We start from the raw sequence: 221,442 nt of genomic DNA, 5'->3' as shown, positions 1-221,442 counted from the left end.
GCCCAAACCAAGTACTGAGTACATATGCATGATTATACGTTTCAGAGGGCCGACATTTCTGTATTTAAAATCCTTTTTTTATTGATTTCATGTAATATTCTAATTTTCTGAGATTCTGAATTTGGGGTTTTCATAAGCTGTAAGCCATAATCATCAAAATTATATCAAATAAAGGCTTGAAATATCTTACTTTGCTTGTAATGAGTCTATATAATATATTAGTTTCACCTTTTAAGTTGAATTACTGAAATTAATGAACTTTTGCACGATATTCTAATTTTTCGAGTTTCACCTGTATAGTGGTACAGATATGATGAGATGCAAGTTGGAGATCTCTTCTGGTTCACTCTCGTGACTTACGTGAATCTGTTGACGTGTCTTACAAACTTACAAACACTGCGCTCTTAAGGCAAACTTGGTCAAACCATTAAAAGTACTGTTCCATCGCAATGACCACTGGAGGATTATTATATTTTGTGTGGAAATTCCGACATTCTTGTCTCTTCAATGGAGAAAAGAGAGACAACATTACAGTTCAGTGCAATTTACTTTCCAGCTGTGATGATGCAGTAATTTTCCAAGGACCCACCATATAATTTAAAGAATCATTTAAAGTTAAAACCCACACAAAAATCATGTTAGCAAGAATAGATTAAATTTGTCATAAGTGTTCCCTAATTTCACCATCCAACTGTCTGTTGATCATTTTCTTGGGAGCAGGAATAGAAGCGTAGAAATAACCACTCCCCATGGCGGACAGCCAGAAATCCGGTACACGGGACGCCTGTCAAAACTTTAGTGTGACTTCTAATTTCCATCTTCATTTGATACTCTAAAATTATTCTCTGAAATGCTTTTATGTTGTAATGACAAAAGTAATTGGGACAGCATTTCTTTTTTCTTTGTTAAAAAAATCCAGATTGTACTCATGAATACCAATTACCAAATGAATTGACAATATTATTAAGTTCTTAGGGTAAAATGCAATGGATAATTCAAAATTAACTAATATAATATCTACATAACGCACCAAATTATTCAAACATGATTTGTTTGCATTCAGAAGGTATGATTAAAAGTTATCGAGTATATTATGATTACATTACTTTCTTACCAAGGTAACTGGATTATGTTACTGATTACATTTTAAAAGCAACCCTCCCAACCATGATTTTGTAGCACATGAAGACTGTGTGACTGGCATGTACTGTAAAACAACCAACCACACTTTTTGAATGTGCATGCTGTTTTAGGCCCGTTCAGTCAGGACCACTTCCCTCAATGAATACTTACTTGAATACTGAATACTTTACCTATTGTACACAATTTAAGCATGTGTTGGTGGAATAGTTCTGCTCAGGGCAAACTCCCCGCTATTCTTAGAGCAGGGAGAGCAGCGAATAACCCCTCCATTTGAAATGGATGATTGCCGCAATTGCACTGTAAGTATTGGAGAAAAACGTGTCCAAATCTAAGCAGTTTCTGCAAACTGCAAATATATGTGTACTGTCATGAAAACATTTATTTATTTAATTTAGTGTATTTCATAGATAATTTCATTTATATACAACTCAGAAACAAAAACGGAGTATAAAGTTTATTTATATAGGCTATGGCTAATATGGTGCCTCAAACAAACAAGGTTCACACAACGTCCTTGAAGTGCTTAAAGTGCTTGAACTTAACTTTTAGACATGTAAATACTGGAAAACCTGGACAGTTGGCTTGTTTTCTTGAAAAATGCTTAAAAGTGCTTTAAATTAAAACTGACCGTTTCTATGCAGTTATCATGCATGAGAAATATACATTTTCCATACATCTTTGAAGAGGGTTGTGAATACATTTTGAATATCATCAATGCAATTAAAATACTTGCATATACCTCAAAATTTCACATTAGACAACAACTGAACTGCCTCTATTCTTTAAGGCTACATCCAAATTAATCTGGATACATTTGAAAAATGTAATTTTCGGTTGTGCAATGCTCTCCGTCCACACTGGCATTTTCAAGTGATTTACAAAAGTAAAAACAATATTGGCCCTAAAAGGGATCCTTGTGGAACACCACAATTAATTTTTCAAGAGGAGGGCATTTCATCTCCAACACTACAAATTTCCTATTCATCAAGTAGGAAAACAAAACAGAATCATCAACTGTATCAAATGCTGCTGTTACATCTAGAAACAATTCCGCCATCAAGAAATCAATGATCACCATAACATGGGCTGCCATCTTGATTGTTTTGGGTTGAATGGATCACATAATATGATGTTTTAAATTGTATCCACTTGGGAGAGCGTTTTCAAAAAGCTATTTTTTCAAAAACGACATCTCAGTGTGGACGGAAGGTTAAAACGTAGAGAAAAATATGTGTTAACATATTAGTGTGAACATGGCCTAAGAGAGAGTACCGTTTTAGTACTCGTTATACTGGTTGTTCAAATTATTTCAAACAGCTTATATCATTATTATACAGTATATGAAATGTCATGACATCATATTAATTTATACTTTTTAAAAACTAAAATATGATTATAATAATGACAAACAAATTATAAAATACAATATACTGTATGCTTTCACATATATATAGAGAGAGAGAGTATTACTTTTGCTGGCTGGTTACATCTTTTATACATTTGTTAATGATCCGTTCATGCAATGTTGGAATTACTATAATCACAAGTTTCCGACAAGTAAATACCACTCATGCCACTCTTATTACAAGTTGATTACACGCAGCAGAACTTGTAAGGCAAGGCAAGGCAAGGCAATTTATTTATAAAGCACAATTAAATACAACAGTTGTTAACCAATGTGCTGTACAGTTCTAATAACATATGCAAAAAGCAAAACATAGAGTAAACACCAATATTATACAACACAGATGTCTAACTACTCAACATAAAACAACTAGAACAAAAGCCAATAAAAAAAGACACGTTTTTAATAGAGATTTAAATGACACCAGTGTGGAGGCAATTCTAATGTGCAAAGGCAAATTGTTCGAAAGCTTCAGGGCCAACACTGCAAAGGCACTTTCCAACCATAATTTACGTCTAGACCTAGGAACAATCAAGAGTTTCTGGTCAGAGGACCTAAGTGATCGGTGACTAAAATTAAAACAAATTTGAAATATAAGATGGTGCAAGGCCATTTAAAGATTTAAAAACAATCAATAAAATTTTAAAATCAATCCTATAACGGACCGGCAACCAATGTAAAGAAAACAAAATGGGAGTTATATGGTCCCGTTTCCACAAACCTGTCAACAATGTAGCAGCAGCATTCTGGACAATTTGCAGTCGTGATAGTGTAGATTGATTAATCCCTACATAAAGGGAATTACAGTAGTCCTGGCGTGAAGACACAAAGGCATGCATCACTCTCTCAAAATAAAAAAAAAGGCAAAATTGGCTTGACCTTTGCCAGTGTTCTTAACTGAAAAAAGAGGGTGCAAACACAATAGCTTCTGTTTTACATTCATTTAGATGCAAGTTCACAGTCAACCATGTTTCCAATTCCTTCAAACATGCAAGAAGAGGTCCTAAAGTGTTACTTTCCTCTCTTACTGGCACATATATTTGAGTATCGTCAGCATAACAGTGAAATTATACTCTGTGTTTTTTAAAAATAGACCCAATTGGAAGCATATATAATAAAAACAAAATGGGTCCCAAAATGGATCCTTGTGGAATCCCACATGAAAGGTGATGTGAATACTCCTAAGGAAACTGAAAAACTTCTATTAGTTAAATAGGACTTAAACCAGTTTAAAACAGTACCTCGAATCCATTCCACCTAGTAGTCTCAACCTGGTACCTTTCAAAAAGCAGTGTTTTTCCTGGTGGACTAATAAAACACTTTACACCAGTGTAGTAGTGTCTGAAGAGGTGGGCATACTGTGAATTTATGAATTATTTATCATTTAATTATTAAATGATTTGATATCACAAGAAAAAGGCACCACCGACAGCAGTAAAAGGCACAAAAAAAAAAAAAAAAGACATTTGCTAAAATTACAGGACACATTTGCCCAGAATCTGCAAAGAACATAAAAAAAAATAACATGCTGTATTTTCACAAAGTTTAATTGCATATGTTAAATTTAAATGTAAATACATATATGTACTTTTAACAGGGAAATACATTTACAGCGCAAACTATGGTTACTCCAGGTTTGCTAGTGCATTAGCATTAGATGCTGGAAATGTCCCACCCATTACTGAAAGTTAACAAATATCCAATCATGTCTGAAATGAACGTTCTGATTGGTGGATCAGTTTGTGCTATCAGTTGTGTTCCTGCCTCCCACTGCTCTGTGAGTGAGAATCTCTGTACACTTTTAAAATAATAATAATAATAATAATAATATATGATTTTTTAAATAACACAATTCATATACTCAGACTATACTACTGTTTTGCACCCTGACTCCCAGAAATTGACTTCCAGATCCAATCTGATTGGATCTTGTGATTTTCACAAGTGCTTCCCAGGTTTGTGGGCAATCTGTTTAAGACAGTCACTGAACAGACTGTGGGTGGACCATTAATTTACATGTTGGTCCAAGCTGGTTAACGTTGCTTAGTGCTGGTCTAGCTGATGGACCAGCAGAGGTGTACCCTTATCACAGCAGAGCTCACTTTACCAGAAAGACGGAATGTTGCCTTGCTGGCATCCCATGATGGAGACCTGCAATGGGAACTCTTTTCAGCAAGGAAACTTTAAGTTTTTTGAAAGTTTTCCATGTTTGCCCTTCTTAAATGCTCACCATTTGCAGCAATTTGTCAAAATGCCATCATATTCCCAATGATTTATTCATACCAATCATTTTCTCAGAGATGCCCACACTCACTCCTGATGCAAATCATTAGAGCTTGTGTCAGGCTTCCAGCCATCTTAACTGATCCCCAAGTCTGTTCCACTGTCATCCTATCAAACCAGACTGGGAGTGTTTCATAGCAAACATCAATTATGCATGCACAGAGTGGCTATACTGGTATGCATAATGTCTAATGTCTTGCACAGTCATACTCAATATCTATGTTACATCAATCAAGCAAATGAAAGCAAATTAAATTACAGATCAAATGTATTATTAACTGCATCAAAGTCTCAAGTTCAAGGTGATGCTGAAGTCAAGCATGAACAATTTCCACTTGTTTGAATGCAATCCACTTTTATCATTTAGAATTTGCTTATCTAAGGATGGAATCATCCCCCAAAATGTCTTTATTAGATGTTCAAAGATCCAGTCTATTAATATTTCATATAAAAGCATAAAGCTAAGGTGATTAATCTTCTTGTAATTATCTTATTTATCCCTAAAATCAACCATCTTGGTGGAACGATTATATTTAATGCTATAAAAGTAAAAGAACTTTGATTTCTTGAATCATAAAGGGATGTGATTAATGAACTGTTCACAGCTGTTTCATGAGCTGTGAGAGATCTGACAGAAATGTGTTGTCAGTACCAACCAGAGTCGGCGCCAGAATGAAATAACTGGTTTGATTATTTTGACCAGTCCTGTACTGTACGAGGCTATTACCATCCTTATTCCATTTTTTGCTTCTTTTAAAGAGACATTTCATGGGCAGACCAATAATTCTAGGTAAAGAGGCTGTTTGAAAGGGATAATTCACCCAAAAATGAAAATTCTCTCTTCATTTTGCCATCCCAGATGTGAACGACTTTTTTTCTTCTGCTGAACATAAATTAAGATTTTGATAAGAATATTTCAGCTCTGTAGGTCCATACAATGCAAGTGAATGGTGACCAGACCTTTGAAGCTCCAAAAATCACATAAAGGCAGCATAAAAGTAATTCATAAGACTCCAGTGGTTAAATGTATGTCTTCAGATGTGTTTGTGGGTGAGAAAGAGATCAATATTAAATCATTTTTTACTATAAATTCTACTCCCTGTCAAAAAGACATGAAGAAGAAATCTTAGGGGAGAAGACTGCTTAGGAAAGTGAAAGTGGAGGATCTATAGTTAAAAAAGGTCTTTATATTCATCTGTTTCTCATCCAAACCTATCATATCGCTTCTGAAAACATGGATTTAATCCGTGGAGTCTTGTGTATTACTTTTATGATGACATTATGTGCTTTTTGGAGCCTCAAAGGTCTGGTCACCATTCACTTTCATTGTAAGGACCTCCAGATCTGAAATGTTCTTCTAAAAATGTTCAATTGTTCAATTGAAGAAAACAATTCATACACATCTGGGTGGGTTGAGTAAATAATGAGAGAACTTAATTTTTTTGGAAAAATATCCCTTTAAGTTTGAACAGTGTACAAGAGATTGTCTAAAAAATGTCCACTCACTTCACTGACACGTCAGTGGTTGAAATGTTGTCAAAGTGAGGGGGCTACACATGTACCAACACAGAAGAGAAGAACGAATATAGTTCTTATTTGACAGAAGATGTCATATCGTTAAGTGACCCTTTTGCAGCAGAGATTTAAAAAAAAAAAAAACACTGGTTCTGGGAATGTCTTCACTCAGATAAGTGTTAGAGTGATCAAATCTGTCCTAATATTTAGCACCCCACAGTGATTCCTTGAGATACACCAGATGTTTTAGCAAAAGCATTTGACCCTGACTGGAAAGAAAGGTTACACATAAGCATTGTGGAAAGAATGAACAGTGTTTGACTGCATAGAATAGCCTATATTACATTTGAAACATCCTGTTTGTGAAATGAATTCAAATGTATTGACTCAGCTAAATTATGTAAACAAACAATCATTTTGCTAAGTTATACTCAGTACGAAGTCTGTGAAGGATTATGGGAGTTTTTGCTGTCATTTTAGAGCTGACTAATAAACAGCGAATCATCTGTCCATGCCACCATTATGTAACAATGCACCATATTTCATAACACATTAGGTAATTGTAACCTTTAGTTGACATTAACAGAAAATCAACACACAAGAACTTGAAATGTTTGTTTGTATGATATGTGTAAAATAGCTAGATTGACAGTATGACAATGTATTATGGTATTGAAGATTTGGCATCTATAACTCAAATTCACCCTTCTTCTTGCCTAAAATGAAGGTGGGTTGGTTGTGAGGGAGGAATGGAATTGAGTTCATTTAGGAACCACAACTCCCCCTACTAGCTAACACACAGCTATTTTTGGAAATGCATATTACCAAATAACTCTTCCTATTTCTGCTTGTGTGGTATGTATTCTGTGCACAGTATGCAAATGTTCCATATTCATAGAACCTCTGGATGACCTACTACAGCAGGGGTTATCAAAGTCTTAAGCAGTAAGCACATTTAGCATCATTGACCAATTGGAAGTTGCCTCTGTGTGCTCTTTGCTTACAGGTTCACATAAATGTACAGGCTTACAGGGTTTAAGCCCAGGGGCCCGAACTTCATACACTGAGTATTCTCAATAGACAATGAACTCATTTTAGCAGTGAGGTTCATTATGAGTTTCACTCTATCCGAATATAAATTCACCATAAAATCAGGCTGCTTGGCCAGTAGCAGGTCGTTTTTATGGGTTCATACTCCATTCACATCTGCACACATCTTTTTCGCTGGCAGGATTTCACTGTGCAAAGGTGAATGTGATCGAGTATTAAAAGTATATACTCGGTGCTATAAGTGTTGCCTGGTTACAAACCAGTCTACACAGAAAAGTTAAGTCAGAAGAAAGTATTCAGGGCACAGTTTGTTTGATTGAAAATATGTTTTATCTGGATTCTCCCTTAACTCCATATAAAAGGGAATTCTATATATAGATTCATGTTTTCAAGCTTGACAAAGGGAATGCCTGATCTCACTGACAGTGTCCAACCCAAACACACTTGAGTAAAATATGTCACACACACACACACACACACACACACACACACACACACACACACACACACACACACACACACACACACACAGGTGCAAACAAATGACCTAGACAAATGATTTGGTCTTAAACAGACTGTTTTCAGCTGTGGGTTCGATTCACAGCCCAACACAAATGCAATGATGCTTTACAGTCAATATTATACACTCTGTAAATATAAAAAATATTAATTCTTGATTGCATTTTTGTAGATAAAATCAAAAGTAAAAATAAAATAAAAATAAATATGTGGACCCAAGTGTGGTTGGACAGGACACAAAGTAAAATGAATGGATAAGAAAAATAAAAAGCTGAGCATTTTTGATGTTGTGACATTGTGAGTTAGAGTGAATGAATAAATGTGATTTCAAGAATCAAAGTTGTGAGAGTTGTTGGTCCTCACTTTCACCAGCTTGTTTGGAAACCAAATTCTCCGGGCCATGTGTAAGTATTTATGCATGCAAATCCATCAGAAGATTTTCCATTGCTTCTGTAGATTTACATGTCCATTTACTGAGGTAATATTAAAAGAGTGCTCAGAATCAGCTCATAGGACCAAGAAAAAAAAAGTTCCATCCATTTCCTACACTCCAAATTTACAGTAACGTTGAGTCTTGGCATTTAAAGTGACAACATCTGATTCCACAATAATCAAACTCTTGTATTGCCAAAACTGGCAATAAAAGTATCCTCAAACAGGACAATAAAAGGATTCAAACAAGTCTCAAATATTTGTTTTTCTGATGTTGGGCACTTTTTATATTGTTGTTATACTGAGGTAATAATATTTTGTCTTAAATTAATACATTTTTTCAGATTCTTTTATCCAAAGTGACTTAAGCCCAAAGTATACTTCTATTATGATGTCTGCATACAGTCAGCGTGAGCCTGTCAAAGTATACTTTGGCTTCTGCGCACTACAACTACTATGAGATACTGGATGGATTTTAGACACATAAATATGTCTTTATATTCTACAGACTCGAGCTATTACAAATGCAGGTATTTCCTGACCTACTCACACACGTGCTCTTGAAGTGCGTATTCAATGTTGTAGCTTCCACATTAGTCTCCTGTTGTTTACCAGTGATAATATCTTCTAGCACTTCTTCGTGACTGTAATGGCTCAAATGTGATTTCCAACCTGTGAACCCACTAATTAGTTTAAATAATTCCAGGCGCAACCACCAAGAACAACCTAGCAACCACTTAGCAACACCCTAGCTTGCTTGTTTCCAAATCGACCCCTGAGCAATGAGATTCTGCACATTCAAAGACACACATTTAGAGAAATTGGGCTGTGTGCATTCAATGCTCGAGCACTCTACTGATGACGAAATGTGCTTCATGTGTCATGTACACGGACACTCAGTGTTCACATCTGACCAAATTATACTAAGGGTTTACAGGCAGATTTGGGTAAAATAATACAAAAATTAATCCAATACAAAAAAAAACGAATTACTAATCTAAAATTGTAATCAGATTAATGACTTGATTACCTAACTGAAAAAGTAATCCCATTACTAATTACTTTTACGTTTCTTTCTAAAACACTATCCAAACATTTTTTTTGTTTTGTTTTTTCTGCTCAATGAATTCAAAAGGAATTTATTTCTTCTTTGTTCATTGGCTCGTTAGGGGTAAACTCCCTTAAGATGTCACAGAAACGCAAACAGATGTTCTTATAATTGTGATTTATGTTTTAAATTGCATTCAACATAATATTATTTTCGAAAAACATATTATTCGTGTTACCCAAATAATGTACTTAAAAGTAGTTAACTTAATTGAAAGTAAGTAACTGTATTCTAATTACAAGAAATAGATATATAATGTGCTAAACTACTTTCATTACTTAAAAAGTAATTAGATTACAGTAATTGCAGTTAATTACTTTTAATTAGATAACACCTAACAATACTTACAATGCTTTTGTTTCCTGGGAATTTAACCCATGACCTTGGCATTGCAAGGGCCCACTGTCTCCCATTTCTATCCACTAACCCTGCCTTTAATTCTAACCCTCACACAGACCTTTTCTGCATTTTAACATTTTTGTTAAGACATTGCTTACTATGTTTATACCAAACACAAACTAACTACCATAGTTTATGACTTGACTTAAAAACAATCATAGTTTTTAGTTTTGTCACTGTTTTTTTTTTTTTTATTATTCTTATTCAGGCACTTTCAGCTGGGCTTTAGAAAAAAAATATATATTAAGTGTTTTCTGGGATATCAATAAGAAGCCAAATTCTTTGTTTAGGTTTGATTATGGGACGTGATGGATAATTGTACATGAGATTTCCACCACATCGTATTTGGTTATGGCACGATTTCCATTCTGTGATTTCAATATCTTTAATATATGTGGTGATGACGACCTAATGTAGACCCACCTGGTCCATCACACAGGCAGGTGTGGTGTCAACCTGATCTGTGTATTTCTGATGCCCAGTACCAGTGCACTTCACTCTAAACTGCTCTAGGAGTGCTGTAAGGTGGCTTACCTACAGTATGCTCACATGCAAAAACAAGGAATTCCAACCTGCTTATGCAAACTCCTTTATTAGTAGTGGTTGATAAGATAAACATCATTATTAGTATTGTTGATACTTGGATTAAGGGTTTTGAACAATCCCTAATTAAATCTTAAATCATAATGCTTTTTGATTGCTTTTACTTTTCTAAGATTAAAGATTTTTGCCTGGCAAATGATAAAACAGCTAAAAATATAATCCCATTGACTTAGATTACAGTAAAGAAAGAAAAAGGGAATCGAGACTTGGTGGGGTCTTCTGACTTGGACCAGTAAGTAACCACCTAGCAACCACCAAGAACATCCTAGCAACCACCCTAGATTGCTTGTTTCTAAATCGACTTACAGTTTATTTTTTCACAAGTAAAGTCCCCCCAGAGCAACCCGTGGTTCAGCATATGCCCTTTACCACTGCAGGGACTAAAGTTTGTTTAGGCACTTTTCCCTTTAGGTACTTTTAGTTGTTTTCAACCCAGAATAACTATGGTTCCTCTTAGCTGTTTTAAGAGACATTTTAGCTCCATTTTAAGTATTTTTGGCAAGAAGATATAGGTGCAGGCCAGAGACCTCCAAATGGGGGCGTAATCTTGAAAGTGTAGTGTTACTCCACAAATGGCATAGTTACTCTAAAAGGGGTTTGCATAAACTCCAAAGGGATGTTCCACTTCCACTCATGGTTTAGGTCAGGGAAGGTGTCAGGTAATGGGCTCCTTATATCTTTAATGGTGGTTTAGACCTCCCGCCCCTTTTTCGAGCACTGCCTACAGCTACTATATATCCTTCTCACTTTTGGGGGCATAGAGGGACTATGGGTGGTGCTACAGCCTGTGATTGGTCAAAAACCTATGACACACCAAGCATTAAGAAACATGAGGAGTCTGCAGCCTTCATCTGTAAACAAACTTGTAGCTGCGAGCCTCCTACTCAAAGGCTTGCACAAATTCCCTTATCAGAAATAACATAAAACCAACAAAATATCCAAAGAGAATCACCTGTTTCACATATGTGTGTGCGAGGGGTGAGCAGCGCTGCTGCATTACATAATCGAGAGGCACACTTTGAGTTTTCATCACATCTGTACTGTTTGTACAGTGTGACTGTACAGAAAATAAAGTGATTTCTGGATTACTACATTAAATTTCTCCTGGGATGACAGATATAAATAAAGACTGAGAGTGGGTTAATGAACTATATAATACACTAAACCGTCATGAAATCTAGTTTACATGAGGAAGTATTGCATGCCTGTTACTGCATGGTTAACTTGCATCACGATGTCTTTTTTAAGTCAATGAATGAGTATTTCATCTAGAAAGTTACTAAGTGAAAAGTATTGGGATTGTATGTTTGTATAAAGGGGCTCATCTTGCTCAAGGGTACCTTTAGGTCATGGCCAGCTCCTTACTGCATTCGAACCAACAGCCTTCAGATTTCCAACCTAGTTGTTGCCACTGCATCGCACCATTCTGTATTTTCACCAATGATACCATGCCTCAACCAAATACTTCATCTGATATGCAGATTAGAAAATTATTATTTTTAAGGGCTGTCAATGTAATGTGTTCATTCAGTATGATTAATTACAAAAAATAAATAATTAACACAATCATGTCCATCACAAAATAATCAAAAATATCTGGAAGTGTCACCTGTTTTCAGCAGGGGGCAGTAAGTGAAACTCCAGAGTTACAGACAATAAACCACCACCCCACTTGCTTGACACTGGGAAAATTCCAGTCTAAATTAATCATCCCTATGACCCTCCTGACTTCGAAGGTCAGAGCACTTGTAGTGGGTACTCTGAAGGGAACATGGCAATGGCGATTTCTCAGGGCCAGCAAAGCCTTCTCTGCTGGCGTAACATGCCTAATAAATAAATATTTTTTCATCCTTTCATTCTCATTTAAATGTTTTGCCTATGTATTTTCAACTGCTTTCCACTCCTATTTCATCTACAAATGATTAACAAAAAAACAAAAAGTTTATCCAGTCAGAATTTATTCCTCGATGCTTACAAGCGAAGTGTGACAACTGTTTCACAAATGGCATACCCGAAGCTGAACTCGTTAGCTGAATCAGATATGAGTGAAAAGTGAGTTTCCCTGTCAAGCCTTCAGAATTCCACAGAATTCCTCAACACTGCAGTGAATTGGCATCGATTTATTTGTTCTTGGTGTATGTGGTCTTTAGGATATATCCCAGTCCAGGCCTTCTAGCTGGTCTTGAGTGATGTAATCACGTTTTAAGTGATGTACGTAATTTGAAAGCTAATGGTGCGAGATGCTGATGAGTCAGCTGTTACTGCTGGTATTGCTGTTGAGAAAGAGATCCTTATGGATTTAAAAACACGAGATGCTCTGCATGATCGTGCGATTGATTAATTAAACAGGAAAGGAGGGCTGATTTTCACTTCAAACTCATTGGTAAGTGCTTTTCGCATTGTTATAGCAACATCAGGAGTTTTCTAAGTGTATATTAGGCTGCTTGAGCTTTCAGTGTCGGATCAAATTTTGAAAATTAACCATGTAACCTGACAAAACAAAATATATAGCAAGCAACATTTAATTAGCAAATATTAGATCGATTTTTCTATGTATTAGACCGCCTTTGTTCTGGCTTTTAAAATGTCAGTTGGTATTATTAGTTGACTGCCACATAATGTACACAGAAAAAATGCATACGGTGTCTTATTCAATTTGAAACAATGTTTAATGGCATGAGTCGCACTGAAGGCCTAGACTTAAAATGCATGGGCTGCCACCGGAACTTGGCAATATTTTATGAATGTACCCTTTTACCCAATACCTTTATGAATATCTTGTAGAAGGCTCCTTTGTGAAAATATGTCTTTTTATTACTTCTGTTTGGAACGACCCTTTGAGTGGCGTCCCCTTCCCGAAGTGTCCTTCAAGTGAGAAATAATTACGTTTGGAAATGGCCCACTAGTGACAGCACAAGATGAGGACCGATGCTTTCCTGCATTCAGAAATGGCTGGAAAGAGCACAGTTACGAATGCAGGCATCTCAAGACAGGTTATTCTAAGAAGATTCTAAGTGTCTATGATGAGACGCAACAAGAATTAAATGCTCCAAAGGTGTCAGTCTTAAGCTGGTGTCTCACTAGCCGATTTTTTTCCAATGATTTTCAGGTGTTAGCTTCATTAACACAATCACCTGCCAGGCAGAGGGAGACTGAGCATGCATTAGCATCTCTCAGTGGGAGGTGTTAATCACTTGTTAATCACCCACAATTTTTCACACTCAAATTGAAAAGCACACCATTCACAGACATTGTTGTGGAGTAACAGGATACATGTAATGGGAATAAGTATTTAAAATCTAAAATATTAGTAACTGTATTCACTATAGTTACAATTAAAATCATTGGTAATAAGAATACAATTACATTTAAAAAGTATTTTGATTACTGAAGAGATTACTTTACATGTTATTGTTATATTTTCAAGTAGTATTTAATGTAATCAGTTGGGAAACATTTATCCATATAAATGATGCAATCAGAAAAAGCTTTTGATGTGAACACTTTTTGGGGTTTTTATGCAAGTTTGGAGCAATAGAAATAGACAATCTTTGTAAATTGTCATGTGAACATTTAGCTTTATGTTAAGTGAAAATGCTACTTCTATCCCTTTTACATGCACCTGTTGCTAGGCACAATTGTATGCATTTCTATCAAGAAAGTCCATGTTAGATCATAATTTTCTTTTTCTCTAGTAAGTAATATTCGGCGAATGGTGTACTGCATTCTTGATGAGAATTTTTGTATTGTTTTCCTGTAAAAATATCTAAAAAAAAATAATCATTAAAACAAGATAAATTTGCTCTTGTTTAAGAAGCAACACTGCATAAGACATTTAGTCTTTTTTCAAAGAATGTATTTTAACATGTGTCTTATACCAGCAGATTTGACTTGTTATTAACTTATTTATAGAATTAAAGAAGTAAAAAAAAGAATTTTTTAGGCCTAATTTTGTTATTTTATGGTACATAAATGTGATGGTTATCTTTGAAAAGTTCAGATTCTAAGCTTTCAAATGATCCCTCACATGCCTGACTTATGCATATGGGGACAATACTTTTTCCGCAATATAACGCCCCCCTTTTGGCAATTCCATAGAGTTTAAGGGGTGAGTTAATGGCATGAAAAACTGAAAAAACACATCCGGCTTGCTTGAAAGTATCCCTGGCTGTGGGAGAGGTGAGTACATATCAAAAAGGTATTGACCAATGAGTGCTGTTCATGTATAAAAGATGGCAACTGGAAAACGCACATGGAAATTACATTTAAAGAAGAAGCTTATTGCTCTTTGGAATCAACAATGTTTGTATGACATATCTTAAATTTCATATCATGACCCAGTGACATGCACAGACCTTTGCAGGGACAGGGGCTAATTTTTTTTAATGAGTAGTAATTATTAATACTTAACAAATTTCTTTGCTCTTAGTATTTAACCATTTTCGTGCATATACTGTGTATACTGTACATAATTTTTTCAATTTTTCCTTGATCACAAATAATAGCCTATTTTGTTATATTTCTCACAAAAAGCACCATGGGATTACACTTGTTTGTTTATTTATTTTTAGACCTGGTCTGTGATAACCCCATGTTTATGACCGGTGTCAAAGTAAAACCATGGAATTTTTAACTACCTTGGAGTCCCATGACAGTATCATGAAATATGAACGTGACCCCAGGAAACGTGGGGCACGGTGCGAAAGGCGTGATTAGAAAGTGCAAGCGCAAGGTGTATAACATGCAAGTAAGGGCAGCAGGTGGAGTTTCTGGTGCCTCCCTAGGGGATGATGGCACCTCCCTTGGGAGTTGGTGCCCGACACAGACTGCGTAATATGCGTATAGGGAGCTGCAGTACTGTGGTAGCCTAATGGTATTTTTCTGAAAGTGATTCATCAAATGGCTTATTAGTTTCAACAAAACCAAACTGGCTTTGGCTGAACCTACTTCTTAATTTTATGTTAATATTCTATAAAACACAAATTAAATTTCATTGAAAGCGACCCAAACGTTTATAATCCCATTCTAATAAATAAATATTTCTACTGCAGGTGTGCAATGTTGGACAAACGGTAGCAATAAAGTATTATTCTTTTGATGAACTTACAACACAATACATAGATACTTTTTATCTGACCTTTTACACGTCTGAGTTAACGGCACTTCGATGATGTGGGGCGAATTCAAAACTGCATTTTTTGCTTTCTTTGTCAGGCACTCCTGTGGGAGGGGATGCCACTCGAAAGCTTGATCAAAACAAAAGTGAGAAAATTAATATTTTCTCAGAGGGCCCTTCCACATGACTGTTAGCGAATGGTACAATCATATAGTAATGCCATGTTTCCTTCAGAGTACCCACTTCATGGTCTCTGCACTTTGGAGTGAGTAGGGCATAGGGAGGATCGCTTCCGAATGGAATCCGCCCCAGATCTGCTTTAGTGTGCGCACTTAAAGGCACCTCAACTTAATTTTCTTTAATACGCCTACAATTTGCAAAGAAATCTCATAATAACACATAATAACTGTTATTTATTATTTATTATTTTTATTTTTTTAATTATTACATTTCTCACCTTTTTCTGGACGACCAAAAGTGCACCTTTAGACTTGTGAACTAAAGGGGAAGGGCTTGCGCCCCTGCTGCCTCCATTCTGTGTACGTCACAGTCATGACCAGTGGTGGTAGTCCTACCAAATAAAGTGGTTTACTATTGCCCAGTCCCTGTTTGTCTGACTGGGGGGTCTGTTACTATAGATTGTACTTTGCTGTTACTGTAGACTGCGTAATCTGCACATAGAGAGCTGCGGAACAGCAACTCTGTACATATCATAAATGGGTTATTCCTACAATTCGGTGACATTCCAGCTTTTAAACTTAAAAATAAAACCATACTTTTACAAGTTTCTTCATGTTTCATGATTACAGGGACATATTGTATTAGTATGACTGTATTAGTCATACTGGTCAAGCTAAATTACAAAATAATTTAGATATCCATCCAGTTAAATGGGCAGCATCAGGGTGGACAATAACAGGCTGGACATTCAGTGGATAAATGAGCTACTACAGTACATGGTCTGTGATTGGTATCTAGGAAACATATTTGTAAAGTAATATTTATGATTTTATATCTGTTAATGTAAATACTGCATAATGACATTTTAAATTATATTATTTTCCCATATATCTTCCAATAACAGGGTGGACATGTTATGCTTGAGCACGTATGACTGACGCCACAAAATAAAGGAAAGCATAAATACAAACTTAAAAAAAAAAATCTAAATAATTTTGCAGAAGGGCTGATGTCCACCATGTGTGTGATGTCATTTCCTAACATATATCTTCAATGAAAGGTCATAGTATCATGACATAACTGGGTGCAATAAATCAAGGGACACACAAACAAACCTCCACTATCAGTGTTAAAATTACACATTTACCACAAATGAATACATGTTAGTAAGAGAATGTAACACTAAACTCTTAACTGTGTGGGGGGAAAATAGAAATCCAATGATTTAGCATTATATTTGTCAAAGATGTTTGACGTTTAGTTTTTGGGACATGAGAAAATAATTGAAAAGGATTTAAATTATTTAAAATTTTACTTTTAAACCCAAAGAAGTGTGTAACATTCTAAAAAAGTCTTTATTATTTGTATCAAGCCTATCAAAATTGTAATCAGGTGATATTAAACTATATAAACATCACACACACTTGTACTGTGGACTTAAATGACACAGAATTGTAGGAATGGCCCATATTTACTGGCGTTCCTGCACGACACACTGCTTTACATTGAAAAACAACTCGGACGCATGCAAAGACATGTTCAGTGTGAACATCCCCAACTAAAGTCAAAAAGAAAAATGCTTTAATTTAATTGTGTAGCTGTTTTGGCAGTAAATAGTGTTTATCATAAGGGAAATGTAAGAAAACCATATTAAGTGTTTTAACTACACCTGTACTACTGTGCTTTTATTTTGAATTTATGCAGTAATGCAGTTTTTCTTACCTCTCTCTCTCTTCCAGAATGAGTTCTGACATATTCGATCAAATGTAATGACATATCATGAATAGGTGCGTTTTCTGGCGGTTTAAATTCCCAATGGTGGGAAACAATTAACATGCACTCGAATGCTATATGATTTTGACAAAATATCTTGCTTCTGACAGAAAACACGACAGAAGACATCCACTGATTTTCACTGATCTTTTCCACGGCAATTTCTGTCAAGTGTAGCATCCGTGTAAAACAACAGCCGATATCTCACACAACTCACGCAAAAGGTGTGTGTGTTTCAGGTCCATTTCTCTCGATTTTTGAAACATTTTCAGCAGTTTGGGTGTGTGACACTAAAATACGGGACAAACGGCATCGCATATGGATTTCATATTGAATGCAATTTTTTCCCTTAATTACGGGCCAATTCCTTATTTCACAGAACGTTTGGCATATTTTGTTAATTAATTTTACCTGATAATTCTTCATCTTGAGGGTGACTCTCTCACTCCACTCACTGTCATAAATTCCCTCAGTCGATGGTGGCGGTGACAGGTAATGGGGAATGGCAGAATTCAAGTGATAATGCAATAGTTGCAAAAAAGATTGCCTGTCTGTCGCTCACTTCGACGTTGTGTCGAATGTAGCGACACTAGGGGACTTTCTTGAAGTCCTCAGTTACCTCTGAACTTGAGAAAAGGCCAATGAGAAATTGCAGACAGAATTTGCATGTCCCTCCCCCAGACATACGGGGATAAAGGGAGGGAATCCTGCATCTGTTCAATTAGATTTCTTCTTCGGAGCCGAGCGGTTGTGCGATCAGCGAGCTGTGATCACTACTGTTCCACTCACCTCTGTAGAGCGTTGGCTGTTGGATCTACCGCGCATATCAGCGGCTTTCTCCTTCTCTTCACGGCAGTGCAGCTTTGCCCCTGGGCGCTTCGACAGCATTTCCTAAAAAATTAAAACAGTATATTTTCTGTAAAAGAATATACACATTGGCGTTGAATGTCTTTTTAAGAGACGAAGGCAGCGTTTTATGAATGGTTCATGTTCTCAGTGCGAGAACATAACCATGGCAACGTTGCGGTAACGTCTTTATTTCCTCCTGGAGAAAGCCACTTCAGCCTGCCCCCGCGCCACGCCTCCTTCCTATGGATTTGGGGTTGGCACGGCTGGCGATGAAGGCAATTTGGTGAGTGCCGCAGGCTCGGTTTCACCGGGCAAATCCCCACGAACCACCCACCCCCCCAGCACACTCGTTTGCGTCCATTCGGACTCGAGGTGAGAGCAGCTCATCTCACGGCTAGTCTGTTTACTCCCTCGGACCCTGCGAGCTGGATAATGATTTCACCACTGCATCGGAGAGTGCCACAGAGGAGTCTGATGCTGATGACTCGATGACTGCCACCTTCAGGTCTGCTCGTCCAGTCCGAGCCTGACGTGCAGATGTCCGCTATGCCCCAGCCACTTTAACTCTATGCGAGAAACAGGGCCTGCTGCCATGCTTGGCACGTCACTTTGTTCCCCCCTCCAGGATGCCAGGAACCTAAAAAAGATTATAACGATTTTTATGGGGCATTGGGGAAGGGTACGTGCAGTCTGACGCAGCCTGTTGCTTTGGCACGCAACTGCCTGCCCGCACCTGCGACTGCAGCTCACGTACATGGTTCAGCGCATGGCGTGATTGAATAGGGATCCCTAGTCATTCGACACAACGGCGAAGTGAGCAACAGACGGGGAACGTCTAGGTTAATGTTGTAACCTCTGTTCCCTGATGGAGGGAACAAGACGTTGTGTCCCCCCGGCTACAACTCTGAACCGATGGGCGAACCTTATGCAACATGCTCCAAAAAAGTTTGGACAGTTGAGTGTTTTCCATTGTGAAACATCGCCATTTCTTCTAATAACACTTATTAAGCATTTGGGCACTGAAGACACAAGTTTGTTCGTTGCCATCTAATGTGTTTATAATGCACCACACATTCAAAATTGGAGATGGTCAGGACTGCAGGAAGGCCAATCTAGCACCCACCCTCTCTGCTTACACAGCCATGCACTTGTAATCCGGGCAGTATTTGGTTTAAAGTTGTCCTGCTGGAAAATGCAGGGATATCCCTGAAAAAGTGCTGGATGGCAGTTTATGTTGCTCAAAAATGTGTACATATCTGTCTACATTAATGGTGTTCTCACAGATGTGTGAGTTACCCGTGCTATGGGCTCTGACACACCCCTGGCCAATACAGACACTGGATTTTAAACCTGATGATAATAACAGCTTGGCTGGCCCTTTTCATCTTTGGCAAAGATAACACGATGGCTTTGTTTTTTTAAAAACATTTGGAAAAAATACTCGGACCAAAAACACAGTTCCACTTTCCATCTAAGATGAGACCAAGCCCAGAGAAGTCGGCAGTGCTTCTGGACAGTGTTGATGTAGGGCTTCTGCTTTACATAGTAAAGTCTTAACTTGCATTTGTGGATGCAGCGGTGAGTGGAGTTGACTAACAAAGGTTTACCAAAGTTATCAAAAGTCCATGTTCATGATATCCATTACAGATGAATGCCATTTTTTATGACAGTGACGTCTGAGGGATCAGAGATCACGCGCATAAAGAAGTGGTTTTCATCTTGCCTTTTATGCACCGAGATTTGACCAGATTCCTTGAATCTTTTAAATATATTGAACACTGTAGAGGGTGAAATGCCTAAAATCCTCCTAATTTGTCTTTTGGGAACATTGTTCTCAAAGTGCTGGATTATTTGCTGAAGCATCTGTTGGCAAATTGACAAGTCTTGAATGATCCATGCTCTTGAAGGACTAGGCTGTTTTTGGAGGTTTCTTATATACTATGACACAATTGCCTCACCTGTTTAACATCTCCTGTTTCACATCGCCTTGTTACTTCAACTCGTCAAATTGTTATTAGTCTTAAATTAGTCTCAACTTTTTGGAGTGTGTTGCAATCATCTGATTTGAAATGACTACATTTAAAACATCATATAATTTGTAGTTGTCGTATATAGTAAATAGTGAATATAATTTATTTCATTCTCTGTCAGCGACACCAGGCAGGTCCCTGACCCTTTTTGTTTTTATTAGCATTTTTCATTCTGTCCCAACTTTTTCAGAATTGGGTTTGTATTTATATTATAAATATTTGATTATTATATATTTAAATTATATATTATAAATAAATATAAATATAAATGTAGATAGATGATACGATGCTTTCTAGTAAAGTCCTTACCCAAATGCGTATTTTTGTATTGTTGTGCATCCCATCACCTCAGTGGTGAAGATGTTTTCTCCATGACCTTACAGATTGGCGAGGTGACCCTGCCCAAAGATTTGCATGCTGATTTCCATGTGTTCCATTCATGGCAGAAATAGTTTTAGACCCTTCAGAGGCATAAAGAGTCCCAGAGTGAAGCAGACTCAATGCAGAAGACACTGGCAGAGATGGCCATAAAGTGAGTCCCTGATTATTAATCATTCAATCAGCATTCTTATTGTTTATTGTTTTAATATTAAAGGAGACTTAAGAAGCACTTGGTTTTATATCAGCTTTGGTTTATTTATGGTCATGAGGAACTGTAAACATTTCAAGTTCAATTTAAATTCAAATTTGATTGGAATTCAAGGATTTTGGAATCAGATCATATATTTGAAATCTGTATTACAATCAGCTTCTCCAGTGAGGGATCTTCATGTAATTTTCAAGGGTAGATTTTGTTGCTTTTCTCAGGAACATGTTGAAGATGTGGACTCCTGGGGCGAGTCCATCGAGAATCTTCTATCCTGTAAAGGTAAGATCCTTAACTCTCAAATCTGAGGATATTTATTTATCCCATAATACTTGTGAAATATACAGGACTCAGAAATACAGGTTTATTAGGCCTAATGTTCCCTTCTAGAAACCTCATAAATTTTGGCTTAATTTCTGCCAGAATGTGACAAAAAAGTTTTTCTGGAAATATTATTTTTCTATATCCTATTTCTGGTGTTTTGAAATATATATTTGGCATAAGAGCAGAATGTTGTGTGTCATTCAGCCTTATTGCATTAAATAATATTAATATACAGTATATCAATATAAGTATTACATTTTAGTTTAATGTGAATTAATTAGTTTTTAAAATTGTAAGAAAATGACAGTGATCAGTGTGTATGTTTAAATGTATTTTCTAGATGGATATAAGTGCATTATAAAAGCACATGTATATAGGCAATGTTTTATTTAGGCATTTTTGATAATGTGTAATATATGTTCACCAATGTTTGCCTGTTTTTTTAAATGTAAGACAATAGTGTAGGATTATGCAGATGAGGTGTCAAATTGTATAGGTTGCTTGGCATAATGAAAATGCTAAATAAAAAAAGATTACGAAAGAAGTGTTTGCAAACTTTTGGTCATGACAGTACAACAACAGTAATACAACATAGGGTTGTTCTTGGTCTACTTGTTAACGCAAGTCATTTTATTTAAATAAAATACCAACCCAGTCTCATAGAATCAGGTATACCTTCATTTTTGCTAAATAATTTTTACGTGGCTTCTTGTACGTATCACAGCAATCTTCTGGTGAAATAAACACTAGAGGTGCTAAAACTATATTAGCTTTGGTTTCCACCCTTGAATTTTTATGCAAATTTTGGGTTCTGCAAATAAAATCTCCAAAATGCGCATAAAAAACATAAAAACTCACTTGAAGTGGATACAATTTTAAGACATAGGCATAAACTACAATGAAACACATTTAGCGAGTATATTCCCAGAGTGAAGTATATAGGCTGTTTCTCAATGTTTGACGTCATCACCCAATTAAAAAAAAATTATTATGAGGTTGTTTACATCTAAGTCTTTCAAGGTAGTAAGACAAGACTGATTTTCACAAGAATGAGAAAGCGTTCTAAGCATTAAAAAAAAATACCAATAGCATCAAAAAGACAAGTGACTTTGCCTAAACAAGCCACGTGCATACATTCGCTCAGAATATCATCAATGTCATCATATATTATCTCTGATTATTTTTTAAAGGCAGGGCACAAATCCTGTCATCAAAATGTTTGGCAACTTTTACCTCTCCAAACTGTCTGAAATGCTTTCGCTAGTTGTCGTATTCACCATTATTTACAATTGTTTACAATTGTAACTCCGCCCCATCCACTAATTACTAATTAATTAATTAATTAGGTACTCATATTACACTTTTTGATCTTGCATCAGGCTAATCAAGCCTCAGAGAGGGCCGACTGGAAGCTGCAGTGTGAGAGAGAGAGATTTACGGACAGCTGTCTGGCACCTTTGTGTGTTTGTATTTTTGTTTAAGTTTCTTATTAAAATATTATTTATATCGTCAAGCCGGTTCTCGCCTCCTCCTTTCTCCTCCTGAATAAATTATTTTGATAAAATTTATCTGTCTGTTTTTTATATGTTAAGAAATGGTTAGGATTAGGTTAAAGGGTGTTGGATTCGCTGCTTTAAAATATATAATAAAACTGTATATTGTAACAAAAATCATTGTCACTGTACATTTATCTGTTATGTTATGTTATACTGATGAAAAGTGGTTATGTATTGGAGTAGGGGTCATGTTATGGGATCTAAATTATCTATAAAATAGTATAACTATACAACCATATTTATTATATAAAGGATTCGTAAATAGTTTACATTTCTAAAGCTGTAAGTACGTAAAACTGTTTACGTTGTAGATGCTGTCAATACGTCCATATTGTACGTTTCAGCGTCAATAAGAGGAATGCCGAGCCTGTGATGGAATCGCCCGAACTGAAGTGAGAACGGAATGACAAGGAAGATTTCATGATGCAGGCAAAAAGTCACTAAGGTGACGTCTTCATCATGAGACAAAGAAAAAAGGCCAATGAGAAATTGTCAGACAGAATTTGCATGTCCCGACCCCGGACATACCCCAGCCGGGTCGTCCTCAATCCCGTGGGTAGAAGGAGCAACACGGGGGGCTGCTGGAGTGGCATTCCTTCTTAGGAAGGAAAGCTGTGACCGCAACGTTGCCATGGTAAGATTCTCGCAGTGAGAACACGAACCATCCACAAATGCTGCCTCGGTGTGATTGCTGCCCAGACACACGAGGCAGCGCCTGTGACCGTCAGGAGCGGAGAGCTCTCTACCGCATCCAGGAACTACACAGGGGCGGAAAGCATCTTTATAAAGATGCGTCCTGAGAAGGACGTTCAACGCCGCTGTGTATTTTGCTCTTTTAGAGAAAATAACTCTTTTAGAGAAATAAACTCTTTTAACTTCACTGTCGAAGCACCCAGGGGCAAGCTGCACTACTGTGCAGAGAAGGAGAAAGCCGCTGATATGCGCCGTAGATCCAACAGTAATCGCTCAGAGATGGGAGGAAACAGATTGTGACTTGCTGCATACGCAACCGATCGGCTCCGAAGAAAGTTTCCGAATGAAACATGCGCATTTCCCTCCCTTTATACCTGTATGTCCAGGGACGGGACATGCATATTCTGTCTGCCAATTTCTCATTGGCCTTTTCTCATAGATCAGAGATGCAAAATGCTCTCGAGAGACCCCTAGTGTCGCTTCTTCAACACAACGTCGATGTGAGCGAAGTTTTTCTTGAGAAAGAAGTCTCTTTGGAAGACAAAAATAAATGGCTGGACCTCAGAAGGATAACTTTTTAATCTTTATATTTCAGTTGTAACATCTAAATTGGAGCAATATTTCTCTAAGTCTCTAATAATGACTGGTGTTGTGCTGCAGCGGGGCAGATAGCTTTCCAGGAGTTCTTGAAGTCAGAATACAGTGAGGAAAATATTCTGTTCTGGCTGGCATGTGAGGAATATAAAAAGGTCACGAGTGATCCAGAGATGATCAGCATGGCAAACCAAATCTACACTGAGTTTGTTGAAACAGAGGCTCCCAGACAGGTGAATTACACCATTCTGGATGAACATTACAGAACTCTTTTAACTTATTTTAATGCTCAAATGATAGTTAGAGAGCTGTCCAATTTCAATACAATACAATAAACTTATAATGGCAATACGTGCCAATTTTGCTTGTCATATATAGGGATGGCTCATTTTATTTTTATTTTTTATGTGTTTCCATTGTTTTCAGGTCAACATCGATTCTGGAACTCGAACGAACATAACAAACAAAATCTCAGAGCCAAACCTGAACTCATTTGATACTGCACAGAAGATGATCTTCAGTCTAATGGCGAGAGACTGCTACCCCAGGTTTCTCAAGTCTGACATCTACCAGTCCATTCTGCAAAACCGAGGAAAGAGATGATTTCATAATGGTACACAGTTTTTCAGAGTGTAACTACTACCAGTAATAACATGTACATTTTATTTTATATTTGATAAGCATTATCTTTTTAGTTTTGGACTGAAATAGCTATATTTTCATCATTATGTTGCCATACTAATATATTTTGAAGGAATGAACAGAAAGACCCCCAGATGCACATTCTAAGTGAATGTCCCAAATTACATTTTGATCTGTCATAAAGAGCATGTGAAGAGTATCAGTTTAGTATCTATTCTGATGTTCATACACTGTTGTAAAATACACTTTTATTTTATTTTTACCCCTCCCAGAGAATATCAAATTTAACTAAAGTATATTAATATTAAAGTGCAATAGAAATAACTTGATGCATCGTAAGCATGTTTGAAATGTGCAATTTATAAAAATGGCAATCAAGAATTTAAACACTGCACAAAAGTATAGATATTAAACCCAGCTTGTACAGCCACTTCATCTACAGTTCATTTCCATAAAAATGCAACGATATCAGTCAGATGTGTAATTATTTGTCAAGAAACTGTTTATTATATTGTTATTGTAATTTATATTATTATTATTATTATTAATGTTGAGTAATTCTTTTTTGTTACTATGAAAAAGCAATGCTTTTTGGCAACTTTTTTTGAATAGTGTTTCTAATGATTGATGTTGTTATTTATGATCGTCAGGAAGAAAATTGTAATATAGATTCAAAACACCATTTAAATATGACCATACACTTTTATCTATGCATGAATACCCTGGAATCATTATATAAAAAGATGAAATAAAAAAAAAAATCTAATTAAAGTGTAGCCTACTTTATTTATGTGTATTATTTTTTACTGTTAAATTATTTGTATTTTTTCATTTCATCATGTATTATGTTTATAACATTAATTTGAAACCTTAAGTCTGTTAAAGATGTTTTTTTATTATTATTTAAGGAATTTTTCACCAAAACAATTTTCATTCTCTCAACATTTACTCACCCTCATGCATCCCAAATGTGCATGACTTACTTTCTTCTGCTGAACACAAACAAAGATTTTCAGAAGAATATTTCAGCTCTGTAGGAGCATACAATGTAAGTGAATGGTACCAGAAATTTGAAGCTCCAAAAAGCACATGAAGGTAATATAAAAGTAGTCCATAAGACTCCAGTGGTTAACAGCACTGAAGCTGTTAAATATTTCTTGTTTCAGTGGCATACCCAAAATTAAAGGCTTATAATTCAACAAAACAAACAAGAACCTGTCATTTTAACTGCCACCTGTAACTGAGTAAAATCAAATGTCATAGCCTTACAAACATTATTTGTCTTAGTGTCCAAAAACTTCTCCAAGTGTCCAAAAGCCTCTCCAAACAAATAAAACATTATAATTGTGCATAAGAACTACACTCACCGAAAGGATTATTAGGAACACCTGTTCAATTTCTCATTAATGCAATTATCTAATCAACCAATCACATGGCAGTTGCTTCAATGCATTTAGGGGTGTGGTCCTGGTCAAGACAATCTCCTGAACTCCAAACTGAATGTCAGAATAGGAAAGAAAGGTGATTTAAGCAATTTTGAGCGTGGCGTGGTTGTTGGTGCCAGACGGGCCGGTCTGAGTATTTCACATTCTGCTCAGTTACTGGGATTTTCACGCACAACCATTTCTAGGGTTTACAAAGAATGGTGTGAAAAGGGAAAAACATCCAGTATGCGGCAGTCCTGTGGGCGAAAATGCCATGTTGATGCTAGAGGTTAGAGGAGAATGGGCCGACTGATTCAAGCTGATAGAAGAGCAACTTTGCCTGAAATAACCACTCGTTACAACCGAGGTATGCAGCAAAGCATTTGTGAAGCCACAACACGCACAACCTTGAGGCGGATGGGCTACAACAGCAGAAGACCCCACCGGGTACCACTCATCTCCACTACAAATAGGAAAAAGAGGCTACAATTTGTAAGAGCTCACCAAAATTGGACAGTTGAAGACTGGAAAAATGTTGCCTGGGGTCTGATGAGTCTCGATTTCTGTTGAGACATTCAGATGGTAGAGTCAGAATTTGGCGTAAACAGAATGAGAACATGGATCCATCATGCCTTGTTACCACTGTGCAGGCTGGTGGTGGTGGTGTAATGGTGTGGGGGATGTTTTCTTGGCACACTTTAGACCCCTTAGTGCCAATTGGGCATCGTTTAAATGCCACGGCCTGCCTGAGCATTGTTTCTGACCATGTCCATCCCTTTATGGCCACCATGTACCCATCCTCTGATGGCTACTTCCAGCAGGATAATGCACCATGTCACAAAGCTCGAATCATTTCAAATTGGTTTCTTGAACATGACAATGAGTTCACTGTACTAAAATGGCCCCCACAGTCACCAGATCTCAACCCAATAGAGTATCTTTGGGATGTGGTGGAACGGGAGCTTCGTGCCCTGGATGTGCATCCCACAAATCTCCATCAACTGCAAGATGCTATCCTATCAATATGGGCCAACATTTCTAAAGAATGCTTTCAGCACCTTGTTGAATCAATGCTACATAGAATTAAGGCAGTTCTGAAGGCGAAAGGGGGTCAAACACAGTATTAGTATGGTGTTCCTAATAATCCTTTAGGTGAGTGTAATTACACACAATGACTAAAAGTATGCTCTCTCTCAAATACATGGATTCATGAGTAATGAGATCTCATTCAGTTCCATTCTTTGTCATTAAAGCCAAAATTTAGTCATCTGTGTCTGTATGTAATTAGAGTAAACAATCCTCTCTGCCCATATTTGGATGACTTCCACCTCTAGTTGCAGCAATCTGAATCCTAATGCGACTAGTTTAGTGTTTTGTGAAGCTAGACAACATACTACATCATTTCCGATGAAGCATTCAAAACCAGGAAAGTTAATGTTTTTTTAGCCAGATACCACATATGTGCTGTGTGCACACAGTTCACAAGTGAAAATGGAGATTGATAGTAAAAAGGACTTAAATATTTATCTATTTCTCAACCATACCTATCATAACTCTTTAAAAGACGTGGCTTAAACTACTGGAGTCTTATGGATTACTTTTAGGCTGCCTTCATGTGCTTTTGGAGCTGCAAAGTTCTGGTCACCATTTACTTGAATTGAATGGACCTACAGAGCTGGAATATTCTTCTAAAAATCTTCGTTTCTGTTCAGCAGAAGAAAGAAAGTCATGCACATCTGGGATCGCATGAAGGTGAGTAAATGATGAGAGAATTTTCATTTTTGGATGAACTATTCCTTTAAAATCGGATTGTTGGTGATTACAGTAATTATTCAAACAGTGCAATTTGTCTGTTCCATTTTGGTAAATACAACTAACATATTCTTGCATAGCCATATATTCTGGTCCGGTTTGCAACCTATGGTGCTGAGCATAACTTGTTTGAAACAAAATGGCATTCAGTTAGAGCAAACAACATATTTAATTTGGCCCAACTTAAAATTAGGGATAAAAGTGTTGTGATATAAGTATACAGTCTGTCAGTTTAAAGGTTATTTTCATTAAAATAATTTAAATATGGTTTCTATCCTGACTAAGGCCCATTATATCCAAAAATTGCCAATACAGACAGGAAGAGAACATCTGTGTCCAATCATGCAGACGCTGTATAAGGGCAGGTAAATTTGAATATGTTGCTACCACAATAATAAACCAAAGTGGAAAATTGAATGGTGAGTGGAAAAATATAAATGGCAAAAAGGGGCCCAATTTACCTAAATTCACCCTAACTCAGACATCAAAGTTGTGGATATCTAGTTTACTTGCTACTAAGTGTCTCAAACAAAATTCTGAACATATTTAAATGGTTTGAAATCATGTGATCCTTGAAGATCATCTCTCTCGTATTGAACCTTGTGTGCAATAAGCATCAGATGGTCAGTCAACAGTCAACTGTGACTACCAGGATTTATTTTATTTTTATTTTATTTATTTTTAATTGTATTTATTTTTTAATTTATTTTGTATATTGGATGCATACATTTACCTGACCACCTGGTGGCGTCAGAGTATTACAATCAATCATTTTAGAGTCAGACAACAAAGTTTTAGTGGCACGGATGTAAACATTTACAATTATAATCTTGTATAATAAATATAATAAAGTGTATAAAGTTCCCTAATAGTTCCATAAAAGTAGAGAATATAGACAATACAGAAAATAAATAATGAAAATTAAGTATAATATATATTTGTGTGTGTGTGTGTGTGTGTGTGTGTGTGTGTGTGTGTGTGTGTGTGTGTGTGTGTGTGTGTGTGTGTGTGTGTGTGTGTGTGTGTGTGAGCCTGTATTTATCACTTTGTGGGGACCAAATGTCCCCATAAGGATAGTAAAACCCGAAATCTTTGACCTTGTGGGGACATTTTGTCGGTCCCCATGAGGAAAACAGCTTATAAATCATACTAAATTATGTTTTTTGAAAATGTAAAAATGCAGAATGTTTTCTGTGAGGGTTAGGTTTAGGGGTAGGGTTAGGTTTAGTGGATAGAATATAAAGTTTGTACAGTATAAAAACCATTATGTCTATGGAAAGTCCCCATAAAACATGGAAACACAACATGTGTGTGTGTGTGTGTGTGTGTGTGTGTGTGTGTGTGTGTGTGTGTGTGTGTGTGTGTGTGTGTGTGTGTGTGTGTGTGTGTGTGTGTGCGTGTAAAGAAAATGAAAGGAACATAAGGGAAAAGGACAAAGAGAATAACTTTGTGCCTCTTTGTGTTCTCACTGCTCACTAGTTTTGTGCAGGCCTTTGGCTATATTGCAGCTTAAACACGCCAAGAGCCATCCACTTAGACAGGAAGAGTCATCCAACTGACTTGTAATGTGATCACTGTCAGTTTTGTCATTACAAACCATTAAGGAGTTGCCTGAGATATATAATACCATTATAAAAGACAGACGTGGTGGAAAAAGGTATATATGGTACAGCAGTCTCCATGAGCGATTGCACGCAAAACACACAGAAAACATATTGTAAACATACACTGTTACAGAAATAACTAAGAAAAGAAAGCAGAATATGGAGTTCTGCTCATGTATATCCATGCCTACTGTATGTCTCAGATGAAACTCTGAATGTCTTTGAAAGATTTGATGTCACTAATCTGGCAAGCTTTGGCAAATCCAGTGATTATTTAATCTTCAAAAGGCATTCATTGTGTCAACCTAGTTCCTTGTAAACACCACTCCAGGCAGAGTGGTAAAAAGTCCTGTGTGCTTTTACTCACGTAATTTCCATCAAACCAGCCAATTAGATTGAGTTGCTTGAAAGGAGAAAGCATTTTCCAGTTTTGCCTACAATATGCATCAGATGGTTAGTGCACAGACTGTGAGTGGTCTGTGGGTGTGCTGTTTGAGGCTAGTACTACTCACTCACTCACTGACCGCAGTTTTCTGAAGGGAAAGTAGATTTGCAGAAGTGATTAGAGGTAAGATGGTGCAGATCAAGTGACTGTACGCAATCATGTGCCTTGAACTTTGTGCAGGTAAACCCTCATGATAAGCAGTTCCTCTCTGTGAATTAGCATCTTGTGGACGGACCAAGCAGATGATTGAAATTATATTTAATAATGAATGAGAATTATATTTAATGAAATGAAAATTGGTGATTTGTGGTTTTTAGTCCAGGTCTATTGGCTTTGAGGCCATGCTAGTGCACTCCTGTTAGTTGTAGGTGATATGTATTAAAATTGTACGTCTCAGCAACATATGTCGTTTTTATGTCAAACAAAATGCTCTCTAAAATGAGACTGTCTGAATTAACAAAAGGGATATTGGTTATTAAAAAAAGTTATGGCATGTTCTTCCAATTGTCCCAAGGCAACATCCTGTTTCAAAACATCAACATAGGCTCATCAAGCCATTTCATGGGTTTGATTTCATCCTGTGATTCTTACATGAAAATTGTCTGATATTCTCTCTAACTAAAAGAACTGTATTAAGACATGATGTGCATTTATGGGAGAAAAAATATGAATCCTGATACAACCTCTGATTAATAAATACTGATAGTGATTGATAAAGTGATCAGGGGCCAGGTCTGGAATAGAAGTTGTGGCAGGGCGGACGGCGGGGCCGGGTCGTGATCCTACGCACGTGGTCCCGTATTGGGCTAATCAAGAGGTCTGATTAGCCTAATACGGGACCGGGTGCGTAGGATCACGACCCGGCCCCGCCCTCAGCCCTGCCACAGAAGAGTAAAGTGGTGTCCGAAATGTGAGATTACAAATTTGGAGCACAAACCGAAAAGACTTTCATCTACAAAATGGCACTGCATATTATTACATAAAACGTAATGCCCCTCAGGATCAAAGAGACCTGAATTTGCTTATGTATTACTACTAATTCTACTAAAATGGAAAAAAAAAATCATATTGGTCACATTTCTGTGCCTTTAAGGACACCAAATGGAACTGCAAAAATAATGAATGTTTTCAAACATGTTTCTCTCATGGGTTCACCACATCACTTGAATCACGGAAAAAGAGCAGGACTAAAAAATGCAAATAAAGTGGTTTATAAAATTCCAAAAAAAGAAACAAAACAAACAGAACAAAGCAAACAGGGATTGACAGGAACCAACAGGTAAGTTAACAAGATGAACTGGCACAGGACAGAGCACACGAGGGAACAAAAATAGGGAGAAAAATCAAACCGGTTTACAGGTGACAGGAGGGGAAAATAAACAAATAATAGGCAAACAATGAGGTGGGGTGTGACGCTAGACTGAGAGACACGTGGCAATACAGAAACAAACCAAAGCCATGTGCTCTCACAAGACACCCAAATGACACACGTGCATATTGCCAGAGACAACGGAAACATGCGCTCATGCCAAACGACAGACACGGCAGGACATTTGATCGAGTGCTCGGCCACAGACAAACACGCAACCAAGACTGAAGCGGCCGAACCCCAGCATAACATCACATGTGAAGCGCGCCCTTGGTCGCAAGAGACAAACACAAAACAATTGACATGAGTGCATGATGCCAATAACCAACAAGACAAGAGAATGCATGACAATGCCCAAAGGGCAAAGATGTCAGAGCTCATCCACAAAACAACAAAACACAATCACCATAAGTGGCTGAACTCTGACAGTTTCAAGAACACTCTCCAATCCAACATGATCACACGGGAAGCTGTTGCTAACGATGTTTCTGTACCTTGACATTGATGCCATTCTGCTGAGTTTCTGACAAGCACCATCTCTAGCCAAGCTGCTATGGAAGAATGAACTCGGAAGGACAGGAGACTGTAGAACGCATCTATTGTGTGCTTTGAGATGTACTGCAATCTTCCTGTTGTGAAAATTGCCCATCCTAGAACTACTGGCTTTATCACATCAGAGACAGTATCATTACACCAGTAAGGTTTTGAGTGACACGTTAAAAGAATAAAGTCTGTAAACAGTTGTTTCCTCTTCATTCATTACTAGTTTAAAATTATGTCCAACAAAACCACAAATGATGAAAGAGTATAATGTCTCTCATGAGTTGTCAGCCTTTCACAAGCTTATAGCTAGAAACTCTTGAGGGAAAACACAATTGCAAATGTTTGCCAGAAGTTGCAGCTCTTCAATGGTAGTAGTGAACCTACAGCAACCTTTGGCGACAATGAAGAGTTTGCCACAAAGCTCCATTGCTTGGGAACATTTTGAGTGGCGAATTTGCGGCAAGTTTGACAGAACCCTACGGAAACGTTCGTTTTGAAGAGCCCTTCAAAGCAGCTATTTATGAGCACTCAGTTTGAAGAACCCTTCAACATGGCGGCCATGATTGTCCTCCTTTCGAAGTGCCCTTCAGAGTCTGACAGTTATCCCGCTTGCAACGCAGGTAGTGAGATCGGTCTGTCCCATCTACCATAGGTCAGAACATCAGATAGTCCCGATCAAAACTCACACAACTGGTTGAGCCAATTTTGCTGTGACGAAAGCCAAATTAATAGCTATGACATTGTTTTGCAACCACCACAGAGCCACAGTGTTTACACTTTTAAGGGAAATTGGCCTACCAATGCTTAATATGAATGGAGGTTAAAAAAAAGTATTTTAACACTAACAAAATAATAAACTAGACCAATAAATCTTACAATGGGAAGGTATTCTTGACTTGATCTGGCCTCCTAAAACCCCATCCTGGTTGATGGATATACAGACGTGCCTATTCACCTGCCATATATTCTGTGGATCTTTTAAAATTCAACGGAGAAGATGTACTTGTCATCTTGGGACATTCAGCTCAAAATTCATACAAAACAACAATATACTGTAAGTAGTAATGAAACTTTCCTATAGGCACTGTGTGACAAAACGTGCCTGCATGAATAATGCTAAATTTGCATAGGTTATAAAAATAAAGTTATAAGCATGCAAAAGATGTGGTTGTTTTGGGATTCAGTGCATCTAGAAACTACAGAACAGGCACATATGAAACCAATAACAGCCTAAGGAGACATAACATTCATATGTCACAATTCTCAGTTGTTTCAGTAACAACTCTGTCGCTTAAATTAGAATGTTGGACAGAGGCTCAACCGAAATTCTTTGAGAATGCTATACCTGCCTGTTTAGCTGTATAGTCTCATACTTGTGCTTAAGTAAAGTTTTTCTGTACTTTTTACACCTCTGGCTGCTATAACAGTATGTGTTGTGTCCATTTGCTTTTTGTGCTGGTGTGTATACCCTCTTTCCACAGCGACTTCCTCTTTTTCTCATATAATTTTTATTTTATTGCACATTCATGTCCAAAGAGGAAATGTTCATAAAGGCTACTTCCAGTGTATATTAATCAGCTTAACAAGAGTGCAATGTTCACCATAGCACTGTCATCATGGCATAATAGCTCAAACTAGATGTTCACATTTTCTGCTTGTGCAAGACTTGCCACCACAATGCTATATGTTGTGCATAGCATCTAGGCATTGCTGTTGCTGTATGCAGTTACTAAGGTGTTCTGAGTGTTTTCTGCACATTTCTCTGCAATTGCATGAGTGTGAGTCTCATCGTTTAAAAAGTAGCATTACCCCTCACAACAAATCGCATGATTTGTAGTATCATTTAAGTTCCCAGAACAAGCGATGAGGGAGTTACACGCAAAAGTTAAACATTTAAGATTAGGGGTTTTATCAATTATTATTTTCTTTTTTTTAACAAACCCCATTGTCACATGCAGAGAGTGGTGTGTTGCATCCATGGCTAGGAACATTTCCGTTGTTGTCCTTTGTGCAAGAACACGTGTCTGTTCCCTTTGTCTTTTTTTTTTTTTTTTTTGTCTGTTGTGAAACTGTCTGATGCACTCTATGATAGACAATTCAATGCAAACAGCATCCAATACTAGTGAAACTCCTATTAACATATCAACAGCTTGTTCTATGATGATTGTCATGAGATTCTCAAGAATCAATATGAGACTACATTTTATGAATAATAAACAATGACTGAATGAGTTCACCAGGACAGATCAAAGTGATTTTGTAATTGGATAGTTGACAAAATATTTGGGGGAAGCTGACATATCATCCTCTACAGTTACGACCATGGTGTCATGCTTAATAATGAACTGTCATTTAAAAGCCACATTTGTAATGTCTCTAGAACAGCATACTTTCTTCTCAGAAATTTCTGCTAAGTTATTACATTTCTAATACTTTCTATTCAAGATACAGTAATGTAAGTGCAAACCTTAAGAATTGATTATTGTAATGCACTTTTGGCTAGATGTCCAAAGCTCTCCATTAATAAGCTGCATTTTGTTCAAAATGAGCAGCTGGTGTTCTAATCAGATCAAGAAATCTGTCCAATATTATCATCGCTACCCTGGTTACCGGTTCCGCATCAAAAATAAACTATGTCTGCCTGCTTATACAGCTCTTAATGGCCTAGCCATTATGCTTGAGACATTCTCTCTTTTAAGGAATTGATCACCCAGCATTTAAAATTCTCTTATCATTTACTCGCATCATGCCATCCCAAATGTGTATCATTTTTTTCTTCTGCTGAACACAGACAAAGACTTTTACAGCTCTGCAGGTCCTCACAATGCAAATAAATGGGTACCAACATTTTGAAGCTCCAAAACGACATAAAGGAAGCTTAAAAGTAATCAGTAAGACTTCAGTGGTTTAATCCATATCCACAGAAACTATATGATAAGTCTGGGTGAGAAACAGATCAATATTTAAGTCCTTTGTTACTATAAATCTCCACATTCACTTTCTCATTCTTCTTTTCAGTTTTGGTGATTCACATTCTTTGTGAATATCGTGACCTTCTGGGCAGGGAGGAGAATTTATGTTACAAAAGGACTTAAATATTCATCTGTATATTGATATTGATTTAACCACTCCTGTGGATTACTTTTATGCTCTATATATGTGCTTTATGGACCTTCAAAATGTTGGCACACATTTGGCACACATTCTGCCATTTTGAGCTCTCCTTATACACACACACACACACACACACACACGCCTTCCTCTCATGTATTATAGGCTTATTTGTTACCATATCTAATCATGTTACTGTTTGGTTTGAAGTTGGAAGTCGGAAGTTTATCAACTGCATTGTATTGATTATTAATTGATTTTACTGCATCATTACATTTTGTTATAATTCAAAGAGAAGTGTTTTGGTGTTGTTTTGCATTCACATGTGTCAAGGGCTGGCAGGGGATGTCAGTGTTCGGATTCAAGCCTCCATTGTTTACCTTTTGAATGTCGATGTTCTCTGGATGTTGACTTTCCAAAGAGAACAATCCTATATTGAGACTGTTATACTGTCTGGTTATCAGTCCCTGATTCCATGGTGTTGCCCCGGCAATATTAATCCTTATTAATATTCTATTGTTTTTGATAATTGATAATTATCTTTGATGATTGTTGATTTGAAGGATCAGTATTCTAATGTTCTTTTGATTTTAATAATTATCTTTAATTAGGAATTATTGCTAATAATAAACCCCCTCCTGAACAAAGTGCCCAACACTGTTCTAGTTGTGAATTCTTGGAAGTATTATTACAATCTTTCCATTTGTAATGATGAGTCAACAGAGTTGAGATCCAAGTGCAGATTTTAATAACAATACACGTAGTAATTCAGACAGGCAGGGGTAAATCACCAGCAGCAGTAATATCAAAGGCAATCCAGAGGGGTATTAGATAAACAGGCAAGAGATCGGGTTATATCCACGTAAACAAAGCAGTAACAGTAGTCAGGCAGCAATGGGTCAAAACAGGGTAAACAGTCCAGGATCATACATAGACAAGGTAGTAACACAAGTAACGTTCCGAAATGTCAGCCAGGGCAAAACAAGACTTCGCAGTGAGAGTGAAAGAGAGTCTTAAATAGCTGAATGGATTGGAAACAGGTGAACAGGTAATCATTGAACAGGTAATCAGTACGGGGATTATGGGTAATGGAGTCCAGAGAGTTCAAGTCAACCCCCAGGTGATGGGCCCTCTGGTGGTAAGTAGGAGTAACAACCAGGGTCACGACACCATTATTGTCCTTTTATTTGTACATATTACATTCTTTTTACTAACAGTCACTAACATCTGTTTTTCATTCTTTTATCCACCTGCAATTTGTGAGGTTTACCAGATCCATGTTAAGTCCAAATTCTTGTTCCCCATTCTGATGATTGATGTGAACATTAACTGAAGCTCCTGTCCTGTATCTGCATTATTTAACGTGATTGGCTGATTAGGCTGATTAGATAATCGCATGAATATGTAAGTGTACAGGTGTTCCTAAAGTTCTAAGTTAGTGTAAATTCATATACATTTTAACCTAAAAATCTTTATGTTGATTTTTTTTTAAAGTCCACACACATTTTGCATCAATTAGCGAATTCTAAACCCATAGAATGTAAAAAATCTGACCAACCTGTGCTAAAAGTGTTCAGATAAAATAATGTCCTGCATTTTCCTGTTTGAAATGCTCACTTTTACTCATTCATTTCTCACCTTTCATTCTTGAATGTGTACATTTACACGAAAGGAAATGACTGTACTCTGCACACATAAGGATGTCAATTGTGACATGTAACGACTATAGCTGAGAGGAAAACAATTTTTCAAAATTTCCCAGATGATGATGTTTATGTATGATGCTTAGTGTATTATGCAGGCAGGTTTACAAGAAAGCCTTGGGCTGATAATGAGAACTAACCCAGTTGTGAATCCTTACATTACGTGTCATTTTGTTCATGTAAAGCTCATCTGATATCTGAAATTCCTGTTCTTCCAAATAGTGAACGTGATGTTTAAGGTTTATATCAGTTTCCATGTGATACAGTCTGTTCAAACTATGCAAATGTCAGTGTGTCTTTCCACACTGTGAACAAACACCACAATTATCTGGTACTGTACCTGTAAAAGAAAAGTAAGTGTGCCTATATTGTACAAAATGCATCAGTTCATAACTTGTCCTGCACAAGTTCTGCAATGGAAATTAATGTACACTACATTATGGCCAAAGGTATGTGGGAAACCCTTTCCAATTAACGAGTTTGGTTACTCATTATGTGTAATGCTACTCCATACAATAGCATTCTAGGACATTGAATGCTTCCAACTTTGATTCAATGGTTTGTGGAGAGCCCTTTTCTATTCCAGCATAACAATGTCCTAGTGGACAAAGAGAGGTACATAAATGGTCTGCACATATTTAGCGCTTTTTTAACCATAGCCGTTTTCAAAGTGCTTTACACTGTGACTCGTTCACCCATTCACACACACCACTGACGGCAGAGCTGCCATGCCATGATGGCTAGCCTGCCATTGGGAGCAACTTGGGGTTCAGTGTCTTGCCTAAGGACACTTTGGCAGGTGGAGTCGTGTGGGCCGCCACCTGCCAAAGTTCATTTTGAACAAAAAAATAATTTTTGTTCAAATGAGCAAAAATTATAATTTTACATATAATAATTTTACCATTATTATATGTAAAATTGAATTTTTGTATTAATTGTAATGTTTGAATAACATTTGTTAATTGGCGGTGCCTCCACTTAGTAGTATAATCTATGCTGATTTACCCTACTAAGAATATTTACATTTACAACTCAATGTATTCGCTGTATATAACACATGTAGAGAAATAACTTGCTACCTAAATAATAACATAAGCAAAGTTTTTTGTATTTAAATGAATGTTAGATAAAAAAAAAAAAAAAGTAAAGATATATGATATATTCAATAATTAATTAGAATAAAGTCAAATAACAATCCACTACTTCAATCGAATTTGTTAAAGCGAGAATTAAAAAAAATTAAATAAAGTATCATCAATAAAACAATATTAATTAAATCTTAGTGCTGTGGTACAAATCAGTTTCAACTCCAATAACACATTGATTTACACCTTCATGACTGATTTGTGAATTACATCAATATAAAACATAAACAAACTGGGCCCAGACACACATTCTTTCTCTCACACACATACACAGTCATTATTTTGCAGGCCTGTGTAGTGTGGCCGGGAAAAACTTAAACTGGCATCTTCACTAATAAAGCAAACAAAATAAACTGAATGGGCACGTGCATATAGTGTTCTCATAACCTGAGTTTTTGAAGCATGGAAATGGGATAGTAAATGAACTTATGAGATCATGCAACAGTCAACTCAGAAGGCCCAACACATGAAGAATCTTAAACACCAAGGGAAGACAAGATAAATATCTTTCCTCAATGGACAAGGAGACTATTCTGGTATTTAAACTCTCAACCAAGAAACAACTGTCTGTTTTCATTTTTAGGGTTCATAAAACCCTAGGGTCCAGAAGCAGCACAACGGTTAGTTGTCCCCAAACTCTGGTTTATTTTATTAGAAAACTCTAATTTGACCTAGGTGTAAGCTCTCACTCTATGCTCTTCATCCTCGCTCTGACTCTCTCGGGGTGCAAGCTGCAGTGCACCTCAGATAAGCCCCGCCCCTCTCACCCAAACTCTGCGAAATTGATGGATAGATGACCAATTAACACACTTTAAACTAAACGGAGCAGAACTTTTCTATGTCAGTAAGTTAGTGTGTGATGAGCACATGTAAACCCACATACATCGCAACTTATGGCTACTCACGTAACCCCGGTTTTCTGATAACAGGAGTGAGGTATCTCACTATGGGAATTCGCCTCAGGAAATCCGACACTGGAAGCAATGACACCACGTCTGCTGACAGACCAATCACAGCAGTGATGAGGGAGCCCCACCTCCATATAAGACACAGCCACAGGTCTCTTCTTTATTCTTCGCATATCTCTTCTCTGTGCAACTGCAAAGAGGGAAGTGTGGTGAGATACTCCACTTCTGTTATCAGAGAACCGGGGTTACATGAGTAACTTAATATTCTCTTTCTAACATTTGTTCGGTATCTCACGACGGGATATAGCCAACTCCCGTACTGCAGATATGCTATCCGAAGCAGACCATCAACTGACTTGTAGTGTCCAATGTACGTACACTCACCTAATCAATTTGCAAAGAATGGAGGGGGGGCAAACAAAATAACACACTTGTGCTTCACTGTGTTAATTGTGTGTGTGTGTGTGTGTGTGTGTGTGTGTGTGTGTGTGTGTGTGTGTGTGTGTGTGTGTGTGTGTGTGTGTGTGTGTGTGTATATATATTTGTATACATCAGCATATTGACTACCCACACCAAGGACTGAATGAGCCAGTGACAGCCCTGTAACATCCAGTCTGTAAAATCCTATATCTGCTTGCTGCCACAATGGAGCACATTGCAGTAAATCGTCTAGGTAAGCAGACACACAGAGACCTGTTAATCTCAGCAGCGTTACCGCTGCTTCCACACACTTGCTGAACACTCTCTATGCTAACAACAGTCTGAAAGGCACCATCAAAATTCATGGGCTACTCCCTAATAAGCAAACCTTAGGAATTTTCTGTGTGATGCGTAAGCTGCAACGTGAAAATATGCGTCTTCAGTTCAACTAATGTAAAACAGTCTCTGGGACGAACAAATTGAGAGAGCGGTTTGAGCATGAACATTTAGAATTCATACCTTTTGAGCTGTTTGTTGAGGTTCTGCAAATCCAGAATGGGATGGAGACCTCCTCCTCTCTTAGGGATGATGAAATACCTGGAGTAAAACCCTGAAGGCTGTCCTCCACCGGCACCACCTTTATAGCTCTTTTGCTCAGCAAATTGGCCAAAATCTGAGCTGACTCTCCCTCCGCAGTTGACATTAACACCTTGTTAAAGAGAGGTGACTTTACAACGAATTGCAGATGATAACATGTTCTATTTTAAATCAAATACAGGGGAGGAGTGCATATGCACACCAAATTTTTACATGAGCAGAGAGGGGCCCGCTGTAGCTCTCGCACACCAAGCTTTTTGTGCTTATTTTCACACATTGCTGTGCCAACGGCTCTCTCTCACAGAGAATCATTTTATTTTTATAACACTCATGTTTTTGTGCAAACTGTCCTCCTCTCTTTTTTCTGACCCATTGGGTGGAGAGGGGAAATGCAAACTGAGAGACACTAGGGTTACTGGTGCCAAACTCTCCTTGAACTTTTTTGTAAGAGCTATGAAACACAAAACGTAGTTTTCGACTTGCTGAATCCTCTTGGCTGGAGGGGGAAACAAACTTTTATCTTGAGGAAGGAGTGGAGGATACGGACCGGAAACTGTGTAGGCAACACCTGCACATATGTGACCCCAAGACAGGCAATACAGAGTGGGTGGGAATCATTGAAACCTGAGCTCAAGAACACAGAGCCAGTTCACCACAACATGCCACTCGATTCTGTGTTAATCCCCAGATCTCTACTTAATGTGACCAGCTGATCAGCCACACCACTACCACGTGCAGGAGAGGTCAGAAGCTATAACCGCTTTTAACTCTACCAAAAAAATACGAAATCCCACCTTGATGCACTGGTTTCCACCCAGAGAACAATATCGACACAGCAGAAAGGTACATTCACTTCGACAATAAATATATTCGCAAAAGAAAAAAGTTGCATTCTGCGACGTAATTGAACGGCTCATCAAACTAACTGTTTAGTGATCACTCTTTGCGAGTCCTGCTGAGGATAGCTTCCAGTAATCTTCACTGGGAAAGAGAAGAAGAATGAAGATGAGAAGAGACCGGTGGTGTCTTATATAAAGAGGTGGGGCTCCCTCATCACTGCTGTGACTGGTCAGTCAGCTGACAGACATGGTGTCATTGCTCCCGGAATCGGATTCACCATGGAGTTAAATTCCCATAGAGAGATAGGAATGAATATTAGAAAGAGAACCAACCGTTTTAACCCTTTGTGGTCCGTAACCTTTTATTTTATATTCTTAATCTATATAGAAATGAATTACATTTTGGTCTGGGCTAAACAGTGTAAACAGGATGTCAGCACCATAAACTATCAAACAGTCATGACATTTTAAATATTCATGAATGGAACTTTTTACTTAATTTTTTTACCGGGTACAAGGGATTTTAACTGCACCATCCTTCATTAACTATTTCTTTGCAAAGATTGAATTGTTTTATGACTGTTCACAAGCAATCTACGTTGAAATACGCTGAAGACACATCCACATGACGCACATACATAGTCCAAAGAATGATGTAAACTAAGCACACACATCAAGTTTCCAATTTCATCCTGCACTGAAATGCACATCACTGGAAACGCATCTCAACGGACAAAGATTTTTTCATACACCAGCAATTAAAAATAGCGCAGATAGGTGAAAAAACATGTCCACAATGCATTTGTGCTCAAACAGCAAGAGGCAGTAGCTGAAAGACAGAGAGTGGATTCTCCTTTGTAACTTGTTGTAACTTGACACTGCATCTTTTAAAAGCTGTGTGAAATATGTATTAAGCAGTCAAATACATCTGTCTGTGCATGTTTAAATATAAAAATAATTGAAAATAGTCCAGATGGGTCCCCTTTGATGTTCAGGAATAGTAAGGCCAATACTAGGCTTTGTTTTTCCATCACTCTCACAGCCCTTTTCCACCGACATGGTTTGTGTGCGGGTTCCTGGACTGGTTAAAATTCTCAGCCCCAAAAGCTTGCTGGTCAAAATGCGGCCGGTTTCTGGTAGGCTCCAGATTGCCCTGGACATGAACCAGTGGACAACAGGCTCGGCATGAGAACCAGAGCCGGCCTGACCCAATAAACAAACTAAACATTTGTTTAGGGCTCCGCGATTGGTTCGGGGCCCTAAACAACCCACAATTATTTATTTTTTTACCCATCAATTACTCTAATCAACATAACACACAACCGAATCAATGTTGTATGTTTTGTTTCGTATATTTTTCTACATTTCTTAAACCTAATTTTGGAACTAGGATGGAGGATTTTAAATTGTGTGGGTGCGAGAGGATGATGCGCGCAGCACTCTACTGTTTCCGTTTGTCAACTGCCAGGAGCAGTAGCTAGGTAACAGACATCAAGCCATCATGAAGCGAATGTACCCACCTGGATCAGAGAAATGCTGTTTTCCCGAAACAGACGATAGTGCATGCCAGAAGAAGCATGGCGTCTTTTAATATTGTTTGCTACTTTTTGTGTGCTGGATATTTCGTCATTACAGCAGAAAGAACTTAAAATACTCTGTCATTTTTGGTATACAGATAAGTGTAAGACATCATTAGAGACTATAAAGGGTCTACTTTTATTTGTGTACACTCACAATAACAACAAAATCTTGTGCTTTTGTAAAATAAAGAAAATAAAAAAGGTGAGCTATCAGCAGTCTCTGTGTTCGCGAGCATATTTCTGAAACACGTCACAAAAATTAACTGAAACTCCGCAAATACTTATCACACAAACATGAAACATATGTCTAAAGAAATCTTAAAATGTCTTCTTTTAAATACAACAATTCAAATTTAAAACAAATATATTCTCCTGCGATGTAATCTGTATGAAACAAAGCGATGTTAGTTGACAAGTTATTTTATATAAACATGTACATATTTTACTAGTGGGACTGTTTCCAGACTTGCCAGCCAGGATTCAGGGTATTGCAATTTGAAATATGTCCTAATAAGCAAGTTTTAGTTACATTTAAAAGCAGATATTTAAATTGTAAATAATATAAATATAAATATGATATGTAATATGATATAAAATTATATGAATGTTTAGATTATATTTTATCTAGTGTTTATGCTGCCTCATTATCATCAGCTTGTGCTTGCAAATATCTGTTCAGGTGTAAATGAGTAAAATGCACTTTAAATATGCCCATATTAGAAAATCACCATCTTATTATGATTTCTGAAGGATCATGTGACACTGAAGACTGCAGTAATGATGCTGAAAATTCAGCCTTGATCACAAATTGCATTTTACAATATATTCAAATAGAAAACTGTTCTTTTAAATGGTAAAAAGAGTTCCCACAATGTTTTTACAGTATTTTGGATCAAATAAATGCAGCCTTGGTGAACAGAAGAGACTTCTTTTAAAAACATTCAAACATCTTACTAATGACTATATTGTTTTGTATGAATGAGTGATCAGGATGGTTTTCACCTCATTTTGAGCAAAAACTTTTTCAAAAACCACGCATAAACGTTATTTTCTCAAAAATACACACTGATAGTGAATGGCCCTTACTACTGTTCTGGTAACTTATTGGTAAAATTCCCTCTCTGAAATGAGAGCTTTTCAATTTAGAAAATATCTAATTTCTCTTCTTTTTGGCTGGTTCAGAAACCTGTAGGGCCCCATACACTATTTTTGTTTAGGGCCCCCAAAACCCTAGGGCCGGCCCTGATGAGAACCATCGTCATTTCAGTGGAAAAGGGCTATCAGTTTATGTAGTGAAGCACCAGTGGGTGGGGCCAAGGGTGTGTTGATGTAAAAGTAGGCATTGATGTTTTTGAGCTGCAGAGGCGTCATGAATGAATGAGCCCCCAAACGACATAGGAAAGTCACAGGAAGTTGCTTGGTTTCAATAAATGCTTTTATTGCATTGGAGATTAAGTTTTGAGTTCTGAAATTTACAGTAAGTTTTTATAGTAGAAATATCTCTCACATGTATCAAGGAATATTTGATTCCTCTTGGCATGACCCTTTTAAACATGGTTACTGCTACAGACCTACACATTTAATAATTTACTTTAATGAAGCCTTTATAATCCTATTCTGCAACCATTTAAATTCAAATCATATTTTTGCCCTACTCTAATCGAGGCACCAGGATTTACATGCTTAGTTTAGACATGGGCCTACTGGTTGTCAGCACAAAGCTCATGTCCTGCACCTCATTTATTTGATTCTAGACTAAAAAAAAAATCTCTAAAGTTTAAACATGAGAAGTTGTTTTATTATTTTTTTTCCATTAAAAATGGCTTTTTATAAGCTTCTAATTGCATCTGGAATTAATTTACACTATAACAACATATCTAAAAAAATTGACATTTATTTAAATGGGTTCGTGTGATGTTTGTCACAAGTCAATTTTAAATTTAAGGTTGTTAAAATATTGATTATGTTCTGTAATTTTTGTTAATAAATGGTAAACAATATTGAAGTCTAATCATTTTCAGTTTAAGCCTATAAATGTAAAAAAAAATTGCTTTTAATAAATAGTAGTTAAACTTGACCATTTTGTCCAAACGGTTAGGGTTAGACATTTAAACATTTAGCAGAGGTATTGGTATTGGAATCTTCAATATTGGCCTTGATAGTACTTTGTATTGGCTCGAAAATAAAATGGTATCACCAAAGTCTTTCTAGCAGTCAGTCCACTGGCGGCCATCTTTGGAAAGCTCCCGGGAAGAGTGTTTTATAGCGCTACAAAACTACAGTGTTACACTTTTAAGCAAATGTCTTGCTTATACGTTGAATGCATATTAATATGGGATTAAATTTTAAAAATAAATGTAAAAAATTTACACACATCAGCTTTAGTAAAGATATATTTCGATATGAACATGGACAAGTTGCAGTGCATCTGTGTTTCATGCAATCTCATTTTTCGTTGTTTGTGGTACTTTAATATAGGAACAGTAGGCCCTCACTCTAAATTTAATAGATCGGAACGAGTTCTCAGGGAACATAAAAAAGAGAAGTGATACTGTTGACTTCAATGGGGCTTTCTGTTGTGTTATGTTGATCTCAGTAGACAGAACTTTCCTTATCCTCAGCAAACGTCCCTAAGCCTTGGGACTACATAGACCATTTTTACTTGGAGGAAGATATAGGCTTTATAGAAATATTTTTGCAAAATATTTCTAATGAACCACAAGCAAATCTCCCCACAACTCCAGAGATTTACGGGGTCTTTCCTCTTATGCAGTAATTTATACCAAACTTTCAGAAAAATGCTCTGGTCAAGGTCAGGTACATACACTGTATTAATTGTAACTAGTGATCAAATAAATTTTACTCACTGGGGGGGGCACAATGGGTTGTGTGAATTCATCTCACAAAACCCAATCTGTCTTTTGGTGTCCTTAGCGCAGTTAGCCAACCATCAACCATTAATCTTAAAGATATTTTTAAATAGTGATATCTTTATAATTTGTAAATCTACAATAAAAAGTGCTGTCTGTAGAGTAAAATTTGGAATCGCATAATTTTTTGTGGTTAATTGCAATTAATCACAGATTTTTAAGTAGAAACAAAACAAAATGTAACAATATAATGCTTTATTAACATTTTCCAAACAAAGCCTTCCACAGTCACGATAGCGATGCACTAAAATAACAATTCAAGTGACATTAAACATTTTCCAAATCTAACTGGGAGTTTGTCTAATTAAAAGAACTAGTATCCCCATATAGGTTTCATATTCATTGCAATGTGCATTGAATCTCTTAAAATTGCATCCTCCACAATAATAATCTGGTGGTAGACTGCAGCTATCCGCTTTCCAATAGCAATAATAAAGATGCATTCATGAGTCGCATCAGGGCGTCAACAGGTGCTTTGAACTTCACTTGAAGAGCGCTTGCGGACAAAAACATCTCATTCTGCGTTTACATGATAGTTAATACTTGTGTTTTTTCTTTGTACTATCAGATCATTGTTCGAATTGTGTCAGAGAACCCCCCAGCTACCTCCTCCCCCATTGAGGACCGGATTAGACTAAAAGTCACCTAATACAGATCCAGTTGTTTTGATTTTTGAAACCTTGATGTATCTGTGCATGCAGAGTGGATGCACATACCATGCTATTAGAGCTAATAAAATCCTGTTTCACCCTTATAATAAGCCATCTGAATCCAAACATAACACAATGGAAAGTCTAAAATAACAATACACTGCACAGATAATCATAAACTGGTCAACTCCAACATTGTATCTGTATTAATGCATCCAAAAGACCTGGAAAGAACTGAGAAAAATCACACTTTTCGGTAACACTTTATTTGACAGTGTCCTTGATATACATATTACATGTAATAACTATAGTAATAACTATGACGTCATCCGCGAAGCTTGGGAGGAGGGACCTTCGAATAGTAAAAATGAAATTCAGTACGTTCTTGATCTTCGAGCAAAACTCCACACACTGTGGCAATTAACACAGGAAAATTTGCTCCAGGCTCAAGAACGCCAACGCCGGCTGTATGACAGGGGTACTCAGCTAAGGGAATTTGCACCGGGAGATAAGGTACTTGTATTGCTCCCAACATCGAGCTCTAAATTACTCGCCAAGTGGCAAGGACCCTTTGAGGTCACACGACGAGTGGGGGATCTTGATTATGAGTTTAGACGAACCGATAGAGGGGGCGCGCGTCAGATATACCACCTCAACCTCCTAAAACTGTGGAGGGAGGAGGCGGTCCCTGGGACGTTGGCCACGGTAGTTCCGGAGAGGGCAGAGCTCGGACCGGAGGTAAACAAAGACCGCAATCTTAACACCCCGGTTGTTTGTGGAGATCACCTCTCGCCGCGTCAACTCACAGAGGTTTCCGAATTACAAAAGGCGTTTGCAGATGTGTTTTCCCCTCTACCGGGTCATATGAACATCATCCAGCACCACATCGAGACCGAGCCAGGAATGGTGGTACGTCATCGCCCTTATTGCCTGCCCGAACACAAAAAGAAAATAGTTAGGGAGGAACTCGATGCGATGCTTGATATGGGCGTAATAGAGGAATCCAACAGTGATTGGTCCAGCCCGGTTGTTCTTGTTCCCAAGAGTGACGGGTCGGTACGCTTCTGTGTGGATTATAGAAAAGTCAACGCAGTGTCTAAATTTGACGCATACCCAATGCCCCGTTTTGATGAGTTGCTTGATCAGTTTGGTTCTGCTCGGTTTTACTCGACCTTGGATTTAACGAAGGGTTATTGGCAGATCCCCTTGACACCAATTTCCCGTGAGAAAACAGCCTTCTCGACGCCGTTTGGCTTACACCAATTCGTGACACTTCCGTTCGGTTTGTTTGGGGCCCCAGCCACATTTCAGCGCCTCAGTGATCGGATCCTCAGACCACACACCGCTTATGCCGCTGCCTATCTAGACGATATCATTATTTATAGTAATGATTGGCAGCGGCACATGCAACATCTTAGGGCCGTCCTGAGGTCGCTGTGGCGGGCAGGGCTCACAGCAAACCCCAAGAAGTGCGCGATTGGGCGTGTGGAGGTACGGTATCTGGGGTTCCACTTGGGTCATGGCCGGGTGCAGCCCCAAATTGACAAGACCGCGGTGATGGCGACTTGCCCAAGACCTAAGACCAAAAAGGGGGTGAGGCAGTTCCTGGGGCTGGCTGGCTATTATAGGAGGTTTGTACCTAATTATTCCGACGTCACCAGCCCGCTGACTGACCTCACTAAAAAGGGGGCTCCAGACCTGGTCCAATGGTCGGAGCAGTGCCAACAGGTGTTTACACAGGTTAAAGCCGCACTTTGTGGCTTTTACATGCACCTAACTTCTCTCTCCCTTTCTTATTGCAGACGGACGCTTCAGACAGAGGGCTGGGTGCCGTACTCTCGCAGGTGGTGGAGGGGGAGGAGCGCCCGGTGCTGTACATCAGTCGTAAGCTCTCCTTGAGGGAAACAAAGTACAGCACCGTGGAGGAGTGTCTGGCCATCAAGTGGGCGGTCCTCACGCTCCGATACTACCTGCTGGGGCAGGCCTTCACTCTCTGCTCTGATCACGCCCCACTCCAATGGCTTCACCGCATGAAGGATACTAACGCCCGGATCACCCGTTGGTATCTGGCCCTCCAGCCCTTTAAGTTCAAGGTGGTCCACAGACCAGGGGTTCAGATGGCTGTCGCTGATTTCCTCTCCAGAAATGGGGGGGAGTGGTAGGCAGGCCGGATGGCGCCCCGGCTTGAGTTGGGCGGTGGGGGTATGTGGCAGCGGGGGTGTGGTCAAGCGCTCGTCCGGGAGAGAAAGTGGTAAGGGCTCTTGCACCTGAGCTAAATTGTGTCTAACACCTGTTTCTAATTTCAGTGAGCATGGGGAGAGCGGCATAAAAACAGCCACAGAACCTCCAGTGGAGAGAGAGAGAGTCAGCAAGAAAGAAAAGCTGTACTAAGCTGCTCACTATATATTAAGCTGTATAAAGGCTAAAAAGTGTTAATTAAAAGTCTTACCTTCGAGTTGGAAACCCTGTTGCCTGTGTCATCCTTTGTGGAGAGTGCTACAATTATATGTAAAAACAATCATAAATCCAAAAATTATACCTTAACATTATTGTGAGGTGAATATGAGGAGTGTCAGAGTGGGAAAAAAAATAAATCAGCCAAGATCTCAGAAAAAAATTGTGGACCTCCACAAGTCTGGTTCATTCTTGGGAGCAATTTCCAAATGCCTGAAGATCCCATGTTCATCTGTACAAATAACAGTATGCAAGTTTAAACACCATGGGACCACGCAGCCCTCATACCGCTCAAGAAGGAGACACATTCTGTCTCCTAGAGGTGAATGTAGTTTGGTGTGAAAAGAGCAAATCAATCCCATACAAACAGCAAAGGACCTTGTGAAGATGCTGGAGGAAACAGGTAGACACGTATCTATATCCACAGTAAATCGGGTCCTATATCGACATAACCTGAAAGGCTGCTCAACAAGGAAGAAACCACTGTTCCAAAATCACCATAAAAAGCCAGACTACAGTTTGCAAGTGCACATGGGGACAAAGATCTTACTTTTTGGAGAAATGTCCTCTGGTCTGATGAAACAAAATGGCCATAATGCCATTCGTTATATTTGGAGGAAAAATAATGAGGCTTGCCAGCCGAAGAACACCATCCCAATCATGAAGCATGGGTGTGGAAACATCATGTTGTGGAGTGATTTGCAGCAGGAGGACTGGTGCACTTCACAAAATAGATGGCAAATTATCTGGATATATTGAAGCAACATCTCAAGGCATCAGCCAGGAAGTTAAAGTTCGGTTGCAAATGGGTCTTCCAAATGGACAATTACCCCAAGCATACCTCCAAAGTTTTGGCAAAATGGCTTAAGGACAACAAAGTCAAAGTATTGGTGTGGCCATCACAAAGCTCTGACCTCAATCAGAAATAGAAAATAGAAATTTTGTGGGCAGAACTGAAAAGTCTCACAAATTGTGAGAAGCTTGTGGAAGGCTATCCAATTTGACCCAAGTTAAACAATTTAAAGGCAATGCTACCAAATACAATCAATGTGCATAAACGTCTTACCCACTGGGAATGTGATGAATAAAAAAAAAGCTGAAAGAAACAATTCTCTCTGCTATTATTCTGACATTTCACATTCTTAAAATAAAGTAGTGATCCTAACTGACATAAGACAGTGAATGTTTTCTGATGTCAGGACTTCAGAAAACTGAGTTTAAATGTATTTGGCTAAGGTGTATGTAAACTTCTGACTTCAACTGTAAGAATGGCTATTAGATGAACTGATTTCCTAAAATGCACCACATAATAGTGTGTTAATAATGGAACATGTGAAAAGCATTAAAAGATCCACATATCAAATAAAACATTATGTGTTTTGCCCAGCTAGGCAGACACAGCTCAAGTTTGTATATAAAAATATCTGATGTAAAAGTTAGCATTTGCTTATCTATCTGCAAACTTTCCAGTCTGATTTGCATCTCTGCATTTACATGGTTTCATATTCATAAAGAGAAACAGAGTAACATCATTGCGCTACTTCAAGCTAGTTAGCGTCACACCAAAACTTCCTCTTTCTTTGTGGTTAGGGGATGACGCTACAGCAAGACTGCATAAAAGGAGTTGTGAGTACGTCCCGCTCTTATTAACTGAAGAAAAAAACGAAACACACCAACACATATCAGCACGAGAAAAGTCAAAGTTAAAATGCCAACTATATTGTCACCTTCAATGGAAATGGACAAAATGAACAATCAGGATAAATCAGTAAACCCCAGGTAAGTGCAGTTTTGTTGTTGTTGTTGTTGTTGTTGTTGTTTTCACACAATAATTGTTTATGGTGCCCTTTTAGTTACATTCAAAGTATATTGTCTTATTTATCTGAAAAACATTGCCTCCTCAGGAGACTAGACAAGTGGCGGTTCCTTTGGCCTTTGACAGAAAAGTAAGCTTCTTCCAGTTTCCTTGATTTTTGGTGGTACATTTATCAGTGTTTTGAAATATATATATATATGTATATATATAAATTATTAGTATTATTATTATTTTATTACACATTTCTTTTTTTCTTTTTTTAACAGATTGAACCCTACTGAAACCCTGCTATGGTCCCAATCACTGGAAAACCTTCTTAAATCAAAATGTAAGTGTAATATGCATAGAAACTCTTATATATTGCAGTTAATACAATCCACATAATGAACATAGCTTATATAAGTGAATTTCATAATCACAAATACACATTAGCTGTAGTTTAGCTGGTGTACAAGCATAGCCATGCTGCTCACCAGCAAACCTTAAATTGTCTTGCTGGTTTAGCTAGTTAACTAGCCTGTTGGAGACACAAGCAAACCAGCATCCCATGCTGGGGACCTGCACCCAAATACAACATATGCTGGTGACCACTGTTCTTCATTGTGGGTTTCATTGGCAACAACAAGGGCAGGGCAGGAAATAAAACGAACAAAAACGTACATTGTTTACAGTCAAATAGCAGGATCAAGGAACTGACCTTAACAGGTTGTGAATGTGTGCAAACATGATCACTAGAATGCAAATTGAAAAATAGAGACATTTCTTTTTTTTTTTAGAGAGGCTGCTTTTGTTTTATGTGATATAGAGGCTGTTCAGGTTGAAATAATTCACATGTGTCAAAAAAGCAGTTGTTTTCTTTACCGTTATCACTGTTTGTTGCTTATAGGTGGCATGGCGACTTTCCACTCCTTCCTCAAATCCGAATTCAGTGATGAGAACATTGAATTTTGGCGGGTTTGTGAAGATTTCAAAAAAATCAGGTGTTCATCCAGGCTGACCTCAAGGGCCAAAAAGATATTTGAGCATTACGTCGAGGCAGAAGCTCCCAAAGAGGTAAGTATAGTATGAACTGTGATCACTACATGAGATCCCTACATGGTTTTAATGAGCGCTAGAGTGATCGATCAAACTCAATATCTTCCATTCGTTCAATCTCTCCTCAGATAAACATCGACCACAGAACGAGAGAGCTCATCAAACAGAATGTACAAGCTCCCACAAAAGTGTGTTTTGATGAAGCTCAGAAGATTGTCTTTGGACTTATGGAGAAGGATTCATATCCTAGGTTTCTTCGCTCGGACATCTACAGATCTCTTCTGGATTCAGTGTCAGATAGGATCAAGGTCTGAGATACAACATTTACAACAGTCAAACTAAGTGACTAAGACTTCACTCACTTGTGTGGAACTGTTCATGCAACGGGCGAGATGGCCGTGATGGCCGGTGGTTTATCAGGCTGCGTCGAAATGTGAGCCTGGATATTTGGCATTCGGGACTGGAGTCTGAAAATGGTTATACAGAATGTTGTTGATCTACAGAAAAGCTTGTATAAGCTATTGTCTAAATTAGCTGTATAGCATGCTCTCTTGTTCTGTGTGGCTGTGAAATTCACACTGTACAGCTAACCACAGAAGTTTCTGAAACATCTGACACCTTTGTATGGGAATATCCTGGAGATCTTTTCCAACAATAATTTTATTAATTTGATTGGCGGATATCCGATGAATGTTGTCAAAATTATGTTAATGCCATTTTAAAACCCAACCAATCTTTGATGAGGAATACTATCTAGGCTCATATAAATGACTTATAGAACAAATGTAAATCCCAGGAATTTTATTTTTGTATTAATTTTTTTGGGAAACTGGGGAATTGAATGGATATCCTTACAATGATATCTGCATACCAATTATAATTTCTCTTCAACAAAACAAGTTTTCTCAGTTGAATATTATTGCAGAATAGGACATCAGAAAATCAAAAACCTTTTACTCTCTGAATATACAGTATATAAATACCTCTAATTTCCCATAGTTGTTTTGAACAGAAAAGTACTGTGGGGCAAATGAATGTGACTTTTTTTAAAGCGAGTGAAATGATATATTTTATTTTTTAAACTCTAGACACCGTTCCTTCTTCCCATACAGAAATATCATATATGGCCATGTATATACAATTATAATTCAAATATTTAAGCATGTATGTACATATTTAATTTCTACTGATATTTGGGAAAAAAGACGGTTCATATATGAAAAGGACATTTTGTTAGTATTTTGAAATATATGTTTCATATATGTACAAGTATATCAGTGAAAACCATATATGAACATATATATCATATATGTGTTTTGCATTAGTGCCAAATATTAGATGTCTGTACAGGATACATAAAAACTGCTATAAATTCTATATTTTTTAACATGACTTTATATTGTTTAATAGTTTTGCCTTATGTACAATATAACTCATTTGAGTCGTTTACATTTTAAGGAACCATTTGATAACGTAATAAACATAACTGCAAATAAAGAGTTGTTTGTTGTTTCATTGTTGCTAGATCATTGTAACAGTGTCCACAAAATCTTTGGACTCTTATGCCAATGCGTAAAATTGTATGAATGCCATTGCATTAGATAAGAAAAAGCAAGCACAGTGGCAGTTCTTTTAATGAATGACTGCACATGCACACTTTTCAAGCATAACATATTCACACAAAAACTTTTGTTGGTTTTTAAATTATAAAACATATAGATTTAGTGCTTAAGACAGTGTATTTGGACGCTGTCTTATGGCTAAATAAAAATTAAGTTAGTTCTTAGAAAAAGTCAAGCATCATTTGTTTGTATGCTTGGTTTGATATTTTGTTTTTAAATGCAATGATATTACATAAATTAATTTGTATTTACATTTTTAGTGGGATTAAGATTAAGGCCTACTTTCTGAGAAGTCATACATTCTTGGCAAGTTTTAGGGTCTTTTATTTAAATAAAAAAGTATTTATTTTGCCAAACGCCATTTGAAATATAATGCACACATACAAGAAAGATAAAACTCTGTCTGACTATTGGACATCCCCTTTACTTGGTGCTTTCGGTTTCATGACCGAAGGTTTAGTGTCACATCACATGGTGACGCCTGAATTTGTCACCATTTCCCTATTTACACCTACACAGTGTTAGTCACCGTATTATTTTCAAATATCACAGACATAAGTCTAGACCCCATAAGCTAGGACAAAAATAATCATACCACACACAAGCATATCATAGTTTTTTTTATTATTATTATTGATGCCCACATACTCAGAAAAAACATTGAACTTCCTTTGTGAGAATATTGTAGGCTTTATGGCTAGTCAGGTGCTCTGTAAACATTCTGGGTAATTTACTTCCAATGTCTTTAACAACAGCATGCAGAATATAGCAAATTATATCCTCAATTGACTTAATATAAATAACTTTAGTTTGAATCCATGTGTGCATTAGGTCTTTACTAAAAAGTAGAGCATCTGACCTAGTTTAAAATTGCCACACATTATCACTTATTATCATGTTTTTGTTTTTTGTATAAGAATTCAGAAGAGAGAAGTTTCAGGCCTTATATTTAATGTTCACCCACAAATGAAAATTCTCTCATCATTTACTCACCCTCATGTTATCTCAGATGTGTATTACTTTCTTTCTTCTGCAGAACACAAACAGATATTTTTAGAAGAATATCTCAGCTCTCCAGGTCCGCACCATACAAGTGAATGGTGACCAAATATTTTTGAAGCTCCAAAAAACACATAAAGACTTTATTAATTTATTAAATTATTCCATACTAGACCAGTGATGAAATCTATATCTTCAGAAGCAATATGATAGGTGTGCGTGAGAAACAGATCAATATGTAAGTCCTTTTTTACTATAAATTATCTTTCCTGCCAGTAGGTGGCAATATGCTCAAAGAATGTGAATTGCAAAAACAAAATAAGAATGTATAAGTGAAAATACATTTTAAAAAAAGTTATTAAATATAGATCTGTTTCTCAACCACACCATCATATCACTTCTGAAGACATGGATTAAACCACTGGAGTCAAATTGATAAATTCTATGCTGTTTTTATGTGCTTTTGGAGCTTCAAAATGTTAGTACTCATTCACTTGGATTGTATGGACCTACAGAGCCAAAATATTCTTCTTGTTTGTGTTCAGTAGAAGAAAGAAAGTCAAACACATCTGTGATGGAAGGAGGGTGAATAAATGATGAGAGAATGTACATTTTTGGGGGAACTATACATCCAGTTTTTAGCATGGCTGTGCCTCCTGTCATATGTAAAAGACTTTAGAATTTTCTCTACAATAGATGGGTAGAATTAAGCAAAGAGGTGTTGACAAAACTCCAAACTTCATCATGAGATAGTCTTTGCTGATGTCTGATATTGTCACGTTTAAATGTGTTTGTTCATGTCTTCAGGTCTTTTATTTTGAAATTTGTTCACTTCCTTGTCTAGTCATGTGATTATCCTGTTCCCGCCATGTTTCATGTGTTTTGTTCTCATTGGTTTGTTTATTAGTCTTGTCTTGTTATTGGTTCAATTTTCATTGTCTTGTTATATTGTTACAAGTCTTGTATTTTCAGTGGTGGACTTGTTAACTTGTTACCCATGTCAGAGTATTTATAGCCCTTATATTCGTCTTTGTAGAGTATTGTTTTGGTGTAGCGCTGTCAAGTAATTTATGCCTTGTCTTTAAGGTTTTGGATTTCACATTTGTAAATTAACTGCATAATTTTGTCTGCCTGTCATTGCAATCAATGTTACAGATATGGGTTTAATTAAGGTCTTTAAAGTGTCTCAAAATGAGCTCAAATGAGTGTTATGTTGTAGGTCATAGTTGACCTGTGGGGATGGGGGCGTGGTTGTGTGTCTGTTTGCATGAGAGAGAGGGAGTGATGTGGCTGGTCAAGCTGATTGTTGTAATTGCTTACAGCTGTTTCTTGTTACTGTGATAGCCAGGAGAGACACTCCAGAGAGGAGAGAGTGCAGCATAACATGTTTGAAGAGTTTGTTATAAAGAGCCTGTTTAAGAATTTGTGTTCAGAGAGTGTTTTTCTTTTGAGTAAAGAGACCAAGAGTGTGCAGTGTGAAAATGAGACCGAAAATAAAGTTTTACTTGAACTGCTTCATTGTTTCCTGACTCCTCCTGTGTCTGAACGTACAAACGTATCACACACACACACACACACACACACACACACACACACACACACACACACACACACACACACACACACACACACACACACACACACACACATGTTGTGTTTCCATGTTTTATGGGGACTTTCCATAGACATAATGGTTTTTATACTGTACAAACTTTATATTCTATCCCCTAAACCTAACCCTACCCCTAAACCTAACCCTCACAGAAAATTTTCTGCATTTTTACATTTTCAAAAAACATAATTTAGTATGATTTATAAGCTGTTTTCCTCATGGGGACCGACAAAATGTCCCCACAAGGTCAAAAATTTCGGGTTTTACTATCCTTATGGGGACATTTGGTCCCCACAAAGTGATAAATACACGCTCGCTCACACACACACACACACACACACACACACACACACACACACACACACCATGCAGATGATTTTATTATCTACTCCTGTTAGCTTTGTAGTTTTCAGAAATCAATTAATTGTGGTCTCATCTGTATATTGAAATATAAATGTGATTTGTAAACCCTGCTTGGAAACTTTTGCCTTTCTGGCAAAAAGAAATAGAAAACCTGCTTGAAAGCAACATCATAAGATTTATGTAAGCAGTCAACACTACAAGATAACAATTTATTTAATATAAAGAAGAGACAGTTTAGTTGAGATGGACCATTTGTATTAAAATGAATGGGCAAAATTGGACAAGCCAATATGGCGGGTGAAAAACCAATCACCTTTTTGATAGAGACATCACTTGTAAGTTAACTTGAGAATGCCCATGTTCATCAGCAGGACCTGCCTTAATTCAATTTTGTAGAGTGATCGGAGCTAAAGAGGCAAAATTTACAATACAATTGTTGTCAGGTTTTACTGATGATTTGAAGTATGTTATTTGACTGTAATCTTGACCAGCTGAGATTTCAGTCTTTTCCCTTCAAATAGATAGGAGCTGCACTTGTATGCCGCATACATGCACCGAAAATTGCTGCATGGATGCTGTCGCAAGATGGCCGCCAGGTGGACTGACTTGCTATTGGTATAAAGTCTGTTTTTTTTTTTTTTTATATTTAATACAATTTTTTGTTAACACAATTTCAAAGCATTAGATTAAATTTTTTTATTACAAATCAGTATCCACAAAAAGAATTACTGATCTAATGTAAGTACTACTAACATTGAATCAACATAATTAAAATTGCCCAGTGTTTGCTGGCATTATGGACCATGAAGCCTATGGAGGCCCAAACCTGCAAAAATAATAAATAAATAAATAACTTTAATAATAAAAAAATTAACTAAAGGAATAAATGTCTTGATAAAACAAATATAATTAGTTTTTAATTAAATGTATTCCTGAATTTATTATTGTATGACTTTTTTCTATATTTTTTTATTTATTTATTCCCACATATATTTATTTCCATATTTATATATTCCCATATATATTTATTTAGTTATACATGTATTTATTTTTAATTTTCAGTGAGCAGCATGGAAACGAGGGAGGCGGTCCTTGCGTAGCTCCAGTGCATCATCGGTTGAGAGCTCAATAGTACTTATCGAAAGCAAATAAGATGGCCGTCCCACCTTAGCACCCTCTGACTCGCACATATTTAGAATATGCAGGGAAACGTTTCGCAGAGAGTCTAACAATCCAGGAAGTGCTTCGACATTCATACCGGCCTACAGCTCTCCTAAACCATCAATAAGCACCTCTACACTAAATGAAACATCGTCATTTGATGTGTGGTTATCGACTTCATTCGCTAGAGATTTTTTTTTATTTTGTTTATTGCAGAACTTATATATACATACATACATAAACGATCAGGGAAATGAAGCATGGTTGTATCTTTTACAATGAACAATCAAAACAACAGAAAACAATATTATGGATTTGCGAACATCAAAATATGAAGTTATATACACAGAAAAAAAAGGTTAAATAATATAATTTATGAAACTTGCTCATGTTGTGGTTTTGTTGAAGAAACAGTTCCTCATTTATTTTGTGGTTGTAGTATAACCAATAAATCTTGGATTGACTGAAGCTCTTATGTTTTTAGCCCCACAAATAGCTAAAGTTTACATGATATGGCTATGACCTAACGTCACATCAAAACAAGTCAAGAGTATTCGAGCACACTCTTCAATCTACGATAAACCAATGGTAAGCAGGACCCGCCCACATAATTATTATACAAGAGACAGAAATGTAAGAATAAATATACTACTAATAATAAATACATGTGGGAATATTTAAATATGGAAATAAATACAGGTGGGAATAAATAAATATAAAAATAAATGAATGCATAAATAAATAATAATAATAATAAAAAATGAAAGAATAAAAAAAGTTTTAAAGAATAAAAATTTAAAGAGAAAAAAATAAATAAAGGAAAAAAGTCTACAAAAATAAATTCAGGAATAACTTTCATTAAAAACTAATTATATTTGTTTTATCAAGACATGTATTCCTTTATTTATTTTCTTATTATTACATTTATTTATTTATGTATTTATTTATTATATTGCAGGTTTTGTCCTCCATAGAAGCCTTCATCATTTAGGGCACTGTATTTGCATTAAAGCTCATTGTAAACAGTTCTTGTCTCTGTGACCTAAATCCCCAACTTCACAAAATGATGGTTGCCAGTACATTTTAAATTTATTGTTTTCCACTATAGAGTCTGGTGTAATTATGTATATTACAAGAATGCCTTATCACACCCAACTCTTCATATTGTTATTTGTGTGTGCTTCATTTAGAATAGGTAGTAAGCAATTTAGCTAATTTACAATTTCCTGTGTGTGTATGTGAAGATTCCGTTCCTAGAAATGTTTTGTGATGAATGGATTTAAATGACAATTAAGTACTGTAAATTAACCCACAACCTTTAAATGACCAGAACAGGTGGTCTGAAACCATGACCAGGCCACCATGTTTGTGACCAAAATCCCATATATTTTTATTGTGTGGCACCGTGGGATGTGACAAAGCCAGTAAAATGTATGTTTCTATTCATAAATCTTGAAAAAGTAAAACTACTGTTTACTAACCAGAGCCAAAATGTTAACTGACATGTCTGAATAAATAAGAACAATTTGTAGGATTTTGCTAATTTATTCAGACATGTCAGTTATCTGTACGCATGTCAATAATATTTATAATGTAATCGAGTCGGATACAATTAAGCTGGAAATGCATATAGGGTGATGTTAAATTCATAGCGCCCAGACTGTATAAATAAATGTCATAATTGTTACACATTTAAATTTTAAAAAAAATGATAATGTCAATATCCTATTGTCCTATATATTTAATGTGTACTTTATAAAGTAGAAAATATTGTATATTGTTACATTAACATAATTACATTTGAAATTAACTTCACTAACTTTTTAAATGCATGACAGTATACTATATGTAAAATGCATTAGTTGTAAAACCACAAATAGTTGAAACAGCTTGACCCAATGCAACATAGGCCTTATTTAACAAAGCTGAAGTCATCCTACAAGGCCTTGAGGGGAGATAAGGCCTTGAATTCCATATGGCTGCCATTGCCAGTGTCTCCTCTATGGTCAGGATAAAAGTGTATCCATGCTCTGCTGCTTGAAACACATTAGCGAAGTCTGAGGCCAAAGGATTATAAGCCTAGCCGAGTATGGTTAAACTCGGTATCTACTGGTCTTGAGGTACCCAAGACCTCGAAATCACCTGATGGAGGTCTGGAGAAAAACAAAGCGGCTTACCAGGCACCCGCTAAAAAGCAGTCATCAAGGATGGACGACTCTTCAATATGAATCTCATCTGGCCAATACAGGTGCAGATTCTCCACTGCACATGTGACAACCTTGATAAGCTCCTTTTAATTCATAGATGGCCTTGAATTCTGCCTGGGTGCCAGAAAACTCCTCAGAGTCCGAAGCCACAGCAGATAATGCATTCCTCTCACCCAAAGGTCTCGGGTCTTGAACAGAAACTTCCTTCTGCAAATTGTTGGTTGAATATTGCACCGAGTCAGGAGCGAGCATGAGGGAGAACTGAAAGGTCTATCTGCTGCTCGCTGTCCATCTCTTTGGCCTCCACGCCGGCTTATCGTGGATCCAGCTGGCACAGTACACTGACAGACACACCGCTGGAAAACCCGGGAATACACGACCCACTTGAATACTTTGTGTAAGAGATGAGCCTCACATGGAGTGTCCGTACCTTTATCACCTCCATGTGGCAAAATCCTAGACAAGTCTTGCATTTATAACAAGTATCCTCGCCTACGATGAACCGCATACGAGAGGCACACATGTCCTGAACAATATCCTCCCATTGCCAAGGGAGAAATTAATCCTCACTTCGGCATTAGTTGCTAAAACAACATGGGCTGAGATAAAATCATGCACTTGAAGTGAAGAAAATCTGAGGAGATGGCACCAAGTAAATGCTTAGAAGGAGCCCATGATGTAGCTCCTAAGTGCTATCAGACAATAAATTGACTTGATTCTGTAGGGCTTTAGACCATCTTGATTACTTGGAGGTTTTCCCATTGCGTCAGCTAGTGACGCAGCATCGAAGTGGACTATGAAAGGGTTCCACCCAAATCCCAGAGTTAAAACGGCATCTTTTTACAGGGATCTTGGTATTAACATGAACTGTTATCAAGACAACATATGTAGGAGATCCCATGTTAAAATATTACAAGTAGTAACAATAACTGTACTAACTATGGTATTATGGTTACCATGGTAAAGTGCATACATAGAAGAGAGTGTCAGGACTGCTTTTTACTTTGTCCATTCTATTAATGGACCTTATCTTAAAATCTGAAATAGTTTTTACAAACCTGGTGTTCATCTAATCTACCAATTAAGGGGCTGTTACGGTAAGCGAGTATAAAGGTGCGGTCACAATACACTTTGCCCTCCTCTCTCTTCCATTCAAACCCATCCAATTCAAACTCATGGCTTAAACCAAAGAACACATATTTCAAAGCTGTGATGTTTTTATTGTTGCAGGAAAGTATGTTAACACTATATTTGAACATTTTGTATATGATATTATTTGTGATGTATTCTTTTGTAAAAACCTAAAGCCTTTGTGCACGACAACAGATCCTGTTCCGTTGTGGTGTCCAAAATAATTTTTGCATGCTTACAACAAGTCTAGTATGACCGCTACTTAAAGAAGCTCACTAGTGGCAGGACCAAATTGCAAGAATAATTACTGTTTCCACACAGTGTTCCCAAATGTCTAGGACCCTGGAGGTCTAAAATCCTAGGGGGCGTGTTCGCTGTCCTTTGCTGCATATCATTTTGTGGTCCGTTCTGCATAATGCTGCGGCATTATGATAGCTTATCGCAGCCCATTCGGCCCACTCGGTTTTTCTGAAGGCCAGTCCGCACCTGATCGGCCCCAAAGTGCATCAGCCCAACGGGAAAATGCCCGGTATGCCAGATTACCAGTCCAGTACTGCCTACTGGTTTGAACAAAGGTAGACCCTCCCCAAACTCACCCCGTTGGTTGAAGATGGCAGAGAGCTGCCTCAAAGAATTCTGATTGGCTAAAAATGTGTTATCTGACAAGATGTAGAGACATTTTATCTGGGATATTCCCAAAATAAAAGTTGTATATCAGCATTAAATGTGTGTTTAATTACATTAAATCAGGTGCTGCTGAATTATTCACAATGTATTCCCTCTTATTGGTGCATTAACTAGTGTGACATAATACACACTATCTGATATGCGCTGACACAGTCTGACATGGCTTGTGTGGGTTACAAACGTCAAAGCATATGGTTAAGGCTGTCAACAGCACACGAAAGCCACATCCTTTCATGATTTCATCCTGTTCGATTTACTTATACCAGAACAGCAGAAATGGAGGTCGCTAGACTTGGAAAGGACAGCACATTTAAACACTGCCAACCAGAAAATCAAACACGTAAGCAAAAACTGTGAACCACAAACACGCTGTACTGTATCTTATTCAGGCACGTCACATCCGCAGACTGAATTGACATAAGTAAAGACATTCTGTATGTTTTGCATTAACGGATAAAAATCTTGGACATACAGATTGCACCTAATCTGGAAATAACCCTCAGTGGTTAAGTTGCTTGTTACTAGTGGTAAATGTTGCAAACTAATTGATTTTTGAGGCGTCGTTTAATTTCCTTTAGATGTCTAATGCTGAAGTGGACCACTATCTTTTCACAATGTTGTCATTTCGAAGAGCTTCAAGCAGCCATCTTTTTGAGACTTCCTGAAGTCAGAGTGTGAGGACAATCTGGGGTTCATCAGAAAAGACTTGCCAAAAGAGGTGAATGTAATGTCCATTCACAAGACATACTCTTGTAATTACAGAATTGCACATTCTGTACATTTAGGTGATACGAGTTATTACAAATTTGAGATATTTACGACCAGGTCTCACACCTTTTGACAAATGACTATCCATGATTTTTCCAACCATTGTCAGGATCCCTCCTTCTGTCTGGTTTCTTGTTCTATGTTTTATGGCAGAATCCTGAAACATGTTTTGTTTCTTTTTCCACACCTCCTTGTTTAATTACCGCTGCCATATCACCCTGCAGCTATTGCATGGTTGCCCACTAAAGCTAAGCAGGGTTGAGCCTGGCCAGTACCTGGATGGGAGACCTTCTGGGGAAAACTAAGGTTGCTGCTGGAAGAGGTATTAGGGAGGCCTAATGCCCCAGTATAGTGACAGGGAAACTATACTGTAAAAAAGCACTGTCTCTTGAATGGGACATTAAACTGAGTTCCTGACTCTCTGGGGTCATTAAAAATCCCTTTACCTCTCATAAAGAGTAGGGGTTTAACTCTGGTGTCCTGGCCAAATTCCCCCATTGGTCCCTATCTATCATGGCCTCCTAATAATCTCCATCCCTGAATTGGCTACATCACTCTCCAATCTCCTCTCCACCAATAGCTGGTGTGTGTGGTGTGTGTGGTGGGCGTTCTAGTGCACCATGGCTGCTGTCGCATCATCCAGGTGGATGCTGCACACTGGTGGTGGTTGAGGAGATTCCCCCCTATACTATGTAAAGTGCTTTGAGTTTGAGAAAAGTGCTATATAAATGTAAGTTGTTCTTCAGTCCCTGTTATGTTAATTAGTTTCACCTGTCAATGAAGTTTCAAAGTGCCAATGAAATGGCAGAAGATGTAGGTGTTGGATAAATATAAAAAGACTGTATTGCACATAATTATTACTCAATTGGGCAATTTTAACTTTTCATGAGATGGATAGCTTGAGGGAAGAAACTGTTCCTGTGCCTGACGGTTCTGGTGCTCAGAGCTCTGAAGCATCGGCCAGAAGGCAACAGTTCAATAAGGTAGTGGGCAGGGTGAGTGTGGTCCAGAGTGATTTTGAAGGCTGTTCCAAAGGATAGGGGGCATTAGTTATGTAGCCTCCTCCTTAATTTGGTAAAATTCTAAGGTAACATTACATGTGTTTTTCCTAATGTAGGCAATCCCAGAAAGCTTGGTGGAAAAATAAATCCAAGATGGCGAACAAAGTGAGAGATATATTGATTATAAATATAGGTTGAATCCATTCAATACTTAAAAGCAGGGCTGTAGCTCATGGGGTGCAAGCTGGTAATGATTCTAGAGGCCCACAGGTCCAGGGGGACACATGACAAATTCTAATCTGTAAGTTTTTGAAAAGTAAGGGGTCAGAGCAATGTACAGTCAGGGGGCCTATTATTTAAGTGAATGTGAATTAAATATACATACCACACACACATTTTGAGATAAACTGTCAATTTTCGAAAACCGACAGATTAGCCCAAAATGTGTGTGGTATGTATATTTATGCTCAGAATATCAAGTCATTTCTCTCGCATTAGCTGTATTGAAATTAATAGTGAGTCAAGTCTCCTGTGCCCTGCATGTGAGGAAGAGCGTTTCAAATCATTCACTTGAGGCTTAATTTCAGTTAGGATGCTTCCATAAAGAGCAGTTGGCTAGGAAGGAGGCAGGGAGGCAGCTCACTAGGTTTTGGAACAACTCAGAGCTAATCAGCTGCGGCTGGGGCAAAAAGTTCATATGCTGCCCAAGAGTAAAATCATAACGAAGGAAGGAAACCCTAAATAACAATATGTTTATCTTGCATATTATATAGACAACATTTAATTTTTTCAGAATGTCTCTCTCTCTCTCTCTCTCTCTCGCTCTCTCTCTCTCTCTCCATCTTTCTCTCTCCATCTCTCTCTCTCTCTCTCTCTCTCTCTCTCTATCTCTCAGTCTCTCACTCACTCTTTTTGTAAAATTGTAGAGTGTGCACTGTATATCCTGCTACTTGATTTATCTTGAGTCACCATTTGAGCTGACTAACTCAAAACCAGACGCCATTGCATAATGCTTTGGGAAATGAGTGTAATTTTCAATTTGACTGATAGCAAATTATTTTGGGGTGAAAATGACAAACTTCTTTGTATTGTAAGATTTTCCGGTGAAGAATTTCTTTATGAATAAGCAAATGTATTATTACATGTATTGTAAATGATTGTAAAATTCAAGGATATGGTTGCTCTGTTTTTTAGACTGCATTAGGATTTAAAATTCTTAAAATTTTTTAATTATTTAAAATATATTCAGATTAAATTACTATTTAAAAAGCTGGAAGTATCTTTTTCTATTTGTCAATACAAAAATAACAACGATGTTCTCTTAAATGTCTGTAAAATATTTAGCATTATTTTGACAAGTAACAACATATATATTGAGGTATCTAATGAAATTGAGAAACGTAATATGTTTGCATTGAAGTGGCAGTAGGCCTATATAAATAATCATTGCAATAAATGTCATGCTGAAAGTTTTTTTTGCGGTTCAAAGGATGCTTTATAATAAAATATGATCAATGGCACCATCTGATGGCCAATGATAGACTTACGTACCACCTTATAACAATTGGATGCTATCTCCAAAGTCCAATGGCTTGCAAAAGTCCTGTGCATTGTTCTATTTGCTGTATATTTCAGTCAATAAATGATAGTGGTATATATATATATACACAGCATATATATTAAATTCCTGAGGTATCTAATAAAAATGAGAAACTTAAAATGTTTGCATTAAAGTGGCAATAGCTATATGATAACAGAATCCCCTGTGTGATGTTTTACTACCTTGTGCTAAAATATGGCACTCGAGCATGTATTTAAAAAGTGAAAAGTTAAATTAAAGCATATAATTATAGATTTGACAATTATACCTTGTGATTTTCACTGTCCTACTATTTACAAACTATGGACAAATATGTAGACAAATATATAAAATAAAGAGTTAAAATCCGATAAATCTGTGGATAAATTATCAATAAATTAATCATTTATAGTAACATTATAATTCACAACATAATTGTTAGTTACTGCCCTAATTTTAGTGTCAATAGGAAATATAAATGTTAGACACAAATATTACTTTTGCAAATAGAAAAGATTAGAATAGAAGAACAGGGAGCCCTGCAACAGATGTCATGTCCCCCACAGAGCCCCCCACTGAACATCATGTCAGTCTGAGATTACATGAAGAGACAGAAGCAGTTGAGACAGCCAAAACAGATTGAATAACTGTGGTGAATTCTCCAAGAAGCTTGGAACATCCCATCTGCAACAACCAAGAAAAACTGTGTTCAGGTGTACATAGGAGAACTTCTGTTTAAAAACCAAAGGTGGCCACACCAAATATTGATTTATCTTTATGTTTACTGGACATTGTATGGCATTAATTGATAAAAGAAAACCTTAAAAAAAAACATTTTTACAAGTTCCTAAATCTTCTGCACAGCACTGTATATATATATAGAGAGAGTATATATACAGTATGAGTATATATAAATATGAGTATATATACAGTATGAGTATGTATATATATATATATATATATATATATATATATATATATATATATATATATATATATATATATATAGGTACTCCCATGTCAACCAAATTCAGTTCTTGTTTAGATCTACAGCAGTTCTACGGTATTATCCATATAGGTAAAAAATACTGTATGTAATATGTAAGTACATGTGATGGTGGTTAAAGAATATTCAAACTAAAAACAGTATGTCCTTTGGTCTTTTTATAAGATTGGCTATGATTTGAAACCACCAAATATATATGTACACTAATCTGTCACAGCTTAGCTTTCTCACTCAGATCCCAAACTCATTGAGATAATTTAAGAATATTCCACATTTATGTGAACAGGAGTGAAAAACTGCAGTTGAATTTAACATCTACAGGTTGAGTCACCACTAGAGTAGTGTAGGCATACAGTACATTGTTTAAACATTTGTTGTTGCTGAACAAAACCACATGCCATTTACAACAATATGAGGTAAGAAGAAGTTTTTTATTTATTTATTTGACTTAATGAGAAAATAAACATTTACAGTAAGGAATGATATCATTTTGTGGCTAATCTCTTGGCTCAAAGTCTACTCTGATTGGTGGAGGCGACTCGGAAGATGTGTGACGTTAGCACTCTCTGGGCTGGCTCTACATCAAAGCATGCAAGGAGTTGCATGTATGTCTCCAAATCCTACAAGTAGTTTCATTTCCATATAAGGTCGAGCTAAAGCAAAAGCATTTCATTTTGTGTTTTAAATAACAGTCAGCATACAGTAATTGTGTAATGTGTGTAGATTATGTTGCTAAGTATCTAGTATATTCATGACACAAACTTTTCTACATATACAGTCATGTGAAAAAGATAGGGCACCCCATGAAAACCTTTGTCTTTTTCAACATGTGGACATTAGATCTTCATTTTAACAATATTGAGAGATGGAGGTAATATAAATAAATAACCTAATAAAACTGAAGAAATGTCTTTTTAAAATTATTTGTAAATTGTACTTAATAGAAATGCAATTTTTGGTGAGGAAAAAAATAGGACACCCCCACATTTATTTACTACTTAAATGCATCAAATTAGTATCAGGTGCACCACATCAGTTGCAAAAGATTAGAACATCATTAGAAAGGGTTGTGGAGGATCCTGTCGTATTTAAACCCCAGACATTTAGTTTGGTTTGCTCTTGATTGTTGAAGTGAGTGAAATCACCATGGTGAGATCAAAAGAGCTCTCTGAGGCCTTCAAAAAGAAGGTTGTAGATGCATATGAGTCAGGAAGGGATTTAAAAAAAATCTCAAAACAATTTGGAATCAGCCATTCTACTGTCCAGAAAATAATTTACAAGTGGAGAACATTTAAAACAACTGCCAACATGCCCAGGTCAGGCCGTCCTAGCAAGTTCAGCCCAAGAGCAGACCCCAAGATGCTTAAAGAAGTCTCCAACAATCCTAAAATCTAATCTTGGGACCTTCATCTACCATAAGAAAGAGACTGCACAAGTTTGATTTGCATGGGAGTTGTGCAAGGAGGAAACCCTTGCTGTCGAAAAAAAACTTCACTAATGTTTGCCAGAGAACACCTGGACAAAGACAAGGAATTCTGGAACCATGTGCTTTGGACAGATGAATCCAAAGTTTAATTGTTTGGGCACAGTAACAGAAGACATGTGTGGCACAAACCAAATACAGCATTTGACCACAAGAATGTCATCCCAACTGTAAAGCATGGGGGTGGAAATGTAATGGTATTGGGCTGCTTTGCTGCAGCAGGGCCTGGCCAGCTCACTATCATAGAATCCACTATGAATTCTTCATTGTATCAGAGGGTGCTTGAGGAAAGCGTAAGGCCATCTGTCCGAAAACTGAAGCTGAAGTGGATGTGGACTATGCAACATGACAAAGACACAGAACATTGCAGTAAATCCACCAAGGAATGGCTTAAAAGAAAGAAATGGAGAGTTCTGGAATTACCAAGTCAAAGCCCGGATCTTAATCCTATTGAGATGCTGTGGGGTGATTTGAAATAGGCTGTGCATGCAAGAAACCCCTCAAATATCACACAGCTGAAAACATTTTGCATGGAGGAGTGGGAAAAACTTTCTCCCAGTCGATGTCAGAGACTGGTAGACAGTTATAGGAAATATCTTATTGAGGTTATTTCAGCCAAAGGGGGCAATACCAGCTATTAGGGCATAGGGTGTCCCAACTTTCCTTTGTCAATTTGTGGTTAAATAAATTATATCATGGTTAAATGTCATTGTTGTCATTGTTTTTGGTTCAATTACATCACCTTTATCTATAGATATTGTTTGAAAGAAGATAAAATATTGATAAGTCCATATTTCTTAAAAAATAACTAAATGTTTCATGGGGTGTCCTAATTTTTTCACATGACTGTATGACACCATGAAAAGAAAGAGTCGGGTGTTTCTTGGTGCACATGGTGATGGTTCAATTATGTCTAAAAAATGTTAGCGGGTTTCCTGTGGATGATTCAATACATGTATGTTTCTGTGATTGTGATATACACTAAATTAGCCCATGATGTATTGTTTTTTAACAATAGCGGATGGTGTCTTTTATTGTAGAATTTGGGATAAGAATCATGTGGCATGTGTCAGACAATGATCTGACAATAATTGATGGAAGCTGTTATCAAAAGACATAAAGCTAGGTAAACATTCTGTGGGAATATGTTTAAAAATATGTTGGGGAAATTGTCAGATAGATATAACATCTAGGTTACGATTGTAACCTCCGTTCCCTCATGGAGGGAACAAGATGTTGTGTCGAAGAAGCGTCACTCGCACATCTCTGAAAAGGCCAATGAGAAATACGGGAATAAAGGGAGGGAAATGCGTCTGTCCATTCAGGATTTTGCCCTGAGGAGCCAAGACTGAGGTTCAGCCATAACACTGGCTTGGTTCAGCGTCGTGACCGGGAGGACACAATATCTCATTCCCTCCATCAGGGAACGGAGGTTACAATAGTAACCTAGACGTTCACCGTCTGTTGCTCACTTCAACGTTGTGTCGAAGAAATGACACTAGGGGTCCATATTTAATCACGCCATGTGCTGAACCATGTACGTGCATTGCTGACGCAGGTGCGGGCAGGCAGTTGCATGCCAAAGTGACAGTCTGCGTCAGACTGTATGTACCCTTCCCCAATGCCCCATAAAATCATCATAACCTTCTGGTTCCCGGTACCCCGATAGGGAGAACAAGGCGAAGTGCCAAGCATGGGAGCAAGCCGCGCCAGCCACGCCTTTTCACTCTCTATGTTTCTTGAATAGAGTTTAAGCGGCTGGGGCCATCTTACCGCAATCACAAGCATCGGGGAAGGCGTTCTTTTCCAACTCCTATTCTTTCAGGGGGAAAAGACCTGGGGAGACCACACCTGCCCAGGCTAGGGGAGGTAAAGAGTGGTGAAATACATCACATGGGTTTTCAGGCCACATGTGGAAAATGGCACTGTGGTAGATCCTACCTGCTGAGAGGGAGGAGTTGCTACAACCCGGCGACCGGGGGGCAGCGGGGACTGCCCAAGGGAGACGCGGGTCCAACCACAAGGGGACTGTACTGCAGAAAATACACACAGGGGGATTAATCCACACAGGGGCCTGTCCTGTGGAGCACCTATTCCAGTACAGGGTAGTATCAGTACCCGTAGTGGGTCTGGTCTGGGAATTACTCTGCTGAATTCGTGGACCAGAGGGCTAGGGAGGGGTTGTCCAGGGAGCCGAGTAAGTGGGGTCTCCTGGGATAAGAGGCCACGTGATCGCCTCAGTGGAGGGGAAAGGCGCTAGATGCAAGCGGTACACCTGGTCAGTTGTTTCCTCATTACCGAGTTCTACTGGCTCGGACCTGAGAGAGCACGGGATGAAACCAACTCAACCCTGAGATTGTAAAATCTCGTAAAGGTATTGGGTGTTGCCCAACCCACTGCTCTGAATATGTCTGCTAGGGAGTGCCGTTGGCCAGTGCCCACGAGGATGCCACACTTCTCGTCGAGTGTGCTCACACACGCAAGGGGGCGGGCATGGCCTGGGTGTGATAGGCCAATGCTATGGCGTCAACCACCCAGTGGAAAAGCCTCTGTTTGGAGACAGCATTTCTGCTGTCCACCAAAGCAGACAAAGAGCTGCTCAGAACGTCTAAAGCTCTGCGTGTGGTCCACATAAGTACGCAGGGCACGCACTGGACACAGCAATGAAAAGGCTGGGTCTGCCTCCTCCTGGGACAGCGCTTGCAGGTTTACTACATGGTCTCTGAAGGGAGTCGTAGGAACCTTGGGCACGTAGCCCGGTTGTGGTCTTAGGACGACGTGAGTATCTGCCGGACCGAACTCCAGGCAGGTGTCGCTGATAGAGAACGCTTGTAGGTCCCTAACCCTCTTGCCGTTTGCCCCAAATTAGCGGAAGGGACCTCCGTACGGCAAGAAATACATCCAGCAACTCTAGGTAGTTGATGTGCTAACGCAGCGGGGCCCTTTCCAGGAGCCAGCGGCCGTGTGCCCATTGCACATGGCGCCCCTACCCTGTTTTGAGGCATCTGTGGTGAACAGAACGCGTCGGGACACCTGCTGTAAGGGGACTCCTGTCCGTAGAAAAGAGAGACTGTCCAGGGTTTGAAAGTTTGGCGGCAGCCGGGGGGTGATAAACACACGGTGCATGCCGTGGCACCATGCCCATCTCGGGACTCGAGTCTGGAGCCAGTGCTGAATCGGTCCCCGCCGCGGAGGACGCCATATGCCCCAGGAGCCTCTGGAAATGTTTTAGAGGAACTGCCGTGCCTGGCAAGAACAAAATGAGGCATTTCAGCACTGACTGCATGCACTCGTTGGTGAGGCGCACTACCATTGAGACTGAGTCTAACTCCATGCCAAGAAAAGAGATGCTCTGAACCGGGGCTAGCTTGCTCTTTACCCAGTTGACCTGAAGCCCTAGGCGGCTGAGGTGCCTGAGCACCTGGTCCCTGTTGGTGCATAGTAACTCTCGGGAGTGGGCCAGGATGAGCCAGTCGTCAAGGTAGTTGAGTATGTGAATGCCCACTTCCCTTAGCGGGGCAAGGGCTGCCTCTGTGACCTTCGTGAAGACACGAAGGGACAGGGACATGCCGAAGGGGAGGACCTTGTACTGATATGCCTGGTCGTCGAACGCAAACCGTAGAAAGGGTCTGTGTCGAGGCATGATAGAGACGTGGAAGTGCTCATCCTTCAGGTCTATCTCTGCAACCAATCTTGATGACAGGCTCTTTCATGTCTTGCGTGCCGGGTCTGTTGAGGTGTGCTCAACAGGATGCCGTGAGAACGGCATTTGTGGGCCAAGTGACCCAGAGAAAGAGGAAATTGCTCTTTTATTGAGAATGTGGGTACCACAGCCCGAAGGGGGTGCAGCAAAGAAAACAAACTGTACTGAGGTTCTCCTCCCGGCCCTCCATCAGGGGACGGAGTTGTCTCCTTACCAGCTCCGGAGCAAATGTCTCGATCTCTGGGTCATCTGTCTCAGGAACGCTTGGGAGCCTTCCGGGTCCTGGAGGATGTTCGAGAGACACTCGTGCGCTCCCTGCGAGGTGCTCGACGCTGGGGCTGAGAGCTGAGCCCAGGTCGAGGCGGAGCTGCACGTTTCCTGGAAGCCGCAGGAGGACGCCCTCGGCGAGCAGATGGAGCAAGGCTTGTGCTAGTGGTGCAATGGGGCATGATGTGAGAGATGGACATCGTCTGTTTCTTCACCGCTGAGAACTATTGGGTGAAGTCCTTGACAGTGTTGCCGAAGAGACCGAACTGGGAGATGGGGGTGTTGAGGAAGCGTGCTTTGTCCACGTCCCGCATCTCGACCAGGTTCAGACACATGAGGAGATGTCATTCCTGAACCACGAGGGTGGCCATCACCTGCCCTAGTGTCCGCGCTATGACCTTCGTGGCCCTGAGGGCGAGGTCGGTCGCTGAGAGCTGTTCCTGCAACACATCGGGGTTATATCGGTCTACCACTAGTACAAACACCAACAAATAGCTTTCAAACACAAAATATTTGTTTGAGAGCTCTTTAATGTGTTATTTTAATATCTTGTGATTGCTCTTACTCTGACTATAAACCAATGTTGGAGGTTTTTGACAACCGTTTCTACTCTATATCTGTCTCAATAAATCTTATTTGGTATCTTTGGAGTGCAGGGTTTTGGAAAGATGGGGCATAGCTATATCAGTCTCAGTCTAGTGGAAGTTGCTAAAGGCTAACATCACTTGCAGCACATTTAATTTGGCAAAATTAAACACCTAATAGGCATTTGAAAAGTACCATAAAAAATTGATAAAGGCATGAAATCTGTTTTAATAAAAATCAACCCCTGGGACATAAAGTTGAGGAAACACCCGTATAAATGCTGCAATTATAAAAACAAAAAATTATACGGCAGGAATTTGACAAGTGTTTCAATAGATTTGGGAACTGACACAAGGGAAAGCTGACACTTTCTTCTGTTAGTCTACCAAGTGGACAATATGATGTGGCCGATATGATGGGGTGCGTCTCAATCAGCTCCCAAGCTCCCTGTGTCATGAGTCAGTATATTGTTAAAAAGAATTTGTGCACGGGCACTGGCAAGGGTGTTTATCCACAGAACATTAGGACACTTAGCTGGTATTAATGAACAACATCACTGTATAAATTACACTGTCGTGCATTTTCACTGTAGATATTGAAATGTACAGTGATATTATAAAAAAATAAATGATGTGAAAAAAATATAAAGGAGTGTATTTTTAATCTTCTTTTAACAACTCTAATATTCAAAAGATTGTATCCCTTTCATGGTCATTATGGATAAAATACATTACATACAACATCACTTTTTTTAGCAGTGCCTAATTGTTTATTTATTTATTTTTCCCTATCTTCTAATTTGACATCACAGCTCCTGTTAAGTTAAATGAGTCACTATTGAAGGGCTTGGAATTGTGCACATTCTTTTATCATCAGCCATTCAGCAATGTCGGAACATAATTTTGCTGTCACCCCAAAGTAATGTCACAATCTCCTAATAAATTAACTTGAGGATTGAGCAGTTTATACAACTGGTTATTCTTGAGCTGTGTGCATAGGTCCACTTTTCCACCATTATTGACATGTATCTAATTTAGCAACAGCCTGTTATTAAGGAGGAGGATTGCATGAGTTTAAACAGATGTTTGTGCCTTTTCTGTGTTTTGACATCCATATAGAACACAGAGGACTTAAGCAAAAATTTGCCGAAGCACTCATTATTAAAGCCAGAATCTAATTCTTTCCCGATGTGTAATCAGATGTGCACATCTGCACAACATATGTGGCAATTCATTGTGCCTCTCAACTGGTTTTGCATCAGGACCCAGATTTTACATTGAGCATTTGGTGTAAAGTGGTGTAGAGTGGTGACCCAACACAGTTCTAAATTGTTTATCATACAAAAATTGTATTTTAAGTGTTTCATGCTCAATTTATTCACTGCCAATAATTCACTGTACAGAACACATTGTGGTCAGCACAAACCATGTTTATCATCATTGCAAGGGAACCCATATTTAATGTAGTCTTGGTTGTATTTTTACCTTGCATAATTTTGTTCCAAGGATGAGGGCATGTCAGTCAACCTGTCCATTTTGGCATCTGTTTTATTTGGCTAGCTTTTACCAAGTTACAGATGAATTTGCACCAAAATACCATTTGACTGGATGCACAGCCTTTGATGTAAACATCAAAACATATGGTAAAAGTTTCTTCTCCCCTTTAAATGTTGATAAGCCTGTTTATTTTGCTATCATAATTATGTATGACTCTAGGGTTAATCACATTTTATTATTTCCATTCAACTTATTGTTATTTTCCTGCTGTCCGCAATCCAATTAGGACAGACCTGTGAGGCATTTGGTGACAACTCTAGATGTGTTTTGTCTGTTTACACATACTTTATGCATTAAAACACAATTCAACACTTTAGCAGCAGGTTTAAGACTAACACTATTCAGTAAAAGTTTACTGTTCTAACAATAAATAATGTCCAGTAAACATGGACTGAATCTGTTGAACACAGGCCACATTTTTAAATAGAACCACAATGATAGATAAATTGAAGATAAAAAGATACCGATAACATGATGACTAATAAAACCTTTAAATTCTCTATTATGGTGGTATAATGGACAATGCCGTCCAAACCACTAGAGGGTGCTGCTTGCTCACAGTGCTGAGTGAAGGACTTAATGCACACTATATTTTAAAACCCTCCTTTTTAAGGTCTATTATTCATGCATGGCCATATTGCGATTTCACTCTTAATTCAGTCAATCGTGCTGCATTGGCATTGATAGATATCATACCGAGGTCTCCAAAGTCAAAGTCTGCTGGTTTCAAAGCATAGATGGTTTCCCTTATCAAATAGGCTATAGGTAAGTGCCACTTTGTTCTGTCATGTGCATTTATGGCGTTTTTTCTGCATTAACGTGAGAAAGAGAAAGATTACAAATTTTATAATACATGATTTTAGGAGTGCCAACCATTCTACATATGGTGGCTTTTATTATTTCTGGATTGTGCATTTGAATTAACAGCAACCAGGCCAATGTGGTTGCTTAGGAGACCTGGCTAGAGTCACTCAGCACATCCTGGATTCAAACTTGCGACTCCAAGGGTGGTAGTCAGTGTCTTTATAGTGATTCTCTTTGTTGAATATGTGTGTGTACAGCTATTTACATTGTGTAAATGATGAATGCAAACTGATTATTTGCATTGCTCTTCACATAGTTTTTTTTTTAAAGCCACTCAGCTTGATCAGATGATAGACGATTGCAGCTACATTATGAAGACCAAAACTATGACACAGAACACAGTGGAGAAACACAAGGAGGTGAGAGCCAAAATAATCACAGTTGCACATTGGCTATTTTATGTAACTGAATTGGAATGAATGACCGGGTGGAGTGGCTCTGGACACTATATCTGATTAGATCTCTAGAATTACTATTTCAGACATCTGTATGGCTCTCTGTTACTCAACAACTAATTTTTAACACACCCTGTCCTCTCATGCAGACTCTGCATGAGCTAAAGAGGAAGTACCATGAAAAGGAGGAGCGCTATAAAAATCTGCCTTTGCTGGATGAAATGCAGCATAAATTGGATGAACTGAACAATCAGATGGTCGGGCTCTGGTCTGGAATTACAAACAACACACTGTGACTTTTCTTACGTTAAAATATATTTGGTCTCAAACCAAAGTGATTACAACACTTTAAATTGCCAAATTTTATCAGTTAAATAATCAAATTTAATTGTATCAGAAGTTGTAAACATAAAGTAAGGTTCAGAAGTCCACTTGTAAAAATTATTCTGTTTTGCTGTTTCCTAGTTTAATATGTGTTTTTTTTTTTACAAATTATATTATTACCATTACAATTTGAGATAAAAGTCTTATTAAAAAATAAAACTTTCTGGGTAGGCCTATTTGGTTTCTAGGTGTGTGCTTTAATGACAAGGTGATCTGTCTTATCCCACCTTGATTTCAGGACTTTCTTGAGTGTATTTTGTGTGCTTCAATGGAATTAAGGAAATCTGACCTTTTTTGTTTAACGACATTAACCGTCATAGGAGAATTCAGACTGTACCAACACATGCTTACCCCGGATCGATGGCAATATCCTCCATAGATCAAGCAGTACAGCCAGCAACTCTAGGCAGTTGATGTGCCAACACAGCCGAGGTCATGTCCAGGAGCCAGCGGCTGCATGCCCTTGCACATGGCAACCCAGCCCAACTTGGAGGCTTCTGTGGTGACCACGTTGCATCTGGACACACGCTGTAGGGGAACTCCTGCCCGCAAAAACATGAGGTCTGTCCAAGGGCTGAACAAGTTGTGGCAGACCGGCATGATAACCACATGATGTGTGACGCGGCACCATGCCCACCTCGGGACTCGAGTCTGAAGCCAGTGCTGAAGCCAGTGCCTAAGCCAGTGCTGAAGCATGACCACCTCCAAGGATGCCATATGCCCCAGGAGCCTCTGAAAGTGTTTCAGTGGAACCGCTGTCCTCCGCCTGAATGACTTTAAGCAGTTCAGCACCATCTGCGCACGCTCTCTAGACTGAGTCTAACTCCATGCCAAGAAATGTGATGCTCTGAACCGTGGAGAGCTTGCTCTTTTCCCAGTTGACCCGAAGACCTAGACGGCTGAGGTGCATGAGCACCAGTTCCCTGAGCACCAGTTCAACAACTCTAAAGAGTGTGCTGGGATCAGCAAGTTGTCGAGGTATTTGAGTATGTGGATGCCCACTTCTCTTAACGGGGCAAGAGCTGCCTCTGCGACCTTCGTGAAGACATGAGGGGACAGGCTGAATGGGAGGACCTTGTACTGATATGTCCAGCCGTCGAAAGCAAACCGTAGGAAGGGTCTGTGTCGAGATAAAACCAAGATGTGAAAGTACACATCCTTCAGGTCTACCACTGCAAACCAATATTGATGCCGGACTCAAGATTAAATCCAATTTCTGCGTCAGCATCTTGAAAGGAAGTCTGTGTAAGCCCCGGTACAAACCTCGCAGATCTAAGATTGGATTCAACCCACTGCCTTTCTTTGGCACGATGAAGAAAGGGCTGTAGAACCCTTTCCTCATCTCGGCTGGAGGAAGAGGCTCTATCGCGCCCTTGCGCAGAAGGGTCAAGATCTCCGCACGCAGGTGAAGCAGACGCTGCTGAACCAGGGTGGGTCCCTGGCAAACTGAATCGCATAGCTGAGTCGGACAGTCCTGATCATTGGAACGGGTTATGATGTACCAGTGGGATTCTCGTCCTCGTACCCCATGGAGACAACTACATCGGGGATGGATTTGTGCCTACACTCAGGGTGCCAAACCTGACAAAAAGAAACAGTGCCTGGGAGTCGCGAAAACAATGGCCATGCGCACCGAGTGTAGGGCCCAGAAAGTGCGGAAACTGCTTTTTTCTTGAGAAGGTGGGTACCACAGCCCATTGGGCATGCGGCTAAACCAAAAAAAAAGGGAAATAAAGATTCTCCATCCGGCCCTCTACCGGTGGAAGGAGTGGTTTCCTTACCAGCTCCTGAAGCACAGCTACCGAAGCTTCCTGTCTCAGGGGCGCTTTGAAGCCTTGCGTGGTTTCTTGGCAGCCGGCCGTGAGATAGGTGGCGTCTGCTTCCTGCGGGAGGCTCCACGCTGGGGCCTGCCCGCTGGAACGGGCGTGGCGGAGCAGGTGGTGTCTCCGCAGGAGAGATGGGGTGCGGGATCTTGAGTTGCGCCGGTGCAGGATGTGTTGGATAGCCTCCGTCTGCTTCCTCACAATTGAAAACTGCCGGGCAAAGTCTCCGACGGTGTCGTCGAACAGGCCAACCTGGGAGATGGTGACATCAAGGAAACAAACTTTGTCAGCCACTCTCGACTCAACCGGGTTGAGCCAAAAGTGGCATTCTTGGACCACCAAGGTGGACATCGCCTGCCCAAGAGACCTTCGTTGCCCGGAGGGTGAGATCGGTCGCTGAGCGCAGTTCCTGCATCAATCCCGGCCTGCGATTGGGCTACCGCACCTGAGGGTGGGAGACCAACCAAGTCCTCCTTGTTAGACATGACTAGCCTGCTCTCCGATGCAGCAATCAATAGCTGATCCTCTTCATGAGCTCCAAATGGAGCCGCAAACCACCGTGAGACGAGCCCGTGGCTTCATCCCAGAACTCGGGCGGGGCGTACGAGCGTACTGGGGAATGGGATGTCTGTGAGGGGTTTCCTGACGGAGAAGTTTCATTGATGTCCCCAGATAGCCTCCAGTGCTCACTGATTCCACATCATACTCGTTGGTAGAAGGACCGAGCCGGGGAGCCACTGGGGTGGTATTCCCTCTTATGAAGGAAAGTCACAACTGCAATGTAGCCATGGTCATATTCTCGCAATGAGGACATGAACATCCACGAATGCAGTCTCTGCAAGGGAAGCACCCAGACATGTGAGACAGCGATCGTGGCCATCAGAAGCGGAGAAAAAACGACCTCAACCAGGAATAACACACAAATGAAAAGGCATCTTGAAAAAGATGCTTTCATGAGTGCCACTATTTTAGTAGGGAAATATTCTCTTTTTAGGAGAATAAACAGGAAAATCAGCTTGTTTATTGTTGAAACGCCCATGGGTGATTCTCTACACAACACCAGTGCGAGAGGGGGAGAACCGATGTAATGTGCCATAGAGTCCAACAGCTCGTAAGAGAGATGAAAATGGCTTGGCAGAATAGTTTCAGCTCAAGGAAGAAATCTGAATGAGTGGCTGCATTTTCCCTCCTTTTATATGTCCAGGGGAATGGCATGCAAATTCCACAATTAGAGATGAATGGCGCTCCCAAGATCAACCTGTAACATCATTTCATCGACACAATGTCCAGTGAGTGACAGAAGGGGAACCCCCGAATCTCAATCACAACAGGCTTTCTTTTTAAATGCCAATATAACAAAACATTAAACATAAGCAAATCTCCTTATACTCTTATCTTCTCAAAAATGCCTAAAATAGCGTGTGTGTTTGTGTGTGTGCTTTTGTTGAATGGAAACCATTGCTAGTCATGTAATTAAGGCTTGTTTTTTGTTTACCAGCATTTTTTATTAGTTAGTTAGTTAATATATTTGATATTGGCTTGAATTTGAAATTATAAAATGGATTTTTTTTCTTTATGTCTGTTAAACAAGCATGCAAAATTAAAAAGTTTATTTCTTTGTCCTTCAGACATTTGCATGCGGCTTTGCATGCCTAGAGAATGCACCTGGAGCACTTTCAGCAAGAAATGCAGTTGGTCAGTGACGATGAGAAACAAAACCAAGCTCTTCAGAACCGAGCCTATGATGACCAGAAGAAGGCCAAGATGACTAAATATCTTCTGTCAAATTTTCCTGGAATTTTTAAATTGGCCTTGAAAAGTCATGAAAATTAATAAAATTCAAATTTATATAGTGAGTAAAAATTTTCCTAGTGATGCTCAGCTTTGAAATCATTGGCTAGTTATTTGTGAGTGCAGTCTCTAGAAAACAATTTTTAAAAATCATGACACGAACTACTGGGAAAGGAGCTTTATATGCACAAGCCACAACACAGCATTTTTTTTTATGAATCTGGTCTAATATGCAATTTTTTGTGAATTTTAACCCACAGGAACATTGTCGGAAGCTTCAATCAGAGCTGACGGAATTGCAGAATGTTGAGGAACCCCAGTCAGAGGACTTAAAACCTTTGGTAAAAAGCAATTACTCCTAATGAGGATTGCTTGCATGTGTTGAGGGAAGTATGTGGATTTGTGTGACTCATTCTGACTTTGTATTCAGGTGGAGGAATTACAAGAGCTGAGCAGTTGGATAAGTGAATGCCTAGAGGAATGTGAAGCCACATGGATGCAGACACACACACTCAAGAGGGACTATGAGGAGGTCGAGCAGCTCTTCCAGCAGCAGAGGGAAGCTTTAACAGCATCGCAGAGGAAGCTGAGCCCATTAAGGTCAGATGCTAATTAACAGTATGCTTTCATTGTATTGAAAAGATCACCATGAATATCTGTCTGTCAGAGTATTTTCTATCCATATGTCAATCAATCAATCCCTGCTTTATGATCACAAATCTCAAGATCATATCATATATCAAGCTGAATGAAATAAAAGTCCATAAGATTTTCCTAATTATCAATTTATCCAACTTAATAAATAGTTTTGTTTTGATGGTTTTGTGTGTAGGAGCAGTTAAGTAACTGTGATCAGGAGGTGGCGAGGAGAAAACAGCATAAAAAACACTATGAGGAGAAATGCAAAAGCCTCATGGACATGATAGAGGCACTGAAGAGAAGCCTTAATGAGAAAGAGGAATTACAGGTGAAAAAACACTGATCTACTTTCATGCATCTTACACTGATCCATTACATATGAGCAGATTAAAGTTTGTTTGACTGTAACTGTTTGTTTTACTGGCTTCCATAGCAACAGCCAAGAGTTTGGGCAGTGAGATCAGCCGCCTCAAACTCAAGATTAACATGCAGCAGGAACAACAAGGAGACAGAGACACTATTGTCAGGTGGACGTATACTGTGTCCAATCCAGTTCTCTCATTTTACACTTTACACTTTTCATTTCTGGCAGTGGAACTCTAAGCAAATTACTTTTTCTCAATTGTTAGTGTATTTATGTTGTGATGAAATTGAAAGCAGCATGTTCAGCTTCTAGGTTATGATGATGGATCCATACCTGCTGAACTTTTATTCTTTTTTGGCATCTGCAACTCATTTTGCTTCCGTAATTTCAGAGTGAAACCGGATATTAAAATGTTTAGGGCGGGGCTTTATTTTATCAATCGGGATTTGATTGGATTGTGAAAAGTGGTCCATCCATCCATCCATCGTCAACCGCTTATCCTGTGTACAGGGTCGCGGGGGCTGGAGCCTATCCCAGCTAACATTGGGCGAAAGGCGGGGGACACCCTGGACAGGTCGCCAGTGTGAAAAGTGGTCCTTTCAAGTTAATTGTAAATGACTGCTCCCCTCTTGAAACACTGCCAGCACCTGTTTATTGCAGTGTCAGTGGCCAAGGTGTCATCAGCCGAAAAATCATTTCACAGGCATTTTGATGAATTATTACAGAGGCAAACTTTTTTCTGTAGAAAAATGTGGATTACTGAATCACCAATACTGTCTATTTATAGTAAGTAAATGGGGTAAATTTGGATTTCAAGTTAACTTTAAGACTTTCAATAATTTTCAAACAGGTATATTATAGAATCGTATATGCTTCACTAACCTAATAGTACCGTAGTACATGGTACTTTGGCAATACTATGATTTTTTTTGGACATGCCGCATTTTCATACCATAGTATTCTTTGAAATGTACCATGGTACTACTCCAGGGTAACAAGAGTTATTTTGCTCGCAATTTCACTGCGTTTACGTCTACGTATGTACAAAGTTTGTTATGTAGGTGTTACATAACAGCATTTAATCAATGTTTATTCTGCCCCAAGCCTCCATTCTAACACTTGTTGATGTAATAATGATAAAGTTCTTGTCATTGTATCTTTTAGGCAGTACCATGAGACGAAGGAGAACTTCATCAATATTGCCCGACAGGTCAAGGGCCTGGAAGCCTTTATTCAACAGTTAACCAAGATCATGAACATCAGTGGCAAGGCTGCTTTGATTGTCATGGTTCTTTATCTGGAGGAGAGCATTCATTTTCTACTGTATGCTTCATCCTATCACTGTGGGCCATAGCTGAAGCTTCATTTGTCTGCCCTAGATGAGTTTGATGTCTATATGGTGAAAATGTATTTATAGTCCTAACACCCTGTTGATTGTACTCACCACTTTTTCAAATATCTGATCCCAAAAAACATCTCGGTTACTCTTGTAACCTCTGTTCCCTGATTGAGGGAACGAGACATTGTGTCGATGTACTTACATTAGGGGTCGCTCTTGGGAGCCCCAAACACCTCCAATCTTTGAGAAAATGCCAAAGAGAATTGGCGAGCGGAATTTGCATGCCACTCCCCCGGACATACGTGTATAAAAGATGCTGAAATGCGGCCACTCATTCAAGTTTTGTGCTGAGGAACCGAGACAAGGTCCTGGATATTTAAGCGGATAGTACAGCATTGTGGCTAGAGGGACACAGCCATTAGGGAACAGAGGTTACAACAGTAACTGAGACATTCCCCTCCTGTCACTTACTCATTGTATCGATGTAGTGACACTAGGGGTCCCTATAGAAAAACACCACAACAGCTGTTATGTGTTACGTGCTGATGCAGGTGCAAGCAAGCTGCTGCATGCGTAATAGCAAGTGCACGCAACCTCCCCCAATGCCCCACGAGACATGTAGTTCCCCACACCCCTGAGGGGGCAAGCGACGTGACTAGCATGGGAGCAGGCCATGTAGTTTCCCACACCCCTGAGGGGGAGAAGCTAAATGACTAGCATGGGAGCAGGCCACGCCAGCCAGGGTGGCGGCGTTCTCGCCCTGCGCCGAGGTGAAGCGGGTGCCTGGCGAAATGTATAGTGTAGCCAAATCAGATGGTCCTGGCCAGTCACCACGACAGGTTGGAAGCATCAGCCACGCGTCCAAGCTCGGGGCGAGGGGCACTAAGAGGACAATCGTGTCTGACGTACCTGGAGGTGAGTCCTCACAGAGGGGGGGAGCAGGAAACGCCACCTCGAAGCACTTACCTCCCTCCATATGCCCGGGGTCGGAGATGGGGGAGGAGGGCTTTTGACCATCCTCGTAGCTCGTCACAACCGCCTGGCCGTGGGTGTGAGTGTGATGCGACCGGGCACGCTAAGGCGGGGGGCCCGCATTCGTGGCGTCCAGGCCGCAGGTGCTCGGTGTCCGGTTGCCGTGATAACGCCGGTCGTAAACACCGGTTGTGTCACTCAAGGATTGAGGAAACCACTCTTGAAAATGTGGGTACCGCAGCCTGTTCGGGGTGTGGTGAACACAAAAAAAAAGGGAAGAGAGAGAACCAAACAGCTGCCATTTGTGTTTTTTGTCTTTTTGTTTAAATTAAATATTACTTTGGCTGTTCAGCAGGTTCCCGCCTCCTCCTTTCCCATTTTAAACCCTGTTACATACACAAATAACAATAATCTTAAAGATCACGGAAGACTCATTCATATTTATTAGGAAAACAATACCTGATTGGACAGCGTTAGGTTTAGGGGAAGGGTTAGGGTTGGGTTATATTGTCTCCGACCAATCAGGTATCACTTTCCTCATGAATATAAAGGACCCATCCCCTTGCCATCCTACGTTTTGGAAATTCGCCCCCACTCACTGTCTGACTGACAGACGCCTCGTTCTCTGTGCATGCTAGTGTGTTTGTGTGTGGTAAGAGCGCTCAATGTGGATCCACATCAGTGCGACTGTGTGACAGTACACTGTAAAATGCACTAATTTTAAGCACATTCTAAATGTACTTCTTTGTTGTTATTTTACTTATTTCCTTGTCCTGAATAATTACTTCAGAACATAAAATAATGTTTACCTAATTAACAAATTAGTTAGTATTAGTTTTGATATCAAGAACCCCCCCCCATGCCAGAAACTCCCGTTCGAATCCCCCTCAGAGCTGGTCGAGCCAGACCGGTTACACAGACATTGCATTGTGCTCCCTCTCTCTCTCTCTCTCAGGACATTGTGAACCAAAGGATTTCAATAGACATGATGCTGAAGATTGCTGCAAGTCAGCCCTATAGACAGTTTATTTTCCTCACCCCACATAGCATGAGGTAAATAATACTCCAACACTAATGTAAAGTATAACAAAGATGTTAAATCTAGAAACAGGACATTTGGACCTTAGCTTAGCTTGTTTATGAGATGATTTCAGTGCAGCTCAGCCTCAACTATGTTGAAGCACAAAACTGAGATTGAACAATATGGTGTTTGTCAACAGCCTGTTCTTCTGGCTTGTTGTGACTTTGTTCACAAGAAACAGAACATTTGAGGCTGATTACTCATACAGATGTTAAAAATTTTATGTTGTTTTTCATTCTTTTTCCCAGTTCTCTTCCAGCCAATAAGCTGATCCTTATTCTGCATCTGAACGACCCTGACCATTTGCCTTTATACTTGGTTGAATAAGCTAAACCTAAGATTTTAATAGTTATGATTAATAGTTCCAAAAGTTTTTTCATGTTTATTTAGAGACATAGCTTATTAATATTCATTTCAAATGTTAGTTTTTTTATTTCATTTTTCAATTTTCAGTTGTTTTATTTTTATATGGTGTTGAACTAATTCACAAGGAAATAAGGGGGCCTGGGTAGCTCAGTGATTATTGATGCTGACTATCACACCTGGAGTCTCAAGTTCAAATCCAGAGCGTGCTGTGCAACCAAATTGGCCCGGTTGCTAGGGAGGGTAGAGTCACATGGGGTAATGTTCTCGCTCTCAATGGGGTGTGTGGTAATTTGTGTGTGTACCACGGAGAATGCCAAGAGCCTCCACATGCGGAGTCTCTGCAGTGTCATGCACTACGAGCCACATGATAAGATGCACAGATTGACTTTCTCAGAAGAGGAGGCAACTGAGACTTGTCCTCCGCCACACGGATTGAAGTGAGTAACCTACACGAGGACCTACTAAGTAGTGGGAATAGGGCATTCCAAATTGGGAGAAAATGGTTTAAAAAAAAAAAAAGGAAATACAATTTGTTTCCTAGTTTTAAAGAAAACAGTTTAAGCTGTCATTTTATTTACGTTGATCATTCACTGATTCAGCTTTAAAACCACTTTTTAGGTAATGCATTGATCACCTTTGGCCTCTGACTTGGCCTCGCCTCACAGCCAGTCTGCCTACCCTCTTGCGATGGAAGCAGATGAGTTCGCCGCGACATTGGAGGGCGTGGGCTCTGATGCTGAGGGCTCCTCTGGGCTGCCGCCTTCGGGCTTGCACGGCCAGGAGGAGGCCGACGCACAGATGTCCGATATGCTTTCCCGGGCAGCCAACAGCGTGGGCCTGGATTGGAACCCTCCATCCTCACCACAGCCATCACGGCTGGACGATTGGTTCTTGGGCGTGGGGCGCCGCTCACAGCCTCGCCCCCCCCCCCCGGTTCCTTTCTTCCCGGAGGTGCATGATGAGCTGACGTCTTCGTGGAGAGCACCCCTCTCCACTCGTCGCACCGCCACCTGCTCATCCGCCCTCGCCACCCTCGACAGCGGAGTGCGCCACGGGTACACGGAGATCCCCCAGGTGGATAGAGCTGTTGCGCTCCACTTATGTCCTGGAAGCACTACCACCTGGCGGGGCCGCCCTGTACTCCCTTCCCGGTCCTGTAGAGCAACATCCTCGCTCACCGCGAAGGCCTACAGCGCTACCGGACGCGCCGCTTCCGCCCTGCATGCCATGGCTCTCCTGCAGTTCCACCAAGCCAAGGCACTTCGCAACATGCACGGGGGTGGCCCTGATCCCGACACGCTGCAGGAACTGCGCTCAGCGACCGACCTCGCCCTGAGAACGACGAAGGTCACAGCGCAGGCACTCGGGCAGGCGATGGCCACTCTGGTGGTCCAGGAACGTCAGCAATGGCTGGACTTGGTTGAGATGCGTGAAGCTGACAAGACTCGCTTCCTCAACGCCCCTGTCTCCCAGTTCGGCCTCTTCGGCGACACCGTTGAGGACTTTTCCCAGCAGTTCTCCCTGGTGAAGAAGCAGACGGAGGCCATTTCGCACATCATGCCGCGCCGCAAGCTTGCCGCCACGGCCCAGGCCCCACCTGCTCGCCGAGGGCGTCCTCCCACGGCCAGAAGACCTTCTGCTCCGCCCCAACCTGGGCCCAGCTCTCAGCCCCGGCGTCAAGCAAGCCGCAGGAAGCATACGCCCCCTGCCTCACGGACCCCTTCGAGGACCCGGAAGGCTCCCAAGCTATTTCCTTTACCTCTGGGTCACATGGCCCGCAAATGCCGTTCTCACGGCACTTTGCTTTCAGGCCTCAACAGTCTCGGCGCCCAGGATGCGGTGCTTCCGCCCTCAGCCCCACGACTGTTCCCCAGCCAGCTGGTTCAGACCAGTCCAGAGGACGCCAGCATCAGACCTCCTCCTCAGTCACGAACCCGCCCCCTGCCGGGTGCGCGGAACAAGGTAAGTGCTTTGAGTTTATTCTCAGCACCAGAGCCTCGGGACGCCACAGCGCCTCCCGACGCCGCGTTACCTGTTCTGCACCGCTGCGAAGCCCCGCCGGGTACGTCCAAAATACTTGTCCCCTTGGTGCCCCTTGCACGGAGCTTAGAGGCATGGCTTTCACTGCCCAGCTCGTCACGGTGGCTGCACCGGACCATCCGAATCGGTTACGCAATTCAGTTTGCCAGGTCTCCGCCCCCCTTCGCTCAGCGCATGGCTCTTTTTAAGTGGACCCCTAGTGTCGCTTCTCTGACACAACGTGGAGAGAGCGACAGAAGGGGAACGTCTAGGTTACGTATGTAACCTCCGTTCCCCGATGGAGGGAACGAGATGTTGTGTCTCCCCTGCCACGTCGCTGAGCCGAGCCCCTGTTGTGGCCGGACCACTTCCGGCTCCTCAGAAAAATCCTGAATGAACTCCCGTATTTGCGCCGCTTAAATACCCGTATGTCTGGGGGCGGGACATGCAAATACTGGTTGCCAACTCTCATTGGCCTTTTTTCATAGTTCAGAGGTGAATATCGGCGCTCAAGAGAGACCCCTAGTGTCGCTTCTCTGACACAACGTCTCGTTCCCTCCATCGGGGAATGGAGGTTACATACGTAACCTAGACGTTTTCTCTGTAAAGCAACTATAAAACAGTATGAATTAAAGGCACTAGCTGTACAAATCAATTTAATTGATACTGACTTAATGTCCACACTCTTTTCCAAATCACATTTTCCCCTTAATGAAAGACGAGCACATTCTGCAAAGACACTCAAAAGAAAGTGAATTGCAGGCAGGAAAAATGCTGGAAAGAGGAAAATCAGAATACTGATAATTTCAGATGGGATAAAACATCTTACTGTTGCACATGTCTCATCTAATAATTATGGTCTTCCACTGCAGAATTAATCCATTTAGCATCACCGCATGAAAACATTTGAAAACAGCGTCACTACTCCCAGACAGTTCAGGAAAAACACCATTACTTTTATACTCAGTAATAATTCCATTTCAACACATGTGAAGCATTCACAAAACAGATGCTAAATAGAAATGAACACAATTTCTAATGAACTTTCGGAAAATGTACACACACCTGTTGTAGCTGGACCATAATGGTGGATAATATAAGTAATCCCTGCTGTTGGCTTCTTGCCAATAAAGTAAAAAGAGAACACAAACAAATTATTCCAAATGTTTTTCAAACAGATGTTCCCAGGTCAGTTATTCTGTAGGCAACCGACTGAAGAAGCATCTGGGACTGGAACGCTGTGCTTTGCAAGTGGTTTCTGATCATAACAATGCTGTTTTAGACAACGCTTTAGGTTTGCTTGATTATTATAATCTACAACTGCACATATTATCTGGGATCTGATATTTTAAGAGGTCTTACAGCATTTAAAAAGCAAGAATCTAACCACATGACAAGCAAGGAAGCAGTGACACAAACCGCCAACTGGAAATTCCACCCACCTTGCGAAATACAGTGGACTCTATGAGAATATTGTGGATAGGCACTGTAAATATGAAGGATCTAACAAGAATGAGGATCATTATTTTGCCTTCAGGACATCACACTTGAATCCTTGGTTCTACTTTGCTGAATCAGCCTAAACATATTGACTAACATATACACAATTTTGAGATTTTCCCTTTGAGCCATTAAATAATTGTGTTTTTTGACAGATGATATTCAAATTGAGAACTGCATATTTTGTTGCCTGCTTTTACCTTTAAAACTCCCATATTAAAGTGTTAAAGTCAGATATCGTAAAGTTGACATGGACCTACTGCAAATTGGCAATACAGGCTTAAACTAAAGCTCAGGGGGAAAATGTCTAGAATGGAGAAAAAAAGGCTAAAATTAACTTTGAAAACCCTGAAAAAAAGAGAGAAAAAACACTCTCAAGAACTTAAATCTTATTATTAATTAAAAAAATATATATCAGCATCTACAATCACAATGGATATAGTGACCGTACAATTATTAAAAAATTATTTTTGCAGATCGTTTATAGTTATGGTTTTTGTGCATTATTTACAGCTGCTTTTTTGTATTGAGTTGATTTGATTTTATAGATAACAGTCATTTGTTTGGATTGAGATTTTTTATTATTATTAATTGATTCAAATGCTTAATAATAAATCACCTCCTAAAAATTAAGCATTGTGGCATTTGTGGAAAAAACAAAAAAACAACACAGAAATGAAGCATTCTTGTTCTTTATTGTATAAGCTGCCATCTATATTATTTAAATATGTGAAGAGCTATAAAGATAGCTGTCACAAATCATCACCTTATAAAACAAATGGGGAAATGTGACATTGATTATTCTGGTGTTACAGCAGGATACAAAACAATTATTGACTGTACAAGAGCTGTTAGTAGTTCAAGATTCAAGTACACTGGGAAATTTAGGTGACTGACTTCGCCACCAGGTAACAAATTATAGGTCTAAAGTGTGATTCCTGGCCATCAGTCCTTGGTGGCATCAGCATAAAGCAGGAAACCAGAAAATGTGCTGTCATCCTCGCTACTGGAATAAACACCATTCCAGTCCCGAAGCGTCTCCAGCCATACCTGGTCGCCAGATGCTAGATGCAGCACTGCCATGTTGGATGCCTGGTCAATGTCCTGACCGTAGAGTGAGTCACGAGTTCGCAGTTTCCGAATGCCATTCACAACCAGGGCTACACGTAGGGGGCGATTACGCACAGTTATGTAGTAGGAAAACACATAAACGCCCCCATGAGTGCAGTTAAACTTGCTGGCGTGTGGGTCCCAATGACCTTCTTCATTGTAAATGACTTTGTCAAATTTTATTGGCAGACCAGGTGGCGGGAACGATCGGCTAGGAAAGAGGCCGACACTGAAGGCGGAGCGCTTCTGAATAGAAGGTTCACCTTTAGCGCCCTTAAACCCCCTAACACCCCGTGCTCCCTTCAGACCCCTGGCTCCTTTCATTCCTAGCATCCCCCTCTGCCCTGGTGGTCCTTGAGGTCCTGGAGGACCAGGCTCTCCCTGCTTACCTGGGGGTCCTGGGTCTCCCTTGGCCCCCTGAGTACCAGGAAGCCCATCTGCGCCATTTTGTCCAGGCATACCCATGTCTCCTTTTAGCCCTTGAGACCCTGGCTCACCCATACTGCCTTTCTGCCCTTTCTCACCAAATGGACAGTCTCCTTTGTCACCCTTCTCCCCCTGGATGCCATCTTGTCCGGGGGGGCCCGCCAGTCCTGGTATGCCAGGCTCACCCACCTCTCCCTTTGTTCCATTCCAGCCAGGCTCTCCACGGTCCCCTGGGTCTCCTTTCAGCCCTGGTAAACCTGCATCTCCTTTGTCTCCTTTGAGGCCTGTTTCACCTGGAGACATTGACATCAACTACTGAATTTCAAATATAAGAATCATTCTAAGGACAAAAGTGCCATTTGTGCTGAAACCCTGCGGGATATTATTATTTTTGTTTCTTTGAAGAAGTTACTGCTATAATCATAATTTCCCACTTCAGGCTGTAACCACATTAGAGGACCACCATAGAGGGAAATATTAATATCCAGACTAGTGGTCAAACATGAAATTTTCAGTGGCAAATACCTAAACTATTATCCCCAATTCTAAATATGTGATTACAGCCTTGCAAAGTATCAGTAGTTACCCTAAGGCCAAACACATAATTTACGTAAGTGCGCGCACAAAGATTCAAGTGCTTGGCCAACAGACTGCCAATGTCCGGTCCAATTGAACCAAGTGTTCTTGCATTACTGTGGTGGCATCAAACCTCAGTACTCAAGGGGGCAATAGAGATACATTCAAATAGTCTGTGCCATTAAATTGTATGTGATATCGTTCAGGTATGCTTATATACATTTATTTAATTGTAATATTCTCTGCAAACTGTTGCTTTGTCATGACAGTAGCTGGCTTGAAAGTAAAAACTCACTGTGAAGCAGACGACGTGTCCGCTGTTGCGGCCCTTGTGGTAACGTTGAGAATGCAATGCATACTTGTGTTTTTTTATAAATTGTGGTCTGACACATTTTGAAACGCAACTATGCACAAAATTGAGCTTGTGTAGCTAGAAGCGTCTTTATCCACTTATGTTTTGGCCTTAAAGGAATGTTTGGGGTTGTTTGGGGTTGAACATAACAGGTTCAATGGTCAGTGAAAAACATGGCTAATAACTGCCTTATCAAGCAAATATCATTGCACCAAACCACATTATTCAGTAGTATTTTTGTATTTTGTGCTGAAAAATTTATAAATATTGGAATATAAAATATTTTTTTCCAGTAACAGAGTTGGCTGAGGTGGTTGAGGTGATTCGTAAGAATGACCCAAACATTCAACTCAGCATTGTATCAGATACTGGGTTCAGGCCCTAGTCACAAGTGAATTTACCTTTCTCTCCTTGTTTTCCAGTAACACCGGTAATACCAGGCAGCCCACTCACTCCAGGATCACCTTTGTCTCCTGAAAGAGATCAGAGCATATTTTTACAACTTTTCAAACATTGAACATTATTTTCCATTAAAATCATAATTGGGAGGTTAGGCTTCAGTTCTTCAGGGCATGATCCCAGTATAAGTCCCATACAAGCTGAACTGTGTTATAGGTCAGTGAACAGTATTTAAGATCATAGGCCTTTCTGAAAATCTGCTGCTCAGCTAATAGTGTGTTAGAAACATCAAGATCTTAGAATGCAGGCTTAATTTAGATCTGAAACAGACTATATGATAAAATTTAGAACTTAATTTCTAGTATTCTCACTTCAAATGGTATTGATATCAGTGGAGTTGGATTTGGCCCAGCACCAAATTCAAAGTATTTATGTATATCTACAAAGTTTTTCTAGCAAGTCAGTCCACTGGCGGCCATATTTGGAATGCTCTCTGGAGGCTGTTTCTAGTCATGACAGAGCAGCACCTATCTACTTAAATGGGGGTACAACGAAATCTCAAAAACTGTTGGTCAAGATTATGATCAAAGCACACATTTCAAATAAGCAATTAATTATAATAATATTGGAATCATAAACTGTGTTTCTTTACCTCTCATTACGCTAAAACAAGCAATTTTCCTGGCTTTTATAGCTAATGTCCGTGCTGATATCTCTGATATCTATCACTGTTCACTTCTGGACAGAATAAATCTTCATCTTTTAGAATACACACAGGTTCATAAGAGGAGAAAACCCATCTCACTATTTTTTCTTCAGTAGTGAAGAGCATGTTCATGTTAAGACAAGAGAAGTATCAGAGATAGAAGAGTTCTTCAAGCTCATTGAGGCGTTTGAGCAACTTCAGAGAACTAGCAGTTCCCGTCTCAGTTTCTGAAGATATAAATTGCAGGTTTTGCAAACCTGTTTATGTATGCTGCACTATTGGAAAGAAATAGCATCCGTTTTTTTTATCTAGGCTAGGTAATCTTTTTTTTTTTTTTCCTTTGGTGTGGGCATGGGAAGACAACTTTTAAAATGTACTCCATGAATATAAATCATAAAATTTAAGAAGTTTTACATTTTCTGAAGAAAATGCATGTGATCCTAGCCCACTCGCATTTTCGGTAGATATGCAGTTGTCAAGGTGTTCAAAGTCATGTTTAGTGTGTTGCAATGTGGTTTCTAGGATGTTCAGTGTGACTGCTAGATGGTCCTGAGTAAAAAGAGCACACTGATATTCTGGACCATAGATATGGCATGGAAAAATATGAGCAATAGTAATAATGATGATTGCCTTAGCAAACCTTTTTGGAGAACTATATTTCTCCTAAACTAAGTTGCAATGAAGCAAATGTTTATCCTCCTTGCAGTACATATACATACAGATGAGCGTACTGTCTTCAGTGTCCCTGATTCTTTGTATATAACTTTGGATAGACCAAATGCCATATATGTATTGACGCTGTGAGAAAATGATCCTTGTGTAAACAATTTTTGAATTCTCTGCCTTAAGTCTTTTTTGCTCCTTTTTATGGAAGTTTACATTTGAAATAACAATTTCTAACCTCTAATAGCATCTTTTCTGCACTGATACATGTCACCTTGTCTCATAGAATCATGTGACTATACCTTTATTTTTGCCTTAATGAGTTTGACATAGCCTGTTGTATGTATCAAGGCAGTTTCCTGGTAAAATGAACACTAGAAACACTACATCATCAAGGACTTTAATTCACTTTCACAAATATGATGGATAAAACAGCAGATTATTTGTTCATAAACACTTACTTTTCACTCTGTTCCCCATGCAGTGCTATGCATGACTTATAAGGCAATACATTTTAATGTTTGCATTACTACTAGGTTTGTCACTTTTGAAGTTGTAAAATATGGGACAATCTTTCTAGAGTTGTTGGCCGGATGCTGGCTGAGTTTTTTTAGACGGTCCCTTACCACACCCTCCACAATTCTCCTTTACCCACTGTAGGCAAAATTCACAACAAATATCGAGATTAAATTAACAATCTTCAACGATTTCGCCGTGAAGGCATCGGATCATCTCGGAACAGCACAATTGCCCAATAGGAACTGAGTATACCAGAGCTTTGTAATTAATATAGATACTTTACTGATGTCAACTAATCTTGACTGCTTTAATTGCCCATCTACTGTATATAAATTGATGGCACTTCACTGGAATTTTTTTGCATCTCTTGCTGCCACTTATGTTGAACACACGGAAAGGATTGTGCCATACTGACCTTTCTCTCCATGTTGCCCAAGAGCACCGGTGAGTCCATCTTTACCCGGAGGTCCAGGAGGTCCCATTTCCCCCTTTTCCCCTGGAATACCTGGCACAATTACATATAAAGTTAAAGGAGTAAAGTATCATGTAGCATTTGATGAAGTAGACATGTGCAAAGTCTCAACAACCACAATGGAAATGACAAGAAAATGTTAGTCCATATCAAATAAATTAGATGAACTGTATGCCTGGTCTTTTCAGCAAGGTTAGGTGGAATAGTGATTTTTTTCATATGTTTACCACGTATCTTTCTTACCTGGCAACCCCTTTTCTCCCACTGGTCCTGGAGGACCTCTCTCTGGTGGACAACATTCACAGAAGTTGAAGAAGCACTCATTGTAATCCAGCGTGTAGTTCCCAGGACCCACCCCAGAAGGAACCATGGCCTCAGTGTGGTAGTCAGCAGAATAAGCATCACTAGAGTAGGTGGTGCTATCGGTAGGCGAGATAGAGTACATTTCCATCATGGAGTCTGTGGTTTCTTCTGTGACACCAATGGTGGTTGGGCTCATGGTGGTGGGATCTACATGTAAAGGACCACCTTCATCCTGAGTCAAGGGCTTTTTAGTGGGCTTCAGTCGTGGCCACTGTGTGGTCTTGAGTATTGATGCCTGAGTCTCTGTTGTTACCACCAGCAAGGCCATCACCAGGTGGAGAATATTGGGCATTGTACAAACAGCAACCAAGTGTGCTGATAAAAGAAGTGGACATCAAAAGAAAGTATAAGCAATAGTTTAACCTGCTATTTACACTTTCTGAAGAAAATGTGAGTGGTGCGTGCCTGAACAAAACTCACCACCCTCAATGGCGATGCTACACTGTTGAGGATGGAATGGTTACCCAGGGGGGACGCAATGGCGTGCTAGGGTGTCCGTGGAAAATTTAAGGGAAAAAATCATCTTTTACAAAATGTATTTTAACTAATAACATAATATACATATAGTATTTCTATAGCCAGAAACATGTTTTACTTAAATATGCGTACACAGATGCAAGCGTTTTGAAATCGCATTGCCAATGTGCAATCCGGTTGAACATGCCTAATGTGCATTCTTACGTTATTGTGGCGGGGACCGACTTTTGTACTCAAGGGGGCAATAGAGTTACCTGCAAGCATCTGTGGCATAAAACTAAATGTGTTCTTATTCTGTTAAGTTGATATAAAGATATTGACTTTAACCAAAGTCTTTCTAGCAAGTCAGTCACTGTCGGCCATCTTTAAAACACTCTCAGGAGGCTTTTTTCAGTCATGCCAGTGCAGCATCTATCTACTTGAATGGGAAAAGACCGAAATCTCCTAAACGGTTGGTCAAGATTACAACTAAAGGACATATTTCAAATCAGCAGTAAAATCTGAAAACACTGGTATCTTAAATTGTGTGTCGTTTCCTCAGATTACGCTAAAAAACTAAATTTTCTCTGCTTTTATAGTTAACATGCATGCACATTGTCGAGTTGATTTGACAGCCGATGTCTGTACCTAAAAGGTGATTTGCTCTTTTACATTTAAGGCGGGACTTCTTTTCTACATCATCTCGGCTAAATAATCCCTGCTTTACTTATTAGATATTCTTTTCAAATAGTTGCTCCGGACTGACAGTAGTTGAGTTGAAAGAGAAAACTCATAGTAGAAGTAGACAGTTATCGCTAATGTCCACTATAGCGCCCCTAGTCGGGCAGCCGACTTTCAAAATATGAAAACGACTGCAGGTCAAACGACGGGAACTATCGCTGTCCCGACCACGAGCTCAAGCATCATATGTCCTTCCTCACAAAGTGCATATGCCCTTAGCTCTACTTTCTATTTAGCTGCTTAAGACCAATATTTACTGTGAAGTACAAAAATGTGAAAATAAAATGTTACACTATTATTCACACACCATATAAATGGCTGCTTTTATATTTTTGGAAGAGGTACCTCGTTGTATCATCTTAATTGGGGCAGCACCACCACTCCCTATAAGCATATTAAGCAGACTGTGTAGGGCACCAACTCCCTAGGGTAGCATCATTTTACCCAAGGGAGCACCAGAAACTCTACTGGCTGCCCTTCCTTGCACGTTATACTTTTTTCAAGGACCCAATAGTAGTCGCTTAACACAGACGATCTCCTTGCAGCTTGCATTTGCATCCCCTCCATTAAGACAATCAAGAACCTCTGTGTAGGGCAACAATTTGGCCAGCACCGGCCCTGATTTGGGGGTCCTTAGCATAAAAGGTTTGCAAACCCAGCACTAGGATGTTCCAAGTAGATTTTTAGCTTGTTGCTATGCAGTTGCTTACAGGCCCAAGTCAAATTAGTCCATGATATACTGGTCTATAGATATGACTCATGCCCCTATCAATAAAAGTCTGTATTAGAATGTTTTACCCATTTCATCATTTGCCAGGTAAAAATTGTAAGTCAGATAACTTAGTTAAACAATATCTCATTGGCAAATGTGCCATTGAATTGAATATCAGCATGGTTCTGATTCGTTCTTAGGTAATCAACAGCACTCTCGCTCATGTTATTGCTTTTATACAACAGTTCTATAAATCAAAGGTTAATATCAAGTAACTTTCTTAAATTTTAGACACAATATGGCCTTTTATGGCCTGGTTATTTAGTCTATATTCTGTCCTCTAATGGAAAAAAATGAAAACAAAGCCAAGACAAGATCAACTGTTGCATGTTGCCAACACATAGCACACATAGCCAGTACAGATACACCGAGTGATACAAACCGTAAAGCATCTCGGGCTGTTATTTGAAATATAATCACTCTTGAGATGCTGGGGTTTGTTCCTAACTCTAATATGAGCTAAATAAAAGAGATGCTTGATATATTAAGCTTTACTGATAAGAGAGGGAAACTTAAAATAAAAAATGGTTCCACCGTTTCATTTACCATAAAGAAAGAATACAATTTTAAAGCAGATTGAGAATAAATCACACTGAAGATACTTACCGTGTCACTGAACTTTTCTGCCGCCTCTCCTTCGCCTTATCTAAAAGAAAACTGTATCCAGATCACTGCCTTTTAACAACCTGTGCCTCCCTGTCCCCCTCAATCCAGCCAATGAGAGTCTTTGGCACAGTGCTGGGGACTTGATACCTGAGGAGAAGCTAATGTGGTGGCTTTAGAGAGTATCAGTCCACCTCATTCTCATTCATCTGTATCCCTTGTGTTATATCACTGAGAAGGCCAATTACACATAAGAGCACTTACACATACAACTACACTTGTGCATGCTGATCATTCAGTTTTCAAATTTTCCTAACTAATCTAAATTATATTAAATAAAATCATACATGAGTTTCAGCGATACATTTATTTATTTATTTTTTTGCATTGTCTGAAGAAAATGTGAGTGGTGCTTGCAAAAGTTGTCTCCACAATGTGTGTTTGCCATGCAGTTGCTAATGTGTTCTGAGTGGTTTTAGCATGTTACTCTATAGTTTCCAAGCTCTTCTGAGTGGTTGCTACAGTGTTCTGAGTTGTCAAAAATGCCCACTACCAAACCTCTGTAATATTTGAATCTCTAGATATGGGTCCGGTCTCTCCATTATTGTAAATGTATTGTTTTATCATCTACCAGGTTCAAATCATGTTCACAATCACTGAAAAAAGTAAAAGCTCACCTCTCCTTAAAAAGAAAATCATACAGTATATGAATATATCATATGAAAATATGTGTAATTGACAGTATCAGTTTAAGTTTATAGATGCTTTCTTGCAGTGTGTCCTAGTGATTCCTACACACTCTACAATGTTGTAAAAGGGGTTGAGCAAGTCATGATTTTCCCAAGGATCATAGAGAATCAGAGACTTTTGGGGATTTTTTTAACAGTCTCAGCGGAGAAATGCTAACTCTTGGGATGAATGGTCATGTATCCTACACGCCTTCAAACCCTCCATCAAACACTTGCACTATACAAGAAACTGTTCTTTACACACAGTCTGCTTCCTAACAGTACACAATTTTAATGAAGGACCAATTGATCAAAACTGCCTTCTACAAAAATGTGGCCTGAAGTCTGTGTAACTGGTCCATTTGGCAGAAGCTCAAAGCAAAGCTAAATAATCAAAGCAAATGAGACATTGGCCCATGAAACAAAGTCATGGCAGATTTTCTGCAGCCCCCCTTCAGGAAATTCAGCACTAGTGACTTTTAGATCTCAAGGGGTTACTGACCCCTAGGAACCCTAGAGTTAAGATTTTCATCTAAGACTTCAGGTTGTGATATGAGGTCTCCAAGTGGTGCGATGACTTCATTCGGGAACAAAACAGAACCTTTTAATGCAGGGGTCTTCAACCATTTTCAGGCCAAGGACCCCTTGGTATGTACTGTAGAGAGACGGGGCAGGGACCCCCATTGCATATTGTCTGCAAATTGAGTGTTGCATTTTATGCCTATAAACATGTATGGTACCATATTAATGTATGTGCATATTTGATGATGTTTACATTGCAAAGCCATAAAAATAAACATTAAATTAAGTATAGCAGAGGTTTGCAACCTTTTTGACATGAAGTGCTATTTAAAATTTTCCTTTTTAATCACTGTGCCACACCCCTACAATAAAAGAAAAATAGACAGATAAACAGACAGACAAACAGAAAGACAGACTGTCCATGCAGAATAAGAACACTTTTATAAGGTTACTGATAGGCCTATACCTGGAGTCTTCACCTCATGTTAGTGATAGATTGTATATATATGTTTCAAAATTACAGTTAATTTCTGTAGGAGGAAAATGTTGTAATGAGGACAAATGACTGTATGCAACTTTTGTTACGATCCCTGGTTGTCTGCCCCGTGTTTCTCGTGTCACCTCTCTTGAACTACAGTTCCCACAATTCCCGGCCCTCATCACTGCCAGCTTTCAATCATTGTTCTCACCTGTTTGTCATTTGCCTTCAATGCAGAACGATCAAACCAAATATGGATCTAGCGGTTCTTCAAGCGAACTGTCAACTTCTCAGCCTCATGCAAGGGGACCGTCCTGTGGAGGACCACATCCACGATTTCCTCGAGCTGGCGAGTGTCGTGGACTTCCCGGACTCCTCCCTGGTGGTTTTCTTCAGGGCCAACCTGAACAGTTCGCTCAAGGAGCGGTTCCCACTGGCGACGTGTGGCTGGACTCTCCTCGAATTCGTGGAGGAGACTCTGCTGGGCTGCAGCTCGCCGTTCACTATGGGCGTCATCGAGGAGGACCCTGCCTCTCCTCCCACAGTGGTGACCCCCCATTCGTCCATGGCTCGTCCCTTCACGCCTGCCCCGCCTGCCAGCGAGCCAACCCCCACGCCTGCCTTGGTCAATGAGCCAGCGCTGCCAGTCTCGTCCGCCCGGAGGAGGAGGAGGAGAGGAAAGGCTTCCGCTCCCCAGTTCACGCCAGCCACGGTCAGCGAGCCAGAGCCAACGCCAGCCACGGTCAGTGAGCCAGAGCCAACGGCAGCCACGGTCAGCGAGCTAGAGCCAATGCCAGCCACGGTCAGCGACCCAGCAGGAGGAGCAGAGGAAAGGCTTCTGCTCTCCAGCCTCCGCCTTCCACGGCTCCATCCCCAGAACCTCCCATGGCTCTGCCTTCTATGTTCAACAAACCAGAGCTCACGCACACCACGGCCAACAAGCCAATGCCTGCAGCCCCGACCGTCAGTGAGCCAGTGCCTGTAGCCTCGAAAATCAGTGAGCCAGTGCCTGAAGCCTTGAACGTCAGTGAGCCAATGCCTGTAGCCTCGACCGTCCCAGAGCCAGCGCCTGTAGCCTCGACCGTCCCAGATCCAGCGCCAGTAGCCTCGACTGTCCCAGAGCCAGCGCCAGTAGCCTCGACTGTCCCAGAGCCAGCGCCTGTAGCCATTACCGTCCCAGAGTCAACGCATCCCGAGCCTCCCAGGGCTCTGCCTCTCGAGCCTTCCACCACTTCAATCCCAGAGCCATCCAGGGCTCTGCCTCCAGAGCCTTCTAGGGCTCCGCCTCCAAAGCTTTCCACAGCTCTGCCTCCTGAGCCTCCCTCGGCTCTGCCTCCAGAGCCTCCCATGGCTCCGCCTCCCATGGCTCCGCCTCCCACGGCTCCACCTGTGGCAAGATCCCAGGCCTCCTGAACCTGTCCCTGTCCTGTGGCCGCCTCCCAGGCCTCCTGAACCTGTCCTTGCTCTGTGGCCAGCTTCCAGGCCTCCTGAACCTGTCCCTGTCCTGTGGCCGCCTCCCAGGCCTCCTGAACCTGTCCTTGCCCTGTGGCCAGCTTCCAGGCCTCCTGAACCTGTCCCTGTCCTGTGGCCGCCTCCCAGGCCTCCTGAACCTGTCCTTGCCCTGTGGCCAGCTCCCAGGCCACCTGACCCAGTCCCCATCTTGTGGCCTCCTTGGACCGCCTGCCTGCCCTCTGTGCCCCCGTGGACTGCCTGTCTGCCCTCTGTGTCCCCTTGGACTGCCTGTCTGCCCCTTGTGCCCCCGTGGACTGCCTGTCTGCCCCTTGTGCCCCTGTGGACTGTCTGGTTGCCCCTTGTGCCCCCTTGGACTGTCTGTTTACCCCTTGTGCCCTCCTTGGTCTGCCTGCCCATGTTTCCTTTGTTCCTGTCTGGTTGTTTTTCACTTTGATTAATAAAGACCCGCATTTAGATCTGCACTCCTCATCTGCCTCCTCCTACTAAGGTTACACCTTTAATAGTGTTGATTTGACAGTCATTGTCAGTTTAGCCTATGGCAGCTTGATAATCTCAGTGGTAACTATATATTTAGACATATTACATATATACATAGGTCTATACTGTATATTAAGTATGTATATTGTTCTAAAAGCAACTAATAATACAAGAAACTGTAGGCTGACATTCGCACACCTAGAAAAACGCATAGCAGTTTTACTACCAGGTCCTTGAATAACGTAGTCGCGGAACACAAACGATTGCCTCATGCTCGCACGTTTCTGAAGTTTCTGGTGCCCCCTAGGGAGTTGGTGCCCCATGCAGACTGCATAATATGCATATAGGGAGCGGCAGTACTGTTTCTCACTCGTGTGCAAGTGATTATTAAGAGTGCTGATGATGGATCAGTACTTTAAGGACACCCTGTGGCACCACCACGGATCCTCTAGGGGTCACGGACCCTCTGTCGAAGACCCTTGCTTTAACATTTGAATGCAGTTCCGGGTCAATTTGACCCGTTTAAGCTTTTAACACAAGTTTACATCAACTTATCTTTCACTTTTTGGCCTGAAACTTCATGACATCCTCCACGGAGGTGGTTTGGATCTGACAATGTTAAAATTATTTATTTAATGTATTTATGAATGATGCAATACAAACAAATAGCAACAAAAAAGGTGTTATGGGTCAATTGACCTGGTTCATATAGACTTACGAGAAAGCTATAATATGCCATAAAACTTGTATTTTGACATTTTAATGCAGTGTCAAAACATTTTCAGAATTACACCAGAACCTAGAACTGTTTGAAAACATTAGACACCAATATCAGTACACACCCACCTGCTGACGATGCCAATCAGAAGATGGAGACACAACCCATGTATTTTGGTAATGTGTTAATATTCAAGAATTTTTTAGTTTTATATGTGATGTTGTTAGGAGTGTAGGTGAAGGCAGACGAGGGACGAGGATCTACTTGCAGAGGTCTTTATTAATAAAACCAGAAATGAAGACTAGACTGACACAAAACCGGAACAAAGGAAATGCCCACAATGGGGAAACAAAACAAAAACACGGAAGGCATAAACAAAAACACGGAAGGCATAAACAAAAACACGGAAGGCATACATAGGGTTAACAGGCGGGATAAACAAGGCTCGGGAGGCTCTGGAGGTGGAGCCGTAGGAGTCTCCGGAGGCTCTGGGGCGGAGCCTTAGGAGGCTCGGGAGGCTCTGGGGCGGAGCCGTAGGAGGCTCGGGAGTCTCTGGGTGAGGAGCCGTAGGAGGCTCGGGGGCGGAGCCCTGGAAGGCTCAGGAGGCGGAGCCCTGGGTGGCTCGAGAGACTCGAGAGGCGGAGCCCTGGAAGGCTCGAGAGGCGGAGCCCTGGGTGGCTTGAGAGTCTTGAGAGGCGGATCTCTGAAAGGCTCGAGAAACTTGAGAGGCGGAGCCCTGGGAGGTTCGGGAGGCGGAGTCCTTGAAGGCTCAGGAGGCTCGAGAGGCGGAGCCCTGGGAGGCTCGAGGGGCTCGAGAGGTGGAGCCCTGGAAGGCTCGAGAGGCGGAGCCCTGGGAGGCTCGAGAGGAGGAGCCCTGGGAGGCTCGAGAGGCGGAGCCCTGAAAGGCTCGAGAGGCAGAGCCCTGGAAGGCTCGAGAGGCTTGAGAGGCGGAGCCCTGAAAGACTCGAGTGACTTGAGGGGTGGAGCCCTGGGAGGCTCGGGAGGAGGAGCCCTGGAAGACTCGAGAGACTTGAGAGGCAGAGCCCTGGAAGGCTCGGGAGGAGGAGCCCTGGAAGACTCGAGAGGCTCGAGAGGCGGAGCACTGAAAGGCTCCAGAGGCGGAGCCCTGGAAGGCTTGAGAGGCTTGAGAGGCGGAGCCCTGGAAGACTCGAGTGACTTGAGGGGCGGAGCCCTGGGAGGCTCGGGAGGAGGAGCCCTGGAAGACTCGAGAGACTTGAGAGGCGGAGCCCTGGAAGGCTTGGGAGGAGGAGCCCTGGAAGACTCGAGAGACTTGAGAGGCGGAGCCCTGGGAGGCTCGGGAGGCGGAGCCCTGGAAGGCTCGAGAGGCTCGAGAGGTGGAGCCTTGGGAGGCTCGAGAGGCACTGGCTCTTGGACGGTCATGGCTACTGGCGCTGGCTCTTGGACGGTCGAGGCTACTGGCGTTGGCTCAAGGACGGTCGAGGCTACAGGCGCTGGCTCAGGGACGGTCGAGGCTACAGGCGCTGACTCAGGGACGGTCGAGGCTACAGGCGCTGGCTCTTGGACGGTCATGGCTACTGGCGCTGGCTCTTGGACGGTCATGGCTACTGGCGCTGGCTCTTGGACGGTCGAGGCTACTGGCGTTGGCTCAGGGACGTCATGGCTACTGCCGTTGGCTCTTGGACGGTCATGGCTACTGGCGCTGGCTCTTGGACGGTCATGGCTACTGGCGCTGGCTCTTGGACGGTCGAGGCTACTGGCGTTGGCTCAGGGACGGTCGAGGCTACAGGTGCTGGCTCAGGGACGGTCGAGGTTACAGGCGCTAGCTCTGGGACGGTCGAGGCTACAGGCGCTGGCTCTGGGACGGTCGAGGCTACAGGCGCTGGCTCGCTGACCGTGGCTGGCGTGGGCTCAGGCTCACTGACCGTGGCTGGCGTGGGCTCAGGCTCGCTGACCATGGCAGGCGTGGGCTCTGGCTCGCTGACCGTGGCAGGCGCAGGTGCTGGCTTGCTGATCGTGGCCGGCGTGAGCTGGAGAGCGGAAGCTTTTCTTCTCCTCCTCCTCTGGGCGGACGAAGTTGGCAGCGCTGGCTCATCGATCAGGGTAGGCATGGGCTCAGGCTTGAAAGCCGGAATCAAGAGGGGTGGTTCCTCGGCCGCGAGTTTCTTCAGAACGAGACTCACATACTCCCTCCACGTGTGCTCTCCGGGTTCCGGCGCTTCCCTCCGCCGGCATGATGGTAACCCGACCCTGTAGATGGTTTTCAGGGAGGCGTCGTCGAACCCGGTGTGGATGGCGACAGTGGAGAAGAGACGTGAGTACTCGCTAACCGCTGCTAGATCCATTTTTGGGTCGGTCTTTCTGTTAGGAGTGTAGGTGAAGGCAGACGAGGGACGAGGATCTACTTGCAGCGGTCTTTATTAATAAAACCAGAAATGAAGACTAGACAGACACAAAACCGGAAACAAAGGAAATGCCCGCAATGGGGAAACAAAACAAAAACATGGAAGGCATAAACAAAAACACGGAAGGCATACATAGGGTTAACAGGCGGGATAAACACTGACGGAAGGCATGGAAAACAGGCATCCACATACATCAAAGACCGACAGGGGAGTGGAGAAACAAACGGGGTTAAATACAGCGACACAGGAAGATAACAAACGACATTCAAGTGCGGACAATAACGCTGTGGCAGTGGTGATGAGGGCTGGGAACCATGGGAAATGTAGTTTTATACACAGACAGTGAAACACGGGGCGGACAACAAGGAAAACGTGACATGGAACGTGATAAGTGACATGTGAAACAGAAAACACGGGGCAGACGACACGGGAACGTAACAGATGTATTGGGCACTCAAATTTCATTTTGCCCCAGACTCTGTATTTTGGACGATGGGACGGTAATCTATATGGGGAATAAACACATAAAAAATTGGGTTCTGACCCGTGTAAAAGTTGTGTAAGCAGCTAATTTAAGGATACGGAAGTCAGCTGGAGCTCCCTCAATTCCGGAGTGTTGTGCAGAGAAGGGAAGGTTAGCAGCTTTTGAGAAGGTGTCAAGAAGAAGACTGGGGTATTAGGATTTGTTTGATAGGAAATGGGGCAGTTATTTAATGTTTTGGGGGAACTCTCTGGGAGGGGCTGTGAAGAGAGAAGTTTAGATTTAATTATGTATGATTATTATATAATTTAGGGGGAAAAAATGTGTGTGTGTGTATTGTTACAGTATATGTGACCACAGGGGTGTTCGTTGGGGTCAGGGTGGGGTTGGTGATTGGGAAGGGGTAATAGTGGGGGTTAAATGTTAAATGTTGATTTAATGTATATATGTTGTGTTTTTCTTTGTTATATCTACGAATCAATAAAAAAAAATTTATTGGGAAAAAAAAATTAAGAAACCAATATCAGTAGCAGAACATGATAGAAACAAATGTATGTGGGGTGTGGAGGATAATGATACTTCTGGTTAGGGGTTTGTCCAAATCCCTAACCCTAAATGTTACACTTAAGCACCATTAAAAACAGAGTGGGAGCAATATGTTTTAGCAGGTTTTGCCCTCTCCACTTACAGTCCCCATTAGACTCTACCACTGTTTCTGTGTACTCAAGGGCACCATTTGGGAGTATGGGATGAGAGGTGTGTGTGGGGGGGGGGTGCTTGGTTGTTACTTAAGCCTGTGATATCCACCCCCCACCCCCCTGCCCCTACAGAGGCCATATGCTTTAGCTTCAAGAGGCTCAAATGCCTTGAGCTACAGTAAATGACATGCCCTTGTTGCCAGGTAGGCAAAATGGAGGCCATTAGTCTTACCAAAGATCCATTTCTCTACACCTCACTAAGCTTCCAGTTCTGGAGTAAGACAAATATAAATCCCACTGGACTTCTGTGATGAAAATTAAATCAATATGATGTGCATCTGTTAACTCCTGCCATCAGCCTCTATACCAGAGGGCTAACAGCACTGGAATCATTTAAAGATCATCCCTGCTCTCCTTAAATATGTACTTAATTGGACAATTTATGACTTGAATCTTGAAAACCTGATACTACTGAATAACTTATAAAACAAGTCAATACATTAAGTAAAATAACAGGTATTGATTGAAAGGTGAAATGTTTTCATCAGCATTTTGCAAAGACAAGAGATTAATACCATAATATCTTTCCTTAAATAACTATATTTTTAAAATGTAGGCCTAAACCGCATTTTTTAAATGGGACATGGACATTTTTTACGTCAAGATTTTAGGTTACATTTTATAAATGAAAATATGCATTTAAGGTGATCTAATTGGACCCAAATTATTTTCTTTTTCTTTTTTTCCACTTTTAATAAAATTCACTTTTAAATGTTATTTATTTTTTGTATTTTTTTGCAGTTTACTTAATCATGGAAATGAAATTTTAAAGTATAAATGTTCCATGTAGTCTCTCAATTAATAGGTCATAAAAACTGCATGCATTATGATTTTTATTTTTATTTAAATGCTCTCCCATTAATTACTGAAATTGTATTCAGCTATAACAACTAGTTGTTTTGTTTGTTTTGTTTTGCACATTATAAAAAGGGAACAGTTACAGGGACAGTTCAACCAAAAATGAAAATCTCTCATAATTTATTCACCCTCATGCCATCCCAGATGTGAATAACTTTCTTCTGTTTAACACAAACAAAGATTTTTAGAAGAATATTTCAGCTCTATAGGTCCATACAATAAAGGTGAATAGTGACCAAAACAATGACAATTCAAAAAGTACATAAAGGCAGCATATGACTCCAGTGGTTAAATTAATGCCTTCGGAAGTGATATGACAGGTGTGGGTGAGAAACAGATAAAAAAGTGGAGATTAATAGTAAAAAAAGGACTTAAATATTGATCTGTTTCTCAAACATATCATATATCTTCTGAATACATGGATTAAACCACTGGAGTTGTGTGGATTACTTTTATGCTGCATTTATGTGATTTTGGAGCTTCAAAGTTCTGGCCACCATTCTTTCTTGTATGGACCTATAGAGCTGAGATATATATATATATATATAAATAAAAAAAAACTGGTGTTCAGCTAAAGAAGAAAGTCATACACATCTGGGATGGCACGAGGGTAAGTATACGATGAGAGAATGTTAAATTTTGGGTGAATTATTCCTTTAACACTGCATTGGAAAAATTCAGAAATGCATGCATTGGGCATGAATAAATAACACATTCTCAATCCGAAAGAAAAACACGGTCATAATACTTTAGAAATGTGTTTTTCTTGTCATAATGAATGAGTGGGTATTGGAACATGTTTTTCAACTGAGGCATGCTATGGCATGACATCATGACTTTTCAAACGCATTGACTGTGACGTCAAGTTGCGGTATCTCAAACACATATCTTCGTGCGTTGAAATATAGTCTGACGTAGGCTTCTCAAACTAACAAATATGTATGGTGTGATTTATTACGGTTATTTGCGTGTGTTTATCATTGCACCTGGCGTTGGTCTAAATGAGTGGTGCTGCATGCATGGAGCACACATCAGTCAGTAACGCAGCATGCAGAGGAAGTCGGCAGACAACGTGTGCGTCGACGAATTAGCGATATAAAGCGGCATAAAACTACCGCGACGAACGTAATCGAGTAACATAACAGCCCGCGTTGCCCTATTGCGAATGGAGAGACTCGAAAACCGTAACTAGCGGCACAGATGGCTTTATTGGAGGGACTGTATTCGCTGTCGTTGGGGGTAATGGGATCTCTACGGTTATATGCAGCCTGTCGGTAGGACACGGCAGCCAAACTGCAGCGGAAAGCCACTGCGATATCTCGTATCGACTGGCGATATATATACAAAGTGCACAGAGTGTCTTTTTTTCGGTCTTTGACTCGTCTAACTGCAAATGGGCTTTAATATTGGTCAAATGAAGTAATTTGAAGCCTGCAATTCAGTCCCCGGGTGCAGTCTTGAGCGTGTGATGATAGGAGACACAATGACGCTTTTGTCTCTTTTGGGTCGCATCATGCGTTATTTCTTACTCAGGCCAGAGACCTTGTTTCTGTTGTGTATCAGCTTGGCCCTTTGGAGTTACTTCTTCCACACTGACGAGGTGAGGACCATCGTCAAGTCCAGCCGGGATGCCGTGAAGATGGTGAAGGGGAAAGTGGCGGAGATGATGATGAACGACCGGCTCGGGGGTCTGGACGTCCTGGACGCGGAGTACTCCAAAACATGGGAGTTCAAGAACAACAATGTCGCTGTGTACTCGATACAGGGCCGAAGAGACCACATGGAGGATCGCTTTGAAGTCCTAACCGATCTGGCGAACAGGAGCCACCCTTCAATATTTGCTATTTTTGACGGCCACGGTGGAGAGGTAAGACATTAGGGTGATGATGAGAGTAGATGACCAGCTCAGACTTTTTGGTTCCCGGAACGTTAGTTTATGGTTATAAAAAAAAATAACATCTCAAAACGGGAACCATACATTAACATTAAGGGAACGTTTCTGTGTTTGCAGGGAGACCTTAAAATAAAGAGTTCACCCTCATGTCCTTCCAAACCCGTATGACTTTTATATTCCATGGAACAAAAAAGAAGAAATTTCTAAGATTGTTCTGGCAGCTCTTTTTCATAGAATGAAAGTGAATGGGGACTGGGGCTGTAAAGCTCCAAAACGAAGAGAAAAGAATCACCTGAAAGCAAATTTAAAGTGGTGTCTTTTTAAGATATCATTCTTAAGGCTGTATATGGTACTAGCTTGGAATAAATGTTCGTATACTTAAGGCTAGGGCTGGGCGATTCATTTAATTGTATTTTCAATTACGATTTTGGCTTCCAACGATTATGAAAACAAAATAATCAAGATAAAACTATTATTGTGCCGCATTCTTTTTCACAATGAAACACCCTGGTGTTATATATTTAAAATGTCCTTTTATTTAAGTTCAGATAATAAGGAAGTGTTTTATGAAAGTAAACTCCAAAACTGGCATTTTTCTGTGCGGTCAGTGCCTCGTCTATAAGTTGCGTGAAGCGACCAGGAAAGAGATTGATTTTTCTCCCAGTTGTTGCACACACATGTTTGCTGCAGCTAGATTATAACGTGATGGCTCGAGACATAGTGATACATAATATATGTGTCACATTCACAGTTTGTATCTTATCATGAATAAAACTGATGATATGTATCTCTATTAGGAAGAGAAAGTTCGTTTTTTGTGAGTTAAAGATGGATCGACGTGAACATAAAGGTGAGAGAGTGTAGTCTTAGCCCATTATACACTGGAATAAAATAAGTTTTTTTTTTTGGCTTGTTTTCAAAAATAATACTTAAAGGGTTAATTCCCCAAAAATGAAAACTACCCATCCTAGTTGTATATGACTTTCTTTCTTTGAATGGTACCTTAGATTTTGAAGCCCAAAAAAGCACATCTATCCATAAAAAAAAGTAATCCATACGGCTCCAGGAGGTTAATAAAGGCCTTCTGAAGTGAAGCAATAAAATATCCATATTTATAACTATATAAACTATAATCACTGGATTCTGGTAACGGCCGTCCACGATTCACAAGACAGTCGAGGTCCGGCATATGACGTAGACGAAGCGCAAGTTTTGCTCTATCTTCTGCGCTTCTGCATTCGTCACTTCTCACTGGAGCTTACGCTACACCTACGTCATACGCCAGAACTCAACTCCCTTGTGAACGTGCAAACGGCTGTTACCGGATGCCTGTGATTATAGTTGATAAAGTTATAAATATGGATATTTTTCTTACAAAAACACATCGCTTCGCTTCAGAAGGCCTTTATTAACCCCCTGGAGCCGTATGGATAACTTTTTTGGATGCTCTTTTTTTTGGGCTTCAAAATCTAAGGTACCATTCACTCCCATTATAAAGCTTGGAAGAGCCAGGATATTTTTTAATATAACTCCGATTGTGTTTGGCTGAAAGAAGAAAGTCATATACAACTAGGATAGCTTGAGGGTGAGTAAATTATGGGATAATTTTCATTTTTGGAAAATTAACCCTTTAATAAAAATATTTAACTCCCTTTAAAACAAGGTACATTTATTTTAGGAGCTACGTATACTGCAGAATAAAACATTGTTATCGGAGAATGTGAATACATTATTTAATCAGGGCTTGACACTAACGCTTGTCTGGGACAAGTGGATTTTTGAAGGGGCAAGTGAAAGCTCGACCGGACAAGCAAACTGATTAAAATGTCAATATTGATAAAATAACTGGCTATATTTGTGATAGCATAGGCCTGTGCCACTTATTAGAAAGTTCTTATTCTGCTGTTAAAAGTAATCAAGATCATGTAATTTTATAATTCGCTAGCGATCTAGTAACAGCTGTGCCCTGTTTGATTGACAGGCTGCATATGTGTGTGTGTGCGCTGAACATGCACGTGTGTTCTGAAAATGTTCACGCTAATGCGCACCTTTGTGGTCCAATACAGTTCAAATCCACCAAAATGCCCGTCTTGGTGAGGTATTCATGTTAATACAGAGAGTGATGTCTAAAGTGAACGCAAACGGTGGATAAAAAAAGCGGATTTGTTTTAAAATGTCGGACTTGTAAGTATAAATGTAAGCTAATAGACCTGCTGCTGTCTACTGTGTCGTTATAATAATCAAACAACCATAACAATAAAACGAGAACTCCTATTAACTGAATAACTTTAGTAGCTTTAAAAAGACTTAATGTATTATAATCATAAAGTTTTCTGAATGTTTACTTGAATATTTGATAGCCTACTCCTGTAAAAAAGTATTAAAGCTGTTATGAAATCACAGAATTTTCTTAATTTAGATTTTTTGTTCTATTATTTTTTTTATCTATTTCTAGTCATTGCTGTTTTTTATTATTATTTTATTACTAACTGTTTACTAGTATTGAATATTTACTTTTCTTCCATAATAAATATATTAGTTAGTGTTATATGTTGGTTTTGAAGCTGGTGATGAGAATTGTCACATTTCACTACAGACTCCTGAAATGTTGGTATTGTGATACTGTATAGCCTTTATTGTACATTGTAGATCTTGCTGCAATAACATGATGAAAAAGCAGATCTCATTCCATAGAAGTGTGAGCACCCCTGCTGTAAATGATGGCGATGGAGGCTTTCCTTTATTTGACTACCATATGTAAAAAAAAGAATTATCATATGACAATAGCCTCCTCCCCTACCCAGTGCAGTTTACATTTCAAGTTCAAGGAAATCCACTGTTAAAAAGACAAGTAAAAATAAAGAAGAAAATTCAATAAATGCATGATGTTTCCAAAGTCAATAAGTAATCGTGTTAAATAATCGTGATCTCAATATAATCGTGATTTATGATTTTTGCCATAATCGAGCAACCCTACTTAAGGCTGAATGTTTTTAAGTAGTGATCGATATATCGGCCGGCAAATCAGTTTTTGACTATTTTGAAAATATTTGCCGATAACTGTGCCTGTTCCGTTGCTTAATGGAAGGAGTCAAAATTGACCAACAGCCTTGATAATGTGCATTTTCTGTTTTCAGATATGTTTAGTGAATTTTAATTAAATATTGTGTAAAATAAATGTTAAATTCAGCCATTTTGAGTATTGGAGACAACTAATCTGATTATACTCCAAATGTCTATGTTGGTTACGGGCCTTGTTTAGTATTGGTTCTTTTATTGTATTGCTTCCACATAATTGACATTAACTTCGAGTGGTGTTTATTTAGTGTGTAGTTAAAATCTAGAACCCAAGTTTTACACAAACTTCTTTTATAATGGTTATATGGGAGAATATATTTGTACTGAAAATAAATGTTCTAATGGTGCCAGTTTAGATCCTTGTGATAATTAGGCCTATCTGTTGCATTCAGTCATTTTCCCTTCCCCCAGACTTAAAAGGCATCTGCTCTAACCCATCTTATTTTCCAGACTCGGGCAGATGTTCATTTTCTATCCTTTCATTGTGTTGTATAAAGTAGACAAACAATTGATTGGCTGAATGTTTGAATGCCCTCAGAGAAGCAGTTAATGAAATTAACATTTTACATGATTTAAGGGGATCCTATGGCTGTGGAAACGAATATAAACAACACTGGGAACTATTTGATTGGCCAAATCTGATATAATGAAAAATTCAACCATCTTCCTCAAAATCCTAGTTGGCTGTTGCTGGCCCTTGAGATTGTATAAGGAATGTCTAAAATCTATTTATAGTGGTATTTGTTTATACAAATGGCCTCAAGCCTCTCTGCAATACAAGCAGTTAATAGATTTAAATTGGCCAACCTCATGCTCTTTGGCCCCTGTAAAATGCCTTTCAATCTACACAATCTAATCCCATAAACATTTGCTGACCCAAGCATTCTAAATCTCACTTGTTTGGCATTAAACCCAATTAAACACACTACCAAAAAACATTTTATTTAAAAAATTAGACAAAGAAAACCGGGTTTACATGAGATTTGGAATAATTGTTCTCTGCTTTTGATGTCAAACTGTAAAGAGACATTCACACAACGCTGGTAAAAGGTGTTCACATGCATTACCAATTCTGCCCATGCCAATCAGTTTATTCTTAAGCATTTTATGACTGTACACTGATAAATGGCTTGCCTTTAATGCATTCGCATGACCACACACATTGTTGGGTTATTATGCATAATCAGTGTTAGAATGTGAATGGAAACGTACTCATTGTGACACTGATATCTGCTCATTTTACTTTGGTTGTTAAATGGAAGAAAGTTACATGGCCCAGAATGATTAAAACTACTAAACATGCACAATGGCATTCAATGTGTTTATAATTGTAATAATTATGGATGTTTTCTTAACAAAAAAGGTTGTTAACAGAAGGTCTGAAGGTGAACCACCTGCACTCTGAAGGGCCTGGTTAGGACCTTAGGCACATGGCCTTTTCTGGGTTTGACGGTGGCTTTTGAAAGACCAGTGCCAAACTCCAGATATGAATTGTCAATTGATGGTGCATGCAGGTCACCGACCTGTTTTACTGAGGCCAGAGCTAGCAGAAGTACAGTCCTAACGGATTACATACGCAAATCAACAGAGTCCAAAGGCTCGAAGCGGGCCCTGTGTGAGCTTTTAGGACTAAAGTTAAGTTCCAAGTCGGGACTGAGGTGGGTTTAATCATCTTGCTCCTTTAAGGAACTTTATGATCAAATCATGCTTGCCTATACTAGTGCCGGCTTCATGTGTTTTATACGCAGATAGTCACCTCATACACTTCAATCAAATCAACTCACTTTGTCACACTACTATGTACAAGTGCAACAGTAGGTGAAAGTCTTGTGTGCAGTTCCGAGCAATGTAGCAGTCATGACAGTGACGAGACATATACCAATTACAATAAACAACATATTTACACATCACAATTTACATATCAAATGCAAATTGATATGTAACACAATAATTATATACAATGTACAGTAAACAATACACACAAGATAGAATACAAATACAATAAAAATAAAGAGTATATAAAAAATATATTTACAGTAGTTGTATTGAGGAGAATATATTTGACAGTCCAGTGTGAGATATAAGATTAATAAAGTGCAGTGCTGATTATTGATCGTGAGAGATCAAGTGTTCAAAAGTCTGATTGCTTGAGGGAAGAAGCTGTCATGTAATCGGCTGGTGCGGGTCCTGATGCTGCGATACCGCCTGCCTGATGGTAGCAGTGAGAGCAGCCCATGACTCGGGTGGCTGGAGTCTCTGATGATCCTCCGAACTTTTTTCACACACCGCTTTTTATATATGTCCTGAAGGGAGGGAAGCTCACCTCCGATGATGTGTCTGGCAGTTTGCACCACCCTTTGCAGGGCTTTGCGGTTGTGGGCAGTGCTATTGCCATACCACGTGGTGATGCAGCCAGCCAGGATGCTCTCTACAGTACTAGTGTAGAACCGTGTTAGGATGTGGTGGTTCATTCCAAACTTCCTCAGCCGTCTCAGGAAGAAGAGGCGCTGGTGAGCCTTCTTCACAATGGCCTCGGTGTGGACGGACCATGTGAGTTCCTCAGTAATGTGGACACAGAGGAACTTGAAACTGCTGACTCTCTCCACCGGTGCTCAATTGATGGTGATGGGGCTGAGTTCTCTGTTTTTTCTCCTGAAGTCTAACACAAGCTACTTGGTTTTACTGACGTTGAGGGAGAGGTTGTGCTCCTGACACCAGCGTGTCAGAGTGTGCACCTCCTCTCTGTAGGCTGTTTCATCATTGTCAGTGATCAGACCTACCACCGTCATATCGTCAGCAAATTTAATGATGGCATTGGAGCTATGTGTTGCCACACAGTCATGTGTGTACAGGGAATACAGGAGTGGGCTGAGAACACAGCCCTGCGGGGTTCCAGTGTTGAGGGTCAGTGATGAGATGTTGCTGCCCATTCTAACCACCTGATGTCTGCCTGACAGGAAGTCCAGGTTCCAGCTGCATAGCGAGCTGTTTAAGCCCAGAGCCCGGAGTTTCTCATCAAGCTTGTAGGGCACTATGGTGTTGAATGCTGAGCTGGAGTCCACAAATGGCATTCTCACATATGTGTTCCTTTTTTCCAGGTGGGAGAGAGCAGTGTGTATTGTAGATGCAATGGCATCATCAGTGGAGCGGTTGTTACGGTAGGCAAACTGCAATGGGTCCAAAGACATGGGCAGCACAGAGCAGATGTGATCTCTGATTAGCCTCTCAAAGCATTTGCTGATGATGGGGGTCAGAGCAACAGGACGCCAGTCATTTAAGCAAGTGATTTTGGCTTGCTTCGGTACAGGCACAATGGTTGATGTAATCAAGCATGTGGGGACTACAGACAGGGAGAGGGACAGGTTGAAAATGTCCGTAAAACGCTCTGATGACACAGCTCGGAATGCCCACTGGACCCGCGGCTTTATGGATGTTCACCCGTCGGAAGGATCTGGTTACATCCGTAACAGAGACGTAGAGTGAACCATCATCTGTAGCGTCAGCCACGAGTGTTCTCTCCACGAGGGCGGTGTTATTGTCCTCGAAATGAGCATAAAATTTATTAAGCTCATCTGGGAGAGAGGCAGCAGTATTCACAGAGTTTTTAATCCCTTTGTTTTCCGTGATGCTGTTAATTCCCTGCCACATACTTCTAAAGTCGGTGGTGTTGAACTGTCCTTCAATTTTGTGCCTGTACTGGCGTTTGGCTGCACTGAGGGTCAGGGTCATCATCTTACGCTACAGATGATGGTTAATCCACTGGCTTGTTTATGCTCCTCCGCGTTCCCGGAATTAAAAGCGGGCATTAAGTGCTGCGCGAACATCACCGTTAACCCATGGTTTCTGGTTGGGGTATATCCGTATTGTTTTGTTTGGCATAATGTCCTCTACAAACTTCCTGATGAAATGCATTACGCTATCAGCGTAAGCCTCGATGTCGTCATCAGAGGCGGACCGGAACATCTCCCAGTCCGCATGATCAAAACAGTCTTGTAGCGCAGAGGCTGATTGGTCCGACCTGCACTGGATCGTTTCGAGGGTGGGTGTTTCCCGTTTCAGTTTCTGCCTGTAAGCGGGCAGAAGCAGAATGGAAGAGTGGTCTGATTTGCCAAATGGTGGGTGGGGGAGGGATTTGTAGCTATCCTGGAAAGGAGAATAGCAATGGTCCAAAACCCGGGCCCCTCGTATGTTGAAGCTGATGTGTTGGTGGTATTTTGGTGCGATTGTTTTAAAATTGGCTTTGTTAAAGTCCCCGGTAACAATGAACGTGGCTTCAGGGTGCGCGGTTTCCTGCTCACTTATACTTATTATGCCCGGTCTGTGTCGGCTTGTGGGGGGGATGTACACAGCTGTGATAATGACGGCTGTGAATTCCCTCGGTAGCCAGAATGGTCGACACAGAAGCATGAGATATTCCAGATCAGGGGAGCAGAAAGACTTGATAAAATGTACGTTCCTCTGATCACACCATAATTTGTTGATCATAAAAAATACACCACCACCTCTGCTTTTACCTGAGAGGTCTTTCGCTCTGTCCGCTCGGTGCACGGAGAACCCCGCAGGTTCGATGGCCGAGTCTGGAATCTCCACAGCCAGCCAGGTTTCTGCAAGGCATATAACGCAGCAGTCCCTCGTCTCTCATTGGAAAGAGATCCGCGCTCTCAGCTCGTAGATCTTGTTGTCCAGAGACTGAACATTTGCCAGTAGTATACTGGGTAGCGGGGGTCGATTTGCACGACGTCTTACTCTGATGAGAACGGCGGCTCTTTTTCCCCTTTTCCTTCTGCGTTTCCGAGGTCGGGCAGCCCAGACAAAGGGCGTGGCGTGTTTGTAAACAGCGGGTCGGCATTGAGGAATTTGAAGTCCGGTTTACGGTGTGTAATTGTAGAACGAATGTCCAAAAGCATTTGTCTGTCGTATACAATAAGGCAAACAACATCCAAGACAAAAAAAACTGTAAACAAAACAAACAATAAACTGCAGTGTTGTGTCGGAGCTTGCAACGCAGCAGCCATACTCTGCGCCATCTCGAGTCCATCAATGCACGGAGTGAGTCCTGCGTCTAATCGCTCTTGAAGAAATGTGAGAATTTCATGTATGGGACAGTTTACTGGGTCTTTGCCATGTGAGAGACACCAGTCAGTAAAAATATTCAATTTTAGCGCATAGAGGTGTCTCGTGGATGGCGCTCTGGCCTGTAAAATGGTGTTCTTGACTGAATTTGTCAGTTTTGGCTGTTTAACGTGCTCCGTTCAGGGGCCACACATGCAGGTTCCACAGCTTGGGATGGGGATACCAGATTGTGCCTTGAGCCTGAGAGAGGAGATCCCTCTTCAGCTGTATTTCCAATGGTGAGCTGTACAGCATCTCTATCATTTCCAGAAACCATGGCACGTTGGGCCATTTCGGCACAACCAATAGAATTGTTTACTTATCCTCTCTGAATTAGCATTTTGCTGGTCATTTGTGGGCCATTGCATCCGCTCCCAGCAGTGCTTGGACTTTGAGTACCAGAGGGAACAGTGGGAATTTGCCACTGAGGCAAATAGATAGACTTCTGCTTCACTGAATATTTCCCAAATCCTCAATACAGTTTGAGGATGAAGTCTCCATTCACCCGGTATCACCCCTTATCATGACACTAGGTCCGTGCCATAATTCAAGCGGCCTGGGACATATGCCGCTCTCGGGAAGAGGAGATGATGCTCGCTCCATAGGAGGAGATGACGGTTATATATGTTAATTCTGTTATATATGCCACAACTGTCGTGTTGTCTGAGAAAACCAGGACATAACATAACTGAAGAGCCTTTAAGGCTAGGAATAAAGTCGATAGCTCTAGGTGGTTGTTTCTTTCTTTGCACCTGTCCAGGTGCCGAAAATCAGGCGTCCATCGCATAGTCACTATTTTACACATAACAACCTGCCCCAGCGCAACACCTCGCTAGTAAAAGGCAGAAGCTGTTCAGGGTGCTAAATCAGCTAGACAGTGGTGGGATATAGTAATGTGCATGCGCCATTGGCACCAAGCATGCTGTGACACACTGCGTTTGAACCAGCACTGAACAGGTCTCAAGTGTTAGAGCCCTAATGGAATGAAATTGATGCTGCCGCCATAAATCACAATGCTTTTTGAAACCACTTCAGTGGAAGTGTTCACTGTAGAATGGCCTGCTCGCTTGTGAGGTGCGCGTGCCCGCTCATGGAGTCAAGGCGGACTCACAAAAATGTGATTTGTTTGCCTGGGGGGGGGGGCGTGCTCTTCGCCCAGTTCACATTGAGGCCCAAACTGTTTAGATGTTGAACCAGTAAGTCTCTGTGCTGGCATAACAGAGCCTCTGATTGTGCCAGTAACAGCCAATTATCGAGGTAGTTCCGCTAGTAGTAGCCGCATCGATGCACTTTTTGAATGTGTGAGGAGACAGTCTGAAGGTCAAGACTTTGAACTGATACGATGTTCCCCTGAAAGCGAATCTCAAAAACATCCTGTGGTGTAGTACAATTTGGATATGAAATTACGCATACTTAAAATCTATCGACGCAAACCAATCGTGTGGGCATACATGCGATAAGATCCGTTTCTGAGTAATCATTTTGAATGGGCGCTTTATGAGTGCATGATTCAAATGTCTCAGATCCAGGACTAGCTAAAGCCTGTCATCTTTCTTTGGGACAAAAATAATTTCTGTAAAACCCTTTCTGGGCTTAACAATTTGGTACAACCTCTATCGCGCTTTTCACAAGGAGATTGTGTATTTCAGCTTGTAAGGCTGGCACGTCTTCGTTCAAAACCGTGGAAGACTGAACACCATTGAAACGGGGTGGCCATCGTGCAAATTAGATTAAGAACATGGTTATACATAGTTTTTTGCACCATTCTGAAATGCCCATTAGCACTTGCCACACATCCGTGTAACGGGACAAAGGGTCAGCCATATATGTCAATCCAGAACTGCCAGGTTGCCCATGAACGTCGCCTTGTGTGAATCCTCGGGTATCACAGAAGTGGAGGGCATGGGGCTGAATCGTCCCTCAGAACAAGGGCGATTCACGAGCTAAGCATTTTAAGACTCATGCCCTCGCAGTGAGGACAGTCTGTCTCCATGGTAGCTGACTCTGCGTGGGCACGGTCCAGACAGTAAATGCAGCTCTCATGCTGATCTGACGGTGGGATGTGCCTCTCGCACAAGAAACACTAACAGAACGACAACTTTAAAAAGATAAGTGACTCTATAAGATATATAAATAAATATTTATATCAGAGAAAATACAATATGCAATTGCTTTGTAATGGGATACACAACACCTGCCGAAGCGCTGCAGGGAATCAGGATCTGAGGCACGTTCTCCAGCAAAGTGTCAAGCGGCGAGGGGCAGTGATGTTAGCTGGAGCACTGCAGGGGAGCGGAGAGTCTTCTCGATGCCATAAAGATTCCTCCGACTGACTTGTGTATATCAACAGCAAACGGTAGAGAGCTTCTAGACAAGAGATGATCGCTGTCCTGTTTCTGATGAATTAGTATTTGTGCACCTGTTTTCATAGCGGACAATTTCATACCAAAATAGGCGGGGCTCAAACACCATAGCCAATATTAGAATATTGGCATTATTGTAGAGAGGTTTCAACTAGTTTTAGTAAGAAATCACTCCCATGTCAAGTGTACCGAGTCGTAAGGTAACAGGATATTATACCTCAACCAGTTAGAAGTCTGGACTAAACAAAATCTCTGTTTTTATTAAATCTTCAGGAAGCTTGCCATTTAGCATATTTTAATCATTGCTCTCATGTTCATTTATTAAAGCAGTGAAGGGCTGCTGTAATTGTTTTTTTGGGGAACAGGTAAGCACTGACAGCCAGTTGATTGAAGCACATCTCAGCAATAGATAGAACTGATTAACCCTTTGATTAAAAGGGACTGTTTTCAGTGAGACATTTAAAGATCATTCATATTGTGGTTAAGGTTTGTATGCATAAACATGTCTAAATGTATTAAATCAGTTTTATTGTATTTTTTTCCAAATTCTGCTTTCAATTTAATTTTTCTGAATTCTGTTTTAAAGTTTAATAAAATGTTATCATCAAAACAAATTCTAATTAAAATAAATTCATAATATTTTAATAAAATGAAAAACAAATAATAATTTTCAACATACAATCACATTATATTTAATCAAATGAAGTGTTTCTAATTACTCAAAATACTTCAAATTAAATAATTAAATTCAAAGTGTATCGATTAAATGCATCATTTAATAAATATTTAAATGATTAAATAAATAATTAAAATACATAGTGAATTAATTACATGCTAAATTAAATATTTAATCAAATCATTAAATGCATAATGAAAAAAACTGTATAGCATTACAGTATTAATGAAAGCATTGAAAACGTATTCAGTACAATAGCATTCTTGTGATATATTGTTTAAATGTAATGTTAATATTATGTATTACATTGAATATTACATTTTAATATTATACATTTAGATAAACTGTAGAGTAGTAGTATATTTCAGTCTCAATTTCAGTCATTTCACTTATCTTGTTAAATTGTGTTATTATTTCAGTGGAAAGCTGGCTGGAGCAATTTGAGTTAGTATGTATTTGAAGACAGATTCACACCTTGGGATAAGCAGTTTGCTTTCTGGCAAATGTGGTATAAACCTCAAAGGCTGTGATTTAATTTATATAAATGTATGCAAAAGCTGTACACTTTAAGCTTAATGCACATTCTGCTGTCTGTAATCTATTACAAACACAAAGCGCAAGTGATGCTTATGCTTATGATGTTATCAGTGTATTAGCTGCTTGCTTCACAAATTCCCTTTGAAGCGCACCACACATTCAGACTGCGTATTCATTTAATTAAATCTAAGCCGTTTGTGGTTTAATCATCACACTAGGAGATATCACAATTTTAATTTGATTAATTGAGCATTAACATTTCCTCCCAAATATGTCAGGTTCCATGACATCCAAGTTTATTAGTTAATTCTGTTTTTATGACTGGATTGCACGATATCGGAACGGTCATGGAAATTCATTGGCCAAAAAAGTGTGGGAACCTTGATAAAGTTCTGATTAAATATGTCAAAAGTAAAAACTAGGTCTTGATTATAGTGGATCCAAGGGGCCTGTTAAAAATATATTTTTTTTGCCCCATGGTACCTGCTAATAATATATATTTTTGCCCCATGGTACCTGCTAATTATGAGCTCTCGCTAACAATGACTAACACTGTTGGCTTAATCGACTCTTGTCTTACAATTCCGTTGTGTGCTCTTCCTCTATTCCCTTGTGGTGTGGTTTTCTCGTTATTATAATCTTGAATTAGGCCTAGTAAATTGGGCATTTAATTAGCAATGGTGGTATGTAAACGTACTGTATGACTGTTATGTTAGATCAAACATTACATGTGAATATGGTCGTCGTCTTTTGACTCTATAATTCTAAAGACACTGAATGGGAGAATTTCATGAAAACATGTCCTGGTCATATTTCACCCCAAATTAAAGAGGGGGAAAAATGCTGCGTGAATCAAATGAAGCCAATGTTTTTGAGGGATCTTTTTGCATTGTTACATTGACAATTATACATTCCCCCCAAAATTCTCATCACCGTAACTCAAAAAAATAATTCCAATTATTATACAATTTTTTCTGTATTATAATGAAAGTGTGAATTTAGTTCAACAAACGTTTATGGATAAAATACATTTTTATTTAATTAAAGCATAAATTAAAAGCAGTACAACAAATGTGATGATGTATAAATACTTCACAGTTTGAATGATATGTAGGACGTATATTTTGCATTACAGGAATGATTACGGTAAGAATACTGTTTTTTTTTTTTTTTTTTTTTTTCTGTTGTGACGTATCTTCATGAAAGTAAAGCACATTTTGCACCGTTTTATTCATGTAATGTGAAAAAATCCCTAATATGTTATGCCAAATATAAATTAAATGCATAAATAATACTCTATATTTACGCGCATTTCTTTTTTTTTTTTTATTGTGGTAAAATATGAGCCGGACATGTTCTTCACCCAAATGCTCTGACACTGAGATGATTCAGTTAGATCTGTTAAGCTCTTGAATCAGCAAAACACAGGTGTGTTTCCTTAATAAAGCGCTCATTGTGTTGATGTGTGACTGAAGTAAAATAGATCCTTGACTGCAGAGTGTGTTTTGCGGTAGGAGGTGTCTTGTGTGGATTTGTGAATAAAGGTCACTTCAGGTCACCACCACCCCGCTTTCTTTGTTCGTGAGACACAATGAGGAACAGGCTTTGAATAATTCAGATTGCGACACCCGCAGAGGAGTATAACCCTGCAAATTGTGCTATTACCGATTTAGTGCAACTCTTAAAAATGTGGTTCAATGTTTGAATGGGGACTTTTAAGGAATGCACAGCTAAAACATACAAAAAGTGTACAAGATATGCAAGAAAATATACAAAAATAAAAAAGTTAAATGATAAAAGAAAATTAATGAACTATATTACAACAGTATACCTAATAAGATTTAATATATGTTAGGTATAATGTATATTCAATTATGGCCATACTCAACTAATACCCTGCTCGCAGTTCAAGGATAGCATGGCAGAATTAAGCCTTTTCTCAGTCAGTCACTGACTGATCTAACACTAGAGAGAGGGTCCTCCTCATAGCAACTCTGTGCTATTTACAGGTTTAAAATCAGTACCATGTGCAAAATGACCCTGAGCAACATCTGCTCATTCTGTGAAAGTGTTTGTTATGAACAGTGCCTCTATGTAAATAATGCATAGGCTTCATCGGGAGGCTCTGCAGTGTCTTTTCGAACAAGCAGCAACTCTCTGTTACCCAGGAAGGGGCTTAGAAAGCAACTGCAGCATTCTCTTGGCAGACAGGTATTATGTTTGCTTCTCTGGTTTCATCATTGTATTTATAGTGTGGCATTGCTGAGTCACTGGCAAGGGCTTAAACTCAGAAAACGCCCAAGGCTCTAGTGTGAGCTGCTAAAAGGAATCCAAACCATCTTGAGTGAAGATGGGGAAAGAGAGTTGGGGAATGATATAATGCCCTTACTCTTTCAATATATTTTGGCAGTATTCAGAAAGGTCACTCACCCTCCAGAGACTTTCTGTACTTTTATTTGTATTCTGCTGCAACCCTTATCTGGCAGCAGCTCTTGGGTCTCCAAGTTGAAACCTGAATTAATTAAACCTTTTATTTTGTATTGTTGTCCTTTACCAAAATGACTAAGCGCCTTTTACTGTGTGGGTGACTCTAACCAAACATGTCAAGAACATTTCTGTTTCATTATTCACCCCGAAATCATAAGGAAGTAATAAGAAATTACTGTATATTTTGCATTCATTTAAAAAAAAAAATTATCACATTGTGGAATTTTCATGACCTATTAAAGGAATAATTCAGGTTCAATACAAGTACATTTTCAATGTTGATTTACCACAAAAATTATTTAAACTTTAAAAAAAAATAATAATAATAATTATCAAGGTTACAGTGAAGCACTTACAATGGAAGTGAAAGGGGCCAGTTTTTAAAGGGTTTGAAGGCAGAAATGTAAAGCTAATAATTTTATAAAAGCACTTACATTAATTCTCAGTTAAAACTCATGGATTATTTGAGCTGTGTAGTTGTTTAAATTGTTGTTTTTACATCGTCATGGTAACAAAGTTTTAAAATTAGATATAACTTTACACAGAATAGGTTTGTTAGCATTTTACACACTAAAATCATGTTAACACATTGTTTACGTCTTGTAGCTTTACTTTTGAAATGGTGAGTATTTTAACGTTTACGGATTGGCCCCATCCACTTCCATTGTAAGTGCCCACTTATTATTTTCATATGCATAAAAGTAAAACAAATTACGAATACATTGCTTTTTTATTTAAATCTATGTAAATTAAGGACAGTACAACAAATACTATCATGACGTATGAATACATATAAATATTTATTTGTTTATTTTTGCATTACAGTAATGACCAGTGTTAAGTAGTACCGGATTACTTGTGATCTCTATTATGTAATCAAATTACAAAAATCAAGTATGAAAATGTAATGAAATCCAGTTACAAGTACTTCAGTTTTTTTTAATTATTAGATTTAGCAAAACATTCAATAAGTAAGCCAAACTTAGTCTGATTACCCAAAAGTGTAATCTTAAAGTTTACATCTCTAAAAAAAAACACCGAAATTGACAATGACAGTTGTTGCTTTAATCCCAAAATCAATCGTTTACTATATGTGCAAATCTCTATTTGATACCAAATTCTGCACCATTTGACTAAAAATGTCTGATTACCCACTGGCTGGAGAATGTTCAGATTTCACTCACCAGTCATTAAATTGTATATTGGTGAATAAGTTATTTTTACTGCATGTTGAGAGTTAAAATTTGATTTGATTCATAATATGTCCAAAAACGAAATCCATTTGTCTTTCATCTCGTTTAATATCCATTCTGTTCTAAACAGTCAAAAAAAAAAAAATAAAGATTTTATTCTAATCATGAATGGCACGGATGAGGTAAAGAAGCCATTCAAGTCCTCTTAGCATTCATTTACAGAATCTCTTTACAGAACTACTGGTTTTCTTAAAGAGACAGATCCAATTTTTAGCATTTGTTCTACAAATCAATGTAAATACATGTAAATTGTGCATAACAAAATATTATATGTACAATATAATGTCATATTTATTGATGGAATGCATGGATTTGTAAATTTTAAAAAGCTCAAATGTGACAAATGTAAAAGAAATTTAAAAATAATTTGTTAAATTAATATACAGTGCATTCAGAATGTATTCAGACCCCTTAATTTTTCACATTTTGTTATTTTGCAGCCTTATGCTAAAATACTACTGCACTCCATACCCCATAATGACAAAGCAAAAACAGATTTCTGACAACTTTGCAAATTTATTAAAAAGAAAAACTGAAATATTGCATTGACATTTATTCAGACTCTTAACTCGGTACTTACTTTAAACATCTTTGGCAGCGATTACAGTCTCAAGTTATTTTGGGTATGATGCGATAAGCTTTAAACACTTGGATTTAGGGACTTTCTGCCATTCCTATCTGCAGATCCTCTCAAGCTCTGTCAGGTGGGATGGGGACCATTGGTGGGCAGCCATTTTCTCGTTTCTCCAGAGATGTTCGATTGGGTTCAAGTCTGGGCTTTGGTTGGGCCGCTCAAGGACATTCACAGAGTTGTCCCTAAGCCACTCTTGCATTTCTTGGCTGTGTGCTTGGGGTCATTGTCCTGTTGAAAGGTGAGCCCAGTCTGAGGTCCTGAGCACTCTGGAGCAGGTTTTCATTAAGGATATCTCTGTATTTTGCTGTGTTCAGCTTTCCTTCAAACCCTGACCAGTCCTCCAATCCCTGCTGCTGAAAACACCCCCAAAGCATGATGCTACCACCACCATGCTTCACCATTGGGATGTTATTGAGCAGGTGATGAGTGGTGCCTTGTTTCCTCAAGACATGACGCTTGGAACTGAAGCCAAACGGTTCAATCTTCATTTCATCAGACCAGAGAATTTTGTTTCTCACAGTCTAAGAATACTTAAGGTGCTTTTTTTATGCATCTTGCACTGAGGAGAGGCTTCCGTCTGGCCCCTCTGCCATTAAAGCCCAGATTGGTGGAGATTTGCAGTAATGGTTGACCTTCTGCTAGTTTCTCCCATCTCCACACATGATCTCTGGATCTCAACCAGAGTGATCATCAGGTTCTTGGTCACCATTCTTACCAAGGCCCTTCTCCCCCAGTTGCTCAGTTTGTCTGGGCGGCCAGCTCTAGGAAGAGTCCTGGTTGTTCCAAAATTCCATTTTAGAATTACGGAGGCCATTGTGCTCTTGGGAACCTTTAATGCAGCCAAATAAAATGTGTAGCCTTCCCCAGATCTGTGCCTCGACACAATCCTGTGTCTGAGCTCTGCAGGCAGTTACTTTGATCTTATGGATTAGTTTATGCTCTGATATGCATTTTCAGCTGTGAGACCTTATATAGACATGCGCCTTTCCAAATCATGTCCAATCAATTGAATTTGCCACAGGTGGGCTCCAATCAAAATGTATAAACATCTCAAAGATATTCCAGAGAAATGGGATGCACCCGAGCTAAATTTCAAGTGCCATAGCGAAGGGTCTGAATACTTACAACAACATGATATTTAAGGTTTTTTTTTCTTTTTAATACATTTCTGAAGTTATCAAAAATCTGGTTTTTGCTTTGTCATTATGGGGTATAATTTGTCAATATGTGGACGGTTGTTTTTTTTTTTCTTTTTTAAAGCATTTTAGCTTTAGGCTGCAACATAACAAAATGTGAAAATAATTAAGGGGTCTGAATACTTTCTGAATGCACTGTATATTTGCAATTTACCTAGTTAGAAGGTCAGCAGCATTAGCTGGGAGAGAATTTCAATCATATATAAGCAATAGGGACATTGTAACTAAAATACACCCATATGAATCGATATCGAATCAAATGCGGTATCGAATAGAATCGAGAGCTTGTGATTCGCAACCAAATCAAATCTGGACATCTTTATCAATACCCAGCCCTAGTATTTACTGCAGTTTTTGTTTTATAATACCAGTAACTAAGGTTATTTGAACTGCAAACATTTTACCATTTTTAAGAATATAGTGTGTGATGGTCATCTTAAGATGTGTTGATGTGATTTTTAAATGTAATATCAACAGGAAGATCATCTCAGATTTGTTATTGTCTTTGCTGTTGCTTTATTTCTCTTCTCTCAGGCAGCCGCTGATTATGTGAAGGCCCACCTGCCCGAGGCTCTGAAACAGCAGCTGCAGGCCTACGAGCGGGAAAAGAAAGACAATGCCCTCTCCTATCCCACAATTCTAGAACAGCGCATTCTGTCTGTGGACAGGGACATGGTGGAAAAGTTATCTGCCTCCCATGATGAAGCAGGTGAGCAGGCATGGATGTGTGTAGGGGATGGTATACATGGGCAACAGGATGTGAACATCCAAACACAACAACCATACTGTATGTGTTTGTTGAACATTGAATTTAAAAAGGAATAGTTCACCCAAAAATGTAGGATGACAGTAGGCTGAATTACTCCCCTTCATTTCCAGGCACAACTTGTTTGCTTGCCTTGTTGTCAGACCGGGAACTGACAGTGGCAAATGTAGGGGACTCTCGGGGTGTTCTCTGTGATAAGGACGGCAATGCTGTGGCACTGTCACATGACCACAAGCCTTACCAGCTAAAGGAGCGCAAGAGGATCAAGAGAGCAGGTGAGTTTACCTTCATCAATGCTTAAAGTGAGGTACTACAAGAAATAATTGTTTTTATTTTCTTTGGCATTTTATGGCCCTTTTTTAAGGCAAAAAGCAGTCTCATTTGCATAAATACAAAGTGATTTTTTTTAAATATTTTGTTAAATCAAAAACCTTTTCATAAGAGTCTGATATATCACATTAAAAACACCAAGGAAACCTGTTTTTCTGTGGGGTATATATAATTGTTGATGGTATGTGCAGTTTTGTGCATTAGATGCCTGATTTTCATATTTTTTACATCTTAAAAGGATATTCACAATACCACTACCAAAAAGTCTTGTTTTATATGTACATTAATATAATTTTGTTATTGGTGAAATCATTTAATTTTGATTCTCCTGCAATACCTCCCCTTAAAGGGATAGTTCACCCAAAAATGAAAATTCTGTCATCATTTACTCACCCTCATGTCACCCCAGATGTGTATGACTTTTTCTTCGGCTGAACACAAAGATTTTTAAAAGAATATTTATTTATATTTATCTGTTTCTCACCCACACCTATCATATCACTTCTGAAGACATAGATTAAACCACTGGAGTCATATTAATTACTTTTATGCTACCTTTATGTGCTTTTTAGAGCTTTAAAGATCTAGCCACCATTCACTTGCATTGTATGGACCTATAGAGCTGAAATCTTATTCATTCTTATCAAAATCTTAGTTTGTGTTGAGCAGAAGAAAGTCATACACATCTGGGATGGCATGAGGGTGAATAAATGATGGGAGAATTTTAATTTTTGAGTGAACCATCCCTTTTAACTAACTATATTTATTGGAACCTTTTCACAGACGGTGATGTCATGTTTTTGCCTTGTTAGCAGCGCAAATCTTGCAAACTTTTATAATATTTTTTTATATTTTAATTGTTTTTAAAATGTTACCATTCATAAAATATGCATTTCTCTTCACTGTATTACATCCTCTACAGCTGTAAACGGCTCGCTTTACAACCTTTTGGCGCCCCCTTGGACATTTCACCCACAAAATGGAGCTCACACGTGTCCATGCGCTAACACTTTACCACATTTCGGTCAGCATAGACGATATCAATAGTGGAGTTTTTATTTTGCTGTTGAGCAGATAGAAGTGGAAAATGAATTGCTCCACTAACAGATGTAAAAGGCAGATAATAATGGCATTTGAAATAATTATGGGATAACTCTGATAACTTGGCCAGCATCTGCGAAGATCATCAAAATACTAGCGTGGGTGCAGTGATGCTATTTTCACAGCATAAGTTGTATTTAAATGCATAAATATGTTCACGTTTAGCAGTGAAGTAAATTTGCAGGCCAAATTATGATGACTCTAGCACAGGTGCATCAGTATTTAACTGTAGGCGCTAGAATTGTCCTGCCCCATACTGGAACAGAAAGTATGATTGGTTAGCAGATATTCTATCTAAGCTGGATCAAATGTTCTGATTGGTTGCTCAGATGAGTCAACAATCTGTCTTGCCTGTGCCTTCCGTTTAACCACTCATAGCGTCTACTTTTCAGTAGATTGAAAAGCTACGGGTCAAAAGCCTACTCGTTTGTTCTGGCGGCCATATGTATCTTCACTGATTTTAGGCGAGCATATGCAAAATCCTTAGAAAGATAGGTGGGCATACAAAGTATGCTTGCATAGATGCTAGACTACACTAATGGTTTCAAACCCAGAACTGCGAAAAGGGTGCATAGACATCACTAAACTTGTGAAATTGACAGTTGTTATGACTATGAAGATGTTTGACATATTTGCACTAGCACAAGTCCTTATGATGGCTTTCTGGAAGTACAGACAGCTTCCCTAGCTACACATTATATTATTATAGCACAGTATGTCTCTGCTTTATTACTAAATTAAATCTCATTCATCAGGTGGTTTCATCAGTTTTAATGGATCTTGGCGCGTTCAGGGTATCCTTGCCATGTCGCGCTCACTGGGTGACTACCCTCTTAAGAACCTGAATGTGGTCATCCCAGACCCAGACATCTTGACCTTTGACCTGGACAAGCTACAGCCCGAGTTCATGATCTTGGCCTCCGACGGTCTGTGGGATGCATTCAGCAACGAGGAAGCTGTGCGCTTTGTCCGGGAACGATTGGATGAGCCGCTCTTTGGTGCCAAAAGCATTGTGCTGCAGTCCTTCTACCGCGGCTGCCCCGACAACATCACGGTCATGGTGGTGAAGTTCAAGGGCAGATCTGGGAGCAAAACTGGAGAGTAATTTGACTGTAAACCAATAAACCGCCTCAGTTGTCTTTCCATGTATATTGCCAGAGGCTAAAAAGTGTAATATAAGAGGCAAAACAAATTTCTCACAAATACAATATACTGTATAGGCACGCATTTGCATGTGCAAACATGCTTTCCCTATGTTTTTTGTTTAGTTTGTTTTTTGTGCCAAATGGACACTTTTTAAAATGTTTTGGAAATTACTCTTCTTTCAGTTATCCTGAAAAGATTATGTATCCTGGCCTTACTTACAAAGAGCAATATTATTTGTGAAATAAACCACAATTGGCGTAAATGGCCTTTATTGCCTTGAAGATGCACTTTTAGTAGTTTGTTTTCTTTTGTTTTTGTGTATTAAAGAGCTGTCAATACTGTATCTAGCTCTTTCATTTGGATGTGCATGATCCGCTCATATCAGTTTAGAGGATCTATGCTGATTTACACTGGCGCTGTTCATCTGTTATACTGTAAGTTATGGTTAGATTAAGACTGTAATGTTGGATTAAGAAAGAATGTTGCAACTTGAATAAACTGTTGAGCTTAATTTTAAGTCTGTATCAAATGAATAAATGATGGTCAAAAGGAATAAAGCAGTCATTCCTTCCCTTTTAAGTCACTATTTCTGTTAGATACAATACAAACATGGACCGTAGGTGGTGTGTTATGTAATTAATATGTGACCATTTAAGATGATTAAATTATCACTGGCAAAATTCATTCTCTTTAACTACTAGTTTACTGAAGAAAAAATACAATTTCCATAACAGCCCCAATCAAAAAAAGTTAAATTTCTTGCATTGTGCAAAATGTATGTGGGAGTTTGAAGCGATTAAATAAACTTAAATTCAGTCTGAAATGGCCTGTCTTTGTTCTCTCTGAAATCGTAACACATTTGTTTTTAAATGTAACAGTTAATGAATGTCATTATTCTCAGTACTTTCTTCTCCTTTCCATTATATTTATATTTTATATTTATGCATTTGGCAGACGCTTTTATCCAAAGCGACTTACAGAGACCTTATTACAGGGACAATCCCCCCAGAGCAACCTGGAGTTAAGTGCCTTGCTCAAGGACACAATGGTGGTGGCCATGGGGCTTGAACCAGCGACCTTCTGATTAACAGATTTGTGCTTTAGCCCACTACACCTACTACACTCTAGACCATTACTATTACTTTCACCATTACTTTCTAGAGCAGCTGTACACAACCTTCAGTTCAGGGGCCATGTTGACTGCTTTTTTTTGTTTGTTTTTTTTGCAAGACCCACATTTTTTAAATGCCCTTTTCCTCCATTTGAGCTTTTGTATTTGTAGGAATTCTCTGCTGTTCTTTTCATTTACTCACCTACGTCTTGATGGAATTCATCCCAAGCTAGCTAGGAAATTTGTTGTCCTACCTACTGACATCTATATGACACTTCAAATCTGGGCCTGATGTTGGCATGGGCAGGGTTGGTATTAAATTAATGTATTTATGTATGATTTGTTAATTGGTTAAAAGCAATTTGGTGGTGTGTGTTGCAAACTTTGAGGGTGCACTGTAGATTGCCCCAACCCACCCAATCACGAAATAGCATCAGAATTCATCAGTCTGCACTCCATACCCCATAATGACAAAGAAAAAAACTGATTTTTGATAACTTTGCAAATGTATTAAAAAGAACTGAAAAAAATAAGTATGCAGACCCTTTGCTATGACACTTGAAATTTAGCTCAGGTGCATCCCATTTCTCTGGATCATCTTTGAGATGTTTCTACACTGAGTTCACCTGTGACAAGAATGAGATATGGCCCTACATCAGCACTGCTGTAATTATCTACGGCCGAATCACAGCAGTGCTGATGTAGGGCCATATCGCACTCTTGCTGGTGTGATATTGTTTAAATATATAAATATATCTACACTGGCATCCAAAAGTTTGAGTTTCGGAAGGAAATTGGTACTTTAATTCACCAAAGTGGCATTCAACTGGTCACAAAGTATAGTTTTATGTAAAAGCATTCACAAATTATTATGTAAAAAAACAGCACCATCACTATTTGAAAAAAAATGTCATATTTGATCAAATCTAGATAGGCCCCATTTCCAGCAGCCATCACTCCAACACTCACCATCCTTGAGTAATCATGCTAAATTACTAATTTTGTACTAGAAAAGCACTTGCTATTCTATCAAACACAACTGAAAGATATTTGGTTTGTTAAATGAAGCTTAACATTGCCTTTTTGTTTATTTTTGAGTTGCCGCAGTATGTAACAGGCTGGCATGTCTTAAGTTCAATGTGACGCGGAGGAGGGTGTGGTCAGGCTGTGAGGACACACAGCCGGCCCTGAATCAGGCTTATCAGCCGGGAGGGGTATAAAACTAGCCGGAGGTGCCAGTTCAAGAATGAGAGATGCACTTGGCCACGTTGCTATAAAAAAAAAAAATAATAAAACAAATAATCTGTTATCTCTCCAGTCATGAAAATGAAAAAGTAGTCTGAAATGTATCCTGGAACATTGCTTGGCTATCTCTTTTATTTAATTGCAGTTCACTGAACAGAAAGCTGTGGCTGCAGTTGGCACAGGCTCACCAAAAGTAGACAATTAAAGACTGGAAAAACCTAGCCTGGTCTGATGAATCACGATTTCTGCTGAGGTACACAAATGGTAGCCCCACTGCAGCCTCAGCATTCTGTTCTTGGCAGACAGAAGTGGAACTCGATGTAGTCTTCTGCTGTTACAAAACGTTAAAAGACAATATCAACTACACATAAAAACAAAGATGACTGGACCAGCAGATGGTTCCAGAAAGGTGGGGCCTCACCTGAAAATACACGATAACCCTTATAGTTTAAGCAGGACCTGGGTACAGATAACAGAATACAGTGTGAAGACCTTAAAGGCCTGGAAGTCTGAATTGTACAGAGTGGTTATCTGAGTTAACATAGCCTTTCTGTCAACCCAAATCAGTCTGGCCATTCTCTGTTGACCTCTCTCATCAACAAGGCATTTCCATTCACAGAACTGCCACTCACTGGATGTTTTTTGTTTTTGGCACAATTCTGGGTAAATTCTAGAGACTGTGTGTGAAAATCCCAGGAGATCAGTAATTACAGAAATACTCAAACCAGCCAGTCTGGCACCAACAATCATGCCACGGTCCAAATCACTGAGATCACATTTATTTGTGAACATTAACTGAAGCTCCTGACCAGTATCTACATTCATTTATGCATTGCGCAGCTGCCACACAAATGGCTGATAAAGTGGTTGATGAGTGTATATATACTTAATATTTAAAAATATTCAAATCAATTGTCAATTTGATATTGAAGCACTGGTACTTTTGACATCACTACAAGATGATAAATACATTTGAGGCTATACTGAAATCATTCAGGGCTTAAGTCCTTTTAGCCCACATCAAGCACCACCCATTGACATTAGTGCAGTACAGCATTAAAACAAGATGTAGATGTTGCAGAAAGGTTCCAGGAATTTAAAGGTAAGGACATGTTGGGGAAACATTGTTGGAACCATTATGCACAACAAACATTCTATTTCTGTCAAGAAAACTTGCCTGGATTACAAAAACAAAACTTAAAGCTCTGTTCTGGGAATGTTCTGAAAGCCCCAAAAAATTTCATTTCTGGGAACCAAAAATTGTTAGTTGGGGTGATGGGGACATATAAAAATGTAAAGCATAGTAGGAATGACCCTAATAATAAACAAACAAAATAACTATGTGACTTATGCCTGTTTGCATTCTCCCTGGATGACTCTCACATTCTGCTCGGCACACATATTACCATGAGTCCGAATACCAGTAACCTTACACTGCAGTGCTATATCTGTACTGTACCATATCGAGCTTAATTGGTGACGTGCTGCCGGATGCTGAGCAGTCAGACGTCCGAAAGATATGAAGTCAATAGTGATCCGGGGCCAGGTGTAAAGCCTCAGAATAGCACCCGCATTGTGAAGTGCAGTATTAATGCCCCCTGTGACTCTTGCCTGTTGTCACTGAGTAAGCTTTCTATAAATCTACTCCTATACACTCTTACTGGAATTGACAGCCAGTTACAAGGGGGTGTGAACCCAGTAGTTTAGTGGATGAAACATATAAATGTGAATTTGCTCACATTTTTGGCACAAACTTTTCTGAGGATCTTTTTCACACACGTGCAGTTGTAGCTAGAGAAAATGGGTCTGTGCAGTTCTAAGACATCTGAGCAAGTGCATGAGCAATTTAACGAGATCATGTCACTTACAACTATAAAGTTGACTGAGAAACACATTTCTGGCATTTCACAACATGGGAAAGCGCGAGCGGAGGTCTCTCAGAATGAACATAGAGTGAAGACTCCATCTGACAGAAGGCGATGTGGCTGCAACAGTCATGACAAGTGCTCGGGACTGGTTTTCGTGGCAGACTCAACTGGTGGTGTGTGGATTGATAAAGCTATTGGAAGACAAAGGTAGATCCCGTGGATGTGGAGTTAGATTTGGCTCTCTATTGTTGGATAAAGTCTTGTTTCTCCCTAAAATCCATCCTGTGGATATTTGAAGGTGAGCGCTGGTCACAGTAATCCAGTGGAAAAGTAAAGGGAAGACTTGGGATGTCAAGGATTCATGAATACTTGAAAAAGATTTACAGAAATTAAGTCTGGAAATGCTGACTCTTCTTTTTGGAAGTCTTTGACTTTGTACATTGACTTTCTTTTGCAGCATTTATTGTCTTTTTCATTTATAGCCTACATGGTAATGCATTAAGTCCACATGGTAATAGATGAAGTCCAATGTGTTATCAACTGATAAATGTAATTAGAAGGCAACTGAGCCCATCCTAATTTTATTTCACATGTTGGGACATGTGTCAGGACTGCAGGCGTTTTAAACTTTAATTGCGAATGCTTTCTTTGTTGTTTTAAAAGGCACATTTTTCATTTAAAGTATGATATTGCTGTATTGAGTGTTATGGAAACCACTTTTAATTTAAAATGTAACAAACTATTTAAACTTGTATGTGAAATGACATTGAATGCTAAGGATTTTACACTTTTTTTTCAACTATGAAAAATGTTATATTTGTATATTGTATATGTAATGATTGTATATTTGACTTTAGATTCCATAAAATACATTTATGTAGGGGAATCATTTAATTTGTTGCACTTATTTAAATGTGTAGATTAACTTAATTTTCTGTAATAATTTTTTTAAAGGACACCATTCTTGGGATTCTGAGCATATTATTTTGGAGGTGTCCTTGTCATACTTTGACCCCTTAATCAGACAGCTAATATAGATAAGCAAGATATAATACATCACTGAGTAATAAAGACAACATCTTAGGTAAACTAATAACTCTCTAAGAGAAGACAGCGCTTTAGTTTGTGTGAAGAATGGGCCAAACGGGATCCAGACACAAACCTCAAGCACGTATCCTGCTCCTGGGGCTCGATGGAGCTGGTAAATCAACGCTTCTTTACAAACTCAAATACAATGAAGACTTCCACACAGTTCCAACAATCGGATTCAACGTTGAAATGATCGAAGCCAAGGGGAACAGGGACAAAATTTCCTTGACAGTGTGGGATGTCGGTGGCCAGACTAAAATGCGAGTACACTGGAAGAATTTTTACCAAGACACAGCTGGAATTGTGTTCACCGTGGATTCTTCTGACATTAAACGGCTGGACGAGGCAAAGGGAGTGCTGGAACAGACCTTAAAGAGTGACCACCTCAGGGGACTGCCTGTGGTCATTCTTGCCAACAAGCAAGATATTGAAGGAGCTGCAACAGTAATAGAGATCACAGAGCAGTTTAATCTGAGAAAGAGCTGCAGTGACCGAGGTTGGTTCATTCAGCCTTGTTCTGCATTGACTGGAGTGGGTCTGGTGGACGGCTTCAGAAGAATGGCACACCTGGTGAAAATGACACCCGAGGACAATAACATCAAAGAGACTGTGAAATACATCAAATCAAAATAAGTGATGTCAATGAAGAAATAGCCAACACATAATGACATCTTGTCACATCTATGGAAGGTTATGTTTACTATCCTGCTAATTATAGTTGGGTAGATAATGTGAAATATTAACTTGCTATACTGTATGTTAATAGAACTGTGTAATGTGGAAGTGTAAACTAGCTATTATTTATGAATATAACCACAATTGAATTTGCTTGTGTACTGTTTCTGTTACATGCCTGTACAGTAACGTAACAAGACAGTGGCATTATGCAAATTTGTTTTCAGAAGGCAACATGTAATGCATATCTATAGAAGGTTATGTACACTCGCTGAGCACTTTATTAGGAACACTACCTATCCATGCGATTATCTAATTAGCCAATCATATGGCAGCAGTGCAATGCATAAAATCACACAGATACCGGTCAGGAGCTTCATTTAATGTTCAGAATGTGTAAAAACTGTGATCTCAGTGATTTCAGCGACTGGCATGATTGTTGGTGCTAGACAGGCTGGCTTGAGTATTGCTGAAACTACTGATCTCCTGGAATTTTCACGCACAACAGTCTCTTGTTTACCAAGACTGGTGTCAAAAATGAAAAATATCCAGTGAGCGGCAGTTCTGCGGACGGAAACGCCTTGTTGATGAGAGAGGTCAAGAGGTTAATGTAACTCAGATAACCACTCTGTACAATTGTAGTGAGCAGAAAGCATCTCAGAATACACATATTGAACCTTGAGGCAGATGGGCTACAACAGCAGAAGACCCCGCCAGGCAATTATTAGGACCATAGTGTTCCTAATAAAGTACTTAGTGAGTGTAGGTATTGTAACTGATGGTCCTTTAATATTTTCATCATGTAAATAACCTCAGTTCCTACACTTCTAGTTCATTGTACATGGTTCCAGTAGTGCAATAAATGTTTTAGGCCATGTCAACACTTATGCATATGCTACATTTACATCTCTCATCCAAACTAGAACGCCATTTTCCTCCAAAAGAGGAAGCAGATTGTACCAAAATCACTATCCAAATCTGCAAACTTTGGAAAACAGTGTTAGGAAACTGAAAAACGGAGGCTTCCAACTTAAGGATGAATGTGGACATGGCCTTAGAAGTAAAAATACTTAGGGTGTTTTTCAATCGGAAGGCTGCAGCCTCACAGGGCTGGGCTGGATATTTCAGCTGCCACATCATCATCACTGTTGAAGGCCATCTCAATCGTGAGGACCCTTGGAAGGCAGCCTCGTTTCACAGCCTTTGTTCACCATATTTTGGAGGATGCATCAAGTGCATCCTGCACAGCCTTCAATCACCTACAATCCACTTACTGGACCATCTCATTCTAGCGCTGACGAGCTTAGTTTACAGCCTCAGTATTGGTCAAGAAAGGACACAGCATACGCTGTAGCCTTCTGAATGAGAAGCACCCGTAATGTAGTCTCAATTCAATTCATATGAGGTCATGAAAGCTGTATGAATCAAATTAATAAATGCTGTTTTGAGATTGTTTTAGATAGCATTCAGCTTGACATGTCACATCATCTTACAAAGTATTTCATATCAACCAACACATTCTTGTGTTCACATTCTTAGTGGGGCGGCTGTGGCTCAGTTGGTAGAGTGGGTCGTCCACTAATCGCAGGGTTGGTTGTTCGAATCCTGGCCCACACGACTCCTGATGCTGAAGTGTCCTTGGGCAAGACCCTGAACCCCAAGTTGCTCCCAACGGCAGGCTAGCACCTTACATAGCAGTTCTGCTGCCATTGGTGTATGAATGGGTGAATGAATCTCAGTGTAAAGTGCTTTGAATACCGTTAAGGCTTAAAAAGGCATTATATAAGTGCAGACCATTTACCATTAATGCATAACAAAGTTAATGTGCTTGTGTATGGACTCTGTGACACCTTCTATACAAACCACAGTAAGACAAGAGATGTTATTAAAACAAATTAAGAAAAAACAATTGGTCAGGCAGGCACTTTAGTCAAACCCACTCCCCTCTAAACCTAGAAGATCAGAAACTTCATGTAAGCTCTCCTACAATGGGCTGAAGCTTCCAGTCTCTTCAGTGCTTTCAAACTCAATCACAGGAGTCACTTCTGTTGAACTGAATAAGAGCTCAGCTCCTCAGTAATGCATGTTGTGGAGACATCAGCTGGGCTGAACGGAGGAGATTTCGAAGCAAGAAAGAGCTTTGCTGTGTTTTGTTTGGATAGCTCACAGTTGTTATACACCGGATCATTTCCATCCACAGACTGCCACCTGTAGGGCACAAACACGTACACACACACACACACACACACACACACACACACACACACACACACCTATTGTCCAACTAAATGCCAAAATACCACAAATTAATGCACAAAAGTTAATATCTTCAAATAGTACAACAACTCACCCTGGTAGTAGGGTAGGATTGTAACAACAGTATTCACTGTACTTGAGCTTAATCTTTCCAATTAAATTACACAACTACTACTGCATATAAGGCAGAAAAACTTTTGAAACATGTTACAACACTCCCAGTCACCCCTACCACATCTGCCTTGCAAATTGTGTGGATAAATAAGAAAACTCCAGTACTGTACCACTCATCAGTCAGAGGTTAATGTCCAGAAAATATTCAGCTGCAACAGTGGAAGCAAATGGAATCTGCACTATACCACCTTGAAGATTTGTACTCCATTAGGAAAACTAAGGTTTGTCAGCTTACCTCTGGTATTGGCACTGAATAGGGATGGCTGCACTATCTGTGTGAAGTACACTATCAGGAAAGGGGTGTACAGGACATTTGACCACATCTGGGAGTCAGTGGTCATCAGGAATAAGAGGTATTTAACACCAGACATTACATAATTATTACTGTTCCTACCATTTTGAACACAAACTCTTAAACTAGCCTCAGGTAGTTTGCTGGTCTTAGCTGGCCACCAAACTGGTTTCCACATGTCTTGCTGGGCTGGTGTAATGGTTTTAGAGGGATTTTGGCCACTTGTCAAATGGTCAGGCTGGGAGACCAGCTGACCAACCTGATAAACCAGGCTGGAATACCAGATTTTGCTCATGTGAAAGATAGATTGGTTCCACAATCCTTGAAATAAGCAAATATGGTGAACTGATTCTCCATATTGCACAGCTCAACATGATGCTCCAGACACATTGTTGAACATGAAGTCTGAACCCAACCACAGCTCCTCAGCGTACATGGGAAAACCAGTCGCAAACAGATCCGCCTGGATTACAATCTCTATTGCTTCGTCGTGGCAATTCAAGGCAATCATTTTCTGGTGCCGCAGAGGAACAGGATTGTATATTTTAGATGGAATCTGCAGAATCACGGCTTGAAACTGACTCGTCAATACTTGTTGGTTTGCCAAAGAGGAGCATTAAGATCCTGCTGACCCACATCTCTCCTGACGTGTTACTGTTGTTACAAATACAGAATCATCCAACAAACTGTTCAAAGCAACAAACGCCTGCTTGAACAATAACTACCTCATCACAATGCCCATATGACCTACACCTGACATCTATTTGTTCTGGCCTTGTTTGGTTGGATGGAGATATTCAAATGCAATGATATCGATGCACCTGACCTGTGTTAACTGATTATGCATCATCACCACATGTGTGCCCAGCTGAACAATAAAATATTATTTCTGACACTATTTAACCATATTATTAAAAAATGTCATGTTTTATGTTTTAATATGTATACAGAAAAGTATCTAATGATACATGAACAAAAAAAACGGTTTACATTTTGTGTGGTATAAGAGCCCTTTCAAATTATGTAATCAAGAATGATGTGTTATATACTGTACAAATGTATATGTTAATTCTATATAAAATACTAATTAACACTTTACAATAAGGTGGTATTCATCTACACCTTACATTATTTAACATGAATTAGCAATGAACAATACTTTAACAGCACTTATTAAACTCAACATATACTAATCCATTTTTAAATGTAAAGGTTACATGTTACATAAGTACATGCCTTTTGAACGAACACTGAACATATATTTTTATAGATTAAAATGAACCAAGATAAATAAATGCGGTTTAAAAATATGGTTTGTCTTGACACCTAATGCCTTAACTGTTGGCAAATAGAACCTTAATGTAAATTGTAACGACATATTATATTACATACATTTAATGTTATTGGGGCCAAAATGCCATCTTTGTCAAGTGATAGTACAGTTCTTAAGAGAAAGTACAGGTGAATAGGCTTTTAATTAATAAATACATTAAAACTTTGGATTTATCCATGTAATCCTTTTAAATAGGTCATTATTTCATACACATATTTGCATATCATTTTAAGACTATTTTGTTTTAAATAAATATTGTAAAACACTTTGTGCATGAAAATGAACATCCCTTTTCCAGATAAATGGCCCCTGACAAAATATCATTTAAGGGGCAAAAACTACAATTTGGAGTCTCTACAAAATTGCCTTTGAAAGATACTATAAAATAATGCTGTTAATATGTAAAGGTGATATGAAATTATAAAAGTTGTTAATAAATTCGGTTTGCTATTATTCTGACAGCGAGTTGAAATGGCAATGCATTATATATAAAATCGTCATAATATGCAGTTCTTAATATATTCACAGCATTTTTTCACAATGAGGAGAAATTATTGACTATTAAAAATAATGAGAGACGTGTAGAAATCAACTGGTTTATTGTGGGTTATAAAAAGTCTAAGGCAGAGAAGATAGAAAGAGACTACAGTGTTAAAAAACGGCACAATAAATTACTGTTTCCTCTGCTGTTCCTGACAAAAATAATACAAAAGCCTTTCCTCCCCAAATCTGGAGCATTCCTTATCACTTGTTAACGCAGACATTTAAAAATAATAGGCATATCAAAGAGAGAGTTAATTACAAGTTACAAGATATAAAAAGAAGGTTCTTCGTCAACGAAAATTGAGAGAAAAATGCACCGTAACTGAAAAAAGGCCAGAGAGGTGAATCCATTCAGTTCTTCATTCTGTGTTTCTGGCATGAGGTATTGGCTGGCAAGTAGACAGCTTTGTGCTGTTGCAGTTTCTTTTAAACATCATGGCAGCGGTCTTCTTTTCCCAGCAGAAATGTAACAGGAACAAGCCTGAGAAGACAAAAGTTAAAATGTAGATTTTATAAAGCTTCATTTTCAGTCAAACCAAGTCTAATAAATAATAATAATAATAATAAAAAAGCATCCTTACCCAGGGCAAAAACCAGTATGAACCCTCACAAAAAGGAGCAAACTTTCTGTGTCCTGAAGGGGTTGGTGCTTGAAGACACACCAGTCAGCAGAGGATCTTGTAGGGCGTTTTGAATGCAAAACTGCTGGAGCTCTGCAGCCGCCTGAGAAATCTACAAATATTCCAAATATCACAGTACTTCAGTTTTAGAACAGGACAAATAAGGAGGATTGTGCAATGTTCCCAACCATGAGTAACTTCCAAACTCAGCACTTAAATACGACCACATCAAAACATTAAAAGACTGAACCTATATAAGAAATTTTAACAAGCGTGAACTATAAAAAAAGCTGGTTTACATCTTTACATTTCAATGAAGGTGTGCTAGTCCACATAAACTAACCATAATTGCCAGCTAGATCTGGTTTATGTCACATAACAAATTCTATTTTAAATTCAGTTTGTTCTTTGGATGTTAATTCTACTTATATGCGAAATATGACTATTTAAATAAAAGTAACTGAAAAACAGTTAACTGAGGAAAGCTACGGGCTACAGGTCCACGCCCAAGCTCAACCCACGGGGCTAACTCACTAGCGTCAGTCACCTAAGAAATAAAAACCAGAAACCAACCTTTACTCTGTTGATGTTTGCTTCAAAGCGCAATTGCTGGACGACTTTCTTCATCGCAACAATGTTTGATGATCCCGACATGACGCCTGATTTTTCAAATCGATGTGCAACAGCGAAAACAAAAGCTATTGAGTGAGCGAACAGGTTTCCGGTTTGATTCAATCCGGAAGAACACGAGTGCAACGAATCAGTCCGAACGTCGAACCCCACTATGTTGAAGGCTAAGCTCATGAATATTTAAAAGTTCACGTTGACGTTTCCTTTCTTTTGTCCAGTCATGCAGCCTAATTAATATTCAGGAGCCGAGCCCTCAACGTGCTAGATGCTTAGAATTGAATCGTCAGTTGTAAGCGCCCTGTAGCACATTTTTTTTCCATAAAAAAAACTTAATTGAGAAACATGTATATTTCTGTGCCTGTTCACCCAAAAGCAAATACATTATATTTTATTAATGATATCCAGTGTATTCCCAACCTTTTAGGCAGATTTATTTTCGATCATAATAATTGCACATTTTGTTATTCTGAAATAATATAACTTTTGGTATAATTGGTCACGTAAAATTTTCTATTAAATATTTTTTTTTTCATTTTGGGGAAAAGTTATATCCATAAATGTAAGTGCCTTAAAGCAAAGTCATTGTTGTCTGTTTGATTTATAGCCTATATACAGTATAATATAACCTTTGGCGTGACTAAATCTTTGCGTTATACATAAAGGAAAAGTGCTTAAAGATTGTTTAATTTATTTAAGTTTTTTTTATTTTAATCAGAAGACCCTGAGACATACGTAATATTGCCTTTACCTCCGTCCCTGCTGAAAGAAACAACAACAACAACAACAACAACAACAACAACAACAAAACCAATATAATTTCTAATGGTTTCCACTACGAATACCATTACGGGTCTAGTATGTTTTGGGTCATATTTCATTAGGATTCAGTGTATTGGTTTCCATTATACATATGTATTGGTATCTAATGGTATTCACTAGACATATGCCACCAATAGCCAACACATTACCAGTGAAGATCCAACTGGATTATTATAGATGCCATTAAAACCAATACAATTAGCATTATAACCATTCGAATAAGAGGGTTTCTCTTGATTTTTTCAGCAGGGATTAAATTACAATAGCAATTTGCTTCTTAGTATTTAATGCGTATCATATGTAATTGCTCACATTTCATCATGTTTTTAAGAATTGTAGCCTACGACCAAAAATGAATTGTTTTGGAAACGCGACAGTCCAATAAAATGCGCCCTAGACTGTAGTCTTCTAAGATTGGGTTGACTTATTTGTAAAGCTCAAATGATTGGTAGATCTTTTCAAAACAATCTCCCCTCAGCAACCTTTGAACTTCAATTTACTAGCCGTTGCTTATTAAAAAAAACTGATTTCATCCGAGAGATTTCATTTGCTTCATGATCACGATATTGCCGTTTTTACGAAGATTTGCTTCAAACTCATCCTGTCATTAGCAAACTGTTTCCAATGTTTTTCTATCCTATTGTGCTCAATCATCGGACCGGGTGCTTTGCCACAATATGGTAAGTTATAGTTTATTTAATTTAGAAAATATGCCTATATTCACGATATTGTGGTAAATACTATGAAGTCTATATATGCAATAAACTGAAATTTTGTTTTCTTAAAATATAATAGTGAAAAGTAACATGTATATGAGCATATTGATGCATATAGCATTCGATTATTAACAATTAGGGCTAGCTATTTAATTACCCATTTTCTTTTTAATGTTCAGGTTGGCGGCCACAAAAGGAAAAAAGATCAGTCGAAGGGATCTGCTTAAAGTTAATGTTCAGCGAACCTGGTCGGTACACTTTCTGTGAAGTGAAAAATAATGAAAATCATAATAGGCTATGATTTGTCGAACCATATATTTTCTACATTACAACCAAAGATAAGATGGGTTCGGTGCAGCCTAGTTGAGTTTCCACATTCAGAACTGATATTACAATCATTTAACGGGTTTAAAGAGATAATACTTCAGCCAAAAAATTCAATTCTCTCATCATTTACTCACACTCATGTCATTTCAGATGTGTATGACTTTCTTTATTCTGCTGAACACAAAACATTTTTTAGATGAGTATAAATAGGTCTATACAATTCAAGTTAATGATGACCAGAACTTTAAAACTCCATCACATAAAGCACATAAAGGCAGCATAATAGTAATCCAGAAGACTCCAGTGGTTTAATCCATGTCTTCAGAAGCGATTTGATAGGTCTGAGTGAGAAACAGATCAATATTTAAGTCCTTTTTTTACTATAAATTCTCCTTCCTACCCAGTAGGTGGTGATATGCACGAAGAATGAGAATCAACAAAAACAAAAGATGAATGTGGAAGTGAAAGTGAAAGTGGAGATTTATATACAAAAAAGTACTTAAATTTTGTTTTGTTTTCTCACACACACTTATCATATTACAACTGAATACTGATTTAATCACTGGAGTCTTTATGGATTACTTTTATAATGCCTTTATCTGCTATTAGAGCTTCAAAGTTCTGGTCACCATTCACTTGCATTGTAAAGACCTACGCAGCTGAAATATTCTTCCAAAAATCTTCATATGTGTTCTGCAGAATAAAGAAAGTCATTCACATCTATTAAGGCATGAGGATGAATAAATGATGAGAGAATTTTCATTTTTGCGTGAACTATCCCTTTAACTTATTTTTTCTAAGAAAGCTTTTATTTCAATGTGCTTCACAGCTGTGAAATCATGGATTACGTTTTGGTCAGAGTCCCGCCCCCTGCATCAGGATTGCCCCGTCCCCGTTTCTCCCTCTACCTGTCATCCCAGCTGCAGTATGGAGTGGTTCTGGTCTACCACAGACAGTGTGGTTTTTTGTTAGGTTTGTATTATAGGAAGTGATGGTGAATGATCATTTGTGGATTGGCTTAATTTGTCCAATAAATTCATCAATATTCATAAACTTTATAAACACATTATAGGACAACACCCACTGAAAAGAAAAATATATTTAACTAAACTACAGTGGTTTGCTGGTTATAGTTTGTTGCACTGGTCGTCCAGCTGGTCTCTCAGCCTGAGGAGCAGACAAATGCCCCAAACCCTTCTAAATAAGCTAAACAGACCAGCTTAACCAGTTTGGCCTGGCTGAAAGACCAGGTTGTCCCACAAAAAACTCCCTGCAATGTTATGTGAAGGTTAGTTTATTGTTATAAAAATAAAACCTAAAAAGAACCATTAGACAATGTTCTGTATAAGTTATCATTATGGTTGTCATAAAAAAACCTCCCATCAACTTTTTGGGAAGGTTAGTTTATGGTTACAAATATATAACCTAAAGAAAACATTCCTAAAATATTAGGAATTGGTCCCCCCCTCATAAAAATAACCAAATGCTAACGTTAGGGGGACGTTCTGTGTTTGTTGGGTTACCATCAAATGCCAGTGTAATCTGTTTTTTTTTTTTTTTTTCAGAAGGTAGTCATTTTTGTAGATGCTTTTGTAGCATCTTGATTTGAGTTTGACATTTCCATTGATTGGTTGATGTTTATCTAACAGTTTGTTAATGACTGTTCCCTCAGAAGATACCCAAGGGGCCATTGATAGACTTCTCCGCCTTAACCGGAAGGCAAATATTGATTTGATGGATGAAGACACCAGGTCAGACTAAATGTCATAACCAATCTGTGGAAAAAGACAAATATAGCTGACAAAACAATTGTGGTAATGCAGATGAATTAGTTCTCTTCTTGGCAATTATGTTTGATTGAAGTGGCATATAAGAACAAAGTCCTCTACAGTATGTACACTCAAAACCACATCTAATACATTATATGTATTCTTCCGTATTTTTATATTTTTGTTAGTTGATAGTTTTGTTCCTCAACATTCTCCTCCCTCACTTTAGGCAGATTCACATGCTCCCTGATGCTCTGGCACTATTAGATGAGACAGAATGGGCAAGAGATCCCTTCTTTGGAGTTATGGACACTGGCTATGGCCTACCTAGTCCAAGCAGCCTCATTCAGGTGGACATAATTCAGCACCCATTTTCTGAAATTCACAATTTCAGATATGTCTTTTTAAAGGGATAGTTCACCCAAAAATGAACATTGTCTTATTATTTACTCATCCTCATCTCATCCATCTCATTACGATTTTTAGAAGAATGTCTTAGTTCTGTAGTCCCATACAATTCAAGTGAATGGTGACCAAAACTTTGAAGCTCCAATAATCACATCAACAGAAATGATATGATAGGTGTGGGTGAGAAACAGATCAACAATTAGGTCATTTTGTACTATAAATCTCCACTTTCACTTTCACATTCAAAAGTGAAAGTGGAGATTTATAGTAAAAAGGATTTAAATATTGATCTGTTTCTCACCCAAATTGATTGCACCGCTTCAGAAAAATATACAAATATAATATATTAAACAACTGAAGTCATGTGGATTACTTTTATGCTGCCTTTGTGTGCTTTTTGGAGCTTCAAAGGTGTGATCACCATTCACTTGCATTGTATGGACCTACAGAGCTGAAATATTCTTCTAAACATCTATGTTTGTGTTTATCAAAAGAAAGAAAATCATACTCATCTGGGATGGCTTGAGGGTGAGTAAATGATGAGAGAACTTTCATTTTTGGGTGAACGATCCATTTAACAACCTCAATTATTTTTACAAGTCATTTGATGTCTTACCTTCTGTCATGTATTTACTCTTATGTGATTTGCTGCTTCCTCAGCAAATAAGACCAGAGCCAGAGCAAGCCCCACCCACAAGGGAACCAACACCACCTTTAGATGGTAAGGCCATATAGTAGTTAAACCTGCCCTGTGATGCATTCCCATAGCAACACACAATTATGTGTATCCACAGATTTCTTCCTCCAGAAGAGGACATTTTAAATGATGGTATTGGAATCTGCACTTTGGGTGCTAATAAATAAAGAGAAGAAATTAATAGGGAATGGCTCACCAAAAAAAGAGACAGAAATTCATGAACACTAGCATACTTTGAAGTTTCATCGTTTTCCCTCTAGGCATCACAGCCAGTCAGGAGTCCATCACCCTGACTGAAAGAGAGCCAGTCAGCATGCCTGAGCCAGAGGTACTGCTGTCGATCAATATCATCACTGCATATACAAATGCACTATCATACGCCTCTATGCCGGGGGTCCCTGGTTACATTGCATAGGAAGTAATGTGCACTTACAACAGACGGCATACATTTATTGACTTTGAAAATTGAATGTTGATTCTTGTGCACGCAGACACACACACACACACACACACACACACACACACACACACACACACACACACACACACACAAACCTGCTTGAAATCAAGTTGTGTGTAACTAGAATGCCATCTATCTCTGTTTCCTCAGTTTGAAGGTGCAGAGCTGCAGGATTCTAACTTGATTGAGCTTCTGCTGGAGCAGCCAGATCACTTTCCTGAAGGTGAACATTTACATATTTGTTAGTGTTGGGTAATTTACTTCAAAATATGAATCCACTACAAATGACAAATTATTTATCTTAATTTACTAAATAATTAATTGAAAATGTAATCACATTATGAATTACTTTACTTTGTTAAAACACATTTCTGCTCAACATATTCAAAATAATGTGTATATATACATCACCGTGCAAAAGTTTTAGACACATAAGATGTTTCACAAAAGTATTTTTCTTAAGATGGTTATTTATAGCTTCAGCTTTAGTGTGTCAATAGGAAATATAAATGTTAGACTCACAAATATTACTTTTGCAAATAGAAAATATTAGAATAGAAGAACAGGGAGCCCTGCAACAGACGTCATGTCCCCCACAGAGCCCCCCACTGAACATCATGTCAGTCTGAGATTACATGAAGAGACAGAAGCAGTTGAGACAGCCAAAATAGATTGAAGAACTGTGGTGAATTCTCCAAGAAGCTTGGAACATCCCATCTGCAACAACCAAGAAAAACTGTGTTCAGGTGTACATAGGAGAACTGGTGCTGTTTTAAACATTTCTCCTTCACAATGACTCGTTACGGGGCGTAATTCGTGTATTCTACATGAATAATATATTAGAAATAAGCATAACCCTCTAACGTACATAAAATGCACCCAACAATGGTGCTCAGTATGTGCTACACGGAGTTATGTCTGTGCCTTGTGGTTTCTTTTTATGTTGTTTTACAATGAGAAGAGATTTAGGGTTAAGTTTGAGAAAGAAATCTCTTTTGCAGGTGAGGAAGAAAGGCAGCGGAAGACAGACAGAGAAGGAGAGCAAATAGAGAAAGACGCAGAAGAGGAGAGAGAGCCGAGTGTGCCTGATGAAAGAGCTCAAGAGAGAGCAGCACTTGAGAGAGAGGCAACAAGAGATCTGACACCATCAGACTCTTTAGACCTGTATGTTGAGTGACACATGAAGAAACGTAGACCTAAATTGACTTCATTTTTAGGAAGGTTTAGGAAGATTATAAAAATGGAAACCAGCAAATGAACTGGTCGGAAAAGGGCGGAACGTTTGTAATGTGTCCGCCCGGTGTCATTACACTGGCGCATATAACACAAAACACACTTATAACAGCTGTGTTATCTTGATACTATATTATACACATTTTCCACTTTTTTTAAATGCCTGTTCACATGTAAGGATTCATAAACCAACCTGAGCACGATGTTGAATTCCTGACCAGAGAAGTGATGATTTTATAGCGGAGCTCATCTGCCCGTCTCTTAAAGCTGACCACATTTACATCCATATCGCCAATAAAGTAATTGCACAGTTAAGTCTTTATCCCCAAACAATTTAAATGCCCCAAAAAGTTTCAATACTATTCAGATTATTCCTGCACATGGAGGATTAGCAAAACATTCGCTTTTTCCACTTTTGTCTTCTAGAAATATAGAAGCTCGCTCTTGCTATTTATTCCACTGCATTTCACTAATTCTGCACATGTAATTTAACTAAATAATTATGTCCTGCACAATATGTTAAAATATGTGCACACAAGTAGTGTAGCCTGTCATAAAACGTTCTGATATAGATTTACGGTGCTTTCACCTGTTTATAGGCTTAATAAATTTTTTCTCATTTCTTTTAATGTTTGTATTTGTAGGCTATTTAATATCCATTGTAAAATGTGTGCTTGACCTTTCACAATTGTTTGACACCTCATGCCTCCAGAATAACATTGTTATACTTGCACAATGCACAGACTAGACTTGAGGCACTTCCGGTTTAAACCACGCCCACATCTGATTCAATCCAAATACAGAAACAGATACAAATAATTTTGTTATAGTAACAAATACAAATCCAGATAATGGCTTCGCTGTATGCCCCTAGTGTTAATGTAACTCTATTGAATTGATTTCTTTATGTACTAATTAGCGTAAGGTAATGCTAGCATGCTAATCACATGCTGATTGGAAGCGCTACGTAGTGTCGTTTATTAACTATGTTATTGTTTGCATAGCAATTGCTCAACAAAATGTGCATTCAATATAATGTTCAATATATCCTGTCCTCATTATTCAAACTCCCTCTAAGACTTCGGGAAACGTTCAATGTTACTTGAATTGTTGCTATTTTAGTGCATTTCTATTTTTATACTGTGGAAGGCTTTGTTTGGGAAATGTTATAAAGCATTACATATTGTTTCCTTTACTTTCCTAAGATGAAAAAATAAATGTATTTTGACAGGAAAATAAGTATATTTCAAATTTCAGCACTTTCAAAATCTGCTATTAATCATGATTAACTTAAAAAAATAAGCACTACGTTTTCCATATATACACAGTTAAACTTAAAAATCCTCTTCTGACAGAATGGCAGGGCCGGATCTAGGGGGTGAGGGGGTCATCTGGGATCAGCTACACTGTCCATGATCCATGATCCAGAATTTGCATTGTTTAGTGCTGAAAGAGAGCAAAAGATGGCACTAAACTGGGCATCCTATTTCTTAGTGTGCAAATCACTGGCACATCAAGCCAGGATGTTGTCCTGCTGCCTGAGGAGGATTTTGGCCTGCCCATGGAGATGCCTGTTTTGGAAGAAATAGAGAAGACCCCAGTCTCTGTGACCCTACCCATACCTTCCCCTCTGCCCAGTGAAGAGGTGGAAATGGTGGTTGAGCCCAGGAAAGAGAAGACGGTGAGCGAGAGAAGCCCTAGTCTTGAGGTGCGATAGGTCTATCTCTTCACTCCAACACAATGTCCATTATCCTAACTATGCATAATAATACAGTTGCATTTTATTATAAGCATTTTGCATTGTTTTTTGCCTGCTCACTGCGACCCTATCAGCACAGACCTGTTGAGAAGCATTGCTCAGCACATTTGTCATCAAGCCGTCCTCCATCTCTCCCTCTCTCAGCCTGCTGTAGCGACACCTGAATTTCCTAAAGTGGAGAGGAAGAGGAGGAGACAGCTGCTCTTCATTGACAAAGATACACAGATATCTCAAGATGAGATGAGGTCCCAGATTGATGATGTGGAGATAGAGACCAGGCCGTTGGTATGCAACTCTGATCTGACGAGATCATTTTGTATCATACCACATACGTGTACTGTATGTTAAACATGGCCGTTCATTATTTTTTCTTAGATGAATGTTCTCATCAAACCGCCCTTTGAAAAAAGTGATGCTAAAGCACTGCTCGGGAACCCATGCATGAGTAAGTTAGCAGATGAATCTCATGAAGAAACAAAATATGACCAGGTGTTCGGGTCATATTTTACCTCTAAATCAAATAAAAAAGAAAATTATACTTTGCACAAGGAACATGTAGCCCGTTTAAAACTATTGTTTGCATTGTAATATTCTTCCCCAAATTCTCATTACTGTAATAACAAAAAAACAAACAAAAAAAATCATATATATATATATAAATATTCCTTTAATGGTCCTAAAAGTACTTTCTTTTCTCCCCAATTTGGAATGCCCAATTCCCAATGCGCTTAAAGTCCTCATTGTGGCAAAGTGACTCGCCTCAATCTGGGTGGTGGAGGACAAATCACATCTGCCTCCGCATCTGAGATCACGTGGCTTGTTTAGCGCGTTACCGCGGAGACATAGCGCATGTGGAGGCTCCAAGCTTTAATCTGCGGCATCCACTGAGAGCGAGATCCACATTATAGCGACCACAAGGAGGTTACCTCAACATGACTCTACCCTTCCTAGCAACCGGGCCAATTGGTTGCTTTGGAAGCCTGGCTGGAGTCACTCAGCACACCCTGGATTCAAACTTGTGACTCCAGGTGTGGTAGTCAGTGTCTATAATTGCTGAGCTACCCAGGCCCCCCCAAATGTACTTTCTTATTTTTGTCTTTTTGATTTTAAGTTGAAACACTTGACCCTTTTCATGAGATTCACCCCATTATTCTGAGCTTCATTCTTTTCTAAAATCCAGAGCTAAAGCAAACGGTCATAAAACTGACAGTTGAGTGTTATGCCTACACAGGCCTTCCACCTGAAATCCTGGCACTATGGAAACAGGCTGCGGTTGTGAGGCCCATTCCTCCATCTGAGTTCCATTGGGAGGTTCCTGTGGAAGAGGAGATACCAGAGAGAGAGGAGGAAAGACATGAACCAGAGGAGGAAGAGCTCAGCTCCAAAGAAGTAAGCATGCATGATGCATATGTGCTATTTACATTTATGTATTTATTTGACAAGCAGACTTGTATTAAGCTGGATAATGAGCAGTCAGATGGTAATTTTCACAAAATAAACACCAACAGAACTCCAACGCAAACCGGAGGTGAATTCAGCTGTTTCAAGAGACTCTGTGAGTCTTTCTTTTCACGTAATAACATACCACTTTGAAGGAATCTCCCATGGCAGACCCCATCTCTCTACACTTTAACTGTGTGACTGACTGAGAACCAGTTGTCGGAGCCAATTGTGCAGTGACAGAAAAATAGGCATTGCATATGCAGATATATTTGGTCCTTGTGACATCACAAGTTCCACAAATTCCAAATGAGCCGTTTTTGCAGCTTGGTTTAAATGAATGCTCTTTTTCTTTTAAGCAGGAAGTTTTCAGGGGGGGCCTGGGTGGCTCAGCAAGTTAAGATGCTGACTACCACCCCTGGAGTAGTGAGTTTGAATCCAGGGCATGCTGAGTGAATCCAGCCAGGTCTCCTAAGCAGCCAAAATGTCCCGGTTGCTAGGGAGGGTAGTCACATGTGTTTACCTCTTCATGGTGGCTATAATGTGGTTTGCTCTCGGTGGGGCACGTGGTGGGTTGTGCGTGGATGCCGCGGTGGATGGTGGTGCACGCTATTTCTCTGCGGTAACGTGCCACACGATAAGATGCGCAGATTGGCGGTCTCAGATGTGGAGGTAACTGAGATTTGTCCTCCGCCACCCGGATTGAATCACTACACCACCATGAGGACTTCGAGCACTTTGGGAATTGGGCAACTTTTATGTCAATTTTAAGTAACATTTGTACTGATCACCTGAGCTATACGCAACTGCATAGCAATGTGCGAAAAACCACTCAGAACACCTGAATAACCGCATACCAATGCCCTAGCAACCATCCAGAACAGACTAGCTACCACATAAAAATGCCCTTTCAACACCTTAGCGTAGAGGGGATGAATCACTCAGATGTTCATCAGAAAATGTAAAACTCTAGATTACAAATCCTACAATGTTCAAACTCTCCTTGGCTAGTCAGAGGCAGAAAAAAAGACAATCCACAGTGTTACAAGCTACTCTGTTTTAGTGACTGGTCTTCTGTCCTGTATCCTTCCTACTCTAGATTCCCAGAGAAATGGTGGAGTCTGGTCTCTCCCAGCAAGAAACGCCTGGTAAAATATGAACAAAACCTTTACTTGTAGTAGAATAATCTCTTGGATTACAGTTAGCCTGTGTTCTATAGTGATTATGATGTATTTTGAAAAGAGAAAATTGTTATAACAAATGAAGAAACATTTTTGTTGCTATATACAGTACATATGCTAAATGATCATGTTGATTTTGCAGCCTCTTTTGTGGTTTTGGAGACAACAGATAAGGATTTTTCTCCCCTCGTGACGCCAGAAAGCAGACGGTGAGTGAAGAGTGACAAGATGTTAAAAACAAGTGTGAGACAGAATTGAACATCAGTACAGTTTGTGACAGATGAGTTTCACTCCTGAATAATTAGGTGGCTATTAATAATTACTGCTGCAATGTGAACGGGCTTTCATGTGGGTTTAGATCGCCTGTTCCAGAAATTCAGTATAGTCTGGAGGATATCCAAGAAGAAAGGATTCCAGAGATGGAAGAGATTTCAGTGGATACCGATGAACCAGTAAGGTACAGCAGACAGTCTTATTTTTTCAATTTTAATGTAATATTGACCAATAGTTGGAGATTTCGAACATCCCCCATTCAGGAATATAGGAGCTGTACTTACATGACTGCAAATAGCTGCCCAAAGGTGTTATGAATATGGTTGCTGAGTGACCTGACTTGCCTTTAAGGGACTTTGAGTGTGACTTGCTTTCTTTTGTTGAACACAAACAAAGATACTTTGAAGGTTCAAAAAGCATACAAAAGTAAGCAGTGTAAGTAACCCATAAGACTCCAGTGGTTTAATCCATGTCTTCTGAAGCAATATGATAGATGTGGGTGAGAAACAGATAAATATTTTAGTCATTTTTTACTATAAATTCTCCTCCCTGCCCAGTAGGTGGTGATATGCACAAAAAATTTGAATTTCAAAAAACAAAAGAAGAAAGTGAAAGTGGAGATTTATAGTAAAAAATGACTTAAATATGTATCTGTTTCTCACCCACACCTATCATATTGCTTCTGAAGATATACACTTTTAAACTGGAGCCTTATGAATTACTTTTATGCTGCCTTTTTGTGCTTTTTGCACCCTCAAAGTTCTGGTCACCAACCTACAGAGCTGAGATTTTTCTAAAAGTCTGTGTTTGGCAGAAGAAAGAAAGTCATACATCTGGAATGGCATGAGGTGGAGTAAATGATGAGACAATTTTCATTTTTGGGAGAACTATCCATTTGTCTATTATTTGTGTATAAATATATTATAGAAATTAATATACTTTATATACACACTATATGGCCAGAAGTATGTGTTCACCCGAACACCATATATATGTGTGTGTATGTGTATATATATATATATATATATATATATATATATAGATATATATATATATATATATATATATATATATATATATATATATATATATATATATATTTATTTATTTATTTTGCTGTTGCCTGCTTAAGTGGATTGTGACTATAAAAGTAATTTCAAATGTCTCCTTTTCTTCTGTTAAAGGCCTCTGTTTGCTGTTGAAGGTTTGGTCACCTTTCACTCTCTGCTGCCCCCTCAGGCCAGCCGCAGAATTGTTGCCCAAATCTTTTGGGGACTGCTTGGTAAGACGGTGACAGAGGCTGTACCATTTCATCTTGCAATGATGTCTGATATTTGTTACTATAAACAAAATAAATTACATTAAAATTGAAATTGGGATTTTGGCCTTTTATGTGAGGTCTAGCAGGAAGTAGAAGAATTTTAGATTATGTGAAGCCACACTTTTAATAAGTCTTGTTCTAAACATTGTTTGTGTTCACAGAGAAAACAGTTGCAAAACAGATCACAGTGCGACAGGATGAGCCGTATGGTGACATCATAATTTCACAGGAGCAGCCACTGACCGTTTGAAAGCTGATGGTGATAACCTGCAATTGTACTCAGACAAAACTGGTATGAGACATATTTATTATTCAATCAGTGTTGAGGTTAATGACATTTATAAACAGAACTGAACGTTTTTAGTTGTGGTAACAACAGCTTCAACACAATTTTATTGATTAAATACGGTGATTTTTTTGTACTATGAAATTGACTTTTTGTTAATTTATGCAGGTTTTCAATATTTCTGAATTGTTGCAATTATAAAATGTTTATTATAATATTCCTGTTGTTTTAATTATAATAGTGAATGTTGTTCTCACTTATGTAACTCTTTTACATGCATTATCCTGTTCCACACTTAATATTTATTCATTTTACTATAATAAGAGAAGATTTTTGTATTTGTTTTTTAAATACAGCAGTTTTGCACATACATGAATTCTGCATTATGTTTCTAGTTTTAATCAATAAAGTTTAATTGTGTTAAACTTAAAATGTTAAATTAAAATTTTCTTGAAGAACCAATAAAAACTTAATATAATTAATATTTGTATATACTGTATCCCAATTTTCACCCGTTAAGGACTTTTACATAAATGTATATATGTTATTGAACTTGCGTAAATAAGAAAAAAAAAATATTTTCTTAGTTTTTATTACAAACTTTACAGGTTTATCTCAACAACACAACTGGGCAATATATATTTACCAGTTCATGTACAGTAAGTCAGTTTTGGCACAAAGGACATTAGGCATTAGGTTTACCACAAATATCAGAGTAGACAGAAGAGAATATGCTAAAACACATTTCAAGTTATTTTACATACCTTAAACCTTCATAATAAGTCAAGACAATCAACTTTGTCAGAAATATCAAAATCACAATTCAATTGAACCCAAAATACTTAATCATTCCAAAACACTGTCACATAAAATAAAAAATAAAATAAAAAGGTTTTTGGAAAACCTCATTTTCTCACTACAATATCAGTGCAAATGTTCAGAGACATTAATGCTAATAACAGGGAAGTTTTCCACACAAAAAATAGTCTCTGAAACACTGAAGCCCCTGAAAGGAGAAAGAAAAGTGCAGTACTATTTGCCTGTGTAGAATTTTTGAATTTATGGAACTTATAAAGTAATGAATGAGTAATTCTATGCAAATGAACAATTATAGTTTCTAGTGAAGGAACATTTTTTCAAGAGAACAGTATCTCAAGCCAACATCAAGTTCTATTATTACTAATATTATAGCTCCGGAAATACAAATAGTTTTCATTGATTATAAAATCAGTCCTCAGGCAACTCAGATTAGTGTCGATTTATGTAGCAAGTACATGTACGACAAACATTTCTAATGATCTGAAGGTGATGAAAAAGCTAATTCTGTTCCCTTGGAATTCAGAAATGTAAGAAATCCTTCCCTTTTAAGTAATCACCTGTTTTATTAGTGTATATGAATACATTTTATTGGAATATGAGTTATTTAATTTCTTACTGAAAGTCTTTATTCACTCATCGAATGTGTTTATTCATTTTCTGTTGCTGTATGCATTTAATTAAACCTTGTTTTATACATTCCTTAAGTTATCCTATTGTTTTGCAACCAAACTTTAGCGTCAAGACAGTTTTGCCACAGATTTGAATGGCAAATATTGTACAGCACATTCTTTAAAACATCCTGAGAACCCTTAAAGCTAATGATCAGTTGGATGTTGGAAATGGATATGCGATCATATATACTGGGTGCCTGAGGGATAATGAAACGCTGGCCCCGAATTCGCTCTTGCTAATAGGTGTATCTTGACAATGGCGTGTCTTCTAGGAGATCATCCTGTAGAAAAGCAAATCAGATGTTTTACTTTTGACGCACTTGGATCAAAAGCGTTCTCCGATTTGAAAATTTCCAAAGAGCCAGAGAAAAATTGAGAACAGCACTGAATTACAGTCATTATGATTTTTATGGTTTTGCAAAACATGCAAGAGACAATGAGTAATATCATGTTGATCTAGAATATTCCCAAATATTAATACTTACTTCCCGAATGACAAGAACAGCAACATAGAAGTATCTAAGATCAATGGTGTAGATTTGGGTAGTAATGGTGGGGACATGTCAGAAAATCGGATATGTCACGATCAACATTTTGGCGATTTTAGAAAATACTTTTAGAATATACTGTGTTTTTATTATAATTTTGACATCTATTAAAGTTTATTACTGTAATTATTTATGAGTAAATTGTTGTCCTACCTTTTCTGAAGCTACGTATGAAAAGCGCTGTCACGTGGCATCTGTAACTTTTCTCAGCGCTGTTCATGATGCTCCAATCACAGTCGCTTGTGATTTTTGCGAAGATTATTATTAATTTTATTTACCATTTTCTGAAGATTACACGAGCACATTTCCATCCAACCATTGAAATTAATAGATTTAAACAAGCGTATTCTTCATTTTACAAATGACCCTATTAATGGAGGATCCTGCTTTGGTCACTACTGAGGAAAACACATTTGAATATGAACGGCTGTCAGTTAAGGGTGTGGATTTTTTAAAATACTAACATTTTGAAAATCATCCTCCTCCTACCAACTTTAAAACCAAACCTACGCCCTTGTCTAAGATGCTCGATTTTATGATGAGTTGCATTTTATCAATTGCATTTAGCATCGTTTTTTTTTCCTGCTGTCTGTGACCCTATAAGAACAGACCTACGATGCAATTTTGGGTCACGATCTACCAGTTGAGAACCACTGCTACAAGACACATAATTTAGCTGAGAGACTCACCATAGGGAGGTCTTGAAGCCGATGGAACTCTGGATGCTCACTGCGTTGGCGGAATCTGAGGAAGAGTACAACTGAGACCATGGCGGTGCAAATAATGAAAATGGAGACCAGAGCGGCGAACAAGGGGTCCAGTGGTGAGGCGGGACGGTGTGGAACTTTGTCTGATTCTGCAAGGTTAATTGAGTAGAAATTGATTAGCACTATCACAAGAACTAATAAAGCCGAAAGAACATCATGTATTCAAAATAGAGCCCAGCACAGACCACAGAGGTAATTACAGTATTTACGAGACAGTGGCAAACTAATCCAATTATCACTGGTGACTGTGATGCTTACTAGATGCAGAATGGACAAAACATACAGTAGACTGTTCTACTGTCACGCAAGTTTTTTCAAGCCAAAGACACAACTTAAAATTGACCAGATATTGAGAACATATGTTTTGTTTTTTTATAGGTTGATAATTATTTTAGGCCTGAAACATCCTCTACATAAGTATGTGAATGTAAACCCTTACAAAAATCGAGAGTTCTGGTAAAACGTCAGTATTGGAGCCGATACCGATCCAGGTATTGGATCGGTGCATCCCTAGTATGATTACGAACTGATCCCGGACTAGATTTTTCAGTACAGTTAGTTAGCCATACCCAGGACTGAGAGGACTGACGATTAGTCACTTACTCAGTCAGTCCATTTCACATGGGGGGAAAAAATGGATTGGTACATAACAGCAAGGTTCCACAATGAGAACCGTTCAGCCTGATGGTGGAAAAGCGATTTATGTTGCCACATGTTTCTAGGATTAGTTTAAACTAAGCACCATCTAGAGTGCAGCAAAACCTTCATCACACACCTTCATCCCCCACATCCAGTTCAGAGGGCTCATCCTGGTCTTCCAGTGGAGCAGGGCCGGTGACCTTTGAACTGCTGGTCTGGACAAACTGAGATGGTGCCGGGTAAGAGGGGGTGACTGTTAGAGTTGCTTGAGTTGTTTGGGACACACTACTGGTTAGAGGAGAGAAGGTCTGATATCCTTGACTTGGACTGATAGATTTTGCAGGAGCTGTGGTGGTTGCTGATTCTGAAACGGTGCTCTTTACAAGAGAAAATGTCAGGCTGCTTACAGAAGAGGCTGCATGAGAAAAATCAGACAAATAAAGTAAATAAGTGTGAACAAAACCTTGTAAAGAAAAAGAGTTTGGACTAAAAAGAAAAGATATGGAAAATAAGTACACCTGTGAAAAAAAACAAGCAAATTATAAATGGAAGCGCAGCGTAGTTCTAGCGGGAAGACTAGCAGCTGTACATCATCACATCATTAGCTGGGTAATTCCTGGCCAATCGCATGTAAGCCATTGCTTTATAATTCTGCTCACAATCTATCACATTGCTGTTTCAGTGTGCTAAACACAGGCAACCTCCACCACCCCACCACCACCAGTTGAGCCCTGTCCCGCACGGGGGTAGGCTCCTCGCCCCTGCCTCCTATCTCCGGCAGGACATGACGGTTCCGGGCACAACTCCCTCGGACGGCCGGACGACAGTACTTTCTGTTTTACATTTATCAAATAAATGGCATCTTAAACTTCACTCAAGCCTGTGTGTCTTCCCGATAGAACTAGACATATACACTTTCTGAAGAAAAGGTTGAATGGTGCTTGCTCATGTAAAAATCACCATCACAATGTTGGAGTTGGCCTGACTACACGGTTGCTAGGGATTTCTGAGATCAAATCTAAAAAATTACATTTTGGAATGACATGAAAAGTTGTTTCCACAATAAGGTCAGGCATAAGTGCACTATACCAATAAATAGATGTTCAACAACCCTAAAAATAGATGTCTCCAGTGTAATGACTGCATGCAAGAAGGATATTTATTTACAAACACAGTCATGCTCCAAAATGTTACACCCACATGCAGCTATTATTTATGGATAGACGTCTGATAAAGTGGGTGGAATGCGGACCGGCACTTTCTCTGAGAGTCTCACGAGTTCAGTCTTTATTCATGTCATCCGTAAGCCCAGTGGCCTATCTTTAAAGTGGAACAAAGGCATATACACCCACACTAATGCACACACACTATTTAAGATGAACGCAAATATCAGTTCATAAAACTTGCATCATCATGTTCATTTAATCACTACAGAAATAAGCAGCAAAACCAGTTTCCTCAGAACACTTAGCAAATACTGTAAAAACCAATTAACAAGTAATGCCACTATCCAATATATATATGCAATTTATAGACTTCTTGAAATAAAAATTAAAGTTTTGTGACCTTTAGTCCATTTCATATGCTAGTGTACTGTTTATAAGAGTAGTTTACCCAAAAATGAAAAATATCTCATAATTTACTCACCCAAATGCCATCCCAGATGTGTATGGCTTTCTTTCTTCTGCTGAACACAAACAAAGAATAATTCCGCTCTGTAGGTCCATTCAATCATTCAATGCAAGTGAATGGTGGCCAGATCTTTGAAGGTCCAAAAAGCATATAAAGCCATGCATAAAGTAATGCTCCAGTGGTTTAATCCATGTCTTCAGAAGTGATATGATAGGTGTGGGTGAGAAACGGATCAATATTTAATTGTTTTTTACTATAAATTCTGCCCCATGCACCACGAAGAATGTGAATCGGCAAAAACAAAAGAAAAAGAATGAGAATTTATGAGATTTATGGTAAAAAAAGGACTTAAATATTTATCTGCTTCTCACCCACACCTATCATATCACTTCTGAAGACATGGATTAAACCACTGGAGCATTAATTTTATGCTGGCTTTATATGCTTTTTGGACCTTCAAAGTTCTGACCACCATTCACTTGAGTTGTGTGGACCTACACCGACTTTGTTTGTGTTCTGTAGAAGAAAGAAAGTCATTCAAATCTGTGAAGGCATGAGGGTGAGAAAATTATTTGAGAATTTTCATTTTTGGGTGAACTATCCCTTTTAAATTAGTTAAATGAACTTTTAAAGTATATAGACAATTTCAAGGACGTAAACAATAAGAAAGGAATTAGAACGCTACTGCGCATGTCTGGCCCTGAATCATTTCTGTTAGCAGCTTCTTTATAACCCAGATCTGTAAAAATGTATTATTAAGGTCAGTTTTAGAGCCTGAAAAGAAATGAGTCCATTCGGAAATCTAAACACATATAATCGGTTAGTTCCAGGCATCCAGTGAGCATCCAGCTACTGAACAACATGGTCTACATTTTATTAATGACATTCTATTACAATCTTATTAATGTTATTAACATTAATCGTGTTAATGTCACTATTAATAAAGTGCCTCCCGCTGTGGTTTTGAATGAGTTTGACAAATAGCCGGAAATGTTCAAGGAAAGATTTCCTTACACCATCATAATTTCCTTACACCGACAACTAGCCCTTGAAATGGTCTATAGGAATTCAAAATGTACAGTCTTTCTCATTTGGCAAAACAACCCAAAAATATTGATTACTCATCTTGCACTCACAAATGAGAATGTCCCACCCACCTGCCACTGACTAACAAAAGCAAGAAGCAAATAATAGTTAATGGCTTCGACGTAAATTAAAGAAGGGCTGTTGGACATATTTTAAAAAGGAACGAGCTCTTTGAAAAGAAAAATGTGTTTGCCAAGCCTTTTCATGGCTCCTTTAATGAGGGAAAATGAGAATAACAAAACATTGCTGACTTATTTAAAAGACAAAGTGTACAATTTCTGCAACACTATTGTCACCAAATGAAATTGCAAAATTATAATTTTTTCCAAACACATTTCCTGAACACTCCATGCCATTGGTCCCAACAGATAGGCCCACCCCAAACTCATTCCATTGGTTAAGCCAATGTTGATGAGTTGGGCTGGCTGGGATGCAGATTTCTGAAACATATGATGGCGGGGAAGATTAATTAATTTTTATGAATAAATTGCTACCATACTGGTGGGTGAAACGTTAGGTTTAGGTTTAGGGTTGGGTTTTAGTTTCACCGACCAACCAGGTAGCAATTTCCTAAAGAATATTAATGAATCTTTTAATCAGTTATCGCTTTCTTTGTGACATTTCCACATAGAAATGACTCTTCCCTTGCCATTCTACTTTCGGAAATTCATAGTCAGTATTCAAACAGAGCAATGTTTCGATAGTAACTATTCAGCTTATTTGTGCAAAACTCTGAGGGCAAAGTTAGGAGGGTTACTTTTATTAAATGTATTACACTCCAGATTACAGAATACCTGCTGTAAAATGACATTTGTAATATAGTTATAAAATTATTATAAAATATAATCCTGTCTGGTAACAGGTGCATGTAAAAAGGCTAGAAATAGCATTTTAGCTTAACATAAAGCTAAATGTTTACATGACAATTTACACAAGGTTAACTATTTCTGCTGCTCCAATCTTCCTTAAAAACCCAACAAAGTTTTTACAACAACATCTTTTTCTGATCGTATGTGGACTCTGTTTATAAAATGAGGCAGTAAATATATTATTTGTAGCTTTTGACATGATGCTAAAGGCTACAATGGTTAGCATTTATACATGAATGTAACTATTCTAATTACCAATGATATACATTTTACCTGGAGTGGAAAACAGTTATTTATATTTTGTATTTTAAATACGTAATCCCGTTACATGTATTCCGTTACACCCCAAACCTGTCTGAGGGATAGTGTAAATGACCAAGCCTTAAACTATGACATGTTCAGGGTTGGGAGTAACGGAATACATGTAACGGGATTACATATTTAAAATACAAAATATAAGTAACTGTTTTCCACTACAGTTACAATTTAAATAATTGGTAATTAGAATACAGTTACAAATGTATTTTGATACTGAAGAGATTACTTTTTATTGTCATTTGTTTCATTTAATATTTAGTCCTTTCAAGAAAAACATTTATACATATAAATGATGAGATCCAAAGTGCATTTGAACTGCGGTGAAACACTTTCTTATGATGTGTTACATTCATACGAGCAGACAGAGAAGTAAGTTTGAAGTAAGTTTGGAGCAGAAGAAATATAAATAAACCTTGTGTTTACGCTAAGCTAAAGCTAAAATGCTATTTCTAGCCATTTTACATGCACATGTTACCAGACACGATCATATTTTTATCAAGAAAATTCACGTTGGATCAAAATTTCTTTTTTTCTAGTAAGACCTTTAGATATTAGGGCAAAAATCATATTCTTGATAATAATTTTTGTATTGTTTTCCTGTAAAAAGATCTAAAAATCATTCAAACAATATCAATTTGATTTATCTCGTTTTAGAAACAACACTGCATAAGATATTTAGGTTTTTCAGAGAATATATTTTTAGTCTTTATAGTCAAAACAAGAGAAAATATCTACCAGCGCTGAAGAAGTAATCCAAAGTATTTAGAATATGTTACTGACCTTGAGTAATCTAACAAAATACGTTACAAATTACATTTTACATCATGTATACTGTAATCTGTAGTGGAAAATATTTCATAAGTAACCCTCTCAACCCTATACATGTTGTTGTTCTTAAGATGATGGGTAATTAATTTGTTTTCAAACCTCAGTTGGACTGATACATTTCTGCTGGCCTTTAAAATGAGATTAGGTTTAATTTGATTAGCCTTGCCTGGTACTGAGGTTTTCTCCATGTTGAGAGTGGTGACTTCTTGTGGCTCAGGTGTCTGTGATGGAGAGGTATCACTGTGCACTGTGGGGTCTTCGGTTGGCTGTGATGAAGGAGGAGCAGTCGGTGTGACCCCAGGGTTTGAGAACTCCGTCAGAGAAGATGAGATGTCTTTATAGGCTGAAGTGAGTCGTGATTCCAAAGTGACACTTTTGGAAGTCACATGATCATTAGAGGTGATGGAGCTCAAATCTGGGGGCAAGTCTGATGTCTGACCTTGGGGCGAATTAGAGAAGTAAAGCCAAAATGTATTACAAATTAAATCAAAAATAATCACATTTTCTCTTTCTTTTTTTTTTTTTGATCTTCAAATTCTATGACAATTAACAATAAAAAAATTGCGTGGGTGTACAGTGGGTAATGGTCACACAGTGAACCAACAGAACAAAGCAAATGTGACCTTTACGTGTCAAGAAAGAACAGAGAATCAAATGAATCATAACGGTTGCAATTTTGCACAGATTTTTGAGAATACAAAAGAAAGAAAATAGGAAAAGATCAGCTTTAACCAATAAATATTCAAAGCTCTTTCTAGCTCATAAAAAAACCTTGATAGTTTCAGCAAGAAATCAACACAGAGAACCAAGATCTCATAGCACTTTATAGTCAAAAGACATTTGAAAAAAAACATTTGTTTTTCCCGGAAGAACTTTGTTCTTTTTTTCTCTCTTCATAAATTTATTTTTTTATATATATATTTTCATCTATGTAAAATATATAGACCATTAAGTCAATAATGACACACTTTAAACAGAACATAATGAGAAATATCTTATATTATCAGACAGACAGACAGACGGGCAACTCCAATTAATTTGTGTCATCATATGTAAAGCGGTATAATATTGTAAACAATGCCAATTACTGTGCAGAAAGCCAATAAAGGCTAATATATATAACAATACGTGCAAGACAAAGCCTGCAGAGTATGTAACATTACAGAAGACACTGTAGAATATCCATATTTGAAGCATAACGCACAGAACATGTAAATCACTGAGGTGCTTACCTTTTATAAGAGATATATAAAGCATCGTCGTGCATATAATTAAAGCCCGTTCAGTCCTCATGCTAAATCAAAGCGAGCACGCGCAGCAGCCGTGAAGATTCGCTTATCGTTCGTTGCCCGGGATGATCTTTCCGTTACGTTAGATGACAGCGGACATCATCAGTGCTAAAAATATCCCGAGGCGTCTGGTCTTTGAGAGCGGGGTGTGGCTGACTGCCCGAGACGTAAGCAATGGTCTGAATGACAGCTTATTTATACGAAGAGCGTTGTGCTTCAGACTGATTGAATCACAGCGAATGGAATCCTATCGTGACGTCATTGTCAGTCGTTATTTAGTGTTGCGGTTGACCGACCTGTTATTAGACCTGCCCCTCGCGCACACATGACAGGACCAGACACTATAAACACCATTTGAATAGGATATAAAGAACTTATTAGGATTGAACATGGAGTCAGTGAATCCAGACGAGTTCACAGTGGAGGCAGTAGAGCGGGTGAGTAATGTCACATATATATGGTCAAAGTGACTCAAAAAACTTAACATTAGCTTGACGAATAAGATGGACATTTCTTTTTTCTTTTCTAATTCAATATCAAGTTTTCAGGTTTAACTTTAAATTAACATAAATAGGATATTTGCATTTGCATATTTGCATTTGCATATTTGCATATAGGTGCTGTAACTAGTGACCATTTTCAAAACTTTTAATCATCTTTGCTTTTTTTTTGCAGCTCACTTGGTCCTGTGGTGTGACTAATGGATTTTAGTACAAATATTGAAGTACATATATAACTATGTTATATTATGCTATAGAAAAATGTTAGATGTAAAAATGCTGTCATTGATTCAACATTCATGTCAGCTCCTCATTAACTGTGTGTGATTAGCAGTTCATTTGTGCCTCATACTAGTTCCTCTGTTTTCAGAGGAGGCACTTAAAGGAATACTGAGGGTTTAATAAAAAGTTATGCTCATTTGGCAGCATTTTTGGCATAATGTTAATTACCACAAACATTTATTTGGACTTATCCTTCGTTTTCTTTAAAATTAACAAAGAAATTGGCAGCTGTGGTTGCAGAATAAGAATAAAAAAAAGAGTAAAAATGTAAAAACAACCTGAACATTTTACAGTTTAAAACTGTTGTTTTTACGGTATACTTTTACAGTATAGTACCATCACTTATTAAATGATAAACTTAATATATTCTGAAGCTGTAAAAGTCTGCTTTTCATTGTATAATATATTGTTAATCACTGTAGTAATTATAGAAGGACACATGATGACATGAATTTTCATAATCAGTGGCTTTTCTAAGAGCAGTGACCAATAATCATGTTGAGACAGTGCTCAGAGTCAATCACACAAACACTAAACACCATCAGGGTAACACATGTGAAATTAAAATAATGCAATAAACCAGTGGTTCCCAACCCTGGTCCTGGAGTATCCCCAACACTGCATGTGTCAACTCATCAGCTCATTAGTAGAGGCTCCATGAGCAGAATTGGGTGTGTCAAATAAGGCAGACATTGAAAATGTGCAGTGTTGGGGAACTCCAGGACTACTGCAACAAACATTAACCAAACTGCATCAAATATAACAAAGAACACCCCAAAGTACATAACTGATATTAAAAATAAGAAGAAACGTAACTATTCCCATAAAATATAATGAAATATGATGGGTCACGCAGGGAATTGTGGGAAAGCCCGATTATTGTTTTTACTGTAATTTTAACAATAATTTACCACGAATGTACATGTACTCTCTTGTTAAACATAATATAAATACCGTTAACCATTAATTATATGGGAAAATCATACTTTTACATAAAACATTTAATTTTTACAGCATTTTACCGTAAAACTACATGTAATGTCTTTTTAAATATATGAAATCTTTTAAATGTATATTTCACGGTAACTACTCGTTAACAATTTACTTTTTTACTGTAGCATTTTTACAGTCTTTTACTATAAAAATGTACAGTGCACTTACAATGGAAGTGAATAGGGCCAATCCGTAAACATTAAAATACTGTTTCAATTTTAATGTTTAAATATAGTTTCAAATGTAAAGCCACAAGACATAAACAATATGTGTGTTAACATTATATCAGTGTGATAAAATCCCTTACTCACCTTGTCTATTTAAAGATATAGCCAATTTTACCACTTTGTTGCCATGACAACATAACGCCGTAAAACCTAAAACCCTAAAATGAAAAATGGACTATTTTAACCTACAGCTCAAATAGTTCACAAGTTTTAACAGAAGAATTAACGTAAGCAATTTTATAAGCTTCACATTTCTGCCTTTAAACCCTCCAAACAATGGCCCCATTCACTTCCATTTTAAGTGCTTTACCTTAACCCAGTAAACACCTTTTTTGTTAAAGAAAAGGAATTATTATTTTATGGTAATCAACATTACCCCACACATGGTGTTGAATGTGCTTAACTTGTATTAAGGGTGTGAATTATTCTTAACACTCAAATTGAAATGTTTGGTCACCATATCTTTTAGTAAGGTTTTCTTTCTTAAACAGCTGTAGGGGTCTTAGATGTAAATCAAAACTGCTGAGATTTGAAGATGCCTGAGGCAGGCACTAATTCAATAGAAGTAAATTTAATCAGCTCTCTGTCAAGACTGATTGTGATCAGTGGTCTGTCCTTATGAGAATACTGCTGTCTCTGAGGACCGTTTGGCTCCCTCTTCCTATAATTCCACTAACAGCCCACCAAAACCTTGACATCGTCTGATCCAAAGTGTTCAAGTTGTTTGAACTTAGTCAGTTTGTGCAGCTAAGGACAATATAGTAGCTGTTGCAAGTGGAAAGTAACTTGATATCCTCAGTAAGCTGTGCTATTCTAATAATAACTTTTAGTATGTGGGGGATTGGTGGCTGGGTTATTTTATGCTTTCTCCATTGTGTCTTGTGCTTTGAGCTGCATGCTATTTTATCTATATATTCAATAGGTTTTTGTGGTATGCCACAGAGAATTTGGCAAAATGCATGTGTAAATTGCAGTAACATGAGCAAACCTTGTCTGGTGTTCTATAGGCTCTTCAGCAGCTCTACTATGACCCTGATATGGCCAAGAAGAATGTGGCACAGAAGTGGCTCACACAGGCCCAGGCATCACCACAAGCATGGCACTTCTGCTGGGCTTTACTCCACCCAGGCAAGGTATTTTAAAAAAGCCTAAATAAAGAAAAAAAAATGATAGCAGGCACATTCCACAAATTTGGTAATTTTTTATACTTTTATGTCACATTACTTTTTATAAAGCATTAAAAGACTTTTTTTTTTACAAAAATAAAAGGTCTGCAGTGAAAATATCTCTTAAAAAATACATTAATAAAAGAACCTTCTTTAAAAGAGATATGTTCAGAGTGCAGAGTTTTTTGGCCTTAGCAACTAAACTTATCTGACTTAAACTCCTGAGACCCAAAGTGACTGCTGTGCATTTTCCTTTTCCTTTTTTCCATTTCTCCTTTTTGTCCACATACATGGACAGTGGGACTAAGTTGTGAAATTTTAAATAATACCAAGCTATAGAAAGTCAGATTTGTGTCACCCGCACAAGAAGAGACAGTCACAATGTAGATGAAAACTGCTTTTGTTAAGAGCAGGCAAAAGTACAATAGGGAAAGTCCAGAAGAAGAGTAGTCAAGGGGAGCGTAAGGTCGAAGCCGGGGAATCAGGATAAGGCAAAGGGGCAAATCTACAAATAGAGTGGTCGAGGAAAGCGTAAGGTCGAAGCCGGGTAATCAGAATCAGAATAGTGAGTAATACTAACAGGTAGAATAAACAGGGGAGCTAGGGGAACACTAGAGCTGGCAAAGCGAAGGGGTAACTAAACAATAACCAACACGAGTGAGACGAAAGGGTCGTGATAAATATAGGGGAACAACCGAGCGGTGAAACGAATAACTAGGTGATGGGACGAGTGCAGGTGTATACAATGAAGGGGTGATTGAGACGAGTGCAGGTGTATTCAATACTCTGGCGATTGGGAGCGGGCATGTGAGCCCGAGGGGGGAGATTGGGAACGAGCATGTGAGCTCGAGGAAGCAGAACGAGCGTGTGAGCTCGAGGGAGCAGAACGAGCGTGTGAGCTCGAGGGAGCGGGGCGAACCGAAGGAGCGGGGTTCATTACAGTACTCCCCCCTCTGGTACGGACGGCTCCTGACGGCCGCGCTCGGTTGCGAGGAGCGCAACCTCTGGGAAGTGGTGCGGGACGATCGGGATGCTGGCGATGGTAGTCCAGCTTAAGAGCTGGATCCAGGACATCTCTCGACCGTACCCACGACTGCTCCTCAGGTCCGTAGCCCTCCCAGTCAACCAGGTACTGCAGCTCGCCTCCCCGACGTCGGGAGTCTAGCAGAGCCCGGACCATATAGGTGGGTTGAATACAGACATCGAGTGGTGGAGGGGGTATCTGGGCTGCCGTGGGTGGAAACATGGGGCTGTAGTGCACTGGTTTAAGAAGGGAAACATGAAACACAGAACAAATTTTGTAGCGGGGTGGTAAAAGTAATTTGTATGTGACAGGGTTAATGCGTGAAATAATTTTAAAAGGGCCGACATACTTGGGACTGAGTTTTTTCGACGGGAGCCAGAGACGGATGTCTCGGGTGGAGAGCCAAACCCTTTGACAGAACAGGGGGGCAGGACGGCGTCGGCGGTCTGCCTTAGCCTTCTGGGTTTGGACGGAACGTTGTATCCGGTCGTGGGTGGCTCTCCAGACCTGGGCACTCCTCTGGGCCCAGGCATCCACCGCCAGAACGTCGCTGGGGTCAGCTTCCCACGGGAACAGAGGTGGTTGGTAGCCCAGGACGCATTGGAAGGGGGTGAGGTGTGTCGATGAGCTGACAAGGCTGTTCTGGGCGTATTCGGCCCAGGGGAGGTAGGTGTGCCAACTGCCCTGGTTTTAGGCGCAGTAGGCCCTCAGGTACCTGCCTATCTCTTGATTGAGACGCTCGGTTTGGCCATTGGTTTGGGGGTGGTATCCCGAGGAGAAGTTGAGTTGGATACCCAGCCTGTCGCTGAAAGCTCGCCAGAAGCGAAACGTGAATTGGGTACCCCGATCAGAGGTGATCTCCTCGGGAATACCGAAGTTACGGAAGATGTGGGTGATCACCAGGTCGGCCAGTTGTGTCGCGTTGGGCAACCCTGGCAGAGGAATCAGGCGGCACATTTTTGAAAAACGGTCTATGACCACAAGGATCTCGGTCCGGCCGTCGGAGGGGGGCAAGTCCGTGATGAAGTCCATAGCAATATGGGACCACGGTCGGTCAGGTACTGGTAACGGCTGGAGGAGACCTGCAGGAAGGTGACGAGGCGTCTTGGACTGGGCACAGACGGGACATGAGAGGACAAAGTCGTGAATGTCGTCTTTGAGTGAGGGCCACCAATATCTCCTAGCGAGCAGCTCGGTAGACCGGGAAATTCCCGGGTGGCCAGAACAAAGTGAAGTATGTACCCACTGCATCAGTTGAGGGCGAATAATGGTGGGGACATATACCTTGTTGGGGGGGTTTGAGGAGGTGCGGGCTCGTCGCCTTGAGCCTGCAGGATGGCCTCCGTCAGTTCCCACTGAACTGGTGCAACGACGCACGACGTGGGGAGAATGGTTTCTGACTCAGGGGGTTCCGAGCCATGGCTGAACAGGCGAGAAAGTGCGTCTGCCTTGAGGTTCTGGGAGCCCGGACGAAAAGTCACGGTAAAGTGAAATCGGGTGAAGAACATAGCCCACCTGGCCTGTCGAAGGTTTAACCTCTTGGTGGCGCAGAGGTACTCTAGGTTCTTGTGGTCGGTGAAAACGACAAAGGGGAACCTAGAGCCCTCCAGCCAATGGCGCCATTCCTCCAGGGCCAGCTTGATGGCCAGCAGCTCTCTATTCCCGACGTCGTAGTTCTGTTCGGGGGGGGCAGCTTGTGAGAGTAGAACGCACACGGGTATAACTTGGCAGGAGTCCCGTGTGGTTGGGAGAGTACAGCCCCCACCCCTACCTTAGAGGCATCTACCTCTACCACGAACGGGAGAGTGGGATCGGGCTGCCGCAGGACTGGGGAGGTCGTGAAGGCCTCCTTAAGGGCCTGGAAGGCTTGTCGGGCGGGTGTGTTCCAGGTGAGGAACTTCGGGTTGCCTCGTGTGAGAGAAGTGAGGGGTGCGGCGATTTTGCCGAAGTCTCTAATGAAACGCCGGTAGTAATTGGCGAAACCCAGGAACCGTTGGAGCTCCTTGGACTAGGACTGCGGCAACTTTGTCGGTCTCCATCTCCATAGTTCCTGCTGACAGGACGTAACCCAAGAAGGAGACGGAGAAGCGGTGAAAGGCACACTTCTCTGCCTTCACGAATAGGTCGTGCTCTCGTAGTCTCTGTAACACCCTCGAGACGTGGACGGTGTGTTCAGAGAGTGTAGCGGAGTATATTAACAGGTCGTCGATGTAGACGATGAGGAAGAGGTCTAGCATGTCTCGGAAGACGTCGTTCATAAACGACTGGAACACTGAAGGGGAGTTGGCGAGGCCGTACGGCATCACCAAATACTCGTAGTGCCCCCTGGTGGTGATGAACGCCGTCTTCCATTCGTCCCCCTTGCGGATGTGCACAAGGTTGTACGCACTCCTGAGATCGAGTTTGGTGAATACCTTCGCCTTACTGACCTGTTCGAGGGACGGTTGGATGAGAGGAAGGGGGTAGGCGAACTTCACGGTGGCCTTGTTTAGGGCCCAGTAATCGATGCAGGGGCGAAGCCCGCCGTCCTTTTTGCCCACGAAAAAGAAGCCGGACGCCACTGGGGAGGTGGACGGCCGGATGATGCCTAGTTTGAGTGCCTCGTCAATGTAGTCTTCCATGGCTTTAGTTTCGGGTAATGTTAGGGGGTAGACTCGGCTCTTGGGGAGTGGGGACCCCGGAAGGAGCTCGATGGTGCAGTCCACGCTACGGTGGGGGGGAAGACTAACCTGGGTCTTCTCGAACACGTCAGCAAAAGAAGAGTATTCAGGAGGGATGGTGACAGAGGAGTTTACTTCAGGGCTCTCTACGGAGGTGGAGGACACAGGAAGGGAAATGCAGTGTGATAGGCAGTGGTCGGTCCAGCGCAACAGCTCCCCTGTGCTCCAGGAAATGTGGGGGTCATGAAGCGCCAACCAGGGGTGGCCTAAAACTACAGGGTCTCTGGGTGAGTGTACTATAAAAAATTGGATTAGCTCCGTGTGAAATAAGCCCACTTGGAGGGACAATGGCATGGTCCGGAAGGAAATGAGGCCCGATCCGAGGGGTGCCCGATACAGAGAGTTAACTCTGAGGGGGGGCACGACCGGGCTGAGTGGGATGGATAGCTTCTGGACCAAGCCATCGTCTAAAAAATTTCCCGCTGCCCCGGAATCCACTAGGGCTGGGGTAGAAAAGGAGACATCGTTAAAACTCAACATTACTGGGAGGCAGACTTGTTTCTGGGTAACGTTGAGAAAGACAGATGTTCTCACCTGGCTTCTGGAGAGGGAACGCCGAGGACCGGCTGGGCAGGAGTCAATGCGGTGACCCGGGGTGCCGCAGTACAGGCAGAGATTCAGTGTCAACCGTCTGGTTCGTTCTGCTTGGGTCAGTGGAGCGCGACCAAGTTGCATGGGCTCGGCTGTGGAAGAGCGTTCGGGAGTCATGGGTTTGGGCGGGTTGAGAACCGTAGAAGGCTCGTGGACGACAGAGGGGCTCCGATAAGCACGGTCCCAAAGCAGGTTGTCCACAGTGATGGAGAGCTGAATGTAGTCCTCCAGTGACAGCGATTCTCCTCGGCATGCTAATTCCATTTGGAGCCGGTCATTCAACCCCAGGCGGTACACAGTCAACAAGGCAGGGTCGCTCCACCCGCTACCCGCGGCAAGGGTGCGGAAATCGAGTGCATAGGCAGCGGCTGTGCGTGACGCCTGTTTTAAAAACACGAGGCGGCTGCCTATATCTCTGCCAGCTGCTGGGTGATTAAAAACCACAGCAATCTGGTGACAAAATTGATCATACGACAATAAAAGGGGGCTATTGGCGGTCCACAATGCGGTAGCCCATTGCCGTGCTTTGCCCGAGAGCAGGGAGATAACAAAATGCACTTTCTCACAGTCAGTGTGCAAAAGGGGGTGATAAGTCATATATACAATGCATTGCATCAAAAACCCCTGACAAGCATCTGACGAACTGTCAAACCGCTCAGGGGTTTGAAAGCTCGCGGCGCTGGGAAACACAGTGGGAACATCAACGGACACAGGGACAGACACAGGTGGCACAGGAAAAATCTGATCGGAAATAGCACGTACCGTTTGCAGAATTTCTTGTATTTGCTGTCCCTGAGCCGTGAGTGCTTGGTCGTGTTTGCCAACGGTAGATCCCTGGGCAGAAAGCGTCGTGCATATCCGCTCTAGCGAGCTGCGGAAATCCATTGTGACTGTCTTCTGTAAGGGTTGGTTATTCTGTCACCCGCACAAGAAGAGACAGTCACAATGTAGATGAAAACTGCTTTTATTAAGAGCAGGCAAAAGTACAATAGGGAAAGTCCAGAAGAAGAGTAGTCAAGGGTCGAAGCCGGGGAATCAGGATAAGGCAAAGGGGCAAATCTACAAATAGAGTGGTCGAGGAAAGCGTAAGTTCGAAGCCGGGTAATCAGAATCAGAATAGTGAGTAATACTAACAGGTAGAATAAACAGGGGAGCTAGGGGAACACTAGAGCTGGCAAAGCGAAGGGGTAACTAAACAATAACCAACACGAGTGAGACGAAAGGGTCGTGATAAATATAGGGGAACAACCGAGCGGTGCAGGTGAAACGAATAACTAGGTGATGGGACGAGTGCAGGTGTATACAATGAAGGGGTGATTGAGACGAGTGCAGGTGTATTCAATACTCTGGCGATTGGGAGCGGGCATGTGAGCCCGAGGGGGGAGATTGGGAACGAGCATGTGAGCTCGAGGAAGCAGAACGAGCGTGTGAGCTCGAGGGAGCAGAACGAGCGTGTGAGCTCGAGGGAGCGGGGCGAACCGAAGGAGCGGGGTTCGTTACAATTTGTTATTATGTTAACAACATGAGTGTTCATGTTTTTGAGACATTACATCAGAAATTAGCATAATTAATTCTGATTCAAAGTAATGACCAGCATCATCCAATCACTGCCAGTCATGTTAAAATATAATTACAACATTATAAATTCTGAATCTATGTACTGATTATCATTGCCAGATGTCTGCCAAATATGTTGAGTGGTCCAAACATCAAACTGAACTTTTGATAGGATGATAGGATTTTAGGAGTGAATGCACATAGCTGCATAGAGAGCTATGATCCCTTGTACCCTATTTAGTGAATGACTTATTTTCATCCTAACTCCAGATAAAGCATTTGAAAGCAACATTTTTCATCTTTTGGATGAACCCATTGATTCTCAATGTGATTATGCACAGTGAATTTAGGATTTCTAAAGATAAAATGCACTAAAGGACACATTAGTGTACTTTGTGTTTAGTAGCATGGCATTTCACGATAAATCATTCAAATGTAAACCCAAGAGACTGTAGTCTTTTACTTAAACAGGTTTCAATGTATAAACGTAATTAGGTTTCTTATGTAGTTTTCGGTTCTCCCAAAGTTTTGTTCTATGACTCAGTTGTCAAAGTTGAACCCTTTACTGACAGTACAGAGTCTCCTGAATTGAGATTAGTCAGTTTAAGTGAATTGAAATGATGTGTTGTGTATAGCAAAGCCAAAATTGTACGTCCACGCATGTGTGTGCAGGGTCGCATGATGATAAAACTAACCTAGCATGAAATTTAGCTAGTTTTAAACACACTGAATCCCCTGTGTCCCCTGTGTCTGTATCCTCCAACATTCTTTACTGTATCCAACAATTCAAATCATGCAACAATTTTATTTAATTGGTATTCATTAATTTTAATGACCAAATACGTAATATTTAGCTGTATCCATCTTTTTGCCCCACAACTATGTTACCACATGATTTTTCTCAGTCAGAGACGCTTCTATGAGGAGTGTCTTCATTTGAATGATCCCGATGTCTATTCTTAAAATCCCAAGATGCTGTGAGGCATGGTGCAAAAGTGAGGCGATCGTCTGTGTTCCGTGACTGCTATCAGGTCCTCGTATAACGTATAACGAGTAAGGGCAGCCGGTGGAGTTTCTGGTGCCCCCCCTAGGGTTAGATGGTGCCCCCCTAGGGAGTTGGTGTCCTATGCAGACTGCGAAATATGTGTATAGGGAGCAGCGGTACTGTTGCAACCCTCTACAATGTGTGTAAATCACTCACATATGTGACTAAAAATGTCGGTGATTAGTCACTGGCTGGTCATTTAACAGATCTCACTAACCAGTGTTTGAGTAGTGTAAGATGCGCGTTGCGCTTCTATTGTTATGTTGTCCAATCTCTAATTTAATTCATAGAAATTGTGAAATACAATTTATGGAATCAACTGCTCACCCATTTCTGAGATCAATATGCAGTAGCAATTTTTATTACATGTCAAAGAAGTTCAGCACTGAGATTCTTTCACTGCATGCTGAAAGTAAGAATTTGGTTTGACCCTTTCCATGTAATAATTGTCCAAAGATGAGATCCACACAATCCATTTGTTATTGAATAATGTCTCTTTTTAATACTCTTTCTGTTCCTTATTGTCAGTTATCAATCAGCACGTACAAGAGTTATTATGCTGTAAAGAAGCCATCTGACCAAAACACTGAAAACTGTCAAACTGTCAAAGTCCCTGCCGCTGGTCTTAAAGAGACAGTACCGTTTTAGCACTTGTATAACATTGTCACGGTAACATGGACATTATAACTGAAATATACCCAAATCAATTGGAATTGAAAGCTTGTGAATCAGAATCAAATTATAAAATTGTGATGTATTGTGAAATATAAAATTATTACACATGTATCGTGATGTATCACAATACGTATCGTATCGTGAGGTGGCTGGCTATACCCAATAGTGGCTACAGCCTATTGTTTAGTGTGAGATGATTAAATATTGTAAAATTAGGGTACTGCAGGAGCACCATGACATACATATTTTCCAATGTAGCTCATGCTTTTATAAAGCCTAATAAGTTTTACTGTTCTTATGTATTCTTTTTTTGACTTTGTTAGCTTCCTGAGATGCAATTCTTTGGAGCTAGCACACTACATGCTAAAATCTCCCGTCACTGGTCTGATCTCCCCACTGGTCAGTTAGACTCCCTACGCTCACAGCTCATCGCCCAGGTCGGCCAGTTTGCCTCAGGGCCCAAGATGGTGCTCACCAGACTCTGTGTTGCTCTGGCCTCCTTGGTCCTTCATATTTTACTAGAAATGTGGCCAACTGCAATCCCAGATCTTCTATGTGCCTTCCAAACAGGAGAGGGTGTGTCCAAGGCTGATGGTCAGTCCCGATGCCTGGCACTTCTAGAACTCCTTGCCGTTCTGCCCGAGGAGCTTCAGATCAGCAGGATCCCAGCATCCCAGCGTTCCCAGCTGAGGACCGCTCTGGCTGTGGAGTGGAACTCTGTCGGCCCACTACTCCAGCAGTTACTGCAAAGCGCAGATGCACCCAGTCAGGTCAGAGAGCGTGTGCTGAGGTGTGTGTCCTCCTGGCTCACATTGGATATTGCTTTGAAAGACAGTGAGGGGTTGTTGCAGGGTTGCTTTTCCCTGCTTAAGGAGTCTGAGCTCTTTGACACAGCTGTGGAGACCATTGTCAGCATCATATCACAACCTGATTGTCAGAGGTGAGATAAACCGCAGCTGAGGTGTCCTATAACAGTGAACAAACGCTACTGAGACAAATAAGTCAAAGCAATACACAATGATCTAAATATATTGCCAACACAGTCTCATGCCAACTTGTAATCATTTGTACGAGATGGCACAAATTGTAGGATATCACAGGAAAAGGTCCAGCCGATCAACAATCAGAATTTTGTTGATACATTTTGTTTGATTCAAACTAGGCATGTGCACGTCGATTAATCGAGTACTTGTTTAGCTTTAAATAATAGTAAAAACACTACTCGAATATTGTAATATGATATTCCTTTGTGCCTTTGCCTGCCATGGGTAACTTGAAACGTCTTCTCTCACCTCAATCTTGCCATTCGTTGTCCCAAAAAGAAAATCTTGCCCTTATTTAAAGTAATTGTATTGTTTCAGAAGACTTGGAAAGTATGTTTCTATGTGTAAGTGCAATGTAATTTTTTCTTTTTTTTTTTTTCTTTAATTTTTTAATCTAGATCCTTTTGTTGATGCATAGAGCTCATTTATTCATAAGAAAATATGTTCAAAAGTTGAAGGTTGAATCTTAATTTGCATACTCAATCTTTGTGTTTTTGTGCATGTGAAGGTTTACAGACAGTCTGATGAAGATGGTTCCTCAAGTTCTGAGTCTTCAGGAGCAACTGAAGAAGGCCATGCAGGATGGAGACATGGAGACGTCTCATGGAATCTGTCGCATTTCTGTAGCTCTGGGAGAAACTCACTGCAGGTTGGACATCATGACTTATATGCATCATTAATCTCTCATTAATAATCACCTTACATGACGTAAGATGTAGCCTGGGTCTAAAAGAAGGCTAATTCATAATTTGTCTGCCTCACATCCTTGACTGTTTGGTGAAACCTTTCTCTTGCTGTCCCTCTGAACTCCCCAGGACTCTTCTGGAGCAGGTTGATCATTGGCAGGGATTTCAGGCTTTGGTGAACATGATTCTGTCCTGCACTGGGATACCTGGACACTATCCTGTGGATGAGACATCCAGCTCACTTACACTCACATTCTGGTACACACTACAAGTGAGAGAAATCAATGCAGATACACTAGATACTGACACTGAACAAACAGTTCCAGTTTCATCACCTACAAAATGGCACAGTGCAAACAAATCAGATTTATGAGTGGTGTGAATAAAGCTAAAGGGTTCATCATGGTCTATTAATTGTATGGCATTAATTGAAATATAAATTAAATTCATTAATCAAATTAAGTGCAATTAATCATATATATACATATTTGCTGAAAAAGTCCCTCAAATAACAATATCTCAATATATAATGATTAAATAAGTATAATGAAAAAATTATACAAATATGTAATCAGATAATTAAAATGCATTACATTATTGTGGCAGACAAGTAAAGCATTGATAAGACGTTACAAAAAGTTGCTTTGAATCCAATATATTGTTTATTTCCAAATGATTGAACATAAGCCTGTCATTGGCCTACACCCACAGCAATCCATTTTGCAATTGAATTTGTCAATCAGTACGAGATAGATTTATTACAAGGGATTTTCTAAGGATGCGTGTCATAATCAGCATATTTATGTCTCTGTGTCAAGTTAAACATAGATTAAAAATGTCTCGAGTTTCAAAAACATAAAAAAATGGCGTTCTGTCCAGCTTATTGAACACAAGAATACGTCGTCAAGCAAACCTGAGTGTGGTTTGTTGCCTATATCCTTGTGCAATCCCACATCCACATACATGGATGTTGTATTTTGGCTTTGCTATATGCAACACATCATTTAAATTCATTTAAAAGGGTCATGAAATGGAGAATCAAATTTTCCTTGATATTTAGACAACTGTACTGTAAAAACGGATTGTAAATTTCAGAACTCAAAACTTTCTCTCCAGTCTAAAAGGAGTGGTGTTGGTGTAGTGGTCTAAGCACCATAAATGGTAATCTGGTAATCAGAAGGATGCTGGTTCGAGCCCCACTGCCACCACCATTGTGTCCTTGAGCAAGGCACTTAACTCCAGGTTGCTCTGGGGGGGATTGTCCCTGTAATAAGGGCACTGTAAGTCGCTTTGGATAAAAGCGTCTGCCAAATGCATAAATGTAAAAGGACCATTATTAGTTGCCACTGTGGTAAAACGTCTCACTTTGAAATCTGTCTGTTTGTGATGTCATGAAAATTGCTCATTTGTATTTATACAGTGGATATAAAAAGACAGCAGGTTTTTGTGCTGTAAAAAATTAAGCAAAGATAAATCATATTAGACTTTTTGCACCTTTAATGTTTACAACCTATGCAATGCCACTGAAAACCAAAGTGACACATTTCAGAGAAAACAATACAAATAAAACTTAGAATAACTTAACTGCATAAGTATGCACTCCCTTTAATAACTGGGTATGTTGCTGTGTTCAGAATCCACCGATCATCAAGCTCATGTGAAATAATACACACATGTCTTCACCTGAAGTGACTCTGATTAACCCCAAATAAATTTCAACTGTTCTTGTAGGATTTTTGTGACATCTTGGTTGCATGCTACTACAAGAGCCATGGGCCACAAAGAGCTATGCAGTCTGGGGCTCCCTAGGGGGGCACCAGAAATTCCACCGGCTGCCCTTACTCACATGTTATACGTTATTCAAGGAAAGCAGAAAGCAGTTGCGTAACACAGATCTTCTTTTGACACTTCGCGTTCATATCACGCGACAACACCTGGTCAGACATTGCTTATATCATGCGAACCCACCCCTGAACTTTGCGTAGGGCATCAATTGATAACAGTGGGCATTTATGTTGAAGTTTTAAGGAGGCTGAGCGTTTCAGACAGAGTGCCAAAAATAGGGTAGAAAATGCATATATTATTAAATTGTGACTGTTTTGGTGCAAAAAACATAATTATCATTAGACCTCAGGGAAGATAATAAAGTTATAAAAAATAGCACCTCATGACCCCTTTCAGTTTAGGACACTATGGGCTGCCAGTAAATGGTTAAACTTTGACAAAACGTGACAAAACAACATGGCGCCGATCACAGCAGAGTTTGTCTTTTGAAGAAACACCAAAAAAAACAGTAACTGGTAAGAAACTTCATAATAATTTTATATTGAAACCTGTAAGATTAGCCTCTAGCTTCATCTGATATATATATATATATATATATATATATATATATATATATATATATATATCGGTATATATATTTAAAAAATGTGAGCATCCTATAGCTTTCATATGAAGCCAAGTGCACTCAATCCAGACTTCCTATCAAAAGATCAGTTTCAGTCTGCAGATGATGTTTGGACCACTCAACATGTTTGGCAGACATGGGACAATGTTAATCAGTACATAGATTCAGAATTTATCATGTATAATTTAATTTGAACATGGTTGACTGGATGAGGCCATTACTTGTATCAGAATTAATTATGCTAATTTCTAACTTGTAAAATGCTTCAGCACTGGCTATCACTTGTTTGTTTGACAGTGCAGAGAGAGAACATTGAGATTATGTTACCAAAGTAATACATAAAAGTCAAATCAAGTCATCATTTTTATTTTTTATTTATGCTTTTCCCAGTAAACATTGTTCCAAAGCAGCTTTACAGAAAATCAGCTGTAATGTCTGTAACATCTCAAATACATCAATAACCAACACTCCTGGAAACATAATAAACAATTTGTTAAAAAAAAATAGTATTATTAAGAATTTCTCAACTTAGTCCCACTGTCCAAATATATATATATATATATATATATATATATATATATATATATATATATATATATATATTTTTTTTTTGCATGTTTATTAGGTTGTACTAGTAATAAATTAAAAAGGGAAATGGAAAATGCACACAGCAGTCACGCTCGGGTCTCAGGAGGATATAGCTGCACATTGCCAAAACAGCTGGAGTTTTGCTTACTGCCCTCTGGTGAAAAATAGTCCAATGGTAGATATATTCCATATTTTGGTTTAAGGACATGCTTAATTGCATTATTTCTTTAATATAATTAATCACACTCTATTAATGATTTTAATCGATAACACTAGAATATACTGTATATGTTTTCAATGTACTATATGGACTATAATTGGTGGATGGTGTGTTGTTAACTATGCACTTGTTTCAGGATGACATTACATCATTGGATGGTGAGCGGCAGACACTCTATCTACAGATCTACAGACCTGTGTACTTCCAGCTGGTGGATGTTCTGCTGCAGAAGGCCTGTTTTCCTAGTGATGAGAACTACACCACATGGTCTGCAGATGACAAAGAGCAGTTCAAAACCTACAGGTTCAACTAGATATTTTGATTGTTTTAAGAAAACGTGATTTGCGCTTGCTTGCCTGTACACAAATCTCGATGCTGGTTGCAAATAGGTGGCTGCAGAGGTGTTCTGAGTTGCTAGGATTTTTTAGGTCCCTGCTTCATTATAAGTCTATGGAATTGTTTGGACCATTTTATTGTCCACCATGTAAAAGTCTGATCGCACACCTCTCCTCAACAATTTTCTCTCAACAGTCATCATTTATTTTTTCAGTTGTCATATGATAATGTGATGAGCATTAATAACAAGTTTAATTGGGTTTCAGGGTTGACATCTCAGATACTCTGATGTATGTGTATGAGCTGCTGGGCCCGGAGCTCCTCAGAAACCTTTATGATAAACTAGGCGTTCTACTGACAGATACAGAACACACGTCCTCATGGCAAGTGAGTCCTAATCTTACACTAGCTTACAAATATAATGTGCATACAATATACTGTAAATGAAATGTATGATAATGAAATCTAATTGAATTGTAAATTTAAGAGTTGCATTTTAAGCCGGGCCTGTAAAATAACATGCATATTTATGTATTTACACACATCGATATGATGCTTACTTTGCAAAGCCATTAAAATAATATGCCTAATTAATTATGTAGTGTCATATACACTCACCTAAAGGATTATTAGGAACACCTGTTCAATTTCTCATTAATGCAATTATCTAATCAACCAATCACATGGCAGTTGCTTCAATGCATTTAGGGGTGTGGTCCTGGTCAAGACAATCTCCTGAACTCCAAACTGAATGTCAGAATGGGAAAGAAAGGTGATTTAAGCAATTTTGAGCGTGGCATGGTTGTTGGTGCCAGACGGGCCGGTCTGAGTATTTCACAATCTACTCAGTTACTGGGATTTTGAATTTGAATTTGGCGTAAACAGAATGAGAACATGGATCCATCATGCCTTGTTACCACTGTGCAGGCTGGTGGTGGTGGTGTAATGGTGTGGGGGATGTTTTCTTGGCACACTTTAGGCCAACTGGGCATCGTTTAAATGCCACGGCCTACATGAGCATTGTTTCTGACAATGTCCATCCCTTTATGGCCACCATGTACCCATCCTCTGATGGCTACTTCCAGCAGGATAAAGCACCATGTCACAAAGCTCGAATCATTTCAAATTGGTTTCTTGAACATGACAATGAGTTCACTGTACTAAAATGGCCCCCACAGTCACCAGATCTCAACCCAATAGAGCATCTTTGGGATGTGGTGAAACGGGAGCTTCGTGCCCTGGATGTGCATCCCACAAATCTCCATCAACTGCAAGATGCTATCCTATCAATATGGGCCAACATTTCTAAAGAATGCTTTCAGCACCTTGTTGAATCAATGCCACGTAGAATTAAAGCAGTTCTGAAGGCGAAAGGGGGTCAAACACAGTATTTGTATGGTGTTCCTAATAATCCTTTAGGTGAGTGTACTTGTACATTACAATTTAAACATGTGGAAAAGACCATAAAACATTTTAGGTTTTTAACTTTAGCTTTGATTGAACTCACTCACTTTAGCTTTGACAAAATCTCTCTCTTATGGAGGATATAGAGGCTCTGCTGTTTGGCTTTCAGTCCATTGCTGAGACAGTAGATGTCAGTTACTCAGATGTCATTCCAGGACTGATTGGTCTGATTCCTCTGATCACAGCCAACAGTATTCAGCTGGCTGAGACCATCATGTTCACCATAGGTATGGTTATTGATTTGTTTAACTGTCTTATGAATGTATTAAGTCTCTGTAAGTCAAGTATTTTCACTCACAAGTATTTTAGCATTTTCTAGTCTTGCAAGCAGTGTTGGGTGTAATGCATTACTAAGTAAATCATAAAGTAAGGGATTACTCTTAATTTTTCAGTAATTTAATTACAGTTACTTCTGATGTAATTGTGTTAAATACTGTATAGTCTATAGAAAAAATCAATACAAAATTTGAATTTAAAATGGAAATTTAACATCTTATGTTAAAATGTATGATTTCTAATTAAATACAGACCCCTTAAATTCTTTGGGCAGTTCATTAATAATTTATTTTATTTTATATGATTTATTTGAAAGAATTAAAAGAGAAATATATGTCTATCCTTGTATTTTTTATCTGGTCGTGGCTGATAAGGGTTTTTGAAAGTAATTAGTAATAATGCAATTACTTTTCATACACAGTAATTATTACAGTAATCTAATTACACTGTAGATGTAATTAGTAGTTAGTAATTAATAATTTTCAGAGTAACTTACCCAAAACTGCATCCAAGTACAGCTAAAGGAATGAGGACATCCTGATTTGGTCAGAAAATTGTTCGCCAATTAAACAAAATCTATGTCAAATCACCAATAAAATGGCCTTATAATGGTCTCTGATGTATTTTTTTAAAGGCTCTTTGGCTGAGTGGTTGGCGGATCATTCTCTCATGTTGGCGAGTGTCCTTCCCGTAGTCTTACAAGCTATGTCCAACACGGATCTGTCAGTGTCTTGTGTCTCAGCTCTAAAAAGAATCTGCCGAGAGTGTCGACATGACCTCCACCCTCACGCCAATGACATCTTGGCCGTCTCACAGGTTTTAAAAGATATTTTATCTAACAGTAACACCACAGTAGTACTTAAAATGTCATTGAGTAATGTAACTCACTGCTGTCTTTTCTACCGCAGGGGGTGCTTGTGAAAGACATCCATAAAGTAAGAGTGTTTGACTAGTTTTGGTAACACTTTATAATAATTATAATAAGAATTTTCATAATTAACAAATAATGTTTCACTATTGCTCATACTTGTTAGGGATTTGAACATACCCCACAGTCCTTAACCTTTGGTGTTTAACTTGTCATACAGTGGCAAGAAAAATGTGTATGTGAATTGGAATTAACTGGTTTTCTGCATTAATTGGTCTTAAAATGTGATCTCAACTTCAAAGTCACAAGTATAGACAAACACAATGTGCTTAAGCTAACAACACACAAAAAATTATAATCTTTTATGTCTTTATTGAACACATCCCATTAAACATTCACAGTGCTGTGGAAAAAGTAAGTGAACCCTTGGATGTAATACCTCCTTTGGCCGCAATAACCTCATCCAAGTGTTTCCTGTATCTGCGGATTAGACCCACACAACGTTCAGAAGGAATTTTGGAACATTCTTCCTTACAGAACTGATTCAGCTCTGCAGTATTATTAGGATGTCTGGTGTGAAAGGCTCGCTTGAGGTAATTTCACAGCATCTCTATTGGGTTAAGGTCTGGGCTCTGACTATGCCACTTTAAAAGGTGGATTTTCTTTTTTTTTTAAGACATTCTGTAGTGGATTTACTTCAATGTATAGGGTCTTTGTCCTGCTGCATCACCCAACGTTTACTGAGCTTCAGATGGTGCACATCCAACCTGACATTATCCTGTAAGTGGTCCAGGTCCCAAAGCCAAATCATGATACTCCCTCCACCGCACTTCAACGTCAGGATAATGTTTTCATGTTGGTTTGCGGTGCCCTTTTTATGCCAGATGTAGTGCTGCGTGTTCTTCACAAACAATTCAACTTTAGTTTCATCAGTCCACAAATTTGTTTTTCCAATAGTGTTGTGGATTGTCATGGTGGCCTTTTGCAAACTTCACGCAGGCAGCTGTGTTATTTGTTGGAAAGCAGCGGCCTGTTTAAAGTTTTCTGTATGGTATTATCTCCATTTATAGACAGTTTGTCTAATGGTGGACAGATCAATATCAAAGCTCTTCCAGATAACCTTGTAACCTTTTATGAAAAGCAACAATTCTTGATCGCTGGTCTTCTGAGATCTCTTTTTGTGAGGCATGGTTCATGTCAGCAGATGCTTCTTGTGAATAGCAAATTCAAAATATTTGAGTGCTTTTTATAAGTCAAGGTAGCTCTAACCCACACCACCAATCTTGTTTCATTAATTGGATGCCAGATTTGCAAACTTCTGACTCTAAGTAGCTTTTGTTGTTATTGTCATTAGCCTAGGGATTCACTTTTTCCAAACTACACTGTGAATGTTGTAATTATGTATTCAGAATGTACTAGAACATCACAATACTTTGTGTTTTATTAGTTAAAACCGATTGTGTTTGTTCATTATTATAACTTAGATGAAAATTAAACCAGATTTAAAGACAAATTTATACATAAATGCAGGTAATTTCAAAGGGTTAACTTTTTCTTGCCACTGTAGGTTCATATATATTGTATTTCAATGTACATGAACTACTAATCTGTATCATTGAATGTAACATTATATAATGTTTGTCAATGAAAATGTAACCTCATTATGTTGGCTTCACAAAAAAAAACATAGACTTACGTGATGTTATGGAATGTTTAAATGAGCCAATGGAGAGTTTTTGAATTTAAACTTCTTTCAAAATCACAAATGTAAACAAACCCACAAAACCCCCCTCCCTCTCATCTCACACATAGCATACAAATCATTAACTGTAACACATTTAACAGACAAATCATAGTTGGACTGACAGTGTCAATGTTTTCTACAGAGCACTCAGTGCATGTGGCTGATGCAAGCGCTGGGTTTCCTGCTGTCAGCTTTGCCCAGTGAAGAGATTCTGGGGAAGCTGCTGTCTCTGGTCACCCCACACATCCAGCAGCTGGAGAAATTGGCTAATGAGCCGGTGAGAAACTCCTGCTGAACTAATGTCAGTTTGTGTTGGATTAAAGCTTAATGGTGATGGGGAACGTGTGGGGAATATCAGTGGTTGATATAGCTACAAGTGTTTGAATGTTGCCCGTGTGTGCTTATTAAAATATGACACTTCAGCATGGAGAGTGTTCCTGTGGGGAATTACAAGAGGACACTTAAATTCTGATGTTTGATGTTTAATTAATGTTTAATAATTACAAATATACAGTATAGCTGTGAAAAAATAATATTTTACAGTACATATATTTTTCAGTTGTTAAGGGATTATAAAGGGCTGCATTAATAACTAATAATTCATTTACAAATGCATTAAAATAATTAATATGAGGCCATAATAGCATGCATAGAAAGGGTGACCTTTATGCAATACCTGCCAAATAGGAAGTCATTTTACCACATATGTTATAAATGCGTAATAACACTTATTCAACATTAGTGAGCAGTGTGAAATGTACCTTAATGTAAAGTGGACAGCTGTGAAGCATTTCACCTGTACATAACATTTCTGTATGGTCATCTTGCTTTATTATGATATAAACTGTGAATGGGCATGTTGCAGTTGACTTCAGATAACTAGGACTAGTTCATTTGGGACATCGCCATTCTTTTTACATAAATGTGACAAGGAAAGTGACAACACAATTTAGTCAAGACATTACAGTAATTAAACAGAAAGTGAACTATGGCAAAATGACACAATCCCTATAGTAACATAAATCATGAATTAGGGCATTTTATGTTTTTGATTAAAAAAAAAAATGTGAATAAGTGTTTTTTTTTGTAATTAAATGTTTTTTATTGATTCTTACAATAAATACAGAAAAGCAAAAACATATATACATAGAATCAACATTTAAATCCCACAACCACCCCTCACAATCCCCAACTCCGCCCTGACCCCCAACAAACATCCCTGTGGTCACACATGAGTATATACACAACAAAAAAGCAAAAAAAAAAAAAAAAATATATATATATATATATATATATATATATATATATATATATATATATATATATATATATATATATATATATATAATCATACACATTTCAAACTATACTACTCTCTCCACCGCCCCACCTGAGAGCCCCCCAAAAACTTCAAATAGCTGCCCCATTTCCCAACAAACAAATCCAAGTTAGCCTATACAATCTAGAGGGGGTCCATAGAGTCTATGTAAAATCTTTAATTGTATAAGGCGAACCCTTGCATTTCTAGATGCAGACTTGACGTTTTTAGAATCCTAGCCCACACTCTTTAGAATCCCATAATCTCTTGATAGAAGTTATAGCTCCATCTCCCAGACCCTGAATTAGCAGGGATTAATACACTGATGCCTCATGACCTTTTCCAAAAGCAGTAATCACCATTCCCAGAGTATCTGCTGCATTAGGGTGGTGTATGCTACTCCCAAAAATAGTACAGCGCAGGTGGCGCAGCTGTTAATACCTATAAAACTGAGATCTGGGAAGCCCAAAATGTTGAACCAAATTTTCAAAAGATCTCAACACTTCAACCTCATATAGGTCACCGAGCGTATTAACCTCCCTCACAATCCACTCTGACCAGTGGAAAGGGGACTTATTAATACATAATTTTGGGTTCTGCCATATGCTCGAGGCAACATTTAAATAAATGTCAGAATTAAACACTGCAATGGTGAAATAGGGCCAAAAACTTCCTGTTCAATACAAAACCAGGGAGGGGCTCTCTCAGGTGGAAGCGACCAATGAGCCAAATGTCTTAGACCGAATGCATAATAAAACTAAATATTGGGTAGGCTTAGCCCACCTTTGTCAATCGGTCTATTTAACTTATTGAAATGTAATCTGGGATGCTTACCATTCCAAATGAAGGTCTTCTCTATGTTATCAAATCACCTGAAATAAGAGAGGGGAACATCTACAGGGAGAAATTGTTGCAGGTAGTTGAATTTTGGAATAAAATTCATTTTAATAACATTAACCTTCCCAATCATAGATAAATGTAATGAGGCCCACCTGCCCACATTACTCGAAAACTTTTTTATTAAGGGGTCAAAATGAACTCTAAATAAATTAGACAAATGTGCTGGGAATAAAATGGCCAAATACTTAATGCCCTGTTTGGGCCACTGGAAGGCGCCGTTACTGGACAGTAGGCTGTCAGAATCAAAGCTTTGGATTTAGACCAATTAACTCTGTATCCTGAGAACTTAGAAAAGGTATTAATAATTATGTGGAGGCAAGTCATATATCTAGCAGGGTCAGAGACGAATAATAAAATATAATCTGCAAAAAGCAAAAGCTTATGTGCCACACTTCCCACCACCATCCCTGGAAAATCATTCTCCTTTCTTATCGCGGCTGCTAATGGTTCCAGGGCAAGACAGAACAATAATGGGGAAAGAGGGCAACCGTGCCAGGTGCCCCTATCCAGAGTAAATGAATCCATTTGTTTGTACCGCCACTTCTGGGTGTCTATAAAGTAACTTAATCCATCCAATAAACATACTCCCAAACCCGTACATTTCCAAAATCTTAAAAAGATAGTCCCATTCTGCCATATCAAAAGCCTTTTCGGTGTCAAGTGAGATGGCAGTGACCGGAGTCTGATCATTTGCCACTGACCAAATGATATTGATAAAACGCCTAATGTTATCAGAAAAACGTTACCATTCATAAATTTACTTAATCGATTAGCCAAAATTTTTGACATTTTTTAAGGTCTAGCTGGATCAGGGAAATTGTATGGTAACTGTTACACTTGCTTGGATCTTTGTCCTTTTTTAAGAATCAGACTGATCCGAGCTTGTGTCATTGTTGGCAGAGGCTTTCCATTCTTTAATGATTCCATAAAAACTTCTAGCAAAAGTGGAGCCAATTCTGTAGCATAAGATTTAAAAAACCTGTAGGCAAGGCCTTAATTACCTCGCCAAGCTCCTGCAAGGTTATTGTTTTGCTCAGTTGTCAGTTTAGGGAGTTCTAATGGTTCCACAAATTTTCTAATATCTTCATCAGTAAACAAAGACGTGGAACCATAGAGATCAAGATACAACCCTTTAAAGGCATTATTAATATCGATGGCCGAGGTGAAAATTTCTCAACCAGCATATTTCACTGAGGGAACGGTAGAAAAAGACTCTCTCTGCCTTATATATCTAGCCAAAAGTGTCTCTGCTTTATCCCCTGTCTCAAAGTATGACTATCTTGCCCTGAATATCCAAAACACCTCCTTCTGCAACAAAATAGTATTATATCTGTATTTCAATTAAGTAAATTCTCTGAGGCCATCAGATGACATTCGGCACTTTTAATATTCCGTTCCAACTCCACAAGTTCTCGTGATTTGGATTTTTTGGTAAATGAGGCATACTGTATGATCCGACCCCTAAGAACTGCCTTAAGTGCCTCCCAAGCCACACCCACAGAGGATACTGAGAACCAGTCGGTCTCCATATAAGCACTGATTTTAGACTTTAGCATTTGTTGGAATTCAGGATTTTGCAAAAGGGATACATTAAAGCACCAGCTAGAATAAGTGTCTTTATAAAGCTTTAATAACATGTAAGTTGAAATGCATACTACTTATCAAATATTGGAAAAGTTGCCCTTTTATGCTTGTTGCTATAACTTAAACATAACATAATATATAATGCATTTGTAAATTACTGAATGAACCCCTTTATAAAAATGAATATAACGTGTGACCAATAGTTCTATCAGCCTTATAAAAACACTTTCTGTGTCATCATTTACTCACCCTCATATTGTTACAAATCCATTTTGTTATTTATATTTTACCGTGAAATACAAAAATAAATGTATGGCAGAATGTCTGAGCTGAAGGTGTTTGGTGATACATTCACATGAAATGATCCTTACAATGAAAGTGAACAGTGATTTATTCTATTAAGCTCCAAAAATGGCTAAAAAACAAAACAAAAGCATCATAAAAGGTGTTCAAACAACTTGTACGGTATATGCAAGTCTTCTGAAGCCATACACTATCTTTGTTTGAGGAACAGACTAACATTTAAGGCATTGTGGCAGCGGGGGCATGGTCAAGCGCCCGTCCGGGAGAGAAAAGCGGTAAGGGCGCTTACACCTGAGCTAAATTATGTCTAACACCTGTGTCTAATTGCAGTAGCATGAGGAGAGCGGCATAAATAGTAGCAGCAAGAGAGCCTCGAGAGAGAGAGAACCTGACACCACGAGCAAGAAACGTGTGATGTCATTTGTTATAATTGTTAATTCATATTAAAAGTCTCCTGTCCCTTCCTTACTGGAAAGTTCCACATTGGTGCCAAAACCCAGGAATAATAGGAAAAAGGAATTTTTTCCAAGCTATGGAGAAGAGTCGCCCCATAGAGTCCTCCCAGCTAGCGGAAGTCCTCCAGTCCCTCGCCACACTCCATCAGAGCCACCAACAAACCCTGCTTGAGCTCCGGCAGGACCAGGATCATCGGTTCTTCGAGATCATGCGGGCTCAAGCAGAGGACCGGCTCGCCATCCGGAGCCTCCTCAACCAGGAGGCCGCTCCAGCCGCAGCCGCGACCCCGGACACCCGCGCCACACTGCCCCGCCCGCGTTACAGAAGATGGGGCCAGCAGATGATCCAGAGGCGTTCCTTGATTTGTTCGAATGTATGGCGGAAATTTGGGGTTGGCCGCAAGACCAGTGGGCAGCCCGCCTAGTCCCTCTCTTGTCCGGAGAAGCACAACTCGCGGCACAACAACTGCCGGCAACAAGCCTCCTGGCCTATGCAGACCTGAGGAAAGCCATCCTGCAATGGGTTGGTCGGAGCCCGGAAGAAAATCGCCAGCTCTTCCGGGCTATGAAACTGGATAAGTCCGACCGCCCGTTTGCGTTCGCCCAGCGGCTCCGTGATGCCTGTCGGAGGTGGCTGCTTGCGGGGGACCGCGACGTCGAGGGACTTGTCGATCAGTTGGTACTGGAGCAGTTTGTTCAGCGCTTGCCCAGGAGAACGGCGGAGTGGGTCCAGTGCCACTGCCCGGCGTCACTGGAGGAGGCCGTTCGTCTTGCGGAGGACCACATGGTGGCGATTCCGAGAGCGGATGAGCTCTCTCTCTCTCTCCCCCCTTCCCCTGTGTCTTCCCCTGTTTTTCCCCCTCCCCTGTGCCCTCTCGCTCTGCTCTCTCCCCAGGGCCCGTTCCTGCCCCACCCAGGCATGGAGGATTCCCGAGATCAACTTCCCGGCCGTGGGAGAACCCGCCTTCCCCTTCTCCGTCCTTTAGCCGCTCTCCTCCTCAGGTGGGGGCGCCCGCCAGCACGGGTGCGGCCGTGGCGCCTGGGCCGGCCTGCTGGAGGTGCGGAGACCCTTCCGGGATCAGTGTCCACTGATGGAGGTGGGGACGGTGGTGCGGGTCTCCGATGTCCCGCAGGCTGCCCCCGATCGGGCTGGAGCGTACCGGATTCCAGTAAGGATCCAGGGGGGTACATACCAAGCATTGTTGGATACAGGCTGTAACCAGACCACCATCCACCAACGCTTGGTTCAACCCGGGGCTTTGGGCTCAGCTAAACGGGTGAGGGTGAGGTGTGTGCATGGGGATGTTCACAAGTATCCCATGGTGACTTTGGCGATCAAATTCCGGGGAGAAAAACATAGTGTGGAGGCAGCGGTTAGTTCCCGCCTCACCCATCCGCTAATCTTGGGTACTGATTGGCCGAATTTTTGTAATTTATTAGAGGGAGTTTGTGCGGATGGTTCCTGCATGAAAGTGAAGAGATGTGTGATGTGTGACGCTTTGGCGGGGGAGGCGGAGCCGGGGCCGTCCTCGGCTGCTCCGAATGACGAGGGAAGGGGCGAGGCTGTCGCCCCTCCTCTCAGGGAATTCCCGGAGGGGGACTTCCCCTTGGAGCAGTCGCGGGATGAAACCCTTAAGCACGCTTTTGACCAAGTGAGAGTAATCGATGGTCAACAACTCCGGCTGGGCGTTGCCGTTTCATATCCATATTTTTCAGTTATTAAAGATCGGTTGTACAGAGTGACGCAGGACGCTCAAACAAAGGAGGAGGTGACACAATTGTTGATTCCTCGGAGCCGCCGGGAAATGGTTTTCCAGGCGGCTCACTATAATCCTATGGCCGGTCACCTAGGGGAAAGGAAGACACTTCTCCGTCTAATAGCCCGTTTCTATTGGCCGGGCATTGGCAGCGACGTCCGCAGGTGGTGTGCGGCGTGCCGCGAATGTCAGCTGGTAAACCCACCGGCCACCCCAAAAGCACCTTTGCGCCCCCTTCCATTGATCGAGGTTCCCTTCGAGAGAATTGGAATGGACCTCGTCGGGCCATTAGAACGGACGGCACGCGGACATCGCTTTGTGTTAGTCCTGGTGGATTACGCAACGCGATATCCGGAAGCAGTGCCTTTGAGCAACATCTCAGCACGTAGTGTTGCCGGGGCACTCTTAAAGATAATCTTCCGAAAGAAATCCTCACCGACCAAGGCACTACTTTTATGTCACGAACACTTCGCGAACTTTACGAACTCTTGGGCATTAAGTCGATTCGCACTAGCGTGTACCATCCTCAGCCAGATGGACTGGTGGAACGATTTAATAAAACGCTCAAAAATATGATTCGTAAATTCGTACATGAAGACGCTAGGAATTGGGATAAGTGGCTGGACCCACTGTTATTCGCAGTACGAGTGGTCCCGCAAGCCTCCACAGGGTTTTCTCCATTTGAGCTGCTGTACGGGCAACGCCCACACGGGGTCCTCGACGTCATCCGTGAAGCTTGGGAGGAAGGACCTTCTAGTAGTAAAAATGAAATTCAATACGTTCTTGATCTTCGAGCAAAGCTCCACACACTGGGGCAATTAACACAGGAGAATTTGCTCCAGGCTCAAGAACGCCAACGCCGGCTGTATGACAGTGGTGCTCAGCTACGGGAATTTGTCCTTGTATTACTCCCAACATCGAGCTCGAAATTACTCGCCAAGTGGCAAGGACCCTTTGAGGTCACACGACGAGTAGGGGATCTCGATTATGAGGTTAAACGTACCGATAGAGGGGGCGCGCGTCAAATATATCACCTCAACCTCCTGAAATTGTGGAGAGAAGAGGCTCTGTGACGATGGCAACGGTAGTTCCGGAGAGGGCGGAGCTCGGACCTGAGGTAAACAAAGCCTGCAATCCTAACACCCCGGTTCCTTGTGGAGACCACCTCTCGCCGCACCAACTCGCAGAGGTTTCCGAACTACAAAAGGAGTTTGCAGACGTGTTTTCTCCTCTACCGGGCCGCAAAAACGTCATACAACACCACATCGAGACCGAGCCGGGTGTGGTGGTACGTTGCCGCCCCTATTGCTTGCCCGAACATAAAAAGAAAGTAGTTCGGGAAGAATTGGATGCGATGCTTGAGATGGGAGTAATAGAAGAATCCCACAGCGATTGGTCCAGCCCGATCGTCCTTGTTCCCAAGAGCGACAGGTCTGTACGTTTCTGTGTGGATTATAGAAAAGTCAACGCGGTGTCTAAATTTGACGCGTACCCAATGCCCCGTGTTGATGAACTGCTCGATCGGTTAGGTACTGCTCGGTTTTATTCGACCTTGGATCTAACGAAGGGTTATTGGCAGATCCCCTTGACACCAATATCCCGTGAAAAAAACGGCCTTCACCACGCCGTTTGGATTACACCAATTCGTGACGCTTCCTTTCGGTTTGTTCGGGCACCAGCCACGCTTCAGCGCCTCATGGATAGGATCCTCAGACCGCACACTGCTTACGCCGCTGCCTACCTAGACGATATCATCATTTATAGCAATGATTGGCAGCGCACATGCAACATCTGAGGGCCGTCCTGAGATCGCGGGCGGCGGGCGGGCTCACGGCAAACCCGAAAAAGTGCGCGGTTGGGCGTGTGGAGGTACGGTATCTGGGGTTCCACTTGGGTCATGGCCAGGTGCGTCCCCAAATTGACAAGACCGCGGCGATTGCGACTTGCCCTAGACCCAAGACCAAAAAGGGAGTGAGGCAGTTCCTGGGGCTGGCTGGCTATTACAGAAGATTTGTGCCTAATTATTCGGATGTCACCAGCCCGCTGACTGACCTCACTAAAAAGGGGGCTCCAGATCCGGTCCAATGGTCGGAGCAGTGCCAACAGGCGTTTACACAGATTAAAGCTGCACTTTGTGGGGGGCCGCTTTTGCACGCACCTGACTTCTCTCTCCCTTTTGCTTTGCAGACCGTCGCTTCAGACAGAGGGCTGGGGGCCGTACTCTCGCAGGTGGTGGAGGGAGAGGAGCGCCCGGTGCTGTACATTAGCCGAAAGCTCTCCTTGAGGGAGAGTAAGTACAGCACCGTAGAGAAGGAGTGTCTGGCCATCAAGTGGGCGGTCCTCACCCTCCGATACTACCTGCTGGGGCGGGCCTTCACCCTATGCTCGGATCATGCCCCACTGCAGTGGCTCCACCGCTTGAAAGATACTAACGCCCGGATTACCCGTTGGTATCTGGCCCTCCAGCCTTTTAAGTTCAAGGTGGTCCACAGACCGGGGGTGCAGATGGTTGCCGCTGACTTCCTCTCCAGAAATGGGGGGAGTGGTAGGCAGGCCGGATGACGCCCCGGCCTGAGTCGGGGGTATGTGGGGGCATGGTCAAGCGCCCGTCCGGGAGAGAAAAGCGGTAAGGGTGCTTACACCTGAGCTAAATTATGTCTAACACCTGTGTCTAATTGCAGTAGCATGAGGAGAGTGGCATAAATAGCAGCAGCAAGAGAGCCTCGAGAGAGAGAACCTGACACCACGAGCAAGAAACGTGTGATGTCATTTGTTATAATTGTTAATTCATATTAAAAGGAAAAACTTTACCTTTGACGCCGTTTCCTGTCCCTTCCTTACTGGAAAGTTCCACAGGCATTTTTCATGTAAAATGTTGCCCTACAATATACCTTTCAAATGTATTTTGCGCTTATGTGTATTCAGTCTATGATTGGTTTCAGGACTTTTGAGGAATAATGGGATTTGGCATCAGAATTATCATCTTTGGGATACTATTATGAACAGCTTGCAACTAACGTTAAAAGTTATCTTTTTGACAGTGCTTTTGCTCTCTCTCTCTCTCTCTCTCTCTCTCTTTGAATCAGCCCAGCTCGGCAAATAAGCTTCATATTGTCCACATCCTTGGCCTGCTGTCCAATCTCTTCTCCACTTTTGACCTAAATAAACAAAGTGAAAGATTGGAAGTCCTGAGACATGGCCTAACACAGCCACAAAACAACCCGGTACAACAACCTGTGGCATAAATTATAATCAACTGTTGCTCTTTAGTGACAGTATGATGTGAACAGGTTACAAGAGTGTTTCCTTGCAGTGACTGTTGTTTAATAGCAGTTTTGGGCATCTCTCAGGTGGTGGCTGTCCTACAGCAAGCCTTCCCTCTGATCCAGACTATTCTCAACAAGTGGCTGAATGAAGCAGAAGTTGTAGAGGTCAGTGTTTGTGAATGTGTTTGTGTGAGTATATGAGAGATTCGTATGTTCACTTGCTTCTCCTCAGGCAGTGTGTGCTCTATTTGAGAAATCACTGAAGACCCTTATCCATGACTTTGCGCCCCTGGTCACACAACTCTGTGAGCTCATTGGTCAGATGTTCAGCGCTTACCCACAGGCCTCTGCTTTAGACCTCACACGACAGGTACGATGAGTAAAGACATTGTTTACTGTTCATAATGTACTAATATTACTGTCCTCAAACTTATTTCCAAAATATAAACTTGCTTTCCATGTTTTTCACTTTTCCCTCTAGTTAGTTCACATATTTGGCTGTGAGAAAGATCTTTTTTCACCAATAGCTGCCCTGTTGAAATTGATTACCAACATCACCATGTCAATATTTCAGCTTGGTAAGAGAAGAGAATGATCTATTGTTTTTCAAGATCTGTAAAATTCTCACAAATTACTCGCCCTCATTTTGTTCCAAACCTATATGACTTTCTTCTGTGGATCACAAAAGAAGATGCTAGGGATCTTCAGCTCAGCTACCATTCACTTTCATGGGATCTTTTTTCCATTCAATGAAAGTAAATGGTGACTGAGGCTATTATTCTACCTAACGTCTCCTTTTGTGTTCTACAGATGAAAGCAAGAGAGAAAATTATGACACATTTTTCAAAGCATCTTGCAGTCTTAAAATTATTTGCACAAGTTGACAAATTTTGCTCTCTAACTATAGCGCCTATATATACTCTATACCACTATTCACTAATGAGCACAACATTATGACCACCTGCCTAATATGCTGTTGGTCCTGCACGTGCTGCCAAAACAGTGCCGACCCGTTGGGGCATTGACTCTACAAGACCCTAGAAGGTGTCCTGTGGTATCTGGTACCAAGTCATTAGCAGCAGATCCTTCAAGTCCTGTAAGGAGCGAGGTGGAGCTGCCGTGGATCAGGCATGTTGGTCCAGCAAATCACACAGATGCTTAATCAGATTGAGATCTGGGGAATTTGAAGGCCAGGGCAACACCTTGAAATCTTCATCATGTTTCTCAAACCATTCCCAAACAATGTGTGCAGTGTGGCAGGGCACATTATCCTTCTGAAAGAGGCAACTGTCATCAGGGAATACCATTGCCATGTAGGGGTGTACCTGGTCTGGAATGATGTTTAGGTAGGTGGCACATGTCACATTGATGTCCACATGAATGCCGGACCCAGGGTTTCCCAGCAGAACATTGCCCAGAGCATCACACTCCCTCCACCGGCTTGTCGTCTTTCCATAGTGCACCCTGATGTCATCACTTCCCCAGGTAAACGCACACACTTACACGGCCGTCCACGTGTTTTAAATGAAAACGGACTCATCGGACAAGGCGACCTTCTTCCACTGCTTCAAGGTCCAGTTCCGATGCTCGCATGCCCATTGTAGGTGGTTTTGATGGTGGTTTTGATCTACTGTGCCACAGTAGACCTTCTGTCAGTTTGGACCAGATGGGATACCCTTTGTTGCCCTTGTGCATCGAAGAGCATTGGGCGCCCAACACCCTGTCGCCAGTTTGTGGTTTGTCCCTCATCGTACCACTGTCAGTAGGTACTCACCAATACTGACTTGGAACATCCCATAAGCCTTGCCGTTTCAGAGATGCTGTGACTGTCATCTAGCCATAACAATTTGGCTCTTTTTCAAAGTCACTCAGGTCTTTACTCCGGCTCATTTCTCCTGCATTCAACACGTTGACCATGAGAACTGATTGTTTGCTTGAGATCTAATCTGCCATCTAATAATCAAAATGATTCGCTTCACCTGTGAGTGGTTGTAATGTTTTGGCTCGTTGGTGTATTACATGTTTATAGTGATATAACAGTATGGAAATGTTGTCATAGGCTGCAGGGATCATCCAGATGTGGTGGAGTCATTTATGCAGCTTCATGCTCAGGTCTGTGCTTTTTTAGGTGTACATATTTTGGGTTTAGTTTAGCTCTTAAACTCTTAAATTTAGCTGTAACAATTTAATCTGCTTGCATCACCTTTCACCAGTCTGCATATTTACATATACTATGAATTTATCATTGTTTAAACTGACCTTTTAAAAAAAAAAAAAAAATGACAGAGTAAAGAGACATCCCATGTTTCTTATTTGGGGCTGTATAATATTTTCTTTGATGTCTTTTCAGGTTTTGCGTAGAAAGCGTGACCTTTATATTTCAGACAGTCTTGATATCAAAGCTGTTTTCTACTGTGGTGAGAATTACAATAGCACACATCTGAATAACACATTTTCACTGAATAACACCTTTTCACTTAATCACTCTGTCCTTGCAGGAATATTGTCATTCAAATTCCCTGAGACTCCGACACTTAAGGCGACCTGCCTGCTATTTGTAAGTTCAGTTCTAGGAGAACACATAGAAACTCTTCCAAAAAATTAAGTTCATCTGTATAGAGACAGCTGGAGTGGAAGACAGCCCAGATAGTAGGGCACCTCCTGGAGTAAACTGTTTATAAACTATATGTACTTTTATTATTAGTAATATTACTTCACGCTGCACCACAGACAAATGTTGCATTATTGCCAAACAACTGGTGGAGTTTTCGATAATAAGAAGAAAAAGCTTCTGTTACTCATTTATCTCTTGATGTTTCTGCACAGACGGAGTTGATCTCTCATTGTGAAGATATTCCTGCTGTAAGGGAAGTGCTACAGGAGGACGGAAAGTTGCTCCTTCAAACCCTACTGGAGGTCAGAAACCATCGACCAGAACTTGGATTTAAAGGGATAGTTCCCAAAAAATATAAAAATATGTCATCATTTACTCACCCTCAAGTTGTTCATTCCAAACCCATATATGATATGACATGATAATATGTTTCTTCAGTGGAACACAAAAGGAGATGGCTGAATGTCTCAGTCACCATTCACTTTAATAATATAGGGGGGAAAGATGCCATGAAAGTGAATGGTGACTGAGACTGTCATTCTAACATTTTCTTTAGTTTTCCACGTAATAAAGAAATGAGGGTATGTACTGTAAATGATAACAGAACATACAGTAAAAAGAGATATTTTAAAGAGTGTTGTGATCCCTGATTTGATAAAAACGCACCCAAAAGCACAAGGGAGAAATAAACCAAAATTTTAAGTATTTTACAATGAAAATCTTGACTTCCATCATAGTTCTCCTTTGTTCATTCATGAGAACAGAAATCTTATTGTGTTCACACAAGAACTTGCTCTTCTTTTACAGTGGCAGAAGTCAACATTTCACTGTAAAATTACATTTTGGTTTGTTTTACACCAAAACCTATCATATACCTTCAGAAAACATGGACTATGGTGTACAAGCTGCATGAACTACTTTTTGTGATACTTTTGGGTGCTTTTTAAGCTTGAAAATGAGTCACTGTCAACTGCCATTGTATGAAAATCAGAGGTTGCAACATCTTTTAAATGTCTACTTGTGTTTTGCAGAAGCACGGTTTGGAATGACATGAGGATAATTCAATTATGACAGAATTTTTATTTTGTTGTGAACTGTTCTTTTAATATCTTATTCCAGTGTTGAACAAACACCCACGTTGGAAAAATGCTTGGAAGTGTTTTGCCAAAATGAACCTTTCACAAATATGTATCCATACAATACTGGATAATGTACGTCAACTACATAAGGAGCAATTTAATACTCAAATGCAGGCAATCGGGGGTCAGTCTCCATGCAGTCTGGCTGAGGATTTTGCAGAGGTCTTGTTCTCAGTGAGTCGTCACTGTCCCAACGTGCTGACTCTGTGGCTCAGAGAGGTACTGCTGCCCCCCGGCTTCCCCAGCTCACATCTCACCACAGAGAACAAAGAACACTTCTGCCAACAGATCCTCAGGTAGGAGATGCTGATAAATACATACATGTATTACAAATGCACTGAAACTTACATAACACCAAATCCAATCACTTTGCTTCATCTGTCTGCACAGGGAGCAAGTGAGCAAGCGACAAATGAAGGACATTGTGAAGGAGTTTGCTCTCTCAAGTCGGGGACTGCAAGGGACTGAGTATGCAGCAAGTTATTAAACAGACTCAACACACAAGACCCAGAATAGATCTTCAGTTGTCCTTGTTTTAGTATTCAGGGGTCAAGAGTTACACTAATGGCTTGTTAAACCAAAAGTGCACTGTTTTGAATACAATCAAGCCATAATGTTAACATGTTATGATTGAAAAAGCAACATGTAAATGCAATAATTTAATTTGGATTTTGTTGTGTCACATCTTCTGCAAACACCAAAGCAGGCAATGATTTAATTGCAATATATATATATATAAGTATGACTTACTATCTTCTGCAGAACACAAAGACTTTTAGAAGAATATTTCAGCTCCGTAGTTCCATACAATGCAAGTGAATGGTGACCAGAAATTTGCATCTTCAGAAATTGTTTAAAGGCAGCATAAAAGTAATCCATATGACTCCAGTGGTTAAATCCATGTCTTCAGAAGTGATATAAGTGTGGGTGAGAAACAAAGAAATATTAATGTTTTTTTTAACTATAAATTCTCCTCTCTGCCCAGTTGGTACCGATATGCATGAAGAATGCAAATAGCCAAAAATCAAAACAAGAAGAAAGTGAAAGTGGAGATTTTTGGTAAAAAAATTACTTAAATATTGATCTGTTTCTCATCCACACCTATCATATAACATCAGAAGACATGGATTAAACCACTGGAGTCTTTTATGTGACCTTTATATGAATTTGGAGCTTGAAAGTTCTGGTCACCATTCACGTGCATTGTATGGACCTACAGAGCTGACATATTCTTCTAAAAATATTTGTTTGTGTTCTGCAGAAGAAAGTAAGTCATACACATCTGGGATTACATGAGGGTAAATAATGAGAGGATTTTTGGATTTTTGGGTGAAATGTACCTTTAATGCAATAAAAAATATAATAATTTAACTACTATATACAACAGCCTCTGAAAAAGTTGCCAATGTGGAATATGAGCTTTTCATTCATACATTTTTTGCACTGAATCTGACCAGAATGGATTTAACTGGTAAACGTACGATTACACTCTTATTGGTGAAAGCATAATAGTATTGTTCAGTACTAGCCAAAATATTTAATAAATGAACATTTAAGGGGCAATGTTTTTTTATTTATTGTTTGATTAATGATCAAATTCACGTTTTGCAGGCAGAGATTCTGTGTGAGCTTGCAGATTTTAATTTCGAATAATTCTCATATTCAAATACTGTATTGCTAGACTAAACCAAGAGTAATCATTATACTGTACAGGAAATACATCCTTTTAAGCTACTCTTATAAAGAAGAGACATGATTAGTGTTTAAGTGCATTTATTTCTCACAGATATCAGGATCTGTTTTGATACACACATATATAAAATATTGAAATGTTCATAACAAGCCATTTCTGTGTAACCTCATGACCGCGAGTCATGCTAATGACAATATAGGTCATATAGATTCATTTCTCCATTAATAATTCTACTTATACAATAGCACATCTGTTTGGACATCAACAATGTACAGTAATAAGAAGAACTGACTGAATCTTGATGTAAACAACAAGTCCTTACTCGTCAGGTATATGGGCGGTTGAAATGGGAATCTTCTTTAAAAAAGTGTAGGTGGAGGAAGTGCTGGGGTCTGTCTCTTTTGGAGACTCTAGAGTTGAGGCACAGACACAGAACAGAGTCCAAGGCTTTCATTTCGGTCACGTGATTGGATGGAGTCTTCACCAGCTGCTAATTATCGTATCCTGGTGAATAGGTTCAACACTGATTTGGATTCCTAGGGACAGAAGAGCATGATGGAAGGAAGAGTGGTTTCTGTTCAAGCAAAAAAATCATCTCAGTTTTTCTTAAGCTAGCATTCAAAGTGAGAACCTATGAGAACCTCGCCCATGCAAAACTCAGGTTCTTTCTTCAAAGTAAGACTATACAACTAATAAGAGCCTGACCTTGGTGCAACGCGTTTTGCTGAAGACATTCCAGAACCTCAGCGTCTCGTCTCCTGCTCCTGTAACGATGGCCTCACCATCTGGAGACACCGCCTGAACACAACCCAATATATCCTCACAACACATTCAAGTCTAATGTGCATCGGATTTCCAAAGGGATTACACTATTGGATTACTGATCTAATTACATTTGAGTCATTTAAAATGAATCAATAATCAGATCCAGAGACATTAATGCATTAAAGGTCATGTTTACACCGGTGTTAACATCCGTCTTGGGTGACCCAGTCATAAAATGTAAGGAGAGACAGATTGTTGTTTAAAGCTGGTAGTAATGCGTCTCAAGTGTTTCCTGTCCCTACTTGTGATCAGATATCTTGGGGAGATGTATTTCCAAATTGTATTCTCACAGCAAATGTGGCATTTCGAGTGGAATCCTCATTATTTTATCGAGCTGCTGTATTGACGGACCTTCAGATGTGCAAGCTTCAAGTGAATTGTTGTGATGCATTTCGATGTTCTGTGAACGTCTAGGCTTTTTCAAAGTTTTTGATCAGAGAGCTAAACTCAAAGAGTACTATTCTTTAGGGGGCCTGGGTAGCTCAGTGAGTAAAGACACTGACTACCACACCTGGAGTCGAAAGTTCGAATCCAGGGCATGCCAAGTGACTCCAGTCAGGCTTCCTAAACAACCAATTGGCCCGGTTGCTAGGGTGGGTAGTGTCACGTTGGGTTAACCTCCTCATGGTTGCTATAATGTGGTTCTCGCGCTTGGTGGGGCCTGTGGTGAGTTGTGCATGGATGCCACGGAGAATAGCGTGAGACTCCACACACGCTAGGTCTCCACGGTAACGTGCTCAACATACCACGTGATGTGCGGATTGATGGTCTCTGACGCAACTGAGATTCGTCCTCCACCACCCGGATTGAGGTGAGTCACTATGCTACTACGAGGACATAGAGTGCTTTGGGAATTGGGCATTTCAAATTGGACTATTCTTGTACATGACATTTCAAGTGGCACTAAACAAAACTTGCATTTATAAAACTAGGCCAATATACAGTCAGGTTCCCACTCACCAAGTAGAGCACTCGGTATGAATGTCCTGTGAGCTTGGCCACCTGGGTAAGAGATGGGTATTTCCACACCAGGATCTGGTTCTGGGAGTAGCCATGTGTGCTAACCTAGTGGACCATCAAAGGTGAAAAACAAGTCAGAATGATAAATATTCACCATTTGTGTGATTGTGTGTATGTATGGCCACTTTTCCTTACCAGTTCATTGGCATGTTTGGACCAGGCCAGGTTGCAGACCTGTGAGCCGGTGTCGGTACTCTGTAGTGCCTGGCCGGTCAGTGTGTTCCAGAAACGGAGGCAGCGGTCAGCGGTTCCCCCTCCGGAGGCCAGAAGGCCGTGCTGGTGAGGAGACCAAGCGATGGCCTTCACTGCTGCCAGGTGATCGCTGTATTGCTGCATGGGTAGGAGACTGGAGCTGTTCCACACCAGTAACTACAGAGCAGTAGAGAGGAAATCAAAATGTTCAGTAGTCATCGTAATGCCGATTCATCGTAATGCTGCAAATTTTCAGTGCAAGGTTATATTAGTACATAAAGTGTGTCCTTATGAACCCCATCACAACAAAACATCATGATCTGACATTTTTTCTTGATTGTGTTGGTAAATTAGTTTTCTGCTCAATGCAAAAAAAAAAATTACCAACTAATAAGACATTGGGCTCTATTTTCGTGAGTCCAGCCTATGTGCTACGAGTATGCGCAATGTCTTCTCATTTTTATGGGAGCACTTATTCGAAGCACAATTTTCATGCAAGCGTAAAGCGCAAGTGGGCGTGTTTGCACTATCTGTGGGTGTATGCATGCATGTATGCATGCAAACTGTGGGTGTATAGTATGTAAATTAAGCCATTTTATTTTATCCCAAGAAATAGGTCATTGTGCTATGATGTTACAAAAGCAAGTCTGTTTTCAAAGTCAGTTCCTGCATTTGCAGTTTGGAGATTCCACCAGCAGGTGGTAATAAAGTTCATGTCCAAACTTGTTTCATGAAGCAAATATTTATGAGAGTTGTGTTATTATCTATAGGCCATTGTTTATTTTTCAGTTATTATTATGCTTATATTTATTTATTGTATTTATGATCAAATTTGTATTGGTATTTTTCCACTTGTTGTCATAGATTGATTAGTAAGTCACAGCAAAAGGGGCCAGTAGAAGAAGATAAAGAGGGTCAAATGTTTGGATTTGGTATGATTTTGACCACTTTCTTATTTTGATTATATTTTCATTTCGTTTGAAGAGTAATTTTAATTTTGAAATATTTTTTCAATAAATGAATAACATTTATTTCCATTATTTATTTTTTTTTTCATTTTTATGGTTTATTTTTACAGGGACAATGCACAATTAAAAGTAATTGCACCAGAATTAGCTAATAGCTAGTTTACATCTGCTGTCCCTGGACAGGTAAACAAATAAAATAACATACATTACATATACCCCACATAAAACATCACAATACATACATGTACAGAATATAAAATTTTAAACCAGAATATAAAACAGATAATGTACAACACAGTCATTAGTGGTTGCAGATCTGTTGTGATAGTAGCCAGTACTTAAGAGTGAAGTGAAGTGTGTTCCAATACAATCACTGATATGACTAGCCATGATTTTTGTGGCAGTAGATGAAAATGATTAATTATACTTTCAATTTCTATCATTTAAAAAGGCGTAAATCCAGTTCCTGATGAGAACCACATTTTCCATGCGTATGCCTGGCATTCATTCATCAAGGACGTAGTTAATGCGCAAAAGAACGTGAGTCCATAATTCTATTCTTCTAATGAATTGCATACAGTCTATTTACACTACAACTTCTTATGAATGTGCTGTCTTCATTTATATCGCTGGCGCTTGATAGGGAATTGACTACATAATAGGACACAAACCGTTCAATAACCGGAGAAGAACCTCCGAATTAAATTGCATTTGACCCAGCCCATTAGCGCTTTGCGAGAGCATTTTTGTCAAACCCACTTTCACCTAGACTTAACGTTTACCTATTGGTTTTGAAAATACCAAAACTTCATGGCCATGACCACTGACTTCATGCTTAATACTTCTGGCTCTTAAAGCAATAGTTCACTCAATTTTAATTCTCTCATCATTTACTCCTTTGGTCTATACAATGCAAGTGAATGGATGCCAAAACATTGAAGCTCCAAATATCACATAAATCAGCATAAAATTAATCCATACGACTCCAGTGTTTAAATCATTGCTTCAGAAGTGATATGATAGGTGTGGGTGAGAAGAAGATCAGTATTTAAGTCAATGTTTAATATAAATTCTCCTCTCTGCTAAGTCAATCTTCACTTTAACTTTCACATTCTTCTTTTGTTTTTGGTGATTCACATTCTTCCTGCATAGGCCCCCTACATGAGCAGGGAGAAGAATTTCAAGCAAAAAATTACTAAATATTGATCTGTTTCTCACCCACACCTATAATATCGCTTCTGGAGATTTGGATTTAACCACTGGAGTTGTGTGGATTACTTTTATGCTGCTTTTAGGAATGTCAAAATGTTGGCACCCATTCACTTGCATTGTATGGGCCTAAAGAGCTGAAATATTCTTCTTAAAATCTTAATTTGTGTTCTGCAGAAGAAAGAAAGTCATTCACATCTGGGATGGCATGAGGGTGAGTAAATGATGAGAGAATTTTCATTTTTGGGTGAATTATTCCTATAAAATTGAGCCCATTATCTCTTGGGTCATTTGTCATTGATATGGGTCATATGTCATGTGCAAGAAACAAATCAATACAAACCATACCAGCTACAATCAAGCAGAGCAAAAAAAAGAATTTTAAGCACGTCTTATAACGTGGTTCACTGTGCATGACACCGCGGAGACTCACAGCATGTGGAGGCTCATGCTACTCTCCACAATCCACATACAACTTACCACGCATCCCATTGAGAGTGAGAACCACTTAATCATGACCACAAGGAGGTTATCCCATGTGACCCTACCCTCCCTAGCAACAGAGCCAATTTGGTTGCTTAGGACACCGAATCCAGGGCACTCAGCCGAGCTACCCAGGCCCCGTATCCTTGATATTTAAATAAATGATGATTAACCAATTTCTTGCAAGATCTTTGAAACAAAGTATAGAGTAAATATATTTATGATTATATTTTAACATTTTGTATATTAAATTGTTTTATTTAATAAACTTTTACTTCCACTTTTCCAATCCAGGAGTGTGTCAATATATAAATTTACATTAGAGTAATGGATTATATTTTGCATTATAACGAGTAAAATCGGTTTTGTCAGATGAGTTGAATTTTGCATTAAAGCACGTGAATGACACACATTTTGCTTTCATTAAAGGTATACCAAAAAAAATAAATAAAAAAAATATAAATAAAAAATCACTGCTCCATGTACGGTCTGAAATGCAATTGTCCTCGTGTTCTCTAGCTGAACAGCAATTTCGTGTAAACTTCCCATCGCCTTTAAAAGAATGCAATGTGAAAGTTGTACCAAGTAACATTTATCTTTAACAACGCTATCAAGGTGAATATCAGTCACAACAATGCTGCTACAACATGGGCTTCCATATTGACTGTTTTGTGTTGAAACAGACAGACAGACATATATATGTGACTCACCTTGTTATCATTTCCTCCAGAAGCAAGGTGCTGGTGGTCAGGTGACCACTTGAGGCCACACACTTCCTGTCTGTGGCCCTGGAGGCGTCTCTCAACAGGGGAAGGCGTCCTCACATCCCTCTGCAATATTACTCTGTCCCGGCTACCTGATGACAGCTGCTCCCCGTTCCAAGCAAGCGCTCCTGGAGAGAGAAGAGAGATACTGTGTGTGACGGTGATCTGTACAATTATGCTCTGGTCTGCACTTTGATTTTAAGTAAGTGTCACAAACCTACACGTGCTGAATGTCCCTCCAAACTGGTCAGCTTCCTCCCTCCAGCTGCATCCCAAATCTGTACAAATCCCTTATGGGTCCCTACAGCCACCAAACTGCCCTGAGAGTAAGAGACGTTTGTACTGTATATCCTTTAAAAGTGCAAACTCTTATTTTTCAGGTGGCCTTCTACACATTTTTAGAAGAATATTTAAAGTTAATATAAGTTTAATTTGTACGGACCCTCTCATTCCAACAGACTGACGTGACAGAGTCTCCATCTACTGACAAGTCACACAACCTTGTCACCTGTGTAAGTTCAGAAGTGTAAAATAAAAGGCTCATTACTGACAATCACATTAAATCAGTTCTTCAGCTTTCTGTCTTTACACCTGCTCTCATACCTGACTGGTGCAGGCACTCCACAGGTAAACACAGGCTCCTAAACCAACACTCAAGAGATTTCCAGCAGACCAGTCCACCTGTTCACACCACATGTTCAAAATGTAACAATTTTTTGTATCAAACTAAATCTTATAAAATATGAATAATAAAAAAAAACACAAACTGAATAAGTGTAATATAATAATAAGATATACAGTGGCAAGAAAATGTGAACACTTGGGAATTAACTGGTTGTTCTGCATTAATTGGTCATAAAATGTGATTTCAGTCATAAGTATAGACAAACACAATGTGCTTAAGCTAAAACACACACACACACACACACACACACACACACACACACACTTATAATCTTTCATGTCTTTATTGAACACATCCCATTAAACATACACAGTGCTGTGGAAAAAGTAAGTGAACCCTTGGATTTAATAACTGGTCAATCCTCCTTTGGTAGCAATAATCTGTTCCAAGTGTTTCCAGTAGTTGCGAATTACACCTGCACAACATTCAGAAGGAATTTTGGAAAATTCTTCTTTACATATCTGCTTCAGCTCAGCCATATTCATAGGATGTCTGGTGTAAATGGTTTTCTTGAGGTCATTCCACAACATCTCTATTGGGTTAAGGTCTGGACTCTTATTGGGCCACTCCAAAAGGAGGATTTTCCTTTTTTGAAGACATTCTGTAGTGGATTTACTTCGATGTTTAGGGTCATTGTCCTGCTGCATCACCCAACGTCTACTGAGTAGACCTGACATCATCCTGCAGGATATCTTGGAATTCGTTTTTTCCCCACAATGATGGCAAGCGGTCCAGGCCCCAAAGCAGCCCCAAATCATGATGCTCCTCCACTGTTCCTCACCATTAGGATGATGATTTGATTTCATGTTGGTTTTCGATGCCCTTTTTACACCATACGTAGTGCAGCATGTTCTTCCCAAACAATTCAAGCTTAGTTTCATCGGTCCACCAAACATTTTCCCAGTAGCGTTGGGGATTGTCAAGGTGGTCTTTGGCAAACTTCAGGCATGTAGCTGTGTTTTTGTTGAAAAGCAGTGACTTCCTTCATGGTATCCTGCTATGGACACCATGCCTGTTTAAAGTTTTCCATATAGCAGGCTCATGAACAAAGATGTTAACCAGTTCCAATGATTCCTTCAAGTATTTAGCTGTCACACTAGGGTTCTTTTTACCACATTGAGCATTCTGCAGTGTGCCCTTTGAGTCATCTTGGCTGGATGGCCACTTCTAGGGAGAGTAGCCACAGTACTAAATCATCTCCATTTATAGACAATTTGTTTATCTGTGTGCAGATGAATATCTAAGCTCTTCGAGATAACTTTGCATCCCTTTACATTCTCTATCGTAGATCTTCTTAGATCTTTTATTGCAAGGCATGGTCCACGTCAGCAGATACTTCTTGTGAATAGCAAACTTAATTTTTGAGTGCTTTATAGATGTCAAAGTAGCTCTAACTGACACCTCCAATCTCTTTTCATTAACTGGATGCCAGTTTCACAAACTCCTGACTCTAATAAGCTTTTGTTGATGTCATTAGCATAAGGGTTCACATACATTTTCCAACCTACACTGTGAATGTTTGAATGATCTATTCAATATGTACAAGAACAACACAATCATTTGTGTGCTATTAGTTATAAAATAGTGTTTGTTCATTATTTTAATAGATCAAGATCAACTCAGATTTGAAGACAAATAGAAAATGTATACTGTACATAAATGCAGGGTTCACATACTTTTTCTTGCCACTGTATAATATAATAAGATAAATGGCATTGCATATTTACACATTTATCAACAGTGCACTATAGATGAAGTGATATCTTTATTACGGAGACTATAATTATATTATCTTAATATTATTATAATTTTTTTAAACAAGGAGCTTTGTAACTGAAGTGTACCAGGTTAAGATAGAAGTCATCCTGCAACTCAGGTGCATCAAGAACCTTGAATGGGATCTTGGAAATCTTGCGTGCTGGCTTTCGAGGTGAACGTAACAATTTGTGACTGCAAAAATGTACAAACACTTCAATCCAGGCATTGGTGTTCATATGTAATAAATACATTTTATATGGACAAAAAACAATCACAATGAGTGCAATTCTGTTTTTTGTGATCTTAACTTTTAACTTTTATAATAATATTTACAAATTAATGAGTTTAGAGAGGGATGATACCTTTTGTTACTGAGAGGAGAGAGGGAATATGGGGAGATTTCATTGTCAAAAGGCACTCTATTTGTGTGGATGGTGTACTGGGAGGAAAAAAGACAAACAAAAGAAAAATGTAATTAATTCTAGTCCTTATATAACAAAAGATATGGAGAACAAAGATGGTGTATTATGGAGCAGACAGCCTCTCAGCAACATTCTCCAGTGAAAACTGTATTGTTTTTTACATGAAAATACGGGCTCGTTTAGGCCAAACTGCAGGCTTCATCATGTGTGCTCTATCATTTGTGTGGTCAATCGGCTCACCCTAAAGAGGCTGTGCATGTCGTGTGTGAGGATGGTGTGCCAGCGCTCATCGGTGTGAGGATCGGGCACAGTTTCGATCCCTGCTCCCAACAGTTCATTCCTCAGCAGTGCATCATATGCCACAGCATCTGTTAAAGATAATATTGATATGGGTCAAGATCATATATACATAATCTCTCTCTCTTAAAAGGGATAGTTCACCCAAAAATGAAAATTCTCTCATCATTTACTCACCCTCATAACATCCCAGATGTGTATAACTTTCTTCTGTTGAACACAAACAAATAGTTTTTAGAAGAATATCTCAAATCTGTAGGTCCATAACATTTTTACATTTTGAAGCTCCAAAATCCATAAAAACCACATAAAAGTAATCTATAAAACTCCAGTGGTTTAATCCATGTCTTCAATAGCACTGTGAAACAGATCAATATATATGTCCCATAAATCCGTTTTTATATTCTCCTCCCTGCCCAGTAAGTGGCAATATGCACGAAAAATGCAAATCACCAAAACCAAAAGACAAATGGTGAAAGTAAAAATTTATAGTAAAAAAAGGACTTAAATATTGATCTGTTTCTCACACACACCTATCATATCACTTCTGAAGACATGGATTAAACCACTGGAGTCTTCTGGATTACTATTATGCTGCCTTTATGTGCTTTTTGATTTTCATAGTTTTGGTCACCATTCACTCGTATTGTATGGAACTACAGAGCTGAAATATTCTTCTAAAAATCTTTGTGTTCTGCAAAAGACAGAAATTCATGCTCATATGAGATGGCATGAGGGTGATTAAATGATGAAGAGAATTTTCATTTTTGGGTGAACTAATCCTGTAACCTCTTAGCATCATTCAATGTGTAATTTACTGTAGGATGATTACAGTACTGTTTATTTGATTGCCCTAAACAAGCTTGTTATGATACATATAATCAGGGTGACTTATTTACAGCTGTCCTTCAATATTTAAAAAATGTATGGAAATTTTATTCATTCAATAAATATTTAATTGGTTTACATTTATTTAAATACATATAGATTATCATAGTTATAAATATATAATGGATTTTCATATCGAAGTCTGTTTCAATGTGTCCTTCATATAACAACAAGAAACTAGATCAACAAAAAGGTTTGTTTACGTTTAAAAAAGTTGACAGTTAGAGTTTGAATTAATGAGCAGTCCGTTGGCCTGTTTAAACATTCCATCAGTGCAAGTCTGTGATTTGGGGATTTTATTTTTCTGAATTTCACGTTTTGAAGTTTCATTCAAATTAATTAAATGAATTCATAGAATGTTAATAAAAAAAATATAATAGAACAATTGCATTTCAACATTCCATCGCTTTTTTTTTTATCACATAAATTGGTCGTGTGAAGATCCTTTTTTGTTTTACATTCAAACATTCATAATTTAGTCATTTATAATATATTTCACTAAAACTTGACTTAAAATAAGAAATATTACATGTTGTTGTGTATCTTGATTTTTAGCATTTATTATATAGCCTGTTAGATTATTGTGTTATAACTTATTAACTTATTTTATGTCATCTTGAGACCCATTTGGAAGCATGCTGTGGCCCCTTAGTGGGCCTCGACCCCCTGGTTGAGAACCACTGCTCTAAAGAACAACTGGTAACACTCACACCCTGTCTACACTGGATGCAAGAGTTGTGTCAAAAGCAATAGAACCGATTATAATCAACGATGCTGTCTACCATGGAAGCGTTTTTTGCGGCGCGGCGTGTTGCGCAAACACATTTCCCGTTCCATTTCCGCTGCTACTGTCAACAACACAGATAAATGGTTTAGAATGTTTGTGTTGACACGCTGTGTCGCATCAACGGATGCACCCGGTGTAAACAGGACAGCACCATAAACTATCAAACAGTCTTTACATTTGAAATATTCATGAATGAATCCATTTTGCATTGGGCCAAAATGCTTTTAACTGCCCCATCCTTCAATAACAGTTCCTTTGCAAAGCTTTAATAGATTTTATGACATTTCACAAACAATCCACATTGATATGAGCTGAAAAAACATGCAATCCATGCTGAAATATATGGAATACACTGCCACATCCAGTTTCCTGTATCATCCTGCACTGAAATGCACATCACCAGAAACGCATCTAAAAACAGTCAGAGATGTCCATCCAGTGCATATTTTTATACACCAACAATTAAAAATAGCGCAGTTGGGAGAAAGAACACGCATGATGCGTTTGTGCTCAAAACATCGAGAGGCAGCAGCTGAATGACAGAGAATTGCTTTTCCTTTTCAGAGTTGTAACTTGACACCACATCTTTTTAAAAGCAGCCCGAGATGTGAATCAAGGGGTCAAAGAAATCGAATCGGTTACCTAATGTAACCTCGGTTCTCTCTAGATGAGGGAACGAGTATTGCATAAGCTAGCTTACGCTACGGGAAAGATTCATCTTTTCTGAGATATTGAAGCCAAAAAATTATCCTTAATTTTTGTATCCATTGTCAACGCAGTGCGGCAGCTGCAGACCTTGAGCGGGCTATCTAGCGAGCTCATAGGTTGCTCTGCGGCAAACGCTGCAGCCTATAGACGAGCTTGGGCGAACTCGCATCCAATGAGAGGCGTCCGCACGCTCACTGCATCAAAGCCCGCCAAAATGGGCGTGACTAGAGTGCATATAAGCATAGTTCGTAGGCTGGAACCCTGGTTTTCATTGACTGAAGCGAAAAGTCGCTCGTGGCGCGAGCACGGCCGGCTACGCAATACTCGTTCCCTCATCTAGAGAGAACCGAGGTTACATTAGGTAACCGATACGTTCTCTTACGAGAGGTTCTTTTGACGCGTATGCAGCAGCAATAGCGTCCACTATCCATCTAGATAGTGTCTGTTTCGAGGCGGCGAGACCTTTGGTGCGCCCTCCGAACGAAACAAAAAGCTGCTCAGAGCGTCTGAAAGCGGCGGAGCGCGCAGTATACAATCTCAGTGCTCTGACCGGGCAAAGGAGATTGGCGTCGCGTTCGCTATCGGGTGCTGGCAGCGCCGATAGGGAAATGACCTGTGCTCTGAAAGGAGTACCGATCACCTTGGGAACATAGCCGTGTCTAGGCTTTAAAATGACCTTGGAGTCACTTGGTCCAAACTCAAGACACGCAGCGCTGACAGACAGCGCGTGAAGGTCTCCCACACGTTTGACTGATGACAGGGCAGTCAGAAAAACGGTTTTGAGTGAAAGGTATTTCAAATCCACGGATTGAAGTGGTTCGAAAGGGGGGGCTTTCATAGTTTCGAGAACTATAGAAAGATCCCAGATAGGAACTGATGGGGGGCGCGGGGGGTTCATCCTTCTAGCTCCCCTGAGGAAGCGGATGACCAGCTCGTTTTTACCCCATGACTGGCCGTGCAGGGGTTCAGCGAACGCCGCAATGGCCGCCACATACACTTTGAGCATGGATGGGGATCTGCCCTTATCCAGCAGCTCTTGTAGAAATATGAGCAGCGACGACACCCCACATGTCCGCGGGTCCAGGTCTCTGTCGGTGCACCATTTTGAGAACACAGACCATTTTGACGCATAGAGTCTTCTTGTGGAAGGGGCTCTAGCGTGTATGATGGTGTTTATTACTCCTTCTGGCAGAGCGACGGGTAGTCGTTGATCACCCACGCATGCAGCGCCCAGCGCTCTGGGTGGGGATGCCAGATTGTGCCGCGAGCTTGAGAGAGGAGATCTGCTCTCACTGGGATGGGCCACGGCGCTGTCAGTGACAGCTGCGTAAGCTCCGGGAACCATGTCTGATTCTCCCAACGCGGGGCTATGAGGAGCACCGAGTGACGCGTTTCCTGATCCTCTGCATTACCTGTGGCAATAGCGAGACAGGAGGGAAGGCGTAAAGCGGGCGTCTGGGCCAGTCCTGGGCCAGCTGCGTCCTCGCTTCGAGAAAAATATTGGGCAGTGAGAGTTCTCTTTGGACGCTAAAGAGGTCTAGCTCTGCTCTGCCGAATAGGTGCCATAACATCTGGACTGTTTGAGCGTGCAGGGACCATTCCCTGGGGAATATTGTCTCTGGACAGTCTGTCCGGGCCGTCGTTCAGGTGGCCTGGCACGTGCGTCGCCCTCAGCGGCGCAGGTGGCACTGGGACCAACTCAGTATGCGTTTCGTCAGATGGAAGAGGTTCCTGGATCTGACACTGCCCTGACGGTTTAGGTAGGATACCACAGATCTGTTGTCCGAACGGACCAGGACGTGGTGACCCTGAATGACCGGGAGAAAGCGCACGGCGTGCACTCGACCGCTATCATTTCCAGACAATTTATGTGAAGGAGCTTTTCCTGAACTGACCATAGGCCGAAAACCGGAGAGCCCTCGCAGACCGCGCCCCAACCCGTGTTGGACGCGTCTGTCGAGATGACTTTTCGGCGAGATACAGCTCCCATTGTCACTCCCCGCTGATACCATTTGGCCACTGTCCAGGGCTGCAGAGCTGATATACAGGTCTGAGTCACCTTGATGGGCTGGCGGCCTGTGGCCCAAGCCCGGCGAGATGCGCAGGTGTTTAGCCAATGCTGAAGCGGGCGCATGTGCAGTAAACCCAGCTGAAGTACTGCTGCGGCTGAGGCCATGTAACCTAGCACTCTCTGGAATTTCTTCAGAGGCGTGAGGCTGTTCATCTGAAAAGATGATGTGTAGATAAGCGAGCCGTCATTGCCACGGAGTCTAGTTCTATTCCAAGGAAGGAAATTGTCTGACTGGGCTGTAGTGAGCTCTTGGTCCAATTGACTGCAAGACCCAAACTGTTCAGATGGCTGAGGAGAACTGCTCTGTGAGACAGAAGCTCCATATGTGACTGAGCCATAATCAGCCAGTCGTCCAAATAGTTCAGAATTCGCAAACCCTGAATCCGCAGGGGTGCGAGCGCCGCATCCATGCACTTCGTGAAAGTACAGGGTGCTAAGGACAGGCCGAACGGAAGGACGGTGTATTGATAAACCTGGCCGTCGAGGCGAATCTCAAGAATGGCCTGTGACGGGATTTATCTGAATCTGAAAGTATGCATCTTTCAGATCGAGAGAAATAAACCAGTCCCCTGGCACACATGAGCGAGGAGTTTCCTGATTGTAAGCATTTTGAACGGTCTTTTGCAAGCACCTTGTTCAAAACCCTGAGATCTAATATGGGTCTGAGGCCGCCGTCTTTCTTGGGAACAAGAAAATAACGGCTGTAAATCCCCGACTCGCTCAGAGAGGGTGGCACTTTTCTATGGCCCTTTTGCACAGAAGGCTTGCTATTTCTGAACGAAGCATGCACGCTGCTTCCGTGTTCACAGTGGTTTCGAGCCGCGCTCTGAAGCGAGGAGGGCGGCGATCGAACTGTAGCAAATAGCCCTGTTGTATTGTGCTTAACACCCACTTGGATATCCCTGGAATAGCTTACCACGCTTTGAAGCGTAACGCTAGAGGGTGAATGGCCAATTCGCTCTGATTGCCACACACAGAGCGCTGAACAAAATGTGTGAGCGCGTTTAGTGTGTTCATGCATGATTGCTCGCAGACAGTTTTTGTGAGTGACTTCCCGATTGGAATGAATGGGGAAAGAGTCACATCTGTTACGTGATGCGCAAACATAGTCATGGGCACGGGACTTACACACAGAGGAATGTTTGCTGGCCGTGTAACAGAGCGGGCAGAGAATGGACGCGCGCACGTATTCGTGGGCGCATTTATTGACTCTAGCGGTCGAGCGGTTCGTAACCGCTTTATGTGAGCGTGCTCTGGTGGGGACACGAGACATGCAGTGCTTGTGTGCAGAAGTGAACACTGTATTGTGGGCACATTTTCTACACATAGGGCTGGTCGTGTGACAGAGCGGGCAGAGAATGGGCGCGCGACGCATTTGTGGGCGCCTTCATTGACTCTGACGCTCGAGCGGTTCAGTAACCGCTTTATGAGAGCGTGCTCTGATAGGGGCACGGGATGTGTTATGCTTGTGTGTAGGGGCGAACACTGGGTTGTGGGCACTTTTTCTACACATAAGACATGTTTGCTCTTTACAAGATTTATTTGGGTCGCCGTGAAAACGGCATTTGAGTGCAGGCAAGCGGGCAGTGTCACCGGCTTGTTGGCTGCTAAATTCACCACTGTAGTAGCCTGAGAGAAGGGGACTGACAGGGGCAAAGCTTTGACGGTGGTCCGGCCGCGGCGGACTGAGCCGTCATTTGTTCAACAAAGTTAGGAAGACTTCGGTTGCTCTGGTTTCAGCGTTACCTTAAATCGAGGCCCGCGGGGGGGGCGGCGGTCTGCGGCGGCTGTCTGAGCGCGATCGAGGGCGGCCGCCCTGTCGACGCTGAGAAGTCTGAGATTGTTGAGCTGGGCGCTGTGAAGAGGCTCGTGCAGGAGGCTGATCACGTGAGCGGCCTGCAGAGGAGTTAGCGCGACGCGGCAGGAAGAGATTCATGGCCTGAGTGGCTTTCTGGACTTCTGAGAAGCGGTCAACAATGCCACTCACCGCGGAGCCGAAGAGACCGGTCGGAGAGAGCGGTGCGTTGAGGAACGTGGAGCGCTCTGCTTCTCCCATGTCGGCTAGCGTTAGCCACAGGTGTCTCTCGGTCACAGTCAGCGAGGCCATGCACTTCCCTAGGGCTTGAGCTGCACCTTTGGTAGCCGAAGGGCGAGGTCTGTCGCGCCAGTAGATCAGTAACAGCCTCTGGGTGCCTGCCTTTCTCATCCCACTCCGAAGAAGGTCCGCTTGTAGGATCTGTAAAACGGCCATGGAGTGCAGAGCAGATGCGGCTTGGCCGGCGGCGGAATAGGCGCGGCCAACATAGGCGGAAGTCGCTCTGCAGGCCTTAGACGGGAGCACAGGCTTAGACCGCCATCTCGCGGAGGGCGGGCAAAGGTGTGCTGCTACCGAGTCCTCGACCGGGGGGATGGAGGAGTAGCCTCTCTCGGTGGCGCCGTCCACCGACGCGAGAGGTGGAGACGTGGGAACGGGTCCTGGAGGAGCGTTCCACGACTTTGCAAGCTCCGTGTGTAGTTCCGGCAGGAATGGAGCGGCCCGGGCCGCGTGTGTAGAGCGGCGATGGCTTTGAAGAAAGCAGCCGTCGAGTCTGTTGGGTGCCTGCTCAGGGGGCGGTGACCACTCGAGCCCGAGGCGGTCGACGGCCTGTGTGAGGAGGCGTGTTAATTCCCCTTCGACTCCGGCGCGGGTCCTGCTGGATTCCTGGGCCGAGGAGGAGGCTTGGGAGCCTGACCACTCCTCGCTGTCCGAAGCCATGATGGAACAGCAGGCCTTATCCTCCACCTCGTCATCCGAGATGGCAGCAGTGCGGCCGCTCGGCGGCAACTGAGCGTCCCGGGGGTGAAAACGATGCTCGAGGGAGAGGCTCCGGCGAGGCAGTCGCTTCAACCACAGTTTCCGGCAGCCTTTGGGAGCGGCGCTTCTTTCTGCGCGGTGGAATGTAAGGTGGCGCGGCGGCTTCTGCTTTGAGCGCTTCGAGTCGAGCCCGCAGGGTCGACATCGGTAGCTCCTCGCAGAAATCGCATCCGCCCTCAGCGAGGGCGAGCTCTGCGTGCCCCAGTCCCAGGCAGAGAGCGCAGATGATGTGGCGGTCTCCGGTGCTGAGAAGGGCGCGACATGAGGCGCAAGTGGAACGAGGCATCTTTAAAAAGACGTTCGATACTCTTTTGTGAAGTTCGCTGAGGAACTTAGCTTGCTCTAAAAAAGGATACGTCGCCGGATGGCGTAGCTCGCAGGATGGCTGAAGGTGGCGAAGACGGCCGGCTTCTTCGAGCGCTGTCCACGCTTGCTAGATGCCCCTCGAACGGCGACGCGGCTTCCAGTTCAGAGATGCGAAGAGCTTCGCTGAAGAGATTAAAATCAGGGTTCCAGCCTACGAACTACGCTTATATGCACTCTAGTCACGCCCATTTTGGCGGGCTTTGATGCAGTGAGCGCGCAGACGCCTCTCATTGGATGCGAGTTCGCCCAAGCTCGTCTATAGGCTGCAGCAGTTGCCGCAGAGCAACCTATGAGCTCGCTAGATAGCCCGCTCAAGGTCTGCAGCTACCGCACTCGTTGACAATGGATACAAAAATTAAGGATAATTTTTTGGCTTCAATATCTCAGAAAAGATTAATCTTTCCCGTAACGTAAGCTAGCTTACGCAATACGAGCGAACCTCTCGTAAGAGAACTGTCTGTACATGTTTAAATACAAAAATAATTTAAAATAGTCCAGATGGGTCCCAAAAGGTGTTCAGGAATAGTGAAGCATAGTAGGCCTATGTCCTGCTGTCTCTCTCTTTGAGTAAGAACTGAAGCACCAGTGGGCGGGGCCAAGGGTGTGTCGATGTAAAAGTAGGCTTTAAAGTTTTTGATCTGTAGAGGTGGTCATGAATTAATGTACCCCTAGTGACATAGGGTAGTCACTGAAGTAGAGAAAGAGGTGTTTTTGCAGCTTGGTTTCAATAAACGCTTTTATTGCATTGGGGATTATGTTTAGAGTTCTGAAATGTACTGTATGTTTTTATAGCAGAAACACCTCTTATATGTCAAAATATATATTACATGTCATGAGTAATCAAATAAATCTATTTCAACACACACGGAGCACGTGATGCTCTTAATGAAGTGATTTTAAGCAAATGAGCGGATTCACACATTCACTGTAAAGAGTGCAGCACATGCAGACAGTATATTTATTTAATTAAATCACATCCATTTGCGACTTAGTTACACTAGGATCTATCATGATTTGAATTAGATTAATTGTGCATTAATTTCTTCCCAAATATATAAAATTTGTGAAAGCAGTCTTGTGTCAGTCAGATATCAAATTGAGTCGGTGCTCAGTACTACTGGTACTGCATAAACACTGGTAAAGTGACTGGTATATTTTTTTATTTCAGTATCGACTTGGTACCGGGATACAAGTACTTTTAACATCTTTAGTCCAATCAGTTAGAAGAGACATGGCACAATACGTCAGAACAGTCTGAAGGTCTGTGTCAAGTTTGGTGGGATTTTGTAAAAACCCTTATTCAACAGTATGTTGAAATGTTGAAATCTGCACACAGGACATGAAATTACCCGATAGAACACCCGTAAATATAAAAGGAGACGCAGAAACAAAAAGATCCAAACCTCACCTTTCCCTGTGTCTGTGTCCTTTGACCGATGATTCTGATTTGGCGAACAACAGTTCTCCTACAAACAACAAATTAAAAAAAATATGAATGTGAATGCACGTGAAATGCATTTACAGGCTTCAATCATTCTTTTTGTCTGGGTGAGATGGGTTGTGACAAATGATCTTAGAGCAGCTCATATAAATGGTGACTTACATTGGCATAGTGGAAGTTTATGCACCAATTGCTCCCGGCACGTATGGGGATAAATCTGTCTCCTGATTTGACTGTAACCGGACTGCACGTTGCATACCCTGACTGCATGAGCAGAAACAGACAATCATCATACATAATGTTTGTGTTTGAATTCAACTGTACAAGCTGATTATTTGTTTTAAATTCTAAGAATATTTTATACGGTCCAAGAAAATGACCCCTTAAGGCAAAAAAATAAACCTTAATCTAAAGATGTTTTTGTACACTTACTTTGGACGGGTGGCTTTCTGGGAAGTTCTGGTGGTTGATTTGCCTTAACAGCCGCCTTTCATAGTCCTGGTCCATTTCCACTGAAACCTATTCTCTCAGTCTCTCCCTCAGTCTGCAGACGAGGGTCCTCCCAGGTCTCCCATCCTTATAGGAAAATGATGCATCCATGAGTGGATAAAACTATACTCATAATGCTTTACCTCCTGTAGGCGGCTCAAATCTGCTCCAATGACAGCTGTCATTAAAGGTCAATCTGTCATCAATCAAAACAGATTGGTCAGTCACATACACCCACAAAATCCTTCCCTCTACTATAAACTCTGTAATATCTATATATCAGTGTTTTACCTTTTGATTGACACATTGTGACCTGCATTTAGGTAAAACAACTAACTGGATTGTTAAAACCTGATATTCATGACTGATAACAACAAACACCACATTTACCAGTTTAGCAATGTAAAAAACACATTGGTTATGTATTTCAAGTGCATTGTTATTATTATTATTATTATTCTAGTAATAGATTAAAGAGGCATTACTAACAGCTGGAGGGTTGTAAGCACACATGCAGTATGTAATCAGTTGCCATGGCAGCTCGAATAGCAACACAGAGCTAACAGGGGCTTTGAAATTAACATTATATCTTACAAACATTACTACAAGATAACCACGGTTTTCCTGAGTAGATGCGAAATGGAAAACCTTGAGATTTCGTATTAATAAAGAAAATAAATCTTACCTTCTGCACAAGTGCTCACGAAACACACATATTGAGGGTGCGAAATTATCGTCTAAGCATCAACTTCTTGTTTTCTCGCCACTGCAACAAAGTATTAACGGTGGTTTTGTAAAATACTTTCATTTGTTCAGTGTTGAAAAATAATGGCAGAATAATTGAGAAGAGGGCATCAACGTTAACGTTCATGTCAAGATGGCGAGGAAATCAGCTGTGAAGAGTGTAATTCCGCTCACATCCAGAGGAGGCGCACTGCGACGCTCTCATCTCTGTCAACAGGGACTGACCTGCTGGACTGTAGTAGTGAACATACACTGCCTGGACCAAAAAGTTAAAAGAACTGGCAACAGTTCTTTTAACCCTAACTGATGCAGTGTGTTGCTTCTCATTTCTTAAACATTTTGGACTGTGGAGCAATGGAAAAAGGTAATGTGGTCTGATGAGTCCAGATTTATCCTATTCCAAAGCGATGGGCACGTTACAGTAAGAAGGTAAGGGCATGAAGCTATTCAGCCATCATGCATAGTGCCACTAAGCCTCTGGAGACAGTGTAATGATTTGGGGTTGCTTCAATTGGTCAGGTCTAGGCTCAGCAACGTTATGCGGCTATAAAATTAAGTCAGCTGACTACCTGAATGTACTGAATGACCAGGTTATCCGATCAATTGATTTTTTCTTCCCAAGGCATGGGCATATTCCATGATGATAATGCCAATAATCCATAAATCTATAAGACTCCAGTGGTTTAATCCATGTCTTCAGAAGCGATATGATAGGTGTGGGTGAGAAACAGATCAATATTTAAGTACTTTTTTTACTCTAAATCTCCACTTTGACTTTCACATTCTTCTTCTTTTGTTTTTGGTGATTCACATTTTTTGTACCTATCACCACCTACTAGGCAGGTAGAAACATTTATAGTTAAGGACTTAAATATGTATCTGTTTTTCACCCACACCTATCATATTTCTTCTGAAGACATGGATTAAATTGTCATATGGATCACTTTTATGCTGCCTCATTGTGCTTTTTGGAGTTGCAAAGTTTTGGTCACCCTTCACTTGCATTTTATTGACCTACAGAGCTGAAATATTCTTCTAAAATCTTTGTTTGTGTTCAGCAGAAGAAAAAGTCACATCTAGGATGGCATGGTAATGGTGAGAGAATAAATTTTTGGATGAACTATCCCTTTAAGCAGTAAGAGCAGTAGCCTACAGTGTGATGTGTTATACTTCATCTAAAACTATTTAAAATAATATTTACCTATTTATTTTATTATTATTGTGCATGCAATTTTTATTTCTCACATTAACCCTAGAACATATATGTAACTTAACCCCCTTAAATATAAATGTGGGTCAAAAAAGACCCATGGCAAATCTAGATGCTTAATCTTTATAAATCCACTTTTTTTTTTTAAGGAAAATACAATTTTTATTATAATTTTATTAGTAATTAAAAAATGTTAATAGTACAAATATATTTTATTACATTCTGAAGTTTCAGAGACATTTAAAATGGAGTAGGAGTTTTTGGTGAAAGTGTAAAACTGCCTGTATTACAGAAACACTGGCAATTTCCCTGTTTGGTGGTAAAATATGAAATGTCTCAACAACTCACAAAAACACATACATAAATGTACAATGAACCAGGATGTTGTTGTTGTTGTTCTTTTCTTTTTTATATAAAACTTGTAAAATGACAAAACACTCTATATTGCTGAATGACAATCTATATTACTCTATGAGCTATATTTGTTGTTTGAGGTGGTGGGGCATACTAATAAAGGAAAAGATGCCGGTTCAGATACACTAAGAAGTGGTCCAGGAGCTATGATCATTGTGTCCTTGCTGTGAACAAGGCATCTAATCTCAGGATGCTCCATGAGGACTGTCTCTGTAATAGACATTTATATGGGACCCACACATGCATTCAAGGGGTAGTAATGCAAATTAATTTATAATTAATAAAATGGAAATGTTATTCACCAACCATTCAAAGGCTGTATCTAACTGCTTGCAGACAATACAAATTTGCAACAGGCAACATTCAGAGTGTGTTCTATTGGAAAATAGCTTGGCGCTTATAGAAGATGTGAGAAGAAGTGTGACATCTACTGGAGGCCAAGTGTCAAAATGTACCACTTTAACAGAAAGCTATACACTAAAAAGTAAAGGAAGCAGATATTGGTTCACATGATTGCCACTTTAAACAGGCCTCCTGTGATCGGAGGCAACAGCATTGTACATTTCAATTGCACTAGCGTATTGAACGCTGAACTTGGACTATCCCTTTTTCATTTTAGAAATCTGGTCACTTAAAAGGTGCACTCAGTCATTTTTTTTATGTATGTCGAAGTGGCCTACATTGGCTTACACTGACACCTAGTGGCCTGGATGCTGCATCATTCAAACACAGTAGCTTTCAGTTACCAATGCTATTGTAGAAATTGCACAGTAAAACATTGTTAATTTAATCCATTAATGAAAATGTCTAATAAAAGGAAATTTACTGAGATTAAGTGAGTAGTATTCAGCTGGTCATGTGATGCTAACATGGCTGCCCCCATGAGGGGACCCTCTCCATGTAGAATAAAACCGCTGATTGCTTACTGATATGAATGAACTCTTCATCTCACATAATTTTCAAAATAACTATTTATTTTTTTAGAAGTAAAACTTTATAATGAAATACTGAGGGAACCTTTAAAGGTGAAGCGTGTAACACTGTCAGTGTTAAAATACTTTCTCCTATCCCTGCTTAATATGCGGTGACAAAAATAAGAAACCCATCCAGCCTGACGCAACAACAATAGGAGTGATAAAATTTTTATCCGTGCCTCACCTTGCCGATTGCGATAGAAAAATGTATGTGATAAAATTATATTGATGTAACTGCAATTGTTTTTACAGGGGGGGAAAAGCTTAAAGTCAGCAGTGCAAGTCATTTATCTGGCCAGCATTACTTCAAAAGTAAAGCAAATTATCATTTCAGGGTTTGAATCAATTAGACCTAATGATTAATCTGATTAGTGCCATGCTAGCACAACCACAAACTTCTCTTTTCATACTTCTCAGAATGAGGCATATGTAGATAAGTCCAGGCCTGCCTATAAGGTGATCCAACTGTGAAAAGGAGGCTGCATATGGTTGAGATGGCATGAGAGGAAAAAAAATGTTCCCCTCACAGCAGGCACTGACAGCAGGGTCTCCTCAAGACAGGCAATAACAAAACCAGTTGCAGTTGAATAATCCATTGTGAACACTACTTCTGCTGGTCTAGCATGAGTCCTAGTTGTTTTGTGAGGTAAGAGGTTTCTAGTGCACAAATAGTGGTGAGAATATGAATCTAGACAAATGTCATGATACATCTATTGTAACCAAGGAAGTTGCTAGTTTCTGTCATCTGGGTGTCTTATTTGAGATTATTTAACATTGGTCATGTGAGAGGGCAAAAAGTGAAGCTTTTTGAATAGATATAGTTTAATTACTGGTCAAATTTGCTGTCTACTCCAGCCAGGCCTCCTAAGCAACCAAATTGGCCCAGGTGATAGGTAGGGTAGAGTCGCATGGGTTACCCTCATCGTGGTCATGATATAGTTGTTCTCGCTCTCGTTGGAGCGCACAGTAAATTGTGCATGGAGATTGTGGGGAATAAATTGCAACAGTGCCCACCCACTTTTTCAGCTGTCTGGGTTCTGGAAGTTATTCCCCATTAATTTCTTCCATATACTTTTAATAAAATCCTTCATAAAAGAGCCATGAACTAAACCAACCAGCTCTGAGGTGATGTACAACATCGCAAATTTTGTTTTGAAGCAAAAACTATTGATTTTAGGTTGTTGATTCTAAGTATAGAAACGATATATTTTACATTTATTGCCTCAGGCCTATCTTTAAATGTTTATATGTTATCATTGAAAATCAATTTGTCTATGGCATCATTGAATGGGTTTTTTACTACAGGAACCAGACTGTTGCGCTCTATAATGTAAGCCTCCACTCATCCTAAGTCTCTGATGTAACGTGCCCAGCAAGCCACATGATAAGATGTGCGGGCGGGCTTAATATCTCAGAAGCAGAGGCAACTGAGATTTGTCCTCTGCCACCCGGATTGAGGTGAGCAACTGCACCACCATGAGGACCTAAAATGGGAATTGAGCATGCCAAATTGGGGAGAAAAAAGGAGAATATCAACAACAACAAAATATTTGCTGTCTCATCATGATATCTGCATTTTGATCTTATTCATACACTTGTGTGAATTAAACTTAGGGAGCCATCAATATTCAAGTGTTAATTTTGGCCAAAACACAGAACATTCCGGCTATTATGGGACAGTTTGCAACCCTAATCGTGAGGAATGCATATTTAACACTAAACCTAATCGTCAGTGGAGTATAAATGTAATTTTTTAAGGGGAAATGCAACCTCTGCAACCTCTGAATCACTCTTACTATTGTATATGCAAACATGATTACTTCCTGGTTCCTACGGAACCATAATCTGTGTCTGATGGGGAATGACACTTATATGTCAGCTATTTGTCTAAATGGGGATGATTTCAGGGTACATGTACTTTTCAGAAGCAATATGTCGATTAACCATGTGATAATGCTACACCATCATCCGCTGACTAATCATAATTTCTGATGAAGCTGATTAAGCTAGTTTAAAAGGCTGGTGGAGACACCAGCACACCAGCAACCCATGCTGGGGACAAGCATCCAAAATAGAACATAAACTGGTGACCAACATTGCTGGTCTTTTCAGCAGGGATAAGATTTGAAATAATCAAGTTATTCTCTGCTTTTGACGTCAAATCCTGAAGAGACATGCGCACAACACTTGCACCTGACCCCAACCCTAACCCTAACCCATTGCACATTGGATAAGCCTATAAAAACGGTGGTAGAGGTGTTTGCATGCAATGTGAAATGGGGGTTATGGGTAAAAATCTACCTGCGTCAACCGGTTTATTCTTATGCCATTTATGACCGTACACCGATAAAGAAAAGCTATTTAAAGCGTTTACAATACCACAAAAGTTGTCGTCTTATTACAAAATCTGTGTAAGGATGTGCATGTAAATGCACTTAGTCCTTTCTGGGGTGTTGACACCTCACTGGCTTTCTCTTCATTCACTAATTCTCTCTGGCCTGGGTTCAGTTGCTGAGGCTTGTCAGAGCACTCATTGGCTCTTCTTGCTTATGAACTGAGGTTCCTCATAAACGTTGTTTACACAGGGAATTGTAGTGCCTTTGGCAATTCATAGGCCTGTAGTTGTCATACCTCACACAGATTCTCTGCTGTCCAAAAGGGATGTTTTAAAGACTTCCCATTTTAGGTTCCCATTTTCTCAGACTACTCTGAACTAAGGCATACAGGAGAATTATGACCTATATCCTGATGTGCTATTGCTCTTATCTACATTATCACAAACTTGTCAAACATTTGATACTGACTCATACTGTAGGCTTGGTGTTTAAATATGCAATCCTCCTCCTAAAACATTCCTTTTATGATTTAGCACACCTGAACAAATGTCTGCAAAACCTGCATACTACATTGTTTGTAGTACATGTTCACTAAAACTGTGGACGTGACACAAAGCAAATGAGCGGTTCATTACTAATGAGAGACGGGCTGATTATGCCCATGTTTGTTGCTTGAAAGCAGTTCTTTATTAACACACGTTTGATGCATCATTTGATCTGAAGCCCACAGCTGTGATTTTAATATGATCTCTTTGTGTCCGGCACCCTCTTATCAGACCCTTCATTTGGTGCCCGTGGCAACAAGGTTGAGAGACAGCACGTTGAAAGAGAGGGTGGGTGATGGCAGTGAGGGGAAAAGGAAAGGGAAGATGAAGTGTGCAAATGACATCCACTTTTCTCCATTGCCAGAAACAATGTACAGAAGCTTGCTTAAAGATCCCAAGCTATTGTAGTGTCCAAAAATGTATGTATGTTTGGATGAGTGAAAAGATATACTCTCTGAGAACTGATCTAGATAAAATGGAAATGGGGGAGAAATACAGTATGTGTAAACATAGCTGCTGACTTGAGTAACTCCAGAGGAATGTAAAAGCATCAAAATGACACAAGGAAGTGGGAACAATTCCACAAATTATGTAACTTAAAGGTGGAGTTCCATTACAGAAAGTTCCTCCTCAACAAGGAAACATGTATGCATTATCTTGTAATATCTTGTGCAATTCAATGCAATTCTTTGTGTGTCGGACACATAGAGGTCAGCGAGGGCCTGTAGTTGCATAATGCCAATGATTTTTAGAGGTGATGTTAAAAAAACTGTCTGAAGTTGGCAATGTATAGAAATGTATCTCTTAGTTTGACTAATGAGATGCAAAACCTTTGACCTTTCAATAAAAGTCTCAGTCACATGGCAGGAGCCCCTTAGCAAGAAATGTATGGTGGATTAGCTGCATTTAAGGAACACGATTCAGTGAAACCTGGGTGTTAGGTTTTGCATTTAGCCTCCATTACATCCTAAATGTAGGAACAAATGTTTAATACATTCTAGACAGTCTCACAAACATTCTAAACCATAAACGTCTCAAAGACATCTGCTGCATACTTTTTTTTTTTATGTTTTGGAATGTTAAAGAAATGTATTATAGGGGTCTTGGGTATCTCAGAACATATTGACACTGACTACCACCCCTGAAGTTGCGAGTTTGAATCCAGGGCATGCTGAGAGACTCCAGCCAGGTCTCCTAAGCAACCAAATTGGCCCGGTTGCTAGGGAGGGTAGAGTCACATGGGGTAACCTCCTCGTGGTCACTATAATGTTCTTTGCTCTCAGTGGTGAGCGTGGTGAGTTGTGCATTTATGCTGCGGAGAATAGCCTGAAGCTTCCACATGCAACATGTCTCCGCGGTAACACTCAACAAGCCATGTGATAGAATGTGCAGATTGACGGTCTCAGACATGGAGGCAACTGAGATTCATCTTCGGCCACTCAGATTGAGGCATTCCAAATTGGGGAGAAAAGGGGAGAAAATAAAAAAAATAATAAA

General features: G+C 40.0%; 10 protein-coding genes and 3 long non-coding RNA genes across 16 annotated transcripts; 8 read left to right on the top strand and 5 right to left on the bottom strand.

Moving 5' to 3' along the window:
* Positions 1–20,891: 20,891 nt before the first annotated feature.
* On the top strand, positions 20,892–25,530 carry LOC127649449 (regulator of G-protein signaling 21-like). Of its 2 annotated transcripts, XM_052134543.1 has the most exons (4): positions 20,892–20,937; positions 21,194–21,273; positions 24,225–24,391; positions 24,585–25,530. In XM_052134543.1, exons 1-4 carry the CDS (start codon positions 20,906–20,908, stop codon positions 24,759–24,761), a joined length of 456 nt encoding a protein of 151 aa, XP_051990503.1. In that variant the 5' UTR covers positions 20,892–20,905; the 3' UTR covers positions 24,762–25,530. The 2 variants fall into 2 exon arrangements, with proteins under 2 accessions (XP_051990503.1, XP_051990502.1); XM_052134542.1 differs by lacking the exon at positions 20,892–20,937 and having other exon boundaries at positions 21,045–21,273.
* On the bottom strand, positions 21,153–32,067 carry LOC127649450 (uncharacterized). Its single transcript, XR_007971295.1, has 3 exons — positions 31,949–32,067; positions 24,642–24,737; positions 21,153–21,265 (listed from the first exon to the last, which is right to left on the bottom strand). It is a non-coding gene; the product is annotated as an uncharacterized LOC127649450 (long non-coding RNA).
* Positions 32,068–49,994: 17,927 nt separating this feature from the next.
* Positions 49,995–52,671, top strand: rgs13 (regulator of G protein signaling 13). Its single transcript, XM_052134383.1, has 5 exons — positions 49,995–50,113; positions 50,239–50,280; positions 50,417–50,478; positions 51,037–51,203; positions 51,314–52,671. Exons 1-5 carry the CDS (start codon positions 50,043–50,045, stop codon positions 51,497–51,499), a joined length of 528 nt encoding a protein of 175 aa, XP_051990343.1. The 5' UTR covers positions 49,995–50,042; the 3' UTR covers positions 51,500–52,671.
* A 20,882-nt stretch (positions 52,672–73,553) lies between these two features.
* On the top strand, positions 73,554–74,587 carry LOC127648680 (uncharacterized). Its single transcript, XR_007971199.1, has 3 exons — positions 73,554–73,680; positions 74,050–74,138; positions 74,324–74,587. It is a non-coding gene; the product is annotated as an uncharacterized LOC127648680 (long non-coding RNA).
* A 4,046-nt stretch (positions 74,588–78,633) lies between these two features.
* On the top strand, positions 78,634–81,906 carry LOC127649615 (uncharacterized). Its single transcript, XR_007971309.1, has 4 exons — positions 78,634–78,772; positions 79,005–79,139; positions 79,245–79,338; positions 80,340–81,906. It is a non-coding gene; the product is annotated as an uncharacterized LOC127649615 (long non-coding RNA).
* A 5,355-nt stretch (positions 81,907–87,261) lies between these two features.
* LOC127649536 (otolin-1-A-like) lies at positions 87,262–92,582 on the bottom strand. Its single transcript, XM_052134692.1, has 4 exons — positions 91,919–92,582; positions 91,619–91,708; positions 89,318–89,389; positions 87,262–88,281 (listed from the first exon to the last, which is right to left on the bottom strand). Exons 1-4 carry the CDS (start codon positions 92,328–92,330, stop codon positions 87,398–87,400), a joined length of 1,458 nt encoding a protein of 485 aa, XP_051990652.1. The 5' UTR covers positions 92,331–92,582; the 3' UTR covers positions 87,262–87,397.
* Positions 92,583–104,382: 11,800 nt separating this feature from the next.
* ppm1la (protein phosphatase, Mg2+/Mn2+ dependent, 1La) lies at positions 104,383–126,876 on the top strand. The gene is made up of 4 exons (XM_052133292.1): positions 104,383–105,354; positions 123,252–123,426; positions 123,597–123,758; positions 125,670–126,876. The coding sequence occupies exons 1-4, from the start codon at positions 104,956–104,958 to the stop codon at positions 126,017–126,019; spliced, it is 1,086 nt and encodes a 361-aa protein (XP_051989252.1). The 5' UTR covers positions 104,383–104,955; the 3' UTR covers positions 126,020–126,876.
* A 3,218-nt stretch (positions 126,877–130,094) lies between these two features.
* On the top strand, positions 130,095–132,744 carry LOC127649238 (ADP-ribosylation factor-like protein 14). Its single transcript, XM_052134250.1, has one exon. The coding sequence runs from the start codon at positions 131,419–131,421 to the stop codon at positions 132,004–132,006; it is 588 nt and encodes a 195-aa protein (XP_051990210.1). The 5' UTR covers positions 130,095–131,418; the 3' UTR covers positions 132,007–132,744.
* A 3,927-nt stretch (positions 132,745–136,671) lies between these two features.
* gng5 (guanine nucleotide binding protein (G protein), gamma 5) lies at positions 136,672–138,012 on the bottom strand. Its single transcript, XM_052134251.1, has 3 exons — positions 137,840–138,012; positions 137,228–137,378; positions 136,672–137,127 (listed from the first exon to the last, which is right to left on the bottom strand). The coding sequence occupies exons 1-2, from the start codon at positions 137,918–137,920 to the stop codon at positions 137,253–137,255; spliced, it is 207 nt and encodes a 68-aa protein (XP_051990211.1). The 5' UTR covers positions 137,921–138,012; the 3' UTR covers positions 136,672–137,127; positions 137,228–137,252.
* A 2,585-nt stretch (positions 138,013–140,597) lies between these two features.
* LOC127649673 (meiotic recombination protein REC8 homolog) lies at positions 140,598–150,549 on the top strand. The gene is made up of 13 exons (XM_052134914.1): positions 140,598–140,730; positions 142,893–142,960; positions 143,243–143,315; positions 144,094–144,256; positions 145,820–146,006; positions 146,229–146,369; positions 146,460–146,529; positions 147,316–147,473; positions 148,624–148,672; positions 148,848–148,914; positions 149,064–149,162; positions 150,163–150,260; positions 150,461–150,549. The coding sequence occupies exons 1-13, from the start codon at positions 140,598–140,600 to the stop codon at positions 150,547–150,549; spliced, it is 1,395 nt and encodes a 464-aa protein (XP_051990874.1).
* A 612-nt stretch (positions 150,550–151,161) lies between these two features.
* Positions 151,162–160,239, bottom strand: si:ch73-344o19.1 (putative uncharacterized protein DDB_G0290521). Its single transcript, XM_052134025.1, has 5 exons — positions 159,995–160,239; positions 158,929–159,201; positions 154,166–154,444; positions 153,313–153,479; positions 151,162–152,356 (listed from the first exon to the last, which is right to left on the bottom strand). Exons 1-5 carry the CDS (start codon positions 160,053–160,055, stop codon positions 152,312–152,314), a joined length of 825 nt encoding a protein of 274 aa, XP_051989985.1. The 5' UTR covers positions 160,056–160,239; the 3' UTR covers positions 151,162–152,311.
* Positions 160,240–160,290: 51 nt separating this feature from the next.
* Positions 160,291–194,590, top strand: ipo13a (importin 13a). Of its 2 annotated transcripts, XM_052134022.1 has the most exons (21): positions 160,291–160,488; positions 163,061–163,186; positions 171,155–171,771; positions 172,383–172,523; positions 172,690–172,831; positions 175,915–176,081; positions 176,381–176,501; positions 177,658–177,805; positions 178,489–178,670; positions 178,763–178,789; positions 180,609–180,743; positions 189,870–190,007; positions 190,134–190,214; positions 190,282–190,419; positions 190,531–190,627; positions 192,109–192,161; positions 192,400–192,466; positions 192,548–192,606; positions 192,876–192,965; positions 193,917–194,098; positions 194,193–194,587. In XM_052134022.1, exons 1-21 carry the CDS (start codon positions 160,441–160,443, stop codon positions 194,287–194,289), a joined length of 2,856 nt encoding a protein of 951 aa, XP_051989982.1. In that variant the 5' UTR covers positions 160,291–160,440; the 3' UTR covers positions 194,290–194,587. The 2 variants fall into 2 exon arrangements, with proteins under 2 accessions (XP_051989982.1, XP_051989981.1); XM_052134021.1 differs by having other exon boundaries at positions 192,400–192,606; positions 194,193–194,590.
* Positions 194,591–195,567: 977 nt separating this feature from the next.
* fzr1b (fizzy/cell division cycle 20 related 1b) lies at positions 195,568–214,599 on the bottom strand. 2 transcript variants are annotated; one of them, XM_052134023.1, is made up of 15 exons: positions 214,408–214,599; positions 213,666–213,918; positions 213,396–213,497; positions 213,201–213,258; positions 204,062–204,189; positions 203,762–203,838; positions 203,486–203,591; positions 201,560–201,637; positions 201,399–201,464; positions 201,174–201,276; positions 200,903–201,084; positions 197,476–197,709; positions 197,281–197,385; positions 196,201–196,293; positions 195,568–196,031 (listed from the first exon to the last, which is right to left on the bottom strand). In XM_052134023.1, the coding sequence occupies exons 2-15, from the start codon at positions 213,738–213,740 to the stop codon at positions 195,990–195,992; spliced, it is 1,449 nt and encodes a 482-aa protein (XP_051989983.1). In that variant the 5' UTR covers positions 213,741–213,918; positions 214,408–214,599; the 3' UTR covers positions 195,568–195,989. The 2 variants fall into 2 exon arrangements, with proteins under 2 accessions (XP_051989983.1, XP_051989984.1); XM_052134024.1 differs by having other exon boundaries at positions 213,666–213,809.
* Between the last annotated feature and the right edge of the window lie 6,843 nt (positions 214,600–221,442).

Source organism: Xyrauchen texanus, chromosome 9 (assembly GCF_025860055.1).
Source record: "Xyrauchen texanus isolate HMW12.3.18 chromosome 9, RBS_HiC_50CHRs, whole genome shotgun sequence".
Classification (NCBI taxonomy): domain Eukaryota; kingdom Metazoa; phylum Chordata; class Actinopteri; order Cypriniformes; family Catostomidae; genus Xyrauchen; species Xyrauchen texanus.
This window is presented reverse-complemented; position numbering and strand designations above follow the sequence as displayed.

Coding starts and splice junctions, on each gene's coding strand:
- LOC127649449 (XM_052134542.1), top strand. CDS start 21,045: ATGGTCATGAGGAACTGTAAACATTTCAAGTTCAATTTAAATTCAAAT. Junction 21,274..24,224: donor GAATCTTCTATCCTGTAAAG/GTAAGATCCTTA, acceptor GTTGTGCTGCAG/CGGGGCAGATAGCTTTCCAG. Junction 24,392..24,584: donor AAACAGAGGCTCCCAGACAG/GTGAATTACACC, acceptor CATTGTTTTCAG/GTCAACATCGATTCTGGAAC.
- rgs13 (XM_052134383.1), top strand. CDS start 50,043: ATGCCAACTATATTGTCACCTTCAATGGAAATGGACAAAATGAACAAT. Junction 50,479..51,036: donor AAACCTTCTTAAATCAAAAT/GTAAGTGTAATA, acceptor TGTTGCTTATAG/GTGGCATGGCGACTTTCCAC. Junction 51,204..51,313: donor AGGCAGAAGCTCCCAAAGAG/GTAAGTATAGTA, acceptor ATCTCTCCTCAG/ATAAACATCGACCACAGAAC.
- LOC127649536 (XM_052134692.1), bottom strand. CDS start 92,330: ATGCCCAATATTCTCCACCTGGTGATGGCCTTGCTGGTGGTAACAACA. Junction 89,390..91,618: donor TGGGCAACATGGAGAGAAAG/GTCAGTATGGCA, acceptor GATCTCTTTCAG/GAGACAAAGGTGATCCTGGA. Junction 88,282..89,317: donor TGGAAAACAAGGAGAGAAAG/GTAAATTCACTT, acceptor CAATGTCTCCAG/GTGAAACAGGCCTCAAAGGA.
- ppm1la (XM_052133292.1), top strand. CDS start 104,956: ATGATAGGAGACACAATGACGCTTTTGTCTCTTTTGGGTCGCATCATG. Junction 123,427..123,596: donor TGCCTCCCATGATGAAGCAG/GTGAGCAGGCAT, acceptor CTTCATTTCCAG/GCACAACTTGTTTGCTTGCC. Junction 123,759..125,669: donor CAAGAGGATCAAGAGAGCAG/GTGAGTTTACCT, acceptor CTCATTCATCAG/GTGGTTTCATCAGTTTTAAT.
- LOC127649238 (XM_052134250.1), top strand. CDS start 131,419: ATGGGCCAAACGGGATCCAGACACAAACCTCAAGCACGTATCCTGCTC.
- gng5 (XM_052134251.1), bottom strand. CDS start 137,920: ATGTCGGGATCATCAAACATTGTTGCGATGAAGAAAGTCGTCCAGCAA. Junction 137,379..137,839: donor CAAACATCAACAGAGTAAAG/GTTGGTTTCTGG, acceptor GAATATTTGTAG/ATTTCTCAGGCGGCTGCAGA.
- LOC127649673 (XM_052134914.1), top strand. CDS start 140,598: ATGGATTACGTTTTGGTCAGAGTCCCGCCCCCTGCATCAGGATTGCCC. Junction 143,316..144,093: donor GCCAGATCACTTTCCTGAAG/GTGAACATTTAC, acceptor TCTCTTTTGCAG/GTGAGGAAGAAAGGCAGCGG. Junction 146,007..146,228: donor AGCCCAGGAAAGAGAAGACG/GTGAGCGAGAGA, acceptor TCCCTCTCTCAG/CCTGCTGTAGCGACACCTGA.
- si:ch73-344o19.1 (XM_052134025.1), bottom strand. CDS start 160,055: ATGAGGACTGAACGGGCTTTAATTATATGCACGACGATGCTTTATATA. Junction 159,202..159,994: donor TTATATATCTCTTATAAAAG/GTAAGCACCTCA, acceptor ATTCGCCCCAAG/GTCAGACATCAGACTTGCCC. Junction 153,480..154,165: donor ACTGGATGTGGGGGATGAAG/GTGTGTGATGAA, acceptor TTAACCTTGCAG/AATCAGACAAAGTTCCACAC.
- ipo13a (XM_052134021.1), top strand. CDS start 160,441: ATGGAGTCAGTGAATCCAGACGAGTTCACAGTGGAGGCAGTAGAGCGG. Junction 176,502..177,657: donor AACACACGTCCTCATGGCAA/GTGAGTCCTAAT, acceptor TCTCTTATGGAG/GATATAGAGGCTCTGCTGTT. Junction 177,806..178,488: donor GACCATCATGTTCACCATAG/GTATGGTTATTG, acceptor ATTTTTTTAAAG/GCTCTTTGGCTGAGTGGTTG.
- fzr1b (XM_052134023.1), bottom strand. CDS start 213,740: ATGGACCAGGACTATGAAAGGCGGCTGTTAAGGCAAATCAACCACCAG. Junction 213,498..213,665: donor CAGAAAGCCACCCGTCCAAA/GTAAGTGTACAA, acceptor CTGCTCATGCAG/TCAGGGTATGCAACGTGCAG. Junction 201,277..201,398: donor CAGTCTGTTGGAATGAGAGG/GTCCGTACAAAT, acceptor TCTTACTCTCAG/GGCAGTTTGGTGGCTGTAGG.